Source organism: Miniopterus schreibersii (assembly GCF_964146895.1).
Source record: "Miniopterus schreibersii genome assembly, chromosome: 1".
NCBI classification, from domain to species: Eukaryota; Metazoa; Chordata; class Mammalia; order Chiroptera; family Miniopteridae; genus Miniopterus; species Miniopterus schreibersii.
The window spans coordinates 192,579,639-192,831,655 of NC_138101.1; the positions used below are offsets into that span (position 1 = coordinate 192,579,639).

General features: G+C 49.5%; 1 protein-coding gene across 3 annotated transcripts; it reads right to left on the minus strand.

Moving 5' to 3' along the window:
- Positions 1-43,423: 43,423 nt before the first annotated feature.
- Positions 43,424-229,918, minus strand: TTC7B (tetratricopeptide repeat domain 7B). 3 transcript variants are annotated; one of them, XM_081136222.1, is made up of 22 exons: positions 229,664-229,838; positions 206,532-206,686; positions 204,505-204,673; positions 182,339-182,469; positions 171,734-171,855; positions 147,573-147,651; positions 142,123-142,295; positions 137,513-137,576; positions 133,575-133,712; positions 120,782-120,865; positions 119,682-119,786; positions 117,562-117,679; positions 116,237-116,294; positions 112,329-112,401; positions 109,614-109,774; positions 95,584-95,700; positions 90,243-90,340; positions 87,311-87,469; positions 84,837-84,887; positions 75,508-75,648; positions 68,526-68,728; positions 43,424-44,362 (listed from the first exon to the last, which is right to left on the minus strand). In XM_081136222.1, exons 1-22 carry the CDS (start codon positions 229,782-229,784, stop codon positions 44,141-44,143), a joined length of 2,742 nt encoding a protein of 913 aa, XP_080992348.1. In that variant the 5' UTR covers positions 229,785-229,838; the 3' UTR covers positions 43,424-44,140. The 3 variants fall into 3 exon arrangements, with proteins under 3 accessions (XP_080992348.1, XP_080992349.1, XP_080992350.1); XM_081136223.1 differs by lacking the exon at positions 87,311-87,469; XM_081136224.1 differs by lacking the exons at positions 84,837-84,887; positions 87,311-87,469 and having other exon boundaries at positions 229,664-229,918.
- Positions 229,919-252,017: the final 22,099 nt, after the last annotated feature.

Genomic DNA, 252,017 nt, shown 5'->3' on the forward strand with positions numbered 1-252,017 from the left:
TAAATGAGAGCTCTCCATTTCCCTCAGCCCCTAGCAGCCACCATTCTACTCCCTGTCTCCGATTTTGACTATTCTGGTGCCTCATCTAAGTAGAATCATACAGTACTTGTCTTTTTGTGACTGGCTTACTTTACTCTGCATAATGTCTTCAAGGTTCATCCATGCTGTAACATATATCAGGATTTCCTCCCTTTGTAAGGCTGACTAATATTCCGTCATATGTATGTATATATCACATCTCTTTAATCCATTCATCTGTCAGTGGACACTTGGGTTTCTTCCATGTTGCTGTATAATTGGTCTCTGATGCGTTTCTGATTTGCTATCATTCATTTTAAGGCTATAGTGAGAGACAGGAAACTATCTGTCTCTATCTATCTATCTATCTATCTATCTATCTATCTATCTATCTATCTATCTATCTATCATCTATCTATCTATCATCTATCTATCTATCTATCTATCATCTATCTATCTATCTATCTATCATCTATCTATCTATCTATCTATCTATCTATCTATCTATCTATCATCTATCATCTATCTACACACATATATATTTTATACACACACACATACACACACATATATATATATGTATATTTTACCCTTTGGCCTATGAGGCAGACCAATGTTCAGCAATAATTCAGAAGATCCAGCTGCAACAAGCTTCCAGGGTCACCTGGAAGGTCCTTGCCTTGCTTTGTCCCTGGGCTCTAGGTACACTCACGCTCCTTTAAAACCCAGCTCAAGGATGGCCTTTGAGCCCAGCCACTGCGTTCCCAGGGCCTTTGGTGTTGCTCCGTTGGAGCGCTTAGCACATCACTGTCCACATTTTCTTTGTCTTTTTTTTTTTGTCATCTCGGCTTCTAAGTTTAATGCCTGCAGGTAGGAGCTGGGTCACCTGCATCTTCAACCTGGACCTAGTGCCATACCTGGCACCTAGGAGACGCTCAGGAACTTTTGCTAAGTGAATGGCTTAGAAACCAGTAATTTGGGGTAGTGATGTGGACTGTATCACCTCCCACTGACAAATCCATTTCTCCTCATTTTTGAGTCATACTTTCAGTCTGAACTATTCACTTCATTTCAATTACATTAGCTAATTAGTTCAGTGCTTAAGCTTTTTCTTGGACATTTTCCATCAAAGACATAGTTGACTTCCATAAATAATTTGGGTGCACACTGCGTATCCCAATTACAAGACAGCAAGAGCCTCTGATATTTCTGAACAGGCCAAAACCGCTATGGAAGAGATGCAGCCACCCTGAAGGGATTCTTAACAAGACAGGTGCTGAAGAGAAAGGGCGCCTCCTGTGCCAGGCTGTGGTTTCCAGAGATGGCTCGACAGTGCCTCCCATCCCACATGAGCTTCTGCCGTGTGACCTTGACACTCCTCCCAGTCAGAGGGGGTGGCTGGTCCCTGGACCACGGTTTGAGTGGAAGGGACTTAGGTGATCTCTCCCATTCCTGGCCCGGCATTCAACACCACTGAGGTAGAAGGAGGTGGCCCGGAGACCTGCAGGTCAGAAAGGAGGGGTGAGGGGCGAGGGAAGGTAGTAAGGGTGGAGACGTGGGTTATACCTGAGAGCTGTCATGGAGGATGCGTGGGCATTGCCTCCCTTATTTCCGAGCCAGCACATATTCAGTTATTTGTCCATCTCACCAAATATTTGATGATCCCCTGCTATGAGCCAGGTTCAGGTTGGGCACTGGGAACACAAGGGTGTCACTGCCCAGCACAGAGCCCAAAGACAGGCCCTGAAGATGCACATAGAGGGCTTTGTGGTTGAAGTGTCCCCAGGCCTGTCTGGCCACCCCACAGGGAACCCCAGCCCCTCCTACAAGACCCATGTGGATGAGCAGATCCTAACATGTGGTCCCACACTGAGGTTGTGACGGGCTAGGCGGAGGGAACCAGCCACAAGACTGTGGACAGGAGGCAGGCAGAGCAGCCTGGGGCCCTCTCCCTCTCTGTTCACAACCCCTCCTCCCATCCCAGCTTCTCAGGCGCTCAGTTCTCTTTGGGCCTGGTGCCTGTTCCAGCCCACAGGCCACGTAAACCCGCCTGCAATATACAAATTCAATTCCGGTCAATTATACTGTATTTGCCCAGTTATTATTTAGATGGATAGAACAGGGCACCCACCCTCTGGGCTCCTGTAAAACAACTGACTTCCAGCCCACACCACTCAGATAAATAATATATCCCCATGTTGGAAAGCCCAGGCGGGTGCACGGGGGCGCCTTTGTTCCCTGTGTCCCTTGCTCCTGGGGACCGACCACCTTTATCTGACTTCAGGTGGGCTCTCATGGGCTGGCTACCCCATCTGGTGGCTTCAGTTGCTGAGATCAGTGCTCTGCCTCAGGGGCCCTGGTAGCTAAGGAGGCTGATGCCCTGAACTCCAGGTGGAGGAGAGAGAAAGGAGCCCAGGTCAGCAGGAGAGTTATTCATGCCAGAGGGAGGGAAGCAGGCAGACCAAGGAAAGGCCTGCCCAAGGCCAGGCCCTGCCTTGTCCCAGCCGCTGTCTCACTGGGTTGTCATGTCTGATGGCATCATTGCCTCCACCATCAGGCTGGGAGCTCCAGCAGCATCTGAATTTTATTCATCTCTCATCCCAGGAGCCAGTGTGGGGCTTGACAGATAGATGATGTCACGTGTCTCCCATGGGAGGGGGTAGGGCCCAAGGATTATGATTCCAGTAGCTGGACCCAGCCTGGCATCTGCCTTCATTTGCCACTTGTGTCTGACTCTTGTTCCCAATAGCTCACATAGGTGACATGCTAGGTAATGCTCTGGCATATTGTTTACTCATAGTCAGTGTTTCCACTTAAAATCCTATGGGACTTTGCAACTTATACAACAGGCTCCTAGGGAACATTTACTATGAGCAACACTGTTCTAGGTGTTATGAACTCATTAAGTCCTCCTAATAGCCCTATGAAGTAGATACGATGATAACCAACATTTTACAGAAACCTGAAGCATGAAGAGGTTAAGTAAAGCTGCTAGGAAGTGACCCTCAGCTAAGCAGTCTCTCCTGGTCTCAGTTCCAACCATTCTTCTCATTCTCTGATGTTGTATGCCTGCCTAGACCATCATAAGGTAGCTTCCAAACTTTCTGATAATGCCCCCACCAGCTCAAACTTCTGAACACACGTCCCTCCAAATACGTACATTGAAGTGCCTGTAAATTATGTTCAAGCACTGCTATCAGGAATGAAAATCTTAAGGCCCAATATAGACTGAGTGCAGGGCCTTCATTTACAATGATGGAAATAGACATCACTCTTCAAATAGTCTCCTTGAGAATTTCAAATTGGGGACAAGGGAGTAGCTGCTTGTCAGATTTGTCACCGGTTTTATCTCAGTGCAGCTGAAAGTAAGAGTTGTCCTCAGGAGAGAAGAGGGTCAGCATCTTTATGTTCTTGTTTTTCTCCTGAGCGTACATGTTTAGTACTCTCTTCAGCCCATAGGTTCTTTGCAGGAGTCTTTGAAAACCATCTGTCCACTTGGTGAGAGTTGATTTAATGAAAAAACAGAGAGTTTGCAAACTCAGTTGCCTGAGAGAGGTACTGCCATTAACCTTTCTACACTGTGGCCACCTGACCTGGCCAACCTAGACATTAATATGTAAATGAAACATTCATAGAGCTTCATTTCTTTCCTAAATTTTCCATAAGATCTTGATAAAAATTCTATTATTGTCTTTCTGCACTCAAACAAATTGGCTTTCACACCAATAATAGTTTTGTTTATTTGTTTCTCTGACGTTAGCATTTCTTTTATGGTTTCCCAGAGTTCTTACACATGATTCAGTCATTTTTACGCAGATTAAACCAAATAAACATTTTAAAATATCCACAGATAATTATTTGATTAAATAAATATGTGCTCAGAAACACAAACAGTTCTCAAAAACGCTTCATGTGGGATAAGTTCAAAATAGGTGGTGTATTTAGTATTACACATGGTAGAAATTCTAAGCTTGATTTTACGAGATCAAATAAACAAATGCTCTGAAGGGCTTACAATTCTTCTAAACGGACCCTACTACCTGTCACCTGTTGGGTCAACATTTACAGAGTAACAGGCATGGGTCTTAGGTGGTCATTGGCTGGAATGATCATGAGAATAGTGGGCCCAACTGGACTTGTACTTCCCCAAGAAGCAGAGAGATTTCATAGGGCAAGCACCTGAATCTTGGAGAAATAAACGGTCCCATAGATAGTTAATGGTGGAGTTGGATTAAAAGCCAGGTTTTTTAATAGCTGCTGCAGCATACCAAGCAAACTCTTTAGTCTTTGGTGCATTAGGCAGCTATTGCCACAATAATGCTGTGTAACAAAATATTCCTAACACATGTTAGATAGGCACAATGTGGTATTTTTAATGTGCTGTTGGTTCTTGTTTGCTAATATTTTTGTTTGTTTGCTAATATTTTATTTAAGATTTTCCTATCTGTGTCATACGTGAGATTAGTAGAGCCTGTATTCAAATCCTACTGAGGTAGCCTTCACCTATACATGCACGACAGCATCAACGACAGATTCTCATGAACTTCACTTTGCATCTTTCTTCTCTTCCTTCACCACACTGGTTTTATCTTCAAAGTATGCCCCCTCTTTGCTTCCTTTGCCTCATCCTCCATTGGTTTTTCAGTCTCCTTCGTTCACCTTCATGTTTGCTTCTTGGGAATAAATGAAGCTTGATGGTATTAGGAAAGTGAACAGGACTTAGACACACGCAGACCAACCTGGTATTGAATCACAGCTCAGCCATTTACCAGTTCTGTGATTTGGGGTTCATTTCAGAATCTTTCAGAAGCTTTCTTATCTGGAATGATAATCATGTCTTCCCTCATAAGATTATTGATAAAAGTAACACAATTAAAGAGATAACACAATTAACAAGTGTTTGTTATAACTCCTCACCAAACCCATTCCTTTTTTTTGGGAATAGACTTAGATAACCTGTTCCACTCTTCCTTGCAGTTAGGTATGGCAATCTGCCTGTGTATTAGCTGATGACATGTGATCAAAATGATGTGTGCCACTTCCAGGTAAGGCCCATAGCAAATTTCTCACATGCAGTTGTCCATGTTCTTCTTCTTCCTGCTAGTTTGATGCAGATAAGCTAGTTAGATGGTGGAGCTGCAATGTGGAAGGAGGCCGGGTCTCTGAGTCACCATGTGGAGGAGAGTCACCTGCTAATTGGAAACACAGTTTGGGACTACCTGAATAAATAATAAACTTTTATCATGTTTGGCTCACTGTCCACTTTAGGGTTTGCTTATTACAGCAACTAGCCTTCTCCTAATTAATACCATGCTCAATAATCATGGCTTTTCCCTTTCACTTTTCTTTCCTCATGACCCAGCTCAAAATACCAGCTTTCTGCTAAGACTTTCTCCAACCTCCTCAGGCAAAATTTATGAGTCATTCTTTCTCTGTGCTCCCAGCGTACTTAGCGTAAACCCCGTCCCAGTCACAAGCTGGGTTGTGAGTTCTTTGTTTACCCTTCTTCTTGCCCAGAGCTGGTGCTCGGCAAGGGTTACTAGCTTGAGTGAAAAATGAGAGCCTAGTAGGCAGATGCGTCACATACATGTTCTAATAGAGACGCAAGGCTGGCTAATATCTGCAAAAGGGAGTGGCAATAGCACATTAACCTTTCGTCCAACTTCAAGTCTCAGAGCAAACTCTTGGCCTAGTTACAGCTTTGGATCATTGCCAGGGACAGCTCTCAGTAAAGGCTCCTGTTTTTGCACTGGTATAAATAATGTAAGTTACAACAGCCCTTCATTTCCTACCACATAAGGTTCAAGCTTTGGCTGTGTCTGGGACTGGCTATGTGGCCTTGGACATGTCACTCACACCCCTCCCCGTCCCTGCCCCCCACCTTTGCTCTGCCCCCCACCTTTGCTCTGGCTCAAACAACTGTATCTAGGAGTGGGAAAGACCACTCCTGATCTGAAGGTGGGCCTAGGCAAGCTGAGCTGCAGGGACCTGAGGCTGGGGAGGCAGCCCTTTGGCTTCTCTGAGGTATTCCATGTGGCATTCACGTCAGCAGATTCCTAAAATGCCCGAATCAGGGACGCAGGCCTCAGCTCTCCCTGCCTTGGCCAGCTCAGCCCAGTCAGTCTCACTGTTCCAAGCTTCCCAAAGGCAGGGCCACATTAAGACTTTCTGAGGCACTATATGTGGGCCACCCCACCAGTCAGACAAAATTAAAACAATACTGGAAATATCGCAGTCCAGCTGAGTTCTGATTTTTTTTCATGACTATTTCTTTGATAGTGCTCTTACTGTGTGACATATCAAAATCTTTCTAAATGTTTTGTTTTTCCACATTTATTTTTGGTGCCCGTTTGCTGTCATCTTCAGCACCTGCTGAGCTTCCTGCTGTGGGACCCAGGAGGCAAGTGATGCTTATCCAAAAGCACCTTGAAAATTGTGTATCCCTGGGATCCGTGGGGGCAGAACCCCATTCCTGCCCACGTGGGTAGGTGCCACACTTCCCCTTACACGTGGCTGGAAAGGAGCCAAGTCTTGGAGCTGCATCACCTCTCCTGGGTTCTTGTGGCGCTTAGAGGAGGCAGGAAGTCTTGCAAGCTGCAGAGTGTGGGGGTGTGGGGGTGACAAAGGGCGCTGGGGACTGGGAATGGAGAGGCTGAGCTGGGAAGAAAGCCAACAGGGAGGGGCCTGTGGGAAATGCCACCTGCGTCATCCCTTGGATTCTGGGTGAGGCAGAATGTGTGGAACAAGCCAGGTGCGTCCTGGGGTAGAGCCTCAGAGCGACTAGCTTCATGGGACAAGGGGCTGGGGGCTGGGTACTGGAGGACAAGGAGCCCCTGGCTGGCATTCCAGCTTTCCTTCTGATGTCCCAATAGTGGCAGTGAAGCAGAATAGTGAAAAAGCACCGTGTTTAGAGCCAGATTGCCTGGATTCAAATCTGGGCTCCATCATGCAATGGCTCCATGACCTTGGGTACATTACTTAATGTTTGCGAGACAGGAATTGGCCCAAACTGGAATAAATAAAAAAACCCAACTAGTCCAGGAACCTTGTTTTACAGAGGATGCTGCTGAGGTCCTGGGTGGGGCAACTCTCTAAGAGTCCCAGCTAGTAACAGGTGAGTTGGAGCCTGAACCAAGGACTTCTGATTCCCGTCTGAGTACTTCATTCATTATATACAGAGAATTTAGGTACAAATGGCAGACACCCACCAATTACCCCCATTTAACCATTCAGCCATCCACAAATTCACTGACTCCTCATCTTACCTATCCATATGCCTCATCCACCCCCCCCACCAACCCATCATTCATCCATGCCTCCATCCATCCCTCTACCCAACTATACCCTATCCACTCCCCCCATCATTCATCCATGCCTCCATCCATCCCTCTACCCAACTATTCCCTATCCACCCCCCCATCATTCATCCATGCATCCATCCATCCCTTTACCCAACTATTCCCTATCCACCCCCCCCATCATTCATCCATGCATCCATCCATCCCTCTACCCAACTATTCCCTATCCACCCCCCCATCATTCATCCATGCATCCATCCATCCCTCTACCCAACTATTCTCTATCCACCCACCCACCCACCCATCATTCATCCATGCATCCATCCATCCATCCATCCATCCATCCCTCTACCCAACTATTCCCTATCCACCCCCCCATCATTCATCCATGCATCCATCCATCCCTCTACCCAACTATTCCCTATCCACCCACCCACCCATCATTCATCCATGCATCCATCCATCCATCCCTTTACCCAACTATTCCCTATCCACCCCCCCATCATTCATCCATGCATCCATCCATCTCCCTCTACCCAACTATTCCCTATCCACCCCCCCATCATTCACCCATGCATCCATCCATCCATCCATCCATCCATCCATCCATCCATCCCTCTATCCAACTATTCCCTATCCACCCCCCCATCATTCATCCATGCATCCATCCATCCCTCTATCCAGCTATTCCCTATCCACCCTTTACCCACCATCCTATCCATCAACCAACTATTCACTCACCCATCTTTCCACCCACCCAGCACCACATCCATCAGCTCTGGGGAATGACTGTTGGGTATATAACAGCTTTTGCCAAAGGGTGTGAGAAGCCACAGTTATTACTATTAAACCTTTTGTTTCTAATTGAATTCAAAGTAGTTACTGAATTGCTATTAAGTTCACAGCATTGTGCTAAGCACTGCTGGGTAGGGGTCAGTGTTCAGGAAGACACAGATAGCATTTTTCCCTAAAGAAATACGACAACTGAAAACAATTCAAGATCCGGAGTTGGCTCTTGACTGGGAAACTGAAAGAGCTATAAAGGATGTTATTGAGACAACTGGTGAAATTCTAATGTGGACTATGGGATAAATAATAGTATATTGCTAAAATGCTTAACTTCCCGATTTTTAGAACTTTTTTCATTTTTAGGAAATTCACAGTGAGGTATTAGGGATAAAGGGGCATGATATCTCTGACCGACTTGCAAGCGATTTCAGAAAAATTTTATATATATATGGATGTATACACACACACACACACACACACACACACATATATATATATATATATATATATATATATATATAGAGAGAGAGAGAGAGAGAGAGAGAGAGAGAGAGAGAGGGAGAGAGGGAGAGAGGGAGAGAGGGAGAGATATTTGGGTCAAGGAAGATTTAAGGGAGAACCTTGTATTATTCTTGAAATTTTTCTGTTTGAAATGATCTAAAATATAAAGCCAACCACCCCAAACTGCTTTTTCTCTTGGAGTTTACAGTTAGCTGAGGGAGATACCCACTGGAGACCCAAACGCATCTGCAGAGGGCGAGATGCCTTAGCCTGCGGGTGTCCGTGCTCCCCTCCCCACCCAGCTGTGTGCACAGTGAATAACTAGAGGGGCAGAGCCTGGAAGCAAAACCTCATGGGGGGGCTGGGGAGGGCTTGAGGGAGCTGCAGCTTAGGGGTGTGTGAGAACTTGGGGGTCACAAAGGAACGTCGGAGAAGCCCGCTATGGTCGTGAATTTGATTGTTTTACAAGAATCAAGAATAAGGATAGAATGCCTTTCAAAGTTACTTTCGGTTGCTGGACTGCCTTTGAGCGCAGCTTCAGGCAGAGACTGAGGTGCAGGGAGCCCTGCGTTTTACTCAGGTTACAGCTATGTAACCACTCCCACCAATTAGCAAAGAGGGGACTGAGGACTGGGTTGGTCAGAGGAAGCCTGCCTCCAAGAGTCACTGAAAGAGCTCAAGATGTAGCTAACTGGAGGGAGAGGAAGTCTTGGGAACCCAGGCGAGAAACTGGGAAGGCCCAGAGAAGGTGGACATTTATGAAGCATTGTAGTAAGTGCTTTTACATACTTTTATTTCACTTAATCCACACAACAGCCCTAACTGCTTAATATTAGTTATATTTTACAGATAAGGAAACTGAGTCACAGAGAGATTGCCCATACCACTGGTAAGTGGCAGAACCAGGAATTTCATGAGCCCAGAGACCTGCGATGCTACGCTGCCTCAGGAAAGACCACGGCTCGAGAAGATGTAGGGAGAGATGAGGTGGGGGCAGGCCGGAAGAGAAAGACCTCGAATGCTAGGATAAGAGCCCAGACTTTACCAACATAAGTTCCCAGAAAACTACTAGCAAGGAAAGGGCCTGGTGGATGTAGAATGTTGAAAATTGGGGCCAAGGGTTCACAATGTTATTCAGCCACAACAGCGGAGGTGACAAAAGAGGCCATCTCTGGAGGACCCATTTGGCAGACCCCTTAGCCTGATTGGTTCTCCTCAAGGTAGGAACTGCTTCTCACGCCATGGCACCAGGCACATTTAAATTGGGAGAGAAGGATTTGTGATTCTGTGTGGGCAGACTCTAATTGTGAACTTGCCAGCTGCTGCTTCCTGTTCTCTCCTGCCACAGGATGGAGGAAACAGGCCCCCCTTTCCTCTTTGCAGAATGGATGATGACTGGACGCACACCAGCTGCTCAATGAACCCAGCCTCCCTTTGCCTGGGAGTCCCCCAGCTGGCCAGTCCTGATTCCATACCAGGCCCTTCCTGGATGGGCAGAGGGGCTGAACATGTGACTCAAAGGGCCAAGAGAAGGCTGAGGTCTGGAGGAGTGGCTCAAGAGCAGGATGAGGGGACCACTGAAAGCCAGAAAAAAGTCGTTTGGGATTTCAACAAAGTAGAAGTAGAATTTTTCTGACTGGGCCAGGGCTCTGTTCCTTCTGTGGACTATGGTGAGGCCCTACAGGATAGCTGAGCCACAAGATGGAAGGGCCCTGGGTCTCTGAAGGACAGTGAGGAAGTCAGCTGACCAGCCACCCTGAATACCTACCAAGGACTAGTGTGAGCAGAAATAACTTCAGTTGCAGTGATCTATTACATGTTGGGGCCTATTTGGTATAGCAGTTAGCCTACACTAACTAATATAAAGTCTGAATAATCAAGGTGTCACACAAAAAGCACCCTACTCCTGGTTCTAGCACCAATTTACTCTGTCATCATGGACCAGTCACTCTTCGGGATCTCAATTCCACCATCTGTGAGAAAAGAGGATCAGTTAGGTGATTTTCAAAGTCCCTTCTATTTTCTGAAATGTGGGCAGCAGTCCTTGAGAATAGAAATCCACCAAGTATTTGACAAAATACCCTAAATATTCTTACTTTACTGATAATATGGTAAAATGGAAACTTACAAATTATAGGTGGGTCACAGCAGGTTGATGCTTAAGGAACATTGATTAGTGGTAGATCAATAACAACCCAGAAAGGAGGTCTATAGTGACATACTACAGGGCTCTTTTAAAATCAACAATTTGGATAAACACACAGAAAGGAATCTGAACAAAGATGTGGAAAACAAACCTGGAAGGCTTGCTTATAGATGAATGAGAGACTTATGTTTCAAAATAGTCTCTATAAAGCAAGAGGTTAGGACAAAGGCAACAAAGGGAAATGAACCAAGATAAATTCAAGTCCTGCAAAACTCAAGGGTGGAGGGAGCTTGTTTTGGCAACAAGTCTCAGCAACAGGCAACAAAAAAATGACCTGGGCATTTTTGTTGACATGGGTTCTCTTGGAGCCCTGGCTGCTGGAACCCTACAGCATCTGAAGCTGCACCAAGCGGTCACACAGAGTCCAAGGAGGGGGAAAAGAGGTGTCCATCCTGAAAGTCAGGCCACATCTGGTGTCTCCTGTGCTGTTTAGGGGGCCACTAATGCTTCAGAAGAGGGGTCAGAAAACTCTTTCTGTAAAGGGCCAGGTAGTAAATGTTTTAAGTTCCTGTTTCAACCATTCAACTTGGCCTTTGCAACACAACAGCAGCCATTGACAATAGTAAACAAATAAGTGGGACAGTGTCCTAATAAAACTTTATTTATAAAAACAATTAGTGGGCCAGCTTTGGCCCTTGGACTCTAGTTTGACAACGCTTACTGCAGAAAAAAGACAGACATCAAATGTCTGGTACGGTGAGGGTTCTGGAGGTTGGGAGCATATATGGATTGGTTAAAGAACTGGGTGGAATAAAGTGTGGAGAGTGAGGCATGCTCACTCAGTGGTCCCAGAGGGATAACCACAATGACGGAAGTTACAAAGAGCCTATTTTCATTCATGCCAAAGAAGACACCATAAAACAACAAAATAATGATTCTGTGTCATCAGAGGTGCGCCGGCAGAGGCTGAAAGATGGGGGAGTTGGGCTGGGTGTTCTGTAAAGCTCAGTGTTGCTCTGGAAGTTCTCTGTCTCCCTTGATGGCCCTATCTTCCCACCCTTCCTGGTACCCAGGACTGAGCTAGTACATCCACCCACATAGTGAGGCATAAATAATACATTGAAGATGCAGCCATAGTCCCTTTGATCACGAAGCTCCAGGAGTCAGGGAGACATTCATAGGGCTGGCTCGATTGGAACTTGTAGTGAAGCCTGTGGGGTCTGGGGAGGCCTCTGGCTGCAGAGATATACACCAGCCATATGGGTGAGGGAAATCTGGTTCCTCAAATGGGGGCCATGGTCCAGGACTGAGCATTTAGAGCCTGGTTTGTGCCCTCCTGTGGCCACATGGTGGGAGGAGATTGGACAAGTTAATTTCTCTGGTCCTCTGCAGCATAAGCATCTTGGGGACAGGGCACAGCCACCAATGACTGCGGATTGAAATGCAGGCCTCCCATGTCACTTTTGGCTCGCCACTGGAAGGAAGCTCATGAATAGAAGTGGGACCTCCAGATTTCTTGGGGCAACATTATGGATCCCCCACCTCACTTCAGTAAAGTCATGACTGACCTTGAACAAGTCTGACTCATTCAATCGTGCAATAAACCTATAAAATAAGGTGCCAGCCAGAAGGTTTTTGGCTGCAAGTAACAGAAACCCCAACTCAACTGGCCATTCTGAAGCTGAGACGCAGATGACTCATCACCAATGTCATGAGGCCCAACTCCAAGTCAGTGAGGCGGCTGCTCATATAAAAGGATTCTCAATTCTAAATGGCTTAAACAATGAGGCGGTGCATCCACTATTTCAGTAACAATATTTAGTAACATGGGACCTGGCCTCGCTGGCCACAGGTGATTGGAACAGAGGAAGCACCAGACTTAGAGCAGCCAATCAATAGCCCGGCCAGCAGCCAATGGGATGGTCTAGAGGGAGAGCTCTGCCCAATCAGGGTCCCAGAGGTCCAGGCCCGATGTCTCTCTTGGGAATTTAAGCAAGAGATTTGGAGAGAGTGTGGGACAATGGGTAGAGACATCAGAAGACAAAAATCACACTGAGGGTAGTGAGTAGAGGACCATGAGCCTCAAGGATGCTGAAGCCAGGAGGGAGCGAGGAACAGGCAAAGCCAGTCTGGAAAGAAGTCGACCATCTTTGAAAGAAATTGACCCTCTTTAAATTTACGAAGAGGGGATTCTCTCTCTCCAGAGCTGAAGCAATTCTTTCCCAGTCCCCAGTTTGTTCTGGTCTTTATAAACCTTGGCTGAGTTGCTCACCATGGAGGTCATGCCACTTGACTGGCTGGGCTGCTATCTTTGCTGCTTTCACAATATCTTTATATATTATCTCCCTGGCCCTTCATTATTATCTGGGAGCTTTCGAGGAAAGTAGTGAACCCCCCTGGGAATTCTGAGTAATTCTCTTGTAGGATCATAAGGTGGCATAGGCCAGGCTTCCTGGTCAGATTCTCTCTTCCAGGAGGAATGAGTTGGTGCCTGGAATGGCATCTGGGTTTCTGGCCTCCCAGATCTCTTAATGCCATCTGTAGGCCAAGCGCCTTCCCTGGGTCTGAGAGAGCAAGCACTGGTCAACCGTGGCTGGGGAACTCAGCCAACAGTAGTGCCCGGGAGGTGTGGGCAGCTGGCACTGCCCTAGGCCCTGGTCTCAATCAGGAAGCTCGGTATAAAGTATAGATAGAGGGGAGAGGAAGGTGGGGAAGGCTCTGTGGGGTCTCCAAAGCATGGACATGTGCCACCTGTGTCTCCTATCTGTACTCCCCGCCCCTACCATCCTCAGTTTATTAGCAGCTCCTGGCATTTCTCAAAGGAAATCCTCCAAACACCATAGTGGCTGAAGATGCAGTCACTGAAGTCCAACCAAACTCCTGAATCTATCATTTACTATGTGAGCTGGGCAAGTCACCCAACCTCCCTGGGCCTCCACTTCCCCATCTGTAAAATGGGGTGGTCATAGTATACCACAGAGGGGTGGGGAGATTAAATGTGTTCACATGTGTAAAACACATGGAACAGTGTCTGATATATTGTATGTGCTAAGTAAGCATTAGCCACTGCTCCTAAGATAAGCAAGGGCTCAGGGAGGGGAGCAGGGAAAGAGAGACCTAGAGAAAGGAGAAAATACAGAGAGAAACTGCAAAAGAAAGGGAGTGAAGGGGGCAGCGATAAAATGTGGGAGCACTTGGGCGGGGCCTTGTCCACTCAGGGTCAGCAGGGGCTCGCTTTCTTGTTTCTTCCTCCCCCATGCAATCTCCCCGGAATTCTGAGGCATTCTGCTTCCACCCCCCAGCAGTTGCCATGGTGATGGAAACCTGGACCCAGTGGAAAGTTCTCTGCTTGGCAACGAGGCTGCAGCACCCTGCCTCCCGCCAGTCTGCCTGTGCGTGGGCGGCCAGCTACGGCTGCTGCCAGGATTTGGGGCCAGCGTGGCCTCTCCGAGGAGACCCAGCCCTCCCCGCACTGAATCTAGGATGGGGGCTCTGGCATGACTGGTACCAAGGGCCCTCAGAGAATATCTAGTCTGTTCCATTTCACTGATGGGACACTGGGCCAGAGAGGTAACTGGTCCAATGTCGCACAGGCCTCCCGACTTCCCTCGGGGTTCTCTTTCCTGGGTTCAGCTGTGAGTCCAGCAGGCACCCTGAACCTGAGGACACCACAGACGGGACTAGCTACATGGAAGGCCAGCCCCAGAGAACAGGCTGGGTGCTGAGAGCCAGAGACAGAGTGGTAGAAGGGGTTTGTTGGGGTGTTGTGCCTGTTCCCTTCCCAATGCTCCAATTTTCAGCCAAAGCGAGAAGGTCACAAAGCCAGCCATTAGCAGCCACCCTCTAGCCTTCCCTGACAGGGTCCCACTGCAGGAAGCCAAAGACCCCTTTCAGGAGTTGGTAGGTCCTGGCTTAACCAGGAGTTTCCTACCTTTGACCTACCCAGCTCCTTCTTTTCTTATGGACTCCATGTTTTCAACACCTTTGTCCCTTCAGCAGACAGCCTTTATTGAGTAACTCTGCTCATCATAGCCCAGTTTTAAAGCCTATAGAACCCAGGCTCCGACTGTCCCAGAAGCAGAGACATGATCTTGTGTGGCTGTGTGGTGAGTGGGTGTATGGGGTAGTTCCAAGAAATGAAACTGACATTAGCTCAGGTCTTATAGTCCCCACCCCTCAGAACCCTGCAAGTGAAGGTCCCCAGGTTGGTGACAACAGAATTTCCCCTTGATCATATAGCCCATCAAGTGGGATGTGAGCTGTCTTGGGAGCTCTGGACATTGACCAGACTGAGGAAAGCTAGGCCATATCACACCTCTCCCCTCTCCCAAGGGCCTTGACTGTTCAGGTATTTTGGTGTCTCTTGGAGCCGAGCATCCAGCTCTTGGGAAGAAGGGGCCTCCCACCCTGTGTTCCAACCATACGACTTGGACGACAAAACCACTCATTGGAAGCAAAGGGATTTCCTTGTGCAATCTTAGTGGCCCCAAAGAATAGAGACTAAGCCCATGGTCTTAATTTTTCATGAAATCTTGGAGTTGGAAAATTCCCTTAGAGAGATTTTAGCCCAATGTCTTCATTACACAGGGACATAACCTGCAATCTAGAGGGGAAGTGATGGCATAGGCAGGGCCAAGAGGTGGGGGTTCAGTTTCACCTCTGTCACTCCAGAACTGTGACCATAGAATTGCATCACTTCTCTGAGCCTCAGTCTTCCTATCTGTAAAATGGAGCCTAGCTTGTCAGCCCTGTTAATTCCTCCACCTGTCATGTGTTCCTTAGGGAAAGGACCATGCCAACCTCTTCTTTCTCTTCTATGGCCCTAGAACAGAGAGCCTGGCATAGTAGTCTTGGCTTAATCAAAAGGTAAGAACAAACAATGAGGGCATTTCTTCTCCAGATCACCTACTGTGCATTCATTTTATCCATTAGTTCATTCATTTATCCAACCAAAATTTATTCTCATTGCTTATATGTTAGGGACACACCGGTGTGGGGGACAGACTAGGAGCTTACAATAGAATGATGGGGTTGGATAGGTGGCTCCCACACACTGGGGTGTGGGGAGTACAGGACACCGTGTGAACACAGAGGAGGAGACCACCCTCAGTTTTGCAGAGCCCAAGAAGACTTCCCTGAGGAGGTGACAACTCAGCCAAGACTTTTAAAGATAAGAAGGTTTAATATAAGCAAAAGGAGCAGAAACTGAGCGCTAGGAAAGATGAGTGTAGCGTGGAGGGGGAAGGGTCCTCTAGGGCCATACAATTCCCCTTTCCTCCCCTCTCCGTCTCAAGGGAACCACCTCACCCATGAGAGGAACCAGTGAGGTGGTTCAGGACCACGGAGAGCACCACAGAGCCCCTCCAGCCACCATTTTGCTCTTCTTAACCCTGAGAGTCATGGCTCAGGCCAAGACCTGAGGGGAGGAAGAGGGAGGCCGTGGGGGTTTGGGAACCACCAGGTGGGGAACAAAGGAAGGAGAGCCTGGGCGGGCTGGCTGAGGCCCAGGGTACCGTTGCCCCTCCCAATTCACTCGCATCTTACTCCGTCAGCATAGCGATTACTTGCGCACCAGTGTGGAAGCATCACAGTTCTAGGTGTTTAGGATACAACCGTGAGCAAAAAAGCAAAGACAATGCTCCCAGGGACTTCCAGTTTAGTGGATGGAGGCAGATAATAAATAATAAAGTAATTGATATTATATTGTACATTAAAAGTGGTAAGTGCTATGGGGAAAAAAAAGACAAAAAACACCTGGCAGGGTAAGAAGGAGTGAGAGCACCCAGGATGTGCTGAGGAGGAGGGGGCAGCTGCAGTTTTAAATATTGAGGTCAGAGTGGGGCTCACTGAGAACGTGACCCCCAGCAAAGACTTGAAGGGGATGAGGGACTTGGCCTAGCAGACATGTGGGAGGAGAGGCTCTAGGCTGAGCGACCAGCTAGTGCAGAGGCCATGAGAAAGGGGTCTATACCTGGTGTGCTGGAGGAATAGCAAGGAATAGTCTGGAAGGAGGTGAGGGGGGGCCAGATCATGGGGAGCCATTGTAATGATCAATTTCTGCTCTGAGTGAGTGGGAGCCAAGATAGACTTTTGAGCAGAGGAAGAAAATGCTCTGACTTATGTTTAGAAGGGGCTGTAGAGGCAGGGGGATCGGCTAGGGGACCCCTGCAGCTACCCAGATGAGAGATGATGGTAGCTGCACCAGGTTGGTAGTCAGAGCAATGGAGGAAACGGGTCAGATTCTGGACAGATTCTGCAGGTGGAACCAACAGGATCTGCAGGAGAATCAAATGGGGGTGGAAGAAAAAGTAGTGAAGGATGACAGGTTTTGGCCTGCGCAACTGGAAGGATGGAACTGCCATCAGCTAAGATGGGACAGCTGTGGGAGGAGCAGGTTTCGGGGACAGACACGAGCTCAGTTTCAGATGTGTCCTTCTAGAGATGCCCATTGGCCACCCCAGGGGAGACATTTGGAAATATGAATCAGGGTATCAGAGCTGAGCGGCTCGAATGGGATGGACACTTAAAGGGGCCCAGGCTCATCAGAGCACTCACTCTGCACGTTTCCACCACTGCCTGCCCAGCAGCCCCTGTATGAACAGTCCTGACCGAGAGCTGTTCTTCCTACACTGAGCAGATTTCCTCCCAGGGGTCTCAGGATCATAGAGAGAAATACTGACGAGACACTACGGCCTCTGAGTGTAAGAGAGACGTAGAGGAGATATATGGGTTCTTGCATCTTCCTGGTGTCTGACTGTAATCTTCTGTGAGACCAGTGTCGCATAGACAGCCCGGGGCTTCCCACAGATGCTCTCTTTCTCTCAAGCTGGTTCCAGGGGACTCTGCTCCTGATCCCAGAGGCCCCTGCCCAGCCAAGCCGAGTACTGAAGGGTTGTGAGGATTCAAAGAGAGAATGTATGAAATACATAGCCCGGTGCCTGACGCACAGAAGGTTCTGAGAGAGAGAATCATCTCCAGAAGTGTGGGGGTGCCGATCCAGGATGGAGATCCTCGAGTTAAGTCTTAAGAGGTGGGCAGGAGTCAACCAGATAGAGAGGGGAAAAGGGACTCCAAGAATGCCCACCAGTCTGTGGCCCCAGGCCATTTCTACTCTATGTTGATCATGCCTAGCTCCTGCCCCCAACCCCTCACCCATGGCTAGTGTGGTCTTGCTTCTTATTTAAAAGGCAGTTCCCAAGACAGAACCTTAAGAGGGAACATACCAGTGTACGAGCATGTGAAGACTAGAGGCAGATAGTCTGGATTAGACTCCAGGCCCCATACTTAACAGCTGTGTGACCTTGGAAAAGTTACTTAACCTCTCTGTGCTTCAGTTTCCTCACCTACAGACAAGGAGGATAGTAACAGGACTTATTTTGTAGACTTGTTGTGAAGATAAAGTGGGATAATACCTGGGAAGAGTTTAGACATAGTGAAGGCTCAAGAAATGAGAGCATCTATTACCATCGTTGGGGTCTGACACTGTACTGGCCTCAGCTTCTGCTCAACCAAGCAAATCCTGATGGGTCTGCTGTGGTTCACAATGTCTGCTCCAATCCACACACTCAGGTGGCCCTATTTTACAGAAAAGGTGATGCAGGCAACTCAGTGGCCAAATGACATTTCTCAGACCCTATGGATAGTCCAGGGCAAACGCAGCCAGAAGCCCAGGGTCTGGCTAAGGAAAGAGTACGTCGCCAAGGGACCAAGTTAGGGTGCCGTGGGAGCTCTAAGTTGGGAGCAGGAAGCAGCAGAGACAGGATGGGTTGAGGGGTGGGGGAGGCAGTTTCCAGTAGGAAGAGGAAGGGGAAATGGAGCCGTCTCCGGACAGGCAGTGGGAGCTCTGGCCTCAGACACCTGGCTGTCTCATTGGGTCCCCTCTCCGCTCTGGGCCACATCAGAAAAGCCATTTGCTGAGTCACCCAACAGCTGGGGCAGTCCTGGAGCTTCCTCAGTGTTCCTGTAGAGCTGAGTCAGCAGACCTCACTCGATTCCACCCCCCTGCCCAGCAGCAACTTGGCGTCTCAGCTACAGCTCTGGCCTGGACCCCTGCTGATTGTGTAGCCTCAGGCAGGTTGCTTCACCTCTTAGACTCCTAAACTGTCCAACAGCAGTTGCTATCACCAGAATGCTGCCCCTAGGAAGCCAGGGACTTTGATGGCCAGTTAGCTGTGTTTCCTAGAGCCTACAAGTAAGTGAATGAATAAATGAATGAATGAGCGGCAGCCTCGGCCTGAGGGCAACAGTGGAGACCAGATGAGCTAATAGGCAGCAAAGGCCAACTTGGTCTGTGCTTTGATCTGTGCATACACTGGCAGCCCCCCCCCCCCCCCCCCCCTTTCAGGATGCATATTCAGATTCTCCACAACTGGACCAAAACTCATCGCCTGCCCTCCCACCCTTCCTTCTGCTCACACATTCCCAGCTCCAGTATCATCGCCCCTAACCACCTGCTAGGAGTCCCCTCAGCATCACCATCCTCATCTGTCCATCACCTGCTACCTCTACCTGCTAAATAACTCTCTCCAGCTGAATGAACTCCATCACTTTATCCAGACCACACCTTCTCTCCCCTCCTACCTACTAGACTGACCTCCCAACTGGTCTGTCTCCAGTCACACACTTCCACCACCCACACCATTCCATTTCCCCCCACTGCATTAGATGACTCTTTCTTTTCCAGGGCTCCTCATTGTCCTCAGGACAGCGTCCAAATTTCTCAACAGGGCCTGCATGGCCCTTGGAATCTGAATCCCTGCCTCCTCCCTCTCCATACTCCCCTTTTCCTGCTATACAACATTCCCCTTATGGTCCAGGAACTGCCATACTCTTTCCATGCCTTTGTGCCTTTGTACATTCCATTCCTTTGGCCTGGAATGTGCAAGAACCTCCCTTGTCTGCATGATAAACATCTGTCCCTCAAATCTCTCAAGAACATCCAGGGAAACCGGTCCTAACCACCCCAGAATGGACAATTTCCCCTCAGATCTGCACAACTACTTGTAAACACATTTCTCATGCTGTACCTTAGGTATCTGGATGTCTCCTTTATGAGATATTTCTAGAATAGGCTCATGGCATATACAGATTGGACATGACTATAAATGTGAATTTAAACAGAATCAGTATCTAGCTCAAGTAGATGTTCATAAATATGTAATCAATGAATGTATTGATTGATAGAAAAGATGGGTGAACAAATAGAAGGATGAAAGAATGATTTGATAAATGAATGGATGGAAGTAAGGAAAAAAATGAATGGATAGATATACCAGAGGAATGAAGATGGAAGGAAGGAAGGACAGCTGAATGGAAAAAAAGAAGAAAAGATATTGAATGGAAGGGTGTAAGGATAAAGAAGGTAGGTATGGATGGATGGATGGGTGGGTGGATGATGGGTGGGTGGGTGGATGATGGATGGGTAGATAGATGGGGGGTGGATAGGGGAGCGTGGATGGTTGGTTGAATGGTTGGTTGGTTGGGTAGATGGATGGAAAGATTCAAGTGTGGATGGAAGGAAGGAAGGGAAAGAAAGGATGAATGGATAAAAGAATAGTTGGGTGGAATGGAGAAATGGAAGGAAGAAAGAAAACAGGAAAAGGTACAATGATGGATGATGGATGATGGATGGTTTTCTAGAGGGATGGAGGGTGAAAAGGGACAGAAGCATGTAAAGGAAGATGAGAGGGAGAACGGGGGGTGGTTGAGTGAATGGACAAGTGTTTAGATGTGATTCATTGCAGATATGACAGTTTTCATGCCACTTGAGCTGGTCAGCTTTCTCACAAGGCAGCCTGGGGATCCCAGGTAGTCCCTGAAGCTGGTCCCAGCTGCCTGATCTGGTACATTGAACCTTAGACAATAAACTGATCATCCATTTGTGGTTATTAAGAAAAACTAGAATGCTAGAGGTCAGTTAGCTCAGTAGATTCAAGGAAGCGTCCGAGGAAATGGGGCTTGGAGGGCTTAAGCAGCCTGCCTAGGTCACACCCCTTCTGAGGTAGTCTGCCTTGAATCCAGCTCTTCCAGCTCCCTCCAGGGCTCTGTAGTCTACACTTCAATGTGCTCAAATCTCCTCCCTGGAGGCTCATTCTGCGCAGGGCCAGCCCGCCCACTCACCTGGGGAGAGTATTTTCATGGAACAAATGAGAAAAGGAAGCGACCTGAACGGAGGGTTGAGGCTGAGGGGCCTGAGCAGGGGCAGCTGCCCTTCCACACCAAACGTGACCCTGGCACATTCCTGGGCAGGAAGAAGAGTGTGGTGCGGTGCCAGCTTCTAGGCGCCTTGCCAGGGCCATGACTCAGAAAAGGCTCAGGCGGCATTAGAGAGTCTGGGCGTCCAGGGAACCCTCGGGGAGGTGAGCAGGAGGTCCGGGAGGAGGAGTCCGTGCCCCCCCCGCCCCCATGGCCCTCTGTGGTCAAGGCCCAAAGGCTGCACCTCTACCTGTGTCTCCAGCCTTGTCCCCCTGGTGGCATTCACTGCTCTTTTTCTTAGTCCATCACGGACTTCATTATGAAGTGTCCAGCGGATACTTGGACACCTGTGGCTCCCACACACTGCTCGGCATCCTTGATTTCCAGTGTGGGTGGTGGTGACCCAGGAGAGCTGTGCCCAGGATGTCATCGCTCCTTCCTCCTTCCACTCAGCCTCACTGTGGGACACCTGGCCGTTACCTCCCCTATAACCTCCACTTTCACCTTCATCGGGACTTCTGGAAGGCCCCTAAGGGGAGGGGCTTGGGGTCCCTACCACACAGTGCAGAAGGGGTCAGAGAGGTCACACAGTTTAGTTACCGAGGGGCACGGATTCTGGAAGGTACCTAGGAGAGGTAAATGCTTTACTTCTTTTGTTTGTTTTTTTTAATCCTCACTGAGGGTATTTTTCACATTGATTTTTAGAGAGAGTGGAAGGGAGGGGGCGGCTAGAGAGAGAGAGAGAGAGAGAGAGAGATCAATGTGAGAGAGACACATTGATTGGTTGCCTCCCGCACGTGTCCCCACCAGGGCCGGGATTGAACCTGCAGCCCAGGCACATGCTCTTCCCCTGGAATCGAACCCATGATCCTCCGGTGCGCAGGCCGATGCTCCAACCACTGAGCCACACTGGCAGGGCAATCTTTCACTTCTTTTTAGCCTCTCTGTTTAATTTTGTAAGTCCTGCTGCCTTTTTTTTTTTTTTTTAAGGCAGCTTAAGGACAAAGCATGTATTTTTGAAACAGCAATGTTTTTAGTGTTTTCTTTTTCTCCCTTTCTTCCTGGAAAACAAGTCAGTGCTTTCTTTTCATGCTTCATGACCACAGCGACTGAAAAAAAGTCTGCTGTGGAAAGTCCGGGGAGAGTCCAAGTTTCCTCGGGAGGCCAGCCCGGCCCGCGGGGTGCGGGCTCTCTCGTTTTCTCTGGGGCTGACGACGGCCAATCCCCGAGGCCAGCCTCAGACACTCGGTCCTCTGTGGGCCTCACGCCTGCTGCGGTTTTTAATGTTGTTATTTGGCAGAGTTAAGAATCTGTGGCTTTTTAATTGTACCTCAGGACACCACCCGGCTCTGTTCCAGCCGCTGCTCTCCTTACAGGCTGAACAGAGGGACTCGGGCCAGGTAAGGTCTGAAGCTCTGTCACGCCGATAATTCATGAAACACACAGGAATCTGTATTTACGCAACCGGAGACGAGTGCTGGAAACCTTTGCAAAGATCTAGAGATAAAGCCTAATTTTAGAATGTGTGCTTGTGTCAATTAATGTTTGACTTTTACGAACATATAGGAAAAATGCGATAATCCTGTCCTTTGGGATTTTATTACTGTGTGTCTTTACAGTCTCGTCTCCTAATGGGTCTCTTTGCCTCTAGTCTTGCCCCTCACTGTTTCAGCATCTCAGCCAGAGCGAAACCTAAGGCATGCAGTTAGGACATGGGTCAGAAAACCTTTTGTGTAAAGGCCCAGACAGCAAATATTTTAAGCTTTGTGGCTCATACAGTCTTCAGGGCAGCAACTCAGCTCTGCACAAAGCACCTACACAATAGTTGACACATAGGTGTGGGTGTGTTCCAATAAAACTTTATTTAAAAAAACAGGCTAGGGGCCAGATTTGGCCCTTGGGTTGTATTTTGCTAATCCCAATTTAAAAAAAGAACAGACATTAATGACCAGTATGGTGAGCATTCAGGAGGTTGAGGTATATGTGGATTAGTGTGTGTGTGTGTGTGTGTGTGTGTGTAGGGGGGTGGTTAGTGTGGAGAAGACTCGGAGAGTTAGATGTCCCTCCCTTAAAACATCAAGGGTAGAGGAGGGACCCTCTCAGTGGTCCCAGAAGCAGGCTATAATGAGGGGGAGCTACAAGGAGGTTTACTTTCATTCATGACAAGACAAACCCTATATACAATATAGGGGTGAGTTTCCTATCATTAGTTGTGCAAGCAGAGGCTGGGGTGTGGGGGGATTGGCTGGGTGCTCTTTAATTCCTAGTCCTGCTCTTGGAGGGAGAGGTCCTCTGTTTCTGCTCAAAACTTTCCATGGCCCCTCTGTGGCTCAGAGCAGCAGCCAAAGTCCCCATAAAGACTGACAACCCTGTGCATGCTGGTCCTGCTGCCTCCCACTCCTCTCCCTCTCTCTGGACTCCTGCCTTGAAGGCCTCCAGGCTGCTTCCTGAGTCCTCCCCAACACACTCCTACTCCAATGCCTCTTCTCAGATCCATCTCAGGCCTCCCCATGGTCAACACTCATGCGACCCCTCCCCCACCCCAGCACACCCTTGCCCTCAATTCTATGTTACTGCCCCTCCTTAGCACTTACTCCCGCTTCCTATGCCTTTTAGTTTCCCTATTTATTTGGTTAATGGTCTGTCTTCTCTAACTAGACTATTAGCTCTGTGAAGCAGGAACTTGGGTCTCTGAGTCACTGCTGTGTCCTCAGTGTTCAGTATAGTGCCTGGTTCCTAGTAGGTGTTGATAGTTACTAGAGATGGCAGGTTGCATTTTTCAAAGACAGCGGCCACCAATCCTCCCACCTCGCTTGCTTTTCTTACAGCATGGTGCCAATACATCTCCCTTTGAGTATGGAGTCTGTGCTCTTTTCCCCTGAACCTTGGCAGGTCTTTGACTATATTGGAAGTGACATTATGTGACATCCAATCTGGATCAGCAAAGGTGACAAAGCTCTGTCCAATTCTCTTGGGATGTTCACTCTGGGAAACCAGTCGCCATGGTGTGAGGAAGCCCAAGCCACATAGAGGCCACAACTGAGGTCCCAGCTGATAGCCAGCCTCACCACATGACACCAGGCCCAGCCACTGTCCTTATGAGAGGCACCAAGTGAGACCCAGTCAACTCTCAGAGGTGTGGAATATGCTAATGAAATGCTGTTTTAATCCACTAGGTGTTGGAGGCTATGTATGGTCTAAAGAGCATTGAATGAGTAGATGCTGAGGTATTGTCTGTAACTTCAGTGTTTTCTACTTCACTAATCTGGGACACCAGTTGGCACTGACCCCTTGCTGAAAAACAACCCTACTTCGAGTTTTTCAGTCTGTTTCCTTGGGTATTGCCTTCCTCACATGCTCTCTGGAAATTTCCCTTGGGCGGGCAGTGGAGTCTTCTGGGCATGGTTCTCTGCTGTGGTCAGCGCTGATTCTCTCCAGGCCTTGAGAGGTGTGGGGACATGGCTCATTTCAAGCTACTCCCCTCCCGAGAGTGACAAAAGAGATGCCCCTGCCCCTAGGCTGAGGGCTCCTCGGTCATTGTCCTTGACCCTGATTGTCCCAGAAACTGTCCACTGCTCTGGCCTCCTGCTGCCGCCTCCACCAGCAGCAGCGAGACACTAAGGCCAAGCTTGTCTTTGACTTCCTGCCACCTGCATGCAACCTGGCAAAGCTCACCCACCACCGGGACCACTTCAGGCCCTGGAGCTAAAAATATGAGTCTGGGGAGAGGAGAAAATCCTCACCCATTCCTTGCCCCCCAAGATACTTTCCTTTCATGGATGCTTTTTCCAAGATGACTGACAGCACCCATTCCATTCAGATTTCACCTGAAACAGCCCCCCAGGGCCCACCCAGGATGTGGTTCAGCATCATGGTCCCAGCACCATGCTCTCTGAAGAGCTGGGCACTGGTATTTTCCCAAAAGTCTGGGCTATTCAGTACTATCTTCCGTGACCATCGACTCCACTTCTCTCTCCTTCCAGTGCCCTCTGGTTCCTGACCTTCCCTGCCAGGCTGGGAGCTTGGGCAGGCTCCTTTAAAGAGCTCTGGGCCGGGCTCACAGAAATCCCAGGGCCTGGCCCTGAGCTGTGGGCTGTTTGCCAGGGTCAGGAGACCTCTCCAGGACAGCCCGCCTCCACCTTTGAGTAAGTCCACTCTGTTCCTCAAAGGATTCCCTGTGTGAGTCCTGCCAGCCAAGGTACGCAGGGCCTTTGTTTGTGGAGCACGGGTGTGTGCAGGGCGGGCAGGGTAGGGCCGGGGCCAGGAGGAACTCCAGGCCTGGGGGAAGCTCATCAGGCACCTGCTCAAGGGCCATGGATGTCCCCGGACATCAGCTTCTAACTCCAAAATCTCTCCCTCCCAATAGTCCCCGGTCCCCTGATGAGGTGAGGCTGAGCAGGGACCTCAGGCCAGAGAGGCAGAGCCCAGAGCACAATCTGCCCCTCCCACAGAGAAAGGGAGCCAGGGAGGGTGGTGCTGGCTGAAGGTCACACAGGAGCCCTGGCAACCGGCCACCTTGGGCTGGGCCTGTCACGGGAGGCCTCTGGTTTGCGGAAGCCTCAGTGGTAACCCTTTGACTTTTTCCCTGAAGGAGGTGACAGCCTTAGGCATAGCTGAGCTGTCTGCAGGGTTGAAGGGAGTTCATTTTAATCCTATATAAATTCCCAATAAACTCTATAACTCGTATGTAGCTGCCACTGTGATAGAAACCTGGGAGGGTGCCTAAAAGGGGTAATTTATTAATTGTAAGCATTAAACTAACACCATGATTCTCATAACCCCATCCTGATGTGTCTTGGTTTGCTAAGACATTAGAGCCTTAAAAGTGACCATGCTTTAGATTGTCCTCCACCTCCAGGGGCCTGGCCCATGGACTGTGGGGCAAGTGGACTGGGACGCCTCCCCCCATGCACCCCAGGGACAGCTATGTGAGTGAAAAAGTGAACCTGACAAGTTCAGGGCCCACATGACAGGACTGACAACCTCGGTGACCAAAAGTAACCACGCGGGATGATCTGATCACAAATTCCTACCTGGGCAAGCCATGGCCTTAGACCTACAGCTTCCTCAGCAAAGGTCAATCTTTACCTTAAGTGAGCCTGCCTATTGTCTTTATGCATCTAGGGTTACATACCTTTGAAATGTCAGAGTCATTTTCTTTTCCAGACCCCTCAGGGCACAACCACCAGCCTCAGAGTAGAGCCCACAGAGCCCCGCATTGTTCCCCGTTCCCTGCACACCATCTCCATGTGCTGTAAATGTTAATTGTTAACTATCCTGTAGCCACCAATGCAAAAGAAGTGTGTGTTCTTCCTTTTGCTTTGTATCGGCCCCAGAGATTTCCCCGCGTTGCCTTCTCCTGCCCCGGAGCCGACCACCCGCGGGTTTCATGTTTCTTTCTCAGTTCCCCTCCCTGGATTCTAATGTATAAAATAAGCTGCAAAACTGCCTTTCTCCAGAGCATTTTCTCAGCATGTTGAGATCTTGCTTCTGGGCTTGTCCTCAAAAATTTGGCTTAAATAAACTCTTATAAAACTTTTCTATAGGTCTGGACGTTCTTTGGCTGACAGTGGGAAGGTGGTGTGAGGGGTCGGGACTGAGCCCAGTGCTGACGCCAGTGTGTGAGGGACAGGTGGGTACCCCCCAGCTCAGCTCTGCGTGGAGACAGAACCTCAGCTGCCCAGCTGGCCCCTCCTCTGTGACCTTGGGCTTCAGCAATGCCCCCTCCCAGGCCTCAATGCCTCCATCTCAGCTCTGAGCCCTGAGGGAGGGGCTGAGCTGAGTGACCTCTCTGATGTCCTCCAGCCCTTCCCCTGTGGTGAGGACACCTCAGCCCAGCCCCAGGGGAAGCCCCTCCGAGGTGGGGAGTCACCTCCAGCAGCTTGAACAACCTCAGGAAGGAAAGAAAATGCTCTTTTAAGTTGTCATAACAGAGCGGGCCTCCAGGCACCTCCTGTTTACCGAGGCTGAGTAAATACAGCCAGGCCCTAGCAACAGGCACAAAGGGGCCCTTGTGCCATGGGCCCGCCTGCTCTCCCTCCCCTCCCCAAGCTCGGCCCAGCTGAGAGGCTCCAGAAGGCATGCTTGGCAGGTGCCGGGTGGGTGCAAGACCTGCTGCATGTTGGGAGCCAGGCCCCCCCTCGAGGACCCCTTCCTCTATAGGCAGAAAATTCTGCCCTGTTCTTCCCATCAGGCTTATCCGTTAGAGACAGAGCAGGCTGAGCCTTGGACCAAGGGGTTCAATGTCGGTCTTGGCCGTGAAACCTCAGGTGCATTATGAAGCTGCTTTGAACTTCAGCTTCCCCATTTGTAATAAGAGGCTGCTACACCCCATCTGCCTCACCTGGCCGCCTGGATAGCAAACAAGACGTTGTTCATTCTATAAACCCTACCCCTGTGCAGACAGAGGGAATTGCCATTTCAGGCTGAGGAGCAGCCCCGGAGCCCAGGATAAATGAGTTGTGCCCCTACCCAGTGCTAGGAGCTCCCAGAGGCCCCTTTGGACGGTGAAAAGTCCCACCACTGGAAACTGGCGTTGAGTTGGGCCCTTCTGTCCCCACAGGCCCTCACTGTGTGAAGGGGTGGATAAGGCAGGTAATGACAAAGGGCTGATTTCTGTAGTATGTGAAGTGTTACTACGACTCAATAAAAAGATGAATGGCCTGGTTGAAAAATGAGAAAAAGACATGAAAAAGTAATTCATCATAGGATTCATAAAAGGATGACTGATAAACACTTGGAAAGAAATCAACCTTACCAGTAACAAAAATGAAAATAAAAGCAACAATGAGATTTTTTTTTTCCCCTCCCATTAGAGTCTCAAAAGGTTAGAAATGCTTTCCTGGCGTTGGCAGCAGTGTGGGGAAATGGCCGCCTTCAAAAACAAATACTCTGCCGCTTACTGACCCCACCGCTGACATGAGCTTCCCGTGCCTCACCTCCCTCGTCTGTGAAATGGGTGATCACACTCGCCTTATGGTTTGTGGGAGAATTAAATGAGTTATTAGGTATAAAGTGCTGAGAGCAGTGCCAGGCAAGGAAAAAGTGCTTCATACGTTGTAGCTATTATTTATTTTTATCATTACAGTTGGTTCAAAGTATAAATTGGTACAGTTTTTCCAAAGGCCAATTTGGAAAAAGGTGCCCCAGTTTTAAATGTGCTTACCAACTCTAGATCTAAAGAAATAATCAGACAAGTGGGCAAAGAGCTCTATACATGGATAGTCATCAGAGTATTGTTTGTAAAAGCAAAGAAACTGGAAATAATCGAAATGTCCATTCATAGGGAACAGGATGGCTAGATTATAATCCGTCTATTTGTGGAGAACCGCCCAGCAATTCGATTACAAGGGTGGAGATGTTTGTAGTGACTTGGAAAGTTTCACAGGTCACATTGATGGATGAAAGAGCAGGTCACGTGACAGCTGCTACAAAGAGATTCCACTTACGTGAAACTGTAAACATGGGCTGTAGGTGTGCATGTGCATTGAAAGATGTGTGTAAGGATGCTCGCCAGAGTGCCAGCAGCTGTTTTCTCTTAAGATAGCTTTTATTTTCTTCTTTACACTTTTTTGTATCATTTAAAGTAAAATACAAACAAAACATGTATGACGTTGTTTTTAAAAAGCTTATCAAAGCTATTTTCTTTCAAGTTCAAAGGCAATAAGCGCTGAATGGAAACACGGACGCCTCGCTTCCCTTGTCTGGAGATGGATGAGGGCTTGGAGATTCTCCGTGGGGCTGGGAGGGCTCCGCGGAGGGCGGGCACTGAGGGCGGGAAGGGTGCGAGGTCAGTGCAGGAGGGCCCCCTGTGCAGTCAGGCCCAGGAGGAGGCCAGGGGGGTGAGCGACAACGGTGGAGGCAGCTAGAAAAGTAGGCCGAGACCAGGTCACCGGGACTGGCAGGCCAGGTGCAGAGTGTGATTTTATTTGGAAGGTCCGGGGAGTGAGGCTCAGGCCCTGACCTGGTGCCTCTGCTCTCTTTTCATTCCCCACGTTTGGGCAGGAAAGCCTTGGAAAGGCGGGGACAGGCCCAAGGAGGCAGCTGGGCCCTCACCCAGGAGCACGTCCTGAGCATGTCCTCCCTGCTGGAGGCCGGCCAGGGCTGCAGCTGTGGCCTCATCTCTTCGGTCCAGAAGAGCCTGGGCCACTCCATGACCTGCCATGAGAGCTGGTCCCCACACTCCTGCTGGGACTCAGAGAGCCCGAGGAAAGGGCTGGATCATCCTGTGGCTACCAGTGCCCCTCTCAAGAGCCGCCTGCTGGCAACTCAATGGGAACCACAGAGATTTTGCCAAGTGGCATCATATAATTCCAGAAGGTTCCATGCTCCGCTCTCTGTGCTCCAGCCACTCCTCTGGTTGTCCAGAGATGCACTACTGGCATTTTGGGCTGGACCATTCCATGTGGGGGGCTGTCCTGTGCACTGTGGGATGTTTAGCAGCATCCTTGGCCCCTACCCCCCAGATACCAGCAACACCCTCTGCCAGTTATAACAACTCCCAAAGTCTCCAGAGGTTGCCAAATGGAGCCCTGGGTGGCACAGTGGCCCCCAGTTGGGAACCAACGCACTACAATGACCTATGTGGCTGAGTCTCCACAGCCCGGCTCAGGTGAGCTGCACCACGTGGGGAACCCCGCCTGCTCCCCAGCCCCTTCCCCTCCATCCTGGCCCCTGCCCAGGGAGCTGAAAGCCCCACTGTGTCCTCACACCTCCCCAGCTCTGGTCTCCCAGTCACCATGATGAAAAGAACCAGATCCTATGAGTGAAACAAACTTGAGTCCCTTTTCAGACAACTGCTCCCACCCCTCCCTGCACAGCGCCGTGGTGGGGACTCCCTCTGCTTGGGTCACGGCTCACACATCCTTCACATCTAGCCTCCCCTGTCACCTGCTCCCTCAAACGGAAGGGCCACCCAGACAGATGTAGTGCCACATCCCTTCACACCCACTTGTGGGAGTTAAATTCGCAGAATGGTAGCGGGAAGGGTGCTGGAGGTGATGTAGCTCTTGATCTGCAGGGAGGAAACAGCCAGGAGGGGTCCTGTGCAAGTGTCCTGGGGCCACGACCTGCACGTGTCAGACTCTAGTCTGGAAGGGATTCTACCACATCCCTCTGCCAGTGCTTGGGACAAAGACAGCTGCTGATGGACGGGGAGCTGCAGGGCCAAACATAAATCAAGAAGCTGTCCGGTTGGGCAGGTGGCCAGCATAGTACAGAGTGCCTCGAAGGAGGGAAACACATGACAGCTGCCCATTGGGGCTGGCCACACAGGGAGCTCAGAGTAGTCGCTGGTTCAGGGACCCCACAGATTGTGCGCACGGCGACAAAGGCCTCACCTTAGGGCCCCTTCCCAGAACCCATGGCCTGGGTGAGAGCTCAAGAGGCACATCAGGAGTCAGCAGAACCCTGAAGAGGAGGCTTTTGGACAAAACCAGGACAGGGACCTGTCTAAGTAAAGGATTGTCACAGGTGCCCGGAGAGGAAAGCCCAGGCCCTGACGTCCAGGCCCTAGAGCTCAGCTATGGCTCTTCATCCTCAGGTTTTGTTAACCGAAGGGCAAACGTAGTCTCTTTCATTCCAGGAGGCGCCTGCCAGCCAGCCGGCCTCAGCAAATCATCTTCGTGTAGTGCTACCACCTTGCGGCTTCGCTCCGAGTGGTCCCCAGGGCCGTGGAGTCCACGCAGAGGGGCCGCACTCGAACATCCCTGTGTTTTTCTGAAGTTAGAGGGATTCCAGGGGGCCTGGTGACATCGTGTGCAGGCAGGTGATGTTTGGGTGAGGGCTAGTGAGGACTGGGACCCCACGGGGACGCTGCCGTCAGATGTGCTTTGGTGGGAAGAAACGGGTTGAGAACTGCAGCAGGAGATGTCTGAGTTTGGGGGGGACACAGGACATTATGACCAAGTTTCTGGTGCCTGGGGTGGCACAACCAGGTAAGTGCCCCTCTCCAGCTTCCAGTGGGCTGTCTGCACAGGCCTGCTTCTGCTGGGTTTGCTGCCCTCGTGGGCACAGCTGCACTAGGACATGGGGTCCCTATCTTCCCTCTCAGGCAGTTCAAACCCCTGTGCCTCCTGGTCCCCTGTCCTCACATTGCCCCCTGGAGGACGGATGGAAGATGGAGCTCAGGGCCACATGGCACAAGTGCCAGACATTTTACCTGGCCCTCCAGCCCCTCTTCCTGGCCATCAGAATCCCAGCTTCATTCAAAATAGCAGAGAGCCAGGCCAGGGGCATACATTTTGCCTCATTGATCAATGGCCCCTTTGCCAGATTCTTTCTTCCTGGCCTCCCTTGCAGCTCTAGGTGGCCTCTGACCCATTTCCAAGCAATAAAATATAAGGGAAAGTCTGTGGGGGGAGGGAGAGGAGGGACATTTGGGAGAGCTTTTGCTTCTTCATATAAGGGACAGGTGTGAAAGGAGAGTTTTCTTAGGCCACTGTTCTTCTTTCATGCTGGAATGCAGACATGATGCCCAGAGCTACAGCAGCCATCCTGTAACTATGTGGCATCAGGTTAACACTGAGGATGGTGGGCAGAGAGATGGAAAGAACCTGGGTGGCCTCACCACACTGCTATGCCCAGGGTCCTTGTTCAATAAGCAATTACAGTACTTGTGGTTGAGCTGGATTCTGATACGTGTAGCCAAACACATCAGGAAGGCAGTGAGGTGGGACTTGCTCAGAGTGGGAGCCTGTAGAGCACTCAGCACAGTGGCCATTATCACCATCGCATGTGCAAGCGTGTGTGCTTGTGGTGCACATACTTGCAGTTGCTTACACACATGGGCACGCGTGGCTGGATATGCAAGGTATATGTACATGTGACCTCTGGGGTCAGAGTGTGATTCAAGTCCAGGTCCTAGGACCTGGCTCGGGCCCCTGGGGCATTTCCCTAACCTCACCGAGAGGCAGTTTCCTTAACTAAATGGGGAGAGCACTGACAACTAACTCAATTGACAATATGTCAAGTCTCAAGATAACCCAGAGGTGAGGCACGAGTCCTGGCTCCACCTGGAAGATGGGGAAACCAAGGCTCAGAGGGGTTGGGTGTAATGCCAAAGTCATGAGCCAAGACATGATGAAACTGGGACGGGAATTGGATTTTCTGCTCCACCACACTGTGGCCTCACAGTGTTCTGAGTATTGGATGTGTGATTACAGGGGTGTGTGTGCAGGGTGTGTGCAGGGTGTGTGCAGAGGTGTGTGCAGAGGTGTGTGCTGGGGTGTGTCTGGGGTCTGTGTGTGTACAATCACACAGGCCAGTCACAGGCTCTTGCAGACTCCAGGGCTCCAGTGGGGCTGCCCCTGTGTGACAGTTCCCTGCGGCTTGGGGGCCCTGGGGCCTTTGCAGCGGCTGCCTCAGGCTCCCTTCTCCAAAACATCAACAGCAGCATTGGCAACAGCTCCCAGAGGCGGGCCACCTCCCTCCTGTTTACCACCTGCTGGGGCCTCATCCATGGGCTGTTCCAGGCTGCCACCAGCAGGCGTGTTTCCCAGGCCCCCACCCTTTCCTCTCCTGGCACCTTTGGTGCAGCTGCTCCTAAGGAGCACTTCCCTTTCTTTTGATGCTGAGACTCCAAAAAAAAGAGGTCCCCCCCCCAGGGCTTCTCCAGCTGGGCCAGCCTGGGGGACAGGTGTAGGGGCCTACGTGAGAGAGAAGGAAGGTGAAGGAAGCTAGAAGCCTGGAGATACAGTCTCAGGCTCCTCACCCTCTTCCTGTTGGAGCAGATTTTCAGGTTGTCCTGAAGGCAGGGGTCCACTGGGACCCCAAATTCTAGCCCAGAGGTAGCTCAGTCATGGCAAGCATGCTGAGAGCCCCTGCAGTTCTCACCTTTCTCCTCCCCTATCTCCCTGCCCTCACCTCTTCTGCATCTCTGGTAGGGGGTGCTGGCCTTCCACCCACCCCTATCCAGAGCTCAGGGCAGTGCCACCCCCTGGGCCCACCCGCCCCCTTCAGCACCTGAGGGCAAGGGACAGACCCACAAGTTTCACCTCCCAGATTTTCTCCCAACAAACACGCTAACCTGCTGTCCTACCCCCAGGGAGTCTTTGATCCAGCTTGGGCTCCCATCCAAAAAGTCATTAAAAGAAAGTACAGACAAGGAGAGGAAAAAATTGCCCTTCTGACAGAATAAAGCCAAACACTGTCACCCGCCAGGGCCACTGGCCCTCTCCCAGGAACTCCAGAGAACTTCTGGGGGCAGAGATGGGGGCAGGGAGGGAGGCAGAAGAGGGGTGGTTACGGCCAGGGCCTTGCAATCCAGCCTCTTTGGGGCGGCCACCTTGCAGGTTTGGGAGCCTTGGGGGCCTGGCACAGAGCAGGCCTCGTGAGAAGGGCCTCCCGAGGCCTCTGCTGTTTCCCACAGCTCACACAGGTGTTTGAGAGGGGACAGTCCCAGCCTGAGCCTCTCATAGGACTGAGGGCTGGGAGGGTGATCCGTGGACATCATAGAATAGTTGGGATGCCCTGAGCTGTTTCCGAATCCCCCGTGGTCCCCATGCCCATCCCACACCTGGCCTATATGAGAAATAACAGCAGTAAATGTTGAGGGTAGAGATGTTGATCATGCTCTGTTGACCGTGATTGTTAGCCATAGTTTTAAGAAATGTTAATCATGTTCTGTTAACTGTGATTGCTCTGTTCCAATTAGAAAAGACACTTTCTAACCTGGCTGGGAGTTGTACGCCCCGGGATGTGGGAGTTGACATTCCGAATGCTACCCATTCCTTTATCATGGAAAGATAACATCCTTGTTCCCGAAAACATGGAGTCCCAGAGGCGCCTGCCCGCATCGAAACATTATTCTCATTCAGTTTCCTATTTCCCCAGGCCTGGAATTCCTTTGCCTACTTCCTCATGTAACCTTTGTCCTTCTACCCAATGCAAGCAGCTGGTTTATGGGGGGCAGGTTAGAGCAGATTTTCTCAGGATGACCTTACTTCTCTCCCATTTTGCCTGCAGTATTGGAATAAACACTCATATACGATTCAACCCTCTTTGCTTAACCAGCTCAAGTAGTGACAGCCCTGACCCATTGCTGTCCGGTATCATAAAGATAGTGCCCTTCAAGAGCCTCACCTTCTCAGCCCCCAGGAGGAGAAACAGAGGCCCAGAGCAGGAGCTCTGATGGGGCTAGAACACAACAGGGCTAGAACACAAATCTGGTTCTCCCGGCATTTTCCCCCACTAACAGAAATAGCTGATATTCATTCATTGGTATTTACTGTGTGTGGGGCCTAGTGCTCTGAGCTTTCAATACATGATTGAATTTGGTTTTTATAACAGACTGATAAATTAAGTACCCTGTCATTTATAGATGAGTCAGCTGGGAGGGCATGGGTCACACCCAAGGGTACACAGCTGATATTCAGTGGAGGCAGGACTCAAACCCAGGGCATCTGATTCTAGTGTCCATGGCCATGGCCTCTGCTGAGGGCCGAGAGAAACTGACACAGTCCTGCATTCCCTGCCCTCCCAGCCCCTGGGCTGGGGGGAAGGTTGCAGAGCTCTTTCTGCTGTGTACCTGGGGCTGAACTGAGACGCAGGCAGGCTGAGACCCCAGCAGGCTGAGACCCCCGCCCCTCCCCATAGGAGAAATGGAAGGGGCTGGGGTAATATATGCACAGCACTTAGAACAGTGAAGGAGTGTGGCAGATGCAGTTTCAGGGCAAACTATTAACGTCTACTGTTATTGTTATGGAAAGAGCAGCACCCACAGTTTGGAGCCCCTCTGAGTGGGAGGACAGGTGGGGCATCTGTGAGGAGGCAGAGAGGAGTTGGGACAATTTGAAAGGACCAGGGGAGCAGAGAGTGCAGGGAAGGCGCTCTCAGGGAAAATTGGGCAGGGCAGTGGGGGGAGGAGCCATTGGCTGGAGCTGAGGTCCAGAGCGGCTTCCTCCAGGTGTCTGGTCCTGGCTGGGCCCGATGGTGACCAGAGATGGCCTAAGCTCTTGCCACGCCTTCTGCTCTCTCCTGGCCCCCGACAGGGCTTTCCTGGAGTCTGGAATTTCTGCTATGAGAGCCTGCCCCCATCACCTGTCCCAGGAGGCAGCTGCATGTTTTTGGAGGGGGACTTAGGGCAGGGTGGGACTTTTCCTCGAGCAGCCCAATCCTGTCCTTTCTCGCAGCCATAGTTGGACTCCACACCACCCTCTGCCCTCCCAGCCTCGCTGTAAAACCAGAGGTGGCCAGGGCACTCCAAGAGAGACCCCCTCCTTGCATCGGGTGGCGGGGGAGCTGGTCTTTGGCTCCAGACCCTGAGCCTGTGTTGGTTGCCAGGGCAACAGCAGCCCTCAGGGAGGCAGGCCTGACAGCTAAGAGGAGACTGGAATCTGGGTGTTGGGGAATCACAGCCCAGCCCCCTTTTATCCCTCTGGGCTGTCAGGGAAGTACGTGTGTCTGGTACGTGCCTGGGTGTGCAAGCAGGGTATGTGTGTCTCGGTGTGTGTTGCTATGTGTACACATGAACCTGAGACCTATGAGCATCTAGCCCTCAGTTCTGCAGGGGAGGGGAGGAGAGGGAAGGGCAGGGGAAGGGACAGAAGGGAGAGAAGGAGAGGGGGAGAGGAAGGGGGGAGGAGAGGAAGGGGGGAGGGCTAGAGTGCCTTGGTTAATACTCCCAACAGTCCTTCGAGTCAGGGACATCGTCTCCAGTTTATAGATGGAGAAATGGGAGTATATTACGTGTTTTGTCCATGGTGTAACAGTGAGGTGGAGCCCCCTAGACCTGCTGGCTCGAAGCCCAGGCTCTTCCCTGCTCCCCTTTGTCTCTCCTGGCTGTGGGTGAGGGGCCTGAATGACACATTTTTCTGGGTCCTAATGGACTTTGTGCTGGTCTGTCCCTCAGATCTCCTGCCCCCCTGCAATCTGTCCTCCTGGGGCAACTTGGGACAGCTGTGCAGGCGCAGAGCGTGGATTCCACGGGGCTGAGGACTGGGCAGCCCGGAGAAGGGCAGAGGAAAGGCCCTGGGTGCCGGGCCTGACCCACCCCGGTCAGCTGAGCCCCGGCAGGCGGAGGTCGGTCTCCGGCATTCATCCCACTGCCCCTCCTGCCCAGGCTGCGGGAGAGGTCGGTGCTGAGTTGGGAGAGGGCACTGCTCTTCTTCCCAGAGAACTTGGTGGAAATAGCCTGGGGGACAGACAGGCCTGGCTTCAAGGCCTGCCCCAGCGCCTCATCAGCTATGTGACCCTGAATATGTTTCTTGTATCTCCAAACCTCGGCCTTTCCTCTGTCACAAGGCACGGACCCATCTGCTCTGGCCACTGTGACAAAGCGCCACAGACTGGGGGGGGGGGGGGGGCACTTGAACAACAGACATTTATTTCCCTACAGTTCTGGAGGCTGGAGTCTGAGATCAAGGTGCTGGGGGGGTTGGAGTAGACGGCCACCTTCTCACTGTGTCCTCACATGGTCTTCCTCTGTGTGTGTCACTGTTTCCTCTTCCTGCTTCGCCGATCCACCAGTCATATTGGATCAGGGCCCAGCCACATGACCTCATATAACTTATCCTCTTTTTAAAGCCCTATCTCCAAATACAGTCACATGCTGAGCTGCTTACTGGGGGTCAGGACTTCAGCATACAAATTTTGGGGACGCCGATTCAATCCTTACAGGGTGTAATAGGAGTACCAGCCTCATGGGTTTGGTGTGAGAATGCTCATCATGAAATGCAGCTAGAAAGCCTGGGCCCTGCCGCCTGTCCGGGGATTGATATATTGATAACCCTCACAGCACAGGGTGTCACAGGCCTGCATCCCAGGAGATGAAGGGTGGGCCCTCGGTCGGGAATTGGCCTTCCCAGGCCTGAGCTGTCCACTCTTCCACAGGGAAGGGCAGGTGCACAGTTTCCAAGGCCTGGCCACACCCTCAGACCAGGGGCCACAGTCCAGCTCCAGAGGGGATGGGGAAGATAGTGGAGCACTCCATTTCTCAGATGGGGAAACTGAGGCACAGAAAAGCCATAGCAGGGCACTATAACAAGGGGCTGAAATGCATCGGGGCTGTGGGCCCAGCCCAGGGAGGGGTGTTGCCCATGGGGAATCGAGGCTCACTTGAGGTGGAGACAGCAGGGGAGCCTGGCCTGCGCAAGGGAAGGGTCCCTGTGGCCCAGTCCATGGCCCTTGCCTCAGGCCCGCTCGGCCAAGCCTCCGCTTCCTGAGCTGGCTGCTGGGACAGACTGGGCTGCCGAAACCCTTCCTAAAAAGGAATCAGGCTGTGGTGGCCCCGGCTATTTTTAGACAATTGTGATGAAAAATCCCCAAAGTACATGTAGCATCATGCGTTTCTTTTTCTTCCGGAAGCAAAAAAGAGACGGAGTAAGTGGATCCCCCACCATGGGAAGGTCCCTCCATTGTCTCCTCCCTGGATGGGCCGTGGCCAGGGCCCTACAGCTGGCTGGCCCTGGGTCTAGGAGCTCAGGGCTTTGGGGTGGGGTCACCTCGGCCTCCGCCTCAGCCTGGGCTTTCAGGGGTGCAGGGCACACACAATCACCCCACATTACAGCTGGGAAGACTGAGGCCTTGTCCTCACCCTTTAAAAACATCTCTATTGAGGTATAATTGGCACATTCCTAAACTGCATATATTTAACGTGCACAATCTGATATGTTTTCACATATGTAGACATCCATGCAGCCATCACCACAATTAAGAGAGAGAGCACCGCCCAGCCCGGCGTGGCTCAGCGGTTGAGCGTCGACCTAGGATCCAGGAGATCGCGGTTCGATTCCCGGTCAGGGCACATGCCCGGGTTGTAGGCTTGATCCCCAGTCGGGGGCCTGCAGGAGGCAGCCCATCAATTATGACTCTCATTATTGATGTTTCTCTCTCTCTCCCTCTCCCTTCCTCTTTCTGAAGTCAATAAAGATATATTTAAAAAAGAGAGAGAGAGCACCCCATCACCCCCAAAAGTTTCCTTATCCTGTTTGCAACCCTTCCCTCTCCCCCTCCACCCTTCATAGTCCCTCCCTGCCCTGGGCAACCACTAGTCTGCTTTCTGTCACTGTACATTAGTTGCATTTTCTAGAGTTTTCTGTAAATGGAATCCTACAGTATCTTCTTTTTTTTTTGACTGGCTTCTTATTTCATCACCCTTATTGTGAAATCCATCCACCTTGTTGTACTTAGCAAAAGTTCATTCCTTTTTATGGCCAGTGGTACCTCATACGTGAACACACCGCGATTTGTTTATCCATTCGCCTGCTGATGGACGGTGAGCTGTTGCCAGTTGTTTGTTATGAACAGGCAGCTCTATAGACATTCATGAGCAACTCCTTGTGTGGACAGATGTTTCCTTTTCTTTGGGGTAAACACCTAGGAGAGGAACTCCTAGATTTAGGGTAACTAACTCTATGTTCAACTTTTTAAGAAACTGCCAAACTGTTTTCCAAAGTGGCTGCACCACTGCGCCTTCCCACTGGCAATATTAAGGAGTCCAGTGTCTCCACGTCCTTGCCAACACTTATTATTGCCCATCTTTTTTATTACATCCGTCCTAGTGCCTAGTGGGTCATCTCCTGTGGTTTTGGTTTGCATTTCTCTCTTGACTAATGATGGGTGGTTTTGGTTTGCATTTCTCTCTTGAGTAATGATGGTGAACATCCTCTCATGTGCTTGTTGGCCCAGATGTCACTTTAAAAAAATATAAACTTTTAATTTTGGAATAATTATGGATTTACTGAAAAGTTGAAAGATAATACAGATACCCACATACCCCTTATTCAGTTACCCCTTATATTAATCCTTTATACTCCCTGATACATTTGTCACAACGAAGGAACCAGCGTTAGAACATTACTATTAAGCTCTCGACTTTATTCGGATGTCACCATTTATAAAACTAATGTCCCTTTCTTGTTCCGGGATCCTACCTTGGAACCTGAACTAGTTCTATTTGGTTGTCGTGTCTCCATAGGTTCCTCGGCAACTGTCTGTTTCTCAGGCTTTCCTTGTTTTTCACGCTCTTGACAATTTTGAGGAGTATTGGTCAGATATTTTGCAGAAAGTTCCTCAATTTTGGTTTTTCTGTTTTCCCACCATAGGATGGGGGTTCTGGGTTTTGGGGAAGGAGACCATTTGGGTGAGGAACCTTCTCAGGAGTCCATGATGCTCTCATGATGTACCACTGCGGAGGCTGACCTTGGTCATTGGTTAAGGAGACCAGGTTCCTCTATGGTAACGTTACTGTTTCCCCACATTCTTAACTCTACTCTTTGAATGGGAGTCACTAAGTCCAGCCCACACTCAAGTGTTTAAGTTCCCCAGCCTCACTTTTATTTGAGAATCTTTGTGCCAGGCACCTCACACTGGAAAAGGCCAGGGACAGGTTCTCCCCTATACCCCCCAGAAGGAACACAGGCCTTCTGACACCTTGATTTTTTGCCCCGTGAGGCCCTGTCAGAATCCTGACTCCAGAACTCCAGATAATAAAAGTATGTTGTTTTAAGCCACTAAGATTGTGGCGTTTTGTTACAGCAGCCACAGGAAACTAACACAGTGGGTATGTATTTTATAATCACAAAAGAAAAGAAAAAGCTGCTTGTTATTTATTTTTATTAAAGGCAGCATTGTGGGTAAACTAGCTTCATTTCCACACAGGGGCTATTTAATTTTTTCTTATTTAATTTTATTGTTTTTAAGGCTGCTATTGGCTAAATAAAAATATTTGTAAAAATTGACTTAGTTACCTTTGAACAACTATACTAACAACAAAAAAACCAACAACCTTGAGAGGACTTAAAGTTGATTAGTATTTTCAGCTTAGAGAACCCTCTTCCGACTTAAAGTGGCGCCCCTACCGCCACCTAAAACTTGCTCCAGGGCCTCCATCTGTCTGGCCATTATTTATTTATACCTTTGCTGTCTGTCTCCCCAGTCCCGGTCTGGACCACAGCTTCCAAGGCCAGGGACCCTGTGTCTGGCCACCCGAGGTGCTTGACAAAAGAAGGAAGGCCCAGTCACTGCGGGGTCCCACACCAGGCTGGGCGCCCAGGAAGCCTCCGGGGAATTTGGGAGGGGCAGCCACCTTCCTGGGGCTGTACTTTCCCCGGGGGCTGGGCTCTGGCCTGAGAGTGATTATAAACACAATGGGAGACAAGTAATGCAGAACAGGCCCCCCCGCAGCCCCCCCACAGAGCACAGGCTGCCAAGCACTGTTTGTCTTACATGCTCAAAATCTTTGTAGCCACCTTGGTTTGCCCATTTGACAGACAAAGAAACTGAGACTCAGAACTAGTGAGGCCCCTAAAGTTCCTTAGAGAGTGGGCGTCGGGGCCCAGGTGCAAACTCCAGCCAGCTGGCCCCACAGCCTGAGCCCAGCTGCAGACGTGAGCCGCCCACAGAGCATGGGGGTGGGGCTGAGTCTCACCTCCCTCCTCATGGCTGGACCCCGGCCCTGAGGACAACCCTCTGAGGCCCAGAAGGCAAAGGTGAGGAGAGGCCACCAGCTGCACCCCTGCGGCCTGGCACTGTGGGCAGGGCAGGACCCCAGCCCAGAGCCCGCACCTCCTCCTCGATGGAGGAGCGAATGAATGAAGTGCAGTGGGAGTCACTGCGTGGCTCCCAGCTCGGCTGCGAATAGCTCTGTGTGGGAAGAGGGAGAAGAGAGCCAGCACGTCCCCTCCTGCCCTGCGCCAGAGCTCCTTGGTGTGTCCCTGGGCTACTCGCCCCTCATCTTGTGCTGGGCAGGGAAGAAAGATGCCTGCCCAGGCACCATGCTTCATTATATTAACATGCACAACAGTCCTGTGAGGGGAAGTGTCACCCCCACTGTGAGACAGAAGCTGGAGGCCCTCTTTCATTGGAGGTGACGTGACCAAGGAGAGCTGGGATTCCAGCCAGACCCGTGTGACCCACAACGCAGTGGTCACCAGGAAGCCCTATTGTCCTCAGGGGTCAGAGGTCACCCAGCAGAAGATGGGGGAGGCAGGCAGGGCTCTGGAGCCTGTGGGCAGCCCAGATTGTCATCTGGAGCTCCTGGCTCCAGGCAGACCTGCAGCAGATGCCTGACAACCTGCCTGCCATCTCCCCACAGGGAGCCCCACTTGGGGCCTGAGCCCCCAGGAGAGGTCCTACTGCAGCCTGGCTCTGAGGCCCCATGTGGTGGCCCTGCAGGGTGGTGTCCCTCTCTTGGCATCCCATGACCCCTACAGCTGCCTGCTGACTCACGTCTCAGCCCAGAAGGCAGGCTGGGCAGGGATGCCTGTCCTCATTGGACCCTGAGGCCCAGAGAGGGGCAGTGACTCAATCAGGGTCGCCCCTAGGCAGGTGCAAAGCTGGAATGGGTCCCCCTGGGTGTGGCCTTGAGGAGGGGGCCTCAGCCTGGCCCCCAAAGGTCTTCTGGAGGAGGTCTCTGCCTGTCTGAGAGTTCACAGGATGTCCTTTTTCTGGTCCCATCTGGTTGCAGCGTGGGCGGGGCAGCGGGAAATGAGTGACCGGGATTGTGGGAGAGGAAGGCTGGTGGCAGAGCAGGAGCGGTGAGGGTCAGCCCCCTGAGGACCGGCCTGTCCGCTTGTTCGTGGGTGGGTGGGGGTGCATGTGGAGTCCTCCTGGTTTAGTACGGCCTGCCCACTGCCTGAATCCCCAAGACAGGACCCGAGCAAGGTCTCAGGAGCTTTCGGTCAGGTGTGGGGGTGCTTTCAGAGTAAGGACAGGGAGAGGAACCAGACAGAGGGGCGGGGAGGGAGGAAGAGGTGCAGGGAGCGATAAGAGCTGCCTGGCCACCATGCAACCATCGCAATTCCCCAGCTCGACTGGTGCCCGGAATTGCACAATGCCCATGAGAGGTGTGGGGAGAGAAGAGCCGAGGGAGACAGGTAGAGATAAGGAAAGAGGGAGCTGGGCAGAGCGAGGACTCCCTGGGGCCTGGGGGAGGCAGGGAGGTATGGAAGAGGGAGCCAGGGGCATGGGGCAGCCTTCAGCTGAGCCGCACTGCCCATCCTAGCCAGTACTGGCTATGCTGGGGGAGCTGGAGAAAGGCCACAGTGCTGTGGCCTTGGCTGGGGTGGGAGTGGAAGGCTACCTGAGGTGCCCCACAAGGACAGGGTGGAGGGCAGGCATATAGAGAATGTGGGGAAGGTGCCTGGCTCGGGGCTGGACTTCCTGTGGGCAGATGGGACGGGGCATCTGAGGATGACTGCATGACCACAGAGGAGATCTGAATGACCATCTGGAGGAGTCTGGGGGCTGTTCCATGTGGTCAGAGATGGGCACACGCATGCCTTCCTAGACCATGAAGACAGATAAGGGGCACAAGAGATGGAGGCCTTGGTCTCACCTGGGGGGATCCTGAGCTCACATCCCTCCCAACCCTGAAAGTGAGCGAAGGACCTGCGCCCTTCTCCCTCTAGCCCCAACCTGGCCCTGTGCCCAAGATCCTTGTCTGCTGGGAGGGGCTGGCATCCTTTAAAGAAGGGCCTCCTCCCTCCCTCCCTAGTCCACCCATCCTCCCTTTCTCCTCTAACTCTCCACCCTCACCCTCAGCTTGTTCTCTAGATGCCTAAGAAATGGGAGCCTTGAAAGGAGAACCCCTGAGGTTCACTGGCTCTACCCACAAGAACCACCTGGGATCCTGCTTTCAGGTCCTTGCCGAGGAGGGCCTCTCCCAGAACCTCAGCACAGGGTGGCAGGGCTGGGCCCTGACCCTCCAGTCGGTAAGCGGCTGCCCCACTGAGCACCTGCTATTTCTTGTCTCAAGTTGCAAATTCCATGATTTATGACCACTCGGAGACCCAGATGTCTCCTGGCAGGTCAGTGCTGAGGTTGGGGTGCCTGTCTGCTCTGAACACAGCGGGTTCCTGCCTGTGTTCTCTCCCAACCTCAGCTGCCCCCTTGCCTGCCTGCCCAGTGAGTTGGGGAGGTTGTACCCAGCTTGGGTGGGGTCTTTAAGACTTTAGGGTGCTTAAGATCAGATCTCATGCACCCTCCACATTTTCCCAGGTCCTGGCAAGGTAGGGCCACTCACAGCTGCTCAGCCGAGAAACTCCAAGGAATTGGAGAGGTCTGCTCACGTTGTTTCTGGTCCTTGGTCTTTGCTATCCACTCTCTTGGATTCAGTCTCTGGTTTCACACTTGACCCCAACACGTCTACCCTTCTCCCCCCATGGTAGCTGGAGGGCTACTGCAATTCTAGCCCCATCGCTCAGGTTTAATTTTAAGTCCAGTAGAAGAGTGAGAGCCTTTACTTGAAGCTCCCTCTCTGACTGGACCACTTCAGGTCACATGCTCATTCCTGATCCTGGGTGGCCAGTGAATGCCAGATATTGATCGGCCAGGCCTGAGGCACATGCTCCAATTCCAGGTAAGGTGGGAGAGCTGGGAAAGGTGAATTCTCACACTAAAACCAGGGCAGGGCCTCTTAGTGCCAAGGGCTGGCCCATTCAGAGCAGCCCCCGGTGCAGACAGCTTCCTGCCCACCCCAGGAACTGAGCCTTCAGGCCTCTCGGGTCTGTGTGCTTTCACTGACAACACAGGCCATGGGTCCATTTAAAAATCATTTTATTATTAACATCATCTTCCCATTTAGCCAAGTGTCTGTCATGTATAAGGAATGTCGGTAAATATTCCATTTGAAGCTTCTTTGTACATATTTCCATTGATAAATAAACTCTGAATTCACATAAAAAAGTTAAACTTAAATAACTCATATTTCCTTCTCTTGTAACAGGCATATATTGGTAAAATATAAATATTCTTGGACTCAGGCTTTGTTCTAAGTGAGGACAGTAATTCATCACATGGTACAATTATCGACAACAAAACCGAGGAATTGTCGGCTGGTGTCCTGGCTTGGACGAGCACTGAGGTGGGAAAAAGAAGATTCACATTTGGTTTCTGGGCTGAGGGTGGGGCAGGAGTGGCGAGGAGGAGAGAACAGCTTTCTTTACAGCTCTGATAAAAATAATCTGTTCTGCCACTGAATTTTAACTTTGAATATATTCTTCTACATTTGAGGATTAATTCCGTTACCATGTTACTTAAAACTCAGATGTCAACTAACAGAATATGGCACGTAATCCATGTTGGACAAGGTCAGTAGATTCAGAATCGATCATTGGGCTGGCGGAACAACAGAATGCGCACGAGGAGAGCGATGATCCGGGGTTCGTTTGGTTAGATCATTGTGGTCAGTCACACATTCATCCGGGGCCTCGGTGTGGCAGACTTGTCCCCTTGGGGTGCCCCAGCCAGGGCCTGCTCAGAGCACACGGGGGATGATCGTAAAGGGCACTGCGGGACTGCTGGCTTCCAGCTCCAAGGCCATCAGGAAGCACTCGGTGGCGGCCGTGTCGTTGCCCTGAGCTTGGAGGACCTCGCCCAGCCCGTTCCAGACCTCGTGGGCCGTGGAGTTCACCTGCACCGCATCTCGAAGAATCTTCTCCGCTAGGCTGTAGCGGCCCACCTGATGAAGGATCAGGGCCTGTAGGCATCAGAGAGAGAGAGACAGACAGACAGTCAGAGAGACCCTACAGCTCTGGGCTTCCATCTGTCTTTGAGTCTCAGCAAATTCCTTGGAGGTAGGCATGCATCTCCTTTAGGCTGGGCACACAATGAGTTCCAGTTCTTTCTGCCATTGAGGGGCAACAGTCAAAGTAGTCACTTGAGCCAAATGAAGGTGCTGACATCCAGCAATTTTTGAATGAGAAATACAGCAATTTCACACACTTCATCTGAATAGTTAATACCCAGGAGTGAACCAACGGGACAAGCGTCATCTGTGCTGACCCAGTGGGCTGTCCCACATGTACCAGCTGACACCTGCCTGCATAGAGGGGTGTCGTGCTTTTTAACTTAAAGAAATGTCATTTGTGGCATTATTATCATAACAATTAGAACAGAATTTTAAAAATTAGCTCACAGTCCCCTATCCTAACCAAGCCCCTGAGCTCAGCCTCAGCACAGCTGTCAATTTTTAATTTTAATCAGGGGCATGTCTTGGTCCCCAAATATTTTATCATAACCATGTTTCTAAGTTGCACATTTCCACAACTGACGTGTCTGTACTTTTTCAGGGAATGGGCGTACTCTGGATTCAATCTCTCCCTGGCAGGTGTGTGTGTGTGTGTGTGTGTGTGTGTGTGTGGCATTTAAGTTGTTTCCAGTCTCTTTGCTATTATAAATGGCTTTCAGTGAACATCTTTTCAGGTAGTGCCTCTTCACACTTTTTGATCAGCAGATTTCAAACCTTTTTACAGCCCTGGAAACCTTTGGTTAAATGGAATCTTACTGAGAATATCAGGGAGGCCCTAGATGTCAATAAGAAAGAAAACATCACCCGTTTCCTTTCTCATTGACATCTAGATTTGCTTTAACGATGCCCATGCTAGCTCCCTGGGTGGTGAGGACCAGGCCCCAGATGGGATCTTCCAGAGCTGAGGGCTCAGAGGGCAGCCAGGGCCAGGCAGAGGGTGGGTCCCTCCCTGAAGCTTTAGAACTGGAGGGCCTGCCTGAAATCCACTTGGGAGGAGCCCGGGGGCGGGGGTGGTAAGGAATCGCACCCATCTCCTTGGTGGTGCTCTTCCCACTCTGGTCCTTTAGAGAACATCTGAGAGCTTCACACCCTCACTTCCCAGCCTCAAAGGTCAGGCAGGAGGAATGGGAGGCCACCTTCCCAGTCTGTAATCGACAGGATGTGAGGGCTGATTTCCTGCCTTCTTTCTTTGGGGGAGGTTATCAGCTGGAGCCTACTCTAGAACATTCTGACTTACCCAGCAGAGAAGCGAGGGTGGGAGGGGTTCTGGATGGTGGCAGCCAGCAGCAGCACAAATATTACAAAAGGAGCCCCATCATATCCCTAGATGGCATGACTTTCTCGGGGCATCAAAAGTACGGAATACACATAACCTTTTTTGTTGCTCTACGAGGCAGGGAGACACACGCTGCATATGTCTGGCAAATGGGTGAGGGGGGACAAGCCACTTGGTAAGATAGAAAGAGGCCTCTTGGTTACTTGGCTGCAGGTAGAGACTGTAATTTAGGTCACACTACCGCTGGGCACTTGTTCTTGGCTCATTTCCTATGACCATAACTTTAGATTCAAGGAGACAAGGTTCAGAAAGGCCAAGTGTCTTGCTCAAGGTCACAGGGCCAGGAGTGAGGAGCTGCAGGCCAGCCCAGGTCTGCCCGAGACCAAAGTCCCTGTTCTCACCACTTCTCCCGACCACATCTTCCCACCAGCTCACTGCTCCCTCTGCTGCTTTAAGAGACGAGCCCTGAGCCCCTCAGGCACTAACCCAGTTACAACTGAGCAACAGCAAATGGGCAGCTGCCCTGCTGTGTCTTCCCTTTCATTTCTTCAACGCTGACTCTGTTACTCCTCCTGGTCGTGACTGAGAAATTGCTCCTCTCCAGGGCGTAGCTTTTCTCGGGCTCAGATCTGCTTTTTGGGAGCATCCTATAGATTCGTTCAAGAACTGGGAGGGCTCCTTGCCTCCCTTTAGTACCCACAGGCTGGCTGTGATCATGAGGCTACAGGTGCCAAAGGACCAGGGGTCCTGTTAGCCAGCAAGTGGACCAACGAGACGTGGACCCAGGAAGAGGGGACCTTGGCCCCGTGAGACCCAGAGGCCACCACTCTCAGCAGTAACGACCTGCCCCCACCCTGCTCGACTGGAGACAAGGACACCAGTCCTTGTGCTGGGAATTTTACTTGAAAGGGGGCAGGCAGCTGGATGTGGGTGCAGCTTGCCCCCTACAAGCTTGCAGGGAACCAGCCGAAGGGCTAATCTGACCCATCACCCCCAGCACTGGGCACCTAGGAGTCTTTGTGGTTCTCTAGTGTTCCAGGGCTCTTGTGGGCTTGGAAATTTCCCACCCATACCTGAACTACATGCTGAGTGTGGGAGCAGGCTGCCATTTCCAGACGACTTTGAAGCTTCCTGAGCAATCTATTTAGTGGAATTAATTCTGAAGGCTGGAGCTGCTTAGGGAGACATCACAGACTCACCAGGGGTTGCCAGCTCAGGCCAGGTGAAGGAATGAAAAATAAGCCCCTCCCCAGTGCCCCAGTGAGCCAAGAGCAGCTCAGAAATCAGTCATACAACGAGATCAACCAGAACAAGCTCTGGCTGGGGTCTGGGCCACTGTTTGGTGCCAGTGATGCTGGCGGGTTGGTCAGAGGTGGGCTGGGACCTAGACGTGTTGGCTGTCTGGACTGACTCACCACCCAAGCCCCTCTGCTGTGGGAGGGGCCTTCCTGGCTTTGATGTGCTCTTAGGTCCTAGAACCCTAACATTGTTTTTCAATTCCATAGGCCCTGTTTCCTCTCTTCTCCAGAGATCAAAGGCCCAACTCCTGAGGCTGGCATTTAACTATTCTCACCACCAGCTCTCTCCAACTTCCCCCAGTGTGAACTCCTTGGTTCACCCCAGCTGGTCTGACAGCCCAGGAATATCTGCAGGATGCAGCCCCCAGCCCCCTTCCACCTCCCCAACCTTAGTCAGTCCCAGCCTGGGCCCCCCACTGGAGGGCCACCTGTTCTAGTCTATCTGCCCAGAGCCTGACGATGCCCATTCACCCAGCAGCCCAGGTCCCACTGGCCCCTTAGGCAGCGCTACCCAGAGGCACACGGCTCCACTCCCGGCCCTCCAGGCTGGCAGGAGACAGAGATTTTGATGACTGACATTTCATCACCACAATAACCCCCCTCCCCCATATCAACATCCCCAAACCGACTGAATGATTGCCCAGATTTTAGTCATGTGCTGGGGACACGAGGCAGGGCAAGAAGCAGGCCTGCTCTCAAAGCTCGGGCCCAATGAATATCCTAATGCAACCAAGAGATTGCCATGTGCCAGGCGCTGGGCTGTGCCGCAGGGAGGCAGCGCTCGGCCTCGACCTCTGAGGCCTGAGATGTGAACTCGTGCACGAGGCCTTCCTTTCTTCTCTTGGAGAGGGCGTGCAAACAAGCTCCCACCTGTCCCAACCCTGGTTTCTGGAGCCACAGAGGGTGAGGAGCCAGCTGGGGCCGGCCTCCCGAGAAGGGGAGTCACCGAGGAGGTAACTTAATAGCTCCTTTCTTCAGACACAAATGAACATGGCCTCCCAAGCTTAGCTTGTAATTATTATAATCAGGTGTTTTGTACATTAAGATCTTGCTGCTGCACCAAATAGGAAATAAGGGATTAAATTAAACCCATTATTTCAAATGAGACAAAACGAACTTGGCTAGTTTGAGGACAATTAGCATCTTCCCCACTCCCATCTTTTTGTGTGTGTGTGTGTGTGATAATTGACGCCCAAGGACTAAGCACATTGCCACCAGGCCTCCTGCTGCAGCTCTGGCTCAGGCCAACAGCGGGGCTGCAGGACAAAAGCCCTTTTGGGAGATTTTAAATGCCCTGACGGTGCTCTGCCCAAGTGCCAAGTCAGCCCTTCTGGGCTCAAGGGCACGTCATGGACCACTGCTTGTTCCTCTAGGGGATAGGGAGATGACATCCATGCAAGAGGCATCCTTTCCAAAGCCAAGCCACCACTAAATAGAAGCCACTCAGCTCAGCTCTGATTGGGGGTCAAGCAAGCGGTCTCTCTCTCTGTGGCTGCTGCTTTTTTCCCAGGCACGATGCTCTGGAAATCAAACATTCAGCTGCAGGATGGAGATGAATAGTTCCCTTGTGCTTTCCTTGCTGGGCCTGGCTGCTGCTGCAGACTCCACAACGTGGACCCTGCTCTCGGCTTGGCTTTTTAAAAAAATATGTTTGTATTGATTTCAGAGAGAGGAAGGGAGAGGCAGAGAGAGATAGAAACATCAATGATGGGAGTCATTGATCAGCTGCCTCCTGCACACCCCCTGCTGGTGATCCAGCCTGCAACCCAGGCATGTGCCCTGACAAGGAACTGAACTGTGACCTCCTGGTTCATAGGTCAATGCCACGCCGGCTGGGCTCAGCTTGGCTTATTGAGCCGAGAGCAGCAGGCTGCCCTTGCCACGTCTGAGCGGGCCTGTGTTTTGCAGAGGCTGCGGGGCCCCATCAAGGTCAAGGCAGGGAAGCAAGTCTGGTGCCAGGGGTGGGACTGGAGCACTTAAAGATCTTTCTGTCCTATCCTGGGTTGGAAACTACACCATCACGCCACTGCAGGGATGGGAGTGGGGAATTAGGGCAGGGCTGTCAGGAAGCTCCTTCAAAAATACAAATAAACTCGGAGGACAAATACACGGAGCCTATTAATCCTTAGTGTGCAAGGGATTATAACCAATGTATCCTACGTTTCACTGATTAGAAAGTGCTTCCACAACTGTGCTGTGTGACTGGTACTACATTGAACCAGGTGGCTCATCTCCACCTCTGCTCCCCCATGAGGCTTTGCTGCACGTGCCTGGAGGGTGGGGCGTGGGTGAGCTGTGGTCATCTCTGCACCACTGGGCCTGATGCTGAGCAGATAGGCGGTCACCAGAGCGCAGCCCCATGGGAGACGGTTCTCTATTCCCACAGGAGCCCAATGCATTGCCATGGCTGCCCCTCAAGCTATTTGCTCATGCGTCACAGACCTGACACGGCTCCCCAGGAACACTCCAAAATCCACCTGAGACTCTGGCCTGCACTCTTTTACAGATGAGGAAACAGAGGGCCAGGGAGGAAAAGAGCATTGCTCAAGGCCTTGACCCTGCTCAACAGAATGAAGCTAGACCCCTGGAGGTGTCAGGGGGAGAGGGCCTGGCATGCAGCAGGTGCCCCAAGGTTTAGACTGTGAGCACAGGGCTCAACCCAGCTGCTCTCTGCTCATCCTGCCAGAGGCGACATGCGTGACAGAGTGAGACTTTCTGGAAGATTACCAGACCCCCAAGAGTGGCTTCCAGAACCCAAGAGGGAACGGAGACTGCCCACGAGCTCCTGCCCCCTCTCAGAAGCTGTAGGCTGGTTGGCTGGTCTGGAAATCTGCATTGGCTGAAATACAAGCATCAGATGAGAAAAACCAGCACACTCGGGCCACCACTTCTTTGCATTTTCCTTTTCGAGGATGCAGTGGGTCAGAGAGAAGCAGGGTGCTGGTGGTGGTGGTGTTCTCAGGATAAAAATAGACTGCAACCTGTGCCACTCTGAGGAGACCACAGGAGACATGGCTTTGAAAGGATCTCCTTGGAGCAGCTGCAGGAATGCGGAGCCTAGGGCAGCCCCCACCTCCCTTGCTCCCGGGGCACCTAGTTCTTCTTTACAAGCACCACAGGCACCAGCAGGAGCATTTGGTGGGCGCAGCTGAGGGGGCAGCCCTGAGCCCCGCCCTACTCTCCAGCAATGCCTTGAGAAGGAACTGGAAACACACAGGTGGGGAGGGGGCAGCGCCCAGCTCCTCCACCTGGGTGCCAGCAGCTCCGGGTGAGGCCTGGTCTCTGTTTTGTGTCTCACTCTGTTTGTGTTGAGTGCTTAGAAATCGCACTGGCTTGCCAGGGGCTGAGTGTGTCCCTGCCAGCTATGCCTGCCATGGGGGACCTGCCTAACCGGGCCAGGAGCTGCAAAGGAGCCAGACCCTCGGTGTCCTGCTGAGGCTGAGGGCGGCTGAGCCCTACACCTGTGCCCACTGGAGCTCCGGAGTGCGGCGGGTCCACATGCTGGGACTCAGCCTCTCACTGGGTCAGCAAGAACGAGCCAAGGGCGTCCTGGAGAAGACGCCCCCCCCTCCCCTTGGGAATCGGTGTGACTCCGTTTTCCTCCCAGCATGTCAGAAGCTTGGGGTAGGGATTGGTGTGGGGCTGGTCTTTTCACTTTGGACATTATATTCAATTTGACACAGTTTCCCCAAAGGCCCAGCTCGCCATTCCTGACAACCTCGCCCTCATCTAAGCGGCGTACACAGGAGGGTGTCCTGGTCCATCACGGCCCGCACTTGCTGGTCTCCAGGTCCCATCCACCCTACCCTTGGCCCTGGAGGGTGGGGAAACGGAACACTCATGATCTTCAGAGCACCAAAGGGCTGCAGGCGTCCTGTTCTGGGGACCTGGACGGAAGAGTGTGGTGGGCACAGGAGAGGAGGGAAACGCCAATGAGCGGCCCCTGGCCAAGGGCCACACTGGACGTGCATCGGGAGCAGCTCCAGCCAAGGCTGGGAAAGATGAAGGCTCTGGTGGCGGCGGGCGGAAGCAGCCCCAAGGTAGCTGGCCTTTCTCGTCTGTGACGGCCAGAGACACTGCAGGGAAGTTTCCCGGCATCCCTGCGGCCGTTGTCACTGTCCTCCACGTCTCCCACTCTCCCTGCTCAAGCGTCAGAACTAAACACAGGGTGGTTCCTCCCCTCGCTCCTCTGCAAGTCACCTAAACCAAATGCTGCAGGGTCCTCAGGCAACCGCGGGGCTGCAGTGCCCCAGGGACAGGCCCGTGGCCCAAGCGACCAAAAAAGGGAGAGGCTCTGGGGCAGAGGGCTGGGAGGAGGCGAGCCTGGGGAAGGGAGCAGTAGTCTGGGCACTAAACAGACACCTCTCGGAGGCGTTCCCTCAGCACTGTGTGCTGGGAATCGGTGCTGAGTATTCCAGCGGAAGGAGGAAAGACCCTGGCCCCTTCCGTCCCGCCACCCAGCCAGGGGACAGCCACAGTCAGCCTGAGAGGCAGGCTGCCCACACCCCTGCTCGCTCAGGGTATCTGACGGCTGCAGGAGGCTGCGCTCTCATGGGGCCCCCTTTCCAGGTCAAATGTTTTATTTGAAGAAATGTGCCTTCTGGGGACCAGACCTTTCCAGCATTGAACTCAACTCAGAAGGAAACAAAACTCAATTTTTCAAAAACCGCTTCTTTTTCTAAGCCAGCAACCGACTAGCTCTGGAAGCCGGAATCCTTGGAGTTAGGAGGGGGCTTGGGTCTCTGCCCTATGACACACAACCCCTGCTGCAGTCTCTGACAGGCAGCCTCCTACTCTTGCTTGCACCCTCCAGTGACGGGGAGCTCACCACTTCCCCAGGCAGCCCACACCTTTAGTGGGCAGTCTGAACTGTTGGTTAAAAATGTGGAGCCCTAATTAGCCCTTTTATCTAATTCCCACTCTCTGATGTTTGCTGAGTCTTCTGGAGTCAGGTGGAAACGTCTCCTCCCTTTTCTACCTGACAGGCCTTTGGGATCTGAAGGAAGCTTCCAGAGCAGCACCGCACAGCCCCCTCCACTCACTCCAGGGCCTTAGAGAAATGGCAAATCAGACCCCCACCCTACTCCCCCTGCCTCAGGAAGCTCTGCTGCTTAACGTAGCATCTGCAGGAGGCCTTGCTGTGGGTTCCAATGAAGAAGCCATTAAGCCCAGGAAAAAGGGACTGTGGCTTTTCCTTTTTAAATTTTTTAAAAGCATCTGACTCGCAGAATCTTTTAAAGCTGATTTCTTGTAGGATGGTTTGGAATGTTCTGGAGGATTTTATTCTGCAGTCAGAAGCGCGATGGGCTGTCAGGCAGTAAACAGCAGCAGCGAGGATGGGGAGATCTGACCACAAGTCAAAGGGCCTGTCTGGCCGCAAGCGCACTTCACGCAGACTCAGGCCCCTTGGTCCCAAATCTCCTCTGGCCTCCTTTCCTTGAAATGAGGTACTTCAGCATCAGTGCTGAAACATCCACAGGATGTGGTGGCTTTTAGAGAACAGTCGCTGAGGGTCGGGGGATATTGAGGGGAGGGCTGTGGCCAGGGTGCCAGCAACTTCCAAGTACCAAAGTTCCACAACCTGTCCCCTCTCTGCAGCAGGCACCAAAGGTGTCGGGGATGGGATGGTAGAGAAGGGCACACGAACATTCCCAAAGGGCCAGCTTTCTTATTTTACAGGCAGAAAATGGGGACCTAGGCAGAAAAGCACTCTGCCAAGATCACAGCGAGCTGCGGACAGCGTCCTGGGAGCCGGGTTTCCAGGGGGCTCCTTCACTCTGCTACAACCAAAGCTGTTTCTAGTTCTTTCCTTCCTTCCACAAACTCCTGTTAAGCACCTGTGCACATTCAGGCACCAATGTACCGAGCTTGGTGCTGGGCACCGGGTGCTCTCTGCCAGGCTCCTCGCCCTCTCTGGCCTGTGCAGGTCCTGCCCCAGACAGACCCCCTCTGTGGGTCGGGGGGTCTCTCACAGGGGAGGCCTAGCGCCTGGAGCAGAGCGAGGCCTGTGGAAGTGGGAATGAGGAGGACATTCAAGGAGAGAGAACTAGATGCTCCCCCCCTTCTTTTTAAACAAATGAAAAGGCTGAAGCTCAGAGTCGGGGTGACCAGCTCATGGCCACGCAGCTACCGAGGAGGAGCTGCCACTCCGAGTCGGATCTGATGCCTCTGCCTCTGAAAGCTTCCCGTGGACAGGCGTCTGGCCCTGCGTGTCTAGTTCCTCCTGGGGGCGACGCCTCTTCCTGATTATACCTGACCGGTGGGGACAGGCTCCTGTCTCTCGGGCAGCCGCACCTGGGAGGGCAGGCACCTGGCTCAGTTACCAAGCCAGGGAAGGGCCAAGTTGGGCTTCAGAACCCAGTTGCCCTGGGGGCCAGCTCAGGGCTCTGTGCTCCCTGCCAGGCTCCCAGGGTCTCTAGAGAGGGTATTGGGCATTTAGGGTCCTCAGAGCCGCATTCCAGGGGGCTTCCCTGGGTTAGGTGGCTCTGGACCCCATGGTTCATGGCTGGGTCACCCAGGGAACAATCCTCCTTGAGGGAGAAGCTCTGGGGACGTGACTTCCCTGTCCAGCTCTGTATGGTGGCTGTCAGACTCCAGAAGCACCAGACCGAGGGCTCTCTAGACCCAGGGCTCTCCAGACCCAGGTGACCACTGGAGGACTTGGCTGCAGCAGGGATGTCTGATGCGAAGAATGCTTACCTACCCAGCCCCCTCTGATGGGGGCTGGGAGGGTAAGGTACACAGCAGTCCCTTCACGGTCTGGGTGCTGCTAAGCACAGCAGGATAGGATGGGCAGCCCAGCTCCCTCCCCTGCAACCCCCACTTCCCAGCGGCATCCGCCTGCTGTGCTAATCTAAGACAACTCCTTGGAGATGAGGCCATTTAGGTACCTGGTCACATTCCAAATCAGAGATGGGTACCCTGTGCCTTTGGCAGTCTCCCCACCCCAACCCTGAGTCCTTTTATTCCCCCTTCAGAATGAATGGTGTGAAGATTTGGTCAATCAGGAAAGAGGGAAGGATGACTTCACCTCAGCACGGGTGTCTGAGCTCCTCTGACCTCAGCACCAGAAGACTAAGGAGGTGCCTGCCTTCTCCTGGGAAAACAGAGCCAAGGCACTGGGAGCAGGCTCCCTCTTCCCATCCCCAGTGCCTCCCCCATCCGCAGCTCCAGCCCTGGCAGTTGAGTCACTTTCATCAGTGTCCCAATGCCCAGGTGTCCCATGCTGCTGCAGGCAGGGTCCTGGCACACCAGGCCCATGGGGTGATGGGACCCTGGGCCCAGGGTCGGAGGAGTCCCTGTAGGCTGCAGCCTGAGGCAGGGCACTTAGGAACTCAGAACACACCCAGAAGCACCGCTGCTCCCAGGCTCTGCAAGGTCATCACCTAACCAAAGAAATGTCAGACCAAGCGAGTCCCAGGCAACACCAAAGGATGCCGGCAAGAAGGAATCTCAGGTCAGCTCATGCGCTGGGCGGGAGGCCCTGGCATGGACGGGGTGAAGGGGGACAGGAGGAAGCCCTGGGGTCCCAGAAAGATGTGGGGACACTGGGCATCCTCCTTACTCTGAAGCCTGAGACTGTCCTTGGTAACATCCCCAATGAACCTCCAGCCCCCCCCCCCGCCCCCTTTGCCATTTAAAGTGCAAGCTCTGCTGTTACAATGAGTGTTCGCCCAGAGGCCCAGCGTGAACAGGAATCTCAGCTACCAGCTCCTAGCAGAGAGAAAGCAGCAGTTTGGCCCTGGTGCCCTGGGACCTGCCTCACCCAGCTGTGTTTTCTGTGGGTGCTAACACTTTTCCATTGGTAATGGGCAAGAGACTCCTGCTGACTTCATTGTGCACCTCCCTGGTTGACTGATTTGTTTATTTTTATCCACCCTCACCAACAACAAGTCGGGCAGAGGAAAGAGCAGAGCACGGCCTGGAGGTCAGTGCTTCCCCACAGCCTGAGCCATCCATGCAGTGGAAAGTTTGCTGCTAATCACCCTCTGGAGCCCAGGCCGCTGAGCCCAGCCTCCCACCCTCTGGGGAGGCTGCCGTTGCCCTGGGGGGGGGGGGTGCAGAGAGGTGTTCCACCCCAGGCCCGCACAGCCCAGCTGGAGAGGTACCTTCGCCATCCCTGCCAACTATTTTTCCATTTTAAACAGGGACAGACAGAAATGATAAGATAGTTTGTGATGGAGGGAGGATTGGAATTGATAAGCCTTGGGAATTTCCCCCCCACAAGTAACAAGAGAACTCACACATGGAATCGGGCAGGAAGGTGGGGCGGGGGCTCGCTGGATAGTGCTCCGCTCTGCCCGAGTGCTTCTCACTCGCTCCCACACCCTCCCGGTGTGCCACAGCGCGGGAAAGCCACGACTTAGTGAGGAAAGGGAAAACTGGCCATTGGCTTGGAAATGGGGGCTTTCCCTCCTGGGCTTTTGTCATAAACTCCCCCCTCCAGTGACGCGGAGAGCGGCTGCCACTGGGGAGCCGGATGGCCACTGTGGAAATGGAACAGGGATGGAGCCTGGCACTTTCCTTTCCTGCACAGCTGAGCTCCTAGCCTTGATCAGTTCAGTATGGAACAAATCAGTGTCAAGATTAGAGTCATGTCCTCACGCATCCCCCATCAGCTCCAGTGGGAGGAGCACACGGATGTGTCCCTCCTCTGAACAGAGGTCTTGGGGCTAAGCTGATGTGCCAGGGCCACCTGCTGTGTTACGGGGCCGGTTAAGAGGGAGCATGGAGCCCGCCCCCAGCCAAGCGCCTGTGCAGGGAGCTCCAAAGTGGGGCCCTGAGGGGCACAGACAACTGCTTGGAGGGAGGAGGAAATGGGAAGAGTAAATTAAAGCCGCCACGAATACTGCTCCTGTGGCTGGGCTCACGTGACTCGCACACTGGGTGGGCTTGGGAAAGATAATGCTGCACCGCTCACCGCGGTCCACAGAGGCGTCCACAGGGTGGCCGCTGGTAGCAGCGGTGACCTGTCTGGAGGCTCTGTCTGCCCCGGGAGCTGAGGGGCCGGGTCTCAGCCTCCCTGTGACCCACCGGGCATCCCTGCTCTCCAACTGGGATGCTTTGCTGAGAAGCGAGCCCTTTCCTTCTCCCAAAGAATAGGGGAGGGCAGGACCAAGGGGACACCCCATGTCCACCCTGCACAGCCTCTGGGGAACCTCACACGGCACACACGGTCCTCGCAGCCGCCTGCTGTGGGAGAATGGAAAGCACAGGAAACTGATAGCTACCAGGTTGAGCTTAGGTGCCGGGCAGATGCTCAGAACTGCACTCAACCCTCATGACGGCTCTGTGGGGGTGGAAAGTTCCCTTCTGTATGATACACGTCCCAGGTCATACCAGCCAACAATCATGGCAGAGGTAGAATTTAGACATGGATCTTTTTTGCTCCAAAATGTGTCCCAACCATACGCCCCTCTGGCCCACCCGCCTGGGCAATTCCAAGTCCTGTTCTTTCTCCCCTGGGCCTCCACTCAGCTGTACTGTGGAGCTCTGATGTGCCTGTGCCACAGCACCCTCCACCCCAGGTCCTGAGTCAGGGACACTTGTGTTCTTCTCTGTCTATGTCCACTCCCCCCCCCCCATCTCCTTTGCCTCCCCTCGCCCTGTTAAACCATCTGGATCTGTGAGTCCAGTAGTATGCTGGCAATCTGGGGGGAAAAAAGCCCTGATGTGTGTTGTTTGTCAATTTCTGTGGTATAAATACTCCCACCAGGGCTGCGTTCAAGCTCCCATGACGCCACTGCAGGAGGAGCTGGGAAGAGAGGAGCAGAGGCGGCTGGGGGCTCCGGCCAGCACTGCCTGCACCTGTCATGGGGGGCGCTGCAGGGGGCCCAGGCACCGCCGAGACCACACGGGCACGTGTACTGTGCCGGTGCCCTGCAGTACACCCATCCCGGGCCAAGGCACACTGCGACCTCGACGGCCGAGGGGGCCAGCACACAAACACTGTTTTCTTGAGGGTGGAGTTTACGGGGAGGGAGGAGATGCTTTCTTCTGTTATCCAGCAACTCCACTTGGGGGAGCGTAAGGCACCCCTGAAACACCCTGGGAACACCTCCAACATCTTGGATGGTGGGGTTGGGGCCTTGTCTTCTCCCATTCAGTCTCCAAAAGACCATTTGGTGGCACAGCCTTCCGAGTCTGATTTCCCTACAGCCAATTTTCTCGTAAACTGGGCTGTGTCCCATGTCCCACTCGCTGGTGGGCGTGGGTGTTCTGGGGTGGTAGGGGGTGCCTGGAGGGGGCTGCTGACAGCAAGAAAGAGGCACTGCAGCCAGCTTTCTTTAATCATTCCAAAGGCAGGAGCAGGTCTGTCACCTTCGTGTAAGATGCCAGGCAGCAGGTAAAGAATTTAACAGCTTGTGGGAGTTCTAATTAGAGAGCCAATTATAATTGGATTGACCTGCCTGGCTTTGAAAGGCCTGGAAAAAATGCATGTTGTCTTAGGAAGAAGCAGATTTTGCTTCTAGTTTGTTCTGGGAGGTCCCCACAGGGAATGCCTGCGTGTGCTTTGGTTGTAGCCCCACACATCTGTCTAGATGCCCGCTGCCCGACGCAGGGGGTGAGAGAGCCTGTGGACACGGATGCCTGCAGGAGAGGCTGTTCCTGCAGGACGCACGCTGCCCTCCTTTATTTACGAAGGAAGACGCAGAATCATGTCCCCCAGGCTCCTCTGTGGGGGGTGGGCCAGCCATCTCTGCTTCATTTGGAAGGACAACAGCCAGCATTTCAATTACGGATTTAATCAAGACTGACCTCGTGGCAAGGCCAGGTCCCAAGGGTGCGTGCGTGCGTGTGTGTTCCTATAAGACTTCCAGGCCTATATCCCAGCTATAATTGGGATTAGTTGGTGGCTGTGGAAAAATTGTGTAAATGATCAGAACGTAAGTTTCTTCATTGGTAAAATGTCCTTCATGCTTCTCAGATATTGGTGCTCCTTGGCTCTGCCCCAGGCCTCTTTCTTTCTCTCTGTGAGTCACATCCCAGGCAGCCTCAGACCCTCCCACAGCTTTGGCTACCACCTACAGGCCACTGCCCCCCAACCATGGCTCCAGCTCCAGAAATACCCGACCTCAAGACCCACCTAGCCATATGCCAAGGGGCATCTCATCCTGAATGGACCCAGGTCACCCCATCTTGACATTTCACCCCTAATACTTCAGCAGGAATCTAAAAGATAAGGCTGTTTTCTTATGTAACCACCCAACCATATCATGCCTAACGAAAGCAACAGTGCCTCATAGCATCCAGTGCCTTGCCCGCATTCAGACCTCCCCAATTGTTCACACTTCCCTCCAACAGCTGGTTTCTAAAATTATATACTTAAACTCCATCTGTCCCCCAGCTGTGGCAGAGTCTACATCTCTACTCAGCTGCCTAAACTTGGCCCCCAGGCCACGCCTTCTGTGGAGCCTTTTCTGTCTCCCCACCTGTGAACAGGTCACCCGGGCCCTGCATATCTGCCTCTCAGAGTCCCGGTGACTCTTCTATACTCACTTCTATATGCTATGTCTCTCCTTCTAGACTCTCAGGACTGGAGGGGAGCAGCAGGTCTGTGTCCTCAGGATCTAGCCCAGTATCTGGCATGAAACTAGGTTCCACGCATCTTACACATATCGTCTCATTGAATCCTCACTACAGTTACTAAGGGGCTGTGTGCTGAGCGAGTGGTGACCGGATGCAACGCTAAGGAAAATGCTGGAACACGGCCTGATACAGAAGAGGTGGTCACATACGGAAAGCCCCGCCTGCTGCTCAAGCTGTTAGGGTGAATAGCTAGTTGATGTTCTGAGAGGCTTGAAAAGAAGCAACACCGACACAGGTACTTCAGAGACAGGTGTCTGTAAACACCAAGCAGAGGAGAAAAGGCAGGGAGCCGACTGGAGGAGGGAGGAAGGGAGGGGTTAGCATCAGTTGGTGCACCTGGTGGGAAGCAAAAGAGGTGAAGTGACCACGGGGAGGAGGAGTGTGCTCCCAGGGCCAAGTGGTCTGGAGTCCTGGGGACCTCGGCGGAGGAACTGTCCAGCCAAGGAGCTCTCAAAGGGCATTCCAAAAGCTCTCAGAGACTTGAGGCTCTGGATGCTGTAGCCCAGGTCAGGAAGCCAGTGGTGGGGCTCTCAGACTGGTTCTGATCTCTCCCCAGGAGGCTGCCGAGGCCTTGGGGAAGCGCATGAGAGGCAAGGCCACCTCTGACGCTGGGCAGTGCTCTTGCCAAATGTCCCTGCTGGAGCCTCTGCACACCAGCACCTCACTCTCTAGTCAGCAGCTTGCATGTTCTTGCTAACCACTCCCAGACAGGCTCAGGAGGTCTCTGAAGACAGGCCCAGAGTAGGCTTCTGCGGCTCTGTGCAGGGGGAGGGCCTGCCTCAGCTCTGAGTCAGGACCTCCCAGAGCCTGAGAGTTTGAGACTTGGTGATTTGGGTACATTTGTCGTTGGAACATTTGTCATTGCTTACTCCTAGGCAAGCTCTCACCCCACCCCCTTGGTAACAGGAGGGGTGCCAAAGGCTAACCTGGAAACTCTCCGGCACCCAGCTGGGCTCAGAAATCTGGGCTGAAGCCGGGGATCCAGGCATATCTGAGGCTCAGAGCGCTGTGAGAAGGGATCCTACACAGCAGGGGGGTGGGTGGGACACTTCCAGGCAAGGTAAGAAGCCAGGGAGAGACCAACCCTTGACTCCAGTTGGGAGCAAAAGAGAAAGGAGACAAGCTCAGTAGATGCTGCTTGACCTCAAGACACAGAGTGGGAGTCCTCCAATCCCTTCAATCCCCGGAGCCAATGGAAAATTCCACTGCTCCCCCCAGAGCAAGGGGAGGAGCTCTCTGGGCCCAGGGTCTGCCTGGAGTCAGAGACCTGATCACTGAAAACCTGGATTAGAGGGCCTCACCCAAGCCGGGAGCGTTAACTGTGGCAAGGCTGAGAGGCAGGAGAAGAGAAATGTCAAACTGCCCTGGAACAATGGGGCTGAATTTCTAAGACTACATGGTTTAGATAGAGTATGTCAGATTTCAAATAATTTTAGATCATAATTACTAATGAGACACTGAACTGCATTGCCTGTAATTAGTCATCGAAGACTCCAAACAGAAAACAGAAATAAACACAGAATTAATTTTTTCCTTAAGCTGTGGCAAAGCAGCGCCCAGTGTCATGGCTGGCATTTCCTCGCCTGCACGGGGTCTGTGCTGCTTCTGGGTCTGAGATTTCAGTCCTCGGGGAGAGCAGGGTGGCCTCATGCCCTGTCTCCCTGGCCAGCGATGGAAAAATGCTGCAGGGGGAGGAGGAATGCAAAAATCAGGCAGGAGATGTCTGCAGAGAATATCCCTGCACCAGACAACGCTGTTGGGGTGGGGCGCTGCTGGGGAGGGGCTGGCGAGACCCGGGTCATAAGCCACGCAGGAGTTCTGTGGACGCACGGCAGGTGGACCGGATTCCCCGGTGACGCTCTGTTCATTCCCAGGAGGATACAAATGCCCAGCAACCAGAGTGTTGAAGCTAAAAATACGCAGTTCCAAAACGATATGAGGATCCGGCTTGCATCATAAGAAACCTTGCAATTACCTGGTTCCTCCCCCAAATAATTTCCAATACCTTCCCTTACTCAATGTCCTCTCCACCGGGATCGACCTCTGACCCCAGCTTTGGCAGGCTCTCTCTGATTGTCATTGCTACTGCTGTCCTCTCCTCCCCAAAGACGGTGCAGGAACTATGTAAACCGGTCAGAACGTGGTGGCCCCTCCTTCTGCCCAGAGGAGTGGCCTCCCTCCCGGCTAGATGTGAAAGCCAAGAAGAGGCCGGGAAACCAGGGGAGCTGCTTTAATCTGGGTTTGGGGTGGGGGCAAAAGAAGAGGCTCCCTTAGTCTGGGAGAAGATCAGAAGGAGATCCCAAGATTAGAAGAAGATCACGCCCTGGATGGGACACCAGGCTCACAGTCTATGGCGGGAACCCCAGAAGGAGGGCTGAGAACGTGTTCAGTCACCATCAAGGGACCAGGGAGTGTCCTTGAGGAGAGATGACGGGGGGTGGGGGGGCAGGGTGTGACTAACCAAAACTCTACTGTAAGAGCATTCACCTGACCTGAGGGAGTGGGGTCTAGGTGTCTGTTTTTTGTCTTTTTTTTTTTAAGGAAATGATATTTAATGATATCTGGCACATGGGGGTGAGAGAACCAGGCTGCCCTAGGCCAGGGGTGACAGGCTCCCTCCTTTCCTGGGCTCCAGCAGCGGTTCAACTACACATTGGTTCACAAGTGCTTCAAGAGAGGGGAGTCGAGGGCTGAGCAGGTGGGGTGGGGTGGGAGAGATGATGACATCAGAGCTGGGCTCCATGACAGGCTCTGCCCTTCCTGCCACCCAGGCCTATCTCTGGTGCCTGAGCAGCCCCTGCCCTTTGGGTCTAGGACCCATCCCCAGTCTGCCACAGCAGCCCTGGTTTGGCCGGATTGGCCTCCCCTCTGAGCTTTGCCAGAAGGGATGCTTTCGGTCTCTACCTGACAAGTCGTGCCCGCTGGGGCCTCCACAGATTCCTTTCAACCTTAATAACCTGGGCTACAGGCTGGATAAAAACAGTCGGAGAGTAACACTTAAAAGCAAAAGTACTGCGCTTTGGTCATCTCATGCCATGCATGATATACTCTTATCTCAGCTCCTCCAATTGCTAAAATTTGGTCATGCTAGATCAGAAGGAAAGCCACACCCACGGTCAGCTCATTGGGAAAGCAGATGTCTCACTCGCTGTCAGAAAGATCCAGATGGGCTTCCACCGCAGGTGTGACCTAAATGACAGAGAATGACGGTGCTGCTCACGGCCAGGGTCACGGAGTGCCACGCAGCCCGTGTGGCCTCGCTTACACGGAACCATAACCCCATCAGGGGGCAGTTATTATCGCCATTTCACAGCTGCGAAAACGCAAGTACAGGAGGATTAAGGAGCTCATCCCAGCCACACAGCCAGGAAGTGACAAAGCGGGGACGTGAACCCAGGCAGGCTGCTTCCAAGGCCACGCTCTTAGCCTCTGTGCTGCCCTATCACTCCTGCTGCAGAACCTTCAGCGACTCCACCAACATCCAACCTCAGTACCTTCCAGTCCAGTTCTGCTCCTCACTCGCAACGTAACCTGGGCCAAGTCGCCAAGAGCAGTTTTCCCATCAGTAAAAAAGGAAATTCTCCATTTCGCCTTAGATAGTGAGAACAAACACATTGATTTCTCCGTGGAGGTTCAAGTTATATTCATGCCAAGTATTAATAATTCTTAAAGAGCCCTCAAGCTATCACAGGAGCTAGAACGTGGCGTGTGCCATGAGAAGAGGGAGCGAGGGGGCTGAAGACAGACCCGGGCATCCAGTAGAACACACTACTGCTTCCTTCGCACAGTCAGTTGGAACCCCAATTACAGTGAGTGAAGGTGTCAGAGGAATTAGGGCCTGTGCGCTTTCCAGAGTCCTATCAGTGAGCACACAAGTGCACAGGAAGGGTGGGCATCTAAATATTTCATAAGGCTTTCTTCAAAGAAAAGAATTGTTCTCAATTTTAAAAGCACCTTTTCATCCTGAAAGAAAAGAAAATACAATGACTAGATGAAAGAGCCTCCTCACTAGACTATGGTAAAGTGTTGCTTCCTGCCAATCATTCTTCCCATGCTCGGCAAGAAAACTGATACCTTGGATGAAAGAGATCCACTTCTGCTGAGCCGCATTTGGAAGGGGAAGGGTATCTCGATCCTATTTCATTAGCTTAATTGTGCCCGGGTCTTATCCAGAGTAGCAGAAGGGATCAAAGGCCTCCTCTCCAAGGCTGGTTTCTCCACCCGAGGATGTGTAACTCTGCCCTGTGTGTCTATGCCCTGGGCTGCCTGTGGTCCGAGGCCCCCTTACTAGACTGATGGATATATCAGACAGACAGACACTCCATCTCTGGAGTGACCCTGATAAGTTCGTCAACTTCAGGCTGCGTCTTTCCTCCAATGGAGGCACAAATTGGAAAACATGTAGCTAACTAACAAACTATGAGACACAAGCAATTTTGCCCAAATCTCATTAAACAGATGGAAACTTTAAAAGATGGGAGAAAGAGAAAAACACCAAAGTTTCGTAATTTAGCAGTGCAAGCTGTCTTCGGCGAGCCAGGGCTCACCTCTTTCCCGCCACTCAAACGCCCTCTGCCCAGCTCCTGGCTCGTCAGACACACTGGGAGGAGGTGTCTTCCCACAGTAAACAAGCCCGGGAGCCTGCAGACCATTTAGAGGATGCTCAGCCTTCTCAGGGCAGTGCTGCTGTGATGAATGCTTCAGGATCAAACGCTAGAGATGGTAAAACAACTTAAAGTGTAGTAACAATCCATAGAACAGCCCCCTGCACTGCACATGCGCCTTCGGTGATCATTAATAAATGCATTTTTCAAACAGCACAGCCGTTCTCCCTGGCAGTCCTTGCTGCTAATGTGCTCCCTCAGAATGGAGCTGCAACACCACTTCAATGTCTTCACACATGAGGTGGGGTTTCTAATGTTTCAGAAACACAAGAGCATGGAGAAAACCCTCAAAGACGGCCTGTGTGGGAAGCCTTAGCCCGAAGCCATCCTGACTGAACTCAGGATTTCATGTCCCACCAGCCATTCACAGAAGACAAACAGGCACTTCTGGACCCATCATGCCCCAAACAGAAAGCTTATTCTGTGATTAGTTGGCCCCTTAGGGTAACTCAGAGAGACCTTCCTGTGGTCTCCCTTCTCCACCCCATGCCCAGGGGCCCCCCATCTGGGGCAGGAAGGCCTCTGCCACACTCCCTGGGCGGATAGCTTGGACCTAACCCATCGTCTCCAATCTCTCTCATCCCAGTCCTCAGCCCCTTTCTTCAGGGATCTCTGCCGATGGGGTGGGGCTTTCTGCGGCCCCAGTCTTTGAGCTACCCTCCTGTGCATGGCGGACAGCTCTCTTCCCCTTTCTGGTCCCACCTTGCCTTGGGAACTCTGACATTCAAGGGGATGACCCCTTAGTGCTGTTAATCTCTCCTTTCCCATCTCTCACATTAGCTCTGAAATCCCCTGTGTCTGCTGTACCAGGCTCGCCTTAGCTGAAGGCCCCCCACCATACTGACAGATCAGTGCTCTTCCTTCCCCGCTGCGGGGTCGGGGTGGGGGGCGGGCAAGCGCCCTGGCTCTCCGTTGCCCCCACTGCCCCCTTCCTTCTCTGGGCTGTTCTCGTCAAACCTGCCGCAGGCACATCTGCCCCCTCTCTCCACAGTTGTCCATGGCGCCAAACCCCAGTGGCCCCACCATCTGCTTCTGTTCCACGTTCTCAATCTGCCAACGGGATGGGGGAGGCAGGGCATGCTCCTAGTGTGCTCCAGGAGACGTTCATTTCTCAGCAACGCTCTCCCTTCCAGCCCCATCCGCTCCCCTCCCTGCAGCATTCCTGGCTCCCTTCCACGCTCCTCTCGCTCCTGTTCCTTCCTCATACCTCACACATCTCACACGCTGCCCTCCCAAGCCAAGGCCGGCGTTATCAGAGGACAAGCAGATGTCCCTGTTTGTGGAGCCTGTCTCTGTCCTGGTAACTCTGTCCTTGGCCACCCTGAGTCTCCGTGTCTGTCCTTGGCCTGGGCAGCATCGCCCAGGGATGCTGTTCCTTGGCCCTCAGTCCACCCCCAGCCCCATTCCCCTCCCCTCCCCTCCCCTCCCCTCCCCTCCCCTCCCCTCCCCTCCCCTCCCCTCCCCTCCCCTCCCCTCCCCTCCCCTCCCCTCCCCTCCCCTCCCCTCCTCCAGGTCATGAAATACTGGTGGGGAAATGCTTGCTGTCTGTTTCATTAACTCGTTTTGGGTACTGGGAGCTACAGGCTTTTAAGCATAGCACGCAAATGTATGTAAATTTATACACATGCAAAAATGATATGAAAATATGCCTTTAGATTTTTCTGGAGGAAAAGTCTGATCAGCCCATGAATTCCGCCCCTTGTCAACACTGCTCTGAAATTCCTTATCCCTGCAGCTCACTGCGCCCTTCTCTGCCCACACTCAGCTCTCTGCCGCTCTTGTCTTGTGCCAACTCATTATTAACATTAAGCACGTTATTTCTCTTCTCCCTTCTCTCTATATGTGAGTTTAAACACATATATGAAGGCGAAAACTGTTAGCAAACTGTCAATTTTCATTGGGGTTTAATTCACATTTCTCTTGTCAAGCCTGACCTCCCATTAACTTTAATGAATACCATCCGCCTCCACGTCATTACTGCGTTTTAACAATATTACTGTGTTTGCATTTCTGCTCAAATTGCACCTTTCCTCCAAGCTGGGAGCTGGGTTGGCCGATCTGGCTCACGACCACTTACCCCTTCCCCACCCCTGAAGTGAATAAATAATTGTCCTTCATGGAACAGGCAGGGCTCCTGACTGCTCACTGCTCTCCGGGTCCCCATCAGCCACCTGGTCTCCACCTGTGACAGACACAGGGCTTCCTTCACACGAACCACAATTGGTCCCTTCCCTTGGAACCTCCTTGGTTTGTTCTTTGGTGGTCTCGGTGCTCATGTCCTTCAAACTCCTTCTAGCCTCAACCTTCTGAGCCCAGCCCTGACCTGGCCCGGGGCAGGCACCCTGGCCCATCCTCACTTGCACACCCCTCTCCCTGAGTGCCAGGCAGGCGCCCACACTCATCTCCGTTCCTGCCCCCTTGCCACTTAGGTCTAGAGCCCTGGCTCTTCCCTGGGCCTTGACCTGGTAAAAAGACAGCTTCTGACCCCACTGTTGGGCCCCTTCTCTACACTTAGGGGCTGACACACCAGTTTGGTTCCCATGAGGGGCAGGCAGGATCTTCTGTGGCTCAGTAAGAGATTTTTAGTTCCTACGCTTAAGTTGTGTCTGGCGCTGATATTATCTCCACTTATACAGCTGAGGAAACTGAGGCACAAAGAAAGTAACTTCCTAAGGTCCCAACACTAGTGAGTGACATAACTGGGATTCCAGCCCAGGCCACTCTGGCCTGGAGCCCCCTCCTTGGCCTCTGGAGTGTGTGCAAGGCCACCTTCCTCCCCGCTCTGTCCAAAGCCAGAGATGCAGCTTTCCTGTGCAGCTCGGGGAGGAAGGCGGAGAGGGAGGGCTGCGATGCGTCAGGGCCGGAGGCCTGGAGTTCCAGGGGCTCTCCCTCCACGGGCAGGCTGGGAGTACACAGGCCAGCACGCATTGCTTACAAGGCCACCAAGAAGGAGCCCTCCAAGCCACCCTTTGGAAGTCGCACTGATCACAATCCCTGGCCCTCTTTGGACCTGGAGAATCTAAACTCCTTAAAATTTGTAGGCTTGCTGGTCTCTGCCTGCCTCCAGCCTAGATAGATTTTTAATATATCAGATGCACTGAGAACAGTCTCAAGAGTTTATTATTACTATTTTCTCCTGGTGAGACCTCCAAAGCAGCTCATGTCTCCGAGCCAGAGAAGGCCCCGTCGGCGCCCACGATCCAGAAGGCAAGGGGCTGCCACGCTGTCACTGGGGCCCTTGCTCACCAGCTCTCCCGTGCTGGGCCCACCACGGGCGGCTCCTTTCACAGAAGAAAGCGCCTGGCATTTGTCAGGGAGCTCAGGTGTCTTGACAAGCTCCAAAGGTGAAACAGAAAACCTACCTGGTGCGATTTTCCTATTTGATCTTTTGTCTCATGTGTTCCCCTTGGGGATGGACAAGAAATACTTCTCTGAATAATTCATAGGCCCCTAGGTAGAAGCGCGCTGCCTCTTTTTAATAAAAAGGCTAGGTACAGGCATTGATTATACCTCTCCTGCAATGCTCTAGAAAAAGCACGGCGGTCTCTAAAGCTCTTATGAATGCCTCTTACAATAGTGAGACAAAAATGAAAAGCCATGTAACATTTTTAATCAAACAAAGTAGTGTTTGGGTAATATGCAAAATTATCAAGCTGTATTGAGCTACAAAATGCTCATAAAGAAAAGTTGAAAAAAATTAAGTAGCTGTAATTATCATAAGGTCTGATTTATATTTACTGAAAATGATTGTCGTCAGTTTCCTATTTAATGAGCACCTACTAGGTTCCAGGAACTCTGCTAGGCTTGTTATGTAAATCATTTCATTCAAGTCTCACAAATGCACTGGTGAGTCACAGCCCAATTCACAGGAACACTGAGGCTCCTGACGGCCAAGCAACAAGCCCACGGCTGCCCAGGAGCAAGGGCTGGGGCTGAGCTCGAACCCGGATCTGACTCGGAGGCATACACCCTTGCCTGGAGCCCAGTGCCCGGTATCGGGCATTCTCCTGCTGAGATCTCCTGCTCAGCTCCCTCTGCATTTTGCAGTGTTACTATGAGAAACGGCAAGAGAATGAAGGCTTTGGGATCCTGCAGACATTTAACTTATTAGTTATGAAATCATATCCTCTTAACACCTTACAGAAACTCACAGCCTATATAGTTGACTGTTTTCATTTCACAGAAAGGAAACAGTGCAGAGAGCTTGTGGGCTCTTCCCAGAGTTAAAGGGTGAGCAAATGACACCGCTGGGGCCAGAACTCTGTCCCCGGACTCCTGTCCGGTGCTCGCTGTTGCATATTACACACCACTGATCATGGGCACTGGCCCCCAAGGCAGCCGACGCAGAGGGCACCTCACTTCATTACAAGGCTGTCCTGTCCTGTGGTTCATCAAACCACAGAGGTCTACTGCTAAGAATGAAACAAAAGCTCAGAACCTCAGCCTGGCAGGCAGACCTGAGAGAGCAGCACGCTCTCCGCCAGCTCCGCGGACCTGGTGACCCCTGAGTTTCGGTTCACACTCTTGTAGGAAGGTACAAGCAGATGGGCGGCTTTGTGCAGCAGCCACACTCAGTGTGTGTTCTCAACAGAGCAGACCCTCCAGAGGGGTCAGTCTGCTCCCCACCTAATAGAAACTGAGGTTTGGGTGGCCAGCTCCCCAGCAAGGGCTGGGGGGAGAAGCGGGGCAGCCCCAGGCTTCTGGCCTGGGCACCCAGAAGAGCGATGTGTGTGCATTTCTGGGGAGCAGCCACCATACACTGGACACCGGAGCAACTTACCTGGTCGTCTCAGTCCTTGGACAGGGAGCCCCTACCAGCCAGTGGCCTTGGGGACAAGCTGGGGTCTCCAGCTCCCACAAGGTAAGGGGCCCCCAGTTGGTAAAGTGCTCTGACTTTTGTACTGAAGTCTCCCTGGGGGGTGGACAACCCCTAAGGTGGCTGCTAAAAGCAGTGCAGAGACCAAGATGACAATGACAGTGCCCAGGGCCACAAGATTGTCTTTATCAAACCCAGAGCCACAGGGTGGCTTGGATGGGTGACCAGGGGATCACTGACTCGAACCCTGCGCACTGCACAGGACCACAGGCTGTGTACTGCCAGCTCCTGGGGGCGCCATTTACACCAACCACAGGAGGAGCGGCGCCCGCTGGCTTTGGCATTGTGGCAGCCTGGCAGGCTAACCGCATCTGGCCTTTGGAACCACAGTAGGCCTGAGGGTCCTGAGCTACCCGCTGCCTCCAAGGGGAGCCCCTCTAAGAGTGGGTCCCATGGCTGTCAGACTCACCAGGCGCTGCATGCTCTTCACGTGCGTGGGGCTGATGGATAAGGCCTCTTCGTACCACCGCCGGGCTTCATCGATGTTTCCTCGGAGCTCGGCAACCTGGCCGCGCATGTACAGGACGTTGTGGGACATTGGGAAGAGGTTGGCAGCTTCCTGGGTACAGGCTGTGGCTTCTGCAGGCTTCCCAATGCCAATGTAGACTTCAGCTGTGGGGACAGAGCAGCGGGAGATGTTTTCCTGGTTCGCCACCCTTCAGAGGTCCTATGGACGGCTGTGACTCTGGTTGGGGACATTTACATTCCCTCCACCCAAGAACCTGGCAGGGGCCTGTCTGAAATATGCGGAGCCCAGAGTCAGCCTGTCCCCCACCCTGAGTGGAAATGGTGGCAGGCTCAGTCCTTCGTGCCCACTGTTACACAGGGACTCGAGTCGTTCATACCGTGGGGCCTTGAAGGGGACACATATCACCACCAACAACAGTGAGGACTCCACGGGTGCCCCCTACCCCAGGACACCCACCTTCAGGGCCCACCTGGAACACCTTGGTATCTGGGACACCTGCCCTCAGCTCTGATAGCCACAGAGTGAGCTCATGGATGAGCAAACCAGAGGTGCACGGCCCCTTGCAGGGCAACGGTTCTGCCCTCTGGCCAGCTCTCCTATTGCCAGACAGTGTGACAAGGGCAGCTGGCAGGGGCTTACATGGCTATGGGCTTGAAATAAAGTGGCTGCTCTGACAGACCCTGCCCTCCAACCAGGGGGAGTTACTGCGCCCTGGAGACGGCTAACTACAACATCAACAAAGTCCTTGGAACAACCGAGCTGTCACTTTCAAAAAAGCAGGAGAACAGCTTTTCCTTCAGTTTCAAGCCCCCACTCTCCCAGCTCTACCTGGAGGGTCCCGATTGCTCTGCAGCCCAGGCCTCCCCAGAGAGCCCATCACGCATGCCCAATGCCACCTGTCTGTGTCTCAGGTACACGCAGTGCCCTCTTCTCCTGAGGGCCCTGTGACCGTGGCACCATCGTCTTCCCAGTGCTGGGACATCGGACTCTGTCTTCTCGGCCGTGCCTGGGAGACCACTGCCCAGGTCCTACTCATGTGGCTGCTGTGCTCCGCGACCATGGACCCCTCTGCTTCCAGGTCGGCCCCTTCCTCATCATCTGGCCTTGACCACTGGCCCCCACCCCTGGCAGGCAAACATGTTGGCCTCATATCTCCAAGTTACTAGCATGTATATTAACATAGTGTGTATAATACAATGCACGCGAAAATAGAAATAGTAGAATAACACAATGAAGAGGAATAGAAGAGTTTTACTATTCCCTTGTGCACCTAATGAGCTGTGTCCTGGAGGCGAGGCCTCACTCCCACCTTGCCTCCGCCACCTGTCGCACACAGCTGCCGCCAGAGCTCTGGTCGGGTCGTCCCCATGCAGAAAATCGCTCCTTCCTAGGGGCCTTCCTGCTGCTCACCACCTTTCCCGGTGCCCTTTTCTTCTTGTCCCATTACTGTCCCTCTAGAAGGTAAGCCGCCGTCACTGCTGTTCACCGCCCCGTCCCCAGCGCCTGGGGAGACCTCTGCTACCAGCTCTCCCGGAGCCACGCTGCTGCCTGTGGCGCCTGGCACGGTGGGAATGCAGTCTCTGCCCTCGTTCTGTTTTGAATCTGTGGGCTGTATGAAGGCAGGGACGTGGTCTGTCTCCATGACCACCGCACGCCAGAGCTGAGCTCCGACTGTGGCACGAAAACAGAGGCTCGAGGGCACCGTCCGACAACCGAGCGGCCGCCCTGGGGGAGAGCTGGGGTCCTGGCCGCACTGGCTGGGTCTGGGTTCTGGCCTCTCCACTTATTAGCCATGTAACCTTAGGCAAGGGACGGCAGCGGTGCCTCAGTTTCTTCATCTGGAAAATGAGATGAACAGGGTACGTACTCCCCGTAAGGCTATCATGAGGACTAAACGAGTTGAGACGTAAAGTTCATGGAATAATGTCTGACACGTGCACAGTGCTTGATAAACGTTAGCTACCTGCAAGCGGTATATCATTCATTAAAACCCACCCCCGGGCAGAAGCAGCGGCAGGTCTGGTGGGGCTGACCGATCAACGATCAATGACAACACTGCACGAGGCAGGCACGACCCGGGCACCCAGCGTTCCTCCCACAGGCGCTCCCTGTGCCGTGACAACCCGCCACCTGTCTGGGAGCTGTCTTCATCTGGCCAGGGGGCCGTGCCACAGGATTATCCTTTGACCCTTCTGGCGGCTGGGAGGAGCCTGGTAGGGGGAAGGGCGAAGGGGCCAGGCCAGGCCAGGGCCAAAGAACTTGTGAGAGTATCATGGCTTTGAATTCCCAGCAGAAATCAGAAAATCTGATCTTGCACATCTAAGAATAGCCCTTGGTTTCGACTGTGAGAGGTGCCAAAGTGAAAGCTATAATTATTAGTAAGTAACAAGCAGAAATTAACCACCTACTGCAAAGTCATTTTTAGCTGCCATCCCAATGTGGAAATTGAAAGATGGGCACCAGAAGCTGCTTGGCTTGGGAGGGCTCTGGTTCAGCTCTGAGTCACTACGAATGCATGACTCCAGTGGCCAACAATGAGGTTTGCATTTTAAAAAAGTTGGATGGAGATGTGACTTGAGGTGTAATAAACATCAAATGCTCTGTCCAGCCTCCTGACTCCTGCTGCAGGAAAATCAGAGGCACTTACTTCTGTCTGGCCTGGGGTTCCCTCCTGCAAAATGGGGGGATAACCCCTCTGACCTTCTCTATATGACAATGAATGTACAAAGAGCACTGGCAGATACTGGAAACGTTCAGGAAAAGAGACCGTAAAAATGGGTAGCTGCTTTCTAAATACCACATTAAGCCAAGGTGTTATTAAGAAAAAATTGATAAATGTATTTTTTAAAAACTGGCAAAGAAAGAGACAAAACACACAAACAAAATAAAAATGGGGAGAAATATTTCTAGCACATATCACAGACACAGGCAAATTTCATTGACACGTAATAAATGCTTACAAATCCGAAAGAAAAGCTCAGCATTTTAGAAGATAAATGGGCAGACGTGAGCAGACAATTGAAATACCACTTTCACCTATCAGATCGGCAAAGATCTACAAGTTTGATAACTCCTTGTGTTGGCAAGGATGTGAGAAAATGTGAATTGGTACAATTCTATGGAAGGCAACCTGATACAATTTATCAAAATTAGAGGACACACCCTTTGATCCATCACTGGTACTTTTAGGAGTTTACCTTACAGATACAGGACAATATATATAACAATACTTACTGATGCATTGTCTATAACAGCAAAATACTAGAAATAATCTAAATGTTAACCAAGGGAGTCCTGGTTCAATGATGGTGAGTTCATACAATGGGTTCATACTCTGAAGCTGTTGAAAGGTGTGTCCCCTCGAGTGCTGATAAGCAGTGCCCTCCGAGTGTGTGGCATCTCTGGAAGGTGCAGGCTGCTGACACTGGGTGCCTGTGGGTGAGGGTGACAGGCTCAGAGATGGGAGGGAGCCCTTTCACTCGATGTCTTTTGTACCTTTTCAATTGTGTACCACATGCGTGTATTATTTATTCAAAAGTAATTTAAATAAAATTGTCACATAGGTCCAAACAAACCAGGGCAAAAACATGCACGACCCATGCAGGTCGGCCACCAGGTATTCTGGCAGAGTCCAAGGCACTGGGGTCCGAGGTGTCCAGAACAGGGGGAGGAGATGCTGAGGGACGAGGGTGCCCAGGGTATGGGTCTACCCCCCAGGAAGGGAGGGACCCTGTACCAAGCATCCCTGGTCTACCTGGGTCTGTGTTCCCCGCTCACCTCTGGCAAGCCCCCTCACAGAGCAGATGAAGGCTCAGGTGTCCTAGTCATGATCTCTTTGTGTATATGTAAGTGGCCCAGGCACCCTCTCATACAATAGCGTGGAAATCTGAGATCGTCTCAGAGTGACCTTACCTGTAACCCACAGATCTGAAGCTAGCTCCACCATGGGCTCCCATCACCTGTTTCCACTAAGCTCACTGGAAAAACAACCACGAGAGGGGACCCACGAGCGCCACAGAAACACCATGGCCTTGGGCATTAGACTGATCTAACCAGTTGCTTCTAAAGCTTGCAAAACTGACAGAACCCGGCAGTACTGCTAGAGCTGATGATGGACACAGATGTTAGCTGGTTTCCATCAGTTGTCCAAAAATGGGGGTCACTTTTATTTTGCCTCTCAGAGTGGTAGAGCTCAAACCACATATGCTAAAGCTTCACTATTCAGCAGAGCCTGTTTTGTGAATTCCTTTAGAGTTGACCTCTTCAAATACTATGTGAACAGATGATATGATTCTAAATCTGGACTCTAACAAAGTCATTGCTTGGAGTCAATATGGCACGAAACCTACAAAGGCTCTAAATTACTCCAGTTGTTCATATTACAAATAATGTTCAACATATGCACTTAAGCACAATGCATGTTCTGCCCAGAGCAAGGCAGATATGGCGTCCAATTCCCATAAGTTCAATTTCACCAACATGAGAATGTTAAACGCCACACCTGCTAACTAGCAGGGAGAGCTTCGTTCGGTCCTGTAGGAGATGGCAATGAGAAATGGATGTTACATGATTATATAAAAACTCAAGGATAGCTCCAAACTGTTCTGCAATGTTCTAACAAGCAGCTCCAAAATTTCCTCCAGAGTCCTGGCCTGCCACGCAGAGAGGAAGAAAGTCTGGATAACTGAGTGAGAGACAGCAGGCCGCAGGGCGAAGCTGTCCTGGAACTCAGTGACTCTCACTCAGGTCGTCAACTTTTCCAAGAAACAGGCAAGGGAAGCAATGCCTGGGAGGCCGACGGAGCTCATTCCAGACTAGCGGGCTCCCCATCAGCTCCTCTGGTTTTTTAGACATTGGCCCTTCCAAACTAGACTTCATGGCCCACCTGAACGACAACCTTGTCCCCACGCGGGCCCTGTGGGTTCATCCAGTCTCTCCCGGCCCGACACTAACCCCTGCTCCTTCGGCCCGTTTTCTGCAGTCCCTGCTCATAGAGGCCGCTGAACAGGCAGGAGCCCGGGCCAGGGGGCTCCTCTGAGAGAGCGGTGGAGGGAGGCAGTGCTGCGCTGTGGCTCTGACAGCCAGCCCTCCGAGGACCCGGGACAGGCCGGACGCTGGCAGGCGTCCTCGCAGGAAGAGCGATCGGCACATTCATGAATCACCCCTCGCTGTACTTCTGCTTAGAAGAATATAATTTGCTAATTTACGGTTGTTGTTATGGCTCAATTAAAGGTACCAACGCAGAAGAGGCTGGCTGAGCCCGGCTCAGTGATACACCAAAGCCAGGTAAATCCAACTGTGTTTTCATACACGAAGATCCGCCAATGGTTTCAAACATCATACAATTAGCCTTGGCTAAAAAGGATTACACAGATGGACAATGGTGGGTAACAAGCACTTTCCCAGCCAAATCTGGGCTTTTCCTATGTGCCTGGAGTCAAGCCTGGGAAGGCCCAGTAGGCTTTGTAGATCAAGTGGTAAAACACGAGGAACAGAAGTTACCTTTTACATAGAAATATAACAACGTAAGTAAATCAGCAGCCATTATTTGCTGGGAGTCTCTGCAGAGTGGGATTCTTATTGCTAAAAGGCCTGCATGCTGGATTTATTTTGGGGATTTCCAGATACGCAAAAGCAGCCACATGAAACTGTGGAGGGACATTGTACCCGCTTCCCAGGCTAGTGTCCAGTCCAGCAGGTGTGGTACCCGCCTCCTTCTCTGTGCATGACCAGGAGTGCTATCAGGGAGGGGAGTGGGGACATTGAAAACACTGTCCCCGCCCCCCCCCCGGCTTTGATAAAGACACTGTGTCATTGGTATGCCTATCCCCTCTTCTAGGTCTCTGAGACCTCACTGCCAGGATGTGCCAGGCACTGTGCCCATCAACCTCAGGAGACAGGTGCAATTAACCCCACTGTACAGATGAGGAAACTGAGGCTGAGAGGAAGCTATTAAGTTAAGTCTATGCAGCTGCTAAATAGTAGAGCTGGGACTCCCCTCCAAGTCTGCAGGGCTTCCAGAGTTCTGGGTCCGGGACACCATGCCCTGCTGTCTCCCACAGAGAAACCTGGGGCGCAGCTCTCTGGCCGCTGCTGCAGCACAATCCCTGCACTCCACACAGCAAGCTCCCTGCAATCCTGGGTGCCTGCTCTGTGCCAGGCCCTAGGTCAGGGTGTTGAGGCAGGGGAGGGATGGGAGAGAGAGTAACTCATGGCTCCTGCAAAGATGTACATGGGTCCCCCGCATCTGCGGGTTTACCTTCTATGGTTTCAGTTACCCACGGTCAATTGTGGTCCAAAAAATATTGAATAGAAAATTCCAGAAATCAACAATCCATAAGTTTTAAATTGCAATCTATCCCGAGCAGGGTGACGAAATCGCGCACGTTCTGCTCCATCTTGCTTGGGACAAGGGTCACCCTTTTGTCCAATATCTCCAAGCTGTATACACATGACCCGCCTGTTAGTCACTCAGTGGCGTCTCGGTTATTGAATAGACCGTCGCGGTGCCGCGGTGCCTGTGTTCAAGTCACCCTCATTTTCCTTAATAGTGGCCCCAAAGCGCAAGAGTAGTGACGCGGGCAATTCGGATATGCCAAAGGGGAGCTGTAAAGTGCTTCTATTTTAGTATTAGTTATTGCTAATCTCTTCCTGTGCCTAATTTATACATTAAACTTTATCATAGGCATGTATGAAAAGGAAAGAACATAGTACACGGTGGGTTCGATACTATCCAGAGCTTTAGGCATCCACTGGGGGTCCTGGAACATATCCTCCGTGGATGGGGGGACCACTGCAGAAGCTTAGATTTCTCCTGCTGAGTGGTTGTGGGCTAAAGAGGCCAGTGCCCACGGGATCCTGCAGCCTCTGGGATGTGGCAGGTTGTGGGCGGGGTGGGGCCCACAGGGCGGCAGAGCAGTACCTGCGTGGAGCCAGATCTGTGCCAGTGTCATCCAGGGGTGTAGCGGGCCCTGCTTGGGGGTGCTGCTCTGCAGAGATGAGGCCACTTCTGACAGCGCCTGCTCCACTCGGGAGGCCGCCACTGACGTGGCGTGGATAGAGCCTGAGAGAGGTTTTCGAGAAGATGGCATCAGAAGTGAAAGGACAGATCGAACCAACCACCCGCCCACCCCTCCCACACACAGACACGAGTTCAAGACGTACACACACCCCTTCCCCACGAAGTTTCTAAGTTTCACTGTGCATAAAGAAATACAGTCACGACAGCCCGAGCCTTACTTTCGGTCCTCTGCGTTAGCTCATCTCCTGGTCAACAACCAGAGCACATGCTCAGCCCAGTGCCCCCCAGAAGCTGTCTGTGCAGTGGGAGTGCTGGGGCAGGGAGGGCCATGGCTGGGACACACCTGTGACACACCTGTCCAACACGGCACAAGTGACATCCACCGAGTGAACTCACAGAGCACCCCTGTAAGGGCTACACCTAGACACGACGTGGGCGGAGGAAGGAACTATGCTTGCCTCCTGGGGTAACAGGACAAACCTCGCGCCTTCCCGCTCCATTCCCTGGCCTTTGGGAGGTGGGCAACACCCCTAGATTTGAAACCACACTCTAGAATGTGACTTTGCTGTAGAAAAAGCACAATTTTTTGCCTGTGTATAAGCAGATATTTATTATTAAGGCTAGTGCTAGACTAGTGGAGGACAGGTTATAGCAAAGACGCCTGGAGCTCAGAGGCTGCATCTGCGTAAGCCTGAGCTGTCCTGAAAGGTAAGGAAAGCAGACAAGCATGCTCACGGGTCAAAGGAATTTGGTAAAAGAACTTCCATTCAGAAGTCAAGGGAATTGAGTGACTCGTGTCTCTTCATGTGGACCTTCCAGAGGTCCCAATGATCGGAAGCCACCTCCTTAAGCAGGGGCTTGTCCCCACCTCTTCCCAACATTCACTCTGGCCAGTATGGTTTTAGAACTCAGAGCAGGAGTTTCAGTTATTTCAAATTTAAAAGTGTTGATATTTATTTTCACCAGCAACAGTCTTAGTTTATAATTCACCATAAAATTTAACATGAAAATAAACATCGTTAGTGGTGACTATCAACTCATTGTCATGTTTAAAACAGTGATAATGTATAAAGTCAGATGACTACTCAAATAAATCCAGTTGGTTATACTCTGGATTGGACAAAGTTGTGAGCATAAACATAAATTCTGTGGGGCTTTGAAATGCATCATAATTTACTCATTTTAAGAGTATTTGCCGGAAGAGACTGGCCATCCATATTGTGTTTTGACTGCTCCAACATGAAGGAAACATGGATTTCTCTGCACACAAATCCTTCCGTGCAGGTTTAATGCAGGTGAGTTGATGGGAGGTAGATGGAAACCAGACTGGAAATCTGCCTTCTGTGGGTAATGCTCACAGAAGCGCCCATGAGGACTAGCAATCAGTGGACATTTGGTCTTGTCCAAAACGTCCAGGGAGGCATTGGTTCATACCAAAAGGTCCTTGAAATTTGGTCCTGTCAAAACATATTGGGTCCATGCCAAATTGTCCTTGAAATTTGGTCCTTGCAAAACTATCCATGCTTAGCCCTGGCCAGTGTAGCTCAGTTGGTGGGAGCATCATCCTGTGCACCAGGAGGTCACGGGTTCAATTCCCTGTCAGGACACATACCTAGGCTGTGGGTTTGATCCCCGGTCAAGGCGTGTATGGGAGGCAACCAATTGATGTATCTCTCTCACATCGATGTTTCTCTCTCTGTCCCTCTTCCTCCCCCTCTAAAAATCCATTTTTAAAGAATGCCCATGCTTAGAAACATCCCTGGGTTCCAAATTTCAAGGACCTTTTGGTATGAACCAAATGTCTCAGAGGACATTTGAAAAGGAACAAATATCCAGCAAGGGGACAAGCTGGAGGACAGCCCCCCTGGAAAGGATGGGTGAGTCCTCCATGGTGAAAGCTGCCACATCAGGAGGAACTTGGGGCCAGGTATAAGACTGATCGGTGCTGGTCTGATGCAGGAGAACAGATGGAGTTCGGCCAAAAGTCGACCTTGTTAGACAAAGTGTCTGACTACTTAAACAAAATCTAAACAGCAATTTTGATTAAACTGCTATTGATTTTTTTTCAGGTCTTGCTTTGTTTCTAACCTTTTTATGGAAAAATAGTATTTTAACTTTGATACAACGACTTGATGTAGTCTCCCTGAGATTTTTAGTAGCAACTATCAGTGAAATGAAGGAGGCTGCTGCTATAGCCTGATACGACAAAGCTGGCTTACCTCTCACTGGCATCTTGAACAAGTGGTTCTCAGCCTTGGCTTCACCTCAGAATGACTTGGGGATTTTAAAAAATCATGATGCCCTAGATACATCCCAGACCAACGGAATCACTGACTCCAGGGGCGAGGCCAGGCATCCATCTGTTAACCACCCAAGTGATTCCAAGGTGCGGTGGAGACTGAGACCCACTGACTTGGAGAGACGGGAGCAGATGCTACCACTCGGTCGAGAGAAGCTCGAAGGCGTGTTCTGCACACGCCCGCCCCCCTGGGCTCCACTGCTTCCCTGGAGCTCAACAACCCGGGGAACAGAGTTTCGCAAGTGTCTTAGTCTCACAATTGATTCCTTTAGACTCTGAAGAGTTGTTGAGACCAAGAGACTTTGTTTACATGGGTTATATCTACTGGTATTTACCACATTAGAAATAAAAACTGAGATATGTTTAAAATATTTTGCCATTAATTCATTTCAAAATAACAGTAAACTACTGTTCTAGGAAAGTTCTGCAAATTTTCCACCGGGTTCTGTGGCTCCCAGAGGAAGGGTTTTGGGAGGGGCTCATTTTGCTTTTTGGATGAGCTGTTTTGTTCGGTCCACAAATGAACTGATCAGAACTTTTGCCAAAGTTCCTTCCTTTGTGGTGGCTACATACAACTAAATTAATTCTTCTCATAAAGGTATGTTTCACCGTGAATGAGGTCTGACAGATGATGATGATGATGATGATGATGATGATAGTGGTGGTTATAGGTTTTAGAGAACATTCCATGTTTCAGGCACTGTGATTAGCATTTTACATATATTATCTCATTTAATCGTGAAACAATTCTTTGAGGCAAAGTTGAAATTTAATGAGGTTACATAATTTACCCAAAGTCATACAGCCAACAGATGGCAAAACTAGGGCTCAAACACGAGTCTGGTTCCAAATCTAGCCTTTAAATCCAGCGCTGACAACACCTCCTCCAGGAAGGCTGTTGTGAGCCTTCTGTCTCTTCTCCCTATCACTGCCCTGCAAAAAGTTAGGCCTTGGGTCCTCAGTGTTCCCGTAACACCCCGGGGGTATGGTCATCACACCGTTTTACGTTAAAGTTGATGTAATGGTCTCTCCTATTAGACTGTGGGCAGCTCCAGGAGACAGGAACCACGCCTTCCACTCAGGTATTTTCAGGGGCTAACAATGCCAGGTTCGTGGTAGGTGCTTGCGGAATGAGTGTGCGGATGAGTGAGGACTGTCAGCAGACACATCACTGTACGACACTTGGCAGAGTGGTCGGTCCTCTCTTTCCATGCTCTGCTCTCCTTCCCTAACAATGGCCCAGAGGCCAGACCTCCACTGTCTTAGAGGGCTTCTCAGTGTGGCTGTCACTGCGCCCAACAACTGGACTGAAAATGACAGTGGCACACAGATCACACACTGCACTCGTTTAGGGGCTCTCCCATCTCTAGTATAGCTAAGCCATTTAAATATGGGGCCTAACTGAGGTTTATCAGAAATAATCTGTTCCTTCCTAGTCAATCCCTTTTTGTACACAGGTCATGAGGGCAGAGACCCTTCATGTTCTGAGCCAGGGATGGATATTAGAGCATTCAGGTGTTATTAATAATAAATTGCAGAGGGCTACAATAATGGTAAAATTATTTAATAGCTAACATCTACTATTCCTGACGATGACACCATACATCACATTCTTCCATTGGATTAGAATTTGGACGAAAAAAGAGCTAAACATCATTATGGATCAGAATGAATAATTTGATTAAAAATATAATCAAAATATAATCAAAACAACTCGTGTCTTACTGTTTCAAGGACTGAAATGGTACATGTCAAAATAGATACTGGATTTTGATTTATGTACGTTAACGAGAAGTGCTCGTCTAACCTACATATCTTTAAAGCAACCCTCTTCTTTCTCACCAAGCAGAAGCGTTCCTGCAGCGTGCGTGGCGGTGAGCAGGGCTGTCACCCTAAGGGACATTTACAGATCGAGGCTTGAGAAAGGAATTGGAGGGAAGACATAGGACCTGCTGCTAAACTGAAACCTAAGGCTGGAGAAACAAGCTTTCGAACGATGAGGCGGCAGGTAGGCCGGGGCGAGGGCCCCACCCCGCTGCTGTCGCCTTGTTTATCACATCTCACTGGGGAAGTGCTCATCACCGTGGCAACCCTGAGGGCTGAGCAGCTGCTGTGCTCCGGCGAGTCCCTCGGTCACAGGACAGCGCAGGGCACGGGAACTGAGAGCTGCTGCAGGCGGAGCGCGCCCTAAGCCCTGGCCCAGGCCCTGTGACCTAATTGCCCGAGTGTCCAGGGGGCATAAGAGGCCAGGCAGCTGAGATCCGCCTTCTCAAGCCCACTGCTTTCCTCCCTTACCCAGAGGCCCGAGGAGAAACGTTATCTCGGACACCCGATACAGGGGCAGGGTGCCACTTAAAGAACTGCTCTGATCCCTGCACCCAGGGTTTCACCTGGGCTCCCCTCGGACCACCATGTGCACGGGGGTCGGGGGAGGGGAAAGGCGAGGACACGGGAACTGTGGGGCAGAGGCATTGCCCCCGGGACGGAGAGGGTCAGGAACCAAGGCCACTGACCTCAGGAAGCTGTGCGTCAAGCTCTGAACCCTCCCAAGGATTCCTGACCCATGCTCCTATCATATGCCGAAGCCTGTTGAGAAACAGTCACAAGTAGGACACTGGGAACAGTCAGCTCAAATTGCCTTTGCGGCTGAAGCCTTTACAAAAATCCTTTTTCCAAAGCACACTACACCTGTGGTCCATTTCACATAGACCTCAAACGTGGCAATCGCACACAAACCCTATATTTCACCACTCAAAGGGATCTCAGAGCCGACAATTTTGTTCAGCCAAAGGCATGATAAGTTACGTGGCTCGGTTATAATCGAGAACCCAGTATTTTCCCAAGCAGGGTCACTGACCACGTGGCGTATGCTTACATTCCAGCTGTCCTCGGCCCTGTCCTGGTGGCATTAAGTAAGTGGCTGTCGTCTGAAAGATGTCCACCTTCCCTCTCCCTTCCTATCTTCACAGCATGTAGAAGATAAACCAGATCTCAGGTGAATCCCTGCCCCCCTTGTGACAGGTGAGCGTCATGGTCCAGAAACAAGGGACAACTGTTACATATGTGTAGAAAAAAATCCTCTACCAAAGGGACCTCAGTAGACATGTGTGCTCAGGACTCTGGCTGCTTTTTGCTCCCGGCCCCAGAATGAACTCCGGAGCCTCATGTGCATGAATATGGGGCCATGATGGAGCCCGTGGCCCTGCCTTAAGTCCCCTCTGTCTGCCCGTCACCCCCATGCCCTCTGCCTGATGCTGCAGCAGCAACCTGCACCCCCCACTTTGGTGAGACACGGAGCTGCTCTGTGACAGGCGTGAGAATCACCCGCTGCTCACGAACCTCCGTATTTATTTTCTCTTCATCCTGAAGTGATTCAATGTTATCTGTCAATAGAGTTTATTCAGCTTCCAGTTCTTAGAAGCTGTGCCCCCAAAACTATTAAAATAAGAAGGAGAAAGGCAGCAATTCACCTCTTAAAGACCCCAACTACTGAGCAGCAGTCTGAATGACTAAGCATTCTGCTAGAGAGCTGTGCTTACAGTCTTTCATTTTTAGCAGGAAAAGAATTTGTTTCTCAAGACAGGGTTTGGGAGCAAACTAGTCCAATACTGCAGACTGCTGGCAGCAGTGACCCTCTCACCCGGCCACCTGGGCACTTACACACGAAGAACCAGGACGTCCTGGGTCCGAAGGAGGTGATGGCTGCGTAGCTAGTGATGTTCTCTCTTATTTTTGGAAAGGGGAGGAGAGATAGAGTCCACACTCACTACAACCCTCAAATTAGGCAAGTTTTCTCTGTACGTTTTTTAAAAACATTAAATATTTGGTCTGTCCCCACTGCTTGAGGGCATTAGGACAATCCCCATGTTTGCTGGAGGCAGTCCTGTCTGTCTGGAGAGGTGTGCTGGGGTGGTGGCCTCCTGGAGCTGCGCTGTCACAGACCTCCCTTCCACGTTTCTAATCCCCAAGGCTACCACCTCCCCTCTTTGTGGCCTGTGCACTAATGTGATGGGGACATGGGGCGGTAGAGGCTCTAGGGGCAACTGCCTGGCCCTCCTCAATACCCACTGACAATGAGTCCTCCTGCTGTGGGTCCCCCTGACAAGTAACTTGGTCACCACTCTAGTAGCTACTGTCCTTTTTCACTGAGTGGGTAAGAGATTAAGACAGCCAAGCCAATCAGGACAGCCAAACCCACGGTCCCCAGACGAGATCACAATTTCCCAGTGACTTAAACAGAATTATCAAGCACAGTTTAAACCTGACAAAACGTGTCTTCTGAAAGGGAGGGAAAGCTTTAGGGAAGGGTCGCACTAAGGCAGGGAGAGGCTGGGGTAGGTGGTCACTGGCAGGCATGCGGGGGTGGCCCAGAGGCTGCTGGCGGTGCTGGCAGGGCTAGGCGGTCACACGGAAGCGTGGAGGGATGCCGTTCCCATGCATGCAGGAAGATGCCAGCTGTCGGGGGCCGCGCCCTGGCCCTGGGCTGGAGATAGTACCTGCTGGAGGACCACACGGGGCAGATGCTCCCATCTCCACTGAAACCCTCCCCGTTCGCTGGGGCTGTGTCTTTGGACTGAAGTGCCCTCTGCCTGGGGGAGGCTGTGTTTGTCTCTGGATGCAGAGTATGGGAACAGCCTCCCAGGTTCGGGTCACAGTCTAACTCCTGGACACATACTCCAGCTTCTACCTGAGACCCATGTATTATTGACTTGCCAATCTCCCCAAATTCCATTCAATCTTGTTTACAGAAAGACCCCACAGAACTAATGAAGGAGACTTTAACTTAGTTCAACTAGCAAGAAGGGTTTACATTTGAATGATTAGGGCTGTACTTTTAAAATGGCCACCCCTCTGCCTGGCTGGGCATGGCTCAGCGGTTGAGCATCGACCTAGGAACTGAGAGATCGGGGTTCGATTCCCAGTCAGGGCACATGCCTGGGTTGTGGGCTCGATCCCCAGCTGTGGGTGTGCAGGAGGCAGCCAATCAATGACTCTCATCATTGATGTTTCTATTTCTCTCTCTCCCTGTCCCTTCCTGTCTCTGAAATCAATAAAGATATATATTAAAAAAAATTTTTTTTAAAATGGCCACCCCTCAAATGCAGTGGGGTCAGCCCCAGAGTGAAGTTTTTCATATATAGATTTTTTAAAAGCTACTTTATTCTATTAGGCAGGAGCAGAGGGTGAAATACACCACCTGACTAGTTACTTCCTGATCATGATATACATTTTTGAATGTCAGAAAATACAAAGTCAATAATAAAATGCCAGCCATAATGGAAAGAGGAAAATCTACTACCCTGAATCTATTCCTCAACATTATTTCACTGGAGGAGTGCGTATTTTCACCAATCTGTCTATTCTTTCCTCCTGGCTATGCGTTCACTAAGATCTGTGACACGAAAACCTGAGCCAGGAAACCAAGGCACATTCCCGACTTTAGCACAACCTTGGAGAGCAGAATAAAATGCCCACATGTATTTTCCTCCAAATGATGACTACTGGAGGACTCAGAGTGGGGGTGCCGAGGGTCCAGGAGGAGGGTGGGCAGGGGCATCGTGGAGACAGCCCTGGGCAGCTTCCCTCCGGAGCCAGGCCTGCCTGGGCTGCAACTCGGGGACAAGGGCACCTGACTGAGGCTTGCAGACAGGGCCAGCTTCCAGCAAACCATAAAGGCATGTGCGGAGCAGGAAAAGGTCCATCTTTACAGAAGAGGAAACTGAGGTCCAGGGAGACTGAATGAGCTGCCTGGGTTCCTCTGCAGAGCTGATCCAGGTTTCCTGACCTTTGAGAGAGCTGAGCTGTTTCTATGGAAAGTAGAAAATACAAGTCCTTTGTATTAATATTATAAACCCTCAAAAAAAAGAAGCCTCACTTTAATAAGGGCTGCTTGAAGATTTTAATGTAACCTGATTTTCCAAATATCAAACCTTTTTCATGTATGCAGGAGCCTGACATCGAAGGGCCCCTGGCAGTGGGGACCTTTTTTTTTTCTTTTCTGAACCCTAATGCAAGGATAATACCCAACATTTGTTTTCTGTTATGGACTTTTAAAAGAAAAATGAAGTCACAAGTAGGCTGAGCTAGATTTCAGAGGAAAAATCAACGCCCTGAGGGGTGTGTTTGCTACAGGCAGTTAAGGCTCAGATCTCAAATGCACCGGATCACCTGTATACATTTGCATTTTCAAGATGTGGGCCCTGGAACAGTGATTCCACAGAGTGGGAAAAATGATGAAATCAGGTTGGGAACACTGGGTCAAAGCTAAGAGAGCCTTGCACTTTTTAAACTGCAGGACTTCTCAGAACCTTTAATGTGCTAGTGTGAACTGTGGTCTAAGAAACAGTCTTTGGAAAATGTGATAAGTCACTAATGCCTTAAAGGAATACCACCTAAAACACCAGTCCTATACCCAGGGAACTGCTTTGTCTCCTTTAAATTTCGGCAGATGTAGTTTAAGTTTTACGATGTCTGTTTAGCTTATTTTAGGAAAATTAATGATTAGAACTGCTTTTCTATGTAGCAATAATGGCTGAACTGGAAAGGAATTTCAAGATTCAATTGGTTCCCTCTAACCCAAATTTACAGATGGCCACACTGGGGACACCAGTTGTCTCACACGTCTTATCAGCACCAGTGGGGCTGCTGACGTTCCACTGCGCACCCTTACTTGGGCATTTTCCCCGCAATGCCTTCTTCTGTAGTCCTTCCCAGGCAAGTACTGACTCCTCAGTATTTAAGTCCAAGCTGCGGCAGAAGCGTTAGAACCCCGGGAGAGATGACCCCGGTGGCGGAGTGGGCAAGCGGGTGGCAGCTGAATGTCCACACCATCTCAGCCATCAAACCCGGCAACCGCAACACACATTCCATGAGGGAGGGGAGCGTGATTCTGAGACCCTTGGAAAGGTTAATAGATCAGTGAACTACTTACTAACTGAAAAAAGGGAGGGAAAACCATGAAAGTATACTTCTGGAGAGTTGCCTTGGAACAACAAATTAAACCAAAAATTAAAACCAAGAAACAAAACATTTGAAAAATCAAAATTAAGGCAAAAAAAGCAAATAGAGTTCTAATAACCTTCCAACTGTAAGTCTGGCTGTCTGGAATCAGATTTCAGTTCAAGAATGACACATATTTTTCCACTAACAATTTTTTTTTTTTCCCAAGCCAAAGAAAGGCCAACTGGGCATTCCCCTCTCAGTGCTCGCCCAGCATGTGAAGGCTGCTCAATTCACGTGATGTGTTTTGTTTCCAGGGCAGGAAATTCCGGAGGGAAGGGGGAAATAATCGAACAAGCGGTTCTCAGGTCTTTCCACACGTTAACCCCGATCATAGTTCCAGGAGCTCGTGGGGTTGGGCTAGTTTTCATTTCTATGAAGTTAAAGGATTGGAGGGAGAAATTCATAAAACTTCAGGTCGTGGCTATCTGTCCCAACGAAAAGACTTGGGGTTCAAGTTTATAACAGTTTTAACCAGGAAATTCTACTCTAATCACTGACGTATGGTATGTCTTCCCCTTCTCTAACTAAATGTTGGATTTATGGGGGAAAGATTCCTGGGCCCTCCAGTCTCAGTTAAAACACCTGGTTACTGACTAGGTCCTCCCTAAGCGGGAAGGTGACTCAGCCTCACAAAAGCTGAACTGAGCACGGCTTGGGACACGGCTCAGCAGGAAGCCCAGTGGGTGCTCCTCACCCAACATCGTACTAATTAACCTGCTATAAAGTGCCTGGCTGGAGCAGCCAGGGCTTCAATTGTCCAGGATTAAAGGAACACAGGGTCCCTGGGATGCAATGGGATACATACTGGCAGGGCGTGGAGGTCGGTGGATTTGCTGCGCAAACAAGAGTGAACGGGGCAGTGGGAACATTATAAGGTATCTCGAACAGTAAGATCCTGTTCTGTGACCAAAAAGCTGGGCAAAAATCAATGTAAAGAACAATTTTTATGGAGAAACTGAAGTTGGCACTTGTTTTAAGGGGAAAAAAATCCATTTTAAGAAGGGGATTAAAAACAGCACAGGCATTGGTCAGGGCACATGCCCAGGTTTTGGGCTCAATCCCCAGCAGGGGGTGTGCAGGAGGCAGCAGATCAATGACTCACCGTTGATGTTTCTCTCTCTCCCTCTCCCTTTTTCTCTCTGAAATCAATAAAGATATATTTAAAAACAAACAAACACAGGCATTACCTTCACCTTCCAGTTCATACGGCTGGGGCTGCCATTTAAGCAAGGTTCGGAACACCAGGTATGCAGACAGGTAGAGCCTCATTTCTGTCCCGCGTGTGTGTGTGTGTGTGTGTGTGTGTGTGTGGGTGTGTGTGTGGGTGTGTGGGTGGGTGCACACGCGTAACAGCAGGCTAGCCCTCCGAAAGTTAAGCACATTAGAGAAAGTAATTTTTTCTGGTAATGGTTCCCCTTATGAGCTTCTGTTCAGCCTATAACTGCGCATTTGGAACAAAGATGAGCCCTTATAAATCATGGATATAGAGATTAAATTTTCTGGCAGTGCCAGTAAAGTGAGCATTAAATAAATGAGTGTAAGAAAACAAGGGTAGACTCTCCTGGTGAGATCCATATTTAGGTCCCACTTATGGACTTTACCAACCAGTATTTCATTTTAATACTTTGACAGCTTCCTGGACACCCTAAACCAGACTCGCAAATTTCCGTACTATTTAAAAGCAAGATTAGATTAAAATATGCTCAATTTTTCTGCATAGTTTCATGACATAAACCCTACATCTTCCCTCCTTGCAAATGGAAAATAATTCATAGTGTTGTTTTTCAAAATGCAGTGCATACCCCACGGGCCCTGGAATCATAACGGGGTATTTTATAAATGCAGATTCCTGGGCCCCACTTCAAGCCTACTGGATTATAAGCTCTGGAGTGGAGCCCAGGGGATCTTTCAAAGCTTTTCATGTGATCTTAACGCACAGTGAGATTTGAGAAACGCATATTTAAAGGGCCTGTGACCATTATCTTTGGAGAACTAGCTTGATTATTATGCACCTGTTGAATTAACTTCTAAGTTGAAAACCCAAAATATGTAGAATAAGTTATTTGCCAATTGTCCTAACTTGCTTTTTTAACGACTAGAACTTTAATGCCTTTATATCAATGCTGGGAAAGCAGAGAAGTCCCCGAGAGCTAGAAACAATATTCTAGAAAAGTTTCAATTTCTTCTGCTCAACACTTTTCACAGAGGAGCTGGGGCTTGGGCACCAATAGCTCCTTCTACCCCAAACGGCCTCTGGATTTTCACATTAGCCAGCCTTGCCTCCCAGATTAGCCTGATGGCGCTTCCTGTCCAGGTTACCAGTTAGGAAGATTATCAGAAAACGAAACACCGGGCAAACGAAGCGGATGTGAGGAGAAAGGAAAAGCCATAAACCACGTTTACACAGAGAGGGCTCCTGGCGGGGGCCGTGGGATGAACGAGCCGCTGGGGGCCACACAAAGGTATCGGGTTTGGGATGCGAATGAAGATGTGAAGACACAAACAGGTGGAGAGGAGACTCGGTTCTTGAAAGAGAAGAGGAGGAGGAGGAGGAGTCTGACACTAGAAACGTGAGAGAGAGAAAGGGTAAAAGCAAAAGGACTTTAGAAACACAAAGAGGAAAAACCAGCGTTTAATATACTCACACGGGCTGCAAAGAAAGTGAGGTCACGTAACAATCACCCCTCGACCCGACCATGGGAAACCAGCGGCGGTTTTCCCGCGGTTATTTCACCGTCCGCTGCGACAGCACGGGACGGACGTGACTCGGGTTTACCTGGGCACCGGCTCAGCGACGCGAGGCACCGAGGACGGCGCATCTGTAACCTACGGCACCCAGGACGTTCTGGAGGAAACCACCTGCCTTCCAGCTGAGAGGGCTGGAGCGTGGCTTTCGCTAGATTTGTTTTGCTTTCCTAGGTGCAGACGCTGGGGCGCAGTGGCAGGTCACGGTCCCAGCGTCGTGACGGGAGCGCTAAGCTTTCTAACCCAGCCTGTGGGTGGGCGTGTGGGTGGGCACTGGGCAAGGAAGCGGGGACCGCCCCCTTCACGCCTCCCGGCTGGATGGACACAGCAGTGGGAAGACAACTGCAGCAGCAGCTACCCAAACAAACCACCCTTTCAGTGAAAAGAACTATTTTGCTTTGGATAGGTGTCCAGTTATATGAAAGATAAATCCCCTTCTCCGTGTCCTGTTTGGAGCCACAGGGAGAAAACACGTTTTTCATCTTCTTAGATAAGGAACCACCAACTTGTTCCAAAGAAAAGACAGTGATTCACAGCTTCAAGTTACCACTGTCACCCCAGTGGATTCCTCTTTTCCGATGGCTGGTGACCAAGGTGGGGGAAGGACAGCCAGAGGTGAAGTCAGAAGGGAAATCATGCTCCTTAATTGGGGCTTTATCAGTTTGTCACATCCATTTAATAAAACCAACGTCCACTCGATTAGCCGCAGTGGACTCGGCCAGTCCCCAGCTCCTAGATATGGGTTCCCCTTATCTAGGGGACAGTTTGGACAGTTTCAGAGGTGGGAAACCATACTCTAAGTAATTAACCACTTCCAAAATCAAGAACGCTGAGCCTGTACTGTGTAACGACCCAGGTGTATAAGAATGGTCATATTTTTTTAAAGGTTCTTATCTGTTTGATATTTATACTGAAATTTTAACAAGTGCAATATGTGTCTGGGACTTCCTTTAAAATACTCTACAGAAACTAAGTGTAGGACAGGAGAGACGGGTGAAAAGAGAAACTAATTGTTGAAGGCTGGCGGTAAATACATGGGGAGTCTTTAAATTATATCTGTAGTTTGGTGTGTTTAAATATTTTCCACAAGAGAAAATAAAAAATGGGAAATAAATTTTAGTTCTGGAAGAGAAAATCGAGGGATTTACGAGGGCCTGTGGTTCACAACAATGTCCATGTGCACAGTGGGTGACACAGAATCGGCAGGATCACGACGGTGGATGTTCACCGTGGCTTTGGCCACGTGTCCTTGCCGATGCCAACACTGCATGGCTTTGCTTGTGGCGGATGCCTGTGCCCTTTAAATTGGGAAATTTAGAAAAGCAGTGAGGCACTGGGTGTGGAGTGGACCAGTGCTGTTGACAAGCTGACTCCTGCCAGGTGGATTCTCTCAGATCGCAGCTGATCTCAGTCACTTCTGTTTTGATCTGGGACCATCTTTACCTCGGATAAGTTCCTTTTCTCTTTCTCTCTGTAGCCCAATTGCTTCCCTAAGTGAGCAGGCCCGCGGCGGGCATTCAAAATTAGCCAGCCTCCTTCAGTGCCACGTGAAGACGCCTGGCACGAGAAGGAAGCGGCTGAGCCGCGTAGCTGGGTGAGTCTGGAGCGTGAAGTTGTGGTGACGGGGTGCGCCTCCTGGAAGGAGAGGGCGGCTCTGGGGGGAGGTGCGGGTCTCCTGGATGTGCTGCGGGGTGGGACATGCCGGGTGCCAAAGAGCATACGCACCACGCTGCATTTTATGTCAGGGGACATGGGAAACGATATCTACGCTCACTCACATGAAGGAACCCTGGAAGGGTAAAGGAAAGCTAATAAAAATGGTCAACGTTAGGGAAAGAGAAGGTGGAGGGGCGAGGTGGGAGCCTGCCTTGCCTGTGAACCTTCTGAGTTAGAGTTAAAACCTGTGGATCATTCACAAGACAGGATTAAAGGCGGAGGGAATTTCTGTATATTTTGTGGGTCTGTCAAGTCCTCCAAGTTGCCACTGAAGAGTCGGTATCACTACTAGAATTGCTTGTTAGGAGTATCGGAAATGACAGAGACACATTTACTTGTCTGTACTTGGGCACATGTGGAAAGGCTAATGACAAAGAGGCATAAACATCTGCTCCGAGGCGGTAAGAGCTACAGGCCTCCATGTGGGGACAGCGGAATCGGACGCTCAGAGCCCATCTGCTTCCCTAGGGGTCTTTTGCTGGATGTATGCGTGTTCCTGTGTGCGACTGATTAGACATCAAAACCTGGGTTTCAGCAAGGTCTGAAATCTAAAGCGAGAGGGAGAAACAGGAAGCAGGGGGTAGCTGGGTGGAGACGGGGACAATCTCATTTTAGTTCAGATTTTAGGCTCTAAGAGCAAGGGGAAAAAATAGAAAGATCTCAGAGTCGTGTTGGGCATGGAACAGGCCTTCCCCCACCACGCACACACTCGAAAAGGACACCGGAGAAAATGCACCTCGGTTGAGAGTTTAACCAACTTGCGTGAGTTATTCCCCCAACTCCAGTCCCTGGCCTTCACCCCCCCATCACTCGGGAGACAGGCCTCACACTTTGGGTTGACACCATTCCGTCCCCTCCGGCTCCTGATTCTCACCTGTCTCCGGGTCGCTGAAGTCTGGCAAAGTAATTGTATTGAGCTGTCGTCGGTCAGCGATGGTTCTATCTAAGAGGCTGCTCCCGCGTCCAGAATCACTGCAAAACAACAGCTAGGAATGTCAGTCGTTTGAAGGGTGGGCGGGAGGAGACAGGATCAGCCAATACCGAGCCCTGAAATGCAGTTTTTGATGTCGGGTGCGTTGTTTCATGTTCTCTCCATCTATTACAAAGCACCCTGCTTTCCAGCTCGGCTGGGCTCGGGCTGGGAGCGCTTTCAGCAGTCAGTATCGCAAACACAGCTGACGCCACCCCCACAGGCCCTTGCTCATTGTAGCCTCTTCTTCTGACATTATAAAATATAAAAGTGAGCACTACGAGCCCACCCGCCTTATGGGGGAACCGACTGGCATGCCACGTCTCAGAGCTCATCACGCCTGTACACGCCCTCCTTGATGTGTCCATGAACTGGGGACACTCGACACCACAGCTTCTCCACCCTCGCTGCACAGGGACGTCACTGGGGACACTTCTAAAAACCACTGGTGCCCAGGGCCCACTGAAGAACAAAAAATCAGAATTTCTGGGGCAGTCCACATTTTTCAAAGCTCCCCAGAAGGTTTTCATGTACAGCTGGATTTGAGAACCCCTGGCCACCTACTCTTCAAAGGACGGTCATAGCCATGGCCTTCGCTTGTGTCCCAGAACGAGCCTTTAAGATAAATTGTGTGTCTGATACCCCTGTTTAGCAGATGAGGAAGAGGTGTGAGGTCACACAGTGAGCTGGGCGCCGGCCGAGCTGGAGCTTCAGCCCCCACCCAGAGCTCCTGGGCTGGAGAAGTGGCCTTGGAGGGGGCACAGGAGGGTCTGGGGGCCTGCTTCCTGCACGGACCCCCTTTCCAGCTTGCTCCTACGTGGGACACCCCATCAGGGGTAACCGGAATGAAACACAGCTAAGGGACGTCAATTATAGAGACTCTTGTTTTGTTCTTTTAAATTCTGAGAAGCTTGTGAGCAAAGACTATTGTATTCTTTTCTTTTCCTCTATCATAGTCCATCAAAGCTCCAAAAAGAAGCTCATCTGTCTCTTGAAGTTTGAGTCTTCAATGCTTTTCTTTGAATCCATTATTTTTATCAATCTGAGGGTTCTAAGAGCGATGTTTTTTGTTAAGAAGTTCAAATTCTACAATAAAGGAACACAATTTCCTTCCTCATTGCAGCTGCTGCTAAAAGTAGTGCAAACAAGATTTGGTATGAAACTTAATATGGTTTGTAGGCTGCAATTTCCGCATGCGGTGATGGAGTTAGAGAAATCCACAGGAAACAGGAGACCTGCTTCGGCACAGAGGACTCGGCAGCCTATACTTACTACATCACTGTGTACATGTTTTCCGGAAACTGCTCTGCTAGTTATTTCCACCACTAAGAAGCAATAAATGTCTCTGAGCAGAAGATAACATAAAAGTACACACAAATTTTCATCAATCACATTACTAACTAAATATTTCTAGCACTGGTCTATTTGTGTATGTGTTTTTAATGTAAACGTTATAAAAAATATTACAAAAAAATCTGAATATTGCGATGGCTCCCCACTTAGGAGTTTTTCAGATGTTATCTCACACACTTGTTCCTGCGATTCTACCCTTCTCATCAGTAAAATGGGTGTGACATAACCCGGCATATTCCCACTTTATGGGGCTACTTTCAAGATGAAATGAGAGCACGCTTGGTAAAGGAAAAGTTCCACTAAAATGGTTGTGAATTAGCATGATATGTGGCCTCCAAATTCCAAGTGAGGTTAGAGCAAAGCAATTGTCTTAAAAATACAACACAAAACGTTAAATGCTACTTATTAATAAATGATTGAAGTAAAATTAGGAAGAAAAAATTTTCTTCCCATCACATGGTTACTTGATGGAGATGGTCCAAGTGGCAGTGACAAGAGGGGAAAGAAGTGTTTAAGAATAAAATTTAAAAAATAAAAGAAGTTGGCCTTGGCTGGTGTGGCTCAGCTGGTTGAGCACCGTGCGGTGCACCAAAAGGTCACCAGTTTGATTCCAGTCGGGGCTCATACTCTTTCCCTCTCTCTTCCTCGCTCTCTAAAAAATCAATAAAAACATATTGAAAAAAAAAAAAAAAAAGGAAGTTGGTTGTCAACTGAGAGAGGCAGAATGCCTGGTGGAGGAGCTTCAACGTTAGACAGGCTGGGGTTTGACTCATAGCTCTACCACTTACTTCCCTGGGAAAACTTGGGCAAGTTATTTAGCCTCATTTAGCTTCAATTTTATCTTCTGTGAAATGGAAGCACAGTAGTTATCCTGCAAGGCTATCAACACGGGTTAAAGATCACATACGAACAGGCCAGCACTGCAGCACAGAGAAGGGAGCCCCCCCCAGCTGAAACGCTGTCACGTTCAGTCAGGGAGGCTGCTGGGCCTCCGCTCAGGCTCTGGCCAGAGGTCACACTGTCTTGAGTGGCCACGTGAAAATGCACAAGCAGAGGGGGCCTTAGTGACGACTGAGAGAGAAGACAAAACACGAGACAGATTTCTACCCTAAATGCGAGCGAAACTGCAGGCCTAGGGAGAAAAATCCAGGCTTCTGAAATGACAGACACCTTGCCAAGTGTACGCTCGAGAGAATGCCACCACCATTCTGCTCACAGCAGGACACACATTCTCAGACCGCAGGTGTCTAAGGCGCGGTTCAGGGACCAGCTCAGAGACCTTCCTTCAAGCAAAAATAAAGAGAACGACCGAGTCCAGAGAACACGGAGCTGGGCCTGTTCTCAGCCTGGCCCGTTACCGCTCGTGTCGTCCTCTGTGTTCTGGACCCTGTGCCTGCCTCCGGATGGAGCTGGGAGGGGGTGGGAGCCATGGGGAGCCCTGGCAGGTGGAGCAGAGCCCCCCCTCCCCCAACCGGTCAGGCTCTAAAACAAGGGCACCCTGAGCCGGGAAGTCAGTGTAGACCTTCTCCAGGTATGCCTGCTGCTCAGTTTTTGTTTTGTTTTGTTTTAAAGCAGGGATACTTCTCACACACTCGTCCATGCGATCCTACCATTTTCTAAACCCCTGTGTGACCTGATTGTTGCTTCAAGGCTGCTAGACCCAGAGCTGCCCTTATCTGGAGAACTGCGAGTGTGCTGTCCCCGTCAGGACACAGGACACAGCCCTCCCCTCCTCATGCTCTATTCTTTTGCCAGGGTCACGTCTTCCCTGACCATTCGGGGAGGATGTCGAGAGACATTTATTTATATCCTAGAGAAAATACAGTTTAAAAAACACACACAAAGGAAGCTCCTTAACAAGGGGCTGCCTGATTACCACCCCGCCCCTCAAGGCTCTCGGAGTAGCTGGACTGAACGGTTCTGTGATGGGTCCCCCCACCCACCCGCCCACACCCCCTATCCAGGCTGCGCCCGGAACCCGGGTTCCTCCCAGCTCCAGCCCTGAAAGATCCTTCAGGAAACAGAGGAAGTAGGGACACAGCCCAGGCATTTGGTTAAGTATTTTTAAAAAGCTTTCCAATTCTGTTATTTTTTTTCTCCTCACATTCAATATTCTTGGTTGCTAAGTGGGAGGAATGTGGGGAGGTGGGAGAGGTGTGGAGAGCCGAGGGAAAACTGGCAACGTGAACGCTGGTGGATTTATTTTCTCGTTTCTAAAGGGGGAGCAGGCAAAGGAACGTGCTCTGGTCCGGAAGGAAGCAGCCAGCCTGGGGAGTATCTCCTGGTAGCTGGGCTGGTGGCAGAGTCTCCCCCAGACCTGCTGCTTCTGAGGCCAGGAGAGAGGGGCTTTAGGGAACACAAATGAGCATTTTCTATTTCTGCTTAAAGACTTAGAGAAGGGGAATTTTTTTAAAAACTGAAATGATCTTTATTTTCAGAACATACCCACAAAAGGGAGAATCTTCTCATCGACAGGGTGGCAGTGCACACTGGCTATGCTGCCAAGGGAACTCTCGCCTGATTCCTGCACCCCCACTCTGCGAGGGTCTCGTGGCTTCCAGAATAAGCCCTTCCCTCCTCACTGCACTGCCCAGGGGTCTGTGGTCACGTCTGTTAATGTCAATTTGCAAGGACCCATCCCCTTGACAGGGCCCTGACTGTGACCTTTTTTTTTTTTCTTCACCACAGAAACTTTTGTAAACCAAAATCTAACATGAAACCCTGACTGCACTCTACTGCTCCCTACTGCCCATCGCACCTCTCCTCTCCCCAGGCCAGCAGCTAAGGACCACAGACCACGGCCACCAGCCACATGCCTGCCTCTTGGGAGGTCGAGCTGGGCAAGCCAAATCCTTAGTACACGTTTACCATTTAAATTTTATACACTTTTAGTCTCCTGACTTTTAAGACCATAATGTGGGCTATTCATCCATCTTGCTTACAAGCTTGAAAACTATTCTGAATGTATGAGCAGCTGTTTGAATTCACTGGAATCGTTACATCTCTGTTTATTACGTTGCTTCCTTGATAGGGCAGGGCGCGCTTAGTAACCTAAACACACAGCAGAAAAGCTGCCCAGGCTGGAAAATAGCGACAGCAGGTCATTGGGTGTCTTTCAGCCGCACGCCAGGGGTGGACAGTGCCCTGGTCCCTAGATTATCTGCCTCTGTGGGGTGGGCCCCTGAGACTGTCTCCCGACGAGGCTTTTGCACAGCTCTGCAGGGCAGTTAGCCTACAGCAAACTGACAGTGAGGCAAAGGAGCTTCATCTGGTTGAGATACAATCGATTTCCACCTTTTAGAAAAGATAACCTCAACAATATGTTTTATTGTCCTATAGGACACTCTTTTTGAATTTATTTGTAAATTCATTTCAGCATATCTATTTTTCAGTGTCTCCTTTGAACAGACCTTAACACTTTTCTGAGGTAAATAAAATCTTTATACATGCCTAATTTTTGTTTGAGTCATGATTTTAACTTTTTGAAAATAACACTTTACCATGCCGATAGCAACTTCTACTCTCCTTAGTGGGACGTGGCCTGTTCTCTGTGCAGATCTTTTAAATACTCCTGCAAGAATCCAATCTGGAATATATAACCAACTAGCCTACCCATAAATTATCAGATCATCATCAACTGTGAGCTGAGCCTAGTCGGTTATCGTGGCAGCAAAAGCAAAAGAAACCCATGATTTGGTGGCATCACCAGCCAGTGGGAGAAAATCCCCCTAAGATGGAGTATGGGAGGCTCCCCAGCTATTATCTGCTGTGTCTGAGGACCTGGAGGGGCGCAAGGGTGACAGAGTTAATGCCTGCTAAGTGCAATCAGAGGGCACTGAAAGGCAGGGACCCATGCAAAGACCACACAAAACAGGCACAGCTGGCCTCATACCTGGGATTGGTTAGGTTGTAGCAGGATTTCCAGATCTGTAACATGTGCTTGCAGGTGAGGAGCGCCTCATCCGGGCCCCGGCACAGTGACTCCAACTTCACTTTGGAAAACAGCAGTCTGGTGGGAGACAAAGGGGGAAGATGACACAGCTTACACCAGATGCAGTGGCCTGGCTTAGACTTGGAAGCTACTGTTCTCCTTCTAGACTGGGGTGTCCAAAGGCCTCACCCCACTAAGGGAAGCCATGGCAGCAGGGCTGAGGGTTCCAGAGCTCCCAGCTCAGCATGGGACTTCTCCTGAGTCTCACCACTAGGGCCAATGCAGCTACATGACCGTTTGTGGTAGGGTGAAATGCATCAGAGTGACTGATTTTATCCAGAACACAGGGATTTCATGAAGAGCATGCTTTTTTAGAACAAAACCAATTTATCTGCGAAACTTCAAAAATTCATTAAAAGCTAATCTTGATTTATCTACAAAATTACACAGAAAACAGGACTCAATTGATGTAAATATCTGCAAATAACCTTCCACAATGATCCTTATCACGTGAAGGTGGACAGATCTCACGAGCTTTGAAAAGCCAGAGCTGAAGGCACATGAGGAAAGGCATCTGGCCACCACCCTCCCCTCTCTGGTCTTCCCTATGCCTGCTATTTAGGGGCTAGAACTTCACCAACTCCCTCCTAACCACTATCTGTTCCCTATTTTGGTTACCACCAATGGCTTCACCCTCCATCCAGACCTTCTGAGCGATAAGCTTAGACCCTTCTCTCTTTCTTGGCCGCTCAGGGTTCTCCCATCCAGACATTCTAGTTAGGTCTCTCTGTGGACATCAGCTCTTGGTCCTGAGCTCTATCCCGTGAAAGCCCCAGCACAAGCCCAGATACCTTCCTGATAGTTTTTCTATTCCTTGACCTGCCCGGCTCTAAGAAACTGTATTATAAAGCTCTCCAAAAATAGCCCTGGCTGGTGTGGCTCGGTGGTTAGTGTTGGCCCTTGGACCAAAGGGTTGTGGGTTTGGTTCCCAGTCAAGGGCATGTACCTGGGTGGCAGGCGGGATCCCCGGCCCCAGTCAGGCTGCATGCAGGAGGCAACTAATGTATGTATCTCGCTCACATCAGTGTTTCTCTCTATCTCTCCCTCCCTCTCTCTCTCCTCCTCCCTCCCTCCCTCCCACTCTCTCTAAAAAAAATCAATGGAAAAAATATCCTCAGGTGAGGATTAAAAAAAAATCTCCAAAAATAATTTTCATTTCCAGCTCAAGAAACTACAATGAATGATTCCTTACTGTCTGTAATAATAAGTCAAAAGCCCTCCTTGGGTCCTTTAAGGCAGTGCTCCCACTGGTCACTCCCATGTCACCATCCCGGCCTGTGCATCCCGCCAGATGGACCCTTTACTCCTGCCAGCAGATTCACTGGCCAAAGGCCATGGTTCTGTCATAACTATGAATATATGTCATGTGCTCAGTCTTAATCTCTACTCATCCGCATCTCTCCACACTCTTCCTAAATTCACCTAAAGCCCCAGTTCATCAAGTAAGTCTTCCATTGATACCATCTTCACACCTCCATGGTCTCTACTCGGTGTGCATCAGATTAGCTGCTGTTTGTTGTTAATAACAAGAGGACAGAGAGGGAGGAGCTCCCGTCGTGAAGGCCTCCTGTGTGCCAGGCCCTGCATTCGGCCCTTTAACAATGATCAGTGTCGTCTTTGTAACACCCCTTCTCAGTGGCTGGTGTTTATCTCCCTTCAGTCAAAGAAGCCCAACCCCTCTCTCTGGCCCCACTTCCACAGTGCCTAGAACTGTGTTCAGGGGCCAATGGGCCCTAAATCGCACCTGCTCACCAACTACTTTCTCGATAAACCACAGAATACAAAGAAATACGTTTCTGGTGATATAAGTTAGACATAAAGGAGAATTCCTCAACCACGCATAGTGTGATGGCCTCATTTGAAGGCACGTTGAAGGAGGAAAGTCTCTTTTTCCTCTGTGGTCCCGAGATGGAAGGAGGGTGGTCCTAACCAATCACTGCCCAAGCTGAGGAATGAGTCAGCAACAACCACTCTCTCCAAAGGGAAGAGAGGACACTCAAGGGCATGCTGGGGGCTCCCAGGCGGGTTAGGGGGGCAGCCTGCTCAAGCCTGGGTTTGCAGAAGCCTGATGATGGGATGAAAAGCCAGGTAATGAGAGGGATGTGATCTCTGATCTACAAGCGGGTGGGCATAAAGAGAGAGCCCAGACATGAGACCAGGACTGGGCTTCTGCTCAAACACCTCTCAGGAAGTGGAAATTCCCTGAGGCCTTGACAGGACCACCTGCAACGGACAACAGCCACTCGGGGTGTCCAGAGGGGTTTTTAAGGAGCCAGAAGCTGACGCTTGCTGATGTCTTCATGAGCCCAGAAGGTGGTAGAACTTTTCCACCATAATCTCCCATCAAATTGGGGTCAACTGGGAGATGTGTCACCACGGAAGGAGAAGCTGCCAAAGGGTCACCTGTCAGCTTTTGGTGGAGACCTATGGAGGCCAGAGACCCTTCTGGATGTGGGCTGGTTGCCAAGCAATTTTGGCCAGGGGAAACCCCGCCAAGGGCCATGGTGATGTTCTTTGGGCCTGGGAAGCTTGGAGGGTGCCTGCCCCAGGGAGGGCCTCAAGTGTGTGGGGACGGTTTCCCTGCACCGGCAGCGCTGTGGCTCTAAGAGCACTCACCCCGAGTCCTTTAACTGTACCGAAATGCCAGAGCCTGTCGCTAAGACAGCCTGGGGAACAGTTCCGTGCAAGGCTTCTTGGCTGGAAAAAGAGCTTCTAATTAACATGAAATAACAGCTTTCAAACACTTGACTGAGGACACGGAGTTGAAGAGGTGTGGGCTGGATTTAAGGGAACCAGACAAGAAGAGCAACAGTGGAACTGCTGAGCACCAACGGTGGAGGGCGAGGCGGAGGAACAGCACGGAGGGGCTGGCAGAGAAAAGGAGCCGAGGGCACAGGTGGGGGGAGAGGCGAAGGGCCAGGTGCTGTGGGTGCTTCCAAGACAATGGGCGCAACGTCCCGACGAGCCTCCCTCTGCTAAGACTGTTCCTTGTCACCATGTCCCCAACCCTGAGCTCGTTCACGAGGCAGAGATGACACCGACCTCAGGACAAAGGAGACGTGTCACCATATTTGCCGATCCCTGCTCGCACACTGCAGACCGTGGGAGACCTCGGGCTGGGTATGTGTTACCTGGGTGGGGAAGTGAAGAGCACGCCGAAGATGACAGCATTAACTGGTGCAGGTGACGTCCCCAAGATATTACAGACTCAATCTACCGAGGAAACCCCGAGGCAAAAACCAAGTTACGAGAAAATGAAAAAACGTGGGACCAAGCAGCATGGACGGCATCTGGGTACGTGGAACTGTCAACCTTTAGAGAGGGCCGCGGAGAGCGGCGGCCAGAGACCATCTGCTGCCACGTCACCCAAGTCCAACCCTGAAGAAAGTGAGGCGTTTCTCTAAATATGGTTAAGAAGTCAGCTGTTGCGAAAATGACCCACTCCTGCCCCCATCCCTTGCCCATGGTGCATGTCCCTCATTCTAGCCAAGATCAACTTCTTCACGCGTCACCCTCCTCCAGGCCCCGAGGATTTTCACATGCTGCTGCTCTGCCTGGGACGCCTTTTCCATCCACTCCTGCCTTTTAAGCATCTACTCATCTCTCAAGATTCAGGTTGAACAGCACCCCTTCAATGAAGCCGGCCTTGAGGAATAGGAGCTACCTACTTCCAACCTACTTCCAAATGCAAATGCGACTCCAGGAAGGACAGGAGCCCTCATCTGTGGGATGACAAGCGGCAAGCCAAGGAACTTCTGCTTTCAAGACAAGCGGCATAACAACGGCGGCGGCAGCTGTCAGGCACTTTAAATATTTAATCACCGCTTCTTACAACAACTCTGCAAGTTAGGCTGAGCCTGAAGCACATGTCCAGGTTCGCACTGCCAGCCCCCAGTAGAAGAGACATGCCAACCTGGACCTGTGGCACTCCATGGCCCTGAACAAGAAACGGAGGACGACTTCAACTGGTCTGACCACACCACTGACACTGAAGCAGACTTCCAGCGTTTTCTACCCCACTGCCAAACAGTGAACCCCTCAAAATATGCAAAGATCTGTGTTAGCTACTGTGTGGACTCAAACGTGGTGTAAACTACAGTTCCTTGCCCTCAAAGAGTTTAGTCCAACCAGAAGAAAAGACCAGACCATGAATGTTAGGCAGGATTTCTGGCTTGGGGACAGATGATGGCTCTGAGACCTGAGTGGGGCTGCAGAACAGAGTCCGGGCTGGGGGGTACTGTTCCTAGGATTTGTCAAGGTGGTTCTTTAAAATGATAACCCACTGCCTGTGTTTTGGTGACTTGCCACTTTTGTCTAAAAGTCAGGCATATATAGAATTCTCATCTGAAGGGTCCAGTTAATCAAGACTTTACTTTTCATTAAAACTAACAGAAATAATATTTTACCCTATTTTGGGAATTTTTTTTAGACTCCCCAGATAATTCTTGAAAAAAAAAACCACCATGTCTGGCTTAGTGCAGAGGTTAGAGAAGATATCATGCTACTGGTGACTTCACTGGGCACTTTGAGGGATGGATCAAAGTGGCATCTCATCAGAGCCAGATTTAATATCTAATGACCAGCCCCAGGAAGACTTTGCTGACTCTCTGGAAACTGTCCTGACCACGCTCACCTCTGGTCTGTTACTCTAGTTTAGCTTTGTCCTGGCCCCATCCTGAGTCCTGGACTCCAGACACCATTCCTGAGCTCATCCCAGACCCTCACACCTCCCTGCCTATGCGTGTGGTGTCCCATCTGCCTGCCTGGAAGTCCCCTGGCCAGCGCCCCTCCCACCCGCCTGTAAGCACCTCACTGCCTGACATCGTCCACGACCCCATCCTCAGGCAGCATCTACCTCCTTCCTCCTCTCACACGTATAAACTCTGTAATCTGCTTATTTGGCCCATATTTGTACAGGCGACGACCTATACGTCAGAGCTTGACAATGAATTTGTCATCCTTCTGTCAGAGATTTTTAAAGCTCCTACTACACCACAGAGGCTCCAAAGGGGAATAGGCATGGTATCTTCCCCCCAGAAGCTCAGTCTCGTGTTATAAACACGTGGTGTGGGATGAACACAAATATGTGTGGACAAAGCTCTTTGGCAGCACAAGGGAAGGAGAGATTCCGCCTGGGGGTCATGAAGACAGCGGCAGGAAGTGGGGCTTTCAGAGCTGGGTGGGAGAGGCGCAGGGGAGGGGCTGCCAGGCCGGCAGGGGGGCACCTAGGGCACAGGCAAGGGGTGGGAGCGTCCACAGTGAGCATAAGGAATGGTGTCTGGAACCTGGGATATAAGACTGGGGCCGGAGATACAGCAAAAAGGGTAGATATTTCTAAATTCTGAAATCTAGTATGTCTCACAAAGCTTTCTGATGAAGAACTCCCTGAAAATAAATTAGAAAAGTTGAGAAACACTAAAGTAACAAATCCCTCCAATCTTATTTGGCAGTATAAAAATGCACTCATTAAGTACAACCAGGAGGAAACATGCATATTAATTAACACACAAACCCTTACTAATTAGCAGATCTATAAATGCTGTATTCCAGGCAGCTGACTCAGAAATAAAATCACAGGAACCTCGAACACTTGGTATTTTGTGCTGATCTGTGTGTGTGCTCTTGGGCTCCGGTCACTAGGGACTTGCTCTTTCTCTGTCTGCTGAATGCAGGTAGGGCTGCAAAACAGCTGTGCAGAAAAGCAAGTGGCATCTGCCCATGGGGGCCTTGAATACCGCCCCCAACCCTCAATTCCAGGGAGACGACTCGAGAGCTGGAATGGAGTTGGCTGCCAAACACCCAACGGAAAGTGAGCACCTCTCAGCACGTAAAAGAAATCGTAGATGGGGGAGGAGGCCGGGGCAAGCATGTCGAAATAAAATTTTAAATTGAGAAGATGGTTTGGCAGCCACAGGTCAGAATGGTGAGAGAAATGACAAGGGATGTGCCAAAGCATGTGGTGACCAGGAGAAGAGAGATGGAAACTGGAAGCCAGGCGAGTCACCTGGGAACTGTCCACAATACGGAGACGCGGCTCACTGCTGGGCAGGGACAGGCCTGTTACCTGATGCTCTAACCCTCTCCAGAGGGGAGCGAGGGTTTCTCTCAGGTTCCTGCGCGGCTTTCGTGATGGAAATCCATCTCAGTTCATTGTTACCAACATTTCTGATGGCCTACCGCGTGCTGGCTGGAGCCTCTTCTCTCCTGCTGGGCTTCCCAAACAGCCTGTAGCAGAAGGTGGCGTGTTCTCTGCAAAAAGCAGCCTCTGATTCTGGGCCGAGTCATTGTCACTGAACTGACCCAGGGGCAGCACCGGCACTGTCACCCACACAGAGGGCACCTCCTGAGTCTGCAGAGCACTGAGCAATCACTTCCGTGGCAGGTCTCCCTCAGGGGTGAAAGCTCCGATGTCTCCTGGAGCCAGGCGAGTAAATGGGAGCCGGCTCAGGGCACCAGCAAGCGTTTTGCGTTGAGTCAGCGCACTCTAAAAGGGATCAAATCCAAACATTTTGAAATGGGTGCAGACCTGACGCAACTGTACTAGCAGATGTCGGCTCACAGGTGACCAGGCGGAACCCCTAGTCTATAGGCCTTTGATGGATCTAATCTGAGTACCTGATTCCCTTTCCAAAACCCCAAAGCAAATGCTGACTCCTGGCCCATCTGCCAACAGAACCACCGCAGGAGGGCCGGGAGAGAGCGGCTCTTCCCATCCGTGCACCTTCTCTGGGTAAAGCTCCGTTGAGTAACTGACCCAGGAGGTGCATGGCAAGCTTCCATCCGCGAGTTTTTAACCACTGAGCAAGTTCTAGAAATCTGACCACTTCTAAGGCCCGTGGTTGCTCAAGAAGGATGCATGGTAAGGTATGCTTGCCAGTCTGGGCAGGTCACTCGGCATCTCCTCCAGGGTGGCATTGCTGTCACTGTGACTGTTATCCCAGCCCAGGCTCCCAGATCTGCTGGTTCCTGGGAAAATCGACACTGCACGCACTTAGCAACAGAAAGTCCCAGGAGCAGACGCCTGCCTCTACCCAACTCAGCAGCCCCTCATCCTTGGTGGGGAGGCTGCTCACGAGTGGCAGGTGCTGGGGACGGTCCATTGTCTCTGAGGCCTGTGCCTCCTGGTCTGATCCCGCCTCCTCTTTCTGACAGGCAGGAGATCCTTCTAGATCCCGTATCAGTTACATTTTGCTTCTCATTTCAGTCAAAGTGTCAACAATCTGGAATACGCCCCCATCCTTCTAGCGATATTTTTAGAACAAACAACTGACATGTTTAGCTAAAATAAGTCACCTCAAGAAACCCCAGTTTGGCTCATTTTTTACTCCTGCTCCAGCTATTAATCCAATTAACATCCTAGAGCCAGCACTATGCTGGAAATGACCCAGACAGGAAACTGAAAACACCCTGGAGTCACACGGCCTGAGTCAGCGACATCCTCCCGTGCCAAGTGCGGCATCTTTATCAAGGACGCCGCTTCCCTGAGCACCGTCCACACGCCACGCGCACCGACACCAGCAGGCGGGCTGGCTTCCTGGGCGCTGTCTGACCGCGGGGCTGGGGGCTGAGCGCGCAAAGTGGGTCCCAGGCAGGGAACCGCCCTGGGGTTCGGTGAGCGGCTGGTGAGCAAGCGTCCTCGGCACAGAAAGTGTCAACAGGCACCTGGTGAGGGCAAGTGTGAACAGGAGATAGCTGATAGGAGTCTTCCCATCAGACTATGGCTCTAAAAACAAGAATCGATTCTTCCTAAACCACAAAGCGAAGGGTCATTTCTAAATGGGGGAGGGAGTGAACTGAATGCAAGTCTACTGCCCTGCCGCTCCCCAAAGGCCATCTTTCTGGCGGGTGTCCCTGTCCCCATCTCTCTGGCGGGTGTCCCAGTCTCCATTTCTGACTCAGCTTCCCTGGCCCGGTTTCCCCACATTCCCAAGTCTGAGGATGGGAGCGCAACTGAAGAAATGAAATACTGTTAGAGTGTCAGCCTGTGCACCGAAGGGTCGTGGGTTCAATTCCTGGTCAAGGGCACGTACCTGGGTTGCAGGTTCGTTCCTGAGTTTGGTTGGGGTGCGTGCGAGAGGCAACCAATCCATGTGTCTCTCTCACATCAATGTTTCTCTCTTCCTCTTTCTCTCCCTCTCTCCCTTCCACTCTCTAAATATCAATGGAAAAAATACCCTTGGGTGGGGATTAACAACAACAAAAAAAGAAATAAGACTCTGGGGCCCATTTCAATGGACAGTGGCAGATGTCAAAAAGATGGGGCCCCTACACTCACCTAGACCTAGCAGGTAAAGCGCCCGGGCCCGATGTGACGTGGACTCGAGGGTATCTGCACAGCTCTGTGACAGAAACGGCTCCCTCCACCTAAAGTCAGGAAGGAACCGGGAAGGAAGAGACACACAGGGGCTGGGAAGCTGAACCAGCTCTTCGGGACCAGGGATGGGTGATGCTTCTCTCTGGGATCGGAGGCCGAGAGGGACCCTGAGTCCTCCTCGCACTGGAAACCTGCACTGTGAACCCTGGCCTGTTCTGCACGTCCCGCCGTCTCTGTCTCTACCTGCTGTGTGCTCTCACTCTGCTGGGAGGCTTGTTTCAGTGGTGCCAAGGGAGGCAGAGGTGGGACCTCTGTCCCTGAGGCTGAGCTTTCCCAGGGAGCCTGCCCCGGGCAGTGTGGGTGGTGCCAGCAGCAGTGGGGTTCTTCGTTTCTGCTCAGGCACTGGGCATGCTCCAAAGTAACTCTGCACATGACTCTTATCCAAATGATTTCAAAACACAAAAAAGAACTACTCCAACTCACCCTAACCTGATGCCAAAACTTGACAAGGATATGAAGAGAAAGGAAAATTACACACTATTTCACACATAAACATAAATGTTAATATTGTTTCAAAATTAGTAAACTGATTCCATAAAAAAGCTATTATGACCAGCCTGGGCTTATTTCAAGAATGTAAGTTTAATTTAACATTTTAAAATATCAATTAATACAATATTCACAGATTAAAGGAGTAAAATGATATAACCATCTCAATAAATGCAGAAAAAACATGAGATAAAATTTGATATCAATTAATGATTTAAAATAAAACTTTTAGCAAACCAGGAAAAAGGAAGTTTCCTTAACCTCTTAAATAGAGGTTTAAATAGAACAGCATGGAAATATAGGTAACTAGTAATAAATTTAATTTAAAAAATGAATAAAATCTTTATGAAGAAAATTATAAAACTTCATATAAAAAGTGTTTCTTAAAAGTCTAGACGATTAGAGCTATAATGACCATGGATTAGAAAACCCACTGTCATAAATAATTCTCCCCAGAGTGAGCTGTTAGATTGAAAGTAATTCCAATAAAAAATCTGAACAATTTTTTTGTTTGTTTGTGGTACTTGTTGAACTCAAAGGCCTGAGAATAGCAAGATCCAGAGATGGACCTACCTCATGTAAAATAAAATAATGATGAAAGAATGGCCATCACACATGGATGGGCACAATGACCAATGGAACCAAGCAAGAAGCTCAGAAATGCCCCCACACATATGGACATTTAAGACAAAAGTGGCATTATGGAGCAATAGGGAAAGGAATCTTTTCAACACAGGATGCTGGAGCAATTGGGGATCCATATGGGAAAAAATTACATCAGTCCCCTCACACCACACATCCATAAAACAATTCCAGAGGCACTCCCAGCTTTAAGTGTGAAAGATGACAGAGCTCTCAGGAGATAACTTAGGAGACTATCTTCACGGTCCTGGAGGAGGCCAAGGTTTTTAACTAGCCACAGGAGTACTATCCATGGATATGAATAACAGATTAAGCTACTTTAAAATCAGTAGCTTCTGTTCATCAAAAGACAACAGGTTGGGAGATTTTTGTAGCACATATAACCAGTGAAAGCACTTGTAACCAAAATATATAACGAAATCTTACAAATTAGTATGAAAAAGACAACCCAATCAGAGAAAAGACTTCTACATGTGCTTCATTCACAAAGGAGAAGAGCTAAATGACCAATAAACAAATAAAAATGTGTTCAACTTCATTAATAATGAAGGACATAAAATTTAAACTCACAACATGATACCATTAATCAGCAACCACATTACCAAAAGAGTAAGTCTGACAACACCCAGTGTTGGTGTATGGAGCCACACGGGTCCTCAGGCACTGCCAGTGGGAGTGTACAATGACACAGCCACTTGGGGAAACAGTTGGGAATTATCGAGTAAAACTGAAGATACAGCCTCTGTATGACCCAACAGTTTCACACCTACAGAAATGCTTGCACCTGGGTACCAGGGAACCTGTCGACAATGTTTACAGCAGCACTGTTTATCACAGATGAAAACAACCCACACATCCACTTACAGTAGACTAGAGAAATAAATCTCGGTATACTTGTACAATGGATGCTATTCATAGTATAAATGAATAAACTGCCGCTGTATGCAATACAGATGAACCTCAGAAACATAATGTTAGCAGTGAAAGCAAATAGTATAAGGATATATTCAGTGCAATTCCACTAAAAAATTTTTAAACATACAAAATTAGAAATTTTTATTATTTAGGAGTACAAACATATATGGTATAGGACCACAAGACAATGCTCAGCACGGAATTCAGGATGATGGTTTACCTGTGAGGCGAGAGGTAAGGAAAGGATGGGGGGTGCACAGGAAATTCAAGGGCAATGTTAATGTTCTTTTTCTTAAACGAAGAAGGGGTATACATATATTAGTTGTATTATTATTTTAAATATATTTAAATAGTCTTTTGCTTCTACTTAATATTTAATGACAATTTTAAAAGAGTCTAAAATATGGTATTTGAAAACACTGTATTAGTAATAATAAGAATTCCTATGAATTATGGAGTGATTACCATGCATTGATTACAATTAAGGCATTGAATTCAATGCCTTAAGTGCACTAGCTAAAACAGCTAAATGCCCTTGGAGTTCTGGCCTCTCTGGTGTTCATCCTTACTGCCACCATGAAATGATAAAAGCTGGTGTTTAAGTACCTTGGACAAGCTTAACAGGGACCAGAAAGCTCTGTAATTCTCTGCACCTGGCTAAGAGGCTCGCTAAGTCACTTTTGGGTTGAACAGTTTGACTGTTCAACAGCTGATCAGCGGGAAGGGGTTCGCCTCCATCTAGCAGGTGCTGAGCACACGTCAACTACACCTCAGTCCGTGGTAGGTATGGCTGGGGGCAAACAGGACACAGGGGGCTGTCCCACTGCGAGAAGCCACAGCCTGCTGGAGACAAGGCTGACAAGCAAACAGATAACAGCGCACAACAGGTGCCCACGGAATCTTGTTTAGGTTGCTGTTGAAACGTGTCACGCAGGTTGGGAACAAACCATGGGATCGACTGACTACATCTGGCCCAACGCTTCGTAAAGTATCCTCGGGAAAGGAAGAAATACAAATATTTAAAAAGCAAACAAGTCATCGGCTGCTCTCGGACCTGCTGACATACGCTTTGCTTTTTTGAGCTTATGGCTTAACATTAAAATAACAGGCTTGCATTCCTCAAATATCTCTACTGCTGTTCCTTCCACTGCCTGAGAGGCTGCCAGCTGCTGTCCCTTGGAGGCATTGCCGTCTTAGCCACCGCTGTTTACTGCTTCCTGCGCGGTGTGGCTATTGGTTTGTTTAATAAGCCCTCTCGGAAGATCCCCCGGGCTGTCTACGCAGGAGCCACAAGCAGGAGTCTAGCATCTAATGAAGGTGCTGGGGGTGCGAGGCAGGGGAGGCTGCTTTATAAATATGGATGAGAGAAACCAAATTTAATTGCATCGGGTTGTGCTTTACTGGCGGGTAAAGGACTGGAGAGTTTTTAAAGTGCTTTCACCACTTGAAGGTCCCGTGGGCTGACCAGCTTGGGATAAGATCCAGAAACGTACTCGGTATGCAAACGAGCAAGTTTGGGATCTGCAAGAAGTAAACACTGCAGCAAAGCTCTTCAGTTCGTTCTGCACAAAGAGCTGAACCTTACAAAAGAAATCTCTAGTCAGAGGTTTCCTGGATTATAATGAGAATGTTCTCGAAGGGGAGAAGAGACAAAGAAATGTTTGTAACAGAAACGTGTGAACCGGTTTGCTTTTCCAAGGGGAGCTGCTGAAACTCACTGATTAAAAACACAGCGAGGTGAAGAGGCAGAAAAACCAAGCCAAGGCGATCCACTTAAAACCTGCATTTATTCCTGAGAGTGGGGAGAGCTGGCCGGCCACCGGCTACATTCCTTCCCGCTCCCCCCGCCCCATTACTAACCCTGCCCCTTGGACAATCAGGACCTGCCAGAGTGCAGGGCTGTTTACTGTTTCTGGCCACTGTGTACTGGTTACTAAGCTACTCCGCTGAGGATAAAATAGGAACAGAGTAGCCCAAAGACAAAGTCCTTCTCAGCAAAGCCTAACCGACAAGCCTGGTTCAGGGCTTCCAAGGAAACGTGTGAAGATAAGTAGACAAGTCAAGCATAAGGCAACTAATAGTGACAGTTCTTAGGGGATGTGCAAATACTGGTGGACTGACTTAAGGAATTCCGTTTCCTAGAGAATAAAAGCAATGCAGAAAGAGGTCCGCTGTCTTGATCGAAGTTGCCAAAATATAGCAAGCACCTGAAACTACTGGGAAGAAGCCCCTGGTAACCATCGCAGGACAAGCAAGCTCTACAGCAACATTCCCCAAGTTTCAGACACTAGAGTTTCTTCAATACACTGTTTGCCACACCCAGGTGTACCTACTAGCACTTACTTAATATATTTCTTTAAATTGACTTTAAAGGAACCCATTAAAGAAATTTGTAGTCTCCCTCTGAGCAATAATCTCCATGAAATAATACTTGGATATGCAGTTATATTTTTTCTAATGCACACTTAGAAATGAATAACTATTAAAATAAAAATGTTTGCCCGGCCAGCTTGGCTCAGTGGTTGAGCATTGACCTGGGATCCAGGAGATCTCAGTTCGATTCCCGGTCAGGGCACATGCCCAGGTTTCGGGCTTGATTCCCAGTTCGGGGCCTGGAGGAGGCAGCCGATCAATGACTCTTTCATCATTGATGTTTCTATCTCTCTCTCTCTCCCTTCCCTTCCTCTTTCTGAAATCAATGAATATATATTTTAAAAAGTAAATAAATAAAAGTGTTTGCCCTGGCTGGGTGGCTCGGTTGGTTGGAGCATCCACCCGAGCACCACAAGGTTGCAGGTTTGTTCCCCAGCTGGGGTGAGTACGGGAGGCAACCGATTGATGTTTCTCTCTCTTTCTCCCCACTTCCCTCTCTCTCTCTCTCTCAAATCAATATGCATATCCTCAGGTGAAGGGTAAAAAAATTTTAAAATAGAAATGTTCATCCACAATCCATCTAAAATCACCTCTTGGGCCCAAGGGGACACAATGGAAAAAATGGACCAAGTAGTATTTTAACTTAGTAAGGGTGACCTAACAGACTACCGTTGACCTTTGAATATGGATTTGAACTTTGTGGGTCCACTTACATGTGGATTTTTCTCAATAAATACTGTAAGTGTATTTTCTCTTTCTTATGATTTTCTTAATAACATTTTCTTCTCTTAGCTTACTTTATTGTAAGAATGCAGGATATATAATGCATGTAACACAAAATGTGTTCATTGACGGTTTATGCTTTTTGGTAAGGCTTCCAGTTAAGATTTGGGGAGTCAAAAGTTCTATCCAGACTTACAACTGTGCAGGGGGCCAGCACCCCTAACCCCTGCATTATTCAAGGGTCAACCATGTACCTGTTTCTAAATATCATGAAAAAAAAAAAAGAGTAGAGGGAGTTTTGTACTATTTACCCTCAGGATGTCCATGAAGAACTCAGATTAGAGAGGAGGAGGTTGGCAAGAAGTAAATTTAATAGCCTTTGCGAAAGGAAAACCACAAGCCCAGGATCACTCACATGAAATTCTCCGGGTACTCGCTCAGGGCCATGTCCACGATGTTCAGCGCGTCGTGGTAATGCTTCTGCGCCGACAGCAGGAGGGCGAGCAGGTGCAGGGAGTTGACATCATCGCCTTGAAGCTGAAGAGCCTGGCGGACATACCCCAGAGCCTCTGGTATCTGGTTTACAACAAAACCAAAAAGAATTTTTAAACACCCGCGCGCGCACATGCACACACACACACACTACCCTGTTTCCCTGTGTAACTGCCAATACCCAATCTTTTATTTTTTCCTAAGTGAACACTTCCTCTTTTTCCGCAAAACTTAAGCATGATCTACTTGGGATCATGCTTAGGATAATTTCACTAAATGGAGACACATACAAATTGCCAGAGGTTTTTAGTGGAATTAAACTGCCTGAGATGAACTGTTCTCATTTTTTAAAGTGTTGCTGAAATTAAAGTGCTTAATGAGTTATGAAACTTTTAACAGAGTTTTCCAAACCACCAGACACCTGTGATTCCTGCCAAGTTCCTCTGTCCTGGTCCTCCATTAGACGTCAGGAAAACATACAAACACACAACAAACAAACACTCCACATCTTCCCAAACTACAGCCCAAATACCTGATCCAAGAAACAAGGGGCACTGCCACATACACGCCACATCCACATTCAAGTGGGACCAGGCACAACCTTGACCTTATAAATACAACGGCTGTCAAGACTTTTCAAAATCGTCCAAGCTCGATGGTTGATAAAACACACACAAGTGAATACTGAACACCCTCTAGATTCCATGCGGGTTTAGCAGTAACTAGGGAGAATTCAATCCAAAGTTGGATTTTGAAAGAGAGCTCGAGAGTGAAGCTTCCTCCGCAGCTGACCCTGGGCTGCCTCTGGGCTCCCCTCCCAACCTCAGGCCCATGGCTGGACCCCTCTCAGCTCTCAGAAACCTCTCAAACCCTCAGAAACTTCCCTCCTTAGTAGGAAGCCATGACTTTCGTTTTTTCCAAATCTGTTAGTTTCCTTCTCTGAAAGTCCACTTTTCATGGATTTAATTCTAAACGCTGGCTATGGAGGCTTTCTGCTCTGAGCTCTTACGGCTGGAAGAGACCATCTGCCCAACCCTTTGTTTATAGGAAGAAGCTGAGTCCAGAGGCAAGGTCACCCAGCTACTGAACTTCTGAGACAAGAGTGGCGCTAGATCTCATGATTCCTCCCCCGCCCTCTCCTCCTACTCAAAGGGCACTGGCTCTAAAGGTAAGAGGTCACAGCTCCCTGCCCATGGTCAGCAGGAAACACTGCCACCGAGGCCTGGTGTCGTCATGCTGGGTGCTCACAAAGGCTGCTGACACCCACAGGCTCTGTGCCCTTGACCATTCCTCCGGGTGAGAGCTGAGGGTGGGCACAGCACCCAGCCTGGTACCGTGGGGAGGGTTGAAGGGCAGGGTGTGAGCGTGCTGTCCGTGTGCAGTATGACCAAGGCCATCAGGGACAAACTGACACAGGGTTCCAAATGGAGTCCTGAAGGGATGGCTAACTTGAAGGAATGCAAGGCTGGTTCCTTCCTTCAGCGAGTATATACTTCTGAGTGCCTACCACCTGTCAGGCAGCGTTCTGGCTGCCAAGGTAAAGCAGTGACAATGACAGACATGGGTTCCCGCCCTCGTGGAGCCTCCGGTCTGCTGAGAAAGATACCAAACAGGAGAGCTGAGCAAAAGGAAGGGGCTGTGCAGGCTGCTGCAGGAGGGTGGCCCCACGGAAGAGGGGAGAGAAGGTCCTGATGGGGAGGGGCGGCCAGGTGGCCATCACCAGCGCTCAGCTGCTGCAGCAGCAGCTCGCACTCAGGCCAGCTGTGAGCCACACACCATGCCAAGCGAGAGGACCTTTCCAGAGGAGGGATCCTGCTTTCCTCAGGCCCCGGATAACCAATGGGAGCCACTTCTCTGGGAGTCAGATGCATGCCTGCAGCCCAGGCCTGCCAGGGGAACGGCACGTCTGGGGCGCTGACCTTCTGTTCACCCTCCAGTCAGCTCTCAGGAATGTGCTGGGGTTACCACCAGTGTCTTGCACCTGGTGGGCAGGCGGACATGTGGCCAGAGTCTCCAGAACAGCTGGGAGGGGACAAGAAGGGACAAGAATGGCAAAGGCGGCTTCTGGAGGCTGCTCCAGGGAAGGCGACGGCCAGTGAAGTGTGTCCCTCGGCTGAGAGCACTGTTGACTCTCCTATCAAGGAGACACCACATGCAACTGTTCACACCTCCACGTATTTTACAGGAACTGGTGTCTCTGTCTATACCTGCTGACGCCTTCTTGTCAATCACAGACACCCTTATGGCAACCAGGCCCCAGCCAGTGACTAAACCTCCATTCTGCTGAGAGCTCAGTGCTGGGCTCTGCTGGCAAGGGACACGGGCTCTTCAGTGACCCCTGGGTGTAGGGTATGTGTCACGTGCTGTGTCCATGTTGCCACCCGACCCCAGGATGGGCCCTCCAGATGTATGGACTGAACATTCAAAAGCAGAGCCTGGCTCACCTGTGTCTACACAGCTGATGCCCAAACTGACCAGAGCACCAGGGTCTTCACTGTGAGGAGCCGCCGTCCGCTGAGAAGGGCCCCTGGCTCCAGGTGGGCATCGGGTGAACAGAGGAGCAGCTACTGGCTCGAACTGAAGGAACCACATCAAGACAGAGCGGGCACCCAGTTTAGGAAACATGCAAGAAACTGACCTGTCTGGAGATGGCGAGCTGCAGAGCGAGGTAGAAGGCTGCTTGGTGATCTGTAGGTGACAGACTGTGGGCCCTGAAAAAAGTTTTTATGGCTGTTAGTACCTGGGAGATGCCATTTCTACTTTCCCTACTGAGCGAGTATTCCCATTTGCATTTTTACACCAAGGGCACGTATTTAACTACCGAATGTCTCATTTAAACCTTTCTCCTTTGTTCGTTAACAAATGTGACGCATTTTCCCTTCTCTGTATATAGGAACGACACAGTAGCCTGTCTCCGTGTTTTGTCCAGCCTCTGAAGCGGCAGCAGGTGACCCTTGGCTTCAGGGAAGAGCCTGGAGGTGAAGAATCGCAGACCCTGAGCCCCTACCTCCCCGGCACACTGAGAGGGGGAGGCCCACCCACCACAGGAGGCCACGGTGAGGCCACGGGTGTACTTGGCAAGGTGATAGCTTCTTTGGTTGAGTTTTGGCTTGGCCTTAACACTTCTTCATTCAAATTTCTGGATTTCAAAGAAGCCATATGAAAATCAAGACCCGGCTTTGCTGGTAAAATGAGGTTTTGGTTTTTGATGAACTAGCTACAGGGAGAGGAGGAGACCCAGTCAGGCTTCTGAAGCTGCTGAGTTCCACACTGCCGGCTGACTTCGTCCACGTAACGCTGACATGTGAGACTCCGGCTAAACGCCGGGTTTAGGTGTAATGACTGGCCTTCGACACTGGATGGGGAGAGGCTGTGCTGGCCTCCTAACTGTTTGCAAACGTGGTTGCTCTTGCTTTAATGTGGAAGTCAGTCATACTTCACCATAAGCAACTCAAAATGAGACCATCCATGGGATACAACTCTCTGCTGAACAGTCTGGCAGGAAGAGAAAACCAACCTTTACTTTCTTTAAAAGGTGCTATGGAGCAGGCTAATAAAAAACCGGGGAAACAGACCTTCAGGCTGTTCTGTCAACATTCTGTAATTAGAGGAAGGTCTTCTAGCAGCAGAGAACACATTCAGGAGGAAGAAGAGAGCCAAACCATAGGCCATTACGGAGTCAACCGCGGCGAACGCGCCGAGGATGGCTTTCTGCAGCAATAAGGCCTGTTCATGGAATTGTCCTTCTGCTGTGGGGAAAAGACTAAAAAGTCTTCCAGGTGTCTGCCATCCAGAAAATATGCTGAGTCCAACAGTTCGGGACATTGTTTGGGCAAACGTGGTAGCTCATGTGGGGCACTGGGGGGAGCGAGGGGAGTCCCTGTCCTTTTACTGCTCTTACTTCACCAGCAACTGTGCCTCAGGACTGTTCTCACCTTAGGAGAGGCTCAGGCTACCTGCCTGCGCTGCCCTTTTAAATGCCTTGTTTCGACCACCATGCTCCAGTTTTTATTATTCCATAAGTATTGGTTTTCCCATGAATTTGTACATCAAAGAATTTTTTTCTTTGGAGTTAATAAGAAATGAGATCAGGATGTCATGGTTTCTGTCTCTACTGATCATTCAGGGAAAATGAATATGAAATTAGTTATGAAGAGACACTAAATTATTTAGCATTCTTTATTTTATCTCATTTCCTTCATATTTAACAAGAAGCTAGGTTCCTACCACCCTCAAAAAGAATTCCTCAGAGTTGTCATTTTCTCAGTTTAGGTTTCTCACAGCTGAAGCTAGGTTGGAGCATGGCTGCCTCCACCCAACACCAACCAAACGAGAAGCTGGCAAAAGTCTGGAGAACCAGGGTGTTGGGTGAGGACAGCTCTGAGCACGGGTCCCACCCTGGCCTCATCCAATGGCTGTTCACTGTTAGCCGAAGCACTGTGACCAAAACAAGCAGGTGTGCTGGAGACCTCGGCATTTCTGGGTGGGTTAGGGCAACATCAGAAGAACTGCAAACCTGGCTAACGACGGATATCCAACTGCCGAATTTCTAATGAGGCACAACTTAAACATACACACTTTAAAAATCTTATTTTTATCATTTGGCTAAGGAGTTACACTGACTACTTTAGCCCCATAAACCCCATTCCCATACAGCAGGCACCTGGCAGAGCTACTAAGAGAAACCCAGGCACCTGAAAATGTCACTACAGGGACGCTCACAAAGTACTTCCCTTGTCAAAGCAACTCCATACCCATTAATTTAATTTCTTGTCCATAAGGAAAGGACTGTTAGACTGCTGGGTTATTAGGTTGCCTATCTATCCATCCATCTACTCATCATATCATCAAAGTGATTTTTAAATATCCATTTACATTTCAGAAGTAATACAAATCACTCGTATTTACTGAAAATCTTTCCTTACAGATTGTCAAGTTTGCGATGTACTAGAACAGTCCTTGTTAATGTGTACTTGAAGTAAAATAATTTTATTTCTTCGAAAAAGTGTTCTTTATTTCACACAAATACTAATTTAGGTTAGACCTCTCCAAAAAATCATATAGGATTTTATTACTCTTTATTCCCACGTGAACTAATATTTTTAAAAATCTCTCTAAATTGAAACCTAAGTAAAGGAACAAGGAGGAATTTGGGTCACGGAACAGCTGTTACATAACATGAAGTCAGGAGCCGTGCCCCCCAAGCAGACCACCACGCGGCTGTGTCCAGGGCCAGTAAGAGGTGCTGGCCCAAGAGAAGGGGAACGGGGCGACCACTTTTTGGGCACGAATGTGCGTTTTACAAGCTAGGACCGGAGCACTTAAGGCTCCAAGTCATTCGAACTGGAAACGCTTCCCGCTCTCCTGTGCTGAGGGATGTCAGCAGAAGCTCAGCACGGGGATAGGAGAGCTGTCTGCAGGTGTCAACAGGGACTTCCTGTCATTAACCAGTCTGGGGCCGGCAGGGGAAGGCACGATCGGCAAGCCTGGCAGCAAACGGAACCGAGACGCAGGGTTTCAGACGAACTGAAGCCAAGTGACGATGATTTCATGAGGAAAGGAGCGCGTTCGCTGCAGCACATCTACAGGCAGCCCCAGCTCCAGGCGAGAAATCTAACAGAGGGTGTTAGGTACTGAGAGGTCCTCATAAAATTTTGGTGTAAGTAACTAAGTTTTGAATACAAGATCCAAGACAGCAATGTAACTCCGATATATTTAAAGTGAAAGGATTGACAGCCACTACAGATTTGACATCATGCGGCTATACTTTCAAGCAGCGATTCATTTTAGTGATTTATTATAGCTGCAATAAGAATAAAATTAGGGCAGTGCGGTAGAGTAGGTGCCAGAAAAGCTGGGTGACAGTCAGCAGACCTTGACTCTATCCTGACCTCAACAGCCATGTGGCTCTGGTAACTCTTCTCACTCCTGCATCCGAGTCCCTCTCCCGCAGTGAACACACCGCTGGGCCTGTCTACCTTACTGGTGTGAGGTTAAATGGGGATGTGAGGAAACTGTGACACTTGAGCGCTTGCTAATTATAAAGAAATTCTCTGAATTTCATGAAAGGTGCAGGGATAGACACAAGCACAAGGTGTTCTGGAGCCTGGCAGGGGTGGAGGGAACTGACTCCACGGTCTTCACATAGTATTTCAGACTGTCCTGAAATCAGGCTTTTTCATTTCTTAAAAATCTGTAGCTTGACAGGCTAAAAAAAAAAAAAAAAAGCTAAGAAAAAATGATCCTTTTCCTAGATGACAAATGTCTTTAATAAAAGGAATCACCTCCCTAGACACACAAAGTATCTGTCTTCTTAGAGCTGAACGGCTTTATTGGGAAAGAATAAAATGTGCCCAAGCGACGAGCAGATTAAGAAGCAGATTTACATGTAACACATGATGCAGATACTGTGTGTTCAGTGCTTGGGAGGAAAGACTCCCGGGGAAACAGTGTTTACATAATCTTTATAAATATCTCTTCCTCTCATACCCATCACCCTTCGGTGTCATTACATACAGCCAAGTGAAAAGACGAACTCCCACTCACCTCTGAAATGCAAGGAGCGCCTTTCTCTGCAGGACCTCCTGCATCCCTCGCAGCGAAGCTGAAAAAGGGTTCCATTGGTCAGTGGCATGGAAGACCAGGGAGTTTGGGACAAATTCGACACTCATCCCCAAAACTCCACATCCATTGGATTATAAGCAATGAGTTCTGGGTGCCTATGTGCTCAGGCCTGTCCCAGGCACTATAGAAGACAGGACACAAAGCCCAGGCCAACCCGAGGCCCTTGGACTCATTGGGCATAGCTTGGAAGGATGTTGAGGGGACAGTGTGAGTTGGATGTTGCCCCAGGCATAGGGGGCCATCTTTAAAAGACCAGCTGGGAACTCCAGAGAGGAGCACATCTGTTTTCTTAAGTGTAGGCATGTAACTGTTGGGTGAAGCCTGGCTCTCCCAGAATGGCATAGAACACCACCAAGCACCAATGGTGTTGGATTGAATGGCTGTCAGAAGTCCTCTGGCACAGAGCAGCTGTGATCCTCAGCTAAGGGTACCAGCTTGATGCCATGAAAGGCTAGTTTAATTCACACTGTGCAATGACCAGGGCTGTTAGTACCTTGACATGAACACAAGGGATTGACCTGGCCAACGCAACACCAAACTGGGAAAATCAGTTCAAAAGTGTGAGGTCATCCTGCTGTGAGCCAACACTTCCCCCTGTACAGAGCATGTGAGACATGGGTCTGTCATGGGAACTAAAAAGGTACTTTTTACTGGGGCAAGAAAAAAAGTCCTGGAGGAAACGGTCTATGGTTCCTGCAGAATTTCAAAACTCTAAGTACATCCAAACATATACCATTGCTGCAGGGGTATCTGGTGAGCTGGCATACTGCACGTGGACACATCTGTGAATTAGAATGTTCGTGGAGAAGGGGCGGGTCCTGACCAATCAAGGGACGCTTCCTGGAAGAGGCCGTCCCTGAACTCTTCTATATTCCTATGCCTTAGACTCAGCATCCCTTCACGCGAGGACAGCCAGCCAAGTGCTGGAAAGAGGCAGGCCCAGGCTGGGTTGGGTGAATCAGATCTCAAGGCCCCCTGCTCACCTTGCACCTCATGACAGATGCCCTGCACATGCCAATGCCCCTGGCAGAGGGCTTGGGAGCCCTGGCACAAGACCTTGGTTCCTTCCTCCCATTCTCCAAGCAGTCCAGGCAATGAGGACAGCAGCAGCAGGCCCCACAGGACGGCACACCAGCACAGCCCAGCTTATATGCCATCCAAAGACAGAAGGAGGTGTGGGAACCCTTCGGTGCAGACAGGCAGCCCAGCCTGTGTCCACAGCGCCCCGGGGGTGGGGATTCTCTCACCGTCAGTGGCCTGCAGACTGTATGTGAGCCCCAGAGCTAAGTAGCCTTTGGCCTTGAACTCGGACGTTTTCTCTCCCGCATCAACGACAGTTTTGGCAAACTTCTCAGCCTCTTCCAACTGAAAAACCAGATAAGTTAGAAACGGCGACAACCTGCAGAATTTCTAACACGAGTTACCACAAGCATCGGCTGCCAAGAACAGATTTCTGATGAGTCACTGTGAAAATATCTCCCAAATCTCCCAAGTCCACTCTGGTAATTCTGTTTCTTTATCTGAGCCTCTCTAGCCGTCCTGAGGATTCCCACCTTGCCTTCTTTCTAAAGTTTTCCCTGTTGCTTTTTTGCCTTCTTTCCAAAGTCATCTTCATACTTGGCGGGGGTGGGGGTGGGGGCTCTTCTCCTTTCCATCTTTACTTTTTACTGACTGGTTCTGTAATTAGGTTGTGCTAGGCACTCGGAAGTTGAATTTTATATACGGGGTGGGCAAAAGTAGGTTTACAGTTGTGAGTATGAGAAACAGAGTTTATTCTTGCATTAGTATTTATTAATTATTGTATTATTTATTTGCATTATAACTGTGAACCTACCTTTGTCTACCCCCATATGTAAAAAATGTTTTGTGTGTTTGGGTCTTACTTTTTTTTTTTTTTAACAACATAATGAACCTATCGAGGCTTGGATTCTCTTTCCCACAAGCTATTACAGAGCTCCATCTATTTATTTTACACCGCCTGGCACATGGACCTGGCATGAGCAGACGCAGCGGGAAAATGTGCACCTGTAAACTACACCCACATCAAGATCTTTCGCACAGTTCATTAGAGGCAAAAATAATAAGATGTGTTCTGCCAAGTATGGCCAATGTGATACTCTTGAAGCTGGTGACACTACATGTGGCGTTGGGAAGTTTTAATAATAAAAATGGAAAAAATATATACAGAAAAGATTTGTTACTCTCATCTTTAAAAAAAGAGTAGGCTTATTTTAGGTGTTGGCGGCATCTGTCACAGTGATGAGCAGCACCACGGCTGCAGGGAGTGCAGCGGTCACAGCTGGGATCTGGCATTTTCAAAACGGAGGGGCTGGGCCTGTCCCCCCACCCACTCCTGCTCCCACTCCGCCGCCCACCCCACCGCTGCCCAGCGCCGCTCCTGGCTGTGGCCCCACGTTGTCGAAACCTGTAAAGACCACGCAAACCTTCCCAGCTCTGTGTTCCCGGCAAGAGCCTGCTCTTTCAAAATGTCTTTTTTCTCCTGCATGTTACCAAGCAAAATGTAATAAAGGTCGAACACTTTCTCCGCAAGGCTTACTTTTGTCCTGTTGGGCCAGAATAAGTGTGGGGAGTAAAAAATGAGCAGCAAGGACCATAACGGTAAAACCCTTGGCAAGAAGAACTTCCCCAGGGGACTGGGGTGCCTTGTCACTAATCTTGATATGGAATCAAAGGAAAGAAAGTAAAACTGCATCGTGTGTGGCAGTGATCTAGACCATCGTCTCAGCAATGAGTCTGAGTTTTCTATTTTCTATTGAGATGTAGATTTTGGAGGTTCTAAAACTGTTACAAATCAGGCCACTCCCAAATTCAAATCTGAACAAGGCTATCAGAAGAGGAACATGGATGTGAAAGCAGAGGAATGAAGACAGTTGGGTTTAGCCCAGCTGATGTGGCTCAGTGGTTGCGCAGCATCCCATACACCAGGAGGCTGCCAGTTCGATTCCCTGTCAGGGCATGAGCCTCAGTAGGGGCGTGCAGGAGGCAGCCGATTGATGCTTACTGATGTTTCTCTCTTACCGATGTTTCTCTCTCTCTTCCTCTCCCTTCCTTTCTTCAGCCCTACGTTACCTTCACACAGCAGGTGTGTCTGAGAGTGAGTTCCAATTCGATCTGTCATTTCTACTTTTGAAACACATTCCCATGAAAAAGAAAGACTTGGAGTCCCCCAAATACACTGACCCCCACAGTCCTGTAGGTGGGTAGGTGAGGCCCGAGGAGGCCAGGGGCCTGGGCCTCTGAACAGCCTTGTGTTTGTGTAGCTGTGAATCACAGCTCTTTCCTCTCAATGCCCTGAAATGCGACGGGCAGGCAGCCCTGCCCATGAGTGGAGGCCCCGGGTACTCACCCAGTGAAGGGAGCCCATGCACAGCTTGGCGGCCAGGAGTGGGATGGTGGCATCATCAGGCTTCAGCCGAATGCATTCTCTCAGCACCTTCACGGCACGGGCAGACTTGGCAAAAGGAGATTATTTCTGTGAAACTCAAAATGTTTGACAGAACCAGACACTAAAACCTTCCCCAGGGGTTATTAGTTAGCTGCCCCCGTAATGAGGTTTTGCAACTGGGAGCCCAACCACGTGGGGGCCTGGGGATGGTGACAACCAGAGCTTGGGGCTCCTGAGTGACAGGGGCGTAAATTGTGGTTAAAACCGGCGGAAACGCCTCCCTGGAATCACCCTCATTTTCTTTTCTACTTGTGTAGCCATTGTAAAAATAAGAAGAAAAAAAAGACAGAGGAGGCTTATGTTATTATAAAAAATAAACTGTCCAATTTATAGCACACCATACTAAATTTCTCTCTCCACTTAGCCCAAATAATCTCGTATCACAGCCTTAACAATTCACTACATGGCAGATTCACTAAATGGCCCAAATTCATTCTCTCTATTGAGTATGTACTACAAGGGGGTACTATGCTAAGCACTTTGTGGGGGTTACCCAATGTACCTGATAACCATTCTGTGAAGAAGGTCCCATTATTACTGCATTTTACTGCAGAGGAAACTGAGATACTCAGCGACCTGCCCGGGGTCACACAGCCCAGTCAGTCCTCAGCTCCAGCAGTTGGACCCCAAGCCCATGTTTTCAACTAACACCACCCCCTGTCTAATATAATAAATTACTAAAGAGAACTAGAAGATTCCCCCTCTGGGAATAAGTTTATGCTCCCAACTGAGGAAAGGGCCAGTGTGAAGAAACGAGCCTTAGTCTGAGCCATACCTTCACATGACAACGTGGCAATGGCTAGAAAAAGACAAATATTTCCAAATTCTTCTCAGTGACGTGCCCACATTGGCCCCAAATAATTAAACTTGATTTTTTATTCATAAACGACCACAGGGCAGCCTCCAGTAGCTGGGTTAGGCTTCTGCGAGGATGCCACCGCCCCGGATTCAAAGGCGCTGAGCGCGAGCGCGGAGAACCACGCGCACAAAGGGGGACTCACCTTGCCGGCAGCCATGAGCGACAGAGCAAACTGGTACCAGAGGTGGAACTCCTCAAAGGCAAACTTCATGGCTCTTTCCAAGCACTGGTTTGGGAAGAAGAGCAAATGCAGACGCCTGAGAATGGCCAGTGTCACACCGGCCAAGGGAGAGTTTGTGTCTATGCACGCCAAGGTGGGACCTACAAAGTCCGCTTTCTTTTGAAGGCTTAAAACGTAACCTGCCACCACCAAACCTTCCTGCAGAGTCCCTACAGCAGGGTGCGCTGGGCCAGACGCCAGGACAGCCCACCGGTGGCTACAACACAATCCTTGACCTCGAGCAGTTTCTCATCGAGCACAAGAAGAGGCAGGTGCACAACAGCCCCAACACAAGGCCAACCTGACGAGCATCCCGAGAGCGGGGAACACGAAGTACTGTGGGGAAGCAGTCACAGGACTCAGGACTGGCACCCTGGAAGAGTGGCTAGCTGGTTTACTCTGAAAAACCACCCTAATGAAAATATACTACAAAGTGAAGTAATAAGCAGTTAATAAGCACCCACTATATGCCCAGTGGGGACATGGGTGGGTATCTGTAGATCCCAAGTAAGATGACCACGTGGCCCCCCTTTTGATCACACTGCCACGTGCTCGCTGCAGTCTCGGGGTGGACATGGGATCCATCCTGGACAATGTGACGGCAGCAGGAGTCGCTGGGTGAGGCCCGTGGACAGCTCTTGCAGGGGGGGCACCCTCAGCCGGGGCACACTTGGCCCTGGCCCTTCCTTCTGCCTGGGACACAGACTGGATGCTGGAGGCCGGGCAGCAGGAATGGGAAAGCCAGGGGACAAAGGCCATACCCTGGAAGGACTGAGCAGAAAGAAAGAGCTGGGCCCCGAAGCCGTAAGATGCTGCTGCCTCTCGCCAGGCTTTCTGTCGTGGGGACAAAATTAACTCCTATTTGGTTCAGTCAGTCTAAGTCTGTTTTGTCAGTTACACCTGAATACGCCTCTCACGATTCCAGGCACTAAGGGGACACCTGGGATCTGAACCTGACCCCAAAGCCCCCTTCACTGCTCTGCCACGTCGACAGCACCAGGAACCTGTGACTGTGCCTCCAAGAAGCACGAAGGGGAAATACTAGAGCAGCTGGTGGGAACGATCAAGCAGGCAGGTGGGGCAGCGAGGGGAGGCCGCTGCGGAGAGAGCAGGCAGAGGAGAGCCGGCAGCACGTGCAAGCGGACTTGGGGGGGCAAGGGATAACGGGGGGGGGGGCCGAGAACGACGGTCGCAGCGGCTGGGGTAGGCGAGGGAGCTGGTACCTGGAGAGGGGGTCGGTGACGGCAAAAACGAGGCCCGTTCTAACAGGCCTACTCAGCTCTTCACTGCGAGGTAACCGCTAGGTACTGAAATACATGCACAGAAACAACTAGACATTTAAATGCTTTTCTTCCTCCCTGTGATAAGACGACTAATAAACATCAGCTATTCTCCCGATAAACAAAGACTGCAGCAGCTGAAACGGCCTGTTCCCGATCAAAAGCCAGAGCTCTAGGCAGGCTGCGTCCTCGGGCCACCGCGCTCGCTCTACGCAGTGAAGGCCGTCCAGAAGCCTCCCCTGGCCGGCGCAGAGCTCCACTCCGGGTGCTGCAGGAGAACACCGCCCGCACAGGGTCGACTGAATCCTGGGGCTACGAGGGAGCTTGGGAAGCATCTGGGTGAAGCCCCCAAAGGACAGGACGTTTGTCATTCTGGCTGCCTATCACCTCAAATCTCTTCTGACTTTGTTTCGGGGGTAGGGCAACCCTAGATAGAAGGGAAGCGGTCGCTCTGCTTCCCAGTAATAAGCCTCAAGGTGAATGGAAGAGGGGAGCCGTGGGAGTGTCACATGACCCAAGCAGGGCCAAGCGGATGCTCCTGCCAGACGCGGCACCTGGAGCCAGTGAGGCCGGGCGGAGGACCGGAGGAGCGGGTGTTACTCCCAGGGGCTAGGCCTGGATGCGGGGGGTTGGGGGGCACAGAAACAGCGGGGTAGGTCGAGGCCCTCCAGAGCAAACTGGGCAGGGGCCTGGCCTCCTTAGTTTCTGCTCACGCCCACTGTTCAGCCTTCTGCGGACCCCGTGAGCAGTACGCCTCAATAAGTGCCTTTCTGCGGCGCTAACTCGTCAGTTCTGTTACTCACAACCAAAGCCCTGAAGGTAGGCCCAGCCCAATGCTTCAGGCCCTGCTTCTAGCAACCCTACTTATCTCCCAACAAGTAGTTTCTGCCTGAGAACCTTCCAGAATAGGGAATTCACCACCTGGATATTAGCTAGAAATAATCTGGGGGCTGCTACAGATGAAGTGTATGGATTTGGACAAGCCAATTAACCGCTCAGTACCTAGATTCCTCACTGTACAGTGGGAAATGTAATAGTAATTAATGTAGAGAGTTATCAAGAAGACTAAATTAGTTAATGCATATAAGCATAATTAGTTAATTTATGTAAGAACAGTACCTCAGAAACAGGTTAGAAAGTGCTAAATAAAGGTTAGCTATAACCTCCTTTTAAAAACCTAACATTCTTATATTAAGAAAGAAAACTGCGAAATACCTATCACTTTACCTGAATTTTAACATATGAAAATTCAAATTTATAATGCATTATGCCAGAAATAATTGTTTTACAAATAATTATTTGTTTCCTCATTTTAGAAAAGGATTCCATCTGAGACCCTTGAAAACAGTGCACAACTTTACGGAGCCAGACTAGAATATGTTGTTTCCTTAACAAGTGGTGTGGACGGAATGTTTGTGTCCCCCCTAAATTCATACGTTAAAACCTAACCCCCACAGGTGGTGTTAGGAGGTGGGGCCTTTGGGAGCTGATCGAGTCCTGAGGGCAGAGCCCCCATGAAGAGGATTTGTGTCCTTACAAAAGAGGAGAGGTCCCTTGTCCCTTCCACCTCCACCATGAGAGTTCACAGCAAGAAGCTGGCAGCCTGCCACCCAGAGGTGGGCCTTCACCAGACATTGAATCTGCTGGAGTCATGACCTTGGGCTTCTAGCTCCAGAACCGTGAGAAATTAGCATTTGTTGTTTATAAGCCACACAGTCTGTGTTATTCTGTTATAGCAGCCCGAATGGACTAAGGCAACAGCTTTTGGATAACACTGGCTATGCAGCCAGGAACTGTTCTAACTGCTGTACAAGAGCTGCCTCATTTGGCCTTTCTGTCCCCACAGGGTCTGAGCAGGTACTATTCTGTCCCTCCATTCACAGATGTGGAACTTGGAGCACAGACAGTTGTGTGGCTATGCGAGGTCTCAGCAGGTTCCGGTAGAGCTGAGATCTGAATCCAGGCAGCTCTTAGCACCGCACCACGCACACCAGGCCCGCTCATGCTGCACCGAGCAGAATACAGCTAAATAAAAGGCCCCCAAATGCCACAGGTTCCCGGGACTATTTCTGAGACCCAGCAAGATTTTTTACTGCTAATGGGTCCCTTGCTCCCATGGACTTTTGGGGACGCCTGCCGAGGCTACTAAGGACTGAGGCCTTGCAGAATTTTCAAGAAACTCCACAGATCCCACAGTACCCACCAGCAGGGAGGCTGTGTCCCCAGCCCACCTCAAGGTGCCCAGTGACGTGAGTCACCCACTTACTCCACACTCACTGCCACATCTTTCACGGTCCCCTCCCCGCCTGGGCCTTTTTCTCGTAGCTGTAACAACCCACATCTACAATAAGCCACAGGGGTGTCATACAGGGAGTTCAGGAATACAAGTCAACAATTACAAATTAGCCCCTCACCCCAATTCAGAGGTGTCTGGGCTCCGGCGTTACCGCCGAGGCTCTGTCTTCCTGTGGGCTCTTGGCATCTTATATACAGTGACGTGCTGCCTCTGAAAACGCGCCCAGGCAGCTCCAGATGCTCCTGAAATCTCAATGCCAAGCACACTGCTTGATGTATAACATGTCCTTCCCTATGTCCCTGCAGACATCAAGATTACGTAACTCCCTAAGCAGCTCAGGTCAACATTCCTCAATCACGAACAGAGGTCCTCTCCCGCAGAATGCCTCGAAAAAACAGGAGCTCAGGCTGTCACTGGGGTGCTAGCCACAACTTGTGCCCCCCTGGATGGGGTGTTTGCTCACCCCAATTCTGCCTGACTATCCCTTTTAAGCACTTTAGTCATATATGCATGTGATAAAGTAAAAATTTCCAGTTTTAATAGTGAGGAGACTGAGATTTATTTTATATGCTATAAAATAAAAATAAAATAAAAGCATTCACATTTTAGTAATGATTAAAGTCTAAAAGAAATACTGATGAAATGGACTTTTAAGAAGACACAGGTGCTAAAACCTATATAATTCTATTAGTGAATGTCACCCCAATAAATTCAATAGAAAAGAAAAAAAAGGAAGACACTGGTTTTTTTTGCATGTTAGGGGCATTTAAGAGGCTGCTTCAGTCACCCCGGCCCAGCATGGCTGGTGGCTGGGAAGGGGCCAGCGGAGTCTGGCGTGGGGCTGAGGACAGTGGTGGCGAGGCGCTGGGGCCAGACTGCCCAGGCTTACCCCAAACTCCTTACCCACCAGCCACAGGGTGGCTATGAGCCTACATGAAGTGATGTTTTAAATGCGTGGGAAATGCTTAGGAGGCTGGCACAGAATGAATGCTACAAACACGTTACTGCTGATGCTTTTAAGAAACAAAGAAGGAACAGATCCTGTGGGGCTGGGGGTCCAACCTGAAGGGGGAATGCAGGGGAGAGAGGAGCTCGGGGCAGGGGGCAGTGGGTGGCAGAGGGGGGGTGGGTGGGGCCTCTGAGTGGAAAGGGGGAGATGAGAGAAGATGCTGGCCCTTTTTCACTTCAAGTGTCCAGTGAAGAGCCGGCAGTGTGGGCCTGGGGAGAGGGATACGGGGTCCTGTCCAGGTCTGCAGATCCCTGAGTCACCCGCACAAAACAGCAGGTGACATCTTCAAATCGTCCCTTACCAGGAACGAAGATGGATCTGGCAGTAGTAGTATTTTTACCGGGAAAGACGGGCCCATTTGCTGTAATCGCCCTGCTACGGCCACCTCTCTAAGGCCCAGATAACATTCATTTAATACCACGGATGTTTGGGAGAATGAGAATTAGACTCTAAACGGCACCCTAATGATTGGAGTGGTCGTCAAAATGTCCCTTGCAGACATGTTTCCTTTGGTAGCAGAGGCCTGTCCTTTTCGGGCTTTTGTTTGGGCTTTTCATAAATCAGCCATCTCCGAGGGGCAGGAGGACTGAGACGCTCTTTGGCATGAGAACGGGGTTTAGCAATTACCTTCCTGGGACACAAAGCCCAGTTACCCGAACCGGGCGCATGGCAGCGACAGCTGAACACCAGCTCGGCGGGGAGGAGCCAAGGCCTATTTTTGGAATTCGAGAGTGAGACTCAGCATCCAAGAACCCCCGGAGGAGGGGCCCGGAGTAAAATAATCAGATTTCGCCTCAAATTTAGCCTGGAGCCTAAGTCTAAAATTCATTACTATTAAAATAGAACAAATAACAGAGTGAACCGCCTTCATCACTCACCTCTGCGGACAGGCCGGCCGACCCTGAGAGTTCTCGTAACAGGTCCTTCAGCCGAACTGATCAGGGAGATTTTCTTTTCTGTCCTTTGTACTCAATGAGTCAGCTAATAGATGTAACTCTTGGCAATTGTGTTACAATGTTTTTAATCTAATGTGGCATATGGATAATATTTTGTCTTTACTTTTAGCGATGAAAAACTAAGCAAGTCAGACATTTTGGGCCATCATCTTAGATCCAAAGAATGACATGATGAGAGAGCATGTTGAAACCTCTGAGATGGTCTAGACCCATCCTTTCTTTATGGAGGGGGGGACTGAGACCACGGGAGGAGCCAGGACCTGCCCAGGGTCACCCAGTGGCAGACCTGGGATTAGAACCAAGGTCTCATGAGGCTCAGTTCAGAGCCCTTATTTCTGAATTAAGTAAAAAAAAAAAAAAAGGGGGGTAAATTAAAGTGGAATTTGAGAGATCTATTCCAGGAGAGTCTAGAGTCCAGGAAAAGCTAAAAAGCATGCTCATGGGGCTCTCGGCTACAAATGAAAAACCCTCCCAGCCCTGCTTCTGAGAAAATACAGATGGTGCCCATCAAATCTTGCTCAGATTTTCTCCCCTTAAATTAAAAATAAACTATAGCAAACCCCATATCCGTGCCCCTCTCCCATTTCTCTTTTTGCTTCGAAACAGCAACACTGCTCCAAGCAGAGAAGTCTGAGAGCTTTATTGCTCTGGCACACGCTTAAATTAAAGTGCACCACTGCCTCTGGCCACGGTGGGAGGAGCGAGAGTGGGTTGTTTCCTGGAGGCCACGGATTCGATACAGAACTGACTGCTGGTCTCCATCCCCAGCATGCTCTCTGCTCAACTAGATGACTCATCCTGATCAAGTCTGCACGGTGAGGAGAGGGTCTCAGGGTCCTCTAATACTACACACTCCACCTGCTGTTTTGCCGATATAGCTGTTCTTCGTTATTCTTGCAAAATGAATCTCTAAATTCAAGAAATGCACCTTTCATCCCTCTACCTCCTCCCTCTTCAACTGCCTCTCACCTTTGGTGTTTGTCTGTTTTCAGGCCGTCTCCCCTGGCTTGGGGCTTCAGCTCTCAACCCTTCAACCACGGCTGCCGCCTCACCCAGGGGCGTTCTGAGGGAGGGAAGTAAGGAGTCAGGGGTATAGCAGCCCAGGGGTGTGCCATGTACAGCCTAGGTGCTCAGTGAAGGCTCACAGGAAGGAATAAATGTGGATTGAGTGTTAGATCCATTCTTTCAAATATCCTTTACGGGTTGCCATGGACAAACAAGAAAGCACTGGGAGGAGTGTGGCGAAATGGGAAAATCTGGAGGTGATGCCACATCAGATAAATGTGGCCTGAGGGTCAAGTCCCACCTGCTGCCTGGAGTCCAAAAGCTAAGAATCGTTTACAGTGAGCACTTGTCATCCACTTGATGAGAGGAGATACTAACTTTGAATCCAAACTAAGTGAAAGGTTACCCTCCAAACAATCCCACTGTTCTCATCAATGCACCTGTATTACAAAAAGTCGTAGTCACTATTATATGTTAATTTAATCAATAAAATATCATGGAAATGTTTTCTCTCTTGTTATACCTACTCAATATCCTTGATTTTGCTTCTTGGTTCTCAAAACCTAAAAATGTTTAGTATCTGGCCCTTTTTAGAAAAGTTTGTCAACCCTAAGGCTCACTCTATGGGGCACTTTATATGGCTGAGGCAGGACTGACTTGCCCTATTGTTCTGAAAAGATAGAATAGGTATAAGCTACAAGGAGACAATTTCAGATCAACCCTTTTTACCAATCAAAGAAGAATAGAATGATATACATTATATACCAAGGGCTGTGCTGGCTGTTTTACACCTATTGTCTCGCTGAGCTTCACATGATTCAGTCTCTGAGGTGGAAGTCCAGAGTGGCTAAATACCTTTCCCGAAGTTACAAAGCTAGGAAAGGACAGTGTCAGAACTTGAACCCAGCTATGCTGAGTTATTTCACTGTGCAATGAAAGACACTACTAAGGGTCAAAGACCATCTGCCAGGGTTATTACAGAGGTGATTTTTACACTAGAAAGCAGATTATCAATACCACCAATAAGAACAAAAACATACAGTTTGCATACACTATGTCTTTAGTCATCACAATAACCCTTAGAGGTAGGTCCTATTATTACCTGTATTTTCCACAGGTTTAGAGAGGTAAAGGAACCTCTTCAAGTTCATACTTGGGATGTAAAGTAGTAGAATTGAGAATTCAAACTCAGTTCTGATATTAAAACATGAGATATTAAGATGATAATACAATTCAAAGTGATCTACAGATTCAATGCAACCTCGATCAAAATTCCAAGTCTTTTTTGCAGAAATGAAAAAGCCAATGCTCAAATTTATGTGGAATTGCAAGGTGCCCAGGATATGCAAAATAACCTTGAGAAAGAGCAAAGTTAGAGAACTCACACTTCTTGATTTCAAAGCTTACAACAAAGCTACAGTAATCAAAACAGTGTGGTGTTGCTATAAGGATAAAAATATAGAGGGGTGAAACAGAATTGAGACTGCAGAAATAAACCCACACATCTATGGCCAATTGATTTTCAACAAGGGTGCCAAGTCCATTCAATGGGGAAAGAAGAGTCTCAAAGAATGTTAGAACAACTTGATTTCCACATGCAAAAAACTGAACTTGGACCCTTACTGACGCCATATACAAAAATTAACTCAAAATGATCAACAACTAAATATAAGAGCAAAAATCATAAAATCCTTACAGAAAAACATAGGAATAAATCTTCATGACCTCGGAATTGGAAACAGATTCTTAGATATGACACCAAAAGCATAAGTAACGAAAAAAAAAAGGATTTACTAGACTTCAACAGAATTAAAAACTTTTGTGCATCACATGACATTATCAAAAAACAGAAAAGACAAACTACAGAATGGGAGAAAATACCTATAAGGGTTTATTATCTACAATAAATAAAGAACTCCTATAACTCAACAACAAAAATATAAACAACCCAATTTAAAAATGGGGCAGAGTGTTCTTGAATAGACATTTCTCCAAACATAATACCGAAATGGCCAATAAGCACACGAAAAGATACTCATCATCAGCAATTAGGGAAAAGCAAACCAAACCCACAATGCGATACCACTCCACACCTACTAGAATGGCCAGCACGGCAAAACCACAACAAAAATAGCAAGTGCTGGTGAGAACACGGAGACGCTGGACCCCTGCGCCTTGCTGCTGGGAATGTAAAACGGTGCAGCCGCTGTGAAAAAGGGTTTGGTGGTTCTTCAAAAAGTGAAACCTAGAATTACCACATGACCTGGCAATTCCACTCTTGGATATATATCCAAAAGGACCGAAAACTGGAACTCAGGTATGTGTATGCCAGTATTCACTGCAGCACTACTGACAACAGCCAAAAGGCGGAAACAATCCACAGGTCCATCCACCCCAAAACACCCAGATAAAATGTGACACAGACATCCAATGGAATATTATTCAGTCAAAATAGGAGTGAAGTCTGGTACATTCTATGAGCTGTATTATCACAACATGGCAGAGCCCTGAGAACATTAGGCTGATGAAATAAGCCGGACACAGAAAACAAGTATTGTATGGTCAGAGGTTACCAGGTTATGGGGGGTGGGGGTGGGGAGTTATTGCTTAATGGGTAAAGAGTTTCTATGTGGGGTGAAGGAAAATTTAGAAATAATCACGATGGTTGCACCACATTGTGAATGAAATTAATAGCACTGAATTACATACTTTAAAAAGGTTAAAATGGCATATTAAAATTATTTTTAAGTTAAAAAAATTTTTTTTTCAAAGAGGACCATAAGAAGAAAGCAATGATGCTTAATTCAAAAACCGCTTTCCTATGGTGGGAATCTAGGTACCAGTGGCCGTGGCAGTAGCTGAGATTCTTCAGGGTGGACCTGTCATGTAAAAATGACACAGCTGGTCCCTAGTGGGCTGACCCCGAAGCTGGCCCAGAGCTGAGGTTTGCACAGATGCTCTGTCCCCTGGGACCCACCTCTTCCTCCGCTGCCCAAGTACCACCTAAATGAGCTTTAGCTTATCTCAAAAACCAAAGATGAGAGTGCACACGGCCCGAAGCCCTGGCGATTCAGTACCTACCGTGAGCCAGACACCTGGCCTTGACTGCTCAGGAGACTGTGGTCCATTGGTGTCTGGCCACACCGATGCCCTCTAAGGACCTTGGCACCGGGGTCAAGGCTGGGTTTCCGCAGTACGAGCAGGGCTGCAGGAGATCCCAAACTCTGATGCACACTGACAAATGGCAGGCCTGCCAGGCAGACTGACTTCCATGGTCAAGTGTTTCGCACAGTGGCCCCCGGTTCAGGGAGTGTTTGGGTTAGGGATGTGAAAAGGTCCCGTGGGTCCAGGCCCTGGCCAGACACTCTACCCACAGAACTACAACGTTGCTGAGACTCATCATAAACAGACGAACAGGGGTTCAACCAGACACAAGTGCAATGTTTGTCTTTAAAGCTGCCATGTCTGTGCAGAGGGGACACATGCGCCCTTCAAAAAGGACCCCGTAGCATCCTGTCAAAATGGAGCCATCAGTAGTCAAATGTAAGAAACAAACCCCTTCGCAGCTTGGGTTCATTCTAGAAAAAAAGGAAGCAGGGCTTGTTGCTTTACTTTTAATAGTGCGGGTTGTCATGCCAACGAGTGCTGCTGTTTAAATCGAAGGGGGAAGAAGTGCTCCTTCCTACACAAACCTTTCAGCAGAGCTCACAATGAATCTTTAAAAAAACACGAAAGCTCATAGCCCTGGAGATACGGTAAACATTGTGCTTATATTGAAACCTGCCAGAATGAGGGTGCAATAAACCTCGGGCTCGGGTTTGTGTTTCCTTTGTACAATGCTCCTGGCCCAGTATCTGGCTAAACGGCGCCCTGAAGAAAAGAAAGGCTCAGCCAACCTTGGGATGGGAAGGAGCCTTCCGTCCTGAATAAATACAACTGGAGAAAGAGGCAGGAGGGTGGCGTTCTTGTGAGAGTGGCTCTGCAGCTGCTGTAAACACAATTCTCGAAGCCTGGGTCTCACAGCACTGCATGGCCCACCCAAAGGCGTCAACGACAGGGGGATGGAAGTTGAGGAGACACGCTAGGACCCACAGCAGAGACACCACTGTCTCCAGGTGTCACCCGTGTTTGCCTTTCACCTACAACCCCTCCTGTTTTACTCATGAGATCTGAGACCACAGGGCCGCCGATTGCTTCTGGGGAAGCTCCAACTGCAAAACTAAGTAGAAACAGCAAGAAAGGCTGAAGCAAAGTATTCGAATCCTTTATCACTGGATGCAGACCCTGTGGGCAGCAACCGCGCCTGGCTCATGTGTCCAGGCCTGAATCACAGCCCCTGGCACAGAACAGGGGATTGCAAACACATGTGCTGAAGACATGAATGTCCTCTATTTTATCAACTGCTCTAATAGATAAAACACAGAGATGGTACAAATTCAAAAGACTCCAAGGGATATACCGTGATAAACTTCCCTTGCCCCACCCTTCTACCCTAGCACCTTCCAGGCAACCTCCGGCAGTGTCGCCACTGCTTTCAATGTGACTCACGCAGAGAAATTCTGAACCGCAAAGGCTCCAACAACCAACAGGACTAGCCGGTGACTTGGGCGCCAGGTCATCACCACAAGATGGCAGCTAAATGTGACATCAAGATGAAAGTCATCTGGGTGAAAACAAGGTCCCAGCACCCGTGCCAGGAGGAAACGCGCCAGGAAGCCGCTGGCTTGTGGAGGAATGCTGCTGAGGTGACAGCCGTCCCCCTAGAGCCATTCGTGGCATGACAAGAAGTCCATGGGCAGGGGTCACCAGCTTGTGACCGAGTCGGCCACCTCAGCTGCTCACACCTGTTTCAGACACAGGCCAATTTCAGGCCGGGGAAAGGCTGCATGGCCACAGGACAGGACAAGAGCAGACAGGTGAACCACACTCAGCCTTGGACCCAGGGAGATGCCCTGTGGTTCATCTGGAGGGAAAAAGTCCACCTTCAGAGAGCTCTACCATGGGCTGGGTGGCAGGGTCCCCGCAGACGGGCTCCGCAGCAGACGCGGTAGGTAGGACCTAAGCAGGCCAAGAGGAGAGGGTCCCAGGAAATCAAGCGCCTGGAGCGGTGACAAATCGAGGCCAATCCCAGGCTTGGGCAGGGTCCCCGGGGTGCGCTGGGGTGTCAGGCCCGGTCACCTCACCTAGGGGGCTGTGAGGGGCTTGTAGGAAGAATGGGTAGCCACTGCCCTGTACAGTCACCAAACCAAAGACTGAAAAGGACCCAAGCCCGCAGGCTCGTGGGCTCCCCGGGCCCCGCCGAGCGTGGCCTTGCTGGGCAGCTGGAGGCCGAGCAGCGAGCGCTTATCTGATCTCAGCCAGTCCGTGGCTGTATTTCATTCCCTGTCCTCCTGCCCACGGGCTGTTGCAATGTGTATAAATTTAGAAAAAGAAAGATTAATAACACGGAAAAGTTCACTTTGACAAAGTGAGTTGTTTTCTTTCCCTCTCTCTTTCTTTTTACTCCACTAAAGGAAAGATAAAGTGAGCTTGTCACTGATTTCGACTCGACCATCGTGGAACCTGGTATTATGGCAGCACCTCAGTTATGCAGAACCACAGCCAGGATAAAACAGTCAAGCTTCCATCCTAAGTGTTTCTTAGAAATGGAGGGAAGGAGATGACAGCACCTCGCAAGAGATCTGTATTCAACTAGGGTCCCTCTGAACAAGCAAAAGACCCTGAGCGAAGACCCGGTTTACGTGAAAGCCCGTCCCAGCTCGCCGGACGATACCCTGCGCCTACAGCTGCCCTTTCAGCAGGAGTCACGCACCGACGCTTTAAATAAAATACAGCCTGTTTTATAAGGACATTAATATCACAGATGGGAGATTTGGGGTTATGGTGGAATCACACTGAAGGAGAAACTGTTAGAGAAACGCTTGCCTTCTCTCCCACACAAACTCACAGCCAGTGGGTGTCTGGACCACTGGCAGGAAGGACCAGCAAGAATTCCACCACCTAATCATTCAGCCCTATTTCCTTTTCACAGGGGAGGAAACCAGAGCTAAACCCAATGTCACATGGCTGCAGTGACAGAGGGGGTCAGGCCCAGGTCCCACGGCCGTTCCAGCGTTCATATCGCCAGCACCACCCACCGCCTGGAAGTCGTCGGACTCGAGGGCTGTACCTCCGACAGCATCTCAAACTGGCCTCTTCTCCCAAGTGCAATGGTCAGCAGGTCATAGACCACGGAGGCACTCTGCAGGCTGGTGAGGCGGTCACTCCTGTGCTCGGGTATCCTGCTCAGCACAGCGTCCCGGTTGGCCTGGAAACAGCAGGGAGGAGAGAAACAGGTGGTGAGCCAGCCCGCACCCATGGCCATCACTGTGCGGAGAAGCCATCCAGGCCCTCCTGCCCCTATCAGCTCGCCGAGGGTCTGGAGACAAGGGCGGGAATGAGGAAGGGGCTGCCACCTCTGTTTGTTTGTTCAAAATCCCCAGAGCACCACAGCACGTGGTACATGGTGTTCACCAAACAGTGGAGGCCTGGAGGTGTGATCCTGTAGACACGTGTACCTGTTGGCAGGTATGTGGAGGAAGGTTTAAGAGCCAGTGAGTACAAAGCAGGGTGATGTCTCCTGGGCTCAGGTTCACAGGCAGCCTGGCTGCAGGCACCACTGGGCCCTGGGGCAGCAGAACCCTCCATCCAGCCAGGCCCCGCTGCTCCTCACTGGCAGATCCTGCTCTGTTCTGCCTTAAAAGGTGGGAGAAAACTCCCAGCCCCGTCCTTCCCATCACCAAATGGTGTCATCAAGTTCCATCAGTCCTACAGAGACATGTCATACTTTTCCTCCACCACCAAAGCAACATTCAAATCCCTATGTGACATCTTCACTGGAACACAGTACAAAGACTAATTCGATCTTGTTTAGGGAAGCACAAAACAGACGCATAAGAGATAGCAAGAAGCAAACAGATTTTTGTTTTAAAGACATTACCAAGAAGGACTCGAGAGAACACCTTGCCTATTTCACATCTCCACTGCTCAGCCAAGAAAGACAGCAGGCACATTCAAGCTTATTAATCTCATCTATCTGGAAATGAAAGGCTCTTTAGAGCAACCTGTTTTCATTACTTTTGAAATATAATTTCTCTACAGGTTTCTCCAGACAAAACCCATGCAGGAGAGACTTTAACCACTAGCTCATTTCCCTTTTCTCCCCTATAGGGAGTTCAGAATCAATAAAGTTAGATTTTCCTGTCTTTTTTTCCCCTTGCTAACTACCAGAAGTCTCCAGATCTATCCGTCCATGGGAGCATGGGAAGCAACCCCCAGTTTTTCCTGTGAAAGTGGCCACATGAGGCACCGGGGTCACTTGTCCAGGCAGCCGATGCTTGTCTTCCTGCCTGACATTCAGAAAGGCTCTGCACACACCTCCTGTCTCACTAATGAGATATATAAAGCGCTTTCTTTCTGAGTCCGAGGCATTTGCTTTCAGTCACCCATCAGTACTTACTCACTTCAAAACTCCTTGCTCCTAAATGTCAAAGACAAATGAGAATGTATAAGACAGGCCACTTCCTACAAAGTGAGTCATCTCCTACGGAAATACGCCTGCTTTTGAAGATTTCATTCTAAATTTTTCTTGTTAGGAGTGGCTTTTAAGCCAACAAAAGAAGTTCGGAGGGAAACCAGGCTTGCTTTAAGTGGACTCGTTTTATTATTTGCTATAAACGTTCCATGTTGAGACCAATGCCTGGAAGAGAACAAATGAAACAAAATACTACTGAAGAGGAATTTTCAAGTAATGCCAAATGCATTCTTTTTTTCTTTCTTAGAGAAGTCTACGGGTATCTTTTGATTAAAAAGGTACAATACATAAGTTCAAACAGATCCACAAATAATAAAGATCCCAGAATATTGTATCAGTGTTGGCTGTGCCAGTACAGTCCCGATGACTCTTTTCTCCCGGGGAAAGCTAATTTGATTTGAGGCGAGAAAGTGGTACAATTCCCAATGAGTTCTTGTAGGTGGAGAGGCTATAGGCAAGTTATGCTTCTAAGATAAAGTCAGAACCGACAAAGAATACAATTTTCCCAAACATGGCAATTCTCACTTTGGTTCTGAAATTGAGCACATTCCTTTTCTGTCTAAAAACTGAAAAACCAAGGCGTCAAGGAGCATTTAAAAAGGGCTTCCAAAGGCAACGTAACTTAGGTTTCTACCTACATAGTCACGGGATGACTTACAGAGAGAACATAATCATTTTGGCTGGGACTTGGTTCTTCATATTCATTGATGCCACCGGATTTCACCAGCCCCTGAAGAGATTTTTCTGGAAATTAAATACCACAGAACCAAAGCTGACTGTCTCAGAGGGATCTCAACTTTGAGCCTTGTGAGTTCCTACCACTTCAATGAAGGAGCAGGGGAGATGGAGCCATCATTCCCAAGACACAGCATTTTAGAGATGGGGCCATGTTTCCCAAATCCCAAACTGGAACACAAACTGATCTGACAATGGAACTCAATATTTTCCATCAGAATTGTCCAAGAAATCTACAATGTGTGGTCACCAGGCTTCCAGAACTTCTACAATGTAACCAACCAGGTTTGCCCAAAGGAATCGTTAACTGCTAAGCTGTGGAGAGTCCAGCTTCGAATGCGGGAATGTCAGCTAGGAGGCCACCATGAGCCGGCCCCTGTCGGAGAACTGATGACAAAGCGCAGCGAGTCTCGTTCCTGAAGGCCAATGCCACCCTGTCCACATGCGCGCCTTCCGACTGTGCCAAGCAGAGCGGGGAATGTAAATGACACGGTGCTAAGTTACCAGCTGACAGTCAGGGAAAGACGAGCCAACGGGGCAACCTGTTTCCTTCGGAGGAAGGAAGGCCAATGACGTCAAAGAGCTTCCAAGTAGAAAGAAGTGGTAACTCAAGCAGTCTCGCTGCTGTAAACATCCCTGGGCCGGCTCACAGAACAAGAAAACCCAAAGCTTTAAGCTAAGTAAGAAAGCCGTCCTCCCAGGCTAAGTCCAACTCTCCTGATCCCTCCCTCGCTTGGCAGGAGGACGTTCTTGCTCTGCTCCGCGTTTAAGTCTTTCTCCCCTGAGTGTGCGTCAGACTCCCATTGGGCAGGCAGGAAACGCCTCTTGCTTTAGCTGATTCCTTTTCCTCCCTCCCTGTCCTCCTGCCTGCCAGGTGCCGTGGGAGGTGTGGGAGGGGACAGTACCATCTACTGGGAAGACCCCTGCCCGGTGCACCCGCGCCTGCCCTGGGCCTCGGGTTCCTCATGTGCAAAATGACTGAATGGACACGAGGACCTCTAGGTCCTTTCAAGTGCCAGGAGTTGGTCATTCTGCTCAGGGCTCGGCGCACGCACTGACCTGCCAAGGTATTAACCACTGTAACACATTAATACTCCTGAAAGTTGCAAGCCAGGGCTGTCACGCCCAATGATACGCAGAGTAGAAACCCGATAAATGACGAGCAATGAAATTCCAGACCTAAAATGTGATATCCTGGCTAAACACGAAGAAGACACTTCAAAGGGATCTAATGGTCTGGCAGAAACACCCTCCAAGCAGCAGAGCCAGGTAACAGGAGCAAATTCTCCAGGCCTCGGACCGTGTGATGTCTGCCGAGCAGGTGGAGCTTGGGGAAGGGACCTGTGCAAGAGGCTGAGGCGATTTCATCTGGCTCCACTATAAAAACCAGAGGCTCATACACACAAGTGGCTTCTCCCCAAACTCCCCCTCCCACCGAGGCAAATCGAGAAGGCTCATAAAGGTTACTCTCTGGGGGCGTCTTTCCCCTTGTAAGGTTCCTTTGGTGGTCATTTAGCTGTAGTTTACCTACAGTGTGTACTCATGGTAGTGTCCCATCAATACTTGGTGGATAAAGGAATAAACCCAGATGCCTGCTAACTGCTGGGGGAAGAGACGCCCCGTGCTCCGGGGTGACCAAGAAGTAAGAAACATCCTTCCTTTTAACCTCTACTATTTTCCACCCAGATTTCCCATCTATCTTTCTCCCAAGGAAAAGAGTCACCACCCTGATGGAGTAGCCATATCAAAAAAGGGACTATAGGAACAGAGGGGAAAATGTAAAAATACATTCTACTTACCATAGATTCACTAATCAGCAATAACAACAGGGCTTCTTCTGTATTTTCTTGAGGACAAAAAATGCTGTATAAAGAAAATCAGCTTTGATATATGGCAATCTCAAGATAACACAAAATACTTGACTGTGGCAGGATGAAACGCTAAAAGCTTCAAGATTTTTATATAGCACCCCTGAAAGGCAGTGTATAATATGGACACTTGAGTTAATTAGCTTATTTCTATGGTAATCTATGGAATACATACATTCTAACTATGCATTTTAATAGCACGCAGCAGGGTGAAGTAAAGCTGTAAAAACCAAGTTCAAAGCCCAAATGACATATATGCTTTGAACTGCTACAAACCGACAGTATCTTAATAATGCCAGCTTTCTTCTAACCCATTACGGAGGGGTAATTGTGGTGACAGTACTCTTCTTACCTCTTTCTTGCTAACTGGCATATCTTACATTGTTTTTTTAGATGAAATGAGAGATTGGAAGCAATTTAGCATTTGAATAATTTCTAGAATACTGTAAGAATGTAGTGAGCTATCCGACTTAACCTCGTCTTATTACAGGGTGGCATGCAAGAGCTAGCTGTCTTACTAATCAATTTTACGGAATTCCACAAGCTTTTAAGCTCAATGTTCCCAGGATTAGAGATCAATAAAAACCAAACAGAACCTAAATACCCATTCTCTATATCTTATTTTTTGTCCTTTGTGCATTTTAAAACACTTCCCCCATTTTTCCCCCTGTCCTGAAGCTCTAGCGCCTTTGAGTGGAACTGTGAGTGTTACCACCGACTGGGCGAAAGGCAACCCTTTTTCATGGAATGAAGAGGACTGCAATAAAAATGAACCTGGTTAATAAAAACCTCACGGATGTTCTGGACAGGATTAAATAAAGACTAAATTTATCTCCCCAGGGGTAACATTACAATCATTTAAGAGATGAAATGACTCCCCCCTCTCTCAAATGGCAAAAAAAATGTTTTCCAAATTATTATAAATACTTGTTCTCTTTGAAGTGTTGGCAACTTTTATATTGTATCAAATGACCATGAAAAGCAAGACAGAGACAGTCCAGTGCCTGGTACCCTTGGTGCAACTCTGACTTCCCCAGCGGTCAGAGAGCTGGGAGTGGTTCCTGTGGCTCTGGCGGAGCCCAGCTTCTAGGAAAAGGCTGGCCTGCGAACAAGGAGCTAGACTCTGGAATCGGCAGTGACTTCCTCAAAGAGGTAGCTTGAGGTGATCTGGGATTTGAGAAGATGGAATACTTCTTTCCCTTAAACTCAGATATAGGGCCTACAGGCTCTGAATTGAGAGTGCTTGCGTGTGCGTGCGCGTGTGCATGTGCGTGTGTGTGCGTGTGCATGCGTGTGTGTGTGTGTGCGTGTGCACGCACAGGCGTCCATCCAGTGGTCATTTCCTGATACCCTGGCTTGTGCTCCCATGGGATCATTAACCGTTTTTCATGGCCAGCCCGCCCTACATTGTCAGACTCACTGAAAAGGGAGAGCGCCCATGCTAATTGAGATTTAGCACCAGCCGGTTCAGTCCATGGATAATCCCCAAATTCCACTTGAGCCATCCGGGCCGCTTAAATGCGAGGTTGTTATTTTTGCCAGAGCTGCTAACAAGTAGCGCATTGATTTTAATTCCACTTCTTCTGCCCTTCCTTCGGAGCCAGGCAAGATGGAGACACTGCACAGCTCTCAGGGCTGGCAGAAGAAGTGGGGGCGGGCAGTGGAAAGGGTGGTTTTGAGAGACATGCCTGAAAAAACAGCACACTGGAATGTCCCCTCCATAATTATAAATTCTCTAGACCCGTTTCCTTCTGGCCATTCCTTCCCTCTTTCCTATTCAGGGAAGTGTGCAGCTCAAAGTTCAGTCAAAATTGTTGGGGACTTGCCTTCTGTGACATTCTCCTTGGGGCCCAAGAGCTCAGGGGAGATGCTGGGGTGCTCAGACCTCAGCCTTGTGGAGTTGGAAAACTGGGGCCCCAGACCCAGAGGAAGCTGACTGGAGGGCAGCGTGGGGGATAAAAAGGGGGGGGAGGGGGACCAGCGGGCAGTGAGGACCAGCTCCCTGAGCTGGCCGGGGCTGGCGGAGGAGGCAGTGCGGGGCGGCTGCGGGGCCTGCGGTCCAGCCCTGGCCACGTCACTAACTCCCAGGCTGACCTCTAGGCAAGTCGCTCCCTTCTGTACTTTGGATGAATTCACCAACTTATTATCTGATTCTACACAAGACAGAGTGAGAACCCTCATTTATAAACAGGAATCATGGTCTTGCCAAGGTTCTTTGATAATCACAGCCCTTTCTTAAAACCTTCCCCGGCAGGGGAGAAATGTCACTGTATGTGGCAGAAGCAACAGTACAGAAGAAATTCACCCAGCGTGATCCAAGTGCATTTCCTCTTCCTGTCACCTTTAGCTACCCTACAATTAATGACAGGCTGGCTGTCCCAAAGTCAAGGGCACCGTCCAGGTGTCAAAGCAGACTCTATTCAGAAAAAAGTAAAACTAATCTCTATTTGCAGATGATATAATCTTTTATATTAAACATAAAAAAGAATCTAAAAACTATTAGAACTAATGAACATTCAGCAAGATTGTGGTGTAAAAAAATCAATAGAATTTCTTGGAGTGAACAAACCAAAATGAAATTAAGAAAAAAGTTCCATCCACTATCACAAAAAGAGTAACATGCACACACACACACACAAATACCCCAAAACACTTCAGAAGTAAGCTTAACAAAAGAAGTACAAACTTTATACCCTATAAACTATAAATTCTTGAAAGCAATTAAGGAAACCTGAATAAATGGAAAGACCTCCATGTTCATGGATCAGAAGTCTTAATATTGTTAAGATGGCAATACTTTTCAAACTGACATGGATTCAGTGCAATTCCTATAAAAATCCCAGTTGTGTTTTTCTTTGCAGAAATGAACAAACTGACCCTAAAATTCATATGAAAATGCAAAGGATGGGGGACAGGGAGGAGAGCTAAGGGATTCTGGGCTGATTTGGGGGGTAGTGAAAATGTAAAGTTGATTGGGGTCACGTAAGCACAACTATGTGACTATATAAAACCACTGAATTGTACACTTTAAATAAGTGAATTGTATAGTGCGTGAATTACATCTCAATAAAATGGTTAATTAAAACCCTGAGTGTATCTGTGTGAAACTTGTGATTCAGTAACCAGTCCCGGTATGAAAATGCTCCCTTTACCTAGTAACTGCATTTTCTGTGTCTGCATGTTGCCCCCACGATTCTCCTTGTACGGGTGGGGAAGCTGATGTTAGAGGAGTGACAGAGCCTTAGTGGTTCAGGAAACAAAGACGTGGCAGCACCATGAGCCTTTCTGCCCTGCAGGGGTGAGGCCCCACGGGACTAGCACCCACACACCCGGAGCTCCCGCCCGCGGTCCAGCCTGATCTGGAGAGAGCGAGAACTGACTTCCTCAATATACCTGTATGTTAAAAGCACTTAAAGCAGAAAAAAAATCTAGGGTCTGTTTTAAGATACAAATATCACTTTCAACATGAACCCAAATCCGCTTCTGAATAGTTCACAGAGAGGGGCCAGCATTTTAAAAGTGAGTTTGGGAACTGCTAGGACAGATGCTCTCCGAATCCAGGTAGGGACTAAGGAGTGAACGCGGGCTGTGAGTGAGGCAAACTCACGGCTCAACGAGGCCAGGACAGAGAGGGAGAAAAAGGGAATTAAAGCAAGCCTGGGGAAACGTTAAGAATATGCTCGCTCGTCTGAACCCGCACGAGAACCGCAAACTGAACGGGACGATCAGGCAGAGAGACGCCAGGGTCAGCTGAGGACTCAGAGGCAGGCGCTTCGAGAAGCGCTGTCCCTTTGACAATGCGATGACCACATTTGGAGGTCACGCGTGTAGTAAGAATCTGGTCACCCCCGTATCTGTTGGTGCTTTCTCTGGGGCCTGCGGTCTCTCGGCCATTTTTCCAACTTGACAACAGCCAGAGGGGGTTTCTGTATTTATTCATGGAGAGATTCTCTTTTCCTTCTTGGTGAGATTCTGAAAAGCCACCGTGCCCTGTCCTTGAGAAAACAGGCGGAGGTGGCAGGAAAGGCTCTGAGGGGAAGAGGGAGGGTCGGCCACGGCCCCTGCCCCTCGCCCTCCCCGTGTCCCCTCCTTCCCCGGCCTGGGGAGACCACGCAGGGGCCGCAGCAGTTCACCAGCGCATTTCCCTCACAGGTGATCAGGTGCCAAATTCAAAACTTAAAATAGCCAAGAAGTTCTAAGGAGGCATCACCTTCCAATCACTGGCATATTATTTAATTCTTCATATAGCTAATTCAGTTTAGAACAATTTTTTAAACAAAAGGATCAAGGAATTGAAGAAAAGAAAAAAGGTAAACTCTGGCACCCTACTAGCTTTGCCACTGACTAGGTATCACGCTGGGGTTCTAACAAACGGACTGAGAACCCCAAAGACCAACGGCGATGGCTGAGATGAGAGCAGTTTCCTACTTAAAACGTCCCCACCGGTGCACAGATATTTGCTGAAAGTGTGAGAAGTAATGAGGCATCTCTGAGCTTCCCTCCCATCCCTGACCTATAAGCGAGGACATTAGCTCCCATACTTCTCTCCTGAGTAGACGCGGGCTTTCCGGGCGAGGGTGTAGGTTTTCGTGTTGGCTCCTTTCCGGAGAGGATCGTCCAGAGGCGACTGGCATGGCGGGTCCTCCAGAGGGTTCCAGTAGCTCTGTTCACACATACCCCGCAACAAGATCTCCGCCAACTGCCTCGCTATTGTCTGGGCACACAAGGGAGCAAAGGCATAGCCATGAATCTGCTTTGTATCATTCACTCATTCACCATTCATTCATTCATTCATTCACTCATCTAATAAATATTTTTAAGACATCACTTTGTGTTACACACTCTTCTAAGACTCATAATTAAATTTTTTGGATGAAATTATATCAGTTGATGACAAAAGGGAAGACATGATACACTAAGATGTTTGAACAATATTTAAAAACAAGTTCATGCCCTTCAAATGCCACTTGCCTCAGTTGCACTCTGAACACAAAACATGTTTTACATCTGAAACAATGGAAACCGTTAGTTCAGCTCTTTTTCAAAAGCCCTTATAAATAACAGGTGAGCTGCAGATATTTCCATCACCTCCCAAACTATGTCTTCAAAGCCCAAACCTGGCAAAAAGCCAGTACTCAACCTAGATGATGCTATCCCTGAAAAAACCTCTTTGATGATAATAAGATGATGTCCAGCATAGATTTTTAAGTCTTTCTTCCTATAGTGCCATGGGCTGGTCCTACATGGCCCCACCCCGGGACTCAGCTCCAAGGAGCCCTGTTCTGGGTGACCCTGGGCCTTGTGCAATAGAGAAGGCACAGTGGGGAGTATGGCTATTGATCAAGAAAGACCTTTCTTCAAAGCTGGCTAAGCATCTCTTTCCTCACCCTGAAAACCCAGGAACACCTGGACCCTGTCCTCCTAAGTCAGATGCAGATTATTAGGCTTCTCCAAACTCTCGCTTCACTGCCCAGAGCAGCACTAGGCATGATGTGTGGGGGGAAGGGTGTGTGGCTTCTAATAAGAAGTATTTTGTTGACTGATGCATAGCATCTCATTTCTTGTGGCAAAAAAGAAAAAGAAAAAGAGGAAAGGTAAAACAAAAACAAGAAAAGAGAGAAAAAAATCCCTCTGAAAACAGAAACTCTGCCCCTCAGGTGGTACAGGCTACCCCGTGATCAGCCAGGGGTGGCAAAAAACCAACCAGCAGGTTTTCCACAAGGTTTTAGCACTCTTTGCAAGATGGAAAGAATGCTGATCTTCCCTGGGAATGAGCTTTTTAAAATAAATATGTTACAGAAGAGAACCCTGCTAGGCTTTCATCCATGCAAAATCTCTTAAAACACCACAAGGAAACTTAAATGCAACCAAATCACTAGCTTAGTGGTTTGTAATCACCATGTAAAGGCAAATTTTCCTGATTCTTCTCAAGTAAGACTCATTGGCTTTAACTGTCTATAAAAATGTGAGATTAAATCACTCCTATCATCCCCAACTGAGTCATCTGTAAAGATCTAAGAACACAATTTCCAGGACCTGAATGATTCCTGAACTGTTTTCTTAAACCTTCCGCTATAGTTTCATTTTGATCTCACTGCAGTCATATAAGCTAATGACTTCTGCTGGAAGAGTCCACGGGCAAAAATTACCTGCACTCCCGATAGCTGAGAAAAAAATGTTAAAAGGAAAAAACACACGAGGACCTTCATTTTCTGGCTATGGAGGGATTCTAACATTATAAAAATTTCTTCCCTCCACAGTTTGCCTGTCCACTACTGGACAGCATGCGCTAGATCTCATTTCCCTCTGGGCCTTAACCTTCCAGAGAGACTTTAAAAATGAGGTTTTGATGTGAGTGCATATTATAATAGTATAAGGCATCGCCTCACCGGTGCCCTGCCGATTAGAAAGGTGTCTGCCTGCATTCATTGAAAGCTCAAACGAAGTTCAGAAAGAAAGATTAAATACGAGAAATTATCAGCAAGATCACCAATATACCTTTTATTTTTTATACTAAGGTTTCATTTAGCTTGCAGTTTAAATGCTTAAAAAACTGCTGGTAATTATCAAATGAATTAAAGGAAAGAAGGAGGAAAGGGGGGCTGAAAGAAGACTCGAACTTTTACATACAAACAGTCATGAAATGCATTTTTTTGTACATATTTTAAAGCGTAGTAAGAGTTGCATAACAAAGTTCTCCCTTCTCACCATGTCAAGTGTGTACTCCAGTGGCATTTAGTACATTCCCGAGGTTGTGCAATCGTGACCACTGTCCCGTTCCGGAACATTCTCATTACCCCCAATGGAAACCCCAAACCGTTTTAAGTAGTGACTCCCCGTTCCTCCCCCTTCCAGACCCTGGGACCAACCAACCTGCTACCTCTCCCTATAGATTTGTCTGTTTGGGTGTTTTCCTGTAAATGGAATCATACAATGTGCGGCCTTTTCTTCTGGCTTTTGTCACTTAGCGTGATGATTAAGGTTCGCCCACGTTTTGCGGTGTCAGTGCCTCGTTCCTCTGTACAGCTGAGTGATATTCCATTGTGCGGCTGCAAAACATTTTGCTTGTGGAGCCATCGGCTGGCAGACATTTAGATTGTGTCCCTCTTTTGGCCGCTGTGAATAGTATCACTATGACCACTCTTGCACAAGTTTTTGTTTGAACACCTGCTTTCAATTCTTTAAAGTATTTACCTAGGAGTGGGGTTTGCTGTAAGTGTCCTTTTAAATCCTTCTTTGCTACGGTCTCAAACCAGATTGAGTTTGACAAAGCAACTTTTCCGTCTCATAAGAACATCACAGATTTGCAATTATCAGCCAATCTAAAAAGAATCATGGTTTTTAAGACCGATGAAAATGCTGTGTGACCAATGGCATTAACTGGAGAAGCTTCCTGACGGCCAGTGTGCGCCAAGACACAGTAAATAAGACCCAGAAAGTGCTGCTCCAGGAGGGTGGGCAAAGAGTCATGGCAGAGCCTAGAAAATAAGGCTCTCAGGTCCAGCCCAGTGCCCCTCAGCGGGCACTTCTGAGGCAGGCACAGGGATGTGCACAGGGTGGGCAAAAGCAGGTTCACAGTTGTGCGTATGGAAAATAACACAATAATTCATAAATAATAATACAAGAATAAACTCTGTGTTTTGCGTACTCACAACTATAAACCTACTTTTGCCCCACCATGTACTTGTTTAAGGTTCCTCTGGAAATTCTGATGCACACCTTTGGTTAAGCACTCAAGGAATTAAAAACAATTTAACTTAGGTCATGTGAGGATCATCAACCAAGATCAAAAGTCTACTCCTGACATGTTTACACTGACCAGTTAACCATCGAGAATGTCCAGGGGTGGCTCTAGTCTACCCAGACTTTCTTTAGAGGCTCTTCACTGTAATTCTCAGAAAAAAGAAAACAAAACAAAACAAAGAAACTTGTCTTCCTTCCTAACATACATCTATTCGGAATCTTACCTCACTGGATTTTTATAAGTTCAAATACACTGATTTAAAAATCGTAAACCTTATAATGAAAGATGTTCTCTAATTCTGAAAAATAACATTGAAGTAAGAGCAGGTAGATTCCAACAGTGTATTCAATACACTCACTCCTTTTACTAAGAAAACACCACTCATTTCCTCAATGAATTAATATATATTTTTGAGAGTCAACAATATGAGCAAATGCTCCATACTTAAGCAATTTTTCAATGTGCTTTTAAAACAATTATTAAAACATTTGCCAATATAATCAGTTACTTACATTGTGCTTCCAAATCTTGGAAGAAGCTGTTCATATTGACCAGCTGAGAAGCTTTATGGAATGTTGGGAGTAGACCAATGAGAAGAAGGCCAACACGTTTTATCCAGCTTTTTCAGTAGCTTTAAAACCACTGTAAAAGGTGGATACGAAATTTGATTTGTCTCTACAAATCAAAATGTTTTGTCTGAACTTCCTACGACACCTATAAATCACATCAATATCATCAATATGTAGGAAGTCTATCTTTTCTCACCCCCCATAATTCCAGGAAAGCCTATGGCTTAGCCATCTCGCCCCATGAGTTGTGTCTGCATCTAAAACTCTGGAGACCAAAGTGAAGATACAGCCTCATTTCCCATGGCAGGAATCCAATAGCCTTGCCCGATGGCATACTCTCCCACTGCATTTAAAGGGTTCCTAATAATAAGAGGACCATGTATGGATGGATGACAGAAGACAAAAGAAACGGCAATCTTACATGGGGTTGCTACATCAGTGGTGACAGGTAGCATTTGCTTGCTCCCAGTAGGCACCAGGCCTTTACCCAAATACTCACTCAATGGCTATGGCTCCTAAGGGCAAGCTATAAAGGCATAATTCGGGAACGTCCCCAGAAAGGAAAGTGAAAGGGTTAAAAAGGAAGAAAGGACTCAAGTCAAAAGGAGAGCCAAGCTGCTGATCAACCAGTTTACTTAACTTCTAAGTTTTAGAGTCAATATAATTAGTCAAACAACTAGGTACTGCTCAGGATCTGATCTGCTTTGCTCTGTCTGGGTTTTGTATGAACCATTAGCATACAGATGATCGTGTCGCCACACTGGCACTGGGAGAGCTTACATTCTACCTGCCTTATGGGATGCATGTCTTATGTTTCAAGAGAGAGCACTACTGATAAGCAGCTGAAAAGATGCCAACGTCATTAGCCATCAGGGAAACATAAACCAAAACCACAGTGAGACAGCTCTGCATACCTACTAGGATGGCTACGGCTAAAGAGACACACAATAACAAATGTCAAGAATGTGGAAAAATTGGAACCCTCAGAACTTCTGGTGGGAATGTAAAACGGTGCGACCGTTTTGAAAAACAGTCTGGCAGGTCCTCTAAATGTGAAAAATAGAGTTACCGTATGACACAGCAATTCCGCTCCTAGGTACATACCCAAGAGAAATGAACACATACAGCCACATAAGAACTTGCATGAGCAAGTTCACAGCAGTATTATTCATAACAGCTGATAAGTGAAACAACCCAAATGCCCATCAACTAATGAATGGATAAATAAAATTTCTCATATCCATGCAATGGAACATTATAGGAAAGAAATACTAATACAAGCTACAACATGGATGAACCTTAAAAATATTCTCTTAAGTAAAGGAAGCCAGTCACAAAAAGACCACATATTGTATAATTCCATTTATATGAAATGTCCAAAATGGGCAAATCTATAGAAACAGAAAGGAGGTCAGTGATTGTCAGGGGCTGGGGAAAGGGGAGAATGGAGGTTCACTACTAATGGGTGCAGAGTTTCTTTCTGGAGTAATGAAAATGTTCTGAAATTAAATATTAGTGATGGCTGAACAATCCTGTGTGTGTATTAAAAACCATGGACTGTAAATGGTGAGCTGTATGGTTCGTAAACTGTATCTAATAACATATATGGGGGGGAGGGGGAGAGGGAGAGGAGGGAGGACACTTAGTGCCCTCGGGCCTCAGTCATAGTCACACTTACCATCCGCAGGTTTTGGGTTGTTCTTGTTTCCACTGCTCTGAGGAGCTCTCTAAACCTCCCGACTCCTCTTGTCAAGTTCCTGTGTGCACAGAATTTGACAGGGTTTCCATCTGGTGTGTATTAATATCAAATGTTTTATGCACATACTTCAATGCATTTTGTCTACGTAAAAGCTGTTGGCTAGATTTTAAGCAAACAATTATTCTGAACATGTCAGTCCATCTTTGTTGAAATCTGAAAAATTTGACCTAGGATTGATGGATTTTTGTGCTTCTGCAACCAGATTTTCTCAAGAAAACAAAAGTTGGAAAATCAATTCTGAGGCACCCCTCCACCCTTCCTAAAAAGCAAGTATCTTGCAAGAGTCTATCCTCAGCCTTACAACGGCTCCGTGGTTTTCCTGCTCTGTCAAGAGGTGCTGAAATCTGTCTTTTCATCTAAAAGGTGGGTGGCGAATGGGGAACAGAAGTATCCACAGGGCACTGCATGCAGTGTGGCGAAAGGCTTCCTGTAACTTGCCATCTTTATGGGCAAGACAGAGAGAAAAGGTGCGGAAAATGAGGGGCTCCACCAAGCAACCACGCTGCATCTTTGAGAACATAAATCACTACCCAATAAATCCATCACCCCCCCTCCCCCAACCCCGCACAAAAGCAAAGGGCCAGAGGCCCCTTCCGTGAGTGGCTGTCTGAACACGGAACCTGAGCTGCCTGACCGCTCAGAGCACATCGCATCCTGTTGCCCCACACACCTCACAGAGACGTGTTTGGTGACACATTTCATTAAGGGACAAATGATTCTTTAGCAACATCCTGGTCAATATATCCAGGCCCCACTTGTCCTCGCTGAAAGCTGTGCCCGGCCTGCTCAGCTGGCAGCACTTCCCAGCTGGTCCCTTTACATTGAGCGCTGCTACCACCTATGACATAACTCGGGGATATTTATAACCTGCTCATTAGAACACAGCTCATCTTTCCAAGACGCCGCCGAGCCGGTCAGCCGGTGCAAACCTGTCAGCCAGCCCTGCAGGCTGTGGCAGATGCTCTAGGCATTTGGCTCTCTTCTTGGATGACATTTTAAATTGCACAAAGGTATTAAATCAAACTGAATGTGGGTTCTGTATGTTACAAACACTCAAAAGGGCTATCAATTCGCCTCTTATACCTACGTGACATCCCAGAACTCTCATTCACAAGCACAGCCCCAGAACTTCGATAACAGTTTATTGGCGTAGGTACATAAATGCTCCCATATTCCTCTCACCCACGCGGATCAGGTGATATCGGATCAGGAGTTTTATGGGGGCATAAAATGAGAAGCTTGTGCTCAGGACTCCGAGCAGTGCTGAAGGAAATCTAACAGAGCCATGGATGAAAATTAGGTAACAGGCCCAGGGATATGCAGTCTACTTTGCTTTCCCCTTCATTTGTTTTTATGGGATCCGTGTTTGCAGGCAACAGAGTGAGTACATTGGCTTTGGACGGAAGCGCAGTTCTCGTAAGTAACGGGGGAAGGAAATAGCTGCGGCTCAAACACGGACGGGCAGGACAGAGCAGCCTCGTTTTATTCCAGAGTCGCAGGGAGGCTCCCACGCTGTACGAGGTACCAAAGGAGTGGCATTTTGAACTGTATGAAACGGGTGGGACTGAGACAACATCACTGGAGACCCCAATTTCTAGGGCGATTTACCAGGATGGAAATTAGGCCTCGAACAGACAATATCCAATCTAAATATTGTAACTCGGGGAAGGCTACAGGACAGAAACTGGTCATGCAGAATGTCCCTGTGCCCTCCCTGCAGAATGAGTCACTTGTCCAGGCACAGAGCACAATATTCTAGCTATAAATGATATAATACTATCTAGTCGCTATGATATGGAAGTGACATGGCTTGCCCAGGTTCACAGACCCAGCAAGGGAGGGAGCCGGGAGCTCTGTCACCTTCCTGGGCAAAAGAAATACAAGTTCTCAAACTGAAGCACAACCCAAGGAGAAAGAACAAAATTCGAATGCAAGAGCTCAGGTCTATGTTTTGTATCATTAATATGCAAATTACTTAATACATATAAACCGCAGTACAAATTTCATGCATTCCAGGGATCACAGCTAATGAGAAACAGTACTCCCAGGAACAGGTTCACAATCGGAAAAAAAAATCCACTGGCCCAGGTGGAGCAGTCCAGGGTCCGAGGGAAACGCCTCCGGCGCCTCAAAGGAGAAATAATGGATGAAGCCAGCTGGCCTCTGGGGCGAGGCGGTTCTGCCGCGCAGGACCGAGGCCCTCTGGTGGAGGCCTGGAGGAAGTCCCCAGCACCAACGGGACGTCGCACATCCTGAGGCAAAGCCAGCCGCTTCTCAGGGCGGATTCCCAAAGCACCCACATTACCTTGGAAGCAGATACAAGTTTTTCTCAAACTGTTTCTAGTTTATTTCTGGAGAGAGCTTAGGATTCAGAATCAAATTCTTCCACAGACTGGGAGGCATCGTGCTTGCAAACAAAGCATCCACAGTGACCGTGAATGTCTCGGCAGGCCTGGGGCCGTGCTACCCAAATGAACGGTGGCACCACCAGGACAACAGCGCGGCTGGCTGTCCAACCACAGGGCGACCTGACAGCAGGAAGGAGGAGCTGAAGGCGGAAGGTGGCCCATTTTAAATATCAGAAAATGAAAAAGTACCCCAAATGCAAAAACATGCAATTCTCATCGACGCCTACACCAGTCATGCATTTTTTAGTCACGTCATTTTATTCAACCAATCAATTTCACTGTTCACAGCAGAAAATAATTTTTTTTAATCTAGATGGATAATCACGATAGAAAGGAACAAAAAAGGAAATTAACTTGCAAGAATTACATTCTAAATGCTATGAAATAGCCCAATTTGAGGGAGATAAACAAAAGCTACATGACTGCTTTCATGTCTCTGAACTATTAGTTCATCCTTAAAATGTTGAGATACCGTTAACTGTCTGGAAGGAACCGTTGCTTAAAAACTCCTCCCCCAAATGAAGAGAAGCACCGGGTGGCACGGAGTTCCCCCGGTTTCTGTGTCTCCACAGGCCCTCGACACAAGGTCATTAATTCCATTTCAACACCCTTGACAGAGAGCGCGATGATGTCAGAATTCATTATGGTAAACTATTCTCATAGTGAATGCTCTTGCCAACCTCTGAGCTGCGAGCACTTTGGCAAGCTGTCAGAACTTGGGGTTCACCTTCTGCACCTTGCTTTGGCAAGCTTCCTGAGCTGGGTGCATTTCTGTCCAAGTCAAACGGTCCCTAAACAGCTCAGCTATGACCAAGAAGAAAAGGCCAGCAAGTCCCTTGAGCACCAACCGACTGTTCAGCCCCGGTCTCACTTTCCAACGTCACTGCTGTCCCCAACCCAGTAGGGAGAGCTCAGGCCAGTTTCCCACAGCCTTGGTCTTGTTCAAACCCAGGCAACCTGCTGCTCTGTCTCTGGCAGGAAAGCCCACTCTCGGGACGCAGTCTACTCCTCCCTGACCTACCTCCACATCTTCCTTCTCCCTTTTCTACCTGGTTTCCTCCCCCTGAGTCTCCCCCTTCCAGGGCTTGTCTGCTGGCCCGTAGGTCAGTGGGAAAGCCTGACCTCCTGCGGGTGCGGGGGACACAGCCAGCACGTGGCCTGCCGTCGGGCCTGGGCCCGCAGCGCCTTCGAAGGCTGGCCTCTCCCATGGATACTCTTGCGTACGAGCTGCAGCAGCGCCTGCTTCTGTCCACGACTCTGAACCCCATTCTCAGCTCTTCGGTGCTGTCATCGGGGCCCCTGTGCTATCCTACCAAGGGGGAGATGTATACAGAAAGGAGGCCAGAGCCCCCAAATCCAAACCAAAACGGGAAACTCAGAGGCTGAGAACCGGGCTGCCTCGTGAAGGGCGTTACCTCAACAGCAGGCTCCGGAGATGGCTTTGTTCTTTCTCTTGTCACTTCTTGGGAGTAAGAAGGAAAAATACAATTCTTCCCCTTAACTTATCCTTCCAAATTATCTTCTGACCTCAGACTTTGGCCCAGGCCACGGATACACTTAAATTCAGTATCCACTGTCACTGTTATGTAAACACCAAGCTCTGATGTGAATAAAATACTTTTTGTTTTGGATGTCAAATGCCTGGGTAATAAAAGGTACCCTGTTAGAGTATGTTCACTATTTCTTCTCCCTTCTCCGTGGTTGAGGCTTCATAACTAAAGGTCAGCCACAGAACAAGGCAACACCACAGATCTCTCAGAGCTGGGAAATCGCTTGGCTCCTTCCATGTTCTTTCTTACCAACTGTCGCTCTGGAATCCTAAGTGGCAGGTTATTCCCGCATTCACTGAGCATCACTGACCCGCAGGCCTGTCCCCGAGGGTCCACTGGCGAGCAAAGGCCACCATCCTCGCCTCAGGGGGCTTAGAGGCTTCACATCCCCGTAAGAACGGAAGCACCTCGAGGACCAAGATACTTGTTTTGCTCACTGATATGTCCCAAGTCCCTGAGACGAGCCTGGCATACAGAAAGTTCTTGATAAGTATTCACGGGACGAATGAAATTCAGAACTACTACGAGCCAGATGAAGCCCGGCCACAGGGGATGTATTTTCTACCTGTTTCCTGCCCCGTTCGCACTGCACACGACTGGCAGGCAGCTCGGCACAGCACTCTCTTACACAGAACGTGTCTCGTGCCCTCGGTGGCTTTGCAGCACGGGTGCCCAGGGGAGCGGTGACAAGCCTGTACCAAGCGACATCGCGGGCATGCCTGGCCTGACAGCTTCTAGGCAGCTATGTGGATAATGAGGATTTTGAGATTTTTTTAAAAAGACACCTTCCAGACACTTCAGGGAAACTCTCCTGCCGTATCCTTTACACATGCTCCCCTCTCTGTCCTAAGGAGCTTAAGTAACCCTTCAAGACCTAGGTCAAAGGCTACCTTTGGGGACCTTTTCCCAGCTTCTCCCGGAAGGCAAGGCATTGATCCTGGGTGCTCCCAACAGGTGTGCGCGCATTCTGAACATGGGTGACACGTGACACACTGATTTTCATTTGCATTTATGTCTGTCCTTCAACCAAACTGTGACCACCTTGAGAGCACAGGCCCTCTTGTACCCACCTCTCCACATCCCAACTGCCTCAGAACCAACGGGGCACCCAGCGACGCTAGGTAACCTGCGTGCCCCTCCCCCGAAAAGTGAGCACAGTCTTATATTCTGAAATCCCTTCCCCAGTCCCTTTGCTGAGAAGAGCTTTCTTGATTCCCAAGGGAACAAATGAAGCAGATACTTCTTACGTCACGAGATATGCCCATCGGGTATGCTGAACACAGTCGACACTTAAAACCCCAGAAAAACAGAAATGTGTCGCACATCTCTAGGTCCACTTCTCTTAGTTCTCAAGCTTGGGAGCTTCTTCCCTTTCATTTATGTAACCATTTCATGCCATCTATTTGTAAAAGTCTAAAATCAAAACCAGAGGCCCAGCTCTGGAGCGTGGGAGAAGGGAAAGACATCCTTCACAGTCCGAGAGGCCTCCTGGCCGGCTGTCAGGGAGCTGTTTTCCCCGAGCCGGCTCCAGCTCCTGGCCTCTGTACACACTCTTCGCCTCGGATCCAATGACATGCATTTGTGAAGACAGATGGCTCGCTGCAGTCGGGGGCCAGGGATCAGACCCACAACCTTGGCCTCGTTAGCAAAGGACTCTCTCTGACCGACGGAGCGAGCCAGCTGCAGCCTGGATATAGCGGCGGAGGGTGTGACAACCATCCACGCTGGGATGTGAACAAGCGGGCGAAGCTTCTGGAAGTCTTTCAAACTTAATGAGAGTTGTACTAGGCTTAACAACATTTTTTTGACTACCTCAGCAACTGAGGCTCCCTCGTGACAAAAGCAGAGTCAATTTGGTGTTTCGGTCAGCTGGCCAGGCAGCAGGCAGCATAAGTACAAATCAGAAAAGGCCCAGGGAGCCCTCTCGGAGTCGCGACAGGGACATGCAAACAGGTGCTTCCGACGTGGCGTGCGGAAGGCCTACGGATGAAAGCTGGACACGCCGCTCCGGGAGCTCAGGCAGAAGACCCTCAGCCTTCTGGCCATTCCTTCCCACTCGCCCAACCCCCAGTCTCCAAGGAAAAAGAAACGGGGCCAGGCTTGCCCAGGCCCATGTCCTTCCTCTCCAGCTACTGGCAATGAAGCAAAGGATATCAATCCTCATTCGAAACACATATGCGAGCCCAGGCCAGATGGTTCAGGTGGTTGGAGCACTGTCCTGTGCACCAAGAGGCTGTGGGTTTGATTCCCAGTCAGGGCACACGCCTAGGTGGTGGGTTCGATCTCTGTCAGGGCACATCTGAGAGGCAACTGATCAATGTTCCTCTCTCACATCGCTGTTTCTCTCTCTTTCCCCCTTCCCCTCTCTCTCAAATTAATAAACGTCTCCTTGGGTGAGAATAAATAAATATATACTTTTACTACCTCAGCTTACTGTGCACAGGGGAGGCAACAGTGAGGCAGCCGACAAACATGCTTCCCCATGAACTTGTGATGATGCTCAACTTAACCCTAGAAGCTAAACACAGTTGGACTCCTCAGTCTAATAAAATATTTAACAGAATCTGACATATAGGACTGCTCTCCAAAGTGTTCACCAGGAAATCCAACCTTTGTCCATATACTTAAACTTAGACAAAACAGAACAGGGACTCTGGAGCCAGGCTGCATGAGCTCAAATCCAGGCTTTGCAACTCACTAGCTGTTGATCTCAGGAAAGTGCCCATGCCTCAGTTTCCTCATCTGTAAAATGGTGATAACAAATGTGCCCCCCTCATAGATTGGTTGCAAGGATTAAATGGGTTAATACGTGTAGTAAGTGCTTTTGCAGTGTTTGCCATTATTACTACTATTATTCAAACTCACCATTGCGCAAACGGTTTTGGAATTCTGGAATCTACCTTCTAGTCAATTTATAGCATATGGAAGTCTGTTTTATTTCTTTGGAACCACTTAATTTTGCAGGGCATTCCCTAGTTGGATCCATTCACTCCTTTTGCTATTTATTGGAAAGCCTACCACATCCTCAATAACAAACGACAACTGATGTCAGGTGAGGACAGAAAAAATGCTCCTTCTTTGGGACTCTGCGGTCACTCTCCCAGGAAATGATGGTGACATCTCCTAAGAGTGCCGGTGTCCATGGGGAGGAGTGCAGAGTGTCCACCAAAGGCCACAGGCCCAGTGCAGCACTGATGAGCAGAGGAACTGAGGGTGCTGGTATCTCAGTTAACACCAGAGATCCTATCTCAGCTAACAGGAGATCCTTCTGAATCCATCAACAGGGCCAGGCCAAACTCAAAAATGTGCACTTGAGTGGCTGAGCCACTAAGGGTGGTTTAAGTGGCTCAAATTGGCAGTTTGGGTGGTTGAACCACCAGGGTTTTATGAGAGCGTAAAACAAAGCTGACAACGCAATTCACCTCCACTGAGGAGAGCGCTGGCTGCAAGTGCGGCTGAGCTGGAGGAAGGTGGGGGGAGAGCAGGAGTGGCTGGGGCTCCGTACAACCTGCTCACGGTCAACGGCACAGGACACTGATGAACACCAGGCCTATTTAGTATCCATTTCCCAGGTCAATAATCAAAGAGAAGACAGACTGTCCAGGGGGTAGAGATGGTCTGCTCCCAACATGCCTTCAAACACTAATCAGCTCTGAGCGGCACAGTCACAAACGCAAAAGGACTTTTGACTCTCCTGTTCGTCCACCAGCTGGGCTGTGGAGATGGAGAAAGGCACAAGGGACGTCAGGGGAGGACAGTCCTTCCAAACGTACCACCCCTGAGCTGACAGCTAAGTAAGGGTAAGAGCACATGCTCGCGCCCACTCTAATCAGCAGAAAACAGGACTGCGGGAACAAACAACCTCTGGCGACAATATTTCAAAGGCTGACGAAAAAAGCCCGAGGGACTCAGTTAAAAAAAACTAAACAAACGTTTAAATGTAGGGGTGACTGGTCCAAATGGCTTCAGGAGCCAAGCAGGCAGCAGGCGCGGGTGAGGAGAGGCGGGAGGGGACAGGAGTGGAGCCACCGCCGGGCGGTGCTCGGGCCTGGGCCTGCCTACGGCGTCCTGCCCCAAACCAGGCCACGTCCACTCACCAGGAAAGAAGGCGCTTTGCTGGGCAACTGGCAAACAAAAGCGGCTCGGGTTGCTCGGGGGAAACAGGGCGCTCCTGCTGGGCCTGCGGCGGCACAGGGCCACCGGGATTCTCCCCATTCTCGTGAGTGGCGCCAGGTGACGTGCGTGGGCCTGGCGAAGGCTAACAAGTTGGGGGTAGAAAGGAAGAAAAGGGAAAGGTTGAGCGTGACCATGAGAAGGGGAAGGGAGAGTGGACCATGAGGCGTGGAAACACGGCAAAGGGAAACCGCGCCGGGTGCCAGGCACGCACAGAGGGGCAGGGACGTGGTGTCCTCACCTGTAAAATGGGACTATGCCTATGCCCAATGCCTGGTTAACAGGACACCTGCAAAGCTCCCGGCCGTGCTGAAAATCACGGCAAACGTCCCACTGCCCAGCCATCGCTCCCTCCCACCACCTACCATCTGGCTCTCCGCTCCACAGATAAACACTTATCCGGCAGAAGCCCAAACCAGCCACTGGTATGTTTGTGTATCTTTGGTTTAGCAGGAAATAGTGCAAATCAGAACTGTTTTCTGTTATATACTATGTCAAGGCTTTCTTCTCAATCAACAAGTATTCACTTAGTACCTTCTGCAGCTTTATGCGTGAGGAAGCAAAGGCTCCGAGGAGTTACGTAACGTGCGTGACCTTCACGCAGCCCGCAAACAGGAGAGCTGGTGTCTGCCACGGGCCCAATCTCGTTCCAGGGCCCAGAGAGCTGACGCTGATCCCTGTCACGCAGAAAAGCCCACAAACAAGCTGGAAACTGTGACTGACTCCCGTGACAAAAACAAAGCACCGCAGAGGCAGGAGAGAAGCAAGAGGAGTCGGAGCAGGAGGGCGAGATGGAGCCTCTGCGTGGGACGGGACTCGCGGCCCTTCCAGTGGGGGCGGATGACAGACGCAGCCGAGACCGAACTCGGAAGGAAGACAGACCAAGGGGCTAACGCCGACAAAATGACAATACGGAAATGGGTCTGTCTGCAAGACCTTAGGACGAGCTTCTAAATTAAATTCTCTCGTCCTTGCCTCATTCACTGGGGCCCTTCCCAGTGAAAATTCACAGCAATCACTCGGACGGTAGCTCCACGGCACCCGTGCGCCACCTACAGAGGCAAAGCTTTGCTGAGCACATCAGCGGGCCAGTGTGATCCGGGGGGCGAATATTTAATTTGTTCAGGGGAATGAGCTATTTTCAAGCCCCTCTAAGCCATCGCCAAGAGCTGACACTTACTAATAAATCACTGACAAGACAGTTAAAAGCTATTTTACTCTCTCATCAAGAGAGGCCCTAAGGCGTTTGGCCCCCTCAGGACTCAGGGGCCCTCACGCGTGAGGAAAGGAGAAGGCCTGGCTGCACACCCACCGCTCCCAGGGCTGCTGTGAGGGTTACAGGGGTAACAGCCACTGCTCAGTACATGTCAGCCATCGTCATCATCATCTCCTGCGGAGGCGACACTCTCGCTCCAGGCCATGTCCCAGCCCATTACTCCAGATGGTTCTCCCACCAACCTAGTGAAGCATGCTCGGCTTCGTTACCTTCAGCTGAAGAGAGGGAAACTGAGTCCCAGAGTGGGGAAGGGAGAGGCCTGCCCAAGGCTCGGTGAGTGCGGGGAGGAGCCAGGACCAGAACCCTGACCTCCTGATTCCCAGTGCAGGGATCCCTCCTGCCCATGGGGGCATTGTTCTATCCCATCTTTTACTGTCCCCCCTTCCATTCTTTTTTAACCTTTTTATTGTATGAAATACAGATACGGAAAGCCATAAGAAGACACACACAAATATATTGCTTAGAGAATTATTATAAGGCAAACACCCTTATAACTACCACCCACGGGGGGGTCAAAAAGACCGTTGTCACTCACCCTCTCCCAGTGAACAGGCCCCTCCCTCCGTCCAAAAGTAACTGCTACCCTGGCTTCCAGCAGTCGCTTCATTCCACTTCCAGATGCCTCAGTCACTCCCATATGCATCCCTACATTGCGGTTTAGTCTTGCCCACATTTTTTTTCTTACTTGATGAATCTTTAAAATCTCTCCTAATCTACAGGTTCCCTTTCTAGCTCTTTCTTTTCCTTGGATTTTCTCTGTTAAAGAATCTGAACCGTTGGATCTGGAGAGTGTCCCGCTGGCTGCACAGCTGCACTATCGTGGTCCAGTTCACTACATTCCTCCGTTCTCAGGAGTTCTTGCAGCTGGCAGTTGGATTTCGAGGAGTGACCAGTTCGGGGTCAGTCCTTCTGCGAGACTTTGCCAAGGGGGTACTCGTCTATCAGGAGGCACGTCGAGTCTGGGTATCGCTCTTCTTTTGATGTCAGCAGCCCCTGATTTCTCAGTGGTTAGACACGTTAATTTACTGGGAGTTAACAAAATGATGACATTCTAGTTCTTTCACTGCATTTTCACTTATTAGCTGAACACTTATAGGGAAGTGTTTTCTTTGATCTCATATATAGCTTTCTAAGTCATATAGTAAAGGCAGGATAAATGTTTGGTTCTTTTAATTTACTTTGCTACATACCGAAATAGAAACACAGTTGATGAGTCTGTTGCAATTTCTACTCGTCTTGAAATTCAAACTGTCCCATATTTGGCCTGAATTCTTTTCACATGACCCTAGAAATCTCTGACAGCTTCCTTGCAGTCTGGTATGCAAAGATGTTCCAGGCTCATCTTATTTATTTCCTTGTCCAGAACTGGAATGAGGTTTCTTTTATTGGGAAATGTTGCAAGATCACAATCTAGGCGCTCGGGATGCTCACTGCTGCAGAGTCAGTCACGGGGTGAGGCCTCCCCTCCCGTCGCCCTCCTCCTGCTCCTCCCGCTCGCACATACAAGTGTACATATACACACGGGTGTATACAGGGTGGGGCAAAAGCAGGTTTACAGTTGTCCACAAGGAAAATAATACAATAATAAATAAATAATAATACAAGAATAAACTGTGTTTTGCGTTCTCACATCTGTAAACCTACATTTGCCCTACCCTGTAAGTGTACAGAGACACACCTGCCCCCACACTTACATATACAGACACACACACAAATACCTCATGAGTTCACACTGATATTTCCAAGTCAGTCATTCAAACTGAGGACTAGAGGTTTTCCTTGATTTCTCCTATCTTAAGTCTATTTTGCCTCTGTCCCATACCAAGCATCTTGGTTCTCAAGGACACAGGGGCTAACAGAGTCAGAGCATTCTATAAGTATTCGTTTTCTCTACTCTATGCGACATAAAACATTTCAGGAGAGCAATACTAATAATGCCGCCATCGTTGTGATTCCTGAAAAGTTAAAAAACTTATCTTCTGCATATGCCATCAGCATTCTCTTCTATTTTTAAACTCACGGCTGTGCTGTATCTGTTATAAAACACACAAAGATATAGGACAGTGTGACTACATTCAGTCAACACAAACTCACTCTGAAGGGGCCCACATGTTGAATTTAGAAGACAAGGACCTCAAAGAAGCTATTAGAAGTCTGATCAAAGAATTATGGGAAACTATCTTTAAAAATTAAAATAAGATCGTAATGGCTAAGCAAATAGCGAATTTCAACAGAGAAATAGAAACTGTAAAAATGAGGCAAATGGGGATTTTAGAGTTAAAAGTATAACTCAAATAAAAAACTCCCTAAAAGGGCTCAACAGCAGCCTTTGAGACAGCAGAAAAATCACTGAACTTAAAGGTAAATGAATAAAAATTATCCAATCCAAAGAACAGAGAGAAAAGACTGAAGAAAAAGAGACACAAAATTATATAAGTGCTGAAAGACAGAGAAAACATCTCGAAAGAAACAACCGGAAAACACTCACATACAGGGGAACAACAAGATTAACAGTGATGCCTAATAGGACACAGAGGAAGATGTACTCCAAGTGCTGAAATAAAAAGAAAACTATCACCAAGGATTCTGTAGATGGTAAAACTGTCATCCAAAAAGAAGGCAAAATAAAGACATTCTCAACTAAACCAAAAATGAGAGACTTCATAGCTATAGACATACCCAATATAAAGATTTAAAGGACGTCCTTCAGGCTACATGGAAATGACAACAGAGTGATTTGAATCCACAATAATAAATTAGTAAGAGTACCAGAAGTGGAAATATGTGGATAAATATAAAATATTGTATAAATATACTTTAAAATCATTTCTTTTAATTTCTATTAAAAATAAGATTGTATAAAGGAATAATTATTGTACTGCGTTGTGGTGTTTTATAACATATAGACATTAACAACACAGGGAAGGGAAGAAATGAAGCTATATTAGAGCCAAGCTGTATATTTTACTGAAATTAAGTCAGAATTAACCTGAAGTATATGGTGGCAATGTAAGATGTATACTGTAATTCATAGAGAAATCACCATAAAATTTTTCCAAAAAAATACAGGTAAAAAATTAACACAGTAATTAAAATGCAATACTAAAAAGTATTTTTTTTAACACAAAAGAGGGTAATAGGGAAGGACAAAGAATCAAAAAAGACATGAGACATATGAAAAAGAAAAGAAAGCAAATGACAGATGCAAATCCAATATCAAATTAGTTATATTAAACGTGAATGGATTAAACACTCTAATCAAAAGGCAGACATTTTTTACTGGATAGATAAAAGTAAGATGCAACTGTTCGCTATCTATAACAGGTGTGAGATGCTTTAATTCAAAGGCATAAAGAGGTTGAAAGCAAAAGAATAAAAAAGATACACTATGTAAACAGTAACCTCAAGTAGCTGGAGCGGCTCTGTTAATATCCGAGGAGACTTTAAGTGAACAAATATTACTAGAGACAAGAGGCATCTATAAAGACCTACAGCTAACATGATGCTTAATGGTGAAAGACCGAACGCTTTCTCCCTAGGATCAGGCAGGAACGCAATAAAGACGTCTGCTCTCACCACTCGCATTCAATATTGTATCAGAGGTTCTAGAAAGTGCAATGAGGCAATGAACAGAAATAAAAGATATGTTCAGAAAGGAGAAAGTAAAACTGTCTTTATTCACAGATGACATAACCCCGTATGTAAAAATCCTAAGTAATCTATTTTAAAATTACAAGAACCAATTACTAAGTTCAGCAAGGTTGCGGGACACAACATCCATATACAAAAATCAACAGTATTTCTATATAATAGCAAAGGAAAATCTGAAAATAGAATTAAGAAGACAATTTCATTCGTAATAGTATAAAATAAATAAAATACTCAGTAATAAATTTAACAAAAATTCAAAACCTGTACAATAAAAACTACTGAACTTTTTTGAGAGAAATTAAAGATCTAAATAAATGGAGGGACCTTGGATCGGAAGATTCACTACTGTCAATGTGGCAAGTCTCCCTAAATTGATCGGGAGACTCACTGCAGTCCTTACCAAAATGCTGCAGCTTCTTTGGTAGAAACTGAAAGACGATTCTAAAATGTATATAAAAATGTCAAGGACTGAAAACAGCCTAAATAATTTTGAAAAAGAATGAAGTTGGAAGACTTACACTATATTTTAAAACCTGCTATAAAGCTATATATTCAAGACAGCATGGTAGTGGCTTAAGGATAGACATACAAATCAGTGAAACAAAACAGAGACTCCAGAAATAAACTTTTACATTTATATTCAATTAATTAGTTTTTTTGCTAATTTGCCAAGGCAATTTAATAGGAAAGGAGAAGACGTTGCCACAAAGGGTGCTTAGACAGCTGGATATTTAGGTGCAAAAACGAGTAACTCAGATTCTTATCGTATATCACACGCACATATTAACTCTGAAAGACCTATATGGAGAAGTTAAAACAATAAAACTTGTGGAACAGAACACAGGAGAAAATCTTGGTGGTCTTGGATCGGCTAAAAATGCCTTAGATATGACACCAAAAAGATAATTCATAGAAGAAAAACTGAAAAATTGGATTTCATTAACTTTTCCTCTTTAAATGACATCATTAAAACACGACTACAAGCCACAGACTGGCAGAAAATATCTGCAAATGCCGTATCTGATAAAGGACTTGCATCTTGATTATGACAAGCCAACCGAGAACAGGGCAAAATATCCGAACAGATGTTGTACCACAGAAGACATAAGAATAGCTAACAGGCACAGGAAAAGCTGCTGAACATCATTACTCATTAGGGAAATGGAAATCAAAGCCACGAACCCACTAGACCAGCTCTAATTTAAAAGCTGGCAGCACCAAGTGTTGACGAGAATGGAAGGAACTGGAACTCGCTGGTGAAAACGTAAAGTGGCACAGCCACTTTGGAAAACATAGTTTGGCAGTTTCTTAAAAAGCTAAACATGAATTTATCATATGACCCATCCACTCCATGCCTATGAAGCTATCCAAAAGAAATGAAAGCGTATGTCTGAGGAAAAATGTGTATGCAAATGTTCATAGCAGAGTTACTCATAATAGCCCAAAAGTAGAAACAATCCAAATGTTCGTGGATTGGCGAGTGGGCAAAGAAAACAGAGCACATCCACACAATGGAATCACTATTCAATGATAAAAAGGAAGGACCTATACATGCCACCACGTGGGTGAGCCTCGAAAACATTATACTAAGTTGAAGACGCAAGAAACAAAGGGCTACATATTCTATGATTCCACTTATGTAAAATTTCTAGAAAAGGCCAATGTACAGAGACAAATAACAGATCAGTGGTTGCCTGGGGCTGGAGGTGGGAGTGGGGACAGATTGCAAACAGGCTTGAAGAACTCCTTAGGGTGACGGAAATGTTCTAAAGCTGAATTGTACAGATGATTGTGCTGCTGTACAAATTTATTAAAAACAAACTGCAGATTTACAGCATGTGAATTTTTTTATATACAAATTATACCCGAATAAAGCTGCTAAAAAATACATATAGCCGCTTGCTTTCTGCTAATTCCTAGCTGTCTTCCTTTTCCCCACCTTTAGCTCTACCTATTCGTTCTTTTGTCACTTCTTGGTCCATTTTCATTCCACTCTCAGCAGTTCTGCCTCATCGTGGGGCCCAGTCCCAGTGGAGCCCTACTGGGTCAGAAGGGCCAGACTGCTCCCGCCCCACAGACCGTCCTTGGCAAAACTCTCCCATTTCAGCTGCTGCTCTCAAACTGGCCAGAGGAGCACTCCGATAAATACCTGCTGGCTGTTAGGGTCTCCTGCTCTCCGGTCCATCAGATGCCCACTGCTTCCTTCTGCTCTCACCCACACACATGCAGATTACATGCTGCTCTGCGGCTGTTGGTAATTTGTCCCCATCAGCGTGTCCTTAGGGATTCATGAGTATACTGTTACCTAGTTTTGCCGCAAATGTTGTCCATGGGCTTTGGTTTTCCTTTGTGGTTTCTGTGTCTTTTCTATGTGGATATATGAGAAAATCCAAAACTATGCTGCCACTGTTATCACCTTCCCAGATGTCAGCTGCCAATTCTTACCCTTCCGTCCAAGGAGCCGACGAACCCTCTGCTCCGTAGGGTTTTGCTGACTTATTTGTCTAGCCCATGCAGAGTGCTTACTATGTGCCCGATGCAGTCCGCACACGCTATCATTACTAAGTCACCTAATCCACTAACAACACTGTGAAGTAGGTTCTGTTCTTATGCCCCGCTTGCAAGTGAGAAAACTGAAACACAGAGAGGCTACATTACTTGCCGAGGTCACAGTAAATATAAGAGGGAGGATTCCAACCGAGGCAGCTGGCCCCAGAGTCCGTGCTCTTTGACCACTAGACAACACTGACTCTCAAGAGCTTATAAAGTGTATCTGGTCTGGGAGGCCTAGCATTCAACCACGACTGCCTCCCCTGTTCCCTCCCCAGTCCTCCCTAACACGGGGAAATCTGACCAGTCATATGGTGGATCTCAACCCTCCTCACAGACCAAGGGCAAGTGTCAATTCTTCTGAAAACCTTGATGAATTCACCCAGGCAAGTAGCTTCCTCCCCACCCCCATCCCATCCTTCATGGAGCTCAAAGGACATCTATATCCATCTCAAACCTCCGGAGCCTGCCCTAGTGACTGGCCCCAGCAGACTCTCAACAAACATTCACAGAATCGAGTAGGCAGTATTTCTTTTTCTTAACCAGCTCAAAATGTACTTGAGAAGCAATAAAACTGCATCTTAAAAAAAATAAAATCTGTAATTCAGAGATTTTACCGAGTCTGGCTAATGAGATTTTCTGGGTATTTTTTGGAAAAAACACAACACTGGATTCTTCCTGATATTTTAGCTGCTTGTTTCCAACATGCAGAGATGGCTGACCCGCCCGATTCAAAGGAAGACCAGCCACCACGGCCGCCAGCCAAGCACCTGGCAGCAGAGTGAGGACGGCGGAGGAAGGTACAGTGTGCATGTGCCGGGCCTAGCAAGTGGCCGCCAAAGCCACCTGAGAACAAGGCGGCAGGATTCACGCCTAGGGTAGAGGGGAAGGTGGGGAACCAAACAACAATCGGAAGAAATAATTCATTATTTTTTAAAAATCTTATCATTTAATGCAGGATTGTCCTATGAGAACATACAATTTTATCGTAGATTTCCTTATTGGTGTGCAGATCTATGGCAGACACTGCCACACAAATATAATGGCAGGTATTTGTAGGAAAAGTTACAGCCCCCCTCATTTTCAACAGAAGGTTCTAGTGTTTCCTAAAAAAAGTCAGAAATTCTCCAAAGATGTCTCAGTCATTTTCTGGGCTTTAGCTCAATCTCTCTCTAAGAGTCAACTAAAAATACCTCTGGGGAAAAAATGGAGAGAAAAACAATGATTTTAAAAGAAATAGGTAGGAAGTATCCCTTGAAAAGAGCTGGGGCCTCCACCCCCACCCTGCCCTCGTGTAAAATATTAATGCGTTTGACACCTAAACCAGGGGAGGGAAGAGGCAGGTTAACCACAAGCCAGATCGGGGTGCTTTCCCACACTCCTTCCCAGCAGATACAGCAGGACCTGCTCTGCGGCACAGACGTCACCGAATTACCAAGAAAGCTCCCCACAGTCAGAGAGGGTGAAATCTGGCTTCCTTCTGGCCAGACAGGATGTGAATTCCTCTTTCCCAACACACATGCATCATTTCAATGGTCTGCCCTTGAGGGGTTGCCTATAGAGGCCACGCTAAAACACTCCTGTGTCTCTGGGTCCAGCTTCACTCAGCCCGTGAGGGTTCAACTCGAAGAGCCACATATTTTATAAAAATGTGGGTCTAGGAGGCTCTGGGAGCAAATGTTCTCAAACAACTAAACCACAGAAGACGATAATTCTCTTCCCTGCTGTGGGAGCTCTGGAATCCCGTCCAGACGTGCATGCAAGGTAGGCTGACGTAAGGAAGCCTACAGCACCAAAATGTTGCCACGCTAGGAGCTTCCAGAAATGAGAGTCTGCCAGGGCCTGCTGAAGGAGTTTCTTATAATAAAGCCACCATCATTGTAAATACCCCTCAAACTCAGAGATAGGGCAGAAAACAGAGGTCCCTATGACCTTCCCAGAAAATGTATTATTTCTTTTTTTTTTTAAATATATTTTTAATAATTTGAGAGAGAAGGGGAAGGAGAGGGAGAGGGAGAGGGGGAGGGGGAGGGGGAGAGGAGGGAGAGGAGGAAGGAGAGGGAGAGGGAGAGGGGGAGGGGGAGGGGAGGGGGAGGGAGAGAGAGGGGGAGGGAGAGAGAGGGGGAGGGGGAGAGGGAGAGGAGGGAGAGGAGGAAGGAGAGGGAGAGGGAGAGGGGGAGGGGGAGGGGAGGGGGAGGGAGAGAGAGGGGGAGGGAGAGGGAGAGGGGGAGGGGAGGGAGAGGGGGAGGGGAGGGAGAGGGGGAGGGGGAGGGGGAGGGGGAGAGACACTGATTTGCTGCCTCTTGCACGCCTGCTACTGGGGATCGAGCCCACAACCTGGGCGTGTACCCTGACCAGGAATCGAACCAGCAGCCTTTTGGTGCACGGGATGAGGCTCAACCAACTGAGCTATGTTATTTCGTCCTGAGATCGGGGAAATCATTTGACGCCTGGCCCACTTCACCTCTTTTAACAGGACGTCATGTGCAGGAAGGCCCAGACGGCCAGTGAGTATCTCCCTCTTTCCCACCAAGATGCGGTCATCAAAGCAGTAGGTTCCATGAAGCCGGTCCAGTGGTTCTGTCCATCCTTACATTTCCCAGGGCCTACCTAGCACAGTGCTCAATAAATACACCCAGCTTTCAATAAATGTACATTGCATTAACTCACTTTAAAGAAACACAACTGCTAGGCACCGGTGAGCCACAGCCGCCTCGGCTGGAAATGAGAAGTTCATTCATTCGCACAACTATATACCAGACAGTGCTCAAGACAGATTCCTCCCCGAGCACAACAGACAAAATTCCCACCACAGAGGGACTGACATCCCAGGGATGAGAGACAGTAAACAAGTTAGGTAAGGAAAAAATACAATGTGGACAAAGGGTTAACAAATTCCTTTCCTCCTCTGCTTGAGAATTTGACCTTAGGTTAACTTTCCAATTCTGTTTCCCTGGAAACCTAATAAAGATAAAATGTCAATTATGTTACTAGGCAACACTGCTTATGTTAAAAATGACCCTGGGGAGGGGTAGAGACCAGGCGAAGTGAGTAAAGGGGGTCAAATATCTGCTAATAAAGGAAACTAAACTTCAGGTGGGGCACACACAATGGAGCACACAGATGTCATCCCCACCCCACCCCACCCCCTGCACTTTGGGAGCCTAGAATCACCTCCCAGTTCTGCTGAAGCCAAGGACAAATCAACATGGATGCACCTGTCCTGCTGAACAAAGCTTCCAGATGGCACAGGATTCAACACTCACTAAGGACTAGCACTTAGGAAGTATACTGAAAACAATGACCTGGCCCCACAATCCATCACCAAAAGTGGTCTTGGAGTTTCGAAATTAAAATTGACAAAGATCCCTTTGTTTCCATACTAAAGTTTGATGGCATTAAGGGGTGAGCCAGACCTAGTATACATTTAGACACAACAGAGGAAACTGGCTGACACTTTTTGTTACATAAATAATTACATCTAGACTGGCTTTTAAAAGTCCTTATTTTCTAAGTGTAATGTACTCCTTCGCGCTGTGCTGCTCAGGTGGGCAACATGGTCCGAGAGGTGAGAAACCTGGACTGGGTGTCCGAGGACATGCAGGTCCCAGCTCTGCCACCGACCACTGTGTGACCCTGAGTAAGTCATATTGCCGTGTTTACTGACTGTTTCTGTTTCCCCAACCAAAGTGTAAACTCCACAAAAGCAGTGACTAGGCCGGACTTGTTCACTTAGAACAGTGTTTGGCACTAGAAGTAACCTAGCGAGGTTCTTGATAAAAATTTATTGAATGACTACGGACTGACATTGATTTCTCTGGATCGCATTCCTCATTTATAAAGGGCAGTAACTAGTACAAATGTGCGCTCACACATCTGAGCTCCAGGATTTTCAGCTATCACGAAAATTTTCCTTAGTAGTGAAATGATTCATGTGAAGTGCTTAGCACATTAAGCTACATTGATCAAAAGTCTTCTAGCCCAGCCAGTGTGGCTCAGTGGTTCAGTTTTAGGTCAGGGCACATGCCCAGGTTGTGGGTTCAGTCCCCAGTAGGGGGCATGCAGGAGGCAGCTGATTGATGATTCTCTCTCATCATTGATGTTTTTATCTCTCTCTCGGAAATCAATTAAAAAAAAAAACTATTAAAAAAAAAAAAGTCTTCCAAACATGTAACATGAGTGACATGTGGCACCACCAAGGTGGCCCAGGCTGGCCAGGCTGCAAGGCTCACACTGTTCTATAAGCTTCCTTCTGAAGCTGCGGCAGTAAAGGAGGGAGTCCCCTTACACAGCCTCCCTCCCCGTCCCTCCCTGTCCCGTATCATCCATCCTCCTCTTAGTCAATGCTCAGGTCAGAATGTCGCCTCCAGCCAAAAACCAAGCAAAATGAGCCCCGTCCAACTGAAATGGTGAAGGTGACCCTGCTGGCACTGGACTCCTGCCGAAAGAACTACCCTGCTCTTGCCCTCCTGAGACCCAGCCTGTGCTCCAGTGGCTTCTCCACATCTGAAAAATAAGTTCTCTCCTCCTTGACCTGGTATTTAGTCTTCCAGCACCTTTCCAGCAGCAACTCTACTTTAGAAGAGGAAATGGAAAAGGAAACAGCATTTCTTGGAAGTGACCGACATGCAATGCCACCGCTTCCTCCTGTTTCATCGCTCCTCCCTTTCCCCAGCCCAGCTTCTGCTGGCGAGCTTAAGGAACATGACCCAGGTCCTCAGGGAGGGTCCAGCCTGGTGAGGGAGACATCATAAACCGGTAAGCCAGTGTATATAGTTATAACCCGTAATAAGTGCTGGGAAATGGGTAGGTGCCAGGAGAGCAAGTAACGAAGGGCACCTGCTTAGATGGGTGCTTGGACCAGGCCTCCGGAGGAAGTGACACTGAGACCAAGGCTTGCAGGACATAAGTGGCATCCGACCCAAGCTTCTCTGCAATTCTGGCTGCAAGGACTCAAGGGGTGTGTGTGTGACATTTCTCTTCTCCTATTTCATTTCTCCACCCTGAGGCTGTTCTTCTGCCCAAAGAACAGTCAATGCTACTGTGTCAGCGCAGTCAGCCCACCTCCTCCTCGGGAATGCTGTCATCAGGTGTTGCCCGAGCTAACTGTGGTGCGCCTTCAGCAGGGCTCGCGTAAACCAGCCGTCTCCGTAACCGTAAGCGCGGCCCCTCGAAAACCCTGGTGGAGTGCGGCTCAGCAGTCAAATGAGTGGCGGCTGCCTGCTTCACGAACGCCCACTTCAGCCGGAGCCTGGCCTCACGCAGCCCCACGTCCCGCTGCAGGCTCAGCCAGGCGCTGCCATCACGGGAGGCTACCATTTACCACTGCCGGCTGCCTGGCACTTGCCAGTGTTTCCACTGGTGCTTTGCGCATCACCACGGCTCTTGAGGTAGGTGGGGTTAGACCCATTTTACAGATAAAGAAAACTGATACCCAGCGGGGAGAAGGGCCCTCTGGCTCCAGGGCCCTGGCTGCCCCTCAGCCCAGTGCCTGACATGGGTGAGGCGATTCGAGAGCCCTCAGGGGCAGCAGCCTGGTCCTCGGAGGCTATGGCTCTCTGGTTTCACCCTCCGCAGAGCCTGAGCAGGATTTTCATCCCTAACAGGCCTGCCGCTGCCACCCGGAGGGACAAGAGACACAGCTGTGAACAGACGTGAGCATGCTCCCAGTCAGACTGCGCCCATTGACACTGGGGCTGGACGGCAACCAGAAAGGGGACTGGGGGTGAGGGGAAGGAAAGGCAGGGGGAGGAAAAGCGGGGAGCAGAGGGGCTGGAGCAGGGAGAAGAAACAGGATCTGTGGCACACTGTGGGTGAGGCATGAGGGAAAATGTAGTGAGTCAGCGGAGGCTGGGACCATCCCCTGGCCAGGTCTCACTCCAGGGTCCAGTGCTCCCTCAGAGGGGCAGGGTGCTGGACAAGGCCACAGTCTGGGGGTCCAACCAAGCCCCTCCACACAGAGGACTGCGGCGGTGTGGTGCTAAAAGGACTGAAGGCAGGTCACTGTGTGCACAACAGGGGCGATGCTACTTACACTGCCGACCCCACAGGTGCAGAGGACATGGACAAGGTGCTGCCCTGAGGAGCAAGGTCGACGAAGGGAAAGTCCTTGGCACATAAAAGTGTCCGTGGGGTCTAAGGGTTGGGAGGGACCCAGGAACCAGTCCGGGGGTCAGGTTCTCTCTGAAGGAGACGCAAGGTCACCAGTCTGGTGCTCACTCTTGAAAAAGATGGAGAATTATAAAAGAATAGAAGTATTTACTACAACTCATTAAGTCCCTAGGGATGACACCCAAAGAGCTGGGTATCTTTGTGTGCATTTCTAAGAAAACGGTGTGCTTTACCAACTGTCTCTTATTGCAAAAGTCTTGTCCAATGCATTTCCCCATCCCTGAGCCTGTCAGACCCTGACCATTACGCCCTCCCAGGTGCACGTTTTTAAAGCAAAACAGGAGTTAGACAAGCAAGGAGCAAACGCATCAGAAGATGGAACTATGTGAGGCACTGGGCTCAGGGACAGCAGCTGCCTCCATCTGCCTCCACTCGATGCAGGGACGCTGCCTGTAGGCGTCCGCTGACAAATGACCCCCAGGTGTGGCCCTTGGCCCCTGAGTAATAACCCTGATGGCACTTGGCTCATCCAAAACCTCCCACAGGTTTCTCTCCTCCCATTCATATTTTGTGGTCTCGAAACTGGCCTCCACCATCTCCCTGAAAAGCAATCCCGTGTTACTGCTGCACAATCCCAGCCTTCGGAGCCCCCGCAGCTCACAAGGACCCTGCCGAGCAGCTGACCCAGTGCCACCCCTGGTCTTTACAGCACAGAGAGGAGGGCGAGGCCAAGAAAACAGGAGCAAAGGCTTCAAAGCTGAGCAGTCCCTTGACTTTGGCTACATCAATGGGAATCTCCTTGAACTTGGGTAAAATGAGAAATGAGCCAGTAAGCAATTCCCGGCATGTAATCCATCATCTGGTGATAATAACAAACATCTCATCCCCATTTTTCTTAGTTGGATTTCAGTGCGCAACCATTTCATGGCAGGAGGTCAGAGCCCAATAGCCCTGCTTCTTTCTCCCTCCTCAGTGAACAGTCTTCAAAGATGAAAGTGTGTTATCCAGCCCCCCCATCAATCGAACACACAGCATTTTCAATAGAAGGGACTGGTGTGGCTCCCTGAGAGCCCCAGGGAATTCACTCCTGTCTGTGGACTTGGCATCAACCACACACGCTCACAGGTTAGAGGCAGGGAGAGCAATGGTTGGGGGTTCCTCTGGAATGACCACCATTTATTGTGAGAAGGGAGAAGAAACAGGGCACTAGAAAAAAATTCCACATTCCCTCCCTTCCCCCTCTTTTTAAAACAGCAAAACTCAGCTTAGGGAACATGCACCATCACTCAGATGATCTCAATCAATGGCAGATGAGATCAAAGTTGAGCACATCTTTGTGCCAAAGCCACCAAGCCATTCCAAACCTTGGGGTGTCTGTTGTGGACTATGCCAATCTGGACCAGTGGCCCTTAGCGCAAAGCAGGCCTTGTCCGAAGTTTAATAGGATCTGGGAAATAAGCATTCGCTCCCAGCAAATGGAAATTGGACACATGTGGTTCTGGGCCACCAGGAAGATGAAATCCCACTTCCACGAGCTGCGCCCCAAGGTTTGAAGCTCGTAACAATGAAGAGGGAGCGACTCCATTGTCCATTTATCCAAGGCTGGGACTCGGTCCTAGAGGGAGGGAGCAGGCCTCAGGGGCCTCCATGCACAGCCTCGCAGGAGCTACGGAGGACCCGGATACCTACTGTTGTTCTTCATGCACATCTATCCTGCAGCACAATGTCAAAACAAGGGACAGCTGAAGAGATTTGGAACAGAATTGTGGCATTTCTCGTAAGAGCAACACAGAAAGGCAAACAGACATGAAATGCATTAGAGAGCTCTATCCCTTACATTCAGGCTCTCAGCTCTTTCGTAAACCCTCTTCAAAGGCAGCTCAAGTAGAAAATGTTCTTGGGTGGACTCACAGCCACACTCACTTCCACAAAAACCATCTGAGACGTGGCAAATCCGATTCTCTGAACGGATCAGCCACTCTGAGAAGATGATCCTGTGAGCCAGGGTCCCCAGTTCATTACCTTTCCCCCAACACAGCGGGGAGGCCTGTGCAGCACCCTTCCCGTGGCGGGAGGGCGGCATACAGCACAGCTCCCATCAGATCCCACTCTGGTCTTGGTGCTCCATACTTTTGACTCAGACTCACAGACAAGCCCCCCTCCCTTCTCCCACCTTCAAATCTCATGACAAACAGAGAGCCAGGTGGAGGAGAGAAAAAAGAGTCTATATGTTCACTCTTTTTAAAAAAAAAATTCCAATTATAGTTCATATTTTAAATTGTCTGGTTAAAATAACTAAACTAAAGACAGCATTATAAGGCTTCCTATTCTCCTTCTTTAGAAAAAATGAAGAAGGCTTACCCATTTTTGAAATAGAGGACATGGGCTCTCTGAAGTCCTGTTTCTAGGAAAAAACCTAGTTCTTGATCGTGGGGAGCAGGGCCAGGCTTAGGGCTTCTGTTTTGAATATTAGTAAGTATTACCTAGAAGGGGAGAAAATCGGAAAACTAATCAGTTCCACATCCAAGTCTACTTCCTGCAAACCCTAGCGCTAAATGCGGTGCACAACTTGAAAACTCAATGTCCTTATGCAAATGTCAGTGCAAAGGCCCTGGGGCAGATGTGCCAGGATTAGGAAAGCACAGAGAATGACTTCTGTGAGACAGGAAGCAGCCAAGCAACCCAGGGGCACGTGTGGCCCTCCTGGCATGGGGGGGCTAGGATTGAAGGGTGCTGATGTGTGCGGGGGTGCCAGGAGAAGCATGAGGATCCGAGTGGCTCTGCTGAATGCCAGGATGTTGACAGAGAGGCTGAGTGACACAGAGGCAGGTCCCAGCAACGGGCAGAAACAGTCATCACCCACCAAAGGCCGAGGTCACTGACTGGCAGACTGCAGCTTCAGCCCTACATGAGCTTGATGAGCTCCAAAAAGAGCTGAGAAGTGCTGTGATTGGCGCTGGCCTGAAATTAACTGGGGAGGGCTCTCCAGGCTACCGAAGTGAGGCCTGTGGATGGAGCAGCAGTCAGCTGTCCTCAAGGGGCGAGCTGAGAAAAACAACCTAAGCTTCCTGTCTCCCAAACTTGACCTCTTGTCAACAGATAACAAGGTGTGTTTTTTTTTTTAATTTTAAAAAATATATCTTTATTGATTTCAGAGAGAGGAAGGGAGAGGGAGAGAAAGAGAGAAACATTAATGAGAGAGCCATTGATTGGCTGCCTCCTGCACGCCCCCAACTGAGGATCGAGCCTGCAGCCCGGGCATGTGCCCTGACCAAGAATCAAAGCCCAATCTCCTGGATCTTAGGTCGATGCTCAACCGCTGAGCCACACCCGGCTGGGTGATAACAAGGTTTTAAAAGCTTAAATTTTTAGCCTTGCAAGAAAGACTCCCAACTAATCAGGAGAAAGGTTTGCAAGTTGAGTGGGTTATAGTGATGTACACACACATATCGACTGTTACAGAGGCTGCTCTCTTTAAACTCACAAGTCAGATAAAGTACTCATCAAACAGGAGCTACTTGTGGCCCATTAAAAAACCATTCAAGTGCTCTCCAAACACACTGGCCACATTTGCTGAAAGTCAGCAGCTCTTCAAAGACCAAGACATTAGCCAAACCCCAGATATTCTTGAAATTATGCTCCAATGGAGGTAAAGCAATTGCTAGTTCTGGAACTTGTGAGGTCTGGAGCAAAGAAAAGTAGAAGGCACTTAATGAACAGTATGTTCTGGAATGAAATCCAGGTGGCCAATCCCTACATTTGAACTGTATCCCAGCATGTTATCAAAATTGCCTGGCTGCTTCATGACTTCTGCAAGTGCTAACAGGTAGGTGGTTCCTTCTACCTCCTAAGAGTGTGGGTGTTTTGGGCTCTAATGCAGGCCCCTCCCCATCCTTCCTCTAGTGATGGAGATCACACAGTGGGGTCCTGAGCACTTGTCCTTTCTCCCTTGAATCTCTCTCAGGATGATCTCATTCATTCCTCTGAGCTTCGAAAATCATCTACATGCTGCCAACTCCCAAATTTATCATCTCTAATCCAGACTTTCCCTCTGAATTTCAGACTCATATATCCAACTACTTCCTTGGCATGTCCACTCTGAGTTCCAACTCTGACACCTTTAAAAATTATCCTTCATGGACTTTTGAGAATAGTTTTTAATTTCAAAGAATGCCATGATTATTTTAAAGCAAAAACAACTCAGTATAGCACAAAAAGAAAATTAAAAATCACCTGAAAATTCTACCACAGAAATAACCAGTTAGCACTGATTGAACAATAGTCCAGATATCTCTGTATACATATGTATCAAGAGGAGAGAAAGATAAAAACCATTTTCCAGAAACTGGCATTGTGTTCTATGTGTTAGTTTTAAATTTAAACCATTACAATTAATTTTAATTAAATTTGACAGAAGAAACTAAACTGTGACCAAAGTAATCATTCAACTTCAGAAAAATGTGGGGTTTTCCACTTAGTTCATAATAGGTCTCTCTAAAGTTTAAAATATCTCACCTTTATGTGTGAGTGTGTGTGTGTGTGTGTGTGTGTGTGTGTGTGTGTAGGGGAAAAAAGAGACAGATGAGAGAAAGGTGATTTTTTACCTACATACTTCAACTTTATGCAGTATCTATTGATTCATAGTCAAGATGAGAGAATTAACATATTCCTACTTCATATTACATTCCACTTTGCCTTCTCTTCAGCCTATTTTTGTTCTACCCCAAAATTGTTTTAAATGCATTCACTGTTTCTAAAATTCTTTATTTTGAATCAATACTTGGTTGGTAAAATACTGCCCAAAAGAAATCAGGGTGCTATGGGCCCTGCATTCTTACATGTTTGAGAATGTCTGTCTCTTGCTTCTGTTTCTCTAACTCTGACTGGGTATGACATTTTGGATTTCACACTTTCTCTCCCTCTTCTGACACTGAAAGTTGCTCTGGAGAACTGGGAAGCCAGCCTTACGGTTCTCCCTGCAGATGATCTACAAAGCGCAATCCTTTCTTCCCTGAAATCTAGAAGATCCACCGGGAGCTGTCTTGCTGTCCACCATTCTGTGTCAGTTCTTCTTAGAACACAGAATGAACTCCCAGTCTACAATTCAGGTCTGTAGTATAAAGTAACGTGCTGGAGACGGGCTGCCACTCTGGGTTCCAATCCAGCTCCACCACTTTGGGCAAGTCTCAGCCTCTCTCGACCTCAGTGTTCTCAGTGGTAAAATGAAGACGGCAATAGAACATGGTCTTAGCATGGTCCTATGGACTAAATGAGATTTTCTTCCTATCTAATATAAACGTTTAATGTTATAAATTCTTCTCTACATTTTTTTTTATATATCTTGAAGTTCTATTATTAGGTACACACACTTTTAGGATTATAATGTCTTGCTGATGAACTAACTCCTATTATTTAATATCTCCCTTTATCTCCTGTAATATTCCCTGTTACTGATTCTACATTCTGATATAATATACCATTCTAACTTTGCTTTTATTTTTAATCAGCAAAAATGGGTTTACTAAGGATCTAACTTTGTTTTGATTAGTTTGTACAGTATATACTTTTAGTTTTTGTCTACCTATATATTAATATTTAAATGGTTTTCTTGTAGATAACATATAGTTAAGTCTTGCCTTTTTGTCCAATCTGAAAATCTCTGCCCTTTAATTGGGGTGTTTAGATTATTTACATTTGAGGTAATTACTGACATGACTGGGACCATCTTGCTAGTTGTTTTTTATTATCCCATATGTTCTTTGTTCCTTTTTTCTCTCTCATTCTGCACCCCCCCTTTTTTTTGATTGATGATTCCAATTCATTTCCACTATCAAATGGTTAATTATCTCTTTTTTTCTCTTTTTTTAGTGGTTATCCTAGGGTTTACAATACAGTTCTTTAGCTTATCAGAGTCTATCTTCAAATAATATTATATCAGTTCATATATAAATATCTTATGACAATATATGTCAATTTCCACCCCTACCCTTTTTGCTGTTATTGTCACACATTTTATTATGGTATTAATCTCAGTACTTCAGGGATAGGGTTCATCCTCAAGAGCCCCTTTCTGGGCATTTCTCTCCCAGCCCCTAGAATGCATTCCTCAGATAAGAGCCACCTAACTCCCACCCCCCAGGAAAGCTCTGAGAATTATTACACTCTTAGGAGTCCAGGTTGAACCCAAAGCAAGTCTCTACCATCACCCCATCTTAATAAATAAGGTCATCCACCCAGATGCCCAAATCAGACACTGGGAGTGCGCCTTGACACCTGACACTCTTTCATCTAATCTGTCACCATGTGCCTCCATACTGTTTTTCAGATACGTCTGTATCTATCCATTTCCAGAACCATTCCTTCCTCTATGCCACTGTCACTTCCTGTTAGATTTCTACTACAGCCTCCTAAATGGACTCTCCTCGTCCGCTCTTGCTCTTTACTTCCCTTTCATGCTCCACAAGCAGCCTGAATAATTCTTTATAACACAATCTGGATCATGTTACTCATGTTCTCTCATCTCTCAGGTATCAACCTGATTGTCACCCTCTCAGAAGGGCCTTCACTGACCCCAAAACATCAAGTTGGCCTGCCTCTACTCTTCCCTCCCAATAGAATGTTCTAGTCTATTCCTTCAGTGCATTTATTTATGTGACTTTCAACTTGACTACTGGCTGTTGACCTTCACGATGGTGCAACTTCCACAAAGTCAGGGGCCACATCTATTTCATTTACTAATATGTCTCATGTCTACTGCAAAGTCTGGTGCACGGTAGGCCTTCGATATATGTAGTAAATGAATGAAATATGCAGTAAATGAATGAACTATGCAGTAAATGAATGAATGAATTTGTGAGGCCAATCAGAAGTGCAGAAAAAACAACAACAAGAAAGTAACCTACTATGCTTGAGGCATTATGTAGGAACATAGGCTAGCTCATTTATTCTTCTACAAAAACCCATTGAGAGACACACTATGATCCTGTCTTTACTGAAAGGGAAGCTCCTACTTTGCTCCACTGAGTGAGTTGCCCAAATCACACGGCTAGCAACTGTTAGAGCTGGTGCTGAAACTCAGGCCCACGGGACTCCCAAGCCTAGCTCCTCCTCTTTCGTCTTATCAGGCCATGTTTGTTTGCAGAACAAAGTCCAATGGATAAGAGGTCAGGGCTGCCAGGATGAAGCTTTAGGTTATAAATGGGAAGAATAGGAAAGATGCAAGTGGGGAGGCAGAAGGAATAGCTTAACTCAGGGTTTAACTTGAAGTCCAATCATCCTGGATTTAATCCCTTCCTCCACCACGTGGGCCTGGGCAGGAGCTGAAAACACCACTTGTTCCGCGGATAAACACGTCCCCGTGAGAGGACGCCGACAAGCATCCTTAGCAAGTGCAGCCTGCTCTGGCCTCAGAGTACACCCAGGGCTGAGGAAGCAAGATAGCAAGGGGCAGGGGCCAAATATTTTAGGTCCAAAGACCCAGGTTCAAGATCTGGCTCTGACACTCTTCACCACTTGTGAACTTTGGAGAACTTCTTTGATCTCTCGGAGCTTCACTGTCCTCATCTGTATAATGGGAATGACAATATACCTCATGTGACTGTTACAAGTTGCAAATGAGAAACAATGAGAATATAAACATTATAATCCTTAATGGAGATATATTAAAGAGTTACCTTCAACTAGGAACAAAATAAGGGTATTTTCCACCACTTTTATTTTTTACATTGTTTTACAAAGTCTGGAGATAGGACATGAGAGAGAGAAGACGGAATATATTAGCAAGGAAGAAACAACAACAAAAACCATTCTTCTGCCATATGCCTGTATTCTTAGAAAAGTGAAAAAAATAAAGTGTTTTTATAGAGGAGCTCAATGTTGTGGCTAATAATCCTATATTGCTTTTGGTGACAATTGCACAAGGAAATGTACACTGTAAATGGGTGAACTGTGTGGTATATAAATTATATCTTATAATTTTGTAAGAAAAAAAGAAAACTAGTAAATAGGTGAAAATAATTCAACCTGTCTGATAGTCAAAGAAATGCAAAAACTAACACTGCAAGGTACCATTTTCGCCTAGCAAATCAGCAAAATAACTTCTAGACAACAGCAAGCCAGTCAAGAACCCACCACCCTCCTGTACTGCCAGAGGCAGAGGAGGCCAGCGGGGCGTGTAGGGTCAGTTGTAGTGAGAATGTTAAACGGCTCCCCATTTCTGGGAGGCTGCCCGTAAGAAACAACGGGGAGCAAAGGAAAACAGTGCCTGAAGGAGGTGGGCGTCACGGCATCATTGACAGCAGGTTATCCCCCACAGTAAGTTAATGACACTGCAGAGGCCACCGCTGATGAACTATGACACAGCCCCGAAAACACTTCAAGGCTCTGACTTAATGTTGAGTGAAAAAACACAGATCGAAAACACTTTAAGGCTATAAAATTACGAGGGCAAAGACGGCTGAGCACATACAAAAATGAAAATGAGAAGTGTCCAGACTTTTGTAAGTCAGTTTTAAGTATGCTGTAGCCTCCCGGTCCAGCTACTCAGGCGGCAGGCTCAAGGCCCGAGCACACTGCGGGCAACAGCCGGGCTCCGGGCGTTACTTTAAGCAGAGTCCCTTCATACGCTCTGCACCGAGCTCGGAACTGTGCCCCGCTGGGCTGGAGAGGGGAAGGGGAGGAAGGCTCTGTCCTTTCCTCATGGCCTCACATCTTAAAGCCAACAGCACAGCCACATGGACCTCCAGCGCCACACCCTGCCTTTCTCACCACAGCGCTGAGTACTTGTCCCAGGACATCTGGTTGGAGTTCAAGGCACACAGTAACTTTACTCTAATCCAGTTCTGAATCCAACACCTCAGCTATGTCACTGCAAGTTCTTCCTGTTGGGAGGGCGCAATAAACTCAGGCGTGGCCATGCGGCCGGACCACCGAGCAACGCCCCGGCCAACACAGGGAATCTGGGCTGGACCCTACAACATTGGGGTCTGTTTGTTTCTTTCAGAACTCTAGCCCATGGCAAGTCTGTGGATGTCCCATAATTTAGCATTAACTTCTTTTCTAAAAGAGGGTGCAAAGGAATGAACTGTCAGCAGAAGGTAGAGTTCCACCCTGGCACAGCCTCTGCTCGGGAAAGCAGCACCAGCTGGCTGGCTGAGGCTTGCAAAGGACAGGGACAGCGTGATTCATCTGCCAAAAGCAGGGCTCGTGCTATGACAGTCAAGGATGAAGTCATCTTTATTCCTATCGCTGCGCCACGAGAGGCTCCTTGCGGGGCAGATAACGTTATTTACTGTTGGCGCAATGCCACCACCTGAACACAAACGAGTCAAGGCCATCCTGTGCCCTTTCTAATTCTATCTGCTCTAATTTGATTTGTTTGATTAAATTATATGCACAGTTTTAGAGGTATCTTTTATTCCCCTTCAGAGAACAAATCATCAGAGAGAATTTTAGTCGATGTCTCTGTAACCCTAAAATGACAAGGACAACACTGAGCAAATATTTAATGCCCACAGCTTTCATGTGTCCACATTTTCCCCAGCGCTGCCTCCACGCCTGGACCAGGGGGCAGGATAACGCCTGGGAAGCTCCTCGAGTCCTGGCTGAAGACGCGGTGACTCACTGGTTCTCCAGCCCCAGACCAATCAGGCAGTTAGACCCACCGTGAAAACAGAAAGCTGAAATCAATAGCTGGACCAACGTCAAACAGTCAGGGGTGAACAGAAGTCCAGAGCCCAGATGTCACATAGGGACTCCAGGCAGAATGCTGTCCCATTCTCTCCTACACAGGAGAAAGAAAGCAAAACTCTCCTGGAAAAATTACTCTGTTAACATTCCCCTAAAAGTTCTTTAACATTTAAAATAGAACAGTGGATTTATAATATTCCAGATTTTTACCTAAATATCTGAAATCTCCTAAGGTTAGGAAAGATCCCACTGGCAGGTGACATGGGAACAGAGGATGACAATGAAACCAACACTCACTGTGGGCTGACCATGTTCTTACTGGGAAGAACATGAGTCATCCCGTTTCACCCTCACAGTCTAGCAATTATTATTGCTGCTTTACTAATGAGGATCCCGAGGCCGCACAGAGAGGCTGAGTAACTTGCCCGAAGTTCCACAGCTAAGAGGTGGCAAGGCCAGGATCCCAATGCCAATAATCGCTTGGCCACTGTGCTCTGCTGCCTCTCACAGCTTAAGTTGGCCCTAGGGGAAGCCAAGTTCAGCCCCTCTCTCAAAAGTCGCCGCCCTTCAGGAAGTAAACAAGCATAACACCTGAACATATCCACTATTAGGGAAACTCAGAGAATGGGGCTGCCTCAGAAATATGATTCGGTGGTCCCAGATGATGAAAAAACTCTGGCCACAATATTCCAAACTGTCCTCAAAGTTCTCCCCCAGTTTCATTCTTGCTAGTGCATGAAGTTAAGAGCCAAAACTAATAAATAAAATGCCCAAAGGTCCGGGCAAATAGAAGTTTCTTCACTATAGAGTAGCTGGGAAATGAGGGGGGACCACTGAATGACTGACTGCCTCGGCTGGCAGAACAAATACAGGAACAGAGCATGTGGGATTTTCTACTTAAGAGAGCTGCCTACCCAGAAAATCAAAGCACTATTTGCCCACATCTGCCCCAGTCTTGTACTTCTTTCAGATTCTATTTCCTTAAAATTTCTGTTTTCAGTTTAGCATAATTCTCAAAAGTCATGTAAGTTCAAAAAAAATTTTTTTAAGTCCAAGCAGGTATCCTCTGCATTATCTTGTCTCATAAAAACCCTTGAACTTTCATCAAGCCCAATAGTCACTTAAGGAAGGTCATTTTCCCCCAAGACTTCTCATCAATCAACAGACCATTTCTTGAGCACCTACTACAGTCAAAACAGATGTTTGGCTCATTCAGTCTCTCTCATTGCTAATATCTTGACTTGCTGGATCTGCGGAAGCTCAAAGTGGTTTCCCACGAAGGAAACCTCAGACTGGAAAATCGAACCAGAAACGTGAAAGTCGTCTGTATACCCTAAGACTGAACCCTAGGCTGAGGCTCCTTCCCCGTGCCAACAAGAGCTAGTGCTGGCCTGGTCAAATACTTACTGAGCACTTTCTATATATAAGGATGTGGGAAACTACAGTAGCCGGGACAGTGAAGTGAGTGAGCGCTGAACTAGGTAAAGAAAAAGCTAAGCTCTAATTCTAGCTTTGGCCCTAAATTCCTCTGTGCCCTTGGGCTCTCCCTTTCTGGGCATCCATTTTCTTCTCAAAATCTAACATACGATGATCACTATTTCCCCAAAACCACCAAAACTTTGTGTTTTATATCCTGGGAGTCTCCTTGACAGTCTGGCTAAAGAACCAGTGGTGAACAGGTGGCTGTGAGCGAGCGGGACAGGAAGTGCATCCAGGTTTGCCAATTCCCATGTCGGGAAAGACACGTGTAACAGATGAACCGCCTTCCTCCCAGGCGGAGAGGCTGGGCACCGCTGGGGAGCAAGGCGGTGGGGCCACAAGGTCGGCTCCGCTGGGGAAGCAGCTTCCCCACCGCGAGCACCGGCTGGCAAGGAGGCAGGCAGTGAAAACCATGTGACTTTGAAAGCAAGCTGCATGATCGTTTCTCTAAAGATCAAACTGTAAATTCTGAATATCAAGAAAAGTCCTTTCTCACAGCAGCCTTCAGGTAGAACATTTTGGCAAGATGACCAAATATCTGCCTGAATCCCCAGACCTGCCAAACCATGTTTACGATGCATTTTGGCGCAGGCCAGGCCAGACACCACTCCCATCATCGTCTCCACCGCCTCTCTCTCTGCCTCTCACCCTGCTCTCTCTGCCTCTTACAAGGCAGTTCTGATGCTCAAAACACACAGCAACATACAAAAGACCTATGAAAAAAATGACCGCCAGTCTGTACATTCATAAAAGAACAAAAACTGACCAGGCTTTGGTATCCCTCCCTATTCTAATCCTCACGGAGGCAGAGGACCTATAAAATTGATGGGACACAAGGCTGTGGTCATTTTCAAAGTCACCGGATTTCTAATAACTTCAAAATCTCTCACAGGAATCATCTCTGTTTCTGAAGAGGGAAATATCAGTGTCAAGCCTTGGTTAGAATTCCAGAAAACTCGGCTGGGGACAGAGATGGCTCGGAGCTGTTGCTATTAGCAAAATAAGTGACATTTACCAAGAACCCTGGGCTAAGTGCCTTATTTACATGACTTATAATCCCCACAAGAACGCCATGAAATAGGAACTATTATTATGCTCCCTTTACAGAGGGGGAAATTGAGGCTGAGATGTGAAGGAACTTAGGAAAGAGTAGAGCCAAAAGATAGTGGGCCTTCTAAACAGGTAAGTGGCGCACGCCTTCCTGGCCCCATCCTGCCTCCAGCTTCCTCTGCCCGAGGGTGTGGGCTCAGGGTCTCTTGCTCGCTAATTCTCTGGTCAGGTGGCCCTCCTGCCAGCCGCTGGTGTCCATTCCCCACACCCAGGCACACCAGTGACTGCTGGGAGAAACCATCCCCGATGGTCCCAGGGGTACACAACCTGCTCCAAGCAGGTCGGCTGAGAGTCCCCAGCAGACCTTTGGCATAAACACTGAGGTAAAGCCGCCCAAACCCAGATGTACACTGTGCTGGCATGTAGTCCACGTGAGTACAAATGAAGATCAGCCCACTCTGCGAAGGAGAACGGAAATAATTAGCCAGCTTTGGGGTGCTAGGGCTTAAGCAGATGTACACTGTCACTTCTGCTCAGAGGATGTTCAGATGCCTCCCACTGACCTGCTTACTTCCCAAGGCACCACAGTCACCACCAGATTCCCCTTGGCATTAGAGAGGGTGAGAAAAGCTTTGTGCCCAGAGGCGGTCAAGCTGAAGGTTTCCCAGAGGTTGACCACAGTTCTCCACAATTTGATTTGACATTAAAAAAGGAATTATCCACTGGGACAAACACATGGTCCTCACTTACCCTTTCTATCTCTTGGAGGTACAGGAGCGCAATGTCCCCTGCTTTCTCATAACAGGTGATCACATCCTGTTCCCGGTCCATGTGGAGATTATTGGTCGAAGAGGAAATAGGCAACTTCTCTAAACAAAGTCCTAAAATTAAAAATCAAACACAAAAACTGGGTGAGTTGCTTTTCATGGGGCTTAATTTTTAAAATATTGCTCTAGAGGGCCAGACAGTGGATGCCGGAGATCATGAACTGTCAGAGAAGCAGATCCTCTGTCCTCTCTCTAAGGACAAACGGATCATCAAAAAGAGCACCTGTAAGTTATAGAGGAAAGAGGGCCCTAACTATGCACAAAGCACCGTGTGATTTTGATGCCCAGCTTGAGAACTTGACCCCTGTCACGCCATCCAGACAGAACAGAGCTTCTCAATCATGTCCCGATGTCCTTAAAGGATTTTAAAGGTAGGTAAAGTTAGGCTCACAGAACAATACCAGCGAAAGAATATTTTCTATCTCAAAATGCACACTTAACCAATCAAACATAAAAAGATTTTAGATGTTCTCAGAAGGCTCAGTTACTAGAAAAATCTTTCAACTCCCAGCCTCAGAGTTTGGGGCAAAAATCACACCATGGACCACCTCTCAGTTCTGGGCCGAGAAAACATCCAGAACTTCGCTTTGTGGACATTTCTTTGCAGATGGAGAATAAACTCTCAGCTAAGAGATATTTCAGGGCTGGGATGTATGAAAGGCTGAAAAAATAACAATGCTGAGGTAAGCAGCTGCAGTCTGAATCCAGCACCAGCCTCTGCACAGCCCTGGGCAACCAGCCTGGCGCAAGACGGACTCAGGGTTCCACCCACAGCCGGAGGCAGAGGGTCTCTGTACGGAGGGTCTTCAGTGCCACTACATGCAACAGGGCTTCTGCTGTGCCGAGTGCCCTGGGATACACGTGAACACACGTCCCACACATCCCGCTCCACAAAAAAGTGTGAGAAGATTACTACTGACAGAAACGAGAGCTGCAACTGGAAGGGGCCAGGGAGAGTCCCTGGAAGACCCACCCAGTCATCGAACAGATGAAGGAGCTGAGGTCTGCACGGTAAAGTCAGTGACTCACCCCAAACCTGAAGGGCAGTTCTTGGGACCACGGGAATCAGAATCCAGGCCTTCAGCCTCCCAAGAAACACCCATCAAGTTAGTGGCTGATTTGCAGGATGGACTTCACTAAAGACATCAGGAAATGAACCAAAGCCTCAGGTGCATCATTTTGAGAATGGCTCATCCAAGTTGCTCTTAAACAGCGACAGTCCTCGGGGCTGCAGAAAGCCACGGGAGGTGGTTGCACTGCCCGGGAAGGAGGAGCCACTTCTGTTCACAAGGAGCCAAAAACTCAGGACAGTGCACCTGCTGGCTCAGAGGTTGCCACTTTGTCACAGAAGGTGCAACTCGGCCAAAGATTTTGATATGTTTTAACAGGTTTACTGAGGTAAGATTGGCATGTAACAAACTACACATTTTTTTCAATGTTTCAATATATTTTTGTTGTTTTTATTTTATCAACTCAAGTCCATAGTTTACGTTTGGGTTCACTCTTTGTGTTGTGCAGTTCAATGACAAATGTTTTAATAATGTCAAGTGTCCACCATTACTGTGCTGTACACAATAGGGCCCTAAAAATGCCCCATGCTTCACCTATTCATCCCCACATCCCCTCCTCCCAGACCCCTGGTGACACTAATTTTTCTACTGTCTCTAGTTTTGCCTTTTCCAGAATGTCATATAGCTGCAATCATGCAGTATGTAACCTTTTCCAGGCTGGCTTCTTTCGCTTAGAACACTGATTTAAGGTCCCACCGTGCTCTTTAATGCCCTGCTAGCTCATTTCTTTTTGTTACTAAATAATCCATTTACCCACTAATCTATTCAAAGGCATCTTCATTGCTTCCAAGTCTGGCCAATTATGAATGAAGCTCCTATAAAATATCCATGTGCAGGTCTTTGTGTGAACATAGTTTTCAACTCAGTTAAGTAAAATACCAACAAGCACAATTGGTCGGTTGTATGGTAAGAATATGTTTGTAAGAAACAGCTAAACAAATACACTTTATTTACAAATTGTGTTGTTCCAAGGTTCCTCTATACTTACTTACCATCTGTCTACATTTTCTATCATTTATTGAAGTCTTGAGCCTAATTAACTGCCAGTGGTTGCTTTTAGGGTTTCACTTAACACAGTCTACTTCAAATGCTATTGAATAATTTCATATATAGTATAACACCTTTATAACCACATATTTCCATTTCCCTTTTCCCAGTCTTTATTCTGTTATTATATACATTTTATTGTTACAGAGGCTATAAATCCCACCCTACATGGTTATTATTGTTGTTGAAATAGTCAATTATCTTTTAAAGACATTTAAATAATGAGGAAAAACTCAAGTCACCATTATAGTCATGACTTCCAGGGCTCTTCATTCCTCTGTATAGGTTCATATTTCCTTCTGGCATCGTTTTCCTTCTTCCTAAAGGAATTCCTTTAACATTTCTTACAGTGCAGTTCAGCCATTGGGGATTTCCTTCAGTCACCGTGTGTCTAAAGGAGGTTTTATTTGGCGTTCATTTTTGAGAAATATTTTCATTGGTTGGCAGTTTGCTTCTTCTGCCTCGCCCTCCCCACCCACTCTAAAGGTCTGATCCACTGTGTTTTCACTCGCATGGTTTCTGACAATAAATCTGCCGTCACCCTCATGTTTGTTCATCCGCCTGTAATGTGCCCTTTTTTCTGGCTGCTTTTACAATTTTCTTTTATCACTGGGTGTGAGCAATTTGGATTATAAAGTGCTTTGGCTTAGTTTTCTCCATGTTTCTCGTGCTTGGGCTTCATTGAACTTTCTGGATCTAAGGGTTTATAATTTTCATAAAATTTGAAAAATGGTCAGTCACTGTTTCTTCAAATTTTTTTTGTTAACTCTCCTCCTTCCTGAGGGAACTCCAATTACACACATATTAGGCCACCTGAAGTTATCCCACAGCTCACTCATGCTCTTTACACCTTCTTTTTAATTTTTTCTTTCTGTTTCATTTTGGATAGTTTCTACTGCTATATCTTCAAGTTCACTAGTCTTTTCTTCGATGTCAAATCTTCCTTTAATTATGTCCAGTGTATTTTTCGTCTCACACACTGTAGTTTTCACCTCTAGAAATTTGATCTTAGTCTATATTTAGCTTCCATGTCTCTACTAAACTTTTTGAACACAAAGAATACAGTTGTACTAACTGTTTTAATGTCCCTCCAGTCCTAGGTGCTTAATTCCCTTTTCATTTGGAGCCAAAGTCGTTTGCGCCGTTGCAAAAAAAAAAAAAAAATCATTCAGCAGCCTCTCCAGTGTGAACTTTGTTCCAACCTCCTGAAATTTTCTTTGAAGAACGCGAGGTAAGCCAAACAAGTGCACCATTTGGTAGCACAACTCCAGAACAACTCAAACGCAACTGAAGCTCCAATGTGTGCTCTAACTTCTCCTTTGTGCAAAATAAAAACCACCAGAAAACAACAAAAAGAGACAAATTGATTCAGAATCTGCCTTCTGCTGTATAAGAAGCAACCAAAGGATGTGCAAGTTGGTATCAGAGATTTAATACAAAGAAAACAAATTACCCAGTGTGTCAAAGGGCCAGGAAGAAAACAGGTCCATTCTTTGGCACTTTGTACCACTGCAGCTGGACTCAGACCACTACAACTCACCAGGATGACCAAGGCCCTCTGGGACCTGCCATGCCCACAGAATAAAAAAAAAAAAAGCCAAATCCAATTCAATACAGTTAGACTACCATCTGTATTTTGAGTTCCAAAATATTAAGACCCAGTCATCTAGGGCTGTAGTCTATGGCCATTCATGGTCACTAAGAATATTAAACCAGCTATAAAACTTAACCCTCCACTGTGACAAGAGGCTGGTATTTTCTGTGGGTTCGTGTTCTAATTACGCAGATATGTGGACACTCAAGGTCTCAGCCAGCAAGTGAGTCCCCAGCAAGGAGTCCATCTTTGGGTAGGAGGCTCTTTATGGTGAACATTATTTCTTTCCTTCTCCCAAATGCTACGACATTCATCCCATGTGCCACTGGGCACATGTCAGAGCAATAGTGGAGTCTTGATTCACCACAGGGAATGCGTGGCCATGCAGCTCAGTTCCAGAATATTTAGTTCTCTGTCGAAAGCTGCTTACATACCCTCTGGACTGGACTATAACATTTCAAGTGTCTGGGATCAGATCAACACTGTCTGAGAAGCGGAGTCCTGAGGTCATGGCCCAAATTGGCCCTTATTAAAATGTCAGATGACACCTTGTCAGTTTGGAGAGCTATTATCAATAATGTTTTCAGCTACCTTTTTTCCAGAGAAATGAATGACAAAAATGCAAAAGCCAGACTAGATAAATAATTGGTGCAACAGCAACACGTAATGAACATCTCAATAAGATCTGCATGACCAGCCTTGGCTGGGAAGCTCAGTTGGTTAGAGCATCGTCCTGATACACCAAGGTTGCAGGTTCGATCTCTGGCCAGGGCACATGTAGGAATCAACCAATGAATGCATAAATTTGTGGAACAATAAACTGATAATTCTCTCTCTGCCTCTAAAATCAATTTTTTTTAAAAAAAAGATCTTCATTCCAGAATCAAAGCTGTGTGCAGAAAAAGTAGAAATAAAGCACTCTGACCAATCCTAGAGGCTGGCTTCAAAGCACGGGTGAAGAAGGCGGCTGAGTAGCCACTGGGCCCCAAACTGATCTCCCTGCCACAGGAGGGGATTCCCACAGGCAGACTGACTTCTGAAAGGTGCTTTCTGGGAAGGGTAACACATTTTAAATAAATTAATGGTAAGAAAAAATCATTCAGATCACACCTGACTGCTTCTGAAGCTCTTCTGTGGGCATTAGCCTGTTTGGGCCTGTTTCTCGGACACTAGCTCCTTACCAAGTTGCAGAAAAAGACTCTCAGGAAGTTAAGTGACTTGCCTAAGGTCTGAGCAGGGGCCAGAATCTGGGGCAAATGTATCCTACCCTGGGCGGCATTCTGAGAGGAAACGGGGACTGCTGAGTCGGATGCAGGGCAGAGTGTCAAAAGCAAAGGTGTTGTGCAGACGCCCGCAGGCAGGAGGTGTGTGACAGCTGGGAGGGGCAGCAGGCAGCTGAGGAGCAGGCTGAGGACCCTGGATAGTTTAAAAGTTCAAGTGTGCTCAGCCTCAAGTGTCCTATTTAGGTGTGACTTACAGAACATAGTGCAGCAAACAGGACTCCACACTGTTTCCTTCCACATCGAGGTTTCATCCCATGACAAGGAGCTCCATTTCATTTCCCCAAGGGCTATCCACCCAGAGCTTTGGCTGAGGAAGTGGAGAGCTATAATCTCCTTGCCAAAATATCCAGTGGTCACTCAGGGGTTAACACCCCAAATTCTCTCAGGATCCCTCAGCTGGGAGCCTGACCTGGGTATGCAGGACCAAACAGTTCCAATAATATGGAAGCTTCATTCGTCAAGGTCCTCAGCACCCAGCACTATGCCTGGGGTTTGACGTGCACCACTCGTAATCCCCACAGCCACCCTGCAAGGAGGGTGTTAACAGCGCCTTCTAGATAACACTCAACTCAGGGCTCCACCACTAGTAAAATGATAGAGCCAAGTCTTGACCCCTGGCCTATCTGACTACAAAACCCTGCTTACAACATCTTGTGTCCACTGAGCCGCTGACAGCATATTCAGTGCCTGATAACAGCAATGACAATAAAAATGAGTTTCAAATTGTAAAGGCACAGGAATCAAAGTTCAGAGCCCCAGGGCAGTGGTTTCTCCTCCCACCAAGAGCTGCACCACCCCAGGCACTGCCCTGAATCGCGGGCACCCACTCCGCGTGTGTTATGAAGGGTTGAACTAAAGGGATGCCATCTTAGCTGTGTAACTTTAGAAGATTAACAGTCAAAACAAATATTTGGGTTTTTTAATCGCATTAAATGAACATGGAATTAATCTGTGAAGTTATGTAACACAATAAAAGACTATAAAACATAATTATGTGAACTATGGACTAAGACATTCGGCACTGTTTCCTCATGTCTCTTAACCGCATCTCTGGGAGCCTAGCTCAGGACAGGTACACCCTGTCGCTTTGCTGTAACATGACCCACGGGACAGTCTCTAACTGGAAGTGCCAGAAAAACTTTATTATAATACCATGTCTCTGATAACCCAGCCCTGTGGTATGAACTTCAAAGGCATCAGGACGATTTCCAGGGATCTCAATTTCCAGGGCTGAAAAGAAACTCAGGAAAAGAGATTCAATATCCTCAGAGCGCAGTCCTGGCAAAGGCGGCGCCAGGTTGCTGGTCCCGCGTTCTCACCTCCGGAGTGGCCGCACTCCCACAGGTGTCAGATGTACCCAGCTCAACGAGGGGACAAGCCCCTGCACACGGTGTGGAGAGAAGACAGCCGGCGGGAGCCAACCGGGGGGGTGGGGATGCGGCAGCTGCCCCAGGTCTCCTGTGAAGTCCTGTCCGTCCAGAGCTTCTATCAGCTCTGGTGGTCTCTGGGCTGCGAGCCACAGCTGATCCCTCTGGGTGCTTTTAGAAATCGCCGTCTTGTGCATGTGTACACACACACACACACACACACACACGCACACGCACACGCCGCTCATAAAAGAAGAGCATGCCAGGCCCCGAATTAGACATTCACCTGCTACAGCGCATGATCTTTCAGCGTCCCTTCCACAGTTCTGTGAGCAAATGAGATGCTCAATCAACCTCAAATGCTCACTAAACGTGTTTGCAATTTGAACGTATGCTCGTCAAGTCTCTATTTAGTGACCACGGAACGGTGACAACACCACATAGCTTGTGCGACATGCCAGACGCTGCTCGGAGAGCTGGCACGATTCTTCTAACCTTATCACAGGAGCGAGGAAGGATTTACTGTCGTCCCGCGTTCGAGATGAGGCCACAGGCCTCTGAGCTGCTGGGTGACTCACCGAGATTACACAACTGGTAAGTGGCAGAGCGAGGACTCCAACCAGACACTGACTCCCGAGTTCCTGCTCGGAGCCCTTACGTTACACCCTCCGATACCTCTCATTTGTCTGTCTGTCTCTACATGCAAAGCTGTGCTAGGTAGTGGCTAAGAGTGTGGGCTCTGGAGCCAGATTTCCTGGCTCCTAATCTGCAGCTGACTTTATATGTAAAATGCCATGTGCTTAGAACAGTACCTGGCACAGAGAGCTCTCAAAAACAGTCACCATCATGATGGTCTTTTGCATCACTGTTATCTTTGGGTGACAGCAGGCTGGAGGGTCTCTAAGTGGGAGCATTTTATTCATGTTTCATTATGTTTATATACATTTTAGTAACAGATACATTGATATATTTTCCATATGCCATAAAATTCACCCTTTAAAGTGCACGATTCAGTGGTTCTAGTATATTCACATAGTTGTGGAACCATCACCACTAGCTAATTCCAGAAAATCTGCATCATCCCGAAAAGAAATACCATAGCCATCAGCAGTTACTCCCAGGGCCTCCTCCCACACCCTGGCAACCACTAATCCACTTTCTCCATGGATTTGCCTATTCCTGTTATTTCAGATAAATGGAATCATACAGTATGTGACTGTCTGTATCTGGCTTCCTTCACTCAGCACATTTTCAAGGTTCCTACCTATTGCAGCAAGTACCAGAACTTCATTCCTTTTTCGAAAGTTGAGGTGAAATTCACATAACATAAATGTAGCCACTTTAAAGTGAACAATTCAGTGGCGTTTATTACATTCACAAATACTGTAAACCTCCACCTCTATCTAGCTTCAAACACCCCATTGCTTTTTTTTTTTTTTAAAATATATCTTTATTGATTTCAGAGAGAGGAAAGGAGAGGGAGAGAGAGAGATAAAAACATCAATGATGAGAAAGTCATTGATCGAGCCCGCAACCTGGGCATGTGCCCTTACCGGGAATCAAACCCCGATCACCTGGATCCTAGGTCAACCCTCAACCGCTGAGCCACGCCTGGCCGGGCAACCCCATTGCTTTTTATTGCTGGATAATATTCTACTGTATGAATATAAAACATTTTATTTATCCATTCATCAGTTGGTAAACATTTGGGTTGTTTAAAGTTTTTGAATATTATGGAGGCTGTTGCTATGAATATTCATGTCCTCGTTTTTGTGTGGACGTATATTTTCAGTTCTCTTGGATACATACCTAGAATAGAATTGGTAGCTTATATGGTAATCCTATGTTTTACTATTTTTAATCTTTGTGCTAAAAATCACATCTATTCTCTAGACCGACCTGGATTCAAACCCTGGCATCTCCATTTTCTAGCTCTGTCGCTCTCAGCAAGCTGCTCTGCATCTTGGTGCCTTGCCATGTAAATGTGTACTTGACAAGCAGTAACTACTTGTATTATCAAGGACATTCCCTGAGGGCAATGACAATCCTCAGTTTCTCTGAGGGGGATCTGAGAAATACAGAAGAGCACGGAGAAGAAAATTACCATCATCCACATTCCCCCCACTCTGAACTAAGCCCAGTTAACACTGCAGCTCAGACCCTCAGCCTTGATAATACATAACCCCATGTACACTTTGGTCTTGGTTCTAGTTTCTTTCCTAAAAAAAAGTGGACTTATTACCCAAGGGGATCCCGGCAGTGCAGCGGGTAGCCCCTGGGTGACCCAACTACGGCAGGGAACAAGAGCTGCCGGAGAAAAGGCGAGGGCTGAGCTTCCCAGAGCAAGACGTGGTCTTTCCCCCCAGAAGCTCCATCTCTGGTGGGTGGAAGGGAAAGACATTTTCCAAACAATGTAAAAAGTGCATCGCTGAGACAGACATGGTGTCACAGAAGAACCAAGCATAAGCACAAGCACCTCAGTGGACCGTCGCGAGGCCTACAGCCCGCAGACCTTCCTGGGACTCTCTGAGCTCTGCCTGCCTCCAGAAAGAGAACCGATGAGCAGTCCACTGACATGGAGCATGAATATGGGTCAATGGCAGTAACAGGGCTCTTCCTCTTCTTAACCATCTAAATATAAACAGGAAGCTTGGACCAGCAACCTGAGATGAGTGGCCACATGCGACACAGCATCTGCCTCCCACCATTCGCAGAACTGTTCAGCCCAGAGGGCAGAGGCCCGGGGAGGTCACCGGGGGGACACACCCAGCGGCACCCCAGGCCGTGGGCTTCCCAACTCCGCTCATTCTCACTCCTGCTCCCTTTTCTGGGTTTTGCCCACAGGCAAAAGGACTCCCCTGGCCCCACCTCTACCACCCATTCCCTACATCATGGACTTTTCAATAAAACTACTTTTTTTCACTACACCTGAAGGAAACTCAAGGCTTCAAAAAGAGCGAAAAGCAGCTTGAGGCAAAAAACTGGCTCCTCTAGCTTCCCTTTTCCTCTCGCTCAGCAGAGGGAGGAAACTCAAGCTCTGAGGGGGCTCACGGGGCACCCCAGGTCATACAGGGGTTACTTGCAGGCCAGCCCTGAGCCCTGAGCCAAGGAGCTGACAGCAAGTCCGCTGGGCTGGGGCACGGCCGTACAGACTGGACGACGCTTCTGCCCGGGAGGAAGCCTAGCCGGTGGCTACTTATCTGTCCTGCGGTCCAGGGTCCCTGGAAGGTCATGGTCATTAGCACATGTCCAACTCATAAAGGTCAGGGCTGGATTCTGTCCCTTCGAGACCTGCACACTCATCTACCAACAAATCCTCCAGGAAAACCCTCCTTGGGCTTCTACCGCCCTTATTACCACTAATTTTTGGTCTATGAAAAAAAAGGAGGCAGGTGAACTCCTCCCTGCTAACCCTCTGCTACCAGAAACACACACCCGGGAACCCTCCTGCTTGCAAGTGGTCGGCGCCCAAGGCTGCGGGTCTCTGCCTCGTCCCCGCAGCGAGCAGGCGCCCAGAGCGAGGGGCAGCCGGCCCGGGGACAGACAGACAGACGGGCCCAGAGCGAGGGGCAGTCGGCCCGGGGACAGACAGACGGGCCCAGAGCGAGGGGCAGCCGGGCCCGGGGACAGACAGACAGATGGCTGCGAGCAAACGCCCAGAGCGAGGGGCAGCCGGGCTGCGAGCAAACGCCGGCCCCAGGCCCCGCTTTCTAGACACGGCGGGCTCCCCGGGAGGCTCCCTGAGCCCAGGTTAGTGACGGAGGCCGGCGGCCCGCCCTCCTCTCCGACCCGACCCCGCGCACCTCTGGGTGCAGCAGGTGAACCGCCCCAGGGGACGGGCGCCGGGGCTGGAGGCGGCGGCCAGATCCGCGCGTGCGCGAGCAGGGGCGAGGCCGCGGCGCGCGCGCCCCCTGGCGGCCGTGGCCGGCACACGGGGTGACCCCGGAGCGCGGCGCGTCCCCGGTGTGGCCGGGACCGAGCTCTGAGCACAGGACTTGCTCAGCGACCTTCTGCGGAGCCCCGGTTTTCAGCGCGCCCGGAAAACCAACGAACCCTGCTGTGTAGATAAGAAGCCCGAGCGCCGTCAGGCAGAAGACGCCTCCCAAGGCCTCCGGCGACAGGCACGCTGGCTCTGGGGGCCACCGGACAAGCGAGGCGCCTCGCGGCTCCCGGGTCGGCGCGGCCTCGGTCGTCCTGGGAGCTCCTACAGGACGCCAGCCTCAGTCTGCCGAGCAGGCGCCTGACAGCAAGGAGAGAAAGCCCCGGGGCTGCAGCGGGGGTCCGCCCTCCGCTCCTCTGAACCGGGGCGTCTGCCTGTTTCCCTCTCGGGGGTGCTGTGAGGGTGAAGGGTGTTAAGGGGCAAGTGCTTAGAGGGTGTTTGCAAGGAATTTTTAAAACACTGTAATTATTAATAATTTACTACTGTTATTCCAGAACCTGGCACATAGTAGGAGCTCAACAAACCCGAGTTCCCCCCGTCCAGGAGGCTGCAGTGGGCCCTGTCCCCCCAGTTCATGGTCAAGGCCCTGGCGGCCCAGCGAGCCCAGCCCAGCACAGCTCCCTGCACCAGCCCCAGCCCACTGGGGGACAGCGGAGAGCCAGCTCTGACACCCTCCTGCTGCACAGAACAGTCTGTGCTCTGCTCCCACCCCCGGAGAGCGCCGCGCTTTCCAAATGTGGAGACGTTTTCATTCCCAAACCATCAGGAACATTTGGGGGAAGAAAATGAACACCAGACATGATTTGAAAATGATGGAAGCTAAGTTATGGGTGGTAGCAGATAAGCACTGTACTCAGAATCCAGAGTCCTGGTTTTTAAATATTAAACAGGAGCCTGGACTAATTAGGTGATTTTTTTTTTTTTAATAACCTGGCCAGCTTTGTATGAGTCTAGGCCCTAAGGAAATACTAGAAGTAAGGACCGAAATCCTAAGAGTGAAAAAACAGCAGCTAGCACACAAATGCAGGGGAGAAAACTACATTAAAGAGGCCCAAGGAGTCACTGGCTTTCAAAGAAAATGAGCCACCGGAGATGGGCTCTTCAGGGCCAAACAAGCTGAAAGTCCACAAATCGGGATGGTCCAACCTGAAGCTGAGTGTAGGTAGAGAGGAATTAGAGACAAGATCATTTGTTTTATATTAGGCCCAAAACAAAATCTATTTTCATCTAAAATAGAGAGGATTTCAGAATACACTGAAAACACTACACAAGCACCCTGTGGGACAGGCACTGTCCCTGATGCAAACGCAGGGACACAAAGCAAGCAGCTTGGATGAGACACAGCCCAGAGCCCAGCCCAGAGCAGGCACTCACGTATTTGCTGGTTTAATGAATCAATTATATGATCTAGTTTAAGAGAGGCAAGTGGCAGATGTGAAATAATTCAACAAAAGCTGAGTGCCAAATTGGATGGTACTGACTATAAACAGAGGTGGATCAGAGGAAGGAGAGACTGAAGTGGACAACAGAGCTGGAGAGCTTGTCACCAAGATGTCACCAAGGGTGGCCTCCTCATAGGGAAGAGAAGAAGACTCCCAGTTGGAGGGAGAAGACAAACAGAGGTGGGAATGGGCTGGTAGCAGTGAGGGCAGGTAGGTGGGCGGGCAGGCTGGCAGGCAGCCTGGAGCAGAGTGTGGGTGGCACAGAACAGGACACAGCCTCCAAAATCTGGAAAAATGCTCGGCTGTGCTGAGACTTGTATGGTTAGCAGGAGGACTCATCAGGGACCCGAGCTTCAACAATTATGGAAAAGATAATATTTGGGTGGGGAGGGGTCCACTCTTGATTACCTCAGTCTGGATTTTCCCTGGTACATTAAACCTCAGACTGACTGGTTCTGGCACTCAATCCACTGTCTACTTACTGCCTTCACATTTTAACTTCAACCTATTTAAGAATATAAACCTGCCACGCATGTTCACATGCTCATGTGTTTTAGGCCCTGTGATCTCCAGCGGAAAGCTCTGTGTTATCTGCATCCCTCCTCCCCTTCATCAGCCCAGGCTCTCTGTCCACAGGGAGAGGTCCCCTGTTACATGCTGGGGTCTCAGTTCTTGCCTTCCTCACTCTCTGTGGTCCTCTGAGGGAGCTTCAGCCACTCCTGGGTTGTAACCAAATCTACACAGTCAATTCCTGAATCCTGAAGCCAAAACATCAATAGCCTAGAAACCCTTCTGCTGAGCAGCAGCCGCAGAATTACAATGTCTCCCTGGATACGCCCTCTTGTGGTCACAGAGGTAACATCACGTTCAGCTCCAGCCCAGCATCTCCTGTACTCCTCACCTGGTTTAACCACATCACTACCTGCCCAGTGAGCTAAGCTAAAAGTCTCACAGTCATCTCCTTCCCTGCCTCAACCACCTTCCCACACCAACTCTCCAACGCACATACTGTCTCCATGACCTACTGCAATCCAGGCTTTTGCAGGATTTGTCAGAGTCCAGCTAGGACAAAGCGATCAATCTATTTCAAACAGAGGAGACAATGTGTGGAATTGTCTACATGGGGGATGAAACAGATGGGAAGGCAATCAGGACGTATCACATCCTAGAATTCTGCGGCAGCAGGAGGCCACTAGCATCCCTAGGGTTGGAAAGACAAAGGGAGGCGGCGGAGTTGCAGGAGCCGGAAGCTGAATGGGAAGTGGAGCCCAGCAGAAGCTCCCTAGCAGAAGCCGAAACCACAGAGGGAGGGTTTGGCTGACCGAAGGGGAGCTACTGAAGAGACCCAAGGTGCTGCCTGAGGCAAAGAAAGAGAGATAGCCTGGATTCCCTCGCCTCTTGCCCTCTGAGTTCCTGCCAGTGTGTCCTGTTGGCCAAACCTAGGCAGAAATGAACTGATTTGGGCACCTCAGAAACAGCCTGTACAAGTCAGACCCCCTGAAATGCAGAACAGAGGGGAAGGGCCCAAAGCCAGCTCATCCCCCAATCAGTCTCCTTCCCCATAATCTTTAATTCCTTCTCACCCATTCTCCACTCTGTGCCAGGAAGATCTTTCTCACTTATAAACTTAATTTAGTTCTCTTGCTTAAAACCTGGCTGTGGCTGGCAGTTTCTTGCAGAAAAAACAGGATTCATCCAGCAGGCTGACTTTGTCGATCAATTGCAAATAGAGGAAATGCTGCTTCCCTTGACTATACTGAGCTTAATTTATACCATGGGATAAGCTGTTACTCGAGGTATTGCTGTAGAAGAAAACAGAGACTCCTCCTCAAAGTCACCCACCCTAAATCCTTTCTGACCAGGACTGTTTGCCATGGCTGGGAGGCTCAGGGGGCCAATGAAAAGATGCTGTGCAGAAGAAACTGGAGAAGAGTAAAGGCTAGTAAACTCTATTAAAGGAACGGAGTAACAGGAGATTGAATTAGCAATAAAAAAACTTCCTACAAAGAAAATCCCAGGCTCAGATGGCCTACTGGTGAATCCTACCAAATGTTTAAAGAAGAATTAGCACCAATCCTTCACAAACTCTTCCAAAACGTAGAAGAGGAGAGAGCATTTCACAATTCACTCTATGATACCAGTATTACCTCGATACCCAAACTAGACAAAGACATCACAAGAAAAATACACCAGTATCCATTATGAATATAGATGTAAAAACCTTCAACAAAATATTAGTGCACCAAGCCCGGCAACATATAAAAAAGATTATGTACCATGACCAAGTGGGATCTATCCCAGGAATGCAAAGCTTGTTTAATGTATGAAAATCAGTTAATGTAATAAACCATATTAGAAAAATAAAGCACAAAATTACATGATTATGAATAGGAAAAGCATTTAACAAAATCTAACACTCAACAAAAAGCCTAGAAACATAGAAGAATTTCTTCAACCTTCTTCGTACTTACTATTGAAAGACTGAAAGTTTTCACCCTAAGACAAAGACCTCTGCTCTGGTCACCTATATTCAACACTGTGCTGGAGGTTCTAGCCAATGCAATTAGGCAACAAAAAGAAATAAAACGCATCCAGACTTGGAAAGGAAGAAGGAAAACTATCCTATTTACAGACGACATGATCTTATATATACAAAACTGTTAAGAACCTACAAAAAATTATTGGAGCTAATAAATGAGTCCAGCAAAGTTATAGGATAAATACACACCCTGGCCGGTTTGGCTCAGTGGTTAGAGCGTCAGCCCACAGACTGAAGGGTCCGGGATTCGATTCCAGCCAAGGGCACGTACCTCGGTTGCAGGCTGAATCCCCGGCCCTAGTTGGGGTGAATTCAGGAGGCAACCAGTCAATTTGTCTTTCTCACATCAATGTTTCTCTCTCTCTCTCTCTCTCTCCTCCTTCCATTCTCTCTGAAAAGTAACAGAAAAAATATCCTCAGGTGACTCAGGTGAGGATTATTTAAAAAAAAAGACCAATGCACAAAAATCAATTGTATTTCTATATACTAGCAATGAACAATTTAAAAATGAAATTAAGAAAATGATTTCACTCTGATAGCATCCAAAAGAATAAATACTCAGGAGTGATTTTAACAAAAGGAATGTAAGACTTGTACACGGAAAACTACAAAACATTTAAAGACATGAAAGAAGACATCCCATGTTCATGGATTGGAAGACCTAATATTGTTTAGATGGCAATATAATTCAAATTGATCTACAGATTTATCATAATCCTTATCAAATTCCCAGCAAGCTTAATTTTTACAGTAACTGACTATTTGATACTAAAATTTATATGGAAATGTAAGGGACCCACAAAATCCAAAATAATCTTTTTAAAAAGAACAAAGTTGTAGGACTCACACTTCCCAATCTCAAATTTTACTACAAAGCTACAGTAATAAAGACAGTGTGTATTAGCATAAGGATAGACATATAAACCAATAGAATAGAATTGAGAGTCCAGAAATAAATCCTCACATTCATGTTCAATTGATGTCAACAAAGATGTCAAGACAATTCAATGGGGAAAAAAGTCCTTTCAACAAACGGCACAGGAATTACTAAATATCCACATGCAAAAGAATGAAGTTGGACTCCTACCTCACACTAAATAAAACAATTAACTTAAAGTAGACCATAGACCTAAATGTAAGAGTTAAAACTATAAAACTCAAAGAAAACAGGAGTAAATCTTTATGACCTTGATTAGGCAATGGTTTCTTAGATACAACACCAAAAGCAAAAAAGCAATAAAAGAAAAAAGTAGATAAACTGAACTTAATCAAAATTTATAATTTTTGTGTTTCAAAGGACACCATCAGGAAAATAAAAAGACAGCCCACAGAATGAGAGAAAATATTTTGAAAAGCATATCTGTAGAGGAACTTGTATCCAGATTCTATAAAGAACTATAACAACTCAATAACAGAAAGACAAATTACCCAATTAAAAAAATGGGCCCAAGATCTGAATAGACATTTCTCCAAGGAAGATATAGAAAAACTGTTCAACATCATTAGTTATTCAACATCATTAAATAAAAACCACAATGAGATACCACTTCACATATGCTAGAACTGTAGTAAAAAGAACAAATAATAAAGTGTTGACAAGGGCGTAGAGAAGCTGTAACTTTCAGAGTACTGCAGCCGCTTTGGAAAACAATTTGCAGTTCCTCAAAAAGTTAAACACAGAGTTATCACATGACCCAATAATTCCACTCCTAAGTATATAATCAAGAGAAATGAAAACATATATCAACTTCAAATTTTGTACACAAATGTTCATAGCAGCGTCACTGATAATAGCTCAAAAGTGGAAACAACCCCATGCCCATCAACTGATGCATGTGTGCGTTAATAAAATATACAGAATGTGGTTTATCCATACAGTGGAATATTATTCAGCCATATAAAGGAATGATACAAGCTGCAACATGTGAGAAGCCTGAGAACATTATGCTAAGTGATAGGAGCCAGACAGAAATTATCACATATTATATGATTGCATTTATATAGCATGTCTAGAACAGGCAAATCTAGAGAGACAGAAAGTAGATTAGTGGTTGCCTAGGGCTGGGGGAAATTAATCAGTTAATGAGAAGTGACTGTTAATGAGTACAGGCTTCTTTCTGGGGTGAGGAAGGTGCTCTAAAATTGATTATGGTGATGGCTACACAGCTCTGAATATACTAAAAATCACTGAACTGTACACTGTAAAAGGTTATATTTTATAGGATGTGAGTGATATCTCAATAAAGCTGTTTTTAAAAAAGCTATAGAACATATTGTAATATGAAAAACTGAACACCATGGATGCTCCACGGGCAACTGGTTCAAAATATCCATAAGGCACCCCATGGTGCAGTCATTAAAGAGTATTTTCAAAAGTATTTAATGACATGGAAAAATAATTGTGCATACATATATAGAGAGAGTGAAAAAGCAGAATATAAAATAGTACATGTAGAATAATCTCAACTATGCATAAAAAATATTTATCTTACATATTTAAAATTTTATATATTTAAATATATATAAAGATATATAGATGTTCATATAAAAATATATGGACATGTTGTGTTTATATCTATATATATATCTTTAAAAGTGGTTAACTACTAACTCGAATGGCAGTGTGGTGACTGGTTTTATTTCCTGCTTTCTGTTTTTCTTTATTTCCAAATAGCCTATACGCAACAAAAAAACTAAGGAATAAATGTTCCCTTTCAGATCAAAGGGATTCTATTCAGTGTTGGCCAGAATGAGAGGCGGCGTCCCACACGCCACGGCGGGAAAGCACAGGACCGGCCGGTCTGCAGGGCGGTCTGGAAATACCTCCCTTTTGACCCAGAAACTGTCCCTCTGAAGGCCTCCTAGGAAGCCATTCGGAACAAGCACAAAGACCGGGCTCAGAGAGCGTTTGTCACAGCCTTACGTGAACCAGTGAAAAGCTGAAAACAACCTACACGTCCAAAAATAGAGGCTTTTGAGGTCAGTATATTATGGCCGATCCATACAACAAAACACCGCACAGCGGCTGAAATGAGGCACGCATGTGTCTTTTGTCACGGAAAGTGTGCATGACCTGCAGCGAAGTGGGAAAAGCAGGGGGCAAAGCAGGGTATGCGGTATCATCTCGTTTTTGTTTTGAAGTGCACACATGTGACAGGTAGAGAGGAATACGCCAAAGCGTTAACGGGGCTTCCTGGTGGCTGTGGTCCTGCCTCACCCACGGGCTCTCAGCACACCCGAGTGTCCACTTCCTCTCACCCTGGACGCCTCTCTCGTCCTTTCCCTGAGCTGCAACGTTCCAGCAGCCCAGCTTCAGTCACCCAGCTGTGGCCCGCGCCCTCGCAGATGGGGGAGGGACGGTCACCTCAGGGAACACAGCGCCCACCAGCCCTGCCCAGCTGGACTGCCACAGGGCTGGTGCAGGCCTTCCCTCAGACCGGAGCCGGTGCATTCTGGGCTCTTTATTACAACAGGGCATGTCTACCAAGGCATTTATAAAGGCCATCTCTAGGAAGGTGAGCCACTTCCAGCTCCCACTGTCCTAGCTGCAGAAACATACCCCATGTCCAGTAGATCTAAGTTCCAAAACAGAGTGGCCATGTGTCCCCTGGTCCCAAGCCAGGCATCCCCACTGCGGAAAAGAACATGTGTGGCCACTCGGTGTCCTGGAGGTCCCTGCTGCTATCTCAATCTGCATCCCAGAGCACAGATCTCTACTCACTTGATTGAGCCAGTGCTACCAGAAGCTAGAGTTTCTCCGCTTCTTCTATTCCTGTTCTCTGTTTCTCTACTTAGGTTTAAGAGATATGAGGAAGGAGTTGGGGGGCGATGGGGTCGGGGGAATTGAGATCCACTTAGGAGCTATCTGACAATGGAATTAAACTGAAGTGTACCACCTTCGGGAAAGACATCCACGTCAGGTGCTGTTATGGTGGGATGTCAGCATGTTCTTACAGGTATTCCCATAATTAGCAGAAATGACTCGGAATCATCAAAATATGCTCAGTATGTTATCTACGGGCAAAAACAACAACAAAAACCCCACATCTGACCATGACGGGCTAGAAGCAGAGACACCCAGAATCACCTGAATTACGTGATGAGCAACTTGGTCGAAATCCAAGCAAGGGAAGTCTTATAAATTTCACTCGATAACTGAGCACCAGTGATGTCCTAAGCTCCGAGGAGGGCAAACAAAGCAGAGCTCTCTGCCTTTAGGGAGCTCCCCCATGGGCAGGGTGTCTGGTAACGGTACAACTAATTCTAAGACAGTTTTCAGGTCATTCTAACCCACTGTGCTACGACGGTACTGAACATGACTGACTGAATGGGTGAGTCCCAAAGGGCTTCAGAGAAGACAGGGCATGGGAGCTTGAGGGACAGAACTTCCAGGAAGAAACCTGGGCGAGGGCAAGGAGTTAGGTGGAGGGACGGGGGCTGGGGCTGAGGAGAGGGGGGTAGGTGCAAAAGTAGAATGTTCTCTAGTGACCTGAATGTTTCCTCCCTGAGGAAACCTTACCTGGCCCCAGCGAGCTCTGATCCATAGGCCAACAGAGCAAAGGCTCAGAACAAGGGCTCTGGAGTTGGACACTCTTCAGACTGAGTCCCCGCCTGCCACTCAGTAGGAGAACATAGGCCCTGGAACCAGCCTTTGAAGTCGGGTCCTGCCTCTACCACTTTCTGGATGTAGCACCCTCGGAGCTTATCTAACCTCCCTGTACTCAGTGTTCTCATCTGTAGAATGGAAAGAAGAATAGTGCCTACCTCACAGGGTGGTTGTGAAAATTGGCTGAGATGCCCAAATGAAGGGCACAGCACCTGGCACAGAGCAGGCTCTGACATCATTCCTAGTAACCTTACCCAGTTTCATTTCCTTTGTCTATAAATTAGGGATTGGAACGATAAAAGAGGCAGTAAGGCCTAACATGGCACTGGCCCACAGGAGGTTCCCTGTAACTGAAGGAGGTTGGTTTCTGATTCCCAATAAACCCTGCTAACATTACCTGGCCGGGGAAAGAGCTTCCACCCATGGCTGGAAGAACAGATGTGGGAGTTCACTGACATTCCCAGGCTCTGGCTGAAAGCCCTGGTCAAGTCAGACCTCAGGAGACCACAGAAAAGTTTAGGCAACCCGTGAACGTGCGCAGGTCACTTCCACTGCCTACGGCAGGTGCAGGTGGCCCGGGGAGGGGCGTGGGCTGGGCGCGTGCCATCCAAGGGGCAGCTGCGCTCAGCTCCAGCCTGGCTTGCCCTGGGGGAGTGAGGGGACAGCGCTTCCCTGCCTTCCCAAGACGGAAAGCCAAATCATTAATTGTTCCAATTTGGAAATGTTAGCAACTAATTCAAGTGTTGGAAACACTGAACTAAGCCAACCCTGGCCCAGGCGCCTGCAGGCCAGTGGCTCACGATGTCTGATTTAAGATAAACTAATACTCATGGAGTCCTCGATCACAATCACTCCTCAAAAATTCTCAAGACGTGATGAAGAAAGGAAAACCAAAAATATTCTGACACAGAGCTCGGCCAAGAGCCTCTCGAACTCCTCGGGGAACTGGCCTGTCTCCGGGCATTTCTGTGAACCAGAGGGGCAGTTTCCTGTTATTCTACGTTACTTCCAGTGGTTCCCCCACCAAACGCTTATCTTTCAAGCTAACATTTACATCGTGGTCACTGTGTGCCAGGTACTGTTTTAAGCATTTAACATACACTATCTCATGTAATCTTCACAACAACCCAGTAAGAGCCTGATAGATGGGGAAACTGAGGCACAGAGACATTAAAAACCTGTACAAGGTCACAAAGCCAGTACACAACAGTGGTGGGAGTTGGGCCCAGGCAGGTGGCTTAGCACGAGTGCTCATAACCATCACTGCTCGCAGCCTCTCACCTGGCCAACCCAGGCTCTCAGGGCCAGGGGCCTCCGCAGCTGCAGGCCGCTCCCTCTAAGCAAAAGTGACCCTTCTCTTTCCCTGTACACGTGTGACTCTGCATGTGCCCACAGATGTTAGAAACTAGCCAAGGCCAGGTCTCCTATGAGCCAGCCAATGTTTCCCAAGAGCCAGGTGCCTCCGCCCCATGGCTAGGGACCCACTTCTAACCATATGTCACCCAGGGCCAGACTCAGGGACCAAGTCTACTGTCCTCCTTGCTCCCTTTGCATGGCAGCCACAAGACTAAGCTGGCAGTGCCACCTATAGACAGTCTGCTAGCGCCAGGCTGTCTCAGAGCCAATACTAAGACCTGAGCTATTGCTGCTAAGCAGCCCTAGAGCCATCCCCCAACCCTAACTAGCAAACCAACTCCTGGCTACAATGTACCAGGCCCTATGTCAATCAGGTGGCTAAAAACTGCCAGAGGAAGCTTTGTGCTCACTGCAGAATATCATCCCTGGCCTGAAATCACACATACACACACACACACACAGCTCCCATAAACTCAAGGCCCACGAGGTGGCTCAGTGAGCATCGGAGAGAAGAGGGCAGCTGTGTGGCACAGACCCCAGCATACCCCATGACTCAGACAGATGCAAACCCAGGCCAGGTGCTCTCAGGACCCCCTGAGACAGGCTGAAAGGACTGTGCCCATTAAACTGCCAGCATGCCCTGTCAAGAGTGACAGCGTCTTTTCCTAGCCCACAGGGACATTCAGAAGATTAATTAGGATGAACCTGGCAGTATTTGAGGTTACCCGGGGAACATGGTGAATATGTTGCTCCCATCACAAAACTCTTAAGTGTGCCTCGAGCTGGGTCTTTGTTCAGCACTGCACAGGACACCAAGTCAGACAGCTGGCAGCACACAAGGGGCTGGCTCACTGCTGCTCGAGGGTCACCCCACCCAGGGCCCTGGCCTCTGGGCCAGCCACAGTCAGTCACAATGCACGGCTTAGACAGTGGGTGGCAGGAAGGAGAGGAGCTGTTTCAGATGGCCCACTTCCTACTATGGCCTTTAGAAGTCCAGAGTGCCTCTCCTCCTCCAGGAAGCCTTCCTGGCCCTGCTGGCCTGCAGTGACCTCTCCTGCCTCTGAAAAGCTGCTACCCATGTGCAGCTTACCATTTGCTATCTTGTTTGGGGCTGACACTTTAAAACATCATTTAGTAACATTTAGTATGTGCCAGGTTCTGTGCTAAGTGCTTTACTTACATTATCTGAGGTAGCTTCACAGGTCTACGAAGTGGATGTGATTACACCCATTCCACAGGTGAGGAAGGGGCCATGTGGAAAAGTCAAACGATATGTATGCCCTGCCTCCCTGCCATTTCTCTTTCCATGGGACTGCATTCTCTCAAGTCAGATGACAAACTCCTTCAAGGTACCCTTCCTTCTGTCCCCCAAGGCTGAGGGCACATAGTTAAACACTGGATGAATGACTGTTACAATGACAGCCACAGGTAACAACCACTCAGCTCTTAATTAACACGGAGGTGGCATTAATGAATAAAAGTGTGGTCAGCCACATGGCCAACTGGCCATATAATAAGAATCCCTATAAATGTTCTGCAGCATCTTAATTACCAAGAAAAAGACAAGTCCCTGCTTACGTTGCTTATTAATTATCAGGTAACTTTACTGAAATGTTTTTCCTTCATTTCCTCCAGGGATCATTGAAGACCTGAGGCTCTAAGGAAACCACATGTTCCTGGGCAGCAAATTACCCAATGCCAGCCATGGGGCCCACCCCAAGGACCCTGCTAGGAGTTGTCAGAGTTGATGACCAGCCAAGGGCACAGGGGTCAAGATGCAGGCTCCAGGGAGGCTCTGCTGGCTCCAAACAGCGTGACCCCGGGGGATACCCTCCCAGGTCTCACCTTTGGTAGCGTAGGCTTCGGCCAGCAGCCGCAGCCTGTAGGGAGGGACGGCTGTCAGGGGCAAGTCATCGAGGCCCACTCTCGCATAAATGTTGAGAGCTTCCTTATAATCTCCTTCCACATAGTTCAGCTTGGCCATGATCAGATTGGATTCCTGGAGCAATTCTGACTAGAAGGGAAAGGAGAGAAAACACATTTTCTTACCATATTATGGGGGATGCTGCCTGGGGGCCCAGCCATCTGCTGCCGCAGAGCCCAGACTCTCCACAGAGAAACCGCACACACAGGTTCACAGCAAGATGCTCATGGCAGCCCCAAAGTGGGAACGACCCAAACATCTATCAACAGGAGACAGGTAAGCAACATGTGGTGGAGCCACACAGTGGAACGTTACTCAGCCACAGTGAGAAGGAAGCAATGACGCAGCTACAACACGGAGGGGCCTCAAATCATGATGCCAAGTTAGAATGCCAGTCCCGAAAGGCTGCTGAATGGATATGAAATGGTCCGAACACAAAGTTAGAGAGGCAGAGTGTAGATCAGTGTTTGCTCAGGACTGGGAGGGGGAAATGGGAGGAGCCTGTTAATGGTTAGGGGTTTATTTGGGGGGTGATGAAAAAATATTCCAAAATTCAGGTAAAGGGTACACAACCCTGTGAATATTCTAAAAATCACTGAATTGTACACTTTAAACGGGTAGATTATAGGGTGTGTGAATTAAATTTCCATAAAGCTGTTGCAAAACAAAACAGAAACCCTGAGGCTCCTCTCAGGCAGCTGGGCTGGACTGGGGCAAAAATCGAAGGAATGCCTCATGAACAAAACACATAAGCACCTGTGTCAAAAAAGGGAAGCTTTCAGGGCATTCCGGGAGGCCTGCCCACTGCACTGGGCGTGGAACCCCAATAACCAAGGGCAGAGGCTTTCTAAATGGGTGCAAAAATCAGGACTTGCCCTCTTTCCAGGGGCGAACTTTTCTCGCTGAGCCAGTCCATCTTGTTAAGGTTACTGACCCTCGGGCCTGTCCACCTTCCCGTCCAGGCAGGAGAGGCCAGAGGGCAGCTCTGATGGGTCTCAGACTCCTGGCTTCCCCCACCCCCACTCAGAGCAGAAAAAGAAGAGGCCACCCAGCCATCTATATAAGGAAACAGATTTATCACCCTGCCAGGCTTTCTCCTTGGAAGCGGAGCTATACAAGGCTAGGTTTTTCAGCTCACAGACGCACGCTCTGCTATCTACAGCTGCGACGGGGTGGACGGCACAGGGAACCAGCCGGGGCACAGGGCGGGCGCTTCCAGGCACTTCTCCAAAGGGAGCAGAGACAACAGGCAGCGCTGGAGGGGGTGGTGGGAGGGGGCAGGGCAAGGGAAGCTGAGGTGAAAGGGGATCCAAAGGAAGCAAGAAAGGAAAGGCTGGAGAGGGAGACGGAAAGCTGAGTATAAATAGAGAACAGAGAATGGGCAGATGAGTAGGAGGGCGGGGCGCAAGGTTTCCTGTGCCATGGGGATTAGGGTCGTCGCTCGGCACAGGAACATTCCCAGCCTGGTCTCTCCCACACCAACGTACCGGGTCCGATGTCACCAGTAGGAAACCCCACACAGCTCTGGCCACAGAGGCCTGAGACATTCATGAACACATACTTTAGGCAGGAAACTGTGTAGTAAGTGGCACTGTGACTAACCTCCCTGTTTCCTATTATGGGAAAGGGGGTCAGGCTGAGCTCTGGGTCACATGTGACAGCTTACTCCCAGTACCTGGGGAAGATTAGTTCCATTTTCCAAAATAATATGTCACTGAAGCTCTCATCGGAGAGACTTTATTGAGCCAGAAGCTGCCACGGGGTGGTCAGCCAGCCTGGGAGTTGACACACAGGGAGCTGGCCTGATCCCGAGAAGATGAATCATGGCAGTGAGATGCGCTCCGAACACCACCCGGGTGTCCATGGGCACTGTCCCCAGCCACACAGCTCAGAGGGGCTGGCGCCAGCGCCTCCCCACCGTGCCCCTCATCCCAGGGGCACATGGTACCTTGAGGTTCCCTCGGTCCAGGGCGGCGGTGAGGTGCTTGCGGACCTCGGTGAGCTGGGGCCTGGGCCCGCGGGGACTGGCTCCCTGCCGCAGGGGGTGCTCCTTCAGGTACTGCTCCAGCTTCGACTCCCCGAGGAGAAGTTCTGCCATGTCATCTACAGAGGACAGAGGGAGAGGCTAAGTGGGGGTGAGGAATAACCCTGGGGGAACACCCCCCTTGCTCCACGCCCCAGCAAGGCCCCTCTGGAGCTTCATAACCTTGGATGGGGTCCAGGTGGGTGCCATCGTATGGTGCAGTCTGTTCATTAGTAAAGAATGTTCCAGTCGCCTGCACTCAAACGGGGGGTGGCTCAAGCACTGTCATCCCTTGTCACCTAATTACTAATCTAGAAAGACGGTACATTAACACGGAGAGAGCTCTAATTCAGTAGAAAAACACAAAGCTGTCTTGTGATGTATTCAATATGATCTTTACAAAACACACACAAAACCCAGTACTGCGTCTTTCCCACGAGCGATGCGGTGGAATCTCCCAGCCTCCGTGTTCCAGGGCCTTCTGCATGGATACGAGCTGGCAGAATGTCTTCTACAGTCAGATTCTTAAAGCGAGCTTAGGTCAAAATGACCTGCACGCAGGCAGTCTGCTTTTGCCTGAAAGTCAAAACTAGGGACACTGATGACAGGGACGTCTGTACAAAGGCTTCCACCTTAAGAGTGCGATACTTGTAGCTATAGCTTGGTTGTCTGTGCTGGCTTGTCAATAGTACAAAAAGCTCGCTCCAGCAGCGGCTCTTTGGAATCCACACTGCTCTGAAAAAACCCAAACAATCTGCAAACCAGCCTGAACACAGCCTATTTCTCCTGTGATGGGACAGAACACAATTGTATTAAATATAAAAGCTGCTTTAAAAAGTCTGGAGGGATGTACCTCAAACCCATGCTAGCAGTTACCACTGGGGTGCAGGAAAAAGAACTTCAGCTGGGGTTAGTGACCAAATGGACTTTAGCTTTATCTTGAACATTCTGGTCCTAGAAAAACAACAGGTACGTCTACTATCGTGCAATCTAAGATTAACTGAGACTCTGGGGGCAGGTCCACAAAAGGCCAAGAGCCGGACCCACAGCCTTTCCAAGCCCTCAGTGACCCAAAGCTGCTGAACACTGTTCTCAGCAGTGCTTCCGTCTATGTACTGAGTAGCCAAAAATAATCTGTCAGAGGTGAGACCTAGGGTCCTGGGAGAAGCTAAGCGTCACCAAAATGGGCAGAGTTCAGTTACTGAACTCGCGAGTTCTCCAGTTGTCCAAGAAGGAAAAGCAAGTCGCCGAGGATATCAGGCAGGGCCCACAGCAGTGTCCCCACAAAAGACAATGAAGCCACGTCTATAGACAGAGGGCACAGGGACACAAGTGTCACCCAGGGGACGGGACCTGGTGCAGTGCCAGTCAGGGACAAAAGTGATAAGCAGCATCCTCCCGGAAGAACTGACTCCAGCTAATGGAGAAATCTAGGGCTCGGGCGTGAAGGACGCGCAGGCCCGCCAGGGAGTGCCAGGGATTTACGTGCACGGTCCTACAGGCTTGTCAGAAGCATGTTACAGGCAGAATCTGACTGTTGGAAAGCAATACGATCGAAACAGTAATATATCAAAAACTGGGAGGCGCTTCGGAGGGCATGTGCTCAACTTTCAAAACACTGCAATACGTGTTTAAAGAAAAAAAACCACTACGCGACACCAATATTTTAAAAACGTTACTGGACTCGTTTAAGAAATGGTGTCACGCGGTGAAATGTTTAGTTGGAGCTTGACGATTCCTTCAGATTCTCTTTTTCCCCATGAATACTTACTAACACCTTATTTTTTTAAATAGAATACTACTGTTCAATAGAAATATATTCAAACCGCATGTTACTTTAAAAATTTTAGTAGCTATATTAAACAATAAACAGTTGAAATTCATTTTAATAACATGTTTTATTTAACTCAATATATCCAAAATATTATCAGTTTAACAAGTAATCAATATTTTTAAGTTACTGAGGTATTTGCATTCTTTTCTCATGTGAAGTTTTCCAAGCCCACTGTGTACTGTATGCTCACAGCACAGCTCCCTTCGAACCTGCCACGGTTCAGGTGGTCAAGAGCTACACGTGGCTGGTGGCTGTCGTGCTAGATAGGAGCGCGACCACTGCTGATAAAAGTATGTCAGTTTATCTTTACATCTGTCCCTATCCCTAGGATGATTATCACTAGAGCAAAGACAGGAGTTTCCGAGTGATAGGATTCAGGATCATTTTTAATTTCTCACCGTTGTAGTTTGAATTACTTTTATTGAGGAGAATCATTCTATATTACTGCTAGAAAAACTGTAACTCTTCCTAGAAAACTGGGACCTCAACAGTGGTAACTTCTGACTAGTAAGACTACAGTGCACACTGAATTTCTTTTCTGTGTAGTTTAAAATTCCAAAAAATAAAACAAAATACAATGGGTCAGAGTCCTAGATCTAAATTCCAGTTTGGCACTCTGTGACTTTGGCACTCTGATTTAACCTCAGCATTTGGGGGCAATTCTAAGAAAGTCCCTCTGTCCCCCTGAGCTCAGGATTTCTCTCTCCCCATTATTTTCATTATTCCGCATTATTCCGCATTATTCCCCACTTCCCCCCATTGTCCCCCACTGTTCCCCGCCCCTCACCTCGCCACCCTCTGCAGACCCCTGTGACCTTGCCTCTGAACGTGGCTGCTCGGAGCAGAATCCCCAGGCCAGCAATCAGAAAGGACAATCGATCAGGACCTCTGCTACCTGGGACCTCTTAACGCATCAGTGCCCCCTTTATAAAATGGGAACAGTACCACGGCCATAGCAAGAACATGGACCAGAGCTAATGAATTCTAGGGGGAAACGCTGTGCTCTGGGCTTTAAAGGATGTGTAGGATCTGGGCTGGCAAACAGGAGAGAAGGGCAAACCAGGCTGAGGGAAGAGCACAGCATAAGAAAGGTGCGAATCAAGGAAAGTACAGAAACCAAGGGTGGAGAACAGGGCGTGATGAGTGAGAAGACAGAAGGGAGTCGAGCTGGGAGCAGAAGGTGGGGACTTAATGGATCCCCCCACCTCCCTGCTCAGCCCCACCCCACAGGATGCGGAAAGCAGGTCCTGGCCAAGTTTTCCGATTTGCCAGCCCAGGTCACTCCTCGAGCATTGGGAATGCTCTGGAACACGGAGACCACCCCTGGCCATTACTGCTAAATACCCACTAGTCTTTCCAGCACTGATCTTCCCCCATGTGCCCCACCCAAGCCACCCTGAGCTTGCTCCAGGAAACTCAGTCACCCCAAACCAGGGGTTTCTGCATCTGTCTGCCACTCTACAATGTACGGAGAGGTTTGCAGAAGAGCCTGTGTTTATTGGCAGCCCACGAGGTCTGGCACAGGCTCATGCTCAGTAAATGGTGAATTAAGCTGATGACAGGCGGAGGCATTTGGGCTACATTGCCCAGGGTGTGGCCTGGCCCTGCCTGGGTCAGAATCTGCCGGTTGTTCCTAAATATTCATTCTTCCTTTAGTATTCGGAGCCCCAAGTTTTATCAGCGCACACAGCTCCCCAGGTAAAGCCCAGGCCCCCTGGGAGCCAGCTGCTGTCTATGACTAAGTTACGGCCGATGGCATGTGAGGGGTGTTTTATGTGTGCAGCTTCTAGGCGGTGCATTTACAGGGAATGGACTTGGCCTCCAGGTCCTCCTCGCCCTACCCTAGCTGGAACGTGGCTGTGCTGATGGACAATGGTGCATCCCGCCTGGACCCCGGGATGGAAGCCAGCTGCCGAGGACGGCAGAGCAGCGCGACGTCAGGAGCCTTGGTCTCCAACACCCAGAGCTGCCACCAAGCCCTGGAGTGCTGCTTATGATGGATTATTACATGAGAGAGAAGCATTAACTTCTACCTTGTTCTTGCTCAAGTCACTATTACTCTGACCTTTGTCACATAGTTACTGAATCTAGAAAGATGGATACATATTAACACGGAGAGAGCTCTAGTTCAGTAGGAAAACACAAAGTTGTCTAGTGATTCATTCAGTATGGTCTTTACAAAGCACACACGGAGCCCGTGAGTCTTTCTCATCGGTAGTGCAATCTCCTAGCCCTTCCGTGTTCTATGGCCTTCTACATGGATGTGAGCTGCTAGAATGTCCTAATTACATCCCCCAAACACAAGACATGCTGTGAGTTGAGAACCACTATTTGAACGCACCTACTGACACCCATCCTCACGTTCATCGGTTTCTAAACAGACTCCACACAACCCATCTGAGGGCTTTGGTAGAACCTCTCACTCTTCACCTCTCCTGCTTCATTGGTTTTACATCCCAGGCTTGCAAACATGTTTATTTCAATGAAGAGCTGCACAGTTAAAGAGGAGTGTAAAAACCACTACCACGGGACTTCCATACTTTTAGTTAATTCATCTCCTTGCCCTGGGGGAATGCACCAGAGTCTTGCTGCTGAAGTGCGGAGAGAGCCCAGCTCTAGCAGAACAACCACAGGACCCTGGGAAGGCTTCAGCTGAGAGGAAGGGGCTTTCATCAGAATCAGGAGACACAGTCCCTTTCCTCATGGAGGTTCCGGGCCTTCCGAGCCATTGAACACCATGCAGGATCTAATGAAGATGCATGTGGTCCTGGATGGGTGCAGGCAAAGGAGACAAGGCCTCCTCAGAGAATGGGACAGGGGTGTGTTTAAAGGTGGAAATGTGGGGAAAGGCATTCCAGGCAGAAGGAACAGAATATGCAAAGGCATGGCAGAGCCTAGTTGTTGGGGGACCCAAAGTGGTTTGTTAGAGTTGAAACATGAAGGGCACAGAGAGGAAGAGAGATGGTCATGGGAGTTCCCTGCCAGGTGGGCGAGGACCAGCTCCTCCGGAAGGAGCTGCAGGCTCCGAGCAAAGAGCTTACAGTCCAACTTGAAATTCAACATGGCAGCTACAAAACCATTTTTGAAGTTGTTGGGTTTTTGTTTTTTTTTAATTTCTAGGCTCCAATTAATCTCTCAAGCAAATTGTGTTTTCTTTGTTCCCCCTGAAAAAGGTGACTTCCCTGCCACTCAGTCTCCCAACCAGGAGGGCGGAAATCTTAAACACTTTGAGGGGCGCATGCAAGAGCAACTACAGAGGCTGCGAGGCTCAGTCCTAACGCTGGAGGAGGCCTGGCAGCCTGGACAGGCACTGGCTGCAGGGGTCAAGGACCTCACGCGTCCCATGCAGAATCCACCAGCAACAAAAGAAAGGGGTGTCGCCTAACCAGCTGTCATTGCCCAATAGTGTGCCAGCTACATGCTAGGACAGTGAGACACAAGGGGGAAAGGCACCTCAGGACGTATAAGAAAATTAATTTCAGGTGGATTAAAGAGTTAAATACAAAATAAAAGAGGATCGTAATGTTAAAAATAGACTTTTGCTTCCAGCCACAGATCAAATTTAATCCCCCGCTGGAAACAACCACAAAAACATAACAGAATATATATTTTTTTTAAATAATTTTTTTAAATGTGTTTTTATTGATTGATTTCAGAGAGAGGAAGGAAGAGGGAGAGAGAGAGAGAGAAACATCAATGATGGGAGTATGATTGGTCGGCTGCCTCCTGCACGCCCCCTGCTGGAGATGAAGCCCAAAACCCCAGTGTGTGCCCTGGCCAGGAATTGAACCATGACCTCCAGGTTCATGGGTTGATGCCAAACCACTGAGCCACACCGGCCAGGTATAACAGAATATATTTTTAAATAAAAACAATTTTCAAGACACTGGACATCAGGCAAAGGAGGAAAGTGATCCCTGAGAACTGGGTAACAAACAAGGTCAGCCCTAAGATTGCCTTGAGAGTTCTGGCTGCAACAGGGCCAACGGGACACTTACAGCAGAACTGGGCCTCATGAAAGCCTTCGATCTCAGTATCTTCCTCTTCCTCCTGCTCACACTCCCCAGGCAGAGGAGGGCACAGCTGGGCATCCCACAGCTGCAGGCAGAGCTGCAGGGCTGCAAAGTGGGGCCAGGATGTACCTTCCGGGATGGAGAAGCCTAGTAGTACAATGTGGGGGAAAGAGCTCCGGCCTCAAGCAGCCCTAGGCTTGAATCCCAGCTCCTTTGCTTACTAGCTGTGTGGCACTGGGCAAGTTACTTAACCCCTCTGAGCCTTAGTTTCCTCACCCAGCTACCTGAAGATTGGAGGTAGTATCTGTAATGCATATAGTACAAAGCAGGTGCTGAATAAAGGTCAGTTTCTATTACTGTTATTTTCATTCATCTAGGACTTACTATTTCCTAGAATGATTATGTCGGACCTAGTGGGCCGAGAAAGCCCTATCAGACACGATCCCTGTGCTCAAGAGGCCTCCTAGGGGGGCATGAATGCTGTGCTACATTCATGATGAGCCAGGCCATACTGAGCTCTTGCTAAATGCCACGCAGTGTGCCCAGCAGTTTCCTCATCCTGCCAGTCATCCAAACGCCAGGATGTTGATACCATCATCTCCATCTCACAGGCAGGGAACCAGGCACGAGAGGAGCAACATGCCCAGGTCAGAGCCAGTCTGTGCTGGAGCTGGGATTTGAACCTGGGCAGCCTTCCTGCACTGTCTCCTCCACCTGCCAGGCACAAACTATCAGGGGAGGGAGCCCAGTTTCCCTCCCAACCAGCCATGTGGCTTTCGCCAAGCAGCTTAACCTTTCTGCTGTGGGGCCAGACAGGCAGTTTCTAAGACCCTCTCCTGCTCCACCTGCTAGGATTCTCGGGTGACCAGAGTGAGGAGGGGCTCAGGGGCGCCCAGTGCTGGTTTCACCCTTCCCAGGAATATTTTGGGGTGTTAACTGAGGCTGCAGAAACCAGCTCCCCAGTGAATTACAGCGAGGTAAAGCCTGAAATTGAATAGAGACCACGCCTGAGAACAACATGGGACTCAGCCCCCAGGGGAGGCCTCTGGTCCCCTGGTTCACCTCCCAACAGACAATCCCCAATCCCGTGCACCTGGTAGCTGGCACAGTTCAATGCCCAGGCGGCCTCAGCCTCCCTGATCACCCCAGGGAAGGAGGGGTTGTGGTCTTTGCCACTTGAGGTGACTGCCCCTTCCTCACAGCCCTCGCCCTGGTGTGATAAGCAGCTGACACACAGATTTGATCAGATGATGGAGAAAAAACTTAGGGTTTCTACTTTATTCCAGGGAGTACTTGATACCAATACAAAAAAATCTCCACGACTCGGTTTATATGTCAATAGAGAAGCATTTAGGGCTATTCAAACTATTCCTGCTGGGGCTCCGATCCAAGAGGAAAAGACAAAACCCTATTCAAGTAGGAACTGGTTCTCCAGCGTCCCCTTTGTTACCCGGCAAAGACAGCCAGGTTCTCCATTTCTTAGTCTCAGTGTGACCTCGGTGAATTTCATCCCCTCATTTTTTGGCTTCTTGTAAGTCACAGGTAACTTAACATTTGTAGTGCTGGTTATCCCCCTGCCCATCAGAGTGTTGGCAGAAACAGACACTGTCGGGTGGTGTAGGCAGGAGTATAAATTAGTATGAGATTAGCTGCTCTACAGAGCAACTTAGTGACGTTTACAAAACGATTAATGTACCGGTACCATCTTACCCAGAAATTCCAGTTTTAGCAGCTTATCCCACAGGTACGTGCTCTTCGAAGCACAAAGATGGACAGATAGGGATGTTGACTACACGTGGCCCTCCTGGTACCAGCAGAGGACAGAAATAACAGGACCTGTTAAATGGATACAGTGCCCCCCATGCGATGGGACATAGTGTGTCCATGAAATAAAGGAACAGATCTGAATACGAGTCCGTGGTGGCCGGATTGGACTCATGGCCCCAGGTCTTCAGGCTTCCCTGCATCCACATGCTTTGTGGCCCCGTGCATGGATCCTGGGCACGGCCACATCACTTGCTCTGATCACCGGACGGGGCAAATCTGACGCACACAGTGCTTGGCAAAGGGCTCACCCGCTTCTGCTTGCCCCTTGCTTGTCTGCAGCTGCCACGAGCACACGCTCGGGCTGGCCTGGGGCAGGGGGCCTGAAAGGGCAGGTGAGAAGCCCAGCCGAGGGCGGCAGTGTTACTGAGCCGACCCATAGCTGGCCGCGGACAAGCAACCCCTGGCAAGCCCGGAATCGTGAAAAACAACAACACGTGGCTGTTTTGAGGCACTAAGTTTTGGGATGGTTTGTTACACAGCAGTAGACAACAACTTCAAAGAGAAGGAGACACAAACTAGGGCGTACGGTTTATCATTATTGTGTGTAAAAAACAAAACCAACAGCAAACTTTCTTATAAGTGCACAGGTATACAGCATATTTCTAGAAGGACCCCAGGAAAGTCCTAAGAGTGGTCGTTTCTGTGGGAGGGAGGAAAGGACACCGAGATAGTGCAGGAGGCAGTTACTTTTCACTGCATACCTTTTATAGCGTTTGAGCATTACTACCTCAGACATTCGTCACCTACACAGAACCACCAGGTGATTTAAAAAGAAAGAGGTGGCCGTGTCGCAGTGTGCTCTGACCCCGGAGCAGCTGGGCTGGTCACCCACAGAGTCGTGCACAGGACCTAGTCCACCAAGTGAAGGAGTTTTAAGTCTGTGGTTACTACTGACAGCCCATCTCCCGCTGTCGCTGGGCCACCAGCCTCGCACCCGCACCCCCCCCAGGCCCTCAGCGTCCTTCCCAGGCCAGGGCGATCTGTCTCACCTGAGGGTGCCTGCCTGGGGGTGCTATACCACCCTCCCTCTCCTGCCAGAATCCCAGGCATCTTTGAGATGCATTTCAGGGTCACCTTGGAGGAGCTGTGCCCAGCTCTCCTGGCCTGAGCGATCTGCGTTCCTCACTGCACTTCGCACAGTCACGCATCAGCCAGCATTCATTTGTACCTGCGAGCTCCGGGGACTTGGAGCAGTGACTGAGACAGAGGAGGTCTCTGTCCTCATGGAGCTTATATTCCTAGACAGGTGAGACAAAGAGACAAACCAGGAAAAGGGCAGACAGTGGTCAGAGATGTGCAGGGAACTAACACATGACAGGGAGTGACTGAGTGGCTACTGGACATGGGGTGGGCCGATCAGGGAGAGTCTCCAAGGAGACACGGATGTCGAGATGGAGTTGGCCGTGCAAATGGCTGAGGGAAGAGCATTGTCTCAGCGCAGGGAGGGCCCTGGGGTGGGAACACAGCTGGTGTGTTCCAGGAACAGCAAGAAGGAGCAGAGGGAGCCGGCGGGGTGAGGCAGTCAGAGGCGGGTGGGGGCAGACGGGGACATTCCCCTAGACCGTGGTGAGTGTGCCATCGTTCTAAGTGCAACTGCAAGTCTTTCGGGGGGGGGGGCTGATAAGCTTGGGGATGAAATGATCTGATTTGGGTTTTGAAAAGCTCCCTGTCTGTTGTGTGGAGAATGAACTCAGAGTTGGAGCCAGACGGAGGCAACAGCAGACGCGGTTAGGTTACTGCAGTGGTGGTGAGAGGTGACAGAACTTAGAGGGGTGAGAGGTGAGAAATGGTGTATGAAGGGAGAAAAGGGCTGAGTGGGGACAGTTTGGAGGTAAAATAAACAAGACTTACTAATGGACTGGATTGAAGGTACAGTCACAGAGTTAGACACCCCCCCCACACACACACAAAGATATCTAAGTCCCAGTGGCTGGAACCTGTGAATATGTCACCTTACATGGCAAAAGGGACTTTACAGATATAATTAAGTTAAGGATCTTGAGGTGGCAGGATTATCTGGGTGGGCACACTGGGTCCTTAGAAGAGGGAAGTAGGAGGGCAGAGTCAGAGAGGAGACGAGGCAAAGGACACAGGAGCAGTCACGGAGGGAGACTGGAGGAAGCTACGCTGCCTGCTTTACAGATGGAGGAGGGGCCACGAGCCAAGGTATGTGGGCAGCCCGCGGGGCCTGAAAGGGCCGGACAGAGTCCTCCCAGGGCCTCCAGGAGGAACATAGCCCTGCTCACACCTGATTTTAGCCCAGTGAGACCTATCTCCAACTTTGACCTTCAGAACTATAAGAAGACAAATTTGCATCGTCTTAAACCAATACATTTGTGAAGAGGCAACAGGAAACTGATGCACTAGGGATGGGGAAAGGAGAGGAATGAAAGGGAAGTCTAGATTTCAGGGTGCACGATGGGGGGGCCAGTGGGGCCATTTTGCCGTTTACCGGGGTAAGGAGGAACGAACCAGGAATTCTGTTTTGACCAAGTTAAACGACATTCAATATCCAAGTACAGAAATCAAGTCGGTGGATGGAGATCCGTCCAGATCAAAGCTGGAGGAGACTGAGTGGGAAGTCCAAGGAAGAGACAACCAGGACAGTGTCTGTTACAGAACAGAGATTAAGAAGTTTCCAGAAAGAGGGAGAGTCAAATGGGTTAAAAGCAACTGGAATATCAAGGAAGCGAAGGGAAAAAGCAACCATTAGATTTGGCAACATGGAAGGAACATCAGAGGGCGGACTTGGCATCTGAAGTCTCAGGGATGTGCAAGGGATACAAGCCCAACAAGCACAGGCTGTGGACGTGACAAGTCTCTGAAGGGGCCTTGCTGAAAACGACCAGAGAGATGGGGGGCGGTGAGAGAGCAATGTGAGGTTAATGAAGGTTTTAACAGGAAAGTCCAGGGGCTCTGGTATCCTGCAGGGAGAGGTCCAGGAGAGAGCCAGAGGCAGAGGCCTGACCCCGGAGAGAGGAGATGCTGCAGCAGTGAAGTCCTGACAAGGCGAGAATGGGGGGATTCTGGGCAAAGGTGAAGAAGAGGCTGTTGCCCTTCAAAAGGAACTGAAACCTCCAGGCAGTGAGCGGAGGAAAGCGGTCGACTCTGGTCGGAAACGAGCGCATTTCCTAATTGTTTCTATTTCCTCGATAAAGAATGCGGCGGGGTCATGAGCGAGGAGGGAGAGGGTGCATCCACAGGATGTAAGAGGCCTACGAAGAGAAGACCATCTGAAATGGACATTCTGGAAAGTGGGTATCCAGAGAGACTGGAAGAGTGGCAGTGCCTTTGAGGTCACTGGTCGCCACGTGTGAGTGGCCAGCAAGGCCGAGGGCTTCCCTCGGGCAGCGTACAGCTGGGAGGCAGAACTGGATTTAACTGGGGTCCCGGCTCCGACAAGCAGCAGGATGGAGAAGGGAAGGGCACATACCACAACTAGAAAATACTGATTAGTTGTCCCCATACCTGTTTTAAAATGTAAGTCATATCATGCATGTCACCCCTCCCCTTAAAACCCCCCAGTGGCTCCCATCTCACCCAAAGTGAAAGCCAAATCCTTGTGACTGATCACCCTGGCTCTCTGACCCCCATCCTCTCGCTCGCACGTTCATGCTCTACCTCGACTGCTCAGCACATGGCAGGTGTTCCATACATATTTCTGAAACGAATCAATAGGTATGTCTCCCCTTCGTGGACAGGACCCAACCAAATACCTTAATCTTTGCAGACTCAGGCCCTCCCTGGGGTTCCTGGCACGTGGTGGTGGCTTCATTGCTGACCAAAGCCCAGGCCTCGGCATTTCTGCCTCGGGGCCCATTGTTCCCCCTCCACCATCTTTGTTTAAATTGTGGCCCAGTTCAGAGGGCCTGGCCTGGCCACTTGGAATTCTTTTTTTTTTTTTCTTGACTGAAAGGCAAAGATGGCAAAAGTCAAAGATGAAAGAGTTCAAAACAAGTTGGCAGAAATGATATTTTGAGAAAGTCTTGGTAGTTGGAGTCCAGGCTTCATGCCAAAGCCTCCTCCCCATGTCCATACATAATGCAGACGCTGGAAGGCTGGGACGGGAGAGTGAAATATGGGACAGAAGACAGTAATTCTGCGCTGGCGACAGACAGACAGACAGACACACACACACACACACTCACACTTCCCCTGGAGAAACCTAGCTTAAGAAAAGAAAATGTAACTGGAAAGTCATTAGCTTGCAGTTGGTTTGGCCTGTCCCCAGACCTCAGAAGGCAGGAAGTGACTCTAACAGGGCAGGGGGCATGTTATCAGGCCAACCCAGGAGGCTTGGAAACGGCTCCTTCCGGAAGCCAGCTCCACACAGACAAGTTAAATGCACACCCAACTGGCAACAAGCATTTATTGAAAATTCAAAGCCCTAATCCAGTCCCTGTCCTCCAGAGGAATGGTCTGAGGGACATAGGTACCACCAAGGCCTGTGCAAAGACCCCACCAGGTGCACTCAGAAGGATGTCAGAAGCAAAATGAGGTCTGAGCTGGGCCTGAAGAATTTCTCCAAGTGAGAGTCCAGGCAGAAGGGAGACTGGACACAACTGCTGTGTGTGGTGGGGCAGGGGCAGGGAGAAGGCTACCGTGGGGAGTGGGGCAGCTGCAAAAGGCTCTGGGAGACCTACTTTCCCAGGCCTCCAGGCCCAAGACTCAGTGGAGAGCTGACTATCCTTGGCCTGGGGGGCCAGGGAAAGAAAAGTGGCATTTACTGCAGGTCCATGGGCTTGGCACCCCGCCAGCATCCCCTCACTGGCTGGGCACTCCTACAAAGTTGGCTAACATGCAAGAAAACACTGCTTCTTGTTAGGCGTGGACCCTGCAAAGGCCAGAGACAGCAGGTCCTCTAGTGAGCCAGGGCTCACAGCAAAGAGGCCGAGCCAGCTATATTTGAGGAGAGAAGAGAGACAAGGAAAGGCAGTGGAGGGGACCCGGAACCCCGCCCTGGGAAGGGCCACTCAGCAAGTGTCCACCCTACAGTTGCGCAAGAGACAGGATAAGAAGGTCACAGGCAGTCAATCAGCCCAAAGAGCAATCCATCAGCCAGTATTCACCCAGAGCCCCAGCAGGCAGGGCCATGGACAATCACCCTCAGGACAATACCTAGACTCTTAGATGTGGGACCATGCCCTGGATGGGCACTCCCTCCATGGGCCTCCATAGCCCTGTCCTTCTGCCACTCCAGCCCTGACCACATGTATGCCAAGTCTCTATGTACTAGACTTGAGCACAAGGATGGTCTTAGTGATCTGTACCTTCCCAGTCCTCAGGATGGGGCTGGCACACAGTAGGTGCTTGTAGGTGTTTGATGAGGGAATGAATCCAACTCAACTCCTCAAGGGCAGAAGCCAAGCTGTTCATTTAACAATTACTTGAGTACCCACTGTGTGCCAAACATGTTACTGGTGCTTGAGATTTAACAATGAACAGAAGAGTAAAAACATCCCTCCCTCATGGGGCTGACAGCCCAGTGGTCTCAGTCACTGTGTATCCTCACTACATACCACCGCACCCCCACACCCTATCGCCGGCTCTCTAAGGAGCTGAATGAATGGCTGGAAGAGGCCGCCAGGGGAGTCTGTCAGGCCTGGGTTGAAGCCCTAGTTGTGCATTTACTGGTTCTGTGGCCCAGCTAATACCGTGTCATCAGCTTCAGGCCTCAGTCACAGTTCAGTGACAGGAACCCCACCCCCACCCCAATACACCATTGCTGCCCTTCTTATTGTTATCATGCCCGCTTCCTCTCTCCCTGTAAAGAGCTGGGTATCTGGTCCCGCCGTCCACACACAATACTCCTGATTCAGGGCCACTTCTGATAACGCCGGTGCTGGAAACTGCATTATCTCACTCACTCCTCAAAACAGCCTTTGAGATAGAGTGGGGCTCAGATAGGACAAGTAACTCACCCAAGGCCAGACAGCAGTCAGTGGCAGACCAGGGATCAAACCGGGTCCAACATGGCCAAGTCCACTGCCTTCTCCTGCACCAGGGTTTCTTTCCCCTCTGCTAAAATACCTGCATCTGCCTAACAGGGTGAGCTGCCGTCCTGCTGTCCAGGACTGAGGGCATCCCTGGGATGCAGGACTTTCTTTCAGTGTTAAAACCAGGTAAGTCTCAGGCCAACTAGGATGTCACTCACCCTAAAGCCACACTCTGCCCAAGCTCCTCCTCCTGGCTCTCTGCCAGGCCTTACCCATTGCCACACAAGCCCACCCTGCCCTCAGCCCCCTGTAACCCAGGAGCACCTTGCAGCCTTGTAAGTGATGTTGCCATTGTTCCCCTCGAGCTGAGGGTGACACACTGTCCCACCCCTCGGACAATCATGGCCAAAGAGGTGGTGCCAGGAGTCCCATGGTCCCATGGTCCTGGGACTCCTGGCACCATAATGAGCTGGTTGCTAGTTAACAATCCTGCTTCCTGAACTCAACCCCACCAAGACCTCCTTAAGCAGAAGCTCAGGCCTAGCCTGGGAATCTGAGTTGCTGAGCAGCCCCCGGGCGACTCAGCTGCCCAAAGGTAGAATGACTGCCCTGGGCTGTAAGCTTCCCATGGCAGGTGACCTGTTCATTCTATTTCTTTGGGTGCAGGGCCCCTCTCACAGGAGATGCTCATTAAATGCTAAGGATTGAGGTTCAGGGCAGGGGCTCCCAGACCTGCCTGATCACACAAATCACCCGAGGCTCAATTTAAAAATGCAGTTTTCCAGCCCCCATTTGGGACCCAGGGAATCACCACTCAGGAGGAGAGGTCTGTGAATCCATAATGTCCAGGCTCCCTAAGGCCAGCGCTACTCACAGCATGTCCACGGACCAGCAGCATCACATCACCCGCCCCAGACCTGCTGCATCTAGAAGTGGGGCAATCTGGGTTTCAACAAGCCAGCTTGGTGATTCTGGGATCTAGCAAGTTTAGAAAAACATCAGTGAAATAGAAAGCATGATGGAACTAGGGGCAGAAGGGGGCGAGAATCCAGCTCAGTGACCATCTCCAAGCCTCAGCCCACCCCGTTCCTCATGCGGTTGCTGTGATGAGTGACTGGGATCCATGTAAAAGTTCATGCCCAGAATCCAGCTCACAGCAGGAGCTCAAGAAATGCTTATTCATTCTTCTTCTGACTGAACTATTTTAACACTGTGAAGTCAGGAAAACTAAGGTTTCGGGGGATCAAGTGATGTGCACAAGGGCACTCGGAGGAGAAATGCCTGGGGATTCCGACTCCAGGTCTGGCAGGCCTCTGCAAGGACCAAAACTATCTGCTCTGTCTAGTTCTGGCACCTCCACCAACGCCGCACTTGACGATCAGGGACCGACACACCCGGAGGGCGCGGGGGCTGCGGCCACTCCGTTAGGCTTCCTGTGGCTGTGGCTTCTCTTTCTATTTCATGTGGCACCAGGCTAAGCCATCTGCCAAGCACTGCTCGTTCCTGTCCTGGTGGCTAATGGGGATGGTGTTGAGACGACTCAGAAAAACCTCTTCCCCCTTTCTGGCTTCTCAGATGGGAAACACTGGCTTTCACACCAGCCAGAGGCCTGCAGCCCTGCAGCGGCTGCCAAGCCTGACGTCACCCAGAGGGGCAGGCAGCCACCCACGCGGTCAGGGTCAATCAGAGCAAAGGCCGTCCCTGAGGGCGTGCCCAGGGCGAAGCCGCAGGTGCTCCGGGTATGTAAAGAGGGTGCTGCTTAGAGTGACTTCAGCAGCCAGGGACTGCCGAAGACCTGACCGATGTGGCTTCAGCAGGAAAAATTTACTCTCTCCCAGGGATCCAGGGAAGGTCAGCCGTGTAGTGGGGGGCACGCTCCTCTTGTCTCTGTGCTTCCACTCTCTGCGGGGCAGCCTCGCTCACCCCGGGCCGGGTGCCTTCAAGATGCCTGCAGCTCCGGGCCTCAAAACCACGAAGTTTCCAGGGGAAAAAGAGGGGCCATTCTCCTTCCCTCTTTTTTTGTTTTGTTTTGTTTGAATTTTCTTGCCATGTGCATTTTTTTTTTTAATATTTCTTTATTGATCTCCGAGAAAGGAAGGGAGAGGGAGAGAGAGAAACATCAATGATGAGAGAGTCATTGATCAGCTGCCCCCGCACACCCCCGACTGGGGATCGAGCCCGCAAACCCGGCATGTGCCCTGACCAGGAATCGAGCCCCCATCACCTGGATCCTAGGTGGACGCTCAACCGCTGAGCCCGCCCCGCCGGGCTCCTTCCCTCTCAAGCATGTAGGTGGCACTCCCCAGCATGAGAAAAATCTTTCCTAGAGGCCCCTCCCACAGCAAATGTCCCTGATGCCTCATTGGCTAAACTACGTCACATGCTCATGCCTCAACCAATCCCTGGCAAGGGGGTTGGCCCATTGGGGCCAGGGCCCACCTCCAGTGAAGCAGAAGGCACATGGCACGCGGCGGGCTGGGCCTTGAACGACCTCCAGCCCCACCGGGAGGGAGGGAGGCTGGAGGTGGAGAATGATGGACCGACAACCCGGGAGCCTCTGGCTGATCGAAACTCACTTATGCCAGCAGCCCCAAAGGTAAACACCAGTCCCCGCGGGACACCACTTCTCGGGCAGAGTCATCACTTGCACTTTGGCTCTCACCCCACTTGCAAGGCCCTCTGCCCGACTTCCTGAGGCCCGTTCCAGCGGCTCCGGCGCCTCCCGGGGAGAGTCTGTGGGCCAGTTCGACACAGCACGCCAAGAACGGCCATGCGCCTAAGGGTCCATCAAAGCAGAGCCACGAACCGGTCCTGCAGAGGCTGACCCCCGAGTGAGGAGAGAGGCACATGCCCGGGGAGGGGAAACAGCCCTGAACTGGGAAATGGGAGGCAACGCCCGCCGCCGGGAGACGCAGCTGGTGTCCACCCGGGGCTTGCTCTGTGCAGGCGGCAGCAGCTAAGCACGTTTAGGTGGTTTGGGTGGTTGTTTTTGTTTCTCATTTGGTGCTTACAACCACCCTACAAGTTTGGCACTATTATTGCAGGTTCACAATCCTTACGCATAATTTCTGAAATCCAGAATTCTATAAAAAACAAAAGCTAGTTTTTGTTGCAGTTAACTGACTGGGAAGCAAAACCTCAACTGAACCAACATGATGCTACTTATAGGCTATTTATCCCTTTGGCAATGACTGTTCATATGTTTTGATGCAGAAATACTGATGTGTTTTATTATGAAGGGCTGCCCCACCCCACTGGGAGTGTCACATAATGTCCAGATTATGTACCATATTCTGAAAATTTCTACATTCCATATATATATAATTAATTTTAGAATAAGAGGGAAGGAGAGGGAGAGTGAGAAAGAAACATCGATGTGAAAGCAAAACATCAATCAGCTGCCTCCTGCATGCCCCCTACCAGGGATGGAGCCCACAACCAGGGCATGTACCTTGATCGGGAATCAAACCAGGGACCTTTCGGTGTATGGGGAGATGCTCAACTAACTGAGCCACCTGGCCAGGGCTGAAAATTTCTGCGTTCTGAAACATATGTGGCCCCAAGGGTTTCAGAAAAGGGATTTTACATGTGTGTCACCACTGTACAAACAGGGTTTCTCAAGGTGAAATTACTCTCCTGGTTAGGAAACCATAGAACCACACTTCAAGCTGAAACAAGCGAAAGCCGCAGCCAGAACTCTGACCCACTCTGTTTGCTTCCGCCACTTGCCGGCTGGTGGCTTTAAGGAAGACACCTCCCTCTCTGGGCCTGTTTTCTCATCTATAAAATGGGGAGGTTGGACTAGACCAGTGGGTTTTCAATGTGTTTTTTAAGCACATCAGCCATTCCTTCAAAGGAAACTTTATGGAAAAGTGTCACTGTTCCAGTGAGTGTGGCCGGTCCCCCCAGCCACCAGGACCCAAGAGCATGCTCCCAGAGGGGTTCCTCCACAGCACAGTTTGAAAACTGCTATGCAATGTGACCTGTCTGGTCCATCTGGTTCTAACAATGTGTGGATGTCTTCTTTGAGGCAAACAACCTTTTCTGTGAAGGAAGGACAGCTGGGAGGGATCTGAAGCAGACCTTGACAGAAGGGTAGCTTCAGACCTGCAGAGAGGCCTCCAGAGCCGAACAGCATGAGCGCAGGTGGAAATACAATACACAAGGTGAGAGAGGATCCAGGAGGCCCTACCCGCCAAGGTGAAGGGAGGACATGCTGGAAAGGATGTGCTGGAAAGGCTGGCTGATCAAGGGAATGAATGTCAGAAATCCTCCCTCCCCATCCAGAGCCTAAAATTCCTCCAAACAGGAGGCCAGGTGAAACTCTGAGCAGTCCCAGCCCCACTGTGTGTAGCCACAAGGTCACGGTCCTTCTGTCCTGACTGCAGTGACCATGAGCTCCAATGCCTGAGGGCCATCCGTGTGTTACTGTCGTATTAGTGAATGTTTCGAATCCAAAAATCAGGACATATGGTCTGCCACAAGAGCATGTCCTTCAGAGGACAACAGGACAGAGACCTGAAAGCAGCATAGGAAGGCCAGGATGGGTCACTGAGGTCCTGGTGTCCTTCCCTACTATCTGAGGGCAGTGTGACTCCCTGGAGACTGCTGTACCCCAGAAGTGTCTAAATAAGTCATTCTAAACAACAGTGCCACCTTCTCACCCCACAGCAGACTCTCAGTTAAACCTCAGCCTTGTTTCCAAAGGACACCCTGGGACTGATCCACCATTAACTGCCCCTTCTTTGGAAGGCTCCAGAGGCCTGAGTGAGCCCAGGGAGCGGTCCAGGAGCCCAGCCCACCTCCAGAACGGGAAGCCAGGGGGCTGACGGCAATAATACCATCAGGAATACCAGCTATTGATAATGCAAGAACTTCACTCCCACTCGATGGTCTGAATACATTTTGTAACCAAACTTTGCCCCAGAAATAGTCTTTGTGTCAGGCACCATTTCCCTGCCTACATCACCAACAGGTAATTAAAATTTCTCAAAATCACACCTAATCAGAAGGGTGATGATCCCTGAAAGGAGAAACTACATCTGGGGCCCAACTGTTCTAAGTGAGCTCAATAGCTGAGCTTGTGCCTAAGAAGATTAACAACTGGGGACGGGAGGAGAAGTAGACACTGTCTTGGAAAGGGAGTGGCTGTCCTTTGGGGCTGACACAGGCCTCCAAAATGCATTTCTGTCACTGACATATGCCGGAGTCTTGACCAGGCACAAGCTCAGCTGTGTCGTTTCGAGGTCTCCGACTCTCTTTTTTTCCCAACCACGTGAAATCCAGGCTGTGGCCTGCCTTGCCCAGGGTTCTACTGAGTCAGCTGGAGAGTGAAGAGCAGCATTTTACATGTACCAAGTTTATGTGTGTCATCCCATTTCCTCCTCACAGCCACTTCAATGGGGTGGGTATGATTAATGCTATCTTACCCTATCTTACCAATGGGGAAATGCGGGCTCTGGGAGGTCCTGGCTCAAGGTCACCTGCCAGCTACAGGTAGAGCGTGAATTGAGGAGCATGTGCCAATCACAGAACTTCATCACACAGCAGTGAACCTAGCCACTGGGAGGCTGCAGGGTGACATTCTGGGAAGAGGGGACAGCTGGGGACTGCCCTCTGGAGCCAGGATGTACCTGTGAGCCAGCAAGAAGCTGGTGTGTGGTTCTCCATCTTTATCCCTGACCCCCTCGGGCTGCCACCTCAGCTCCAGGCCAGGGCACCTCAGACCGCCCTGTGCCCACCTTGTTAAGGTGTGGAGTCTGACCCTGTAGGTCTGGGGTGGGGCCTGAGAGTCTGCATTCCTCACATGCTCTCAGAGGATGCCCACTCTGCCAATCCCCAGAGCACACCTCAGGGAGCAAGAGCCCAGACTTGAGTGGCATTTTCTCCCACCCTTCACTTGTGTGATCACTCTCTTGCTGGGACTCACTGGGCCATGGCACATCCCTGCCACAAGCTTTAGTGTTTTGAGATGGAGAGGTGAAAGTGGTGACTATGGTGGCGTATGTATGAGGCAGAAAACGGACTTCTGGACTCTCTTTTCAGTTTGGCATTTGCCTCTTTCTTCCTTAGCCACCTTTAGGCAAAACTGAACCAATTTATCTCAAAGGAGTCAGGCTGGAGCCCCATGCTCTCAAAGTGCCCACTATTTAGCCCTTAGTGGAGAGGGACCGCCACGCTCCCTTCCCATAGAAGCTAAGCTGCTGGGCAGGGGCCGCTGCAAGCAGGAGCACTGAGAGTGAGGGATTCTTCAGCTCGGAACCCTCCCATGGCTCCCATCTCACGCATAGAAAAGCCAAAGCCTTAACCATGACCTAAGAGGCCCCATGTGATCTGGCCCCACCACCCCTCTGCCCTCACCAGGCCTCTGCCCTTGAAGTCCCCTCCCTGGAGCATGCTTCTCTCTCACCTCAGATGCTGCCTTCCCAAGGAAGCCTTCCCAACCACCCTTTTTAAACTCACTGTCCGTGTTCCCCCACCTCCCCACTCCCAAAGCACTTTCCCTCTTCCCCTTTTTATCCTGATAGCATTTCCCACCACCCCATATCCTGTAAATTTCTTTAAAAAAAAAAAAAAAATGTTTTCATTGATTTTAGAGAGAGGATGGGAGAGGGAGAGAGAAACATCAATGATGAGTCATTGATCGGCCGCCTCCTGTACGCCCCCTCCTGGGGATCGAGCCTACAACTGGGCATGTACCTTGACTGGAAATCGAACCATAACCTCCTGGTACATAGGTCCAACCTCAATCACTGAGCCACATAGGCCAGGCTAACATCCTGTAAATGTAACTTAATTATTTTATTTACCTGCCCCCTCCTCCAGCTCCACTATAATGTGGGCTTCCTAAGGGCAGGGATGTTTGTGATTTTTGTCTATTTTGTTCACTGATGCATCCCCAGTGCCTAAAACAGTGGCTAGCACATAGCAAATACTCAGTATTTGTGAAATGAATGAATGAATGAATGAATGGCCTGCCTACTAAGGTGCCAGGTTCTGTGGCTAGCCCTGGGAGTCATTAGCTCCCTTGATCTTCATAACAATCCCTGCAAAGTTAGGCTTTTAATCCCCATTCTAAGGTGGGGAAACTGAGGCTCAGAGTGGCTGCTGCCACGGTAACTGTCTTAGCATGACACACACGCAGTAACTCGCTTTCCTTACTCTAAGCAGCAAATGCTTTTGCTTAAGAATTTTGCCAAATCTGCCGAGAACTTGAGGTCTAGTCTATCCAAGAGGGTCTAAGAGGGAGCTGATGCCCCCAAAGCCAGGAATAAGTTCCACCTCCGGTTCAAGGGAGCTCCTATCACCCAAAGGAAGGGAAGGACCTGCCTTCAAACATGTCTCTGAACCCCAAAGGAGAGCCACAACAATTCTGTTTTTAGTTTATCTTTTCCTTTGATCTTTTTTTTTTAATCTTCCTGAGCAATCTCTTTGACCTTTTCAAGCCTGGGTGACCTTTTGTCATCAATGGCTGCTGCTTACCATGTGGGTTCTGGGGCAGGAATCTCTCATGAGTTTCCCAAAACCAACCTTGCACACAGGCCCACGGATCACAGGGCCCCACACAACTCGCTCCCCGCCAAGACCCATTTCTGACTGCGGCTCAGGCCACAGGGACAAGGCCCTGGAAGGGAGACGAGTCTAGGGGCGTGAAGGTAAGATGGGCGCAGGGCACCCGAAGCCCCTCTACCCTTACTCCAGAGGCCACTGTGCTCTAAGCTGTCCCCCTCCCCTGCCCATCATTCTCAGGTGCATTCACCCATCCGTTTTCTTTAAACCACTTACTATCTGAAGCTCTCCTGTTTATGAATTTGCATATTTGTTCCTTGTCTGTCCCCTCTGAGGGGGGTAAGCGCATGAGGGTAGGAGCTTGGCAGTGCCGTTCACCACTGTCTGTGCCCGGCACAGGTGGGCATGCAGATGTGGCTGAATGGGTCAGTAAAGCAGGAAACAAGCGGCTCTGAAGGAAAAACCCAGGGGCTCACAAGTGAACCCATTTCATCCTGACGTCGGCCTGTCTGAAGGTATTATATGCCCACATAGCTGGGAAACCCAGCTCCAAGGAGGACTGTCCAGTCCCAAGAAGAAACAAGAAAGTGCTGCAGGTAAGGAGAAGCAGAAGGAAGGACAAGCCCGTGAGCCTTGCAGGGAGGATCCGGTCAAGCTGCATGGCGCCCGTGGGACTGCAGGCCCTTCCCTCAACTGCTAACTTAACTGAGACGAATTAAGTTCTCGGGGAAGTTGGCATTTCCACCACGCTGAGCCCAGGTAGGTCTGTGCCTCCTCCATGCCCCTGGCGCGACCATGACACCTGCATTTGCCCAGGAAGAACCTGCCCAAAGCATGATACCACCGTTGACAACATGCAAAACCAAGTCCTTATTTCGAGGCAAGAACACCATAAAAGGCACAGAGAAACCATTCTTGGAGAGGACATATAACATCCCCCTCTATTTCTGGGTAGCCTGAGGCGAGAAGGTTGAAAATAGTGCGGGTGTCCTTCCTTAGAGAAGTGTCCCCCCTTCATTCATTCTTTCACTCATTTGTTCAGCCAACAGGTGCTCGCCCAGCCTGGGAAAGCCAGAGAGGAAATGAGGCACCACCTCTGCCCTCTCACCAGTCCCCGGGTGCCCCTGGTTTTGGCGGGTACTAAAAGACAAGCAGATACCAGCAATACTTGCTTCCAAAACAAATAAGGCCGCGTGGACCTCTGCTCTGAAATGGGCTTTTTGGATGCAATTTAGATTCGATTGGGTGCAAGCACCAATTCAGTCAATGGGGTCATGGACTAACTCCAGGCCCCAGGTGCCTACTCAGTGACTCCCGCTGACCCCTGACCCCTGACCCCTGGCCCCAGGCCCCGCACCCACCCAGCCCCACTTCCCAACATTCTTCAGCCACAGCCCCACCGCTCCCTGCAGTATTCCCCTCCTGACCCCCTGACTCTGTTTCCCCTATCTTCCTAAACCTGACCTGCCTAGGCCCACAGCTGGACATGCTGCCCTCTGAACCCCAGGCCGATCGTCTCAGCCTGCTCCCCCCCCAGCCCCAGCCCGAGCTTCCACCTGGAGCCCCTCGAACGCCATATGTTTACAAACCGTGTTTCCCAGGGGTCTCCGTTCAGAGGCGCTATAAATACATCCTGGCGCCCCGAGTGCACCGCACACACGCCCGGAATCCCGGGTACACTCCCCCCACCACCGCCAACTTCTCAGGCAGCCCCGGCCCCTCGCGGCCCCCCGCCAGGCTGCACAGCAGCGCGACCCCGGGGCGCCAGGCACGAGCCCGCGCCCGCCGGACGCCCCACGCGTGACTCCCAGGGCCCGGGCTCCCAAGGCCCTGGCCCCGGGACAGCCCCGCCGCGCCCCTGCCCGCGCCCCGCGCCCCGCGCCCGGCCCACCGGCCGAGGCCGCGGCGCCCCGCAGCCCCGCGGCGCCCGGCGCCTACCGTTGGCGATGAGCTTGGCGGACAGCTGCTTGACCAGCTCGGGGATCCGCTCCCACTGGCCCTCGGAGCGGCAGCGCTCGATCTCCGTCTCCAGCCGCGAGCCCGCCTTCCTGGAGGCCATCGCGGCCTGGCCGGGCCGCCCGCCGCCCGCAGGCCCCGCAGGCCCCGCCGCCGCCGCCCGGGCGCCCCTCGCCGCCTCCCGCCGCCGCCGCGGGCTCGGGCTCCGGCTCCCGGCTCCCGGCTCCGCGGCGTAACGGGAGCGCCGGCCGGGCGAGGGGCGGGGAGGCGGCGGCGGGCCCCGGGCGGCGCGAGGAGCGGCCCCTGCCGGCCAGGGCCGGAGCCGCAGCGAGGCGGGGGTCGGGCCGCGGGCGGGGCTGGGCCGGGGCGGGCGGGGGCCGGCGCGGGGGTCCAGGGGGCAGCGCCCGTTAGTGGGGCCTGGAGGGGGCGGGGGTCCACACCGAGGTGGGAGGGGAGGGGGGAGGGGAGAGGGAGATGGGGAGGGGAGAGGTGGGGGGAAGGGGAGGGGAGGGGAGGGGAGGGGGTCCACACCGAGGTGGGAGGGGAGGGGGGAGGGGAGAGGTGGGGGGAAGGGGAGGGGTGAGGAGAAGGGGGGAGGGGAGGGGAGGGGAGGGGAGGGGGTCCACACCGAGGTGGGAGGGGAGGGGGGAGGGGAGAGGGAGATGGGGACGGGAGAGGTGGGGGGAAGGGGAGGGGAGGGAAGGGGAGGGGAGGGGAGGGGAGGGGAGGGGAGGGGAGGGGAGGGGGTCCACACCGAGGTGGGAGGGGAGGGGGGAGGGGAGAGGTGGGGGGAAGGGGAGGGGTGAGGAGAAGGTGGGAGGGGAGGGGAGGGGAGGGGAGGGGAGGGGGTCCACACGGAGGTGGGAGGGGAGGGGGGAGGGGAGAGGGAGATGGGGAGGGGAGAGGTGGGGGGAAGGGGAGGGGTGGGGAGAAGGGGGAGGGGTGGGGAGGGGAGAGATGGGGAGGGGGCGGGGTCCACACGGAGGGGGGAGGGGAGGGGGAGAGGGGGAGGGGAGAGGTGGGGGAAGGGGGGAGGGGAGGGAGCGGGGGTCCACACCAAGGTGGAAGGGGAGGGGGGAGGGGGGAGGGGAGAGGGAGATGGGGAGGGGAGAGGTGAGGTGGGGTGGGGAAGAGAGGGGGTGGGGAGGGGAGGGGGGAGAGGGAGATGGGGAGGGGAGAGGTGGCCCGAAGGCAAGGGGTGGGGGAGGGGAGGGGTGGGGGAGGGGAGGGGTGGGGAGGGGAGGAGAGGGGGCTAGGGGGTAAGAAAGGTCTGGGGTGGGGGACTAGGGGTCAGGGCAGGACAGGGTCCAGGTGAGGGAGGGGGGAACTGGGATGGAGGAGGGGAGAGAGGAGAGAGGGCAAGTAGGCAAGGAGCGGACCCTCAGGAACAGGGCCTGGAAAGGGCAGCGACGGGGGAAGGTCACCAAGGAGGCCGGGCTGGTGGCTCAGCTGGGCACGCGGTGTGGGGCGGGTGTGAGGGGCAGGCCTGCCTGAGCTCGTCCTGCCCTCTCAGGCTTCCAGCAGCTCTGTCTGGGCCCGGTTGGCATGTGCCCCTCAGGAGGCCCCCTGCTGCCCCTGGCAGCCTCCATGGCCACCCAGCTGGAGGTGGGCTGAGAGTCACCCATCCCAGGCAGACGCAGCACCTGCCCAGGCTCCATAAGTGCCTGTTGAGGGGCCCTGAGCCAGCACCCTTGCCCGCTGAGAAGAGTGCAATCACCAGGGGGTTTCCTCCCCTTGGTCCTGTAGATGCAGAGCTGGGGGCAGGCGTCGGGGCTGTGCCCTCCTTCAGCTATTCGGTAACTATGTTGTGATCACCTACTATGTGCTAGGCACTGTTTTAGGTGCGGGGGCTAAGCCTGCGTTGGTGGAGCTTAGATCCACTTGAGGATGGAGCTGACAGTCTGGAACACCACGAGTGGTCCTCACCCAAGTCATCATCAGCACGGTCCCTTCTAGGTACCTCCCTCCAGCCCTCCAAGAGCCCTCACTTGCAGGGTGATCTCTCATCCCCTCAGCAGCCCTGGGACTGTTCTTGGAAGCACAGATGTTGTGGCCCCAGGTTTCCCAATGAGGAAGCTAAAATTCAGATACAGAGATGCGAGGAGGGAAGGTCAGGAGATGCCTTCTGATGTGACCAACATAAACTTCAGGCACCTGCAAAGACCAAAGAGGTGATAAAAGTTGACCTGATGGACTGCAGACACTGCGGACAGCCCAAGGAAAGGGACAGAGAATGCTAAAGCTTCAACAGGGGATGCTTCGGTGCCCTGGTCCCTTGGTTCCACCAACAGGGGACAAGGAGGGAAGGAGAAGGAATCTCCACCGGAGAAATTTCTCCTCCCCCCAGGCCCCTATCTTGTCCTCTCAACTCTAGCACAGAGGTCTGTCTCTCCAGATGTTTGCCTGGAATGTTCTCTCCCCTCTGGTCCAGGAGGGAAATACCTGCTCGTTCTTGGAGACCCAGCCTAAAGGTCACCAAGAAGCCTTGCTCAACACCTGACAGACCATGTGTGATCCCACAGCAGTGGTATCTCCCCTGTGATAGGCCTTTCTCAGAGCAAACTTTGCCATAATAATGACTGTTTATACTGCCTCAGTTGCCACGCTGCGGTCTAAACTATCGGTGTCCATCTCTCTGCCCAGCTAGCTGGTAAGCTCGAGGACAAGGCCTGTGATTTGCCGAGGGCAGAGTGGAGCTTGAACCCTGGCTCAGCTTGCGTCACCCCGGCAGTGGCATTTAACCTCTCCACGCCTCCCATGCCTGCAGCACCTCAGCTGTAACGTCTGCCCCACTGCTGGGAGCCGGTGTCACCGCTCCAACTCAGGTTTGTTCGTTTTTCAGGAGCTGGTTGAGAATTAAATGAGGAAATACAGGGAAAGCAGTAAAATGGTGTTGGTATACCTTCAGAGCGCAATAAATGTGAGCTGTCATTCTGTGTCTCTGTACCCCTTCCGCCCACAGTGTAGGAGCTTGAATGAGAGAGTGAATGAATGAATGAATAAATGAAGCCAGAGATCTCCAAGGTCTAGAATCATGCTTCAGATGTTTTCCTTTAGGATTAGCACAATAATAAATATACAACTATGACTACATTTGAGGCTTCTGCCTTCAGTGGAGGCCACCATGGAAGTGACCAACACCCACCAGAGCACTCTTCATACCACGTGCTTGAGCTCTAAGTTTGCTGAGGTATAGGGATCGAGAGCAAAGGCTGACAAACATTGTCAGCCTGACCCAGCAGAGCGAAAGAACTTTCTGAGCCTTCACTGTGTGGAGCCAGAGAGCGGGACTTTCAGTCTCTGGGCTCATTCCCACACCTCACCCATTGCACCACAGCCACCACAGAGACAAGTGACTGCGTGAGGAGCAGGTCCCCAAATTGTTTTCCAGGTGAGCTTACCTGCAGGTGGCACCAGGGGAAATTCAGAAGTAGGAAGTCATTTATGCTAATAATAGTAATTAAGCTAACATCTTTTTTCCAGGCATTGGTATTACAGGTTTGACAAGGATGTGAAAAATCTCAGTCTGTAGCTGAATCCAGCCTCGAGGTAAGAAGCGAAGTGAAAGATGGCTCCAGGCTAATTCCTTCAGAAAAGCTGGCTTGTGGGGGACAGTGGAGCCTCAGAGCAAAGGTCAGTGCAAATGGGGGTGCCTCTGTGGTCTGGAAACCTCCCATTCCTCTTTCCCTGAAAGCCTAGGTTCCCTGGATAGTGGAAGGAGGTGAGCAGGGGGGGAGGAGGCTTGAGGGAGAGCCCTGGCCTGGGGGGGGGGGGCTCAGGGGAAGCAGACACAGTGAGAGGAAGGCCAGGCCTTTGCCCTTGCGCCTCCCTCAGCCTGGAAGGCTCTTCCCCAGATATCCACCAGGTCCTCCTTCCCTTCCATTAGGTCTCTGCTCAAGGTCACCTGCTCAGAGAGCCTCTCTCCCCCCCCCCAGCCTATACAAACCCTTAACTCCTTCACCTCTTACTCTGCTATAGCTTTCTTCTTGGTACCACCCAACTTATATTTGTTACTTTAGTATTTCTTTTCTATCTCCCCTCACTAGAATGGAAGCTCCACAAGGGCAGGGATTTTTGTGTGGTTTTGCTCACTGCTGCATCCTAGCACTGAGAACAGTACCTGGCATGTAGTAGGTGCTCAATAAATATTTGTCGAATGGGTGAATAAGTAGAAGGAAGGTGGTGGGGCCCAGTTGGACGGGTGAACCCCAGGCCTGAGCATCCCAGCAGACAGGCCCACAGAGAAGTGGGAATCAGCTCACAGAAGTAGATGGGTCAGGTTTAAGGGGGAGACAAAAACCCCAAAGCAGGAAAGGACAGGGACCTCAGTGTACTAACACAACAGTCACGTCTAACCTTTGGCCTCGCCATGCTAAGCAGCAGCCCTGTCATCTGGCTGCCTGAGTCTTGAGCAGCTGGCCCTGTGGGCAGGCGCTGCAACAATGCTTATGGGGAACGTGGAAACCAGGCCCCAGCTTGCAGGCCTGGGGCTTTAGTAATAATAGCTGCAGTGCTTTTGGATGGTTTTTAATTATGAAACATTTGATACATACAAAACCTGTAATCAAGAGGCGCCTATGAAGTAAATTAGTAAAATGAACACAGGGAACCGACTGACTACCCCAGAGATAACCACCAGCTTGATTTCTGTGCTTATTATACCCTTGATTTTTAAAAGGTAGTTTTGTCACCCACCAAACTCACTTTATGCCACCCCTTGTAATATGAGTGTAATATGTACCCCTACACATGATATTGTTTGATATCACGCTTCCTAAAGATGGCACCCTGTTCTGTAACTTGCTTTTTTGCTCATTACGATCTGGCATTTGTCCTTGTTGCACGTGGCTGTCTGTGGTTCCTTCCTTTTCTCTGGTGTGTAATACTCCCTGTGTGACTCTACCACACTTGAATGATCATCTTCCAGGTTTCTATCTCCAGTGCCCGGTTTGCCTTTTCAAACAAGGCTGTTCATAAAAGCTGCATCAGTGCCTGTGTTTTGAGCAGTGTTTCGGAGGATGACTTAAGATGACTCTGTGCCCCTCTCCCCGTGAAGATCTCCTGACTTTCTTCCCAAGTGTCACCTGCTACTGCCTGGAGTCATAGTTCCCACTGTAAAGACAAACCAGTGGGGACCTTGCTGAGCTACTTCGGTGCAGGCACTGAGGCTGGTGTTTCTAATTTACCATCTATTACCATTTGAGAGGGATAGTCAGATGGAGGAGGCTGGCTGGCCCCTTGAGTCTGTTTCTCGGATGGCCTTCAGCTTTGCCAATCCAGAAACACATGGGTGTTCCAGGGTGCTCCACCTACTCCCACTAATGAAGCCCTTCAGAGACCACTGTTTACACTCCATGCCAACTTTCATCTATGATGGAAGCCATTCCTCCAGCATCCCATACCCAGAGTCCCTATTCCCAGTGTCAGGATGCATACAAAGCTGAAATGTTGTTAGGAGGTTGTTTGGTGAACATGGACTTGGAACTAGGGAGAGAAAAGTCTCAAGGAGGTCCTCACCTGGAAAAGCTCCATGGGCTGTCTTGGTCCCACTCTTGAGACCACCTTTCCAGGGCTGAGACTGTCCACACATTCTTAATCTGTGTCCCCCTGCCCAGCTCTGTGAATTTTTACTTCTCATTTCCATGCATGCTGGCCCTTTATAGGCTTTGGATCCCCAACAGTCAAGTTGGTTTTTGGTTTAAGTGTGTGTGATAGGAATTCCTTTCACACTCAGAGTTCTGGGGACACTTTCCTGTTACCTTATATATCACCTGTCCTACTTTCCTCCAGAAAGGCAAAGAGTGACTTATGATAAAATATCCACTTATACGTGTAAATAAGAATGAAGGAAAGATCATCTGACCGGCTGGGCAGCCAGAGAAGCATATAAACACTTCTGATTTGTTCTTACTCTAAGTCAGATGCTTACAATATGATAACCGTGCAGGACCTTTCCCTGTGGAGCTGTGGGTATTCCCTTCCTTCGGCATTTGGAGGCCACCACTGGATGAGAAGAGCAGGAGGCCTGGGTCAAGTCCTGCCTCTACCCATCAGCAATTGGCTTATGATCAGCTACCCTTCGATTTTCTCATTTGTAAAATGAGATCACTGCTCTAAGAGGCTGCTGGGCTCCCCTCCACGACACTACCTTGCCAAAGTGAGACTTTGGCAGCTGCTAGAATGTGAAGAGACCCAGGTTCCCTTATGGATATGTGGGTTCTCCCACAAGCCAAGGTTCCTGGACTGCAGCTCCCTTCTCAGCTCTCAGGCAGCAGGTTGGGGGTGGGGGGAGGTACTGGGCACTGAAGTTGGAGTTAGGAGGCCTGGCTCTGATTTTCATCTGCAACTAACCTGCTGCTGCTGTGTGACCTTGCGAAAGTCATACCCCCTGTCTGGGCGTCAGTTAATTCCCACGTTAATTAAGTGGGGGAGACGATCTCTAGCATTCTACAGAAAGGTCAGGCTTGAGAAATCCGTCCGCTGAGAAGCCAGACAGCAGTCATTCAAGTGCATGGTTAGAATACGTGGGAGGTCAGCCTATGAGTTAGGTACTTTGGGGGACACGGGGCAGCCCCCAGGAGCACAGGGGTTAGGGCCAGCGCAGCTCCAGTGCTTTGGTGGGCTGGGAGGAGCACTGCGCCGTGGTCGGGGAGCGGGACCTCCTTCCCAGGGACCTGCAGTTCGAAGAGAAGCCCGCGGAGCTCGCAGACCGCGCTAGGAGCTCGAGCGTCCTCCAGCCCGGGGGGCGGGGCCTGAGCCGCTCTCGCGCTCCAAAGGAAGGGGCTGGCTCGGCGCGGCGGCGGCAGCCAATGAGAGAGCCGGCCGATGAGGTCATGGAGCTCCGCGGCGTTCATTGGTGGATCCGCAAGGCCTCGGCGGGCGGCTGGCCGGGGTGGTCGGTCCCAGCCGGGGCGGGGAGTCAGGGTCCCCGAAGGTGACTCCGCAAACTTTCTCCCTGAGAAGCGAGCCTTGCAAGGCGACGGGCCCGGTCTCCTCCTGCAGGGAGAAGCGACAGTGCCCGGAGGAAATGCCCGTTTTCCTTGGTGGAAGCAAAGGGGGGTTGGTTTAGTCCAGGAAAGCGCCCTGATTGACCACAAACCATTTGGGGCCTTGAGCAAACGTCTCTTGCAGGCTCATCTTTTATCTCCCCCACCCAAGGTTGGGAACAAGGACCTTTCTGATGATGCTCAACCCCGGGTGGTGCTCGGAGGTGGCCACGCCGGTTGCACGCGCCGGGCCCGCTCCCTGGGCCTGACTCTGCAGCCTGCAGGCAGCAGGCACGGGCGGGGCCCGGGGTGTGGGGCCCGGGGTGTGGGCCCCCGCTTCGGGCAGCAACGCATTGAAAGCATCACCCGAACTTGTTAGAAGTGCAAGCTCCCAGGCCGCGCCAGCCCAGACCTGCCCAGCCAGAAACTGAGCAGGGGTCCAACCATGTGTGGTTTTAACAAGCCCCCCAGGTGATCCTGATACACACTCAAGTTTGAGAACTGAGTTAGATCAATTCCTTACGACCTTTCAGACTACTTCTGGGGTAGATAATTTAGGGGTGCCCGCCCTGTTCTTGCCCTGGAACTCCTGGGAATCACCGGCGCCCAGCAGCTACCATGGTTTTGGCTACAGGCAATTGGACCAGAGATGTGCTTGTGACCAGCCTTTTCCTGCAAATTGTCTGAGGTGCAACACCCCCCCCCCCCCCCCCCCAGCAACTAGACCCTAGGAGTCAACTTTTGTGGCCTGTGGAGCAGAGGAAGCCAGCCTGAGGAAGGAAGAACAGGACTGAAGCAGACACACAGGCCCAGAGATGGGTGACGGACAGAGAATCCGTTCCAAGGTGCGCTCCCTCTCGGACTCAGGTGGTGGGCTCTGGCGCTCTGCTATTCAGGCCCACCGGAGGCTCTCACCCGCTATTCTTTCTGCCTGGAACTCTTGTCCCCAGTCATTCCCGTGCTGCCTCATTCCTGACAACTAGGAATGTTCATTTTTTTTAAAACAAACAAAAATTTTTTTAATTGATTTTAGAGAGAGAGGGAGAGAGAGAGAGAAACATTGATGAGAGAGAGACATCAATTGGCTGCCTCCTGCACACCCCCTACTGGGGATTGAGCCCAAAACCGGGGCACGTGCCCTGACTGGGAATGGAACCATGACCTCCAGGTTCACGAGTCAATACTCAACCACTGAGCCACATCGGCCGGGCAGGAATGTTCTTAAATGTCGCTTCCTCCGAGCGCAGCCCTCCTCTAGCCGCACTCAACCACCTCAGCCTGCCTCCGTGTCTGCATAGTATGCACCGCCTTCAGCACTGTCACACATATTTGCTTATTGGTCTGCCGGAAACTCCCGTAGAGCAGAGATCCTGTGGGTTCTTTCATCACTGTGTCTCAGGGCCTTGGACATGACCCGACCCCTATGGTGGTAAATCAATAAACATTAGTTGAAGAAAAGATCAGCTTCCCCACCTTCCCGGGGCCCAGCTGCCTTCCCATCCTCAGGTTGCAGGAGACGCCCCAGGCTGTGTTCTCTCATAACAAACACCCTTCCTAGCTGACCGGTGTGGATTCCTGTAATTTACCAATGTTAACTTAAAAATAAAAGGCCAAAGTAAGAGGCAGTGGGCATTGACTTGAGATCTAAATGAACTGCCATTTGGGAAGCACTGATTCAGGCAGAAACCCAAATCCTGTTCCTATTAGAGGAGGGAAGCAAAGTCTTTCTGAGAAAGGGAATAATTACATAAATGGAAGGAAGGAATTTCTATTGGTGTTAAGTCAGGGAAGGTGCAAGTAAGCAAAGTTATTTAGCTGTACGTGGTGATGCTAATTCTAACGAATGCCTGTAATTTTCAGTCCGATCGTCAGAATGTCTGCTCCCCTTGTTAACTCTGCACGGTGGTTGGGAATGTGATGTTGCTTTTGGCCAGTTCAAAGGTTATTTTGCCCAGTTCAAACATTCCAAAGGCCCGAGGTCTGAGATGTGCACGGCAGTTCCTCTGGGATGGCAGCCCCAACTCCATTTTGAAGTGACTGCGTTTCTATTATTTTCCACCCACCCAAGGACTCCTGAGGTGCTCAGCTTTGTTTTACAAATGTGGAAACTGAAACCAAGTGACTTGCCCAGGGTCATGTGGCAACCAGGGACACAGTGGGACAGTGGGGTTGAGAGAACTAAGCCTTCACTGCTGCATCCCAGGGGACTCTCCCTCCTGACCTTGGGTCACGGCCCAGGCCTCTCCCCACAGCAAGGCAGTCAAATCTACTTTTGTGCCTCCTGTTGCAAAACACGGCCCGGAATAGTCTGTGTCAGCAGAACAATGCTGACAGCAAGGTCTATTCTAGGAAGTTCTCTTAGTGTTTGGTGAACTACAGCGGACTGGGTGGTTTGAACGTGCCTGCTGCTGAAGGAGCATGACAGATATGACACCGGCCCTCGCCCCACCCAGGGTTTTTATAAGATGTGAAAGGACCCCTTTTTGAAGATGGCCTGGTGTTGCAGCCTCTGCGTTGCTGCAGTCCAGGCAAGCTAACCCTCTTGGCCAGAAGGAAACAGTCCTAACTGCTGCAGAACTCTCTTCCAAGGAGCTTTCCCAAGGGAATGGGACACTTGCACTTGGTCTGGGACCTCAACAAACGTGTGTCAAATGGCAGACTCAGCCATGACCACCTGGGTGACGGTTATCAGACTCAGAGGTGGTGCTGATCACGGAAGGCAGGGAGCAGAAAAAGTAGAATTAGATGCCCTTACTCATGGGAGGCAGCATGGCCCTTTGTCCTGCTTTGTGGCCACCTGGATCTTTATCTCCTTTCCTGTATTTAGAGAATCCCCCACCTGAGAAGGCAGGACCTTCCTCCCGCTGGAGAAGCTGAAAATGCCAGGCCCTCAGGGTCCAGACTCCCTTATGGCCACAATGAGGGTGATGACCTCAGCCCAGCTGGGCAGACGCCACTCAGAGTCCAGGCAGCTGTGTCCCGTTTCGGTCGAGATTGTCTGGCAGGGGGTGAGGTTGGTGCAGGTGCCTGTGGGTGCCATGCCCAGGAGTGGCGGCAGAGCTCTGTCTTCCTGCCGGAACAGCCTCCAGGAGGGTTTCCAGCTGCCCAGCTCCCAGCCTGGCCCCCTTCCTACCAGAGGTTGTGAACCCCTGAGATGAACCCACTTCTGCCTAAGTGAGCAGGGCTGGTTTGTGCAGCCTGTAGGGAGAGGGGGAGGAGGGAGGAGGCTTCCTGATGGGGGGCCAGGTGGGGCAGGAAGAGGGTGCAGATGCTGTGGAGAGGATGTGGCCCTTGGGCAGGGAGAGGCCCTGCAGCGCCCCTAGAGTCACCAGCTGTTGGAGGGAGGGAGTCACTGGGCGGCTGAAGTCCTCCAGCTCTTCGCAGGGTGCGCCATGCAGGGTTTCCTGCAGGGCTGGCGGCCTCTCCTTTGCTGCTTCCTGAGCTTTTCACTCAAGGCCCTTGGGCTTTCCGCATGGAAGGGGAAGTGGGTTAGGAGGGGAAACGACTATCAGCCTCATCACAGTCAGCTTCTCCCGTGGGGGTGGGAGTCTCAGGGTGCTCCTCGGCCTCCAGCCCCAAAAGCTGCTAAGCCCTTCACCTAAAGCACTGTTTTAACTAGGAGTGGGCTTCATTTCTACAATGAAAGGTAGATGCCCACCCCCCACCTCCAGCACAGCTCTTAGATTTTGGTCTTTGATGTGAGCAACGAACTCCAGTGAGGGAGGGGCCCTCTGAGGAGGAGGATGGGCCTGAGCCTGGGGCCCCTCTAGTGGGGCTTCACTCCCGGTGGGGAGGCTGTGGGGACCGGGGATCGAGTCCTTTCCTGGGCCTTGGACAGGGCGGAGAAGGGAGAGGGAAAGGCCGCTAGAAGGTGGGCCCTCCCCTGCTGTTTGGGCTGCTGTACGGAGCAAGAGCAGAGTGGACTTTTTGGACACCTTGGACAATCCAGTATCGAGTCACTGTCAGCCATGACAGTTATGTCAAGTGCTATGTCAATGCTGAGGTCATGGGGAGTTACGGGAACACCGTGAGGAGGGACCTGGAATGGCCAAAACCACAAGTCTGGACTCTCAGATAAGGACTCCACCTGGACACCGATGAGTGGGACCTCCACCCTGGTGGCAGTGAGAACTCAGAGCTCCGACCGGCACCCCGGCTGGGCTGTACCATGGGGCACGCTCAGAGCCTGCTGGACCTCCGCTGCACCGGACGGGTGCCACTGCAGCCACCCGGCTGGAGAGCGACGCCGTCTCCACCTGCAGACGGCCAGTGACCAGGCCGCGGGGCGGATGCCGGCTCTGCCCGCTCCTAGCGCTGAGCTCCCCTCTGCGGCTCCCTGGGGAGTCTCCCCAGCGGGTCCCAGCAGGACAGGGCCATTTTCCTCTTGTGTTTCCTCAGGAGGGGCGGGGAGGGAGGGAACTCAGCACCATCCTGCACACTTAGGGGCTGCTTAAGGAATTTAATTCAGTAAAGTCAAAGAAAAATGGAAATACAGGTCTTTCCAAAGTGCGTTCTGGCAGCTAAAGCAGTTTGTACTCTAGGTCAAGAGGACAGGACTGAACACAGGGTGGGCAAAGTAGATCTACAGCTGTGAGAACGCAAAACAGTTCATTGTTGTATTATTATTTATTTGTATTACAACTGTAAGCCTATGTTCGCCCGCCCTTGTATAGCAAGCCGGCTTTGTGTTTCGAGGCCCCTTTACCTAGGAGCTCACCCCACCTTCACCCCCTCTGGGTTGGGCCATTCCCTGCGGTGTCGCAGATTAATGGGATACTTTTGCCATTTACTGTCAAGACCCTGCATCCAACAATGAGGGTTTTATTCTGAGATGAAGTTTGGGAAAAGGCCCAGCAGATGTCAGATGTTAACTTCCATGTTCGAGGAAGGAAGAAATGCCCATCTCAGCAAGGCGGTGCCCATCCAGGCGGTGGATGGGTCCTGAGCGCAGTGCGGTCTCCCCTTCACGGGGAGGGACCGTGACCGCGGCCCAGCCCAGGGCCAGGTGCACTCCACTCCCCCGGCCACCAGCGCACCTTAGTTTCTCCACCCCACACCTCTCCCGGCAGCTTAGCCCCGCCTCTGCTATCGCCTGGTTTTACACTGGGGATTAGTTCTGCTTTGTCTTATAAATAGCCAAACACATGCCTGGGTTCGCTGTTAATCCACGGGGCTGGCTCTGAGATTTCAGAATCACGCCCACCCCAGTCTGAGCTGGCAGCTCTCACCGCACAGCAACTGAAGTTAAAGACACACAAAATGCAAAATGCAAGCCCAGTTTTGGGTCTGTGCCTGGATGTGAGGCTTGACCACCGAACGGCATAGGCTGAGAGCAGACCTCACGAAGCAGTGCTGTTACTGTCACCCAGATGGCCCCCTCCAGCCACAGGCCCTGGCCCAGCCCAGGGGAAGGTGCCACCATTCCTGGGAAATTCTTTGTGGCGAAAGTAAACTTCTTCCATTTGCTCAGGAGGTTTCAGCGCCCGGGGAGGGACAGGGGAAGGAGACAGGGATTGAGAACAGGGCCCAGAAGCAGGAGGGTGGGCTACAATTTTTAAGGAAGGACTAACATGGCAAAAAGAACTATGCCACAGAATTGGGGATGACTGGCAGCAGGCTGCCTCCTCAGCAAATAAAAGATCTGCTCTTTTCTGTGCATCCGGTTTGCAACAAAGCTTTAGAAATATGTCCTGCTGTTGCAAATTTAATGCAAATTATAAACAGTGTGCTGGACACAGCCCAGAGGCAGGGAGTCCAAAGTCAACCATAAACAAATGAAACTTCACTCTTGAGTCAAATAACTACCCGAGCTTCTCAGTTAAGGACACATTTGCTTCACTCTCAAATTTTTGTTTTAGCTGATTAAGCTCAAGATCACAGTGTCTTGAGCAAAGCTCTCAGTGTCAGTCCCAAGCAGGACCATTCCTGGAAGCAGCAGGTGAGAAGGGGAGAGATGTGCTCAACTACAGGCCCTGGGAGATGGCACTGCTTTGGCCATTTTTTGGCTTCTAGCTCGGAGGCTGGTGCTTCTGCAGTAATGCCCATCTTGGCTTATTCACTGACCCAGCCAAGGAGACGACACACAGGAGAGGGCTGCAGGGAAAGCTCCCTGTACCATGGGACTGCCTGGGGGGAGTGTCCCCAAATGTTCCCTTCCCACCATGCTGGGGTGCCAACTCCATGTGCACTGTTGGCAGACTCCAGCTTGGTCTACTTCCAGAGCCCAGGTCACCATAACTACCATTTATTGAACACCCGCTGTGCACCATGCTGGGTTGTGCTAGGAGCTTTTAAACATCTTGAATCCATGTAACTGCCCTTGGAGGAGATTGTGTTATACTCATTTTAGAGATGAAACTAAGGCTTAAGAGAGTGACTCGCCTAACATCACAAGGCTAGTAGAATGGGGGAGTAAGAATTTGTACCTGTAGAGATTTAAAAAAAAAATATGTCCACAAATTCTTCAGTGCTCTTCCCTTCAAAAGGTGGAACCTAACTCTCTTCCCCTTGAGTGTGGTTGCACTTGGTTGCTGGCTTCTAGAGAATGTAATTCCAGTGACATCTGAGATTAGGACAGCAGAGGAGCTGTGGCTTCCTCTTTCCTTTCTCTTAGATCATTAGCTTAGGGAAAGCCAGTTATCATATTTGTAAGGACACTCAGGTAGCCTTAGGGAGAGGCCCAGGTGGCACACTACCTGCTGAGAGCCATTCTGGAAGCAGATCTGCCAGCCCCAGTCAAGCCTTCGAATGATGGCAGCCCTGGCCAGCATCTTTACCTTGAACGAAACCCACGCGAGACTTTGATTTGAGCAGGAACCACCAGCTAACCTGCTCCCAAATTCTTGACCCATAGGAACTGTGAAATAATAAATGGCTATTGTTTTAAACCACTAAGTTTTGGGATTATTTATTACACAGCAATAAGTAACTTATACAGCACTCAGGCCTGTGCTCATCCCATCAATGGCTGCTGCCTCCAAAATAATGAAATTAGGTAACTATTTCCTTTGGAAGACTGTGAGGAGCTGGCCTTGGATGGAAGGCAGGCGAGTTTCAGAGGACAAAGGTGAGGGATAACTGCTAAGGTAGCAGAGGGAGGGTCATTTCTACAGCAGGTCTGAGTCCCAGAAGATTGTGTGGGTGAAGCCAGGGAGACCAGAAACCAGCTGCCAAGAGCTGAGGTGATGGAGACCTGGGTTTCTGGTCTCCTTGGCTTCATATCCCTTCTGATCTGCCCAGGGGCTGGTTTCCTCCCTCCCGAGCCCTCAGGTCACACGACAGGAAAAGAGTGCTGAACGGGCAGTCAGGGGACAAGACCCTTAGAGAATTATGCACAGAGGTAGTTTCCCTCCTTCCAAGACACTGCAAAGAGCAGACGCCAGCAGGTGAGAGAACAGAAAGCTGTGTTCAGTTACCTGCACACAGTTCCAGCTCAAGCAAGTTAATCTGAGCCATTCTTCTAAGACAAAGAATCACCCACACATACTGTTGTGTTTCTTTAATAATCTTGCTTCCAAAAATACACTGTAAACCCCTCCCCTCCACAAATTCAGATCAGATATCAAGTATTTGAACACTGACAGGCTTACTCTTTTCTTAAAGCCTGAACAAATACATCTTTACACACAGAGAAGTTGGTCAAAAGGAAGCCCTTACTGCTTTGTTAAAAATAAACTCATAATAAAACTTGCTGGCCAAACTCCGGAAGCAAGAAAACTCACATCTCTACAGTACAGCCAGTTTTTGGTATGTGTGTGTTTCCCAGCCGAAACAACTCATCCACACCCGCCTTAACCAAGGGGAAACTAAGACCATGAAGGGAAAAAAATGCACGCCCCTTATAAGTGCTAAAGACAAGTAGCTATGGAATTCTGAAAACTCTCAATAAATAGTTCATAGTATAAAAATTCTCAGTTCCGTATAGTTTACCTGAAATCAACAGCAGTACCAATTATCACTATAATAAAGCATATTGAAATATCTTTGCATATTTACAGCAACTAAAGAAACATGTAATTAGCTCTTCTAAATAATCCTAGAAGAGGGAAAGTTCAGTATAAATTAATACCTGAAGATTCTAGCCCAGCTAGAATAAATCCATTTTAAAAATCTACCATAAAGTATTATAAATACAGGTTTCAGGAGAGCAGGTATAGAGAAGCTACTATGTACTACATGCAGGAGATATCAAGCAAAAAAAAAAGGCACTCCCTTTGGGGAGAATTAATACTAGATTAATACTAATAAAGATATATCTGGCATAAAAGGCAGATATAAAATTGATACTTGCTGTGAGAATAATTTTATTTCTTGCATCTTAAGAATGTCTTACGTTCTTCTAGAGAGACTTAGAAGAAAAGCCATGCGAATAAAATTCAGATTACATGCCAGGTGAGCCACTTTGTCAAAGGTTTGCCCCAGGAGGGCTTTTCCAAAGAGATGAAAATCCTGTTCTAATTGCCATCCAAACTGATGTTTATCCAAATTGATGTTTGCAGCCCAAACATCCCTGTCCATAGACTTCACTTAATGTACCTTCTGCTTCTTTCTTCCTTTTTCAGTTTAATTTTTCATATTGGAAAATTTGGGTAAGTTGAGTGGATGGGAGAAAGAGACAGCTATGCAGGTAAAAAACCTCATTACGCCGGGCGGAATGTGGCAAAGACCAACAAAAGCAAAAATGCAAGCAAGTTCCTGCACACAGCAGCTTCCCCGGGATGACAAATGAGTGTGGCCCGAGCAGCGCAGCTGCTCCCCGGGATTTGCGGGGTTGATGAATTAGCTGCTGCTTATCGGGCAGCGAGCAGAGCCCGCCATGAGATGGTGGCAAAGACACCTTCAGACCAGCCCTTCGGAAACTGGAAACAAAGTTTTGGCCAGAGATGAACATGTACCCAGATTACGTGTGAAAAGAGAAGTTTTAAGAGGCGCACTGAGCACGGCTCTTTTATTTTAGAAACATACCCACTCTGGCTGGCAACTCTTCTGCAGAAAGGCCTTCTCGGAGCGCTGCATAGCCGATGTGGACAGCGAATAGCTGCTGGAAACTCAAAATAGTGAACTTGGTGGCTGCACACAGGTCATAGCTGCCGCAGGGTGCAGTCTAAGGCTGCTGCATCCTAACATGGCAACATGGACAGCAAGGTCAAGTCCGGCTTCTCTTAGCCAGGTGGGAGAAAGCACAAGGAACATCATGGTGGGGAGGTGAGGAGGGAGAGGAAGAGGGAAAGGAGGAAGGGGGAGGGAGGGAGAGAGAGGGAGGGAGGGGGAGGGAGAGAGAGGGAGGGAGGGAGGAAGGGGGAGGGAGGGAGGAAGGGGGAGGGAGGGAGGAAGGGGGAGGGAGGAAGGGGGAGGGAGGGAGGAAGGGGGAGGGAGAGGAGGGAGGGAGGGAGGAAGAGAGAGGCAGGGAGGGGGAGGGAGAGGGAGGGAGGGGGAGGGAGAGGAGGGAGGGAGGGGGAGGGAGAGGGAGGGAGGAAGGGGGAGGGAGAGGAGGGAGGGAGGGGGAGGGAGGGAGGAAGGGGGAGGGAGAGGACGGAGGGAGGGGGGAGAGAGGAAGGGGGAGGGAGGGAGGGAGGGAGGGAGGGAGGGAAGGCGCTCAAACCTGCTAGGCCAAAGGAAAACCCTCACCCTGCCCCACAGCCTCTTACCTGGCAGCCGCGCCTGTGAAGGGGGCTCCTTGGAAGGACATCCAGACACGGTTCTCTACTCTGGGTCCATCAGCCTCCTGTCCCCAGAGCTCCGGACCCTGCTTACCGGGTACTGGCTGCAAGGACCGGCTTCTGGTTCGGAAGAACCTTTAAATAGGAGCTAGGCAGCAACGCAGTGGCCCCAGTTGGGTAAGGGCAGAAGCCCACGGCTCCAGTGCATTTTAAAAAGACACTTCCCTTCCCGCCTCGCTGCAGTAACTACTAACTGGGAGAAGATACAAATGAAAGGGGAAAATATTTTCAAATTGTTGAGAAAATAACCCAATCCACGCGGGACACCATGCCCAAAACCAACCCAGAAAATGTTACAGCCCGGTCCTTTGAATAAGAATAGTGTTCAATGCAGAAGTTAAAACGCTCGCCTCTTCTCAGGTAGCTCGTGACCAGCTCCAAGTTTGAAGAAATCCTTGAACAAAAGGTGCACAGCAGGAGCGAGGGCGCAGCCCAGCCCGTTGCAAGGCCCTGGGGAGGGCTGCAGGGGCACCTGTGATGACATCACCAGGAAGGAACCTTGCTTCCCGAAGGAAATCGCTCTGGGGGCTTCTAAGGCTCCTAAATGAGATCCTAGGACATGCAGAAATACTGCTCCGACTACGGCTTGATGTCCACTGCGCAGCCCTCTGAAGTGAACAGTCCGCTCAGATAACAGGACATTCTACCAGTCGGCTGTGTGATGATGTACTTTACACCCACGCGCAGAGCTAGCATATAAACTGTAAATTTTTACTAACACTATTTGTGAGCATAATATTAAAAATCTATTTAATTTTGCCAGGGCCCGTGTGGCTCAGCTGGTTGGGCACCGTCCTGCGCACCAAAAGGCTGCTGGTTTGGTTCCCACTCAGGGCATGTGCCTGGGTTAGATGGTGTTCCCTGTAGGGAACAAATGAGTTGCTATTTAACAAGCTCTCATTATTTAATGACAGCTATGCCTGTATTCTGCCCACCTTGGGGCTCAGTTCACCCTACAGACTTCCCCCTCTTCTTTAACTGCTCCGTCAGTCTGCTGGTGAGGTAGGGAAGGACAGGTATACTTAGTCCCACTTCAAAGAGGGGCTGAATGACTTGCTCAGGGTCACCCCGTCTATGACCAGTCTGGAAATATGGTACCAAACCACCTTCCCCCCTCCTTTTCGCTAAATCATCAGTAATATTCATGGTAAGTGTCACACCTAATACATTTTATTCTTCAATAAAAACCAAGGGTTCAGAGAAGAGAGAAGGAATACAGTAAGCTTTTGGGGCAGTAACCCTGTTTTCTTTTAAAGGACAGATACACAACTTAAGGAATGAGTCTTATTAACTAGGTGTAAGCCCCCCAAATATGTGTGTGTATACACACACATACACACATATATACACACAAACAATACTGAACTATTAAGTAACTAGTAATAATTAATAGTTAAGTAACTGGAAAATAGAATAGTATTTTTTCTTCCAAACTAAGGCAAATATTTAGACTATTAATGCAAACTAATTTTAAGTAATTATAATGCAAGAATGAAGATCTGACATTGTAATTTATAATTTAATAATTCCTATTTATGTTACCAGATTTAAAACAAAACCCTTTACTATAATCTGGTATCATTTGAAAAAACTTAACATCTAACCAGTGCAGAAACCAATTTTTTAAAGCCTATAGAATGAAGATTATAACACTAAGTATAATAGTCACAAGTAGTTATCTTTTTAGGTTTCATAATACATAGGCTGAAATAAGTCAGCTTAAATTTTAATTAAAAATGTTAAAGATTCAAGTTTTTCACTAAATGTATTCATCATTAGAAACAGTTTTTGGAAAAGTGTGGAGTTTCCTCAAAAAATTAAAAATTGAACTGCCATTTGACCTAGTGACCCCACTTCTGGGAATATATACTAAGAAAGCCGAAACACCAATCAGAAAGAACTTATGAACCCCTAATTTATGGTGGCTAAGATCTGGAAACCGCCCAAGTGCTCATCAGTAGATGAGTGGATAAAAAAGCTGTGGGACATTCACACCATGGAATCCTACGCAGCTGTAAGGAAGGATCTCGTTCTCTTTAGGACAGTATGGAAGGACCTGGAGAATATTATGCTGAGCGAAATAAGCCAGGCAGAGAAAGACAAACTCACGTGATCGCGCTCATACGTGGAATATAATGAACAAAGTAGACTGGTGAGCCAAACAGATCCAGAGACATAGAAGCACGGAACAGACTGAGGGATCGCAGAGGGAAGGCGGTGGGGCAGTGGGTGGGGAGGGATTAGTCAAAGAATTTACATGCTTATATCCATAACCTATGGACACAGACATTGGTATAGGGAAGGCCTTGGGCTGGAAGGGATCTATGGGGGGGAAAAGGGGACATCTGTAATACTTTCAACAATAAAGATAAATTTTTTTAAAAAGAAAAAGTTTTTGAAGTTTAAGTGAGTGGAGTTTGAGTATTCTGACATTCAAAAGCAAGGACACTGAAATAAAAAAAATCTGGAATACTTTGACTTTACTCAAATATCTAAAAGATATAGCAAAATCATTCAGTAAAATACTGATTATAAACAAATCTTTATCTTCCCAGCCTGTTCTTGTTTTAAAACATGTATACAATTCGACTAATGACACAAAATCCTTATACTACTTCATACATTTTAAGTGTGCTTTATACTAAATACTTTAAGAAATAATTTTCGTAGCTAGTTATTATTTAAAAATACCTTCAAAACATTTATCTTTCAAAATGTATAAAAAGTACTGATTTTAATGCGCTGCAATATATAGTCTTCACAGAAAGATTTTTATGTAAAACAATCTGCAGTTCGAAACAACTTTATTTATGTTTGCTATACATAGCATTATGAAATTTTGAAGTCTATAATGCATTTTCTTCAATATAGTTCATCTTTGCCAGGCACAAAAGCAAAGTTTCATGTGATATCTCAATTGGTGAAAAAAAAAGATTTATACATTCACTCTCATGTTGATAAAACTGTTGCATTCAATGAGTATAAATAACCAAGGATACAGCGGCGTTAAGGGAGAAAACAGGCCTCTGATTACTCAGTTAAATGGCAGAGTCAAGAGTAGCGAACTTTTCTGGTATTTCAATGGTATTATGTTTGAGAAAGAGAAATCTCCAAATGACATACTTCAGTTACATGCACAAATGAAACTGCTTCTGAGAGAAGGTTAGTTTAGGTAGGATAAGAAAAGATTTGGGAAAAGCATTCGCCAAAGAAAAATGTATGTAACACAAGAGCCTGGTGGCCCCATTAGGACAATGAGGGAAAAGGCAGAGGATTAACCTTTAGAGTAGAGATAAGAGCCATGAGAAACTCTCTGTGATCACCATTAAAACACACAGCACCTCAATGCCTATGCAAACATTGCCCAATACTGGGAAAACAGGACTCAAAGGAGGTGTCCTCTCTCTGTTAGGCTGAAATTCTGGTGGTGTCTGCAAGAAAAAAATTCACTTTGTCCCTAAGAACAAATTTCCGTTTGTAAGAGAAGATTTTCCAACCATAAAATGAATTAGGCTTCAAACAGAGTTGCTGCCAAAGAGAGGAGGGCTGGGGATGGTCTTCTCTGAAGAGCAGGTGCTAGAACTTCCTCAAAATAACCTATCCTTTCTAGCTGGTAGGGTATGTGTGATTAAAAAAAAAATAAAAATTAAGATAACATTCACTTAACATAAAATTCTCCACGTTAAGTGTACAATTCAGTCGTTTTCAGTACATTCACCATGTTGGGCAACCGCTGCTATTTATTTCCAAGTACGTGTATATGTGGTTTTCTCTTCTTTCAAACAAAATTCATGCCAGTCAAGTTTTTTGGGATATTTTTCAAACTTGTACTACTACAGAGTTCCCTTTAGACTCATCAAAAGAATGACAGTTATTGTACATTTAACCTCCCCTTCTGCCAGTATTTATAAATTGAGCAGCCAGGACAGCACCATGGCACCTAAAGTGAACTGTCAGGAAAAGCCAAATGCCTACCACAGCAACAGGTCTGTAATGAGAATTATCACGTATCCATTCCCGCAAAACAGCGCAATATTACATGAAAGTTAAAAATGAAACTGCAGCTAAGAATGTCAAGTTCCTCAGTCTTACTGGATTTTAAAACAAAAAAAAGCAAAACAAAACAACAGCAAAAATAATGCTTTTCCAATCCCCCCGCAAGCAGAAGTGCCAGAGAATAAACGGATGGCAGTCTTCGGTTCATAAGCTGAAATTCCCTTCTCTCAGTCACCACCTCCTTTTGCTCTGTCCTCTTGTGAAACGCGGGACTTCAAAATACAACCGAGAAGATGGAACCTGCTCGCTGCGGGAGGGTCGGGAACGCAGACGGAACCTTCTCTCCGTGAATTGGGAACCGCACCAAACCGTGCAGACTGTCAGCCGAGGAAGACAGGAGCGGGCTAAGGCCCATCCCAGCGCCCGCGTCCGGAGCGAAGCTGCCGTCTCAAGTACTCGCTCACCCGATCTGATCTGATCTGATCGGATCTGATTGGATCGGATCTGATCTGATCGGATCGGATCGGATCTGATCGGATCAGATCGGATCTGATGAGCTTCTCCTTAAGATGCCCTAAGCAGCGCTCTAACTAGACAACTACTACACGTCTTCCCACCTCCCCGAGCAGAAGTACAGCAGGGAAACGAAGTCTGCAGAGCTGCCACCAAGAATCCCGTCGTTTAATCCAAGTCTCCTTCTAAATACAAGCTTTTTACCACGTGGCCACAAGTAATAAGGGAAAGGAAACGACCGGCAATCAAAGGCACCTCCTTTGCGTTTGTACGAAGAAGCCAAGGCAGGTAACCTGGGAGCCACTTTGGTCTTTCTGCCTTTCAGTCCAGTGGCAGCAGAACATAAAATCCTGGCACCTGCCTAAGCCACACATTCAAGGGCGAAAAGGCGGGCACGGCCTTGGGGAAGGGAAGCCTCGCCCGCTCCCTTACCCACCAGGAGCTGGGTACACAAAGGAAAGGGCACAGAAAAAAGACTCTGAAAGCCAAGGGTCGGAAACGCTGAAGATGGGGACTGAAGCGAGGCACACTGAACGTTCTCAAGATGAAAATTGTTGCCTCTTGAACATACGCTCTCCGCCCCACATAAAAAGAATGGGAATAATTACTCTTAAGGAAAATATTCTAAGAAATGTCACAATTTGGAGTAAAGTCACTTTAGATGGAACAAAACCTTTATGTTGCTGCAGCAGTTATTTTCTTTGGGTAGATTATACATAAAATATTTACTTGATGCATACTTCCTGTTATCTTATGGTGACTTTTCCACTCTTTGAGTTTTATAATCATTCACATTTAAATTCTGAATTTCATTAGAGCCTACAACATTCATTTTAGTGCAAAATAAAAGCATCGCATAAAGATGGACATTCATGTGGGGGATATAATTAATTAAAAGCTAGAAATTGGGGTATTAATGGTGTAAGACACTTGAGGGGTCAAGTCATATATTTTAAGATTTTTCATTATGTTACAATAATTAATCTATAAGGCGACCATTTTGACATAGTGTAAGTGGTATATCAGAATTCAACCTTTTCACTTAGATGTTAAAGAATATTAGAAATGTGATAACACAAACACCCAATTATATTATCATTGGTCATTGGGAGAACACCCAAA

Coding starts and splice junctions, on each gene's coding strand:
- TTC7B (XM_081136222.1), bottom strand. CDS start 229,784: ATGGCCTCCAGGAAGGCGGGCTCGCGGCTGGAGACGGAGATCGAGCGC. Junction 147,652..171,733: donor GTCCTCTATTTCAAAAATGG/GTAAGCCTTCTT, acceptor CTGTGCACACAG/GAACTTGACAAGAGGAGTCG. Junction 142,296..147,572: donor CAACCCAAAACCTGCGGATG/GTAAGTGTGACT, acceptor TTGTGTGCCCAG/ACAATAGCGAGGCAGTTGGC.